This window comes from Ixodes scapularis, unplaced genomic scaffold, assembly GCF_016920785.2.
Source record: "Ixodes scapularis isolate PalLabHiFi unplaced genomic scaffold, ASM1692078v2 PGA_scaffold5__190_contigs__length_132052651, whole genome shotgun sequence".
Taxonomy (NCBI): Eukaryota; Metazoa; Arthropoda; class Arachnida; order Ixodida; family Ixodidae; genus Ixodes; species Ixodes scapularis.
In genome coordinates, this window is record NW_024609880.1 from 128037642 (window position 1) to 128297641 (window position 260000).

The 260000-nt window shown below is 47.3% G+C and overlaps 9 protein-coding genes and 3 non-coding genes across 14 annotated transcripts in view; 6 read left to right on the forward strand and 6 right to left on the reverse strand.

Moving 5' to 3' along the window:
- Positions 1-1728: 1728 nt before the first annotated feature.
- LOC8043233 (E3 ubiquitin-protein ligase MSL2) lies at positions 1729-6346 on the forward strand. Its single transcript, XM_029971654.3, has 2 exons — positions 1729-2526; positions 4717-6346. Exons 1-2 carry the CDS (start codon positions 1860-1862, stop codon positions 5055-5057), a joined length of 1008 nt encoding a protein of 335 aa, XP_029827514.2. The 5' UTR covers positions 1729-1859; the 3' UTR covers positions 5058-6346.
- A 12232-nt stretch (positions 6347-18578) lies between these two features.
- On the forward strand, positions 18579-28776 carry LOC121046372 (nucleoside diphosphate kinase 7). Its single transcript, XM_042293898.1, has 4 exons — positions 18579-18641; positions 26113-26223; positions 27884-27991; positions 28697-28776. Exons 1-4 carry the CDS (start codon positions 18591-18593, stop codon positions 28727-28729), a joined length of 303 nt encoding a protein of 100 aa, XP_042149832.1. The 5' UTR covers positions 18579-18590; the 3' UTR covers positions 28730-28776.
- Positions 28777-30557: 1781 nt separating this feature from the next.
- Positions 30558-146593, forward strand: LOC115312734 (glypican-6). The gene is made up of 9 exons (XM_042294363.1): positions 30558-31047; positions 121465-121623; positions 129686-129888; positions 131094-131282; positions 133641-133806; positions 134694-134824; positions 136035-136315; positions 138864-139042; positions 141060-146593. The coding sequence occupies exons 1-9, from the start codon at positions 30843-30845 to the stop codon at positions 141305-141307; spliced, it is 1761 nt and encodes a 586-aa protein (XP_042150297.1). The 5' UTR covers positions 30558-30842; the 3' UTR covers positions 141308-146593.
- On the reverse strand, positions 75049-75232 carry LOC115312735. Its single transcript, XR_003917257.2, has one exon. It is a non-coding gene; the product is annotated as a U2 spliceosomal RNA (small nuclear RNA).
- Positions 82075-82147, reverse strand: Trnak-cuu. The gene has a single exon. It is a non-coding gene; the product is annotated as a tRNA-Lys (tRNA).
- A 1714-nt stretch (positions 146594-148307) lies between the features above and the next one.
- LOC115312730 (THAP domain-containing protein 1) lies at positions 148308-154961 on the reverse strand. Of its 2 annotated transcripts, XM_040499924.2 has the most exons (8): positions 154530-154886; positions 152154-152304; positions 152042-152086; positions 151903-151968; positions 151760-151825; positions 151623-151685; positions 151023-151385; positions 148308-150940 (listed from the first exon to the last, which is right to left on the reverse strand). In XM_040499924.2, the coding sequence occupies exons 1-7, from the start codon at positions 154689-154691 to the stop codon at positions 151336-151338; spliced, it is 603 nt and encodes a 200-aa protein (XP_040355858.2). In that variant the 5' UTR covers positions 154692-154886; the 3' UTR covers positions 148308-150940; positions 151023-151335. The 2 variants fall into 2 exon arrangements, with proteins under 2 accessions (XP_040355858.2, XP_040355857.2); XM_040499923.2 differs by lacking the exon at positions 151023-151385 and having other exon boundaries at positions 154530-154961.
- Positions 154962-155267: 306 nt separating this feature from the next.
- LOC8043234 (putative glycerol kinase 5) lies at positions 155268-183372 on the forward strand. Of its 2 annotated transcripts, XM_029971633.4 has the most exons (17): positions 155268-155397; positions 156980-157112; positions 160776-160869; positions 162194-162269; positions 162962-163055; positions 167873-167962; positions 168971-169012; positions 169100-169237; positions 170808-170881; positions 171384-171444; positions 171804-171930; positions 172451-172555; positions 174241-174291; positions 175747-175790; positions 176883-177046; positions 177494-177627; positions 180573-183372. In XM_029971633.4, the coding sequence occupies exons 1-17, from the start codon at positions 155384-155386 to the stop codon at positions 180731-180733; spliced, it is 1602 nt and encodes a 533-aa protein (XP_029827493.3). In that variant the 5' UTR covers positions 155268-155383; the 3' UTR covers positions 180734-183372. The 2 variants fall into 2 exon arrangements, with proteins under 2 accessions (XP_029827493.3, XP_042150089.1); XM_042294155.1 differs by lacking the exon at positions 171384-171444 and having other exon boundaries at positions 170808-170885.
- Positions 183373-188272: 4900 nt separating this feature from the next.
- LOC8043235 (solute carrier family 52, riboflavin transporter, member 3-A) lies at positions 188273-202705 on the reverse strand. Its single transcript, XM_029971650.4, has 7 exons — positions 202384-202705; positions 198848-199094; positions 195521-195717; positions 194810-195056; positions 193426-193686; positions 192972-193202; positions 188273-189222 (listed from the first exon to the last, which is right to left on the reverse strand). Exons 1-7 carry the CDS (start codon positions 202527-202529, stop codon positions 189034-189036), a joined length of 1518 nt encoding a protein of 505 aa, XP_029827510.3. The 5' UTR covers positions 202530-202705; the 3' UTR covers positions 188273-189033.
- A 9879-nt stretch (positions 202706-212584) lies between these two features.
- Positions 212585-212657, reverse strand: Trnak-cuu. Its single transcript has one exon. It is a non-coding gene; the product is annotated as a tRNA-Lys (tRNA).
- A 10258-nt stretch (positions 212658-222915) lies between these two features.
- Positions 222916-228765, reverse strand: LOC121045980 (RNA-directed DNA polymerase from mobile element jockey). The gene is given in 5 exon segments (XM_042294346.1): positions 222916-224540; positions 224543-224639; positions 224641-226347; positions 227874-228066; positions 228290-228765. Coding segments are annotated over 5 exon segments (4098 nt in total).
- A 13079-nt stretch (positions 228766-241844) lies between these two features.
- Positions 241845-244295, forward strand: LOC120837901. The gene is made up of 2 exons (XM_040207535.1): positions 241845-243101; positions 244218-244295. Exons 1-2 carry the CDS (start codon positions 241845-241847, stop codon positions 244293-244295), a joined length of 1335 nt encoding a protein of 444 aa, XP_040063469.1.
- A 6593-nt stretch (positions 244296-250888) lies between these two features.
- The window catches only part of LOC8023085 (alkaline phosphatase), a 40547-nt gene continuing 31435 nt past the window's right edge, over positions 250889-260000 (forward strand). The window contains exon 1 of the mRNA XM_040207525.3: positions 250889-251126. Coding sequence (XP_040063459.1) covers positions 250982-251126 — 145 coding nt within the window. The 5' untranslated portion in view covers positions 250889-250981. The remainder of the gene's footprint in view (positions 251127-260000) is intronic.

A 260000-nucleotide genomic window follows, 5' to 3' on the forward strand; every position in this document is an offset into this window, starting at 1 on the left:
TAAAGATAATAAGAGACTGCGATGGCGCAGGCGAGCTGGTGTAGATTTACCATTGGAAATGTAGTGCATAGAAATGATGGTTGGCAGACGTATCAGAGATCCCGTCCCCAGTGTAGTATTGATGCGTCGAATCTCCCGGAAGACTGAAGGGTTTTTGGGTTGGGGTCCAAAGTTTTGTTTAAACCAAAAACTGCCAAGCTAGGTGGTCTTCGCATCAATTCAGACGGTGGCAAAACAAGTCAGCCCGGATGAAAAGGTGGTATTCAAATGGTGGGCAGGATGGAAAAAAGTCATGGGCAACAATTACCCGACGAAAAGAAAAAATTTTGGGGAAGTAAATTGGCAAAAAAAAAAAAAAAGAGTTGGAAGAAATATCGTTGGAGTTAGTTTGAGACGACGCCATCTGTCTTTCCGTTCCTGTCCCTTCCACTTTTTGTTCTTCTAAATTCTCCACTCAGTCTCAAGTGGTTCAAGAAAATGACAAAGATAATATTATTTATATCACGGGAAGGACAAGGCACGCAAAAAACATGCAAAGTTAACAACAACGCGAAAATGTTATTCACAATTAATTTCAGAAGCATAAGGTAACAAATATTAAGAGCCTGTATCCAAGTACAATAATACAAAATTGCCATGCATCAAATTTTTTTTTTTTTTTTTTTTTTTTTTTGGGGGGGGGGGCATAAAAAATAATGCAAGGCAATTTTGTATTATTGTACTAAGATGTTTCTGAAGCTTATTTAGGGACGAGCGGAAGGTTATATATTACAAGTTGTAACCCAAAGGGACATTCCCATTTTCACATGAGCAAACTAATTAAATCCTTAGGATTTAATTGTATGTCTGCTTTTATACTGCGCAAGTACTGGTAATTATTCTCTAAAACTTAATACAAACGACTGAGTAGCTTTTTTTTTTTTTTTTAGTTTTCTTGCAGGGCGGCAGATTTTGCCGGATTTTGACAAAAGTTTGGAGGGTCGCTGGACCAGTAGAACCTCAGTTTTGACAAAAGTTCGCTGCATCTCTAAGGTCAATGGCAGGCACAGAAACGCGTCTTGACACTTGATTTCCACAAGGCTGAATGAGGGAAGGTTGGTTTACACTCTGTAAGTTTAGTTATGAAATAGTGGATTAAGAAAGTATTGTCCATTGCGTTCGATCAACGATGCACAGTCACAAAAAAGTATGCCACATAGACGACAGCGGCTTTCATTATTATCTCTTTATATTTTACAGTACTGTTGGTTATTTGTTTTATCCATTGTCATGTTGTTGTTTTTTTTTTTTTTTTTCTAATTATACCAGAATTTATCGTTTCCTAAATAAACTAGCGAAGGGAGAGTCTGATTCGAATATAAGACGCACCTTTCCTAATTACCGCGTTCAGACGGAGAAAAATAAAAAGCGCAGTTAAAAAATAATTTCGCAAGTGCGTTCATGGGTACGGAAATTAGGCGTGCATTAGGACTGGAAAAACGAAAATAAAAGTACAATGATCGTACTCAAGTGCGCACCCCGCGTTCGTAAGCTGCAGGAATCGTGCAAGCGCTCGAGTTTATTATTATTAAAATACTCAAATATTGCTATAGAATATAAACAAGTATGCAATCTTATTTTTATAGCCATAAATAAGCATTTACAAGGCAGAATAAATACGCAATCCCTCCCAGCAAGAGATGTATTTCTCCTGACTCCGCGAACATACTGAGAGCCGCAACCGAAACCAAAATCACAATCGCCATCGACGTCAGCCCTCCCTCGGCTCCGTCGTCCTAAACAAAATATGGCATGATTTCGGCGATTAGTGCGGAAAGCTGCACTTTTCTCTCAAACGGTGCGGCCCATCACGGGAAACCATGAACGCTCTGAGTCTCTACGTAACCACGTGCCGCAGAGTGTTCGAATCGGACCCCAACGACAACAGTGCCTGGGCTGACATATACCGTTTGCTGTCGCTGCTCCGACAGGCTCTTTTATGCAGTGTGTGTTCCAGTCTCTTGGTCGTCCCCATGACGTCCACAATGCCCAACTGCCAACATTCCGTGTGCAAGGGATGCCTGGGCAAGAAGACGCGCCTCAAATCGTCCTGCCTCGGCTGCGAAGACCACAGCAAGTTCGCCGAGAACCTCCACCTCCGCATCTTGCTTCAGTGTTACAAAAAGTTTTGCGACTACCTGGGCACCTCGTCGCTGCAACGCAAATGGGGCAATCTCAACGGCGGAACCAACGTAAACTTTCAGGATATTGTGACCGAGGGATCAAACCTCGCCGACAACTATCGGTACGGCCAGCCGACTCCCACGGCTTCGGTGGCGGCGCCCGTCATGGCAACGACTCCGGTGACTCCGCTGACTTCGTGTCGTACTCCGCTTGCTTCGAGTCGAACGCCGCTGGCGACGGCCGTGATTGTGAACGGCGATCGCACGAAGCGTGCCGTGACCAACGGTGACAGCGGAGCCGTGGTGACTGTCGCAGCTACCGTCGTGCGTGCGCCCCCGAGCAAAAGTGTTAAAGTGGCCAAAGGTAGGTTAAGCGCAACGGCTGTGAGCAGCTTGCGCGCCAATACTTTGATTCGCGATCATGCGTGTTAATCCCCTCCAAGTTGGTCCCTATGTGCGTGTTATCAGATGTTCGTAGTCTTCGTGAGCGCCAAATCTCCCGAGTCAAACGCAGTCTTCCCAGTTGCGCGGGTTGGGTTTCGGCAACTGGTAGTGTTCCTCAGCAGACGTCAGAAGGAGTAGTAAAGGCCGCTTACTGTCTGATTTATGATTTGTATTGTGCGTGGAGTAGCCGGAAAATTCACTACGACGCCGTAAATGTGTGGGAACCGCGTTTGAAGCGAGCTGGTGAAGCCTATGGTAGCGTCAGAAAGGAGCCACAGCTGGGAAGTCGGCAACTATGCCGGTATGTGTGCGGAACGTATTGGGATGCGGCTTGTGTACCATGAGAGTTGACCGGAGGATTTTTTTACACCTGCGTGACTGCGCGTTCCAGTTTTTCTGTAAATCTGGCTATTTGAACGGTAATGCGAGGAAAACAATTGCATGAGTTTATGGGAGGAAAATAATTGCAAAATGCCGAATTCTTTATCTTGAACGAGTGACGGCGCGTAGAAAAGCAGTGGTTGCGAAAGATGCCGGCTAAGAAGCTGGTAATTATGACGACTTTATGTGAGCGGGATCTATTTAGACTCGGCTGCCGCCCTTTCGGTTTTGCAACAGCGTGGGCGCATCCGACTGCAGTTCAAATTTCGTGCCATTGTGGCGCTTGTCTGCTGTCAGAACAGCTGCGTAGTGTGAATGTGTGTACGGTGTGTACACACATTCGCACTGCACACACCGTACACACCGTACGGTGTGTACGGTGTGGGACATTCCGCACGCTCGGAAAGTAGCCGCTGTGGAGAAGCCAGCAACCATGCTGGCTATTTTGCCTAGATGCCTGTTTGCGATTTCGGTCAGATACATGATGACCCTGCACTGGGGATAACTTCTCGCGGTGAAAAAATGTCCGGAATAAGTTCCCGAGAGAAGAGAACAGTGCTCTTTGGCCCGGGTAAATGAACTATGCATCGCAGGAAGCTCGAACTTCGTGAGAATGGGACCCTAGCGGTTTTGCTGTGTTTGTGGTCTTTCCTGAGTTTGGCGACCCAGTCAGCCGAATCTGACGATGTTAATGGAGTGATATTAATGAAGCAGACTGGTCTCTACACACTGTGCATACTTCAAGGTGCCGCGAACTTTTGTTGAACCGGATTTGTAGGTCGAACTTTCGGGTTTGACTGGGTCGGAACCGGTTTGATGAACCTTCGACTTTTAACCAGATTCGACCGGTTCGACTTTGTGGACAGTGTGGCCAGGTCTTGATACAAGCATGTCTAGGTTTGGAGAATTCTTTTCTATGCAAAGGGTTATTTTAATTTTATGAACAGTTGCTATTAAAAGAAACTAATTCTACATCTTGTAAACCCTGAGATGGGGAACAATAAAAAAACGGACAAACACAACAAAATTGAGATTTTGTTGTGTTCGTCCGTTTCTTTATTGTTCCCCATCTCAGGGTTTATAAGATGTTGATTAATTACCAGCTCGTTTGCACTCTATCACTGCTTGCTAATTCTAATCACTGAAGGAGTTAATAACTTAATTTTTTGTACTGTATTAACTGAAATAATTAATCAGTGCTGCCCTTAATTCATCCCTTATCCATCACCATCCAATCCGAAGCCAACTGGCAAGCCTGTTGCGCATGCGCATAGCAGTCGAACCTGAGTAGAACCTTTGTCGAACTTTTCACAAGAAGTTAAAAAAGTCAAACCTGGTCGAACTCGAACCTCGACCGGTTCGCGACATCCCTAGTTGCAACTGAGTGCATTCCCTGGAGCACCGGTGATTTGCAGTTATTTCCTCATTTTTTTGTGCATAGTTCTTTCACAATGACTTGAAAAACTTTTGAGTGTTATACATGGGCATTTCTCATAAATAGTGCATTTATTTTATCTTGCGAATACCGCGAAAACTTCACTCCAGTTAAATGCAGTTCCAGGGCTATCTCGTAGGTGGTACCAGCATGTCTGGTCGTAAGGGGTCGCGAGGCTGCACGACGCGTTCAATTGCAGCCAGACGCGATTGTGCGAAGCAGCTTTGAAATGCGGACTTGTGAACCGGTCTTAAGACGAACGAGCTTCAGCCTAATTGCTCGTCCATCTTTCAGGAGCTCCGGAGTGCGGCGGATCCAGTTCGGACAACTCGGACTGCGGCAGTCCCTCGGGCAGCGCCCTGATGCATTACTCGCGCCCCCAGCGTCGTGGCTGCCGCTGCGGCGTGACCGCCTCGAACCCGGGGAAACTGACCTGCTGTGGTCAACGCTGCCCCTGCTACGTGAACGGCACCAGCTGTGCCATGTGTAGGTGCCGCGGTTGTCGCAATCCTCTGGACAAACCAAATTCCGCACTCTGGGGGGACGGTCTCGAGGTTGCCGCCAACGAGTCCATCAAGTCGGCGAGCCATGAAAACGGACAAGCTCGGACGTTCCACATTGAGGTCGACGAATGATAAGCGCACTTCTTTTCGTGTATCTTCAACATGCTGTTCCAAGAAACTGGTTGTGGCCGAGGTTTGTTTTTAGGGGGCTCGTAGGCTGTTGTAGGTGACGGTTTAGGGGATACGAATGGCGCCGTGGATGTTACATCACCTCGAAGCCCATGTCGGAGAGAAGCCGGCTTATGGCAGCTGGTTTCCTTTCTGTGGTGTGTGCTTTAAAAGATTGTTTTGTGCCGGAGTTTTCCAGCTTAAATAGAACAGATGATTGAGGTAATAGCGCTTCCTTGAAATGGGGTATGGGCCTTAACTAGTATGGATGTGGATGGAATAACTATTGGCCTATCAGTCCCCCGGGTTGATTGCTTTTGGTGACAAGATTGTGGTTGAAAGGTTGACATCGGCCTGTTGTAATATGTATTTTTATCTTCAAACTTTGTTTTCTTCATCGATGTCTAAAGGAATGTTTTTACCTTTTGCGTGCAGATCATATTGCAGCTTAATTGCTAGGTGTTGATCGTAGTTAACAAGTTGTCACTTTCTTTAATCAATTTGGTTTAGCTAGTGACCATAAAGACAGTATGTTTCCCTAATTTTGTATTATATAGATTGTGGAAAATGATGGTTATTTTAATATGTGAAGTCAAAACACTTGTTTTTCCTGTAGCGTATTTAGGTGAAACAAACCTTCAGTTTTTAATGAAGATTCAGGGGAACATAAGATTTTGTTTTCATTAATAAAAACGAAACTGGAGACAGGCAGGCACATATCCCTCTTCAGTGACATGAGTTGTGAACTGGCTATTTCCACTGAATAATTCTGCTTCTTTTACGTCTGTTTGAATTTGCTTGTTCTTTGTTACAATTTTTCTAGAGCATGGTTTTCAGAATATTCTCTTTAACAAACTAAAACTGACAGTTTGCTTCTTGGATTTCCAACATTTAACTTGAGCTCACTGCCACTACTGATACATCTCGTTTACTTCATGGTTGAAGAGAAGATTGGGTGTGCTGTCAGCCCACGAATTGCAGTTCTATGTGTGTGTCACAAAGGAGCAGTAAATTCGATTCTCTAGCCCATGTTTATTTGAGATATACCATTTTGCCACCTTTTTGCTTTATCTAAGGTGGTAAAAGTTGCACAAACATCAACAAAGCAAGGGAAGTGTCTGCTGTAGGGATGTATTTGAGTGGTTTTGAGTCTATTTTCGCTTTTTCTAACAGCCTGTTCAACGACGAAATTGGTGTAATAAGGCAGGGGGAACATAAAAAGGGTAGCATGAAAAATGAAACGCAGACTGGATTGTAAGTTATTTGAAAAAGGGATATCAGTCGGGGAATATATATAAGTTTAAAAAAAAACTAAAATAGGGCGCACGTAAAAATAAAATAAAAAAACTCAACAAAAAAGTTGCAAAAATTAATGCTTTTCAATTTGTTTTTAATGCATTGGTAGCAGTGTTTTTTGGTTTTCAGTCATTTGATTGGAGATGTTTTGAACAAAAAGTAAAGAATCCTAGCGATGTGCAGCCAAAGTAGACAGCATTATGGAAAAAGTTCTGGTCATTATTATAGGCACCGTCGAGGGATATGGTCGGAGTAAATATAATTCTATCTGCATTCATGTATTATTTGGTGGTGCTATTGAGAAAGACTGAATATACATATAGCATGTGGTGTCTTTTATGTCTCTATGAAACAAGCCCCTGACATGCAAATAACTTTGATAATTCCAATATCCATGCTGAACTTTTTGCATGGTATTAATGGCAAATGTTCATAATAGGTTTTAACAGCTAATAAATGTGTAAATCTTGGTGGCACTTGTTCATGAGATTGACGAATACTCTTAATGTTTTTTTATGCAAATAATGTGTCATTTTAGGAAGTGTTAAAAGCTCATTGATAGGCAAGGAAGGAAAAAAAAAGAGTGTTTATAGTCCGAAACTTTTCATTGCTAAACTTTATGCTAATGAGGCGTTTCTGTCGACAATAAAAGAATTGTGCGCATTTGCCAAAGTTAGGAAAGATTGATGTCCTAAGCACAAGTAGAAAAACATGGTCATATAGAGCTGCTAACTCTCATCTTTGGTTTCTAAGAAAACCTTGCATGTTTCCAGCTGTGTTTTCTTTCCCAACAACCTGATTTGTAATATTGTATGAAGCCTCTTCCAATATATATATATATATATATATATATAGTTTTTTTGTTTTTTTTTTAAGCTCTACAGATTCGTTTAAGAAAAGCCTTGAAAGTTACACTTATGCGGTTTGTTTAGGTGAGTTATACGACCAGGGGGGCATTATGTGAGCGGCAAATCTTTGCGATAAGTCGGCTATTAATTAGAACTTGTTAACTTTTTAATTAGTGAAAATAGAAATATGGTTCAAAAAGTGTAACTTTCACGCCTTTATTGTAAACAATCTGTAAAGCTGAAAAGAAAACCTGTATATATATATATACATATATATATATATATATATATATATATATATATATATCTTTGTAAACAAAACATTTTTTTAATAATTAAGATTTAAAGAAAGCCAACTTTGCTTCATAAATTCCCGTTTGAAAAAGAGTTTTAACTTTGACCCCCTCAATTATTATATATATAGATATATATATTAATTGAGTGGGTCAAATTTACAACTCTCTTTCAACCGTGCATTGATGGAAGAAAGTTGGGTTTCTTTTACAGTTTATTTAATAAAAAAAAAAGGTTTTGTTTACAAAATGACAAAGTAAATATTTGGATGCCTTCTAAGATAATTTACCGAATGTCGCTATCTTGCAGTTACAGGGGGTATGTTAACGATTTCAGCGTGAATTAAGAAGAAAAGTTAACGAAAGCGGCATGGGAGACCGCCTTTTGGTTTTCGCAGGGCTATCGACCTTGTATGAACTGACTTTCGAATGCACCTCTGGGGTGTAAATATGAATTAAAACTGGGTTTTTACTCGAAAATGAAAACCCTTAGATGCGCGTACTGCACTGCCATCTAGGAACCGACCGCTTTCTTGTTCTAATATGCCAAAGTTGCATAAAATATAATTGGTTTCTTTAGACTCCAGGTGTAGTGGTTTCTCATGTGTCAATATCTGGCCCAGTTTTTTCAAGCAGTTGTTGTCACGTGCAAACAGAAATCGTTTCTAGGGTGGCTTTATTCTTGCTGTTTTGTCATAAGCACATAAGCAGACGTCTGGTCAGTCATTATTTTGAAAACTATGTTCACCATCATACATTTTTTTAAAAAATATTTTTGCACCTACCAACAGTGAACAAACAAATGTCAGATTGACAAACTTATATTTAGAAGAAACAAATTGTGTTTATAGAGGCTCATTCAGCTATATGTCTGAAAACTCGAGTTTCTGTGGTCGAGTTTTTATACAGGCACACACCTGATTCGTTTGAAAATTGGAACGTGTGAAGGTGATACCGTTTCTGTAAACAAACCGAGCATAAATTAGGAAGAAAACAAAAAAAGAACTTGAAGGACATGGCTTGTGTTAGGATGTCACTAAAAGAATGCTTCTTTAGTGCGGGGGATATTTGGCAACTAAGTGCGAACAATGGTTTTGTTTAATTTATGCACTAGACGAATGACAATTGTTCTGCGAGGTTGGAGAAGCGATCTGGCGATGGCACATCTACTAACTGTATAGATATATCTTACAAAGTAACATCAGAGACTGTCATAACTCGACTACATATTTTTGCAGAAAGAGGATACTCATAGATATTAGGTAACTCCATTATATCCAATGTTCACCTCACATCTTTGACACTGGAATAGCTCTGGCTGGTTGGTTTTGCCAGAAAACACTATGTGGTTTCTTTTTTTATATATATAATTGTACAGTTTTACGTGTATATATAGAAGGGCGTGGTTATTTCGTGGTGTACCTGCTCGATTGATACCTGTTTATAGTGGCCAGTATTTCTTGCTGAAAATGTGTGTTTTAAAATGGGTTTTGTGTCATGCTGGGTGACTTGGAGTATAGATAGCTGTTGTTATTCTCGAATACAAAAATAGGCATCTTCGGGAGTCGAACGTGAGGACGACATGCCTTCTCATTTGTTTGGTTCAATTTTACACTCGGGTGCCGAGGAATTTTCGATGTACTTAAACGGCACTGGATAACGCTGACTCGAAAAAATAGACATTGTGTAATAGGGTGTATAAACTTTGCCAATATAGTTTTTTTTTATAATTTCTTTTTAGATGTTTTATACTCACTGACGGCTAAAGAGACGCAGGGTGTGGCGAGTCCAAGGAATCTCATTATCGGTCTGCAGCCAATGAGACGACAGCATTAGCCGATAAGAGCTCCCAAGAACCAATCAAGAAACGCGAAGATAATAAGCCCCGCCCCGCCTTTCTTTAGGTGTCGGTGGCTGTAGAGGTTTCAAATTCAAGTCTTCCCTGTGGCTCTTTTTGTTGCCGCGATCCTCGCACATTGATTGATTTTTCGTAGAATTTTTTGAACGCTATTTGGTGCATTATAAATTTCGACGTTGGATATTTGAGCAGATTTTTCGTTGTTCCGCACAACATTATTCATTCATCCGAGTTTCACTCAAATAAAACGTTTATATAAAAAACATTGAATGCCTGTTGTTTCAATAATATATATATATATATATATATATATATATATGCTTGTTTTCCGACAATATTTATTTTTTAAATTTATTTCTTGGCTTTCGTGAATGCCAAATTTAGTTTTTACTTGGTTTAACTTTGCAAAACGGTTACCTTGCACACAGAGAAAAAACACACAAAAAAAAGTGGTTTGGTTTTGATTTGCTGAAGAGAGCATGGCTACAACCTGTGTCTGGCAACACTGAAAACTGCCACTCGCCGCGTCTACGAACTTTTGGGACCTGGAAGTAACTAGGATATTTTTACATACCTAAAGTAAGTAGGGAGTATTTATTCGTAGACTGTTCTCATCTTTGAGCTTTTGGTGAAATCCATACGTTCAATGAAGGTGTAGATCTGCTGTAGTGCGTCCAAATAATTCGAAGAGCGCGTAGCGCTGGGTTTGCGCGCTCGAACATTGATATTTAAACGTGGTAACATCTTGTATGCACTAAATATAATTGTTTCAGGTTTTCTTCTTTTTATTTTTTTTTTCTTATTGTGTAGTAGGGGTGTTATACGCATTCCGTGAATTAAATCCTGTTGATTTGGGAAAGTTTCACGCCAAAAGAAGGACAAAACCGTGTTTGGACACTTGGTTTCGGTTTCTATGACGACGTCACGTACGACCAGCGTTGCCAGCGGACGCGAGTATGTATTCCTAACACGGCGGCTTTTGAAACGCGGGTGCGAGCGGCATCGAGTTGCGTAGTGTGCGAGGCGTTTCACATGAGTCCGATCTCAGGCAACGCTACGATTACTAAATCATGACGTAACTAATCGCAAAACCAAATTTTCCAATGTAAAATACAAAAAAAGCAGCATTCTTACTTTATTTTACTCCTTAATTTTTTTGGGTTAATTTGACCATAACTTCGACCTTCTTCCTTGCACTTCTTCTTTTTTTTTTTTTTTTAAGCATGGCGTTGTGTACGATAGGCATTGCGGCCATCAGCCTGACGGCAATACTTCTCATATTTTGAGTGGGTTGTGTCGAATGTCCCATGTAACGTTTATTCCTTGGCATTTCAGTGTCTAAGCCGGATAAGAAGTACTGTTTTCTGGCTGAGTGGAAGGACGCCAGCACAGACTCGGTTCGCCATTTCATTCTAAACTTCTTCACCAAGGACTCGACCGTTGAAATGGTCAGTTGGACAGTTTTGGGCAAGAACACATCAACGCCACCCTAACGGGTGTGGTGTCAATTAGGTTTTAAAGGGAACCTGAAGAAGTTCTTGAAAAAAATCGAGTTAGAGGTGAATTCTAGACTATTTTTATCCCGTAATTCTGAATATCGCGTTTGTTTTCCCCGAAGATGTAACGAAACACGAGACAACAGGAAAACCCTCGGACCAGCCGTTACGCCATGCCCAGATCTTTCGGCCGCCAAGCGCGCGAGTCGCTCGTGTGGGCAGCGCGTGCAATCGCAAGCTTCACCAGTTTCCGAAAACTCTGGATATGACGTCACGCTCCGGGAAAGAGGGGCTTCGGCGGTACATTCAAAATGACTTTGTGCCGCCTGCGCGCATCAGATTGAACAATAGTGTAGATATTCGCGATCCTGGAGGCCATATGGAGACGATTTAGGTGTTTTTCCTCGAATACAGAACCGCTTCAGTTTTTCTTTAAACTAATTGTCCTTGTCGCACTGTTATTATCTTGGCCTGATCTGTCTCGCATTTCAATCCCCAGTATGACATCAAGACACGACGAATATTCCTTCGGCGGACGGAGTGCGAAGACTGCTCCCTGGCTGATTTTTACGTAGGCAGCGTCGTCCCCATATTGTCGAGGCATTTAAAGATCACCGGTTATGCCGACGCACAGACGGAAACATTTCTTTCACCCCAGCATGAACGGTATGTCGCTTCCGTCCGTCTACTTTTGCCGCATGAAAAACGAGACCTGCCTCCGGAATTTCTTGTAGGAACAAACTGCACCCGTGAGAAGATTACAAATACGAATTTGCTAGAGGTGGTATTCACTTCTCTCGTGCCAGCTTATTTGGATTCGGCGTTGTTTATATGAACCTACATAGTTAGACTATGCACTGAGCAGTGTTGGACAGACCTTTGTTAATTAATCGCAAATCGTTTATGCATTTTCATAAATTTATCGCTCCAACCCCGTTCTAAAATATAAGCTGCTGCTTATCTTTTAGATAAGCAACAGCTTATCTAAAAGTCGGATTAGAAGTCGGAATTCATCCCTGTCGCACCAATACCCATGTCGACACCTTCATTCCCCAAAAGCCATCCGAATGGTACCGCCTTCCGGCATCCGTAGTGCCTATGATTAATTCAGAATTGCAATAACCGATATTTTTTTTTCTTTTTTTGTTAATCCTTGACCGCCTATGATTCTAGTTAATTTTTGTACTGGACTCGTTTATATCTCGTTAATTTGTCTTTGAGCCTCCCATGTAATGCATCCGGGTCCTGAAGGTACGGAAATGAAGAAATAACGCCAGGTTCTACACACCAACACGGTGTTTCCAAACGAGCCCGCTTTGCCCACACAAGGTGTGGGCACTGCGCATGCGCACAAACCAAATTTGAGAGGAGGGAAGCGTCTGCGCATGCTCAGTACCGACAGCAGCGCCACCCCACTGGCGTGACGGCAGTGAGTTGATGGGATCAATCAAGCTACGTCAAAGGCGCACCTGAATCATAAACAGAGAAGGGTACAATGACTTGCGCTTTTGATGCTTTCTGATTGGTCTCATTAGCTTGTAGCGTCGGCCTGCGTCTGGACTTAGGCTGAACCGAAGTGTAGTTTTTGTGTCCCATATATCATGAGTTATTCTCTTGTGTATACTGTCAAGAAAATAGCCGAACTACTTTTTGGTGTGTGTGTGTGCGCGCGTGTGTGTGTGTGTTTGTGTGTGTGTGTCAAAAAGGTAGAAAATTGATGCTCGAAAAACGTAACGAAATGTTGACCTAAAAACACGGCAAAATTAATTTTGTGATTACTACGTAATGAAATAATAAATGTAAAATTGAAATTACTCGAAAACGGTAGATGATGCATGTCGCAAAAGTCTAAGACTTAGTACCGACGGAGCCCGGAGCGACAATTCTATTCATTTTCATGTAAACGTGCTCGCTTATTTTATGCTTGTAGGCTCGCAAGAATGGTTCACAATCTACGTTCAGCAGCCTCGTCTTACTATACTGTGTTGAGAATAATTTCCTCTAGATTCCTAAATTACGAGAGAAAATCTCGTTTCCCGCTTGGCGTACAGTTTGCCGAAAGGAAAAGTGAAGAAATACATCGACATTAAACTCATAATTTTCACGAGCATGAGCGTGGAATGCACCAAAATTATTTTTCATCTAAAACTACTCGGAAGTACGGCAATTTTATGTCTTGTAGCAAGCTCACACCATAGACCTTAGATTTTTTTTTAAATTTTTTTTCTTAGCGTATATATATAAAATGTCAAACACACTGGACTGTTTATGTTTTTTTGCGTTTATGCGGTGTTTATGCTATGACTTCACCTCAAGGACTGTGCTTGTTGTGAAACCCACGAGCCTCCATCGCCTCGGAGATATTTGGTCCGTCCTCGAAACCATCAACGCCACCGTGTGCAAAGCTATCATGTTGAAGCTCACCGCCGACGATCTCGACGCCTACCAAGCCCTTCGGAAGGACGGTGACAAAGTGTAAGTAAACGCGTTTCTTTGTATACGCCACCGATCGATTACTTTGGGTCGCTCTTCCGGCGTCCGGCCAATATCACCTAGATGACAAGGCCTGCTCATGACGTCATCGTTAGTTGATCTCCGTCCCGTCCCAAGACGGCGCAAAGTGGCAGACGTCTTGGCGTCGCCGCGTGTTAGCGTCGAGCTCGTCGTTATGAGACCGCCCCACCAACTTGCACGACCTGGCGGCTGAGTTGCGAAGCAGAACAAGGAGTTTTAGATGCACGCCGTTGAAGTTGCGAATAGTGGAAGGTCTATCAAGCTCTCAGGCAGGGAGTCACAGGAACGAGTGCGTGGCTTCGTGCCATTGATGGCGCTGCATACGTACAACCTCTGAAACGACGTGTCTGTAGGAGAAAGCGTGCGGTTCTCTTTGTGAAAAGCCTCGTTCGGAGCTCAACCCAATTAGTCCCCAAACGATCAAAAATCGCGCGCTCTGTTTTGCCGTCGCGGCCCACTCAGCGCGAGCATTACACTGGCGTGACACTTCATATTCTGATGTCACCGCGTATGTTTCAGCCTGGAAAGTGGGTTCCTGGAAGGAAGTTCGGTGTGTCTCCAACTTCTCGGTGAAAGGATTCTTTCGCGGCTCAAGAACCGCTCGACCGTTTCCCTCGATCCTTCGAGTGACAAAGGCGAGGATAACATTATTGCGAGCGGGATTCTATTGTTTTCTTTTAGAGCGCAGCTCTTAGGCGCCCGTTTCCGGGTTTCGCGGCGTCGGCGTAGCCGTGCTAAATTTAACGGGAAACTTGAAGCCACGTGACCTAAACACCAATTCAATTCCCCGCTAAATTTAGCGGGGAAAAAGACGTCACCTGACTTGGTGTTCCGTCACCTACGAACAAATTCAGTTTTTCCGCTAGATTTAATGAGAATACTGACCTCACGCGACCTCAACAGCAATTTATTTTCCCGCTAAATTTAGCGGGAAAATTGACGTCACGTGACCTCAACACAAATTCTGTTTCCCCGCTAAATTTAGCGGGGAAACTTACGTCACATGACTTGGTGTCACGTCACCTAGGAACAAATTCAGTTTCTCCGCTAGATTTAGCGGTAAAATTGACGTCACGTGCAAATGAGAAGGAGGAGGAGGAAAGGAGAGGAGCACGAGTAGGGGAGAGGAGGAGGATGGGCATACCCTTCGCTCCGTACCCTCCCCTCCTCCTCCTCAAGAGCTGCGCTCTAATTTCGTTTTACCAAATAATTTTGAAACTTCTATTTTTTTTATTTAGCTTTGTTCTGTCTATATTCTGTAACAATTGTGATTAATTATACACCCATGTTCGTTACACTCGATGCTCGACGAAAAAATAAGATCCCGTGGGATTTTTCTTCTCAGAAAGTCGATAAGCAATGACCATACAATAGTCATTGATTAGACAACAGCGCACCCGATAAAACACCGAATCGCTAGTTCGATGAATGATGTGGACACTCTTTTTCAAAACGCCAACGCGAAACGTAGGCGGTCGCCATTCTTTGAGGGCACGAAGCGTGTGATTGGGCCCGAGTCCTCGCCGAGCGATGACGTCACACTCGTGTCCAATACCCGCTCGCAGTGCCTGATCAAGCAATGGCGGACTAGGTGAATGGGAATAGCAGCTACTAGATGGAACGCGCTTTTGAAAAGGGTCTATTACTTGTTGTGGCTTAACGTGACCTTCATGTAAATGCGCGCAGCAATTACAACACCAATTTATTCGTTCCACGCAGATGTGCTGGGTTGTCATTGCTGGGTGTCCCAAGACGAAGCCTCGGCTGAGAAGGTATAAGTGACCGCGTTGTTTCAAGTGCGCTGTCTTCTCTTGAAAAAGTTTGTGGCGTCCCTATTCGATCATGTCGGCAGCAGCAACCTTATTATCATAACCGTCGTGATCATCATCATCATCACTATCATCGTTGTAGTCATTCCCGCCATGAAAAACCCAACTGCCTAAGGTTGTCTTCTGTTATTCATTACGATATACCCTGGTTGACTCAGGACCAGCTATAACCACCATAGTTGCTAACAGCCTAAGAAACAGACCTTATTATCATCCCGAGCACCTTATTATCGCCGATGGGCCGTTACCCGATGCGAATCCCCAAGAACAAACCACAAGGCAAGACACGTGCACATCATGCCCTGCGTTTCTCAAACTGACAATGCTAGCAAGGCACATCGTTTGTTGTTGATAATGCGTAAAAAAAAAAAAAAAAAAAAAAAAAAAAAAACTTGGCGTTGAGTGTTTTGTTTGGTTATGCATTTGCATTGATGCCTTCTGTTACAACTCGAGTTTATGCGATATTACAGGAAGCTAGGCTGTTTTTCGGCGCCCACGGAGACCGCATGTGTTCCACGGCAGTCTTCGAGGACACCACGTGTTGCGTGATCAAGCCTCATGTCTTCAGAGACGGTTCGTACGCCGATGGAATGATGTGATTGCAGCGCCGTTGGACGCCAAACTGCGCCAAATTGCTTACCCTGCTACATCCTGCTACTTTTTCACCAAAATGTACGGAATTTGCGCGCCGCAATTTGCCAAAGATTAATTTCACTTTAATAATACTAGAAATGTAACAGCTTGGGCCTCGCCACCCGGCCGGATCGTTGCGATAGGCTTGTGCGAGTATTGGAACTTCCGATTATCGCCTCAAATCAAATAGCGTACTATTCGGTTTGGTTTCGAGTCAAGCACTGGCAGCATATACTCGGAAGTTTCAAAATAATTCTCATGTTCGTTCATGGTCTGTTCTTGGCCGGTTGTGTAGTTTCGTTGAGTGCGCTTCTCACCGCGCATTGATGTACTGCAGTGAAGTGAACAACCGCGGAGTAGGCATCACGTTTTTGCGTGCTTTCCCGCAGCGCACCCTCGTGCTAAGGGGAAAGCACTTCTCCAGAGCGAGACTAAGTAAAACTACCCTAACGGTATTCTTTTTTTTTTTTTTTCGAGATTTAGCAAGGACATTTCGGCAAGAATAAATTTATGAACTCTTCCAAAGGTTTATTCTTTATGCCAACTCTTGTTACCACTTAAAGGTGAGAGTAAATTACAACTAAATTCGCAGAAGCAGGGGATGGAAGTGCATTTTTTTAAAGAAGGCGTATTAACCGTTCACATGGTAATTTTTCTGGTGAATCTTTACGTATAAAGTGTAAATGACGTTCATAATCAAATGACGAAAGCTTTTTTTATTATTATTATTTCAATGAGGAATGACAGTTTTATTGCCATCTCTAGGACTTGAAGGAAACAGTTTTACGTGATCAACATTATTGTGCTCTAACATAATTGAGATTCCGCACTTAAAATAGCCATTCACAGCAGTTAGTGCTGTCCTTCATCGGTCGTCTTCTTGTTACCGTTTCTGGTGCTTCTACACACAACTAATGCTTGAGGGAATCGCTTGTGCTGTGCAGTCGACGCCAACAAAGGGTTACACATAAGTGAGAAGGCAAAGTAGACATTGCCTTTTAGTTGTTTTCCATTAATCTTAGCATAATATTTGTGGTGGTATGAATATAAATTAAATGTGCGTTTATGCTCCAAAAGTCGTTTTTGCTGCTCCAAACTTGACTTTTGGCAGCTTCTCCAAAGTTACTCAGACCAATCCCATCACTGCTGATATTTTATTTCACGGCGTGAACTCATTAACCGTCTTGTATACTTAATAGAAGAGCGAATGTGGAATCGATGTTGAATAATAGGTTGCAGAAATAGATTACTTAGGACTAAATAGCTATAAAACAATATAATAATATAGTGCATGATAGATAATTGTTTGTTTTATCGTCAATTTCAAGAGCCTGTATATTTGACGCTTAGCAATGGGAAGCAGGAAAGTCAGAAATGATACAACAGCAGAAAAAGATTAATTTTAGAGTTGAAATGTGTGAAACAATTCGCACATATTCCCGATTCACGGGGGATACCTGAATTCCCGCGTTTTAAACACCCATAGAACACAGGACCTTTAGTGATAAAAGGAGACCCCGGCGCATGTAACGAACAAACATGCGTTTAAAGCGCAAAAATGTGAACACGAAAATAAAGAACAGTCGCCCAAGTGTCCGTCTTTTCATGAACGTCTTTGTTTGCAGGTACCGTTCACAAGGTGCTGAGTAAAATCCTCAAGTCGGGCTTCGAAATAACGGCGCTCCAAATGGTATGAGACATGCGTCGATTCCCACTTCCTCGCCAGTCCCGATGCGTGCGTGATCTGCAGATTGTCTTGTGCGACTTCAAACTATTCACGACGCTAATGCAAGGCTGCAGGCGAGCAGCCTTAGAACAAACTTTTTTTTTAAACTTTGGAGAATAGGGACACGGGACAGCACAAATTCGTGTTATGCTCTCTCTGTTTTTCCATTCTCCAGGATTAAAAAAAGGACGACGCTCACGTTTTAGAGCGCAGCTCCTAGGCGCCCGTTTCCGGCTTGAGCGGCGTCGGCGTAACCGCGCGGTGCATTATGAGAAATGTCCCAAAATGCAACGCGCGGGGAGGAGGAGGGGGAAGAGAGGAGGAGGTGGGGAGGGGGAGGAAGAGAGGAGGGGAGGAGATTAAAGGCTGAGGGGAGGAGGGGGACGATGAGAAGGAAGAGGAGGGAGGAGGGCCCTCCCCTTGGTACCCTTCCCTCCTCCTCCTCAAGAGCTGCGTTCTAATTCGGCGTTACAGGGAGTTGTAAACGTCTTTCATTTTTTGTACCGTCATTAATGAGTACGCCAGTGCGATGGTGTGTTTTTGCACTCAATCGTGCGCAATGGGCTGAACACACAGACAAAGACTGAAATGTAGACTCAATGAGGCGTGCACATAAAATCGACTACATAGTTTGAAATTGTTTGCCCAACACTGAGTTGAAAGTGACAGAGGAGGGGTGTTACTGCCTGTAACAGCTTTCACCACACTTCACGACAGACACATTTGCTGAGTTTTGCGCTCCCCTAGGTTCAAGCTCACTTCGCTATTGCATGAAATGAGCAGCCACTGAACAACAAATTTATTTTCTTCTACGAATCGTTTTTGCATGGGGAGATTGGGTCACAGGTTGCCTATTATGAATGTTTCGCTTTTACGTATGCGAAGAAAAAAAGTAATTTGCCAAAAAGATCTTTTAAAGGCGATAGCATCCACGTAGGTAAGTTCGTAACGTATAAGCTTATCCAAGTATGGTGTCTCGGTTGCAGTTATATCTGGATGGTGCCATGGCCGATGAATTCCTTCAGGTCTACAAGGGAATTGTTACGGACTATAAGGTCAGTACACGAAGCGGAAAAAGTGAAAAGAAATTCAAATATTTATAAAACCAATTTAAGAAATCTGACTATTAACGTTTTTCTTTTTGTTGTTTTTTAACCCGAAGTGAAGGATCGTACCATTGTTTCGTGTCCCTGCAATTGACGTAGATTTCAATGTCAGATTGGTCTACTTGTGGTATTTTATGTCTCTTTCTTAATAGGTCTTTGCTGTAATATTTTGAGGTTACTTATTGAAACGCCGTGACCCCGGAAGTGTATTTTACGAGAGCAGAAAGGGGGATCTGATATATATATATATATATATGGGTGGTTTCATCTCAAATCGTGCGGGCAAAAAGGGTCGAATTTTTAATTTCGATAAAAAAAAATATATGTTATGGCGCCGTTTCTAAAAACGTAGTCGCCGCAGACCGCAAGTTCGTCGGATTTTTTGTTCGCGACTTATGAATTTTTAAAGAGGCCGCGGCGAAAAGCAGTGTCTTTCACACCCGTCGTGGGTCGGATGTTTCGCTTCATCTCTCGCCGTGGATTTTCAGTCCACATTATATTATATTTTTTTAAGCACTCTGTGGACACATCTAAAAGGCTCCAATACCATCAAATAATTTTAGGCGTTTTGCTTTTTTTCTGTAAAAATGTCAAAAACGCCCCCTCGGTCAATTGTTGACGAATTTTGACAATTAATTACTGGCGATCTACTTGGGTTACATCAATACCTTTTATGTCCACGGAGAGCCCAAAACACGTTCTTTATACGTATTATAAAATGACTTGGTTGTATGAAATATTCTTTGCGGTACGTTTACGTTAACGTTACGTGAAAACCAAAAAGTACCATTTTTGAAATCGATTTTCTCAAAAAACCCATTTTTTATTTTTTTTTATTTTTTGTTCAAATGTCGATATGATAGTTGTCTACGCGAAAATCAAGTCTAGAAAGTGTATATTTTGTTTGTATGTTTTATATTTAAGCATCAATATTGTACAAAAACGTGTTTTTACGGCAAGAAATGGACTTACGAATTGCGCGTCTTCACAAGCTTGGAAATAGTTTTTTTTTTATTTTTTTCAACGTTCCCACATAAAAATGAAATGCAGTATTTCCACCCTGTTATATTTATTGATTATTTAAATTTTATTATAGGCGGCAAGCTACATCGGAGGAGTTCCAAAAAGAGAAAGCAACACTTCTTAACAGACCAGCAGGTGTCGTAAATTTTTAACGTGTAGGAGTCGACAGACGTCGTATGATCCGGGGCCCTCATTGGCCTGCATGAACGTCCCGCCCTTTCGGAGCCAGCAGATGACCACGACCTTTCGCGCTCGTTGTGTTAGGTAGGACGGCCCGTGACAGTAAAGCGAGCAGCGCACCCTGTGTCACGAGGAGTGGAATGGTACGATTGTGTCGTTGACGCGGCGAACAGTGACAGCCACCCAGGAGGAGTCAGTCAGAGTATTGCACAAGGGAAAGCAAAGGAATCGTTGCCTGAAAGGATGAGGACACCACGGCCTTACAATATCGACGGTCAACAACTGTTCTGCCAGCCAAAACAACGCCGCGTGCGCGCTAAAACCGGCGGCGCGGGACAGAAATCCCACAGACGCACACACGAAGATGGGCCGGTTTCGTTAGGGATGTGGGGAAATTTGAAACCATCCATCCGTGCATGCGTGAAACGATACCGCCTGTTTGCCCCAGCTTCGAGCGCCCTATCCTTACCTTGAAACGGCCGTGCTCTCTCTCCCTCTCCGGGGAGATCCGATAGCACCGAAGGGTTATCTATTAAACTTGAGGAAGAAAACGAGAAGGGGCTGTTTAAGTTTAATTATCAACACCAACCCGCTCATTCTGTCTTTATAAAGGGTGATCTCTTTTGGAAACAGCAAAGCCCGGAGACTGACATTAAAACGAGCGTGTTGGTAAATATACTTGTGTTTGTATTTTGCCAGAGACTAGTTGGGTCGAAGTCAGCCTCCTTGTCAACTATAACCGTTTGTGAAGAGTGGGCTTCTCTCGAGATGAAAAGTCAGCGCCGGCTGACGTGTTCTTTTGAAAAAGAGAAGGGGAAAGAGAAAGTTTGAGTAACTGCAGCTCGAAAGCTCCTCTCCCGATATGAAGCTTCAGGCATAGTCTCGGTTACCTTCTCGCGCATCGCCTGCTCGAATCTATTCTTCACTTTCTTTCGCACAGCCACTGTTCCGCACAGCCGTCGTGAATGTGCGTAATAGAGGGAGGAACAGATTCGAGCATCATCTGGACGCCGTCATCCTGCCAGACTTCAGTGTCGTGGGACCGACTCGTGTGTGTTTCTTCGCCCCGCTGAACTTAGTTTCTCGAGCGCGTTTTTGAACGTTTTTTTTTTTTTTTTTCAATGTTTTTTTACTAACTGTTTGTTAGCACTGTTCAGTTGTTGGGTTTATTTTGTCATGGCGTAGCGGCCTGGCGGTGATGTAGAGAGCGTGTTCGCACGCATTTGGTTGCGTCCCGTTTAGGAAATGCCCGGAGGAGTTGGTTTTTGTTCTTGCCATGTGCGGCTGAGTTTTCCCGTCTTTATTAAATTATTGATTTTTTTTATTTTACCTTTACGTGCCGTCGACTTCTTGGTCTGACTCTCCACCAGGCTTGGACCTATCGCCTTGCCACCGCTCGAACCTAAATACTTTATTTTTTTTTTTTTAACGCAATTTTCCTTAAGATCGGGGTTGGGCAATTTAATTCCTATTTATTTATTTTTATTTCGTACCCCTCTCCATGACACACCCTTTGTGTGTTTCGGACCGTTTCTGTGTCACCAATTTTGTTTATTACGGAAGTGAAAGGACATTCCCTGGTGACCTGTGCGATGTCCAAAGAACAAACCCCAGTGTTTGGTTTCGGAAAGAATTGTATATAATATATCGACCATGTGGTGACCTTCTATGTCTTAGTAATATGACAGCTAATAGCTAGTCGTGCTAGTTTACTGTGAAAGGTTTATAAATCGAAACAATACAACGTCTGTGCCTTCTGGCTATTGGAAGTCTACTAGGCCCGCTGATTTGGTTAGATATGTATCTCGTGGTTCCCGCTCTTATCGAAACATACATAAATATTCAATACCACAAAATCTGTTTATAATTGATTACAAAATGCAGAAGAAAATTCAAGAAAACTTTTTCACAATTCATAGAGACGCATGGGTCGTAATGTCTGACTTAGATCTTGCAAAACAAAGACGTTTTTTTTTTTTCGATATTGAGGCCTAAATATAAAACATACAAACAAAATATACACTTTCTAGGATTGATTTTCATGTAGACAACTATCATATCGACATTTGAACAAAAAATAAAAAAAATAAAAAATGGGTTTTTTGAGAAAATCGATTTCAAAAATGGTACTTTTTGGTTTTCACGTAACATTAACGTAAACGTACCGCAAAGAATATTTTATACAACCAAGTCATTTTATAATACGTATAAAGAACGTGTTTTGGGCTCTCCGTGGACATAGAAAGTATTGATGTAACCCAAGTAGATCGCCAGTAATTAATTGTCAAAGTTCGTCAACAATTGACCGAGGGGGCGTTTTTGACATTTTTACAGAACAAAAGCAAAACGCCTAAAATTATTTTATGGTATTGGAGCCTTTTAGATGTGTCCACAGAGTGCTTTAAAAAAGATAATATAATGTGGACTGAAAATCCACGGCGAGAGATGAAGCGAAACATCCGACCCACGACGGGTGTGAAAGACACTGCTTTTCGCCGCGGCCTCTTTAAAAATTCATAAGTCGCGAACAAAAAATCCGACGAACTTGCGGTCTGCGGCGACTACGTTTTTAGAAACGGCGCCATAACATATATTTTTTTCATCGAAATTAAAAATTCGACCCTTTTTGCCTGCACGATTTGAGATGAAACCACCCATATATATATATATATATATATATATATATATATATATATATATATATATATATAGCCCCAGCCTTGTATATATATATACAAGGCTGGGGCTAGATAAGAGACGGAAAAGTTGCGCGGGCGCCTTACCGCAACGGCTAGCCTTGCACCTGTTCCACGAGTGGTAAGTTTAGAGCACTACTATGCTTCTCACGTGCTCAAAGTCTTCCTAAAAATTACTGGTTTTCGATGACGCTGAGAAAGTTTCTAGTTGAAACCATATGTCTATTTTTATTAATTAAAAAGTTAATGAACAGATTTTAATTAATTAGCAAACTGATCGTTACGATTAGCCCCCTATATTACGTCCCCCCGGCCGTATAACTCACCTGCAAAAACCTGATAAGTGCAACTTTCACGGCATTTTTAAACAAATCTGTTAATTAAAAAAACACCCGGTATCTATCGATCTCTCTCTTTATATATATATATATACACAATTATAAAATCACGCTGCACATATTTGGCGGCTTAAAGCATAACTCTATATCGACAGCCCTTTCTAAAACAGCTCATTACCTCTCGGAAAGACTGCTCTAAACATATTGATGAGTCGCCTGAAACTACGTCTCCATTCTTTCATTCGGACCCCGTGTTATTGTACGACGAGGAACAAGTGACTCTTGTACTCTCACCATTATGGCGGAGCACCCTGAGTTTTCTTAGCTTCCCTTCGAAGGAGAACCAGGGAGCTTAATTCCCTGAGAAAAATACCGAGGGGGGGGGGGGGGGGGAGGATCCAGAGCCCCCTCTGCCCCCCCGCTTCTAGGATTGACACCTTTGTGCATACTGCAAACAGACTGCTAATGAAATCACCAGAATGTACACAGGCTGTTTGATAGGGTGTATAGGTCTCTTTCCAAGACTCGAGCTTCTTTGTTTTCATTGTCCAGTCTCCTCGATAATTTGGTAAGGCCTTCTGAATCACGGGGCTCTACCTTGGAATGTCCGACCAGAACGCCGCACGACGAGTCCGGAGTTTGGCTTCGGCGCAATACAGATCAGGTGTGCAACGAAGCCCGCCGAACGTAACGGAGCAGCTCTGCTACACTGGCCGTGGCCACATCCACAGTAGTAAAGCTTGGAACTGCGTTTTTTTTTTTTCTTTTTACATATACACTTTTGTTGCGTGTGTGGCGACCGCCATGTTGATTTATTTCGTAGCTGGATTGGGTAACAACGTCGCACCACTGTATTTGCCGAATCGACGCTAGAACTCGCGCGAAACACATGTACGACGAAACCGTCCGATCCGACGTGCGGACTGCCGGAATGACCTTGAGGGGAGAGGGTTTTCATAGCATCGGAGAGCGTTGAAAACCCTCGCATCCGACCGTCGTATTGCGCGGTCGGACGTCGGATCGGACGGTTTCGTCGTACATGTGTTTCGTGCTTTATGCCGCTCACGGTCAAAGCGAACGCGCCTCAGAAATAAAACGCGAAGAAAAGCACAGCAACGCAGATGCTTCGTCACGAAAGCCGTGAAGTCGGCGGGGCAACCGCGCCTGCGCGGTGGAGAGCGTGATGTCACTGGTTAAGCGCCGTGTGCAAAAGGAAGACGTGGCGTGCTGCTTGTAGGAGCGCGGCGCGTGTAGGAATCCTTCCGCATTCCTACACGTAAACAGTCTTAAGTGTCTCGGCGTGTTTTTTTTTTAACTATTTGCTTTATTCATTGCCGCCCAACATAACTACGTCATATTTTGACATGTCAACCGTTACACAAAAACGGTCTATGGCTGGAGGCTTGAGTACAGTGAAGGCTATAGGTGCGACGGCTGCAGATTGCGCTGTGCAAGGTGCAAGGCAAGACAAAAGGGCACGCTCCATTCGTGTCGGAACTACACCCCGTTCAGCCTTGACAGTGCGGTGGGATCCACACTCGCCGGATCAATCAACCGGCTGCCTTCCATCACCCGACACCGCTCTATGCTCGTAACCAGGGCCGTAACCAGGGGGGGGGGGGGGGGTTAGGAGGTTCTGACCCCCCCCCCCCCCCCCCCGAAATTTTTTTCTGGGTACGGCCCTGCTCGTAACTACGGGCGGGAGTGCGATCGCGTGGCTACATGATGAACATATGATTGGTCCAACGAATCCGCCGCACTGTCAGCTGACTAATGCCCGACCTCGTTTAAGCGATGTTGAGGTCGACGAGTTAGAAGCCCGGGGGTTTCCGATCGTCTGACAGAGCTCAGTCGGTTGTATAAGCGTCGCGTGTCGTGCCTCCGCCCAGTATTTGCCCAAGTTTCGATCCCGGATAACCCCGAAATTAAAGCGGGCTCGTATTTCACTCAACTTAATCGCTCGTGTGCGATTCCCCGGGCTATCGGATCAAAAATTCGTGCGTCCATTCAGCGAGAATTCGAGATAAGCGTTTCACACGCCCTATCGGAGCGATTAATTTCTTCCTGCCCTCGGTTGAATAGGCTGCCCAGCTCGTTGACCTCCCCGAATGCATTCCCGCTTATTACGAATACTCGAACTATAGTCGCTTTAAGAAGCGGGGGGCGGGGCTTATTATGTTCCGTGGTTCTTACGGGCCCATGCTGCAACTTCATTGGTTGCGGAGGTTGCGGCAGGGATTCCCATATCCTGCGTTTCATAGTGGGCTATTATCATCTACTAGACGAACAAAAATACTATAATTAATTATTTTCCAGAGGCTGCAGTATTGGGTGTTTATGTTCTCCCACTGTTCTCTTTTTCTTCGACTCGAAAGTTTCTTAAGTTTTCCGCACCGCAGTCTCGGGTGTTACGTTATGATTATGTCTTCTCTTTTAAAGATAAGCCGCCTCGGTGGCTCCGAGGCGAGAGCGTCGGCCTACGGATCCCCATATGGCGGGTTCGAATCCCGGCCGAGGTGCCCGCAATCTGACGGAGGCTTATTGCGGAGAAGACGCCGTGTAAACGAGCTTTCGGTTGCACGTCAAAAGATTCCCAGGTGGTCGAAATTAATCCTCAGTCCTCCGCTGGGGCGTGCCATATGCCCGTCGTTGGTTTGGCACGTAAAAACCCCCAAATTTGACTTTCGATTTCTCTTTTAAAGATGCCTGCTCGTCTACTTACCCGCAAAACACTCGAAGAGCCGATCTCTGCGATCTACGAAATCAGCTTAGCGAATGATGAGGCGGAACATCTGTTTAGACCTCAAAATGAAGTCTGCCCTGGGGCATTACGCGATGCAATTGAGCACGACGCTTTGCATTTCGTAATGCACTAGCGCAGACTTCATGTTTAGGTCTAAACGGACGTTCCGCCTCATCATTCGCTGAGCTGATTTCTTAGATCGCAGAGATCGGCTGTTCGAGTGTTTTACGGGCAAGTAGACGCGCAGGCCTTTTTTTAGAGTGTATACGTTCGGCATCGCGGTGACGATAACGGTGTTACGGAAAAACTACGCTGAAGCTCTAATAACCCCTAGAGTCAAGAAACCGGTTGATTGCGCGGGCCGTTAGATGGACGCCGCACAATATGCATGCGACAAAGCGTAAACCACGCAACCCATGACGTTACTAACTCGGCCACAGGGAATGGTCCACCAGATGTCGAGCGGTCCCTGCCTCGTGCTGGAAGTCAGGGGCTGCTGCGGCCCAGAGACCCCGAGGCAGTTCAAGGAACTCGCCGGACCCTCGGACCCGGTAGGGCTCGAGGACGTTTCACGAGCACTTAGAAGACACGACGGCAGAAGCATCTGCGGACACGAGTAAAGCATGTTCGAAGCCGGTTCACTTCTTCATACATCTGTATGCTTGGAACATTTCTGCGGACAGTTTCTGTAGGGCCGATGTGACCGTCATACAAGGAAGAAACCCGCTTCGGACAGTAGAGAGTTTTAGGGAACCGTTTTTGCACGCCCGATATATAGATGGGCCCTCCGGTACAAACTGCGCATGCGCTATAGCGGAAGACTCGCACTGTCTAGTGTCTGCAGACTGTCTTTTGTAGGATGTATTAGCGAGGGGATTGCGGCTTTGAAGAACCGGCCAACCAGCGCTCGCCAATGGGCATCCAGTTAGGTTTCAAGTTCTTTAACTAGTGAGAAACAAAGAAACAAGATGATGATCCTATTCCTTGGGCCAAAATAAAATAAATTTCCTTTTTTCGGTTTATATATTTGTTTGGATAATATATTTAGAAACAGTTTCGATGTTTCTGAAAGTCAGATTCGTTGAGTGGAAGTGAATACCCGTCCTACGAGCATTTTGAAAGGCCTTTAGTGCCGGGATATGGCATTTATCCAAACGCTATTTTAGGAAATGGCCGAATTGGCTGGTGATCCAGTTTCGGAGCTTTGATCGTGGCATGCTCCGTTTCGCTGACTTTCATCTGGCATTTGTTAGATTTCATTTAGGATTTCCGCGTCCCACTTAACGGGGAACCATATCAACATTCACAACGTCCTTTTTCTTTTTCACGGGGCTACAAATGACGTTTGGTGTCTCCTCTGCACAGAGGCGGTTTGGCCAATGGAGTGCCACTGCTAAGCTGAGGTATTCAACCCGTGTCACGGGGCATACATCAGGGGTGGCTAAAGTGACACGGGGTTGCCAACCGCAGGCAAAACTACAAAAATTCGTAAAGGCGCAAGGAAAGAAAAAGAAAAGGGGCGGGGGGGGGGGGGGGGGGGGTTGCTCTTATCAAGAAACGATATGGAGGGAACAGCCCTTTCCAAAGGGGACAAGTTATTGTCGACTGCAAGAAATAACACCAGGCAGCAGAGCGTCTCTTCAACCTCTAGGCAAAAATGAATGCACGGTTCGCCAGCCAGCCATTGCCCCTGACTCCCGTTACGGGTATACGGTTCGAAATTCTTTCAATAAAGGAATCAGGTTCACTGGACACATGTATGTGTCAAAAAGCAGCTCAGCTGGATGTGTACGACTACGTAGTGTAGTACAAGCTGCCAAGACTGTGAGCTTTATTTATTTTTTTTATTTCTAGAACTCTTTTCGTTTTGGGGACACAGGAGGGGAAAAAGGGGGGCACGCTCATTAGGGAGCCGCTAGTCCATGGCATTTGGAACCGCGAAGACCCGTAGTTTTTTTACACCTCGTTCATGTCATTACAAACGCACACTGGCCCGATGCCAACAGAACCCAGGATCACTGGTTTGAATTTATTAATCGATCCGAACATTAACTCGTGTTTACGATAACGAAAGAGAGACGTGGAAGACAAGCAGACAACCTGCAGATCTTCCATGACCCCCTTTCGTTATTGTAAATTAGAAACCAACACGCTCAACCATCTACATTAACTCGTGTCTTCTTGTTTTTTTTTTTTTTTTATGTTTTGCAGTTTCACGCGAGCAAGCTATATCCAGGATCCCTCAGGGCTGAGTTTGGAAAAGACATTCGCCGAAACGTGGTGCATTGCACGGACGTTCCCGAAGATGCGCGCCTGGAGGTGCGTATGCACACGGGGAAATCTCACACATTGCTGCTCGTACACTTGCTTGTAAACTGCTTGTTGTTTGTAGGCTTTCTTGTATACTTGTTTCTGGTAGAAATATAAATGATGTCTAACGTCGCCGTCATCCTATGTTAGTGCTGTTAATAGCACCTTAAGGATGTCACTGTAACACCTTCAGGATGCCAGCCCTAGGTCAAGCTGATTTACACCCTTAATGGTGTAAATTTTTAATACGTATAAGTACGAATTATTATTTTTTGTATATCAAAGCGTCCGAATTAGGGTAAGAAATCTTGCTTATAAATGTACTTCGTGCATTACAATAGTGACATGTTGTAGTCGATGAAACACACCACGCATGGAAAAGAAATCACTCGAAGCAGTTATACGGCGGGGGGGGGGGGGGGGGGGGGGGGTAAACAGTTATTTGAAGGAAAGAGAGACATTTTTATATTTTAAAATGTATGTGTACAAAAATACTAACGAATCTTCTTTTTTTTTCTTCTTCTTTTTGTCAGTATTGTAATTGATGTCGTGGTTATCTTTGAACGATTTTATTCTTATGAAGAGATAGTAAGGAACTCCTAAAATACCTGGGTGTTGTCGCTCCTTTTTTTTTCTGTGTCATTTACTGTTGGTAAAATTAGAATAATTTGCGTTCGTGATGAATGGGTTTATAATGCCGTTATTATCTTCCAGGTGGAGTTCTTCTTCAAAGAAACCGAAGAGTAGAACATCTATTCCTCAAAACGACACTGAGTTCAGAGCAACAGTTTGGCGAGAACTTTCAGTTATCAGTTGCTCCCAATTTACTCAAATACAAAAACAAAAAAGAGTACATGTACGAAGCATTTTTGGATTATAATTCTTATATCATTTGCGCGCTCTTACCTCGACATGAAATTGTAATCATGCCCCTGGTTCGTCTTCAGTAACAATTGGGCAACCAGCGACCGCTTGCGATACTTGATTCATATATTTGCATTGATGCGTCACCCGAAGTATACTTAGTTGGTAGAGAAGGGCCATGGAAACAAAATGATGTAGACCCACAGATCGATAAAGCGGAAAGCTAACCTTAATTCTAATATGTTTAAATAACTAGTACACCTAACCTAACGTTGCTATGCTTAAACAACAAAAAAAATATTAAATTTTTTTTTGCAAGTTATTAACATTGTTTGTTGAATGCAGTTGTATTTAAAGGCAGCTTGTTCACTAATTGGAGGAACGCGCGCCGCTGCAGAATTGTACTTTATTTTAGATCCTCTGCTCAAGATATCGTAGTAAAGACACTTTCAATGCATATTAGTATACTGCAGATCGTTGGAATAAAAAAAAAAAAATCTTGTATTTTATTGTATTTGTATTTTCTGCTTATTATTTTAATTGCATTTCCAACCTTCGAATGGATTTGTCAGATTTCCGGACACATGAGCGCAGGGGCGGATGCAGGAATTTCCTGAGGAGGGGGGGGGGGGGGGGGGTCAGGTGTTGGTCAGCGTACCATATGTTTAGGAACCCCCTCCCCCTCTCCTTCGTTTACCGGCCTAAATTTTATACACGCAGAAATCAAGAGGGGGGTCAGGACATCCGGACCCCCCCCCCTCTAAATCCGCCCCTGAGCGCAAACAAAGCTGAATTACGAACCGCATGCAAGCTGCTCGCAGCAGCGCGAACATATTAGTCACCGAACTTTTTTGTTTTAGTTTCGAGAATGCGCTTCTGTCGTGTGCTTCGCTAACAAACGGTGGAAAAGCACCAGACGACTCCAATTTCCATACTTTTGATTTTGTTTGTCCAATTCCATTGACCACGGTCATCGCGTCTTTCGAAATTCCAGCGCGTATCCATTTACAAAACACTTTTAAACACTAACCCCCTTCCGGTACCCCTAGAAATACCTGCTTCCGCCCCTGGACTGAACCACAGGTACTTGAGCTCTCTCTGGTATGAATGCACTTCAGATTCCGCGTATCAAAAAAGGTAATTTTCAGTGACATCTTTTCTCCCTCTCTCTCTCTTTTAATGTTTGCTTTACACGTGTTTATCAGCTTGTGAAACATGCGCGAAATTAATCGAATGCGTACTTTTATGCATATTTGCTATCTGATCACGATAGCTTCTAGTCGAAGCAACTTGAATCACCCTAAATACTTGATGAAGTAAGCATTTATAGGTGGTCTTAAATACTCTTGTGATGTATCTTGTACAGAGCGTGCGCAAGGATGGTGAAATTTCGTATTTCCCGCGTGCGCCGGCCTCACAAACGAGCGACCGCCGCTTGCGCTGCAGTTATGTGCTGCCATCTGGTGTGAGGCATATAAACTTGACTTTTCTGTTTTGCGCTTTGCTTTACAAATTGTGCCGCGTATTTCTGATAATGAACGTGTCGCGACACATTAAACATAAATATAAAAATGAAACGTGCCTTACTGAATAAGTATAGCGTTTAGAAAGTAAGGAAGTCATAAAGCTCCCAAAGTTTCATGGGGGGGTGAAGGCCTGTACGCGGAACAGCGGCTACTCTGGTTTCTCCGGCGGCATCACATCGGGCAACACTGGGCATTGCTGAGTGGAGGAGGCAACAACTCCGGCGCTTGCTGCTCGCGACTTGGTCCGCTGCGCTATGAATTCCGGAGAGCGGCGGCATTGATCCGTTTCCATTCAAAGCTCACTTCTGGTCGCAGCTGCACGGAGCCTGCTATGGGATACGCGACGACGAAAACGAGGACTACCTAACCGCTCGGCGACGTTCTGTGTTCGTGCCCCCCCCTCCTTGCTCCAAGAGTGTCTTCGGTTATTTTGTTTGTTTGTTTTCTGTTTCCCCCGAACAAAACCGAAGATGGTGCGGCCAAAGTGCTACCACCACCACCTCCGTCGCTGCCAATGCCATCCGGTCTTCGGTAGTGTTGTTGTTCTTGTTGTCGCTGTGATGTTCGCGAACTTGGTCTCGGCGGATCAAGACGGCGAACCTGGATGCTCGGGTGTCAAGTACGCTTTCCAAGGCAAGGGATTCGAAGACGACGTTCCGCCGCGGGCGATCTCAGGTGAGCAGCTCAAACTTTGTTTGGTGTGCGCGCATTTCGCCGGCTTTCGTTAGCGGTACCGCCTGCGAGCGTCGACAAAGACAAACCGAGAAAACAAAAAAACGAGCTTGGGATTCGACTGTCCCAGCTGTGTATATATCGCATTACTCGATCTCTCAAACGTTTTCGTATCGTGCTCTCGTCTTCATTTGCGTCAAACTTTTTGCCCCCCTCTACCTCGCGATGTTTCGGTAGTACGGTACAAGCTTCATAAAGAGATCCCCACAACAAACCCACGAAAACAAAAAAATATCACAAGCACAAGATCGGCTTTAGCCTTCCGAACAAGGATTTATTTATTTATTCTGTACAACGACACGGATAGCTTGAGATTATTATAAGTCGCGTGACAAGCCTGCTGGATGTTTTTCCGTCGGCGCCGCTTTTAAAGTTTGTCCGTCCCATCGACAATTTAAAAACTATCTCGTGTCCTGCTGTTCCAGATAACAAAAATCCGCGTGTTTCTATTTATCTTTATTGCGACATTGGAGCGAGCTTTCCTGTTCCGAACAGAGAAAGAACCGCGATTTGCATGAGATTATACGGCTCCGAAGTTTACCTTCCGGGATGGCATCCTTCCAGCGTAAATTCGGCGTGTTTTTAACTGCGTTTTGTGTTGTTTTTAGTTGTTTCTCGGCAGCTCTCGTGACCAAGAGTTGGCCTTCTATCATCGCGTGCCTGATTTAAAGCCGAGGCTGTTCTTCGCGCGGGAGCCTTCATTAGATTTAATTAAACGAGATCGCGAAACGCTTTGGGGAGAACTTACTTTTTTGGGCTGCATATCTTTTTGTTCTCTCCGTCCCGCTCGTGTTTTATTTTTCTTGTTTTACGTTGTTTGCCGAATCGGCCGCAAACACTGCGAAACGTGCTCGGGTGCCTAAATTGCTTCATTCTTTCAAACAGTCGAGCGTTTTCCGCTTCAAATCTCCTGCCGCGCTTTTTTTTTTCTTCTTGTGTGTGTGTGTGTGTGTGTGTGTGTGTGTGTGTGTGTGTGTGTGTGTATGTGTGTGTGTGTGTGTGTGTGTGTGTGTGTGTGTGTGTGTGTGTGTGTGTGTTTACACTTGCGGCGATTATGAACGCACGTTCCCGGCGTTTGCGTACAGACGTTATTTTTCTTTTGGTTCGATTTAATTTTTTTTTTTATCCAAGTATAGTGTCCTCCGTATCTTCCTCGTTAGTTTAATGGGAGTCCTTTAGGTAGATGTTCTATCCACTGCTAGCGCAGTATTGGTGCAGTCTACGCAAGTACTTTTTTTTTTCTTTTTCTATCTTTTTTTCTGCTCAAGATCGCTTTTCGTAACAGCAAATTGGATTTCGATCTTGCAAAAAAACTACCAAAAGGGGTAGAGTTATCGAAGGCACCTTCGACATTTCAGGCGGACAAAAGGACACGGAAAATAAATTAAAAAAAAATATCTTTAAAGAGACGAAGAAGAGCTAGGATATAAAGAGTGTGGAAGACGGGGCAAAGTGTATCAGCGCAGAATTTATTCAGTTTAATGCCTTTGGCGTTAGCCCACGCGCTCCCGTAAGCCAGCTACATTAATCTTACAAAAGTCCGACTCCCCGTTTTTCTGTTTTCGTTCGTTGTTGTTTTTAGTTCTCTCTCGCCTGTTTTGAAACGTATCGGTGCGCTCCGTATTTCGTATAAATGTCGAGTGTTTTTGCTTCTCGCGGCTCCCACTTGAAATTGAAATCGATTTCGGAATCTTGTCGGCTGCCCCCCGGAAAAGAAGACAAGAAAACAGCGCACGTCGCGCGTACAACGGAAAACCTCTTATACCGAGGAATTTTTTTTTTTTTTTTTTCTGTCGGTATAGCTGTTAGAGGTTAGGCTTGTTCATTCGGCTTCGTGTCTACTTTTCTTTTTGTACGAGCTCGCTGTGGCCCTAACAATATTCCCGCGCCAATTCCTTCGCGTCTTTTGTGTTCTAAGGTCGAGATCTGTGTTCTTCGTAAATCTGAGCTGAATTGAATTTTCTGTCCGAAAAGAGAAGGCGCTGGATTTCTTTTCTTTTCTTTTTGATGTTGTTGTTTTGTTGTCTTTACGCCATCATTTTATTAGATTTCTCTGTAGCTCTGTCTTCCTCAGTGAGAGAGAGGACGACTACTTGAGTGTGCGACACATTTATTGCTAATAAACGATCGCCAATTTTGTCTTTTTTTTTTTTTAACATTTGAAAAGTTGATCTTAAAACTACTGAAAACGAGGACAAATTACACGCTCAGTGTTTACACAGAGGGAGGTAGCTCTGCCCTTTGAGCATGTTGACACTGGTTCACGCCGCGCAAGACTGATTTTTTTTTTTTTATTAGGGGGGGGGGGGGGGTGACATTGCGTGTAGTGCAGTGGAAAGTGTTCATTCAGAGCGCAACCCTAAGCGGTAAAATTTGCTGCTTCAAAGCCTCTCTGGGTAAAATAGGAACAAGCGCCGATATGGCGTGTTCGTACCACCAACCTTATAGGGAGTACTCACTGGACGCCATATTTGTGGCGACTGTTTAGAGCGCATGCTCAGAACGAGCTCACGTCAATAGGCTGCTAAGACCGGAACTCTTGATGGTGCGGAATGCACGTTGCAAAAGAACCGTGGAAGCTCGCCGTCAGAACGCGCTCAGCATTCGCGCACACAGCTATGGCCGCCAGTGAATACTCGCTATAGCGCGCAGTGTGAATGCGATATACGTCTCGGCAGGCACGTAGCCAAGGGGGGGGGGGGGGGGAGCCCGCCCCCCCCCCTTTCCCCTTGAAATCTTTCATTTTGCTGGAACCTCCTCTCTCCCCTTTCCCCACATGCAGCATTTTTTCATGGGCGCCCCCCCCCGCTCCCCAGACAAAATCCTGGCTACGTGCTTGCGTCTCGGGAAAACATGAAAAAAAGGGGGGGGGGGGGAGATTTGTGAGTAATTCCGAACCTGACATTGATTGACACTATTATAACTGCTGCTGCACCGGCTCAAATTCTTTTCCGCGTATTACACACACACACACACACACACACACACACACACACACACACACACACACACACACACACACACACACACACACACACACACACACACACGCGCGCGCGCGCGCGCGCGCACGCACGCACGCACGCACGCACACACACACACACTTACAATAGAAAAACATATTGTGTGTGAAAGCATCGGAGTTGATCGATACACGGACCATTTCTGTTGGTGAGATGAGGTTCGAGGATTGCTACGATAATCCTTTCCAACTGGTTGCCATAGCTTCGTTTTGAAATGACTTCAATGAAGCCTCGAATGCATTCTGGGAACCTACAAAATTTCTTAAGGGAAAGGACGAAATTGCATAAGCTAAAATCTTCATTCCACTTGGTGACGTCAAAAACTCATTCACGCTGTCGTGGACGTTTCACCTTCGCTAATTTGGAGAAGCTGTTTTGTGCCGCCATCACAGTGTCGGGTTCTGCTCAGCACGGAGAAAGAAAACATCAGCGCATAAGAAATCACATACCGCTTCCCTTCACCCTTTCCCCCGCCTACCCCGAGGCCTTCAAGAGCCAGAAGGCGGCATCATAATAAACGCTTTAACAATACAATACATATCGCTGGTGTGGCGAACGTACACTGGAACTCCCCCTTCTCGCACTTCATCGTTTTTATTTGTGTGTGTGTGTTTGTGCGTGAGAGAGAGAGAGAGAAAAAGAAAGAATGATGCTTTATTGTTTTGGACACGTTGGGCCGCTTTGACGGGCGCCTGCTCTGCCGGCTATGCATGCCAACGCCTCTCCTCCCCTGCCAAAACGGGGTACGTTCGGGCCTGGCGGGCTTCCACACGGTAAGGACTGAAACTCGGAATTTTGTACCTATATAGTACCTATATGGGTACAAAACGTTTTGGGGCCAATAACATTGGCCCAAAAACGGCATAACGTTTTTGGGCCAATGACAGCTTAAGGAACGCAGTAATTCACGTGGTGCCATTTTACTCGCGAATTCGCAGTTGCGACGTCGCTCAGGCTGCACAAAGACCGTGGTGGAGTCTGCGGTGCTCAACGCCGGAGCTGCCAAATCGCAAGAAAATTCGCAACACGTGAATCAGGCTATAGCCGAAAAACTTATCGTAAGCCAAAATGCTAAAACGCGATACTATAAATACGTTCGAATAATCGTGTCGCGAACTTGCCGCTCCAAGGTCGCTTCGACGATTTATAGCGGCCATTAACCACCAAACGGCGTGTACGTCTGAAAAAAAAAGAAAGTGGTGCGCGTGTAGAAGAGCGGAGGCCCGGCCCAAGGTCGAAACTCCACGCCGAGTTTTCCCGCCAGGTCGGAAACATTGGTGCGTGGCGGCACTTCGCGCCAAAAAACCTTTCGCGCCCATTTTGGGCTTCTGGAGAGGAGCTCGCGGGCGGCGCGCGGTTTTTGATGTGCCCTTATCTGTCCCGATAGCGTGGTTGTAGAGTACACCGACCGCGCCGGTGGCTTGTCGGGAGCGAGCTTTCGAGAGGTCGCGACCGGGCTTTGAAAGAAGCCGAGCGGAGTAAAGGCTGCAGTCCTCCAGGCACGTAGCCAGGAATTCTTTTCGGCAAGAGGGATGTTCAAAGCGGTTTGGTGGGACATCGTAACTGGTTTATTTGCCCCTAGTGTACCTGCACCGAAATGTATGAAGTCTTCCACGGTATAAAAGACCCATTCGCCGAGGCAGTTTATGAGGTGGCGCTAAGCACATATGTTAGCCAGAGGCAGTTTAGTTTTAGGGAGAGGAGACCTTATTCGAAAGCGCGTACCATCTAGTGGCTGCCGCGCCAATTATCTGAGCCCGCCATAGTTTGATGAAGTATACTCTGGTCACGATCGGCTGCGTTAGAGATCGGGGTGAATTTGGGTCAGCTGGTATCGTAAACAAATGCTGCCTCAACGTTTTTTTTTATATTAAGTGTTTTTGAATTTACATTTTATGAATCATAAATAACTTAATTTTTGTGGCAAGTTAAGAGCCTCTTGCGACATCTTAGGACCGGATTCGCTGCAGCGGAGATGGTCCTAAGCCATCGCAAGAGGCTCAAAAACCGGTCTGGTCTCTGTCGATCTTACTCGGTCGCTAGGGTGTGAACGGGCCTTTAGAGTCATCGAGTCGTCATTTTCGCTTACTGGCAGCGAAATTGTTGTCGGTGAGAGTAACGCTTGCGACACTGTAGAGATATTACAGTGACACACCTCGAAACAGGCCCTCGACTGATATTTGCGTGAATGTATGCGTTTGTTTTCCAGGCCCGCCAGGTAAAGTGGGCCCATGAGCTATGCACAAAAATTCAGAAAACATGGAGGCAATAGAATTCTTTAGCTTCGAAACCGGTTACGGGAAGCTCCAAGCGATGTTAGACGAATTAGTCTTGAAAATGAAGCTTTTTTCAGGGCCTGTGAATTTGGTCACTGAGGCTTGTTTGCCCGGTAAAGTAAGATATTGAATTTGGTCACTGAAAGGTTGCCCCCGGTAATGTGAGATAATGGAATGGACATCGTTCGGTGCATGAAAGCGAGTTGCGTCCAACAGCGTAAGACCCTTCTAAGGGTTCTTTTGTTTTTTGTACTGTCTTAGTCTAATCATTGTAATAAATTTTGTGCGCCTAAGATTTAGCGGTTTGGGTAACCTCTTACGGCGGGTGCTTAATTTCTTATTAAAAAAAAAAAAAAAAAAAACTGATTGCTACCGCCAAAATTGCTCGATGGTGTTTTGAAAAGGGTCTTTTCTCAGCCCTAAGAAAGTGGGCCTGGACAGAGCGAATCCTGTACAGCCGCCTGAAAATGTCTCGTCGAATGGATCTTTCATATCGCTGGAGACTCCGCAGTGCGCGAGAAAGAAGGCTGTATATTCAAACTGTACTGGCGTGGTGGAGAATGTGTTCATGGGCTGCGTCAGTTCGAGTAATAAAGTACGTTGACTAGGTGACAGTATCCATGATTCATCGTCCATCCATCTACTCGACGCAAACGTGGCTGGTACTCGGTGCCAATGTCTTTTTCGCGTTAACTAATTTTCGTATTGAGCAGAGCACAACGTATAGCGTGCCTCTTTCTCACGCCTCCATGATATTTGTGGTTTCGTGATGTGCGTTCTCGCGTCCTTACGAAACGGACACGCGCATCCATTAACTATGCTCCATCTCACAAGTCGCCTTGAGTTGGAGCCGAGGTGTACAGAGCATGCCGATGGCACTCTCGCGACAATAGGGAGTTTTCGTAGACCGCGTTTCGCCCTCCGCTAAGCCCTCCGCAACGAAGCAGCCGCTACTGCGCCGGCGCGCCGATGGCCTTGACTGTAGAGTTCCGGCTAGCGTAGCTGGTTGCGGAGAGCGTTGCGGGACAGCGGAAACGATCTACGAAAACTCCCTAACGACTCTGCCCTTTTGTCGTCAAAGTCCAGACGGCAGTCTCCGCGAGCCTTTGGCTCCAACTTTGTGTTTGACGAGTCTAGCGTCCATGGCAAAGGCACGAGCAAAGCTGCGTGGTTTTCGAAAATGCACTGAAGCCAACTTGTTAGCGATGGGGATCAGCGATAATAAAATAAATTTTCTCGCCTACTCGTTACATGAATAGCGTTGAACATAGCGACGGCTACCTTTCCTGTCTGTTAACTATACATCAAAGTACCAAGTTCTAAAAAAAAAAAAAAATGGTGTTGCTTGTATGTTTTAGACAACCTCGATGCTAGTATACGCCTCAGCCGGTGACTTGTCTCTTAGTTGTATAGATCAGGAATTATAGCCGGCGCAGTACAACCACTAACCTGGGGTCCCACGCAGTAGTGATTACACCAAGGCGTGCCGTATACGAAACTCATCCAGATCCGATTGAAAAAGGCAGGGGGTATGGATCGAACTCGGGAAGTTCCGCAGCGCAAGCTTTCGCTCCACGCTTAGACAAGGGAGCTTGTCTAAGCGTGGCTCCGTTCTCGCAATCCGGAATTCCCTAACTCTGCTTGTCCCGCAGGCGTCCTTTCAAATCTATCCTCCTAAATCCTGGCAAAAATTAAAAAAAAAAAGGAAAAACGCTGAGACGGCGTGCTTTTTTTTTTAATCGATGCTAAAGAGATTGCATTTGTTTTGTTTTTTAACGTTTTTTTTTTTTTTTTTTTTTTCGGTTCGAGCTGCGTGGGTTGTCAAGCGCTGAAAGCGTCGCTAGGCGTCGCTTTGACGCTGGACCTGTCCGCCGCACCTGCAATGCTTTCCAGTGCTCCCGACAGAAGGGGGTGCCACGCGGTGAAGAGATGGGAAGGCGACAAAGAGAGTGACACCCACATAACGAAGGGAGTTGACAAAGAAAAGTAGGATAAGGAAAAGACGATGACGAAAAAGGGAAAGGTACGGTTCTTGCGAGGGGAAGCGACCGGGGGGGGGGGGGGGGGGGGGGGGGGGGAACAGTGTAAAATCTCTAGAAAGATTTCCTCGCCTTCCCTCGTGCTTCTTTCTCTCTTTCTTTCTTGGGGGCTTTAACCAAATACTTTACTATTTGCTTGAACTGCAGCCATGCTTTCAGTGAGCTTTGAGGCTTTCACGGCTCCTCTCTTGGCGTCGCCCAGCTAAATTCGGAGGTTCGTTTTTTGCTGCCTCGGTTGTTCAGTCTTGTTCCTTCGTTTCTGACTTTTTGTTTTTCTTAGCGTTTTTTTTTTTTTTTTTTTTTATTGCCTCGAGTTTTGTGTGAGCCAGGCTTCTTTCGCGATCTCCCGCAAAATTCTTTGGAAGTGGGGGGAAAAGGCATGAGGAGAGCGCTCGTGTAGGGTAGCGTGGGGCTGCCGCCTTCGTGGTGAAGCATCGTAGTAGCTCGCAAGGGGGCTCTTTCGGAACGCAGCTTCCTCGCTGCTGCCCGCCTTCCTGCGCCCGGGATTAAAGGAAGACGATGTATAATGAATGAAGTGCGCCTCTCCCTTTCTTCCTCCCGTTCGTTCCCGTGGCAAAGTAGCTTTTCGGGGATTTTTCTGCTCTCCGCCTCCTTTCCTGTTCTCCTTTATCCTCTTTTTCCTTCTTCGTTCCGCTGGTTTTCGGGAACCGGTGGTACCGCCGTTCGCTGAGGTTCGCCAATTAGGAGCAGTGCCCTTCCCCCCTCTTCCCACTCACTGCCTCACCCACGCGATCTAGGGCTGCTTGTCGTGGGTTCGTTATTAAGGAACATTTTTTTCCCCCTTTTTACTTTAAGAGAGAGGAACGTGCGGGAGTGGAGAGGGCTGGTTAGAAATGAATGGGTTCCCTTTTCTTTCTCTTACGCCAGTTCTCTTTTTTTCTTTTTTTAGAACGAGAAAGAAACTGCGTTAATTGGGTAGAGTTTGCTTTGGAGTCGAGCTTATTTGGTTCGAAACGATAGGCAACACGTTTACGAAGGAGATGCTTTGGCGCTTTTTTTGGAGTGTGGTCGATGATCAGGGTCGGGTATTATCGGTTGTGGTCGTCCCTCTGTTTGCTCTCGTGCGATTTGCTCTGCCTCTGTGTGTGAGGTGTGTCTTTGCAACGGCTCCCGGGCCGAGTGCTTTTGGGTTTCCCGTAAAAATGGCCAAGACGCTCGGCTGGCACACGTCTTATTTCCTCAGTGCCGAACTCGTACGGTATCATTACGAGTAATGCAATAACGGATTACTTTTTGAAGTAATTTGTAATAACTTTAATACATTTATCGGGAAGTAATCGCGAGAGCAATCTGATTACTTTTGGAAGTACATGGCACCCTTAGGTTGCGCAAATTTCCTACCAAGGAATCCTCGAGCAACGTCTCCAACACGAGGATGGTTTACCGAAACTGCTGGATTAAAGAGAGCTTTGAATTCGGCGATCCTAATGCAGCAGTACGAAAGACCAGTTTCGAAACCGGCAGAAAAATGTCGTCTTGAAAACCGGAAGTACTAATCGTAAAAGGAAGGGTCGCATTTTTAGGTAACGGCCAGTTACGTTTCTTCTTAAGAAATCGAGTAATATATTGACATCTAGAAGATGCTTCACACTTCTTGCAAATCTGTGACAATATTGCTTCCCTTCCCAAAACATTAGCATGGTTAGCCCCTGGCAACAACTCCGGGAACCTTTTGTCATGCGACTTCTTCCAAGCAGCTAGATTAGAGTCACGCCTCATCGCGATCATCATTCTTCCGCGTGGCAGACAGCCTGCCTTCTCCGCTCCCTCATCTGAGAGGGTTCCGAAGAGAGAAATGGAGAAACTGTGACTCTTCTGTACTAGAAAGCCTGTGAGAACCTAAAGAAAAGCGGTCACGGCAAGAGGGAAATGAAAGGCGGAGAAAGAAGATGCCCAAAGTGGTCTGGAGGGGACCTCTCGGTGGCGCCACCGCAGCCCGAGTGGACAAATCCGAAAACACTTCTGTTTTCTTTATTATTATTATTATTATTATTATTATTATTATTATTATTATTATTATTATTTAGAAGAGAAATTTGACGTCGGTTTACAGCCTTCTCTTCTTCCGTGCTACGGTCGCCGAGTCCTTTCCGCGTTGCCTCGTTGATCGCAACCGCGCTTGGGGGAAAAAAAAAAGCGAAAAGAGAAAAGAGAAATGCAAATGCGTTTTGGGGAAGGGCCGCTAGGTCAGCTGGCGCTGATGAAAGTTCATCCCGTGCGCTCATTGCGTTTTCTTCGTTCTGCCGCTTCACCCCTCTTTTCTGGCGACCGGCCGCTCTTCTGTTCCCTCGTCAATTTGACGGGCTTGGAGGGCATGCTGCTAAGCGTATTTCCGGAACATACCCGCTGTACTCATGGCGCGAAACAGAGAGCGTGAGGAATAAGAGCTAGAATAGAAGTTGAAGCGCTAATCCGCCCCTGCACCTAAGGCGAATTTCTTTATTATGATTTTTTTCCAATTTTTTTGAGGGAGGGGGATTGGTTGCATAGAGATTTGACGTCACGGACGGATATCACGTCACAGGCGAAGCGTTGGCCGAATCCGTCTTGTTGACCTAATTGTCTTTTCAATGAACCTAATAATTCCTCCTTAAAAAAGTTAATGTAGTTGTTGCTTTTCATAAATACAGACAACATATAGTTGCCCTTGAAGCGCATAGGGGGAAGGGGGCGGTCGCACCCCCCTCCCAAATCTCCGCCCCTGGCTAAGTGTACGTCACCCTTTAAACGTTTTATTGAGGAGTACGGCGATGTACGACATTGTTGGATGGCGGTTGCAATGGAAGAAGGGGGGGATGTGAAACGCTGGAGATTGCCCTGTCACAGCTCGTTTGCGCTGCCTTTCAGGCCTCTGCCGCCGCTGGGAACTTGGGCCCTCGCTGCTCTTAGCGCGTCCAAAGCCGTTAAGAATCCGACACGTCGTCTAATGGCACTGATTGCAACTAGCAGACGACGATGGCATGTTCGGAACCGAAAGCGGACGGGGGTGGAAAAAAGGAAATAAAAAGGTACTTGTCGCCGTCTGCACGGAGCGTTCTTGGCGAAGCCGTTTTGACAGGGCGGGCGCCATCTTTGCAGAACGGCTGGTGGAAGGCGTTCCGCTTATTTTGACGTTTTCTCCTCCGGTTGCCTCATTTGAAGACCACTTTTCCACCATCATCCTTTGTCTAGCTTCTTTTCTCTCTCCGATGTATTTGTTTGTTTTTCTGGAATGCGTATCGAGGGTTGCCTCTAAGCAGCGTCTAATATTTTTGTTGGTCTTGTTGTTTTTGATCGCGTCGATGGGTTTTTTTTAAATGCAGTGCGGAAACCAGGCAAATCGGGAACGAAAATTGGGGGACCAAAATTGTTCCGCGATGTCGGGGAGGGTTATTAGACTCGGATGTACCGTTCGATAGAGTTCTTGTTATGTATTTTTGTTCTTTCCTGCGTGGCTTTTTTTTTAAATTTTTATCTACTGTTCTCGCAGAAACTTCGCCTCGTTGAAGGATGCTGCAATAGGCTTGGGCGTGCGGAATTTTTGTTTTGTTAACGCTTGTAATTCCCTGGCGGTACATGACGCCCTATTTCGATTGGACGCGAGAACGCGTTCAAGTGCACCTCTGAAAGCTTTGCAGCGCAGGATTTCTGTGATTTTGAACGATCTACGGCACCTCCAGCGTCTAGGATTCCGCGAGCAACTATACGAACAAAGAGTGGTGCTTTTTATCGATCTTTTTATTATGATTTTTGCATTTAGTGCCTTTCGTACTTCGTCTATTCGTGTCAGTAAAGAACTGCATTCTTCCGTGCACATATTTGGCACCCCGTGTCTGACGGTAGTCTGAAAGAAAAACGAGCAAACAAAGTGATTTGACATACCAAAAACCTGAGACGGAGGCAAAAAAAAAAAAAAAGTTCAATTGCAACGTCTCAAGTGTGGTGTTCATATTGAGAAGTTGTAGTGTCCCTCCGTCTTTGCTACGTCTCGGGTTTAGTGTGTTAAATAACAACGAGCTCGCCTGCTTTTTAACGTTGTTTTAAAAGTACCGTATATATACCATATGTATATATGGATTATGACATATTTTAATAGTTAAACCTAGACTAACTAATGCGTTTAGTAGAATGTCAATGCTGGGGCGATCAAGCTGGAAACGTGAAAAAAGTTAATTACTTTTTTTAAAAATATACATTTGAGTTGTTGAGAATAAAAACACTGGCTAAATGGCGCAAACCGCGGGTTTCGGAGAGTTCAGTCATATTCATCTATCCAATTAATATGCACCAACACCTCGCTTAAAAAAAAAAAAGGGGGGTAATGTTTTTAATTTGTAGCAAACACACACTTTTAGTTTCATATATTCTCTTATTTGGAAACCAAAAAAGACAAGGGCTACAGAAAGAAAGAGGGTCACACTGCTTCATACAAAAACTCTCCGCAGACATGTTTGTCGTCATGTCTGCACTGTCTCTTTCGTATGATGTGAGGCGCCTTTACTAAATTTCATGATGGGGCCCTGCGCTTCCCGTCAAACGTTTTTCTAGTTGACAAAGGAGCTCCGGCTCAAACCAAGTGTGGGATTTCATCGCGCGTCAAAACAACTATAACAACCGAAAAAAAAAAGAAGAAAAAAAGAAGAGGTGGAGGATGAAAGATGGGAAGTGAGGTACGCGGACAATTTCCATTTCACGCTCTCCCTCTCCTCGAGTCGGTGAACGCGTGAGTTGGAAAATGTGGTGGCGCGCGTGGTGGGAGTTTCGCGTGTCCCCCTCTCTCTCTCTCTGTCCGTGTACGTATGATGTTTCTCGCGAAGCGGGCGCCGTCTAGCGTGACCGGTGAGATTTTTGACGCCTCATTACGTCCCACCCTTTGGAACGGAAGAGAGGAACCCCGTAGGGAACGCGGGCGATCTGTCGGGCTGTTACGTCGGAACGTCTGCTGCTCTTGCGAAGGGTTTTTATTATTCTTTTTTTTTTTTATCCACTTCCGTTTGTCTGTCACGATCCGTTAGTTCCGTTGCGGAACCTTTGATGGTTTACCGCTCGATTTTTTTTTCCTTGAAATTATGTGTTTTGGAAGTTCATTGTGCGATTTTGTCACTGATATAGACGGAATTATTTTGTTACCCGTACTCGCAAGGTGCGTGGCTCAACTAGAGCGTTCTGTTGGCGTTCGGCCTTTCGGCCAAGGGCGTAGTGACTGTCCTTTAGGACCTCAATGTTCGCACGGCTTAACGGTAATGACAGTGGCGAAGCGAGCGGTCCAGTTGGCGCGTGTCATCTTCCAAACTAGCGTGACGTTTCGGGCGTGCGCCCGAAACGTCGCTTGTTTCCTTTCCCCTTGTTTTTTCGCGTCTTATCTCTCAGGCTTTTTGTTTTGTGCCCATGTTAACGTGCGTGGTTAGCACCCGACCCTATTTATTTATGTTCCCCAACTTCTCGACACAATGAACTGCAGTGTTCCCCGAGGCTCCACTTGGCAGCAGTTTCCTGCACGCCTCCAAAAAGTTACATTGCCTATACTCTGCATAAGCGAGTAAGTCTTCGCAACAGTGAGGTTCGACTGCATTTTGGGAGCGAGGAACGAACACCTTGAGCAGTCTCTCGCAAGATCGAAGCGGCGTAGTGCCGCGCAAAGTATCCTTTTGGTTCCCAAGATGCAAGAAGCTTTTGTTTCGATTGGCCAACCTCATTTCACGACATCCCGTCACGACCAAACACACTTCTTGCATTTTCGAATACTTATGTGAATTTCCTTAAATTTATTATGCTCTAGGTGTTGTCTACCAATTCGAGTAAAATGCTAAAACATGTTTGTTTTTGCTAAAACATGCTAAAACATGTCTGTGCCGAAATGCACTCCTTCGTCAGCGGGCCAATCGAAATGGAGACCACGGTACTCCTCACCATGGCCAAAGAGGTCCCATTATGCAACGCGCGCAGTGTTGCATAATGGGATATTTAGAAGTGGTCTATTGTGTGAACTTTAATTGGGAGGATCTTGCCCCCAACCGGGCTGTATCATCCTCTCATAAACGGCTGATAGTGCTAGATTAAACGCGCCGAAACGGGTCACTTCATCCGAGTATGGTCTTTTTATTTGGTTCTGTCTCCAGGTGGGGCTGTTAGTATTTTCTGACAATTTTAAGAGCACGAGCCGTCTCCCAATGTAAAGGGTTCGACCGTGCATTCATCTTGACGTGTAAGTTAGAATTCAAGTTCTCCACTTCCATTGGTTCCCCTTGTCCGGAGGGACGATCGTTGACTCCTCCAGCTCGTAACAACAACGGCCATCCACTGCCCCGTAAACGATATTATACGCTTTACCACTAAGCGCAGTCATTCCTTACAAGTAGAACTACTCCCGGCGAGAAAGAAGATGTTTGGATAGCATAATTACCAACCACCAAAGGGATCGTGAAGGCTAAGTTCACAATAGGAAGTTTTAGTCGATCGTTCCGATGACTGGTAACGATATCCGAAACTCCGCCGACGCCTTCGCGCGTGCATCGTATCGTTATCGACGGTATCAGAACGATCTACCAAAACTCTCTATTGTTCACAAATTTCCCTTACGTTCCTGCTTTTTTTTTTTTTTTTTTTTTTTGTGCTTGTGGTTGTATATTTGCGAAGGTAATGGAAGCGCTCGTAATCCCTGTAATCCTCACTGTACAATTCTAGAGCGGAAGATAAAGCATATTGCGCTGTTTCGCTCGTGTATCAGATCTGTTTTCGTGATCCGGCCATTTCCTTCGTGCCGACACAATGACCGGAAGCCTAGCAACGGGCTTCCTTCGTTTCCCCTTAGAAACAAACGGCAGCTTGGCCATCCCGTCCCTCCCCCCGGAATACTTTGGGCAGGTGGCTCCCTCGGGCCAACGGGAGGGACGCCATTACCCGATCCGTCTTAGTTTGGACTGTTTCGGACGCTGCCCGGAGAACGATCTCCACGCGCTGCAGCCTTCAAATCGGACGTACCTTGCTCGAAAGGCGGATATCCCTGGCTGCGACCCCTGGTGCCTGGCGGCAGAGGCATATGGTCAGTAGGCATTCCGATGGGGGGCTGTGTTTTTTAGTGGCTCCCGACAGATGGAGCTCGTGGGGCACGTGCCGGAAGCGGGGCCAGGTGTGAGGATGTTTTTCTTTTGTTTCTGCTCTGGAATTACAACCATCATGCAGGTGGTGCCTTCCCGAACGTTCAGCTTGGCACTTCGTGGTGTCGACCCTGCCACTTTGAGGGCTGATTTTTAGTGGTCGTGTGAGGCGTTTTCTTTCTTTTATTTGATTGCCTCGGGGAGGCGTGTCGAGGTAGCAGAGAATGGCAGGTGATGTTAGCCACCGTGATTTTAGCCGCGTGCGTTCTAGGGCCCGTTAAATGTCCTCGAAGAAACTGGTGAGAAGGCGACCTACGCTCCTGCAGGGACGTACTTTGGCAGCTCCACGTTTTGTTCACTATGTGAGGCTTTTACTTCTTTAATAGCCTACCTTTAAACGTGCCTAATGACCGCTTGCGATAGACAAGAAGTGAGGTATGTCCTCACTTTAAGTTTTGCACGAAAACACGCCAGATGGCGACTCCGAAGTCGCGCCACCTGGTCTGCAGCTAGATGGCGCAGGATGCCGTCCAGTTCGTGGGGTTCAGTCATAGTAATATATTCACCCATCTGCGTCAATAGTGTAATTGCGTATTTAACTCTCGTAGACATTTGAACGCTTTCTGTCGGGCGTCGATCCCGTGGCCTGTTGTATTCGTCGAGTTTGTTTCGTGTTTTGTTTCGGACTCTGGACTTTGAACACCTGATTCGCTACTGAGGTATTATGCGCTGAGATACATATCTGACCTCGTTACCGAAAATTAACGATCACTCTCGGTCATAACGTGCGTGATTATGTTATACTACATAGTAGATACTGTATTACTGGAAACCAAAAGGAATTTGATTATTACCGCGGCAGTAACTCTTACTTACCCGCTTACTTTCCATCGTTCTAAGTCTGGGTGTCGCCGTACTTCTCTTGGTGACGAAAGTCGAGCTTGTTTCTGTATCATATTTCAACGTGATGTAGGGACTTGGCTGAAAATAAACTTGTATAAACTCATATGCTCCGACTCTATAATAATAATAATAATAAAGAACACTTAATACATTTTTATTTTTCTAAAACTCAAAATGACGTATAGGTTCGCCACTTCAACGAGTAGTCTAATTACTCGTATGACTCACTCAACGGGAAAAGTAATCTAACAATTACAACAAATTGAGCAAGTGCGATATGCAGACGCAACGACAGGGCTTTGGGAGCCCGATCCCTTTGAGTACCTCCCATGAAATGAAATAGCCATCAAGGTATACAGTTTGCTCGCGTGGCTTTGTCTCGTTTTGACCGAAGATGGTCTCTGTATCGTGTTTCTTTTCCCTCCCCCCCCCCCCCCCAAAAAAAAAAAAAATAAATAAATAATAAAAATAAGATAAAGTAAGGGGAAAGTAAATATAAATGTATATTGTGTGTGTGTGTATTCTTTAATGCACCAACCGTCAGCAGCGTAGGATAATAAATGAACTGGCGGTTCCTGGCAGAGGCGATGTCGGCGAGTGACGCGTCTACACGAGGGAAGACGGGGACGCAAACAACGTCCGTTCGCGGTTTACGACGAGCCCTCTGAGAACAGCCGCGTGCCTGTAAAGTGGAAAGGGAGGTGGGAGGAGGATGGGGCCGTTACGACGGATGGACCGCAGCGGACGTTACGAGCCGTCTAAGCCAATCCCGTGCCCCGTGAGTGTCACGTGACCCTCGAGAGGGGCCCGGCGAAGTCACGCGATGCACTCGCAGCGTTGGATTGGCCGGACCCGGACGTGTACGTAACGCCTTACATGTAACGCGTTACGTACTCGAACCCAGCTTGTAACGGGCTACTCGTTACGGAAGTAGTGACTTTTTTCGGTAACGAAGTAACGACCTAGTTACTTTTAAGAAAAAGAACGACTAACGTACTTTGGTTAATTTCTGACGAAATAATGACTACCGGTACTTGTGGAGGGGACATCACACAGGTGGCCAGCCTCGTTCTCGACTCAGCTTGTAATTTTCACGACGAGAAAACGCTATATGGACCATAAAAAGTACGTGCACAGGGTACACCAGATATAGGGACAGTGTGATAAATTATTAGCGAAATCATAATTAAAAACACCCTGCTAAATATATATATATATATATATATATATATATATATATATATATATATATATTTTTTTTTTTTTTTTCTGTAGCGAGAAAATAACGCGTTGATTTCGAGCTGAGGCCCGGCGTTTGAATCGCTGTAACGGGTAACGTATTCAGTTACTTTACGAGTAACTTGTCCATGTCTGGCTGCAGCGTCCGACGCGCTCCATCGTCAAGTGAGACGGAGTCTCGACTCCCGGGGCCACCCCACGAGGAGCCCAGCGTTGTTTGAAGAAGGGAAGGCAGTGATGAGAGAGACACGTGCGGACGGATCGAAAAGGAGGGAGGCAGCAGCACGGGGCTCGGAGGTAGATCGCCTTACGGATCCCGCGCTGCGGTGTTGTGTTTCGCGGCGGCGGCATCGTCCCCTCCGCCTCCCGACGACAGGCAGGATGGCACGCTGATGCTCGCCGCGTTGTCGTGGATCACGGAGGGTGCGGGGCATGGGAGCTGCGCCTGTTCGGCCGCGATATGACCGCCCAGGGCGTGTCAGCAGCAGCGTGCAGGGCGGTAGGATCACCGGTGGCTCAACCCTCTTTTGTTTCTTGGTCGCTCCTGCCTCGTGTCAGCTTGACGAAAAGTGACTTTTGCGCGTAGGGGAAATGTCACGCGAAGTAGTTTGCACGGGCTTCGGTTACCGGGGAACACAAAAAGATGTGCTTGTTTTTTTTGTGTGTGTGTGTGTGTGTGTGTTTTTCTGCGTTTGAAGAGTGTGTTTTTTTTTGCGTTTGAAGAGTGTGTGTTTTGATAGAGCGACAAGTAGCTGAGCTTACATGAACTTACATGTACTGTCGAGATCGGTTATAACAAAGTCAACGGCATTCGGAAATCACTTCGGTATATCCGCTATTTCGTTATAACCGACTTCGGTTATAACGAAGTGCAAAAAAGAATGGCAAATCGTGATCGCTTCGCTGTAGCCGTTATTTCATTATAACCGACTTTAAGTTATAACTGGTCTCGACAGTATCTTAATTCACCGCGTGAAAAAAGAAATGCGGAAGGCTTCGAGAGCCCAACTTGTTTTACTGCGTTTTATGTACTGTGTTTTACTGCGAGATATTTGGCGTTGCGGGTTGGTGCTCCGCGTACGTAAAATTTTCAGAAAAAAAAAAAGAAATCCTTCCTCAAGAGTGTTCAATTGACATAGTCGCGTTTTACTCAGTTGTGTCGAGGAACAGCCGCGAGTCTTTGGGTCATCCGTGCTTCAAATGAAGCGTGGCAACAACCGATTCAAGGACGAGTGTCCCGGTTATTCGCAGTCGCAACGCAATCAAACGCAATGCGCGTATGTGTTTTTAGAGTAGACATTGTGGTCGTCGAAGCAATTCCGGGGAAGCTCGCATTCAGTGGGACTCGCACCGTCAAACGTGTGGAGCAAATAGTGAAGGTTTGACGTCTTGAACAAACAAACGCTAACGATTGGTGACTCGTGACGCGGAGCGTGGTGAGTCTCTAACATGTCATCGTCACCCCGCACCCAATAAGAAGGCCATCGCCAGAGGGAGCTTTCGTAGAGGCTTTTTCCTCCTCGGCTACGAAGAGCGTCGCGGCACGCCGATCTTCAAAAACTCGCTGATACACCACGCGTTTCTGAAGTTGTCAGTGATTGTACGCCAACACGCTGGGTGTGGGTGTACATGCGCTTGAGCAGAAACCAGCCTCGCGTGAGATGAAGCGTCTCCGCGCGCTTAGAGCCGACAGCAGCGCCACCTCAGTGGTGACGTCAAAGGATTGAGTCGGTGCACTGTATAGAGCACAAAGCTATCTATCCGTCCGCAGTGTCAGCGTGATGTGGGCGCTTGCTAGCGCCACACAGCGTCTCACAACCTCAACTTAGCATCCTGAACCTGACGGGCGGAAAGAAGGCAGCCTCCCCGAACCTAACCTATTATGCCCGCTCTCCTCCTAACCCGACCCGAACTAATTATCGGCCGAAACAGCGCGTGTTCTGCATGGGCGGAAATCTAAAAAAAAAAAAAGGGGGAAGTGGGGGAGCAACGACGACGGCGTCCCGATTGAACGGGGGTCTCCCGCGGCGTACAAAGGAACCGGCGACTTTGTTTGAGAACGGCTCGGAGCTGCGTGTGACTGACGTTATCGGGAAGGAACGCTGCGCGCGTCGGGGGACCCGTGTTGGAGCGCGGATAGACAGATTTCAGAGAGGGAGCAACTCAAACATTACAACAGCGCTCGCAGTTTTCATGGCGGACGCCTCTCGCGTATGCTGGTCGCCAAGTGCGTATGCGACGCTTGCGGATGATCAACGATCGCGTCACTTCATCGCATCGCTAACGACGTCCATAAACCACGTGACGCCGATGGAGGATGTTGGAACTACTCTGTCATCCGCGTACACCGAGCGCGGTGTGGGCCGAGATCGGAAGCTCGTTTCGGGTCGGGGTTGACGTGAGAGCCCCCCTTTCCCGCGTTCACCTCGGCCGCTCTTCGAGGTGAGCTCGGCTGCGTGCGCGAGATACGCAGAGTGGTGCACGGCGGCGAGGTTTAAAGGGCTTCCCTATCGCGGGCAGTCGGGGATCGAGAATGGATGGCCATAAAAACGGGAAGCGAGGTCACGTGTAGCCAACTTTTGTCCAACCTGAGGTTCCACGTGGCTCGGCAAACTATCGTGCGTTTTGGGCAAAAGTCGAGAAAGTTCGAAGTTTGTTTCACAGTTTTACCGAACTTCTTAAAAATAAGAAGTAAATACTAGTGCGACACCTTAAGGGGGCGCGTCGATCTGCCTTCGAAGCCATTGGAAGCTGGTTGGCAGGGCCACCAATGACAGCGTCCGCGTTGCTTCGTCGCATACGACTCTGGTCGCCTAATGAAGCTCGCTCGGACCTCTTCTAATGAGCCCGCAGCGTCTTGGCCCCGTATGCGCCTTCCCGCGGCCGTGTTTCTCCATCGCGCTCCGGAGGAAAGCTTTGGCACCGTGTTCATTCGGAAAACCATACCGCTTCCAGGTGCTGCTCTCTAAGGGTTGTCACGGCATTAGACACGCGGGAGTTTCCCGCTGAAAGGATCCAATTAATCGTCTGCCCCGCAGTTGTAAGAAGCAGCGACGGCAACACGCCGCCATGTTGTTTTTATTGTTTTTTTGTTTTCGTTTACTTGCGCTGGAATATGCATGTTCCAGAGACGATAAACGAAGAGACATGGCGTTGCGTTGCCGTCGTTGTCATGCCTTGCGAGGCCTATGTGTGCTGGACGGTCCGGAAATCACTACGGAACGACAGTTATCAGTTAGAGTAATTTATGCTGTCCACGTGAGCAGTTTTATTCAGTTCTCTTATTAGCAGATCGCTCTTCGCTCGCCGGCGGATCAAGTAGAAGTGCTGGGATTCAGATGGTCGCGGCTGTTTTCGCCGGCGCATGCAGGTGATCTGCGTTCTCAATTTACAGATCTCGTGTCAAAAAAATTTAGCGCCGAGTGGCGCCCCCCAACGTATTTCATAGCGCTGTGCTCGGGTACGCTGATATTCGATTAGTAACGAAGGTGGGCTGCTCCACCGATGCCTATGCTCAACGCTTCTGCGAGGAGCCGCACCGTGCCGCCACTGTCTTGTCCCACACTTCCAATAGGTATTTAATAGTAATTTACCTCGTTTGTTAAAATGTTTTGCTTCACAGCCACCAAACATTGCCACATCGTTTTTTTTTTGTTTTTTTTTTGTTCTTTTTTACAGGCAAGCGCAACCTTAAAGGGGGAACTCCGCCGATTGCCTAATCCAAAGGCATCATCTGAATACCTTCCGGATTCCGAAATGCTATCTCGTTCCCCCTGCAGATTAAATAAGCTAACTAAGAAAGTGATATTTTGTTCGCTGCCGAAAACGAAACATCGTTGTCCCTAGTTTTCCCCCAGTTTTCCCCGCCTCTCAAACGTGACGTCACCGGCAAGCAACGTCTAACAGCGAGAAAACAGAGGCGTTCGTGCTATTTGAAGTTGATAATAATATCTAGTTCCACAAAGCATTACCTTGTCCTGCGTGCTAATATATATATTAGCACGCAGTTTTTTTTCAATTTTTTCTCCTTCTATCAGAAGCTGACAGTTGCGCTGGCAAAGAAATGTCGAAGAGTCACGCGAGACATTTTTTGACAAATTACCCAAGCGCCACGGAGAATGCTCGCAATGTCGGTGCAGGTGCCCCACACGCTCGTCTTACCGAAGGAGCGTGCAATTTGTTTTAGAAATTCTTTTTAAAAGTTACTGTTGCACACGATAGCACGTGTAAATACCCTCGTAGGATGCACGTGCTCCTTGGTGCTTAAGTTGTTTAGCAAAATATAATAGACCATTCCAGACAAGCGCTTCTGCGGTACAATTTTCAACGTTCGTGCGTGTGGCGCCTCCTTTGGTCGCCCTCTAAAGCGACGAACATTCGCGTGCTCAGCTGTGACCTAACACATGTAGGCTGTGATCCTCGTAAACATTGAAATGCATAGTATGTAATGACCTGCATTCGTATAGGCCGAATGGCAGGCTACTATTCATGAAGATCACGCTAAAATGAAATGTAAACGAACACCGAGCCAAACACAAGGTGCAATGAAAGGCGTATAAAATACACAAATACACTATCAATCTTCAAATAAAGAATATTTGCTTTACTATTAAATTAGAATGCACCGCTTTCAAACACTCATCCACGAGTGCACATGAAATAAAATAATTTTATCAGATTTTTTTTTTTTATTTTTTTTTTTTAATTAAGTTTTGATTTTGCATAGCTTCCATCGGCTGCGCACGCTTCGAGGTGGTACGGGTGGTGCTCACGCCTTGTGTGGCTTTTTAGTAAATCAGTGCTCGACTACGAGCCTAGAGCAACCCACACGCGAACGTGTGATTGTAGGCAGACGGAGGGTTGAAGGCGTGCCTCCGTCATGGCGTGCTCGCTTCTGGCGCCATACCTTCGGCTCTCCGTTCTTTAAAAAAGAAAAACGCGATTCGTGCAGCTCCGCGATCTCGGGCACGCCGCTTCTTCGGCCGATGATTACGCCGCGGCCGGCTCTATTTATAATTGGGTTCTAAAATGGCGAATGGCTGCCGGGCCGTGTATGCAACCCCTATATGCGTGTTCCTGGATAGTGTATAATAAGCGCCCTGTGTACGCTTGTTTCTGAATTTGTACCGGTCGTTTATAGGTGCTTTACTCTGCTGCAGGAGCGATTTCAGAATATTTACGTGTTTCTCTTACAAAATTCCTGAGATCCATAACAATATAGTAAAAACAATACGACGGATCAACAGAACCTTTTCTTCTTAGCAAAACCAGCCGGTGTATTTGTCAGATGTAATCAGTGTTAAAGTACAACCGCGCAAGATGAATTGCTACGACTTTCCGTAATAGTATTACCAGGGATACGTTTACCCCTTGCTTAACTCGTGAAATATTCCGTATGCTTGTTTGGAGGGGAAAAAATGCGGCGAATTAGACAGCCGCCAGCAGTAATTTATCCGCGCGAGTATACGTAAACTCTGGAAACATGGTTTTTCATGTTTTTTTTTTTCTAAAGCGTATGTTGCGATACGACTGAACTTTTTTTTCTTTTTTTTGAAAAGGGGGGCGGGGGGAAGTGGAAAGTTTGGATTACACTAACTGGAGGTTACGCAGGCCACCACCGAACTTCATCGTTGCCCGGATAGAAATTCTGAGTATACTCTTCTTTATTTTTTTTTTTCACCTTACTTTGTTTGTGTCGCGTTTATGGAGGTGTGTGTTTAGACGCAAACACCTGTGTTCTCTCAGACCGGAGTCCAGTAAGAGATATTACGCACATCCGGTCATCTTTCCGCACTCGGGCTCTAAAACTAAAGATAGACCCGGCGACTGGCGTATCCGTGCGGTCTAAAGTCGGGCGCCTGCGGCCGGCAGTTTCGACGCTCTCGCGTTATATTTATCCTTAGGTCCAGCACACGCCGTCGGCTCATAAAAAAAAAAAAAAAAAAAAAAACAAAAAAAAAAACTACGATAAAACAAACAGTTTTTATTGCAGTCGGAATTCGGGCCGTTGTACAGTTATCCGCGCGGTGATCGGAAAGCAATCAGACCGGCGTATGTTTCTCTTTCTTTACTCTCAGTTTGACTAGTATTACCGTAGGAGAGGAGATCCAACCGTCGCGGCGCCCCTAGCGGCTAAGTTGAGAACTCAACCCACGGGGACAACCGCAATATTCACTTATTGATTTGCGTTTCTGACGCGTCGGCCGACTGACATAGCGGAGCACTGCGTCGTCCTTGGACTAGAGCTCAATGAAGAACCAATAGAACCTTTTCGAAATTCAGTGCCATCTAATGGCTGAAAAGGCGGTTTAACACTTGCCGTACTAATGGTGACAAATTGGCAATTAACCTGTAGCATGCAGTAGCTTATCGTGCGCCGACACTTTCGCAAGTCAACGGCAAACGAGAATGTGCTCTTCACTGTATACAGTACTTTCTCGGTCATTTTTTTTCAGGGTAATAAAACCCGAGACTCAGGAACACAGAAGGGGACGGACACAACACAACGTCTCTTTCAGGGTCGATGACCACAAATACGCAACCAGTCAGAACGCCCGAAGGTGGTGGAAGCTTTCGCTAAAATTGTGGAAAGGTTGGCTCACCCGAGGAAATAAGGAACAGTCAAAAACTATGTTTTCTCTATACTTTGCACGTACCCTTAAAGGAGCTGTGCAACGATATTCAATTGGAATGTTTTTCTCGCTACACGAGCTTACTGGCGCACCTGGGACTCAAGGATACTCACACGCAACGCCATTGGCCAAGAAACTCCTTTGTTGCGGTGTAATTTCAAGCACAAAAGCGATCATTTTCATTCAATCTCTCCTTTGCAAAATTTGATGACGTAACTCGGGGATCGCAGTACACCCAAGTGACGATATTTGAATGCGGTTCATAGATTGGACCCGAGAATTGCGTGGGCACTCGACTTGGGCTCGTGACAATTGCCAGCTCGAGAAGCATTCGGGTAGTGGCCCGTGTCCAATCGCTGCAACGACGGCAACAGCCGAGCCATAACAATGTCTGGAACTCAGCGCGTGTCCTGCGCTTTGCCAACCCCAGCGCGTGGCTATGATCAACACTGGCGGCATATAATCGGCTCCAGATCACGTGGCCGCTTGTTCTGGCTGCGAGTTGAGGGGGTGAACGCTGCTCGTTTTTCTTAATTTTTTTTCTTGGATTTCTATTGCGTGGGTTGAAAAACGAACGCGTGTTTCATAGGTCATTGACGTTAGGGATCCGTTTTAAGCGGTATTTGCGCAAAGTACAAATATTGTTGCATCGCTCCTTTAAAGATAATATGTTGTGTCACTGTGGCGCTTATTTGGGCCAAATTAAGCGAAGCATAGCTAAGCCAATCAATCGAGTTTTCTTTCCATTTCACCGATTGTTTGGGTCGTAATAAACGCCAGAACGAACAAGAACGACCTTTTTTATGCTTATGAGAAAGAAGGCACGGCGATACTTTCTCCAAGAACAAAACCAGTTTTTTGTTTTATGATTATTGATTTTGATTCTTAAAGTTTGATGTATTCATACTCCCAATAGACCCTTTCAGAAATTCAGTGCCATCTGGTGGTTCGTAAAGCAGTTTAGGTTTTGCCATATCAATGGCGGAAATGAGCTTGTATCGGCACCGTCACTTTCGCAAATCAACGGCACGCGAAAAATTGTTCAGTGTGAGTTCTTTCTCGATCACTTTCAGTTCGATGTGGACCAAGAACCTGCATTCAGAACAAAGCTCCAACCCACTCAGATGCCTCGAAAAATTTATATACACCAAAGTGCTTTACAGCCGATTGTGTGCCGCCCACAGATTGACTGAATCTGAGTTATCAGACATAAACGCTTACGTAGCTCTTGTGTTTCATTCCTACGTCGCGTCGTACTAACCCCCCCCCCCCCCCCCCCCCCCCCGAATGTACAGGCTTCGCAACATCCGCTTAGGAGCATCTTCAACGTCTTCCTTTATCAGTCACTAGAAGGCCGCCATTGGTATGGCACAGATGCCGTTCCACAGATGATGATAGTGATCAAAGTGGCCAGACTGAATTTCGGAAAGGGTCTATTACCGAATGCGCTACCTTCGGGCAGCTCTGTAGTAAATCCCATCGCGATCCGTTGAGAAACCAATTTTTTTTTGTGGACCGTCCAAAGTCGGGTCGAAACGTTAGTGTATACAAAACGCGGCAGTTCCACCTCCACGCCGTCTTACGATTTTGAAGGGCCACCGTAAAACAAGGCGTAGTAAGTCCCGAACTCCGTATCGCTCCGCAACCAATCAGATTGTGAAGAGCCAGTCACGAAGCTCGAACACCATAAGCCACGCCCACGCGCAAAAACGGTCCGCAAACACGGTCTTGGGCGTGTTTGCTGCTTGTACGACGGTCACATTACCCAGACATGAATGAAGCAAACATGCCTGAGCCGTGTCCGCAGATGTCATCTTGCCAGACGAGTCGTTTATACGAAGTATGAGCAGTGCGATTTAAAAGTAATTATAATACGTCGTTCTTGCGCCCATTTAACGGCTAAAAAACAAAGTTTTTTTTTTTTTTGGTAAAGTAGCTAGAACAAGCGCGAGGTCGTAGCTTGTTGACCTCCCTCGCTGTCGGCACAAGCACGAGCCCCGTACATGAAAACAGGCCTGCCCGAAGGAGGACGGGCGAGCACCAGGTCGGCGCCGAATACCCCCCTCCGCGATCGGCCCGAATGGTCCGAAGAGCAGACAAACGGGCGGCGATCAGGAGAGGAGTTGTTCCGTGGGCGCAGGTTCCGTAGGTGCAGAGCGTTCGTGTGAAACGCTGTTTGGGGAGTCGTCCATTGAAGCGCTGGCTTTGCTGCTGCCGCTGCCATTCATTAAAATTCCGATCGCCGCCAGGATAAGGAGGTGGCGCGGCGGGCGCAAAGGAGGCTTCGTGGCCGCGTTCTTTTGTTTTGGTTGTTGGTGTTGCTGGCGGTTTTTGAGGCTGGCGCCGACGTTGTCTGCCGAAACGGATGTAAGTACGCGACCCGGGGTGGTTGCGCGTGTGAACGCTCGGCAGGCGTTTCGGGGCATTGGATCGTGTCTTGCCCGGGACGCTGCTGAGCTGCTCGACTGCTGCTGATTGGCGGAGTGTTGTGTAGACCACGTGGGGGTTAAGTACGGCCGCACTGTTCGGTGGGTCGTGGTTTGATGGCAAGCACGGCTTTCGTGTTCGGATTTTATGAAGTGGTCCCAGCGATGGTTCGGTTGGGAGTGTATAAAGAACGGTGAACGTACTTGCGTCCGCTGCAATTTGTAATCAGTCTCTGTGTGTGTGTGTGTGTGTGTGTGTGTGTGTTTGCGCGCGTGCGTGCGTGCGTGCGTGTGTGTGTGCGTGTGTGTGTGTGTGTGTGTGTGTGTGTGTGTGTGTGTGTGTGTGTGTGTGTGTGTTACGAAAGAGTTGGACACGGAATTGGGCCGCTGCTACTCTTTCCTAATTAAGCACGAGTTCGTACGTATAAAAGATAATCCCCGAATTAGTATAATTCGTCGATCTGTAGAGGGACGTACCAAATATTATATTCGAACATTTAAGCTGCTACTAAAACCGTATAGCCGCATGTTGGTTTGGTCAACTCTTCTTCGATTATTACTTACGTTCGGGAGCCAAAGAGTCGTGCGAGGCGCGTTCGTTCACTAGGACAAATAGCGGACCTCGCGCAGATCTATAGCCAAACTTGCCAGTTATAAATTAACGGCCTTCCACGGCCACGGTCCTCGCCGCCTCCTCTAACTGGCCCATATGGGATCGCTGCCAGATATCGATTTTTCGGGGAACCCCGCATCTTACGAATTTAAATCGTCCCGGGAAAGATTTATCGGCGTTTCTTTGTTTCGTTTCACTCTTTTTTTTTTTTCCTCCGAACGTTTTTTTTTTTTTTTTGCTTTCTTTTTCTTCTTCCCCGAGAGATATGTCGAAATAACCAGCAGTCACTGACAATTCAAGAAATACGGTGCGTGGCGAGTCTGGCGAGCATTTTATTGTCGTTCCGCACCCAATGAGCTTACGGCATTGGCCGATAAAAACGCGGAGCAACCAATCACGGAGCAAGAAGCGTGAACGTAAGATGCCGCGCACTGAGTGCTGTCAGTAACTCGTTTAGCGAAAAAAAAAAAGTATCGATGAACTTAGTTGTAACGGGAGTCTTCGTGATATTCTACCTACTCTATATAAATAATCTCCTACAGCCACCGACAAAATGAGAAGGATCTCTTTCGGATGGTCGGCCCACAGCACACGCGCCTTGCCTTCGGTCGTGCTTTGGCTGGGCCCGCAAGCTCGAGGGCCGCGAGATGCCAAAGCGTTAATCGGAGCTTGAGGTGGACGCGGGACAACTGAGGCTATTCCCTGCCATTTTCATTTCGCCGCATCTGCGTGTGCGAATAAATCCTGGCATCAAATGAGGCCACTAAGCCAGACGTGCGCGAGTATCGAAGATCGTTTCAGCTACAACTTGTGTCTGCTACAGGAGTGAAAACTTTGAACGCGCCTTCACGCTTTACACCTGCTTTGTCTCTTTACTGATTTACAGGGGGTTTGGATGACGCTCACCGAGTGTGTAATTGTAACCGTGCCTATTTTTACAAATTGCAAAGGTAATTAGCGCATTATAGTTATTTATTGAGCTAATTAGTACGCTGATTTTTTGTTCGTTTTTTAATCCCTGGCCACGTTGCCCGTGGCTGGCAGTTTGTTACCGAAAAAAGTTTTTTTTTTTTTTCTTCTCAGCCGCCCATTGGTAGGAATTTTGACAAGTCTCCGCCGAAGCGCCCGGTACATGGTCGAAGCAGCTTCGTCCCTATATTCGAAGTCGTCATCCGAACCAGCGCCGCGGAGAGCTCGCTCGAGTCCCGAAAATGGGCACCGGACGTTTCGTCGATGAAGCGTCCGCGGGCTGCGCGACATCTCTTATTCACGACTCCCTTTGCAGCGAATTTGCTGCACTCTTGCTCCCGCTGTCGTCGTCTTCGTTGAATTTTTTTTTTTTTTGTCGAGTTGTTGGGACGCATCCTCCCCACACACCAGGCCACGATGGTGCGACGAATGTATACAGGGATAGGGAGGAGCTTCCCTTTTCCCCTTTCTTCGGTGTATTGATCGCCAAATCTGCGAGAGCTGACTCGAGAAGCGGGAAAGGACCATCGACCCGCTCATTGCCCCATTCCCCCTCCTGTGATTTTATTAAGGCTTTCCTCCTTTTATACTCTCTATCCAGGTTACGTTTATGGGGAAAGAGTGCTCGTTTTTCTCTCCGTGATCGACTCCCCGAGTAAGTATATAAATGGACACATCCGCTGCCGCGCTCAACTCGTTGCTTCGTGCTTAGTACGGCAGATCGTAGATATATATATTGCACCCCCGGGGGAAAGCGATTTAGGGAAAAAAGGCAGCCTTTACTTTTGGACAGATCTTTTTTTCCTTTTTATTTTGCGCGTATACTGGACTGCTGTTATCGTGGACGAGTATTCCCTGAAACCGCGGGCTTGTGCGTGCGCGCTTGCGAAACGTTTTCTGACGTGTTGTAATATCGTTTCCTTAAAGGAAAAAAAAAATATGAACGAAATTTGGGGGAACATTATGAGCACGCACACGCAAAACAGCAACAACAAAAAATAAGTTTGGAAGGAAATTTGGAGTTATTACGCTCTCGGTGTTCGCTCTTAGAAGTGCGTTGTTTCGGGGAAGTTCCTTTCGAGTTCAAGGCAAGCTTGCGCTTTTTTTTTTTTTTTCTTAACCTTGTTTTTTGTGTGCCTAAGTCTCCTAGGAAAGCTTTCGAAAGAGTTACCGGCGCTAACGATTCCCTTAAACGCTTTTTTTACTGCTTCACTTTGATCAAACTATTATTTTTCCGTCTCTTTTTTTTTGGCACAGTTGCTATTTTGTAAGGGGACCAATGGTGGGAAGGAGTTTTGTTTCGAATCCTTGGCGGTTACGGGAAACATTCTGAGTACGTTCGTGCGGCTTCCTTTCACAGGACAAGCAATTGCTGCAACTGCTGGTATCATGACGCGATGAAATGACAAATGGAGCCAGCGATGTATCATTGAGCATGGCGTTTCACATGCTCACGCCATGTGCTGACTCCTGAGTGGCACGTTAGAGAGTTTTAGCAGATCGTTCCGGTACCTTCTATACACCCCCGATAACGATACAATGCGTGCTCAAAGGCATCAGCGGAGTATATGGTACCAACTCGTTATCGGAGTCGCCGGAAGGATTCACTCAAACTCTGTATTGCTGGTCTTATTTTTTCGGTCGAAACTCTATTTTCTTGCCATCACCATTATCGGGTAGCTCGAGCAATAGGGAGCATTCACTGGACGCCATATTTGTGGGTGCTGTTTAGAGCGCATGCTCAGAACGAGCTTACGTCAATAGGCTGCTAAGACCGGCACTCTTGATGGTGCGGAATGCACGTTGCAAAAGAACTGTGGAAGCTCGCCGTCAGCACGCGCTCAGCATTCGCGCACACAGCTATGGCCGCCTATGAATACTCCCTATAGCAAATTTCGAAGTTATACCGAAAGAAATCATATATCCGCACGTGCGACATCATTCAACTAGGGCATCTAGATAACACTGTAACCGCTGCAGGTGAGTTGGCAAACGTCAAAGAAGATGCGAATTAAAAAGGAAGAGGGGAAGGGTCGGCCATCTTTCCCACGTATATATTTTGCCTTCGTGAATTAATCCCCCTTCCCGACTCAATTACCCGGTTCCTTCATTATGCAATATCGCTATCTCATTATCTCTCGCCGTCCGATTTTGTCGATGGCCCCCTCTCTCTTTTCTGGTGGCTGTTGACTTAGATATACACAGACGACGGAGCCAGTCTCCTGATTGGTCGGCTGCGACCAATCCGAGTCGCGATGCTCAGGTGTAAAAAGATGAGCCCGGACGATCGTTTGCGCCGTCGTCTTCCGCCCCGCAGCGACATGGAAGAAAGGAAGCGGCGATAGGGACTCTCCTTTCCCTAATGGGGAATCCCGTCCGATCGTATTTGGGGAAGAGGTGCTCGTGGCCTGCCGCCGGGCATAAGCTTGGAGAGAAAGCGAATGGCCGCTCTTCGTCGCCGCTTGTAGGAGATCGGTTGAGCCTGCTACAAAAACTTCGCCTTGTCGTTATCGTGATGACTTTGGTGTAAGGCGTCCGACCTGTTGTGCTCGCTCGTAATCACCTCAAGAAACGCGGTAAAAAAAGTCAGAGTCCTTAACATTCCTAATTACCACCTTCATGTGTCTAATCAATGTATATCTGGGTGCGGCTTAGATTAGCGTTATGCTATTTTATCGGCACGTTTGAAGGCTAAAATCGTCGTTTCTCCCTTCGACAACCAAACCTTCTAAGTACTACATCGCGCATGGCACGAATAATGCGTAAAACTTTCTTTTTTTGTGTGTGTCGGTGTGATATAAGGAGTATGCTCTACTTTGTTCGTTTAAATGGTAAGATTTCTTTTAAATTCTCGTTGTAGGTAACGTTTTTCTTTATATATTTTATTTATAGACCTAATGAGGAGAAAGTCGATAGATCTTGAAAACAAAAACAGATAACATTATTTTGTCCCGATTAGGCTATGGATACATGAGCGTTAATAGAAAGATGGCGAAGGTTTAAACTAAAGTGATCGGGCGGGCGAGCGGGTATTGATTTCGTGATGGAAGACCGTTGTAGCTTGTGCCCTCGGTTTCGCCTATCCATCAGGACGATTGCGAGCTCTTTCTTTATTGTTTCGGAATAAAAAAAGATTAACCTAAATTACGACCAAAATGAAAAAGGGACCAGGGGAATTCATTCAAACTCGCTGACGCCGACGCAAGCAAATGCGGTATACAAACAGGAAAAAAAGAAAAAAAAAGAAAAGAAAACGAACTCAGTAAAAGACAGACAGCGAATGCAAAAGTAGATGGCGATGGGCAACAATGAGTGCCCACTCGGACATCAATCAAACGGGCAGGTCAGCGCTCACGCGTGGTTGCGTCCTTAGGACTTGGGTGTGCCGCATACGCCGATTGAGGCGTTGCATGCGTCCCAGAGAATCGAGTTCGAAGATGGTAGTTAGATGATTGCTTCATGTCTGGCGCGCTAGGTCACTGATTCCTAATCGCTTTTCCTCCACCTTTTGTCGTATACTAGTCCGTTTATACTAGTCCTAAAAATACAATCACTCTTCCGTAAAAAAATAAAAAAAGAAAAAAGAAATTGATTTAGTGATATAAAAAAGAAAAAGAAATCGTAGAAGCCGTGGAATAGAAAATATGGTCGCCCAGAGCATATTGATATTCTATGTCTGTCATCTAAAATATTCCCAGGGAACATTGCTGTTCCCTGGGACTATTGTAGTTGTTCAGATGAAATTTTCATTTGAGAGCCTGCTTGTTGTTTCGATCGGGAACGGCCTTCGACGCGTCTTCGAGCTTCCAGCTCTTGCCGGCACAACGTGCATGCGAGCCTGGCGCGTTAGGCCTATGCGAAGCGTCGCGGGGTTAGCGCATCCTCGATGCAGTCCACGTCCACGCATGCCGATCGCACGAACCTTAACCATGCACACTAACACAGGAACACGATATCAGCGCACGACACAAGGCAAGAACGGCAGGTTCTCATAGCAAAAATGGGCGTCTCGCATACCGAGATGGCGTCGACATCCAAACTCCCGAATGGGGCGGTCGCGTGAGGACAAAGCCACCGTCGTCGGTGTGCGGAGTCATAGCCTCCTTTACACGTGTGTGCGGTTTGCTTTTCCGTCATGAGCTAGGTGACGCGCGTTGGGCTACACCGCGCTCCGTCGCGTTGCACATGAGCCTGGAGTTGCCGTTCGCAGCCAGCGTCGGCCGACGCGATCGCGCGCGTGCTTTCGTCGACGTGACGACGCCGACGAGACGAACCGCGACGGCCTGCCGCGGCTAAGATATGTAAGCTACCGCCCGTTATAAAGAATGCGATCGATATCCATGGATTCATCCATCCATCCGACGTAGTCGGGCGGGCACATCACTCTGGGTATACGGTGAAAAAGCTTAAAAAAAAAAAAAAAAGGTTTCGAAGCGAAATTTTAGTATTACGCCTTTTGCACCGTTAACATTTTGCGTGTTTGTCAAAATACAATGCGCGACGTGCTCAAAACTAGGTATAAGATAACAATCCGTACCTCCATTGGTCAAAAAAAAAAAAAAAAAGGTAGAACGCGAGAGAAAAGAGATTGTATGATTTTTATTGCCGTGAACTCAGCCAGTAGTGTAATCTGGAACTAGATATATATGTTAATTGACACCGTGTCACCTATTGCACACTATTGCACCAAAAAGCAATTTTTTTTTTGTTTAATTTGTGTGCATATTCGTGGCAAGTTTCGCGCTTTCGTGTACCTACAATTTGGTGCTCCGTCTTAGCCAACGTTTGTTTGTGACGCCGCACGTAATAACGAAACGCAACTTGTCGCATTATATACGAATTTCCATAGTTCGGTGTCATTTGCGTGCGATGAACTGCGAGCTCTTTCGCGCGCAGTTTCTTCGTCATTCTAGTTTTTTGAAGTTGAGATTGCGCTCATATTTCTAAACTTCTCGAGTGTATTTTCTGCCTGCTGCAAAACGTTGATTTTCTTTTTTTGCTTCCAAGCTTACTTTATAAGTGCGTTCGTACAGAATAGCGTCTGTGAGCACAGAGAGCAAAAACCCCCAAGAAACGAAATAAAAGCACGCTAACGCCTGTATATTGCATCGAACGCCAGGAGGCACGTGCGTATATAAAAGGGGACGCTGACGATTTTCGTCTTCCCTTTTTTTCATCTTGCCGGAGGGAGCTACAGAGCCAACAGGAGCTCCACTCTCAGCCGTGTTCTCCTCTTTTTGCATTAAAAAGACAGCAGAGACGAGCTGCTGCGATTTCAAAACAAAAACACGGGGCCAATATGCTCTCGGTGCCGACAAAGGGGGAACAACCGGGGATATAAAAAAAAGGGAGAGGAAGGGAATAGGGATGGGTATCGATAAAAAGCGACGTTTGTCCTCTGGGGGTTTCACTTCACGGGATCCTTGTCTTTGGTTGCGGGGGCGGTATAATCTTTTGTTTCGCTTCCAGCGTTTGTCGCGAACTTTAATCGCGCAGATCGAGGCCTCGTTTCGCTTCGAGGCTTTTGAAAGGGACCGATATTGGTGACGGGGATTTTCGGCAAGAAATCTCGTCTGTAGATACAGAGGCAAACGTTCGTTTCTTTTCTGTCGCACAACGGCGGAGCGGTGGCGGTTAACGCTTTAGTCGGGCTCCGTTTCCGCCTTAGCATAAAGCGCAGAGCCCAACCCAATGCCGCGTTACCATCACGTGACCTTTGGGAGAGGCGCTGCGAATCGCGGGCCGCATAGTCACGTGGTGCGTTCACAGCGATGCTCTGGTCTGGGGTGGCTCGTAGCCTCTGCTGCGCTCCAATGTAAAGTGAAACGAAGCAAAGTTTCTTCCCCTCCTGTATAGTATAATATTCACAGGCTACTATAGTTGAGTTCGTTGCTGCTGCGCGCGAGGTACGATGAGCTTCCATAAGCTTGCGTTCTATACCATCGAGTTTGTAGTTAGTCTGGGAAGATAAGTGAGGATTCGTTCTGAGCAGCCCGTACCGGTCGCAGCGGCGTTGTCGCTCTCAGAAGTGCTGTAATGCGTCGACCGGGCGCGAAAGATTTTCTCCTTCCCTAACGTTTTATTTTTCTTCTCGTCTTCCTTTTTTGTTTTTCCTTTTTGGGGTTCGGTAGCAGCGGGCCCCGCTGTCCTTTAATGTGGCGCGTGATGGATCGGCAGAGGATGTTTGTCTTGTCTGGCTCGCCCCACCCTCCCTCGCCCAGGGACGTCTGATGGCGGGGGGTGTCACTTCGCCGAAATCAAACTCACAACGTTGTTTCGGGAAATCTCTCGCCCCCTCCCCGATGACGTTCTTGTTCGCCACCGCTCCTTCGCCCGCTTCTGCGGTCCGATCTCTGCGAAGTCTCTTCCTCTCTGTCTCTCTCGCCGTCGTATCAAAGTAAAGAAAACGCGACAAACTCTACATGAAGAAAAAAAAAAAAACGGTATAGAGACGAATCCATTGGCTAAGGGTGCAGGGACTGTGTAAGGACGAATTCCAGTGGGGAGAGAGATGGAAGTAGAGAATGAGGGGGAGATAATCTTTGAAGGACGTCTGACACGTCTTTGTGGGAACAGATTTCGTTACTGCGGTGCCTGTTTTGCTGAGACGGGTGCAGGATGGAACACGGCGTGGCGGTGGCGATTCTCGGCGTTTGTTTCCTTCGCCGCGTATAGATGTATTATGCAGTTGGACGGACAGATACCGGGAGACCTCATTTTTCTTGCTTCCTCGGGGAAAGACGGGGAAATGGTTCTATTGTTTTTGCGACGGCTTGTCGTGCTGTTGGCCGGTGTGTATTCAATGTGGTGTATAAGCCACTAGAAATGGTTGGCGTGAGACTTCGTTTTTGTTAATATATATATTTTTTTTTCTCCGGCGGTGATTGTTTTTGGTAGGGATATTTATGAGCCCCTGTCAGTGTTTCATCGATGAGCGAGAAATATTGTGCGCTTTATTCTATTGTAGTCTCTTTGTATCGTTAAATGGATGCGAATCTTTTTTTTTTTCTTTCTTTTTTTTTTTAGTAGAGACGGATAGGATTTGCGACGCTTCATATGTCGCAGGCAGCGTTCTTCAGTGGGCCACATAACTGGTCGGTGATGCTGCGTGGTCCGTTAGAAAACCGCGGAACTTTGTAGCTTCGAGTGTCACAGTCCAGTCGGTAGACAGGTGATTTTTGTTTTATGTTGGCAGTTACAGGGCGTGCGACAATTCTCTCGTGCTCACCAGGAAGCGCCTACATTACTAAGCTAGAGAGAGAAAGAGATAAGAGATAGTAGAGGGGGATCGGTGGCCGAGTAATTTAGCGCACACCAGCTCGAATCACGTGGAGTGAAAGTTCGCACTGCAGAACCCATGGATCCTGGGTTCAATCCCCACCCCATGCCCGTTTCAATCTGGATGTATCACTACTGCGTGGTGCGCGGTAAAGACCCCAAGCTAGCGGTTGTACGGCACTGGCTAAATCGCTAATCTATAAGTTGCTCATCTACAGCTGATAGACAAGTCGCCCGTTGAGGCAGGCTAAGTTCACGCTGTATAAACATACACTCACCAATTTAAGAGAAAATAGATGTCGTAGTTGGAAACAGTGTGTAATCGTAATACCGACACTGGCTACTCTGTCGAGAACACTACCACATAAGTTGCGATCCGCGAGCTAGTACGCTTTTAAGGCAAGGGTCAACCGATGGCACATCGCTTAGCAAGTTATCACCTTTTATGACCCACCACGTCGATCATATCAAACTTGACTTCTCCCTCATTCAACCCCCTCCCCTCCCTCTCAATTCTTCAATTTTGTCTAAAAAGAAAAGAAAGAAAAGCAACAAGAGAAGGAAAAAGAAAAAAAAAAGCGGCAGACCTTGCTTATATCTAGCCTGCTTACGAGAACGCACTTAAAGCCGAAATATGTGGTTCTTACCCAGAGCCCCGGTGAATCTACGAAGAGAGTGGACGGGAGGGATAGCACGGATCTCCCTCGTCTTTCCCGTGGATCATTCATCCGTTTCACTTGGGGGAAGGGAAGAGGGAGCCAGCGGCAGGTACCGAGATGTCGATTAATCTTTTGGAACACAGTCTTCGTTTGTTTTAAAACTGGGAAAAGAGGGGGGGGGGGGGGGTATCCCGATTTCCGGCCACATTCGACAAGCCGAGTGTATACACACACACAAACAAACGCACGCGCACGTACACACAGACACGCACTTAGACACGCGCACGCACAGACTGTCCCACAAAAAGAGAGATAGAGAGACGCATGCGAACACACACACGAGTGCTCTCCTTTTCCGATCCTCCCTGTTTGCATTTCTCAGGATGCGGAGAAGAGATGGAATCTGGTCGGAACCACTCCCGGAATGTTCTCGCTCTTCCCCAGTCCGCCTTTCTCGCTCTTTTTGTCTCTTTGGCCCTCTCTCCAGCTCGCACTGACCCCATTCGCGCTCGTTCATCTCTCATTCCGTTCCACCCTCTCGGTCAAACGGTAGGAGGAGAAGAAGGCCCCCACAATCTCGTCATCCTCTCATCCTTTTCGAAAACCTTCGTCCTTTTCGCCGCTCTTTGTGCGCTCCGGAGAGGACAGCCCCTCGGGCACGATGGATACACGCACTCGTATTTCGGTCCACATCGCCGCCTCTTTTCTTTCTCTTTCATCTCCATCTCTATCTCTAAATTCGTTTCCGTACATATTTTTTTCACGCCCCTTCTTTTTTTCCCGTGCTCTTTCGTTCTTCACACACTCCTCCTTTTCCTCTGCTGCTAAACAATTTTGTTTTCTAGACGCTTCGAGGAGGCGTTGTCTGGCGTCCGTTTCCTCCGGCTAGTTGCTCCACCTTTCCAGTTCTTTCTTTCTCGATACCCGCACATACCTACCCGTTCTACCTCTTAACCTAAGGACCCCCTACCTTAACCTTCTCCCCTTCCCATCCCTCCCGCAAGACTCCGTTTGACCTTAGCAAACGGCGAAGGCTGTACTGCCGCCGTGAGCCAGTCACCGCGTCGGGGAGAGAGGCACGTGGCAAGGTATCATTGGGGGTGCAGCATTCCTCCTGCGTAGATCTGTCAAACTGCTTCGCCCCGTCGCTCTGATCGCTTTGAGGCGGCCGTAGCGTTCGCTCTTTGCCGAGTTTGGATGAAATGTAGTTTAAGGTTTGGCCAACTTCGACGCGCTTGTTTTTTCTTTCTTCCGTCCTCTTTGGCGTCTTTTGAGAGAGGGCCAACAGCCACAACATTCCCTTCCTCCTTTTTGTTTTCACTTTTCCCTCTTTTTTGTTTTCTTTTTATCCTCGCTACGACGTTCTCTGGGTTTGACATCGTTAATCATCCGGAGGAGCGCGGGAGGAGGCACATATCCACATACCGGACTGCGTCGGTCGGTTGCTCGGTCGGTGGGAATTTGTATTTGTGTTTCTTTTCTGGTTGCTTATTTTAGTAGGGTTGGTGGCGAGGTAGCTAACCTCTCTCTTTTATCTTTGTTATTGTTATTTTATAGCTAACTGTGGTTCTGAAGAGTGCGTTTCCCCGATTTGTCGGTTTTATCATCCTGAGAAATTTCGACGGCTCGAGTCACGCTCGTAGTTTTTAAATATATATATGTAGAGCTTTCTCTACTTTTGTGCAGTCCCGAAGTTTTAGGGATTGGAGGAATGTCGCGGCGCTGTACGCGAGGAGGGTCCGACTCGAATTCTTCGTTCATTGAATTTCGAATCCTCTGCGTTTCTGCGCGCAAGCATCAGAGTTTTCGAATTTAAAAAAAAAAAAAAAAATCCCCATGACTATAGGGGGATTTTTTTTTTGCGCCGCCCTCATTTAATACGTTTTGAGTTTGGACAGTGCCGCCCCACTCTCCAAAGTCAAACCATTATTTTATTATTATTTTTATTATCGTTTACGGAAATTTGCACGCGACGCGACATATGAGAACCCAAGTACGCAGAACACAATTTGCGGCTCGAAATTCGTTTTCTTTCGGCGCGAAAACCGCCGATCGAGAACTGACCGGTTTGAGTCGCGCCCTCTCTCTCTCTCTTCTCCGTGGTCACGTGCCGTCTTCTATGTTTAGACACAACCACCAAAGACAATCAGAGTCGTGGGTCATCAAAAATACACACTCAATAATATATTAAAAAAAAAAGCAAATACGTAATCTCGGAAAAAAAAAAAAAAAACTTGCATTGCTTTGTGATTTTTGGTAACTTTCTCCTCGATAATTGTTCTTCCTCCCCTTTCCAGTTTCGGGTTCGAGCTGTTTCGTTTTTTTTCTTTAACTTTATTAAACATATACGTGACGCTTTAGCATAATATTTATTAGGTAGTCTTCTAAAACCATATAAAATCGCCTAGCAAAAAAAAAAAAAGTGGGGTGTTAGTGTTTTTTTAAGCCGCGTTTACGCCGTTAACACATCGTACACAATACAGTTTTTCCTTGTATCATGATTCTATCCCATTGATCCTTCAAAACCTTTCTGTGGACATGTCCAAAGGATAATAATAATAATAATAATAATAATAATAATAATAATAATAATAATAATAATAATAATAATAGAGTTTATCCAAGAAAGACACGAAGAAAACATGCTTCAAAGGTGCTCCAGGCATGTCCCTCCTATAATTCTGTTACGGGCTTCATCTGTTCAGCTGGCCTCAAAAAATTCTGCCATCATGTTGGCAGCGAACACCGCGTCTTTTGTAGGGTGCACGGGCGACGTGACTCCGACTTTACGATTTTCAATTATTACAGCGCTGGTGGAAGTTTACCATTTTATTAAGACAACTGAGACTGGCTAAAAATGCATAAAGCAACCAAAAAAAACAAAAAAAAAAACAGGAAAGAACGACAGAACATTATGTCTCTTTGGTCGTTCTTCACTTGTTTCTTGTACTTTAATTGCGTCACGTATCCTCACCCCCGAGTTTTGGGTGTTCAAATAAAACAGTACAAATTTCTTCATTCTTCGAGCGCGCGTGTGTGTGTGAGAGAGCGAAAGAAAGAGAAAAAGAGACAGAAAAAAAAAAAAAAAAAAGAAGAGTGAGAAACTATGCGTTCTTGACCACTCCCCGGATGATACAACCCGTGGCATAGAGTCTGAGGATATACCATTTCTCGGTGCAGAACGAAGTGAATCTGAGTAATTCTTCGTTGATTCGGCTTTCATCCGGTTCCGATCCGTCTTTAATCCGAACTTTATCCGACTTCGGTCTGACTTTGATCCGGCTTTAATCCGAACTTGATCTTCCGTTGACACATTCCCTCGATGAGCTACGGAGGCGGGACGACTCGGCTCGATTCTAAACAACCAAGTCGTTGTTTCTGCGTACTCCCCGGTGCTTCGCGTAGAAGGAGTTCTAGGGATTATTGAAAAGACGGTGAGAGTGCAGGCGAGCTGGTGGTAGCTAATCATGTCGTATTACACCTGAGACTGCGGTGGAAGAAACCGGAAGAACTTTCAGTGGAAGGAACAGACACAGAGAACGTCTCAAACTCAGCTAACTGGTTTATTTCTCAAACAGCCTTTAAGTACCCACGGAACTTTCCGTGGGTACTTAAAGGCTGTTTGAGAAATAAACCAGTTAGCTGAGTTTGAGACGTTCTCTGTGTCTGTTCCTTCTACTGAAAGTTCTTCCGATTTCTTCCCTCCGCAGTCTCAGGTGTAATACGACATGATTAGGCATTATGTCGTCGGAAATCATGGGCAACGTCCGAAGGAACACCAACCCGAACTCAATTTTGGCAGATGGCGCATACGTGCTTAACATAAGGTTTCCGGTGCTTTGACGCTGAGATTTGGAAGATTTGATGGCGTGAGTTGGTGCTTATTTCACTAGTAGAAATTCTGAGCGTTTACCGGTATCTGTGATGCGTGGACGAAGCTCCGAGGTATAAAATCTGTTTTAAAAACATCACGTGGAAGCAGCAAAAAGCGCAACGGCCTGGAAATATGGACGGTGCTCTTCACCTGGTTTCTGGAGCCCTCGGATTTCAGTTGCCCAGAAATACTGCCATTATCTCATCTCCTGCTTACCCTTTGTATGCTTTCTATTCTACAACATACGTTTCAGAAGTAAAAGAAAAAGAAATACAATAAAAATAATAGTAAACGCCCATCGATCAAATGTTGGAAGTCTGTTTGTTTGTTATTTCACCGATTTACAAGATGATATTTGGCGACATTTATCGGTAATAATCGGCAAAAAAAAAAAAAAAGATCTCCCCATTTGTGTTTAGTGCTTTTGGTCTAGTTATACATTTGTTAGTTCCTACCTGGTATGCGCCGATGTTGTTTTGTTTTTTCTTCTCTTTGATGGTGCACACAGGGACTTTTGAGATCACGTGTTGCCCAGAAGAATTTGCGATACTATCACCGCTTCGAATCGGAACTTTGGCAAGTTCATGAACATGGTTTTTCATGGATTGAGAGAAAGGACAAATAAATAAAATTGCAACAAACGCGCGCAGCCGTCAAGGTTAAAACACACACACACACATGAAAAATAAAGGAGAGGGGGGAAAGGGGGGGGGGGGGGGGGGACACGGCACAGGAGCGAAGGCAACAAATAATTCACTCCGGGGAAATTGCTAGAAAGTTGGTCCTATCTTAGTAACCTTGGTGCCTCCGAAAAAAAAAGTTTTATTAGTATATCTCACGCTGCCGTGGAACTCGCTGCAGTTTGCTCTTGAGTATGGCAAGAACCGTGTCTGATCGTAAAACCTATATTGGTCCCCCCCAACGGGAACAAAGAAAAAAAAAAAAAAAAACACGCAAGGAGGCTTGTTTTTTTACGAAGTTGAGAGAAACTGACCGCTGCTGCATCATGTCCCGGTGGCTTTGATCTGTTTCGTTTGCTGTGGTTTGATATCGTATAACCTTTCCTATAAGTGTTTCGTTCTTTCTCCGGCGGCTTTTACAAGGACCGCCTCGTCGAAGGAACAAATAATTAAAATGAAAAGACCGGGTCATAAACGGCGCAGCTATGCCCGAGGAATTGGAGCAGCCTGGTTGTTCCAAAAGAAGACGAGTCGTTCGAACATTTTTACGACAGTTTCTCCGTGCTGCTGCCGCGCCACAGACACAGTGTGCGCGGTCGCGGCCTGTTCCTCTCCGGACGGGATGCGGCACGATCGCCTCGTTACTGCCTTTTCTCGTCGTAACGTCTTTTCGGGAAAAGGCGCTCCTTGCCTTTTTGTTTATGCGCGGGTGCGTGCGAGGACTAGTCTGCGTGTACCCCGTTGCATCCTACCACGGACCGCAGACGAAGCGAGCCAGTACAGACTTCGTAGACCGTACGCGAAGGCTTTGCTTTCCCAGCGGGAGCTTGTCCCTTCACTCGGAGCACGGGCTGCGACGCGTCCGCCGGACGCACTGCACGATCTAGTGAAGCGACGAGGGACCTTCAGGAGGTGCCACGGTCACGTGATAATTTCCGAGCTTCGGATTGGCTGCGGTTGCTCGTAGCGTTCGCTGTGGTCCACCATGAAGTGACGCGAGTTTAGTGGCCCGCCAGCGTCGTTTTGGTTTCTGCACTGCGGTGTTTCCGGAAGCAACCGTCGCTGCGTGAGGTTGTACGCGTCCTTGCTCGTTTTCCGCGGTTATATTGCGCGCGCTTGCGGACGCAGAAACGGGGTTCGGCCAGCTTTTAATATGCGGACGCGCCCGGAGCGTTTCCCCGTGAGCGAGCTTGTGCGTATAGTTATACAAACTTTCCGCGCTGCGGTATTATTCTGCCTTTGTGCGAGGGGAGCTGTATAGTCGTATGGACAGAAGTGGAGTTTCGTGGAATGCTAGGGGAGTATACAGTTGCCCGAGATTCTCGTGATTTACGGCACCAGCTAGCTATCGCGCTGGATGGAGTCGGGTGAACCAACGCGCGGCTAGAGCTGCACTGCTGAAAGATGGAGCGCAATTGCGTTCAAAAAGACGCGTGGCTCTCTTAGCGCGCGTCTTGATCGGTAGTTCTTTCGTAAAACATTCGGTAATTATGCTCTATCATTAACGTAGAACACGTTTTAGCCGTAGGCTTTTTTCAGAGTCCGTTTTTAATATCTCCGTATATGTTATTTAATGATGCCCACAGAAGCTATTAGTAACTCTGACTGACATTATATGATTTTGGACAGCCGCATAGTAAATCGGAACCCTCCTAGGTGAGGTTTGCAAGTCACGTGGCCTCAAACGGCTCGGGTTCGACCTCCTGGTCACGGAAACACTACCCATTCTACATTTTTCCTTTTCCGTTGTTTGAGTGGCTACGACGGCGCATGCTTCACGCCTATGCGGGTTCCACCGACGAACTTGCCCGTGTCCCTCTTAGCTGACGAGAAACACATCTGATGTTTCCCACGAACACTCGGGGCCTGTCTCGATGAAACGTCAATCGCGTGTCCTTGCCCCTCTTGGGCGTTCTGCCTTCCCTCCTTGTCGTCCGTCACAATGGACCAAGAGGTCGTCTCTCGAGATTCACTTGACCCCCTTTTTGTCTCCGCTTCATCCTCGTCGGACAAGCCCAGTTCCGGTCCCGGTCTCGCCGTCCATTCCTTACCTCCTCCACCAAAACGGACGGGCGGGCATTCCGGGCATTCCTCGCGTTGCCCCCCACGCCGCTTCCTTCGACGATTCGGCTCGCCGTGCTCGGGACGACCGGCTGTTTGTGCAAGACGGCGACGGACCACAGCGGAGGCCCACCACGAGCCGTGAACCTCTCCCTGGACTATGCGATCCAGAGCGGGGCTGGTCACGTGGTGCCAAGGGAGGCGGTGAACTGGTCCTGCGAGCACGCAGCACTGTCAGCTTAGGGGCAAATGAAGCATTGTGTGTGTGTCTGTGCTTGTTTATTCGGAGTCCGTCGTCCCAGCGCGCCGGTACTTCGTTGAGGGGCGGGCGATGGAAATCGCGTCGTCGTGCGCGGCTCTTCAAACACGGGAGGAGCGTTCCTATTGCGGCCGGCGTTTTTTTCGGGCGTTGATAGCGAGGCAATGGACAGCCTATTGTGGAATCGCCGCGCGCTTTGGGGGCTGCGATATCGCGTCGTGGCACCGTCGATTGGACGACTGAAAGGGTCCGCCGTGCGTGCTTCGGTCCCTCTGCGTGGTCGTGCCGCACCGCTCTTCAAATAAGTGTTTTACGTTTCTCCGGCTGTGCCGCCGCCTGCCCTTAGGAGGAGGCGGCCATTGCGAGGGTTAAGCTGCGGGGGGCGATGCTATAAGGTCGGAATGCGGAGAAAGGCGTATTGTTCCCGGGTCGTGGTGATGTGTCGGTGTGTAGGGGTATACGCCTCTTCTTTTCGTGACACATACTTATATGGTTGTCTGGTTCTTTCTTCGCGTTACTTTTTTTTTTCTTCGAAAAGAGCTCACGATATCGGGGGAAGGAGGCGTTAGTGGAAAGCGGCATAGCTTGTCCGAAGAGGAAGATTAGGAAAAGGGACAGAAAAGCGGAGAAAGGTCATTTTGCGGCTTGGCGTTGAATTTGTCCAATTCCTCGTCTGCTCGAGTTTTTTGTCGATACAATGTCGCTCTCGTTTTTTTTTCTTCTTCATAAATAAACTTAGAAAATATTTCATAATTACCTAAAAAAAAAAAAACACATTTCTGTTTTTTGTTTTGTGTGTGTGTTTGCAAAGTGCTGCCGGCTATCTCGAACCATTGATGGCGGAGTCTGTGTCCTCACCATTCCAGAACGTAGGTCGATGAAACGTCTTTTTCAAGTTCAATATCCAGCCTCAACCAGCTCAGGGGTTGTATATGAACTTTGTAGAGGCATACCCACAGCTCACAGATAAGCGGGCCTCCGGCTTTTTCCACGCACGTTTTTTTTTTTTTTTTTTAATAACGTGATGTTTAGTTTCTTTCGGTAGCCTGGAAACTGTTGTGTAAGGCCCGTGGAGCAGTTAAAGTTCGCTGACCTGTGTTACAACCCCCCTCCCGTACAGCCTCATCTCTTCTAAAAATTGTTCGCGCCAATAAAATGCGTCTTAAAACGGCTGCAAGTTAAGTTACATACTTCCGACAAAAGATACGTGAGTACTTACGTTCTCCGGACAGGTGTTAACGTGAAAACATCCAGAGTCTAGATTTTTTATTTCGGACGGGAAAACGTTTATTTTCTAATGTGATTCTGCGGCGTGCTCGGGACAGTTTCATTCATACCGCACTGTCCTGCACCGGTTCCATTCATACCGCACTGTTCTTTGGACGTCTCGAAGCTCAGACGAGACGACTCTTGGTCCTCGAAGTTTTCGGAAATCGGTCAACAAACGGCGAAGTAGTTCATCCTCAACCCAGTGCACCAATGTTCTTTCCATTGCCAGAAAGTGCCCCTTCCGAGTGAAGGACTCACAGAAAACACAATCTGTGTCGAGCATAACAAAAAGAAAAAAAAGTTATGTATGAATTATAAATTTGTATTTGATTGGGCGCGCGTACTATTTCAACGAGGACACGATGCAGAAAGGCGGGCGCGGAACAGCTCGGTTTTCCCGCTCGTGTCTCCGGGAAGTTCGGGACTGACAACAGCACTGGAGTCCTTCACTGAAAAAACCGAGTCGACGTCCGATCCGGCAAAAATCGTTCCAAGGCGGAGACAAAAAAATCTGCACTCTCGTGCGACAAAAGCCGTGTTTCTCTCTGCTGTTGGAGAACAAGAAAACCTGAGGGGTCTTGTTTTCGACGTGCAGAGAGGTAACTTTTAGCACGGGGCTGATTTTCGATTGATTTATGCGTTCCCGAAGGAACTAGGCCAATCCCGACTGTACTGCAATGTCGGGCTGACCCTGGCAGGTACCGGGCAAGCCCGGAAGGACCCCGCCAAGTCACAAAAATATCGTTAATATCGCGGACCCATGTAGGGACCGTATCAGATATTAAGCTGATAAGAACAGATACTGTTCAGAAAAAGTTTATTGACGTCGATTCAATGAAAATGGACACATACATAATACACACACTGGTCTTCTAGCTTATTTATAGTTATTGGACCCTTCGATACAATGGGTACACTTTACACGAGAACCGAACACACTATATCATCCCTCACGCAAAAATAGCGCACCAAAGATGCTGATTCAGGAAAAAAAAAAGATACATGAGGAGAGATAAAAACGGCAAACTCGGATGCCCTTTCACTAAAGGCCTTATCAAACCAAGGGAAGTGGCGTGAAAGAAAGAAGGATTCGGCCGTTGGCCAAACGGACGTAGAGGCAGGACCATCGTCTCAGGAACTCCTGCTCTCCCAGCCAAAAGAGTTCGCGGTCTAGATAACGGTACAAGGAACCACGAAGACGGGACAGCAGAGGCCACATGGCTCGCGTACGACGCTGCTGGCCCACTGCAGCACAACGATTTTGCCACAGCACATGCTGGCCGACTGCTAAAAGGAGGACGGCGAAGCCTCCTCGAGGATAGCGGCGGCCCGAGACGTAGTGCGCAATGCCCAGAGCGCGAAAACCATGGTGCACGAGACGCCAAAATGATCGCGCAACGCTGCAAGTCGCAAAAACGTGGGAGTTCGTCTCCACTTCTCCACAGTTCGGGCACCGGGAATCAGGCACCATGCCCCAACGTTGCAGACGATCCCTTGTCGGAAGAACCCCCCATCCTCGACGCCACTCGAGGTCCTCCACGGGCCCAGGAAGACGGCGGGAAACCAAGGAGTCCCACGGAAAAGCGTTTGCCCGTACTCGCTCATCAGCTGTGATCCGCGTCAAGCAGACCTCCTCAACTATACGAGCCGGTGGCTCGTCTCGCACCATTAGGTCTGGCACCATTTTGCCTAAATCCTCTTGAAAAGTCACCACCGCTTGGTAGAGGTTTCCTAGGGCCCGAGGTACGAGCCTTCGACGCGAGGGACCCAAGAAATACAAGGCCAAACAGCGCGCCGGGTGTTCTGTGTCGTCAAGCACCCCCAAGATGGTGCGAAGCGCGAGTACTCGCGACATGGTATCGATACAAGGCATTCCCCTTCCTCCGAGTGACGTCGAGAGGCGGAGGACAGCTCTGGTCACGACCTCCGTGCCCTGGCTCCAGTAAAACCTAAAAAGGCAAGTCGTTACACGCCGGCAAAACCGAGGTGGAGGGAGGCCGACATGGGCCGCATAGAAAAGTTGACAGCAAAAAACTGCTCTCACAAGATACGCTCTGTCACGAAGCGACAACGCAAACGTTTCCGCCACGGCAACCTGGCGTTCGAGCGCAGTGGTTATAGTTTCCCACGTGCGTGGCGACACTCCACAACAGTCAAAAAACACTCCTAGGACACGAACCACGGCTACAATTTGGATGTCTGCATGTAAGGAAGGAGGGGAGCTTCCGAAACGAAGAGCTTGGCTTTTGGAGGTGTTTTAACGCGCTCCCGAAAGGAAACCGTACTCTGAAAAAAGCTGCGCAGTGGACTCAAAGCTCTGCGAGTCACGCAAAAACAAACTGACATCGTCGGCGTACGCGCTAACCGCAACATCACCGCGGCCGGGTAACGGAAAGCCGCGTATACGGGAGCAAGACGCAAGGCGTCGGAGGAGAGGATCCAGACTTAGGACATAAAGCAGAGGAGACAGGGGGCAACCCTGCCGTACTCCCCTTGTCACGGAAAAGGGAGCAAGGATCCGCCCATTTACTTGAAGATGGCTTGTCAACCCACTGTACAGAGATCGCAGCAAGTCTATAAAAGCGTCAGGAAATTCAAAAACTTTCAGAACTTCAAACAAAAAACAGTGCTCGACTCGATCGAAGGCCTTGGCCTGATCGAGAGAGACGAAGCACCCTGACAGGTGTGTAAAATTGGCGTACAAAAAAAAGATTTCGCGTGAGGGACAGGGACGAAAAGATGTTCCTGCCGGGTACGGAACACGTCTGTGTTGGGCTTACAACATGGGGCAAAATGTGGCGCAGACGGGAAACAAGCAGCGACGTCAGCAACTTGTAGTCGGTGTTCAAAAGCGTTATGGGCCGCCACGCCGAAGGGTCCGACGGTAAGCCACCTTCCTTAGGGACGAGCACCACGCGACCACGTTTGAATGATGGCGGAACGGCGCCGGTTTCCAGAATCCCGTTGACCAGCTGGACAAGAGGGGCCCCGAATATTTCCCAAAAAGAAACGTAAAATTCGGCTGGCAAGCCGTCCGGCCCTGGGGCAGACCCAGTCTTCATAGCACGAAGGATCTCGAAAAGTTCATCGCGGTCGGTGGGACGCACGAGAGACGAGGCCAAGAACTCGGGGCAAGCAGGAACGTCGCCACAAAACTGACGAACTTTCTCAGCAAAGTTTTCAGATGCAAGGTGATCCGAACAAAAAAGTTGTGAAAAGAAATCTCTGAAAACCGTGTCTATGTCGTGTGGATCGTCCGAATAGCTCCCGTCCGCAAGTTGGACATTATGAATGAAAGGCGGTCCGCCTCCACCAGTTCGCACGGCGCGGAGGCACCGAAGAACCTCTGGGTCATCCACAGGCCGGTCCTGCAGCCGCTGCTCGACAACCGTTCGGGAGGACAAGCGTAAAAGGCGCTGGTGTCGATCACGGAGGACCGCCAGGTATTCCGACATCAGGTGTGTGCGCGCGCCTCCACGCTGCACTGCGCGGATGCGGTTGACAACCTCGTTGAGGGCGTCGGTCGTCCTGCGTCGAAGCATCTTCCCCGCTGCCGTTGCAAGAAAACGGCAGTCAGCCTTGATCCCATCCCACCGGGTGTGAGACAGGGGAACGACCGTCAATGACACCCCTATAGATCGACGCAGGCTCGAAAGGGCTTGGTCATCTCGCAGAAGGGAGACGTCCATTCTCCATGTGTCGCCTCGCGGTTGCAAAAAACTGGAGACGTCGAAAACAATGGACACTGGGCGATGGTCCGAAATGTAGCCAGCGGCTGTCGGAAAAGAAAGCACCGTGCAGGTTTCAATACGAGTAGCTAGGCAGGGAGGAACATATACCCGATCCAGACGGCTCGACGAGGATCCTCGCGACCACGTGGACATGTACGCCGTTCCATTCAACTCCTGCCAGCCATCTCGCAAATCGTAGAGCGTAAGTATTCGTACCAGCTCACGGGCATTCGAAGTGGGACGTCCAGGGCCGCGAACATCTCGAACAGAATCTTCTACACAATTGAAGTCCCCGCAAAGCAAAAAGGAACCGTCGTCGGGAACATATTGAAAAAGACTACTAAAAAAACTGTTAGACGCCGAAGCACGCGCAGGCGCATACACACTCACTACCCGAAACTTAGCATGACCCACAAAAAAGGAACCGTCGTCGGGAACATATTGAAAAAGACTACTAAAAAAACTGTTAGACGCCGAAGCACGCGCAGGCGCATACACACTCACTACCCGAAACTTAGCATGACCCACAAAAAAGGAGTATACAAGGACGCGGCCATCAGGATCACAAAGAGAAAAAGCGCCTCTAAGGAAACAAGTGCGAAAAATTAAAACGCCTACGCCGCATGAGCGTGACACAGCAAAAGAAAAGTAACATGGGATAGAAAACCTTGTTTTAAACTCGGCTACATCTCGTGCGGTAAAAAAATTTGTTTCCTGAAGAAAAAGCAGATCGCAATGTTGCGCCTGTGCGAAATGTACAACCTCACGTTGTTTGTTGGGGGAGCGAAAACCCTGAACGTTTAGGGTAATCACGTGCAGGCCCAGAAAAAGAAAGAAATAAGAACAAAACAGCATGGTCACAGGATTGGCTAAAACGTGAGGCTGTAGTCCTCGTCCGAGTCATGAGGCTCGGAACGCTTTTTCTTGACGGTGGACGCGATGGGCCCGTCCGAGCCGCTGCTAGTGCTCGGAAAAGTTCGTTTCGCATCACCACGGTCCTCGCCTTCGTCAGAAGAAGAAAACTTGGACGACTCACGTTGTGTTGACGGCGACAGCTCAGAACGGGCGGAAGGCTCTCGTTGGCCTGGGGTTAGGTCCGTGTCGTCGGAGATGACCAGGCGACCGGGGCTATGACTCGAGTCGGCCACATCACTCTCCTGGAAGTCGAGACCGTCGGGAGACGCCGCAGCGTCATCTTGCGTCGGAACGACGGGGAGCGCCGCGCCGGCAGCTTGCGCTGGGGCGATGGTGGGCGTCGCGGCGGTGACTTGCGCTGGGGCAGTGGGAGGCGTCGCGGCGGTGACTTGCGCTTTGACGATGGCTTGCACAGGGGTTTCCATAGAAAACACATCGGGCGACTTGACGGCGGTAGAGGTGACAGTGGAAAACTCACTCGATGAGTCACCGGAGGGCGTGTCACTTGGGGCCAGTGGACGATCCCGCAGACGGATGGAGGGGTCCAAATTGTCACTGAGCTCCTCAGAAACAGGGGGGCTCTTGCCTGCGGCACCCTGCGATGGCTGGTGGGGTCGAGAGGCTCCCGCTGGGTGGGCCACAGCGGCGTATGACCTACGCTGGGTACAGTCCGCTGTTGCGTGGGCGTGACCGCACCGCAAACAAGGGGCGGTGCAGCCCGCTGTTGGATGCCCGAAAACGGCGCAACGTTCGCAGCGTGCGGTCTTGCAGGCTGGCCCGATGTGCCCTTCCTGTCCGCAACGGCTGCACACACGTCGCAGTCCACGATAATCCACCATTACACGGTGCCCTTGGATGGTGATGAAGTTTGGTATGGGCTTCGCCATTTCCACCTTGACCACCCTCGTTCCTGTGAGAATGTCGGGACGGTCTCGGTACGACACGTACGTGATGGACTTTACTTTTCCGAACGGGGCGATGGCTTGCACGACGGCTTCCTCCGTGACATACGGCGGGAGACGATAAATGGAGACATGAAGGACGTGGACGCCGACTGCTTCGAGTGGCACCGCAACGTCACGGAGCACCAAGTTCCCTTGGGCTACAAGGCGGTTCGCTGCACCGATGCTGGTCACCGACGACAGAAACCTTGTTCCACCTTGGTGTTGCAGGAACTTCAAACCTCCGGAACCGGCGGTTACTTGGAAAGCGTCCATAATCTCGTCGACGGCGGTGTCGGCAGGGACGCTGAACGAGAAACACATACCCTTGGCTGGTAGTACCGTGGACGCCATGGTTGGAAAACCGACAACCCCGGGGACCACGAACAAACGCGGTCCCGGGGATGCAACAGAGGGCGACGAACTTGGCGAAACAGCGAGGCGGCGAGACAGCGAGACAGCGAGGCAGCGAGGCAGCGAGACAGCTTCTTAGCCAAAAGGCCGAGATACTACAATTCGATCAGAGTCGTAAAGGGCCGAGAAGCGATAAACCTTAATATCCAGGCACAAAGTGGACCTACCCCCGACGGGAAAGTGAAATGCGCGGTGGTGGAAGACCTGTATCGCAGACTACCTGGTTTAAAATAGAAGTTAACGTGAGGCACTATCCAAGCGTTCTCGTAACAAACACTTTTGTTTGAATCTCTTACATGAAAGTTGTGATTTGGCGAATATTTGGATACGTTTTGTAGGAATATAGCTTCGTGGCAGTGGCGCACACCTGTCGCCGTTGAAAAAAAAAAAAGGGGGGGGGGATTGGGGACGAAGGAGGGTAGGAACAACAGGTGGTGAAACATCTGTGCCACATTTTTGTCACGTCGGTAGCATGGAGTTACTCAGACGTCGCGGCCTAGGATGTTTCCACGTTAAAAGAAACGAGGCTCCGATTTGAGAAAGACGAAACCATTGCCGCGACTGAAACATTCGGACTTTGAGGAAATTAACCAGAAGCCAATTTTTACTTAATTTCCCGCCTATATTAAAAAAAAAAAAAAAACCTGCTTTGAGCTAAATTATTTTACGTCACGCCGCTACGATGCTGTCGGTACTGCGCATGCGCAGATGCTTGCTCTCACGCGAATCTGGTTTCTGCGCACATGCACTGCCCACGTCGGGTGTGGGCAAACCCGGGCTTGTTTGGAAACACTCTGGTGTACAATAATAAAGAAAAGAAAAAGCTTAGATGGACAAAACAAGCAATCTTTCGGGCTGTCTGTATTCTGTCCGTGTTTAATTCGTTCTTACGTTTGTTTTGCATAGTTTAGTTCACGGATAAAGGAGCTTCCACGATAGCGGGGAGATGAATCGCACGTTGCACCACCGTGCAACCTCCAGACATGTCTTTCTTTTTTTTTTTTATTCCTCGTTTGCCGCGCAGGTGTACGTGTGCCAATGCCCGTGCAGAATTCTGCGTGCGGCATTTTTAGGCAAGGAGACACCGCCCCGCTGCCTTTGTGCCGAAGGGACTTTGGAGCCAAGGTCGTTTCGGTCTTCCAGTCGGCTGTCGAGATTACGGGAGATTAGCTCTCGCGGCCTGGGGCTTAGTTTCGCTGGCTCGGCTACGCTGGTAGAGGTCTTTATTTATTTATTTCCTTCTTTTTTACGCGCGGTTTTCGGGAGGAGGCAACGTGCGAAAGCTTGTTAGTAGCGCTGCTCGCTGGAGGTGGAAACCCGTCTGAGGAAAACTTGGCCGCCTCGGAGACTCCGACGAGTAAACGACGTTCGGAACTGCACTGTCGCCGGCGCCAGCCCCGCCAATGCAAGCGAAAAAAAAAAAAAAAAAAAAAAAAGAGGGACGCCGGTTGTTTACTTGATTCGTGCCTTCTCTTGGATGCCAGTCATTCAGGCTGTAAGACATTGTCGAGCCGCCTCTCTTTTGATATGTATATATATATATATATATATATATATATGTATTGTGGGGAACGGGAAAAAAACCGACAACCGGGTGACGAGCGGGCGCGCGCGGGAGTCAGAGCTTGAACACCGCGAGGATTGGTGTTCGTTTTCTTGTCTCCACATTTGGCGCCCAACGTTGGGCCCTAACCCACGACCCTGAGATTAAGAGTCTCATGCTCTACCGACTGAGCTAGCCGGGCTAGCTCAGTCGTATATATATAGAGGGACAATGTATTGAAAATAGGGTAATTTGGGCCCCATATAAGGCTGTGCTCTGAGCCTTTGGGCATCTACTTGTCAGTGGTGCCGTCTTTTTGAGCAGGTGTCAAATGGAATGTGCTCCTCTCGTGCCAGATTGTCGTGGGCGTTACCACGATGATAGGGCTTATGCGTTTGCCGAGGCGCCGCAGTAACTAGGGAGAAGATAGGACTGTCACGCTGCTATAGTGGCAGGCTGGAATGGAGGTGACAAGAAACAGAATTATATTGGTTTTGAGTGCTCGTGCCTTCATTACACCGTCTGAAATACCACTTTATTTTTTTAATTATGTACCACGTAGTCTCTCTAGATGGCGCAAGGCACCGCCCGATTAAAATGGTTCAACCGTGTTCGCGTCCATCCATCTCTACCCATCCAGTCGCGACTGTCGCTCTCAAGGCCGTCCAGCACGAACGACTTCTGTGGCTCATAATATCCCCGGACGAGGTTTATGTCCCCCCAAACAGACGATGTTCCGACTCGTGTACGGGAATATGTACGATATGTTGTTACGAGGAGTTCGGTCCGCGGCCCTACATACAGCATGGCCGGACCCCGCCCCCTTCCGTCGATACGGGCCAACAGAAAGGGAGCTCGTTAGCAGCTTTTACGAAGGCTCACCGATGCCTCGGGTGATAAATAATCGCGGCCAACAGCCTTCGTTGTGCCGCTGCGTGTGTAAGGCGTGCATGCCGTAAAGGGCTTCTGCCCCACCGTCTTTTGTTCTTAGGGGCTTCGGTGGTGCTCCGCCGGGTATAGGCGGCGAGAGGGATCGTAAGGTCTCATTATACCATGTCGTGGGAATAACGCCGCTGTAGTAATACGCTGAACCTTGCGAAGCGTCCGGTCTCCATTTTATTTTTCTTTCTTTCTTCGCAGCAGAGTCGTTTTCATTTCCCAAAACGACGACGTACTACACGACCATAATTGAGTCGAAGCAAAATAAATGCCGTCTGCGCATGACGACTTTTTTTTTTTTTTTGGCTAGTTTGTGCCGTGGAACACTGATTAGCCACGCGCAGGGACAGGGCGTGTATATTTATGTACTATGGTATTTGCCGCTTTATGATTGGGTCTTCTTTTATGAGGCGATATTGCGGTTTTATTGGCTCCACAGGAACAATGAGATGTCCGGGGGAAAGGGGGGAGGGGTGGCTACGCCCCATTATTCTTCAGCTTTCAGGGACATTAGAAGCAATCTGAAACGAGTGGCTTAATTATGCTAATGACTGTTCTTATTGGTCAATGCTACAGTCTGATTGGCTGCGGAGTGATAAGAAGAAGCTCGTGACGCCCTGCGTTTCTCAACAGCCGAGATGTTTGGGTGGCGCCCTTCACTGGTTCCCGTTTTTGATGTCACAACCGGGGCTGTGTTCCGAATCTTGCTCGAATGGAGGCGAGTTACTCCGGCGGGTCGTGTCACGTGACAGCACAGATAGAGAAACTCTGGACGCGGGTATAGGTTCTTGAAAGCCATAATTCAAAACCATTGCCCTAGAGTGAGATCGAGTAAATTTTGGAGCACGGCCAACACCACCTAGACAGAAGGCCTCCGCATGGTTTCCTCTTCCTCTATGAAACGTCATCGCAGTCGGATCGCGCTCGGTCGGCTATTGGACCCGAGTCCGACCTTCGACGCGCTGATTGGCCACGAGCCGCAGCCGAACACTGACGCAGCACTCGCGCCCAATCTCTCGCCTCGATCGATCTGACTATGATGACGCGTGTGGAGGCCTTCTGTCTAGGTGGTGTTGGCACGGCCCAGGATTTGCCTCTCCAAGAGCTCTTTCTTGGACAGGTCACGGTAACTTGGCAGACCAGGGGAGGCCTTCCGCTTTAGAACCGCATCAGCGCGTCGCTGCACACTTTCAGTGGATGCTGATAACGAGTGTTGGTAGGGGTCCCAAACCGGCATCACAATACTGCAGGTATGGAAGGACGGCAGTGTACAGGTGGCACAGAGCAGTAGCGCCAGCTCCCCGGGTGACCCGACGTACAAAACCAAGCATCCGCCGGGCCCTGGAAGTCCCCTCACGGATGTGAGCTGAGAAATTTAATTTGGGGTCTATTGTCATTCCAAGGAGCCTTGCGCGCAGAGCTCTAGCGAGGTTGTCGCACATGCAGAAAGACTAAAGTTCCCTCGATGCATTGCGGCAGCGGCGTATAATCAAAGTGGCTGGTGAGATAGGTCTATCCTAGCGTCCTTTGGTGCGTGTTTGGTAAAGATGTGAACGCTGGACATCCATTCGCTCGATCGGCTCACACGCGAAGAAGACGTTAGGATTCGCAACCTCTACAAATGTGCTGTTTTTTATCTGAATGTGTCTGTCTTTTCTTGTACTTCAGCGTCTCGGGGAGAGATAAATCGGGCTCATTCGTTCCGAGCAGAAAACGATTTGTGCGGATCCACTTTTCGCTCCTTCTTCCGGCGCGTGATGACCACCCCGAGGCGTCCTTCGGCTGGCTGCCGGCTGCGTTGGATTCGGGCCGACCCTTTCATTGGATTTGCCGCGATTGCGCCGGACGACTCCCCCTCTTTCCTCCCTCCGGCCTGTGATGAAGTGATCCCTCGCGGAGCAGAAGCGCCTATTGTCTCTCGCCCCTGCAACTCCGTTCCCCCCGAAGCTGATAGTGCGCTGGAGGTTGCGCGCTCCTTGGGCCTGTCCTGATTATGATCCCGCCTTTACCCAGGGACAGATTTAAAGAAAGGGGAAGAGGGGGGCGGGGAGAGAAGAAGGTGGAGGAGGAGGAAGAAGCCCCCCCCCCCCCCCCCCCCCCCCTCCCCTAGCCAAGTGCCCACTACGAATTTATATATGTCAGGCTTGGGGTACAGTGCTTGGGGGGCTCCCAAGCCTGATCCCAAGCGCAGAGAGCGGTGTCAGGTGATGAAAGAGAAGCGGTTGATTGGTCCGGCGACCACGTAGCCTCCCGCCGCACTGTGAGCTCAGGGCTGAGATCGTCGGCCCTCCTTCTTGGCGTCGCTGAATGTAGATCGCATGGCCCAGGGCTAGGGATTGACCCGTCTTCCGCGCTGACGGTAATAAGAGATGCCGCGTCGATTTGGAACGCCATTGTCTCGATGCTCCCTGCGGCGTCGCGGGTGTCGTTGGGCGAGGCTTTTCTAGCGAGGAAGACATTCGCGGAATGCTCGGTGAACCACTCCGAGAACCTTCGATGCGCCTTGCGTCCCTTCAGCGTTGGCACGAAGCGTTGAGTTCACACTGATGGTACACCGTACTAAAACTGTTCGCAGACATGTTCGAATTACGTATATGTGTGATGCAGACAGGCTTCCGAGGTACGCAGGTAATTCTGTCATCACGTCCGCAGTGAACGCCATGTGTTCTGTGATGAACAATGCGGCCGCAGCACATAAGAATGGAGACCCGAAACTAGAGATTACACTTTGAAATGCCGACGCATCTCTGACGCTGCGGCACAGCCGTGTATGAAATTCGGACGTTGCCTAAATTGTAGGACAATCTTGAACATACGTCTCTTTTCTACTTGGGTTTTTCAGTGACGAGGCACGTATACATACTGGTACGATGCTTGGGCGAGGGGCTGCATGCTGAAACCTGCAAAACATACGAAGGTTGAACGAGAACGATGCACTATTGGATTGCCCATGTTTAAAGACAACTGACTATTGGATCGTTCAGTTTGATTAAAATCCAACTGCTTCGTATCTGTTCCCACGTGGAACATATATTAAAGTGCCTGAACTCTGAGAGGCTGTACGTACTCCTTCGATCTGTACAACTTGGAAAAATATTAGTTACATTCGCAATATTAGGCACGTTTGTCGTGCGTATACAAACTTTTGCGATAGATGGGATTGCAGAGTCAGTGACAGTGTCAAAGAACACCCGGAAGCACACGAAACCATATCCTGTCCATATAAAGAGAGCTGGAGGTGTTCGATTCCCGACAGTTTTATGGCACCCAACGCGGGGCTCCCCAGCTGTTCCCGCTGCGAGCGAAGCAACAAGCGCTCCTTTGTTCGTCAACCGACGCCTTGCTGAGGGGGTTCTTCGGATGCTCCTCGTCGACGACGCCGCGGCTCTTTTGGCGTTGGCGTTAACGGCGCGTGAAAGAGGGCCCACGCGAACGCTGTCGGTCGTGGCTTTCTTCCTTCAGCCGCCGCGGCCCATGTAGTCTTTGTCGTCGCTACTGCGGCCTTCAGCGGCTCGAGTCAGCCACCGTTTGTTGGGAGCTTCCGCTTCAGTCACGGAATCCGTGATTGAAGCGGACGTTTCGAAAATAAGATATACTCCCACAACGGGAACGGAACTGCTGCGAAGGGGACGGCAAAAATAAGTGTATTGCAGTCAGTCAAGCAATCAATCGGTTTTTATTCAATTAGAGATTTCGCATACACGGAATATACAGCTTGTGCGTAGGATCGCTGCAGAGCTCCTGCTATAGTACCCGTTGTCGATGTTGGTACACGGGTCAACTGTACACGTTTCAACCGCTGTGGTGCTGCATACGTGCAGCTTTTATTTATTTATTTATTTGTAATACCCCCAGGGCCCAGAGGCATTACAGAGGGGTGGACATACAATATTGGTTCAGCAAAAAAATTCAAACAAACCAGGCAACTGGGTTATAAAAGTTAGTCCGGCTTAATCTTAGAAAAAAGCGAGTAGTTTCTAAATAAAGCAATTGATGGAATAGTGACTAATGATGCGGGAAGGTGGTTCCATTCAGATGACGTTCTGGGGACGAAAGAGTTGTAAGCTGAAAGTATGTCGACTTTAAGACCTGAAATCGATGCGGGGAGAAATGAAAGAGGGGCTAATGAATATGTCTTTCAGAGAAGCGTTGGAACGATACATTTTTGTGAAAGATACATAAACGAGATAATTTGCGGCGTGAGGACAGAAAAAGCAAGGACAAGGTGGCTTTCATACATGAAACATTTGCGGTGCGATGATAATTAAAGACTATGAAACGTGCGGCGGTGATTTTGCGGTGCTTCAATGTTTGTTACGAGCGTTGGGTGACCGAAGAGCGCGATGTGTGGGAGATAGTCACGCGGTGTCACATGACCACTGGACGACCGTCCAGTCAACTCGGCTTTACTGAAAGCCGATACGGCTTTCAGTAAAGAGCCGTATCGGCGATATGTTTCTGCGATGTCCTCTTGTGGTTCTGTCCGTAACGTCACGACCAAGATGTGCCAACGTTACTAGATTACCTCAGTTGTGGAACTCCCGCAGAGAAACCCCCCCTCCCCCCTTCCCGTCCTTACTCACTTGCAGTGCGTCTTTCGTCGTTGAAAGCGCATCTAGATTTTCGATTCAAAACTGTGTTTCATAGGGTACGGGGGAACGTAATATATAATGTGGACAGGAGATCGAACAGTCACACTTCTAGCGGTACGTTTCAGCTGTGGGGACAACAAACCACATCATCCTGTTTGTTTTTAATCCGAGAAATCGTAGATGTCGATTCGAAGGCCGCTCCTCGTGCAACTAAAGCACTGGTCAGAGCGAAACGCTCGTGCCCAGACCGTGCTCTAGGCGTGGCTCCATTTCTTTGTTATGCTGTGGGTTAGTTAACACTGGGCTGTGGGGACAACAAGCTCGACAAAGCGCCCCCCCCCCCCCTCCCTAAAAGTTCGATCTCCTGCCCAATACGAAGAGAGAGAGAGAGAGGGGGGGGGGCGGTTACTGCTCGTGCAAGCAGCGCTTCGGCGTCTCGTGGGCAGTGCTCGTCCAGCCAAAGCACAGCGAAGAGCAACGGGCGCGTGCTGGAGGCCGGGCGCAGAAGGACAGGCCCTGCCGTTGTCATCCTGTACTGTAGCGCGAGAGCACGTGACCTCGGGTTTAAAACGTTCTTCCGCAGAACGAGCGCTCGCGCTAGGAAGACACACCTCGAAGCAGGGAGCGCGGGCTGGCTCGTGTATGTAAAGACGCCGCTGCGTGTGTGGCAGCGCGTTCGAAATAGGCTGGCGGCGTCGGTGACCGATCCATTGCAGTCCCATCCGTTCTCACCTGAACCCCCCCTCGAAGCATTCGCGTACCAGCGGGGGTGCGCCAGTACGCGCGCAGGTTTGTCGTTCCTGGATTCCGCTTTCCCTTTTCTTTTTTCTTCTCAACTTTTCCGGCTTCTCCCTCGCAGCCGACAGGAACAGAGGGTCTGCCGTCAAGACCAGGCACCACCTCACACAGAAGAACCCCCCGGCGGAGAGCTCCCACTGCGAATTCCGGGAGGCGAGGAGGGGGAGCTCGTTGAACGGTTTAGTTGGTTTCGAACCAAAGAGGGGGGTGCGAAGGATAGAGCGCTTTCCGGTCCGTTCGTTTGTTGGTACATCCGCCTTCGTAATTTTGTATGAGTGCCCCATTCCTGTTTTGGCCGTCAGCCCCCGGTCGATTGGTCGCTCTCAGTCCCGTTTGAGCCACGCGGCCGGCCCGACTCGGTGCGGTCGTTCTCCCCCCTCCCGTCTTGGAGCGCGTTTGGACGTGCCGGTAACGTGTCCCGACTCGCCGGGAGACTTCCTCTGGATTGAGGATGCCGTCGGTGGAGGTCTGCAGCTCGTGGAGCCCGGGGAGGGGTCTTTGAGGATGGGAAGAGAGTCGCCACGTCCGGTGGTCGTTCTCGAGACTCGCTTCTTTGAGGGCTCGGTCCGGATGTGGGCTGCCGCTTTAGGTTGGCCGAGGAATGTCCGTACCCTATAATGACATTCTTCACCACTCTGAATCACGTTGAGGGGAAAGGGGGGGGGGGGGGGGTTGCCGTTATGCATTTGGTTGGTGGGTTTCTGTGTACGGATAGGTGTCATTGTAGTTCTTCTGTACGTATATCGCGGAGCAGCGCTGGCTACTCTGTGGAATTCGAACCGTGGTCATTTATGAGGGAAGATTTGTCAGCCACATTTTGAAGGTGTTTAACTACTTCCAATTTTCAGCGACAGTGGTGCCGCGGTGTGTGTGTGTGTGAATCGCGCTGTCTCGCTCCTTCCTGACGCGAAAATATGAGGCGCGTCTTTGAATATCGGTCGCATTCCACACAATTAGAATTACTTGCGCGTCGCAGGCTCAACCTCGTACTGCACTTCTACGACGATCATCTATATAAGGGGTGTCCCAACACCGGCCCGCGGAGGCCTTCCCGCCGGCCCGCAGATGGCTGCGGTCTTTTCGGTGACACCCCGCCCGCATCCCAGTCAGTGACGGAAGAGCTGCGCCATTTGCGCCAAATTGCGCCACAAAGTCTGCTACATCTTGCGCCAAAAGGTTATTCTTGCTAAGAATTACGCCACACCAGCGCCAAAAAAGGATTAAAAAAAAATTCAAAATTTTAGTATTGGCTGATTTTAATGTTCGGAGAAGTAGAAGGAAAGAAAAACTGGCACAAAAAAGAATTTCTCGGCGTCTCTACGCACCGTATAGTTTGTTTCGTCTTAGGTCAGGGCACAGCGAAGGCTCGAACCATAGCCTCCTCTATACGGAGAAAGCCTGGCACATCGACGACGGAGCAATAGGGCGCGCGGCCGCAGGAAAAAGGAGAGGAGGAGCGCGCCGAACGGTGACCAATATGGTAGCGCAGAGCAGAAAGGGCAGACCTAGACAGCGAGCGCTTGGGTCATGAGCGGCCGCTCCCTGAACCACGCTTGTTTTTGTGTTTTCGTCACCGTCGTTTTTGTACTCCGGGAGAAACGGGCGCGGCGATTCGAAAGGGCGCAGGGAGAAACGGGAAAGGGAGGACGTTGAGTTTCTCCTCTCCACGATAGCGACAAGAAAAGATAGAGAAAAAAAAAAAAAAAAGATTGTTTCTGCGTTTAGCCGCTCGCTCTTTTGTGGCGCTAGCAGGCAAGTTTCTCTCCGCTCCCGTTTCTCCGCCCCTCCTTTCCCATTTACGGCGGCCGCCTTTTCTCGCGACGCGCCAGGCTTTCTCCGTATGGAGGAGGCTATGCTCGAACACATACGACAACAAACACCCATACTAAAAGTGCAAGTTGCGGGACATTTGCCGCACTTCATTGGTTTAGCCGATGAAAAAAAAAAAAAAAAAAAGACACGTACAAGGAGATGACGAATGCCACGATGTCGTGCTTTGACGCTGCGAATCAAACGCCCAGAGCCGTTCATGCTGGGCATCAACCGCTCTGGCCGCTTGATGCGTTGGCTGCTTGATCGCCGACATCGTCTAAATTTTTAGATGACTTCGTTGATGTCAAGAGCTAAGATTCCCCGGGAAAATTTAGCAAAACAGTAGGATTGCCGATTGCGGCTACTGGGATAAAACGTAACCAGGGTCTTGTACTCCTGATAGGATCACTCGATTATCGTATTTGCCGTACGCCTTCGTTCCGTGGCTGCAAAGTGCCGTGGCACTTGCGCCTCTCGCGTCAACTTTCGCCTCCCACCAGCGTGCACGCGTCGAGCTTCACCGCTTTACACCGGGGTGCTAGGAGCAGCGATTGACACGGGGGAGCGCCTGGCTTAGCGCGATAGGCACGCAAATTACGCTCAGGATTACTATCACGGGTCGATCTTCTTTGTTTTAATCGTAAGTTAAACTCTAAATAATATTACAAAAAAATTGAGCATTGAAAGAGAGAGATCGAAAGAGAGGGATAGAGAGAAAGAAAAGGAAACCACGGGAAATGGTTCTATCACTATCGCGATCCCTCCAGTTCTTCCCTAAAACTACGCTCACACCGCTTACGCATCATACAAACGACAGTCTACAAACACGTGCTGCCGGAGGCGTTGAGTTTTCGAACGTCGGGGGGGGGGGGGGGGGGGGGGAGGGTTAAGGGCGACGACCAGGGACACAGCTAAAGAGACTGCCAAACGCAGACTGCAGCAGCGGTGGGAGTGTTCCTGGCCCGGTCGCCAACTGGTCCGGACCAACTCCAGGTGCTTCAGTCACAAGCCGGACTCTTGAGACCCACCCGCGCTTACCCAACATGACCCGACCGATCCAACGAACCAAAAACTCGGCTAGTCTTTTGCTGGGCACTTGGCGCACCTAGCCGAGCTTAGCTTTTGGCGGGCCCTCACCGGAACTTCCGGCGAGCGGTCCCCGTTACGAAGGGGCCGCCATTAAATCCAAATCCAAATCCAATCCTCGTACGAAGGCCACATTGGTAATACGGAAACCGTATTCAGTCATGTTCGATTCATGTATGAAGCCAACATGCATGCTTCCAACTGCTCCGGGCGTGTTTGCGGGTAATTCCGTCGTCGGTTGTGCAGCGAACTCTCTCGATTTGTCTGAAATGCGAGGGACACGGGGTGCCCGGCCCGCGAGACGAACGCGGCATGCCGTCCTGCGTACTCTCTCATTAGGGCCGCGGAACGGCGGCGTGCGCTCTCATCTCCGAAGAATCCTCGGCGGACGTTCCATTTTTCAGACGGAGAAGATAGTGGCCTCCGCATGTATACACACGCTCGGTATACGAAGGCTCGTCGCGGGCGTTCTTTCCAGGGACCTTCTTGGGGGGGCTGCTCCACTAATCGTCGTGCACGAAGGGGCGTCCGTGAAAAGAGAGTCGCCGCCACTCTGCTCACTTATCAGCTTACGGTGGACCGCGCTGGACGCTATACGAACCATCCCAGCCAGTCCGGCGTTGGGCACCTATCAAGTGACTAGGTGCGTCGCTGCGTCATGCTCACGCGGCATCGGACTCGTAGCGTCCGTTCACTCGCTGACCGCTAGAAGGTCTCCAGCCTCTCCTTCGCTTCGCCATCTTTCTTTTAGCAAAGTGGACATTGTATAATTGCGCCACGCGATGACGGGGGGCTTTTGTCATTGGGAAACTCGGGACGGATTATCTGGGACGGAAGATCGCCCGTCCCGCGGGTTAGGTACGAGTGCGAAGTGATGACCCTCCATTCGTTCAATTCGGTCGTGGCTGCTGTGTATATTGACCCCTATACTAAATGTGAAGGGTTTCGGACGTTGTATTTTCACAAATTATGCCATCATTGTGTTACTAGAATTACGATTATTTGGAGATGATGTAGAGATCTAGGGATTCTACAAACCTTAGGAGCGAACTACGATAACGAAAGAGGGACATGAAAGAAACAGACGACACGGGCTTTCGACTGGCTATAAAGCGTTTACTGCCTGGTTTTAACTTTTCTCCGGAAGCTCGACAGGGGAGTGTCGAGGAGGGACAGGGAGGGACAGGGAACTTTTAAGAGACAAATCTAATTCGCCCTAACACCAATTTTTATTCATTTTTGCGCGATGAGTTTTCTATTTCGAGGTAGAAACGCACCGAATAATCACGATATATGGCGGAACGTCGGCCCCCCCGTCTTTTCACAGTTTCTCACATACATAATGTGTTCATTGCACAATAAATGATTACAAAATTACCCAGGCCCGCAAAAGCACGTGTGTGCTTTTGGGCGGTACACTTGCAATGGATAGGAACAATGTTACTATACTCCTCGTATGGCGTATACTGTTTATTCATTTCTTCTTCAAGTAGGCTCCTTGCTCGTATGAACTCCAAAAATAATAATAATAATAAAAAAAGCTTAATCATCGAGTCTGAATACCGTTATTCTCTATTATTAAAAGCTTTCTTTTACCTTTTTTTTTTTTATCATCGAGCCTTCACATTTGCAGGGGTTCGGAAGTCCCGTGACGGGTTATAAAGAGAAGGCGGAGAGCACGCACGCAGGAAAGCGCGGCGGGTTAGAGAAATATGCAGAGGGGTTCCGCGGATTCCTCAAATACCGCTCGCCGTCCCATCCAGTCCCCGACTCGCATTCACCGTCACGCCAACAACGAGCGTCACCACACGCACAACAACGCCTTTAAACGGGTCCGTCAGAATAGAGAACGATTCCTTTTGTCCGGGAGTGTGAAAGGGGCAGGCACCGGGGACAACCTGCAGGGGAACCGATTCGGATAGCCAGATAGGGATCTGTTCTCGGCAGACCTGGATTTGTCTCCCCCCTCCTCCCTACCCACCTCCCAAGTGCACTTTGAATGCCCTCCATACCTTCCCAAGCGGCGGAAGCACGAAGTGGAGCCTCGCGCGAGTATTTGGGGGGAGAGAGACGAGGCCTGCCGAAAAATCTCTCCCTTCACGGCAGCGGCGGAGATTCTTTAGGGCCTTGTTATACTCGGCGACGTCCACGTGATGGGGAGGTGATGGTGGGGAGGATAGGCAGGCAGGCAGGTAGGTACACACAACAAGCATCCCCCCCTCCCCGTCTCCAATCTTGAAAAAAAAAATTGCCGAGCGCCACAACAAGCAGACGAAACTGAACAAACAACTGTATTGCCGTCTCTCACTCGCTATCTTTATTTCTCTTTCTTGGAGCATCCGCGCTGCCGCCGACGTAGCCGTGCTGGTATGCGGCTATGTAGACTCGACTTCTTCTGTCGGCCTCCTCCTCTCCCCGGAGGAAGGCGCGGCGGCTCAGAGGAGAAGCCCATTGCTGCTATCCTCCATCTCCTGCGACCACCCCTGGCCACGGGCTCTTCGTACACCGAATGGATAAGTAAACAGGCAGCGGCGAAACAAAGATAGAAGAAGAAAAGAAAAGGGGGGAGGGCAAAGAGGGGGGCTTTGATTTAGGAGGTGCATCACCGCCGTTGCGTGTTCGTCGGGCTTTCCTTTGCCGAGATCGGAGTCCGCCGCCGCTTTCGTCGGTGGCCGAGGAGCGTTGCCGCTGGGACGGGACCTATCGGCGGCGAGGTATGCGCGCTCTCGCGGGGGTCAGGGGACCCTTCATGGGTGGTTAGGCTTAGCAATCCGGACGTCCGAGCTCCTGCTCTTTCTTTTTTTTTATGTCTTAATTTCGGTGAGAGCTTCGTTTTCTCGTCGTGAGTGAACGTGGTATGCGTGAGTAAGGATGGTGAGTGTGAGAGAATAAAATTGAATAAGAAATCGAAAACAACGTTTGTATAGATGGGTTTTCTCGCTTGTTAGAACGAGAATCGTGTGTGAAAAAAATAAAGATACAAATGTGCACGCGGCGCCATTCTGACGTAGGTGTCCGTAGTACTTTTTTTTTTTACAACAGCGGTGCGATGATTTTGTAGGTTCGTTGGCGTTTGGCGTGGTTTCCGTTCTCCGATCGCTGCGTCTCTGAGCCGTTTGTGCGTTGTTTGTGTGGTGCATTTTCTCGCTTTGTCGAGGAGTGAAGCCAGAAGAGAAAAAGAAAAGGTGGGCGGAGTGGTTCTTTCTCGAGGGAAGGAGTGGTCGCTTGGTCGACTGACTGGCGTAGGGTGCTTCTCGCGGAGGTGTTGGCGGCGGATTAGTTCTGCTGCAGCGTGCCACTCGGGTGTTGGCGGCACGGAGGACTCCTTCCTCGCCTCTGCCTCCCCTCCCGAACGTCGTCGCCTTCCTCCCCGAACCGCCTTTTTAATCAGCGCTTGCTCTCCGGGAATCACGTGGGACGGCACTGCGCCCGTCGGTCGCAGGCGTTTTCTACGTGTACGTCTTTGTTTCTCCGCCTGGCGGGGTGATGATTTTTGGCCGCCAATTGACCTCCCTCCCTCCCTCCCTCCTCCCCCCCCCCCCCCTCCCCCCTTTCCAACTTCAAGGCAGCCAGCCCTGCAGAGAAATCCCAATCCCGAACGCCGACTCTTTTAGTGTAGTTATATTTATTTATTGTTTTTTCTTCGTTGGTCAATTAGTGAGTCTCAAGGCTCCATCGAGAGGGGGCAAGTGCTATGGTTGGCTTCCTTATATGTTTATTTTTCTTCTTTCGGTCATTTGTCTTTTGGTTGCGGACGCGTTCGGCCGCAATCAGGAGGTAGTTGAAGCTAGATGAGTTCGCGAGGTGCCTTGTGGTGGTTATACCGTGGGAACTTCTACAATGAGGAGGTTTCAAAGACACTGAGGCGGTGTCTGCCTCCCTCCTTGTTTTCTTCTTTCTGTCTCATTTAGTTTTTCTTAATTTCTTTCTTCGTCCCAGTCTCGAGTTTTACCGGCAGTCAGGATCATCGAACCGCAGTTCGCCTGAGCCTTGCGTGATATTTTTTCGTCTATATATTTGAGCGGTTCTCGCGTTTGCAAGCAACGTGAGTATGCGTCCAAGCGAATATACGCACTGAACAATTAATAATGTTACCAGGTACAAACATTATCGCGTACCCACCGAGGTGAGTTTTGCTGCAACTCATTACCGCGAGGACTTGTGAAATCAGGGCTGTGCTACGCTCGGCGCGAACCGTGTTGTGCTGTCAAGTCCAGCGCAGCCTGTTACAGCCCCTGCGTCTTGCCTGTCATTCACACTCGCTTTCGTGAGAAGGACGCGCGTTCGAGCAATGCCGAAGATACGCTAGTCTTCACAACGTAGCACACAATACGTCACACCGAGTAGAAAGCGTTTCCACGAGGGTGCCGTCATTTTAAATACAGTAAAACACTTCATTCTCGTAGCCCCGATTTCTCACGAATTGGGCAGCGGGGTCATATTCGTGATCATTAAATTTCGGAAATTCTAAAGGTTGGAATTTCCCTCTACAGACAAGAGAAATATTCGCGCCCACTAAAGTTCGCGAAATTCTCGAAAATTAGGGGCTCCTGAAATCGTCACATCCAGTATGAGCGAAAGCATCGTTATGCCGTCGCCACGCCGACAGAGTATATTGAGGATAGAAGCGTAACCGTTCACCCATTCTCGTTTTGCCACCTCTCTATTTTTTTTTTTAACTTTGTTTTACGAATTAAGTTTTTTTTTTTTTTTTTTTGTTTTTTGTTGCTCATACTAGATATGTTTACAGGTGGCTGGGGACGAAGGTAAACGAAGAAGGCCAATACACTTTTGCGGGGCACCGGTCTGGCAACCGTGCGCGTGCCTTAGCCAGGCTTGTTTATCGGACGATATTCCACGCGTACAAAGAGCAAGGTGGCGGAGCCCAGAACAGGGTTGGCTCACGCAATTCGCCAAGAAGAATGCCCTCTCTCCCCAGACCCTTTTTCAAAAGCCCACTGAGCGACATAGGCGGTCGACATTTCTCGTGCGCGAAGCGTGGGATGAAATCCGAGTCTTCCCCGAACGCTTACCCAACACTCGTTTTTCAAGGAGAGTCCTCCCCAGAAAAGAGAGTAAAAATGCCTCGTTCTTGTTGAAATGGTCATTACTATTGTCTGAGACGCCACTTCAATCAGCGAGCTTACATTAGAACTGTTAAAAGAGCACCGTCTCCCCTTCCTCGAAACCGTGCAGGTTGTTTTTCTTTTTTCCACTTTCTTTTTTTTTTTTTTTTTTTTTTTGCAGGAAGGACGGCGGTGTGTACGGTTTATGACGTTAGTCAGAAGAACGTCGAACGGACACCGTAAGGAAGCTACACGAAGCGTGCATTCTAGTCCGCCGCAGTAAACGTTTATCTGCAGGCGACTCGGTGTTTGTACAGCCTTGCGCGAGGCCGCAAGATTGTTCGGTCTCTCGCCGGGGATAATCCCGAAGAGGCAGGGATTATTCCGCGGATTATCGCAGATAAGAGTCTCCTTTTCTCCGCATCCGAAGCGGGCCGAGGAGAAGATCCTCGGCCGATTCGTCGCAGATGCTCCAAATGTGTGCGTTATTATTATTTTTTTTTATGTCGTAATTTTTGTTGAATAGATTTCTCCGAAGCCGCTTGGCGTTCCTGCTTGCGTGGCGGCATTGGTGTGTTTTCCTTTTCTTTTCTACGTGACATCTCCTATTTAATCTGACGGAGGGAATGATATTAACAATCATGATAATAAAAATAAAACCGTAATAATTCGAATAAACTGAGGAATTTTGTGCACGCTATGGGGGGTACAGCGCCCCTCAAACTTAGCTCCGCCACGAAATGGTCCGTTTACGGAACGTTATCTGCTATTCCTAGGCCTACCGGTCGAACTACGTGGTGAAGTTTTGACTCCCCGATAACAATTCAGTCTGACGAAGAGCTTCCAGCTGCTGCAGTGACCAATTTAGCTTTCAGTAGCCCGCAATAGATTATAATTTCGCTAACCGAGTGGTGGCGCGTTAAGCTTGAAGAGCACTCACTGTACATGTTTATATATTAATCTTTTTTTCTTTTTTTTGCTTCGGAAGTTGCAGTTTGACAAGGGAAGAAAAGGAAGTAAGGGGGGGGGGGGGGGTATTGTTTTATTTGCAATTGATTCGCTTTATTTTCTTTTTTTGTCTCGAATACTCCGTTTTCTGAAGTTTTGGAGGACACTGTCCCCCCTCGACCTTAGAACACTTTCTTTTGTTACGCTCTCCCCTTTCCCCACTTTTACACGGTCACATCGCGGTCACATCCTTACGAAGTTTCAAGGTCAACCTTGTGCCGCGTGATTTGCGGACAAGCAGCCCAGGTGCGATCACCTCTGCGCTATCCGAACCACAAGTGTCCTCGCGCTGCGGCCAGACGAAAATACGTCCAGGCTCACCGCATATCTTCCGCGGCGATAAGTCCCGGCTTGAACTTCGATCCGAAATATGCACGGATCGCACAGCGCCTAGAGTCCAACCAAGTGACGACAACATGTAACCCTGGGTCGCCAGTTTTCGCCATCCACAGAAAATAACGACAAGATACGGTAATATGAAGCGCCGAGCATTTGGTGGATCATCAATGGCGGAAAACAGTATGCGCATACGTTTACTTAAACTCTTTCGAACGCATAAATATTTGCGTCACGCGTTTGCAGTTTTGATCGCTTGTGTAGGGAGATCCGTTTCTTAGTTTTCGAGTCAGCGACAGTCTAAGGAAGGCAAGGCGTTCCGATTCCCTTATTAACGCTTCGCATCCAATCGGACTGCGCGCCATCTGCCGATAAAAACGCAGAAGCCACGCCACACGTTTCGTAGACTATCCGCATGACTGTATAGACGACTTTTCATCGGGCTCGTGCTTCCAAGTCGTCCGCGGCGGACTACAGTGCCGGTAAACTTTCACTCTCGTTTCAGTGAAATCAAAATGCCGATTTATTACAGCAGTCGTATCCTTCTAAAAAACAACAATAATAATAATAATAATGACAAAAAACAACAACATTAATAAAACATCACGAACTCGCTAGCGGCTCTAATCTATATATTATTCAGCGCCTGCTCTATACATAATATTAATCATCAACAACAAGAAAAGGAAAGCTATACAACAACCGTTGCCGCACACAACAGCGTGCAATTCCGCTACGGTGGCTTTTCATATTCGCCATGAACACCGCGAGCGGTTTTTAATAATGCATTCGACTCACGCAGTGAAAGCGAGAACTGGAGAAATATAAACGTGTTTCCATCAAGAAGAAAAAAAAAAATCCTCGTTTTAGCAAATGCGTTATACGCGATATTTTCGGGACGTTTCCACGGACGCGTGATCCATCTGAGCCGCCTGACGAGCGTGGTTCGCGCGTCTTATTGGGAGTCTTTTAGCGCAGCCACCTATGGAAGACAAGGCCTGCGCATGACGTCATCCTTAGTGGACCACTGACCCGCGCCAAGCGGCAAGCACGCCTAAGCTCGGATCCTCGTCGCCGCGTGATAGCGTCGCGCCCGTTGTGACACGCTGCGAGATGCGCTGGCGGCGAGGCCGACGCAAGCTATGCGGTGCGCAAGTCCGTCTGCTTCTTTTCGCAGGGGTTGTGGTGACGTCTGTGGGAACCATTGGGTTCCCTCTATCCCTATCTAGGCCTAGCTTCAAGCAGGCCGTGGGAGTCGTCGTCACCAATGGCGTCGGCCTCCCGGATACAAGGAACCACGAGGCCGAATTCCCCGAAGGGGCCGGTTCTCCCTTGCCCTTTTGGGTGAACGCGCCATCGGCACACCCTTGGGAGTGATTATGGACGCGTCCCGCTTTCGAGTGACCTTCTACCGGCCTCCCCGGGCGCGTCTATTTCCCGCAGGCTACATAAGCCGGCCACCCACCTGTGGCCGGGGCTCTTGGTTAGGGGGGGGCTACGCTCGACGGAGTATTCATCGTTATTTTCCTGCTCCCCCTTTTCCGTGATCCTGCCAGTTCCGGCAGCGCGGACCCTTCTCCTGGTGATCCTGTCAATTAAGGCAGCGCCAACCTCATTTCTCTTTTGTTCCGCCTACGGGCGCAAAGCGTGTGGCGTAAGCCCAATAAACACGTTTCTACGGTATTCCTGTGTTTGGTGTGGTCTCCCGTCCACCGGAGCCTAACGGCAGTCAACGGACGGACCCGGCCGTAGCCGCCATAGCAGCGAACTACGGAGTGGGTGTTGCCTCACAGCGATCAGCAAGGTAAGTCGAAACCTACTTTATTGCATCCGACGAGTTACGGAGTGGGTATTTGCCTCACTGAGGCCTTTGGGGTAAACTAGAATCCCACAACTGGCGCCCCAACGTGCGGCCCGTCCGGCGTCTGCAAACAAAGCAGCACGTTCGCAATGACAGCGAACCAGGCCAATTTCCGGCCTTGGACTTCGTGGACGGAGGGAGAGGCGAACGCCCGAAACCCGACGCCACCCAACGGCTTAGTGGCCACGTCAGCCACGCACGGACACAATGCAGTGTCTTTTGAGCCGAGCTTGCTTCTAAGCGGAGGCGACCCAACATGTCCGGAATGCGCCCGAGGCATTCCCCTCCGCGACGCGCCAGCCCACTCTGCTGAGCGAAGCGCACCTGCGCTTGTCGAGGTCAACTCCGCGCTCGCACAAAGCGCGGCGACGCAACAGGCAAATACAGCCTCGTACTGCGATGACCTTCTGACCCCAGACTGGCCTGCAGCTTCCGCACAAACGGAAGATACTGCCGCCGTCTGCGAGCAATGGCCCAGCTCAGCGGCTTTATGCGCAACGGGACACACGGCGGCACGCGGCGGCCCACAGCCAGTGTACAGCTCGCCAGCCGAAAGCGTATCTCATCAAAGAGAAAATGCGCTAAACTCGTACCAGCCACTGCTAGATAACGCAGCACGAGTTATCGAGAGTTTGACGGGAGCGCTGCAAACAGCGACGAGGCCCCCGCCGCCCACACGGCCACCGGTCAGAATTCCTATCCCGGCATACCGAGGATACGGAGACCGAATGAGCGCCACGGACTTCCTCGAGGACCTGAAAAGTTATCAAAAGGCCATGGGAATGTCGGACAACGAGATACTGGAACGCATCCTGCCAATCTCGTTGGTGGACCAAGCAGCGCGATGGTTCCGTCTAACCGGAAACCAGCTGCTGACTATCGAGCAGTTCCGAAAGGCTTTTCGCCAGGAATTCCTCCCCGCTGACTACGAGCGCAGGATGAGGAGAGAGCTCGAGCAACGGACCCAACACCCAGACGAGTCACTGTTGGAGTTCGTAAGGGCGATGCAAGAGCTCTTCGAGCTAGCAGAACCCTCCGCGCCACATGCAGAGCGGGTAGAGCGCGTCATTCGACAGGCGCACCCGACTTTTGCGGCGTACCTCCGAGGCAGTCGCTTCCGCGACCTGAACGAACTAGCCTCGGAAGCTCGGCGGATCCAGGGAGACATTCTCGCCGCCCGAGCGTACCGACCTCCGCCGCCTGCGTCATCGGCACTTGAGCCGCGCTGCGCATGGAATGGGGAGACGGCGCCCCGAAACAGGAGGCACGAAGCCGCCCACTACGCCGACGGACCGGGTCGAAACACGTACGACATCTCCGATCGTGCGCTCGACCCATACTCTTACGAGAGGCGAACAGCAGAACCCGCGCCGCAGTGGCAAAGGCGAGATCGGAACAGACAAGAGTTACCGACGCCCCGGGAGCAAACGCGGCCAATGCGTCCAAATGCACAGGACGAAAGGTCCGGCGCGCAGCAGAACGTGCGACGCGACTCGAGAAGGGTTGCGCAACCACGCTGCTTTCGCTGCAACAGCGCCGACCACCTGGTTCGACAATGCCCAGAACGGCAGAACCCCGGTTTCCAACAGTCGGGAAACGAGCAAGGCCACCGATAACCAACCCGGTGGCTCAAAACGGCACGGAGCAAGATACTCTTTTGCCGTCCGCCTACAGAATAGGCTTTCCGACAGGCACGCCAACGCCATTCATAGCGTTGACGATCGTTGGTCGGACGTTCAAGGCGCTGCTCGACACGGGCGCAAGCGCATCGCTTTTCGGTGACGAAGTGTTGACCCACCTCCGGCAAAACTCTGTCCGAATGAGGGAGGGAAGCACGACCTTTCGACTCGCGTGCGGCACCGCACATTCAAGCGGTACCGTCCGGTTGGTTGCGAGATGGGAGAATCGAGCAAGACGGCAACGCTTCGTTCATCTCCCCAGTCTTTCCGTTCCGATCATCCTGGGCAGAGATTTTCTCGCCAAAACAGGGATCGTGATCGACGTGAGTAGCGGTGGCTACCGAGAGGGCACTTTCGCTCCTCTGAAACCTTTCTGCGAACCCCCAACCCCAGAAAAACCGCTGGCTAATGGGGCAGGCAGCAGCAGCCGAAACGAGGCAACAGCCTCCCAAGATCCTTCTCCGACGCGGTTGCAAGCGAGTGCCGTAGCGTCGGAGATAACGCACCCTCTGCTGACCGAGTCATGCAGCGTGTCAGGGCAAGAAAAAGCCCGTCTGTCGGCATTGTTACGAGATTATGACAAGATGTTCACAGATCGACCCGGGTGCACCAATGTGGTGCGACACCGGATCGACACGGGCGATGCGCTCCCTCGGAGGCAAAACGCACGACCCGTTAGTTTGGCTAAACGAAAAGCCATTGACGTTGCACTGGACGAAATGATCGACACCGGAGTTGTCCGGCGGTCAAACAGTCCCTGGGGATTCCCCGTCGTGTTGGTCCCAAAGAAGGACGGCACTTCACGTCTGTGCATCGACTATCGCCGTCTAAATGACGTCACGCGGAAAGACGCATATCCGCTTCCGAGCATTGACTCGATCCTGTCCAACCTCGGCAGCGCACGGTATTTTACAACCTTAGACGCCAGCCGAGGCTACCTCCAAGTTCAAATGGAGAGGGGTGACGAGGCGAAAACGGCCTTTGTTTGTCACCGCGGGCTTTTCGAATTCACAAGAATGCCCTTCGGTCTGTGCGGAGCGCCCATGACGTTCCAGCGGTTGATCGACCGCGTACTGGGAGAAGCCAAATGGAAACATGCAATGGCCTATCTCGACGACATTGTCGTCTACTCGAACACCTTCGAAGATCATCTCAGAGACCTGAAGGATGTGTTCGACCGGCTAAAAGCCGCGGGAATCACGCTGAACCCGGAAAAGGCTCAAATAGCCGAAACCCGAATCAACTTGCTCGGCTTCACACTCGATTGCGGACGCATTGCGCCAAACGCCGAGAAGCTAGAAGCTATCCGGGAGTTCCCCGCACCAACGGACGTAAGCTCACTCCGTCGCTATTTGGGAATGGTGAATTTTTATCGCCAATTCATCCCGAACTGCGCCTCCCTCCAAGCGCCACTAACGCGGCTACTCAGAAAAGCCGTGAGCTGGAGTTGGGGCCCCGAGCAGGAGGCAGCTTTCCGCTGCACTTCGAAAGCACTCGCGGACACCGCGGAACTAAAGCTTCCCGACTTGAACAAGCCTTTCGTGATCCAAACGGACGCGAGCAAACTGGGCTTGGGAGCGGTCCTGCTCCAAGAGCACGAAGGTGTGCTTCGTCCCGTGGCTTTCGCTAGCCGCTCGCTCGTGCCGGCAGAGGTGAACTACAGCACCTGCGAACAAGAGTGCTTGGCGATTGTATTTGCCTTAAAGCGCTTCGACATTTATGTCGACGGGACCACATTCACGATCGAAACAGATCACCAGAGCCTAATATGGCTGTCAAGACTTCGCGAACCCGCAGGGCGGTTGGCGAGATGGGCTTTGCTACTGCAAAAATACGACTATGTCGTGCGGTACCGGAAAGGCAGCACAAACGTTGTGGCCGACGCACTGTCGCGAGCCCCCATAGACTGCGCAAATCTTTCCGCGGGGAGCCTGGCCGAGCCAACGGCACATGCAATGCCCGGCGAAGCCGAAATTCAGTCCCAAAAGGAGGCAGCACCACTGACCTCCTCGGACGAAAGCGTGAACCACGTCGACGCAGTGAGCGCAGTGGGGATCGTGTTCAGCAAAGAAGAGCTACTGAAAGCTCAGCAGAATGACCCGTTTTGTCGAAAGGTGATCGACGGACTCTCGAGTGAGTCGGACTCCGTGGAGTCGGGCGGTGCGTCCGCCGGGCGTACGACTGCTGGTATTGCAGTTAACGCCGAGTGTCGGGATGTATCTGGTACTGGTACTGACACGCTGGATCAATTTCTGCTGAACGCCGATGGGCTCCTGCTGAAGTATATCCCATCTGAGAAGGACACAGATAATGTGTTCAAGGTGGTAGTGCCAAAAAGTCTGAGGTGCGCAGTAATGCGCTACTATCACGACTCGCACTTGGCCGGACATGCGAGCGGCTCCAAGACTTACACAAAGTTATGTCACATCGCAACCTGGCCGGGCATGAAAAGGGACGTATTCCGCTACGCCCGCACGTGCCACACTTGCCAAAGCTTCAAATCAAGAGGCGGCAAACCTCCGGGCCTAATGCAGCCGACCCACAGCCAAGAACCATGGTCTTTGGCGGCTTGCGACGTGGTCGGCCCTTTGCCGAGGAGCCCCAAAGGACACCAATATTTGTTGGTTGTCACGGATCACTTCAGCAAATGGGTAGAACTTTTCCCACTACGAAAGCTGACAGCCCGAGCGATCGTGGAGAGGCTCATGGAGGTATTCACCCGATGCGGGTTCCCGGAAGCTCTCCTAACAGATCGAGCAAGCTACTTCGTCGGGAAGGTATTTGTGGACGCTTGCAAAGCCCTGGGCATCAAGCACAAAACAACCACACCCTACCACCCGCAGGCGAACATCACGGAGCGATGTAACAGAAACATCAAACCCATGCTGGCAGCATTTGCCGAAAAGCACCGCGACTGGGACGCATACATTCCTGAAATTGGGTTTGCTCTCCGTTCCACTGTCAATCGTTCGACAGGCTTCACCCCCGCCTTCCTCACATTCGGAAGAGAGTTGGCGAATCCCATGGACCGTGTCCTAAGGGCGAACGCCGGGGCAAACGACGCGCAGTCGACACAGACTGAACACGCGCGCTCGCTACAAACTCGGATGACGGAAGCCTTCTCGGAGGCCCGTCACAATCTCGGGGTAGCGCGAGCTAAACAAAAGGCTCAGTACGATCGCTCTCGCCGAGATCTCCGCTACAAAGTAGGCGATCTCGTGCTCAGACGAAACCACGTTTTGAGCGATGCCAGCAAAGGCTTTTCTGCTTCGCTGGCACCGAAGTGGCTGGGCCCGTACGAAGTGCGAGAAATACTTTCACCGCTCGTGTACAAGCTGACCGACCAAGAGTCACGAAAAGTCGGAGGGCCAGTGCATATTTGCGATCTCAAACCCTACCACAGAAGGGAAAACGAGGAGCAAAACCCAAAGCCACTCTTGCGCAAGAATGCACGCGAAACGCGAGACGACGCCAAAAACGAGGCGCCCCGCTACAATCTGCGAACTCGGAGAAACTAATATCCGGAGTTTCGCAAAGGCCGTCCCAATAAGTGGCGAAATGTCACACTAAGGGAAGTGCAAGGGCAAAGAATGCACCAGCTGCCTTCGCGAACGCGTCAGCCACCATTGTTGGCAAGCCGTGACCTAAATACGAGGCCACCTCAACGTTCGCTTCCGGATCATCCCGTACGGGGATTCCCCTACATACGGCATCTGAGGGAAAGGGTAGGCGTAACGCCCATTGGTCAGTTACTGCCGCCCAGGCTCACGTGTGTCACTACGTCATCGTAGGGGCACGGCGAGAGCAGTCGTCACAAGCGGTGAGACCGTGATGTCATTCTGCCGCAGTACGACTCCACAGTAACATCCACGAAGAGGACCTCCAGCCAGGACGGTGCTTCGGCCGTTCGGGGGCTGCGTCAGCCTGTTTCCTGGCTCCGGAGTTTTCGACGGCGTTCTTGGTCCACGGGTGCTGGCGATTCTTCGAGCAGCCCCGCGACGCCAGCGGACCAGGGGACCGAACCAGCGGCTCGCCGGCTACGCGCGCCACCGGGACCGACAGCTGCGCGGGGTCCTGCCCGCCCTTCGACTTCGGGACCCGCGCGACGACGGACAACACTCTGTCCAGGGGCCGGCTGTTCCCGTCCAAAGGGCTCCACGAACCACCTCCACGACGGTGAGCGAACGCCGGGAACGTCGCAGCAGACCGTATTTGTGAACCCCGGCATGTGGGGGTAGGCACCGGACGCGGTCGTTTTTTTTTTAGTTCTTTTTGTTTTTAAGAGCCGGTAGGACATTTTGTTTTATTCAAGTCCTACCTAAGCCTTAAGAAGGGGGGAGTGTGGGAACCATTGGGTTCCCTCTATCCCTATCTAGGCCTAGCTTCAAGCAGGCCGTGGGAGTCGTCGTCACCAATGGCGTCGGCCTCCCGGATACAAGGAACCACGAGGCCGAATTCCCCGAAGGGGCCGGTTCTCCCTTGCCCTTTTGGGTGAACGCGCCATCGGCACACCCTTGGGAGTGATTATGGACGCGTCCCGTTTTCGAGTGACCTTCTACCGGCCTCCCCGGGCGCGTCTATTTCCCGCAGGCTACATAAGCCGGCCACCCACCTGTGGCCGGGGCTCTTGGTTAGGGGGGGCTACGCTCGACGGAGCATTCATCGTTATTTTCCTGCTCCCCCTTTTCCGTGATCCTGCCAGTTCCGGCAGCGCGGACCCTTCTCCTGGTGATCCTGTCAATTAAGGCAGCGCCAACCTCATTTCTCTTTTGTTCCGCCTACGGGCGCAAAGCGTGTGGCGTAAGCCCAATAAACACGTTTCTACGGTATCCCTGTGTTTGGTGTGGTCTCCCGTCCACCGGAGCCTAACGGCAGTCAACGGACGGACCCGGCCGTAGCCGCCATAGCAGCGAACTACGGAGTGGGTGTTGCCTCACAGCGATCAGCAAGGTAAGTCGAAACCTACTTTATTGCATCCGACGAGTTACGGAGTGGGTATTTGCCTCACTGAGGCCTTTGGGGTAAACTAGAATCCCACACGTCAGAAGGCCGAGCTGTGATTGGTTCTGATTGAAGGATAGTGGGTATAGACCTCGAGGCAACTTGCTTCGAGGTCTACCCATTATTCTTCAATCACAACCAATCAGAGCACGGCGGCGTTCGGACGTGACCGCAACTCCTGTCCAAGGAGCAGACGAATTGCTTTCCGCATAGGCGGCGCTGCGTCCCCCCACTTGTGATGACGTTTAGGGGGGGAAGGGTGCAGGCCTCGTCTTCTGTTGTTTGGCGTCGCTGAAATATTAGCGGGAACGGGAGCGTGCTCGCACCTGCGTTCCCGCGGCATTTCGCGGATCCGCGGTACGAAATTGTCACGAGAAAATTAGCGCGGTGCTAAACGAGAAAAATCGTTGTACGGAAGGCGCGGCCGCCCGGGGTGGCGTTTGGAAGCTCTGATAATTTACGAGCGCCCGTTGCTCTCGTCGCGGGCGAATATTATTATTATTTTCTTCTTTTGATAGCTGTTGGCGTGCGAAGTGAAGGAAGAGAAAGGAAGAGGGGACGCATTTATCTTCATCCGCTCGTCGCTCTTTGTGTTCCTACTCACGTCGTATATTGTCTTGTCGAAAGAAAGAACAGCTCGGTTTCGCAGCTTGTTTTGGAGGACGCGCCTGTCACCCGACGCTGATGAAGCGTTCATATCGCGTATGGAAGCAGAAACCGCGTGCTTCTCTCCTGTCCGCGGCAATGGGAGGTTGACGAAGACGTCGAACGAACGGCTGAAAAGTAATGCTATACTGTTATTGTAACTCGCATAACTCAGCGCAGTGACTGCACGTTGTCCGCAAGTGTTTTGCGGGAAAGCCAGAAATCCTGTGCGCTTCCCAAGATGTTCCACGGGACAAACTGTTCCTTGAGTTGTGTATACGTGCTTGTGTGTGCCACGGAGTGTGCATGTATGCGCGGAGCATGCCTTGACATACACAAGCACGTATATTAAGAAACACACACATACACACGTCACAGCACACAAAAACAGAGAAATGTGCATATACTCGGGGCTCGCGATGATCGCATGTTTGGGCTTACTAATTTACTGGGTAATTTTAAAGCGCCCTACAATTTTCTGCCGCGGAATAATTTGCTTTCACCAATTCCCTAGTTTGTTATAGCCAAGGCAATTCGCTACAAGGAAATACCGAGCGCGTTGCACTCGTTATATATCTAAATCCAAGGTGTCACACATACAATTTCGCTATAGAGAACTATACAAATTTAAGAGCCTCGCAATTCCTTATTATAATATCGAAATAATTTGCCATAGCGAATACGCTATTTCATTCTTGCGACAACATTTCGCTATAACGAAATACCAAGAGCATTGTACTCGCTACATCGAACTGCAATGTGCCGTGAGATTTCTCTTCAGCCAACTACGAAAAGCCTCGCAATTATATAGCGATGTGATTCGTCATAGAATATTTTGTTATAGCGAAAACAATTCGCTATAACGAAATACCAAGAGCATTGTACTCGCTATTGCGAACTGCGAGATGCCAGGAGATTTCTCTATATAGCGAACTACAAAGAACCTTACAATTCGCTACAACGAAACGCCTTGCAACGCTATTGGGAATGACAAGGCGAAGCCATTCTTAGCTCTCCACGCCTGCAGAAAACAAGGCGTAGATGATTACAGGACAATCGAACAGACCATCGTCCTCTTATTACCGAGGCATCGATCGTAACACCGATCGATATAAGAAAGAAAACGAGGACCACAATTAGTTTCGCACTGCGATTCTCACTGCTCCGTCACTCGTTAAACTCCGCCCCCCCCCCCCCCTCTCTCTCCCAAAAAAAAAAAAAAAAAGATGTGTGGAGCGGGGGTCGAAGACAGATGGAAAACTATAACGATCCACATCAAGATGGGTCGCAGCTTTATACCGAAGAAATGGACGCACTAAATGAATGCGCGGGAAGAATGAAAGCACTAAATGAAAGCGCGGGAAGAATTGCCCGGGAAAACGTTATTTACGGGGGAATGAAGACCAAAATGGGCGGCGGGTGGAAAAAGGGGGGGGGGGGGGATAATTTACGGGTTCTGCCCCCCGTCGTAAACAGGCTGGGATGGGAAGCCCCGTACCTTGCGGGAAACCCTTCTTACAAATCGACCGGAAGTGGGCCTTTTGTTCTCCTTTCGTTGGCCCGAAAATGTTTCTCGTTCTTCGGCTGTTTATTTCGCAGCGTGCGGTTTGTGGGGTTCGCTCAGGTGAGCGATATTGCGCGCAGCTGTCATATTTCGTCCGTTTTGCGCATGCGCACGTTGCGATGCGTGCTATGTGTTTCGGGTACTGACAGTATAGCGAGACTTTAAATGACCGATGTACTCAGGGATCCATCCGATCCTTTCCGGCTTTTCCGTGCGTAAATATACGACTCGAGGAGTAATTCTGGTCAAATACAAGTGAGGCTGAAACATGCTGCTCCGATGCGTCGAGCCATTGCTGCAACTCTGCTGGTTGGGTCACCATGGAACAAACAAAAAAGCTTCATGGTGGCTTTTTTTTTTCTGTTTTTCAAGCGCTTATTTTTATGTATACATTGCTCGCGCGTCACGTCATTCCACCGTGGTCATTTCCGCATGTTCTTGCTTAGAAAAAGAAATGCGGTATTGCGAAATGTACTCTGCGGAGGATACGTGCTCAGCAGCAGCAAGGCTACCACAGTGACAACTGATGTGACTTCACTGTGTGGGGTATATGCTCAGGATAGCTTAGGGGCTATACTTCATCCGATCGCTGTGAAACCGAACAGTGCGCGTGCGCGCGTAGCTTTGACCGCCGCTCAAGATGCGAAACGAAAGTGCACTGGGAGTGAACCTGGACAAATATAGTAACCTAGTCATTAGCGAGGTCTCCGACAAATCAGATATGTACAAATGACTGGCGAGATAAATGAGTTTCGCGGATCATTTGCTCTGTCAGTTTCCGATTGCACTCTGTTATACAAGGTGGGTCCAGTACCTACTGACGTATAGGAAGTCCTTGAGATTCGCTATTCATGACGCTGCTGTTGCTGATGACGATGATGCACGGGCTGAATTTCAGATCAAGTTCTTACCTAGCCAGTTAATACAGACTTTTTTTTTTTTTTTTACCTTTGTTAGTTGTCTTTTGTTACCGAGCTAACACATCATACAAAGTCCGCAGCCACCTTCTGAGGCCCGTTTTTTCTTGTGTGACGGTCTGTCACATTGATCACACACAAAGCAATTGTTTGCAGACATGGTCCAAGCGTAACATCTGCTTCAAATATGAAAAGGCGACAAGCGTTTGCTGGAGGACAGGTGTACGAAAATGAAGCCTTGCCTTTCTCAGCTTGTCAATTAAATGAACCAGCGTACAGAAGAAAAAAAAGAAGCTGGAATGAAAAACGAAAAGAAAAGTTCTACTATACAATGGCAATTTTGAAATGGCGTGCGATCAAATCTCCGGACACGAATGTAAACAGATGCCGCGGGCAGTTTTCTCTTTCCGCCATTAGTTTCGATGGTCGAACTCGTTGTTCACGATGCTTTCTGTCCTAACGCTTTCCTCGCTAATGTTTTTCGAGTGTATATGAGCCTTCTGATTGCACCCGTAGATTGCAACTCTCTTCCGAGTTTTGAATCGATCGCAGACACCGGGACGATCCGAGCGCCTTATTGTTGTCCTAATGACCGCTGTTGTATACGGCGAGCGCTCTTGCCTGGTGCGCGGGAAGTGGCCGCGTGAGCTCGGGGGAGCACGGTAGCCGGGATGCGTGGCGGGAACACGGCGTTAATTCGGACTAATTACAACCGTCCGAATCGCCGTCATTATGCCTTCGCTGGCTTGCCCTTCCTCTCCGTCAGCCGCTTTATGCGCTAACGAGCTTCTGCAACTTTCGGCGTATCTAAGCGTTAAAACGTTACTTTTTTTAATTTCCTTTTTTCATTCAGCTTGGATGCGTATGTGGGAACAGGGAGCTGAAAACCAGTACATTTGGATTATTACTTCGCAGCTTTTCGAGGTTATAAAAGCAGAATTTTCTGCTTTGCCCCTTTTTCAGCTTGTTTTCAACTTTTAGTATGTTTTGTTTCTCCTGAAAAACGCAAAGAGAGAGAGAGGGAGAGAGAAAAGAAAAAAAAAAGGGGGGGGGGGGCCGTGAAGGTGAAGACGGGCGATGTAAATAGTATACAAATACACACACACACACAAAAAAAAAAAAAAAAGTGGTCTTTATTCGCAAAGGCCGGGGGCGCCATCTCTGAGCGGTGGTAACCTTAATCCGGTCGCCTCGTTCAGATCCAGTATTCAGATTCCCGTCAATAAGCGAGTGGACAAACGTGCTGCTTAGGGCTCACGACGATCCGGCTTCAACTTTTCTCTCGAACCGACTCAACAACGCGATGTCGGGTTGGACGCCCACAAGTGCGCGGGTTTCCTTTACACTGTGCCCATACAGACCTGAGAAGATTAAGCGGGACGCGTATAGACCGACGGGGGCTATAGACCACAACAGGATTGGGCACTGTGCAGAAAACAGATTCGCGAAAAGTGTAACCTCTGGGCATGCGTCGTGCCGAAAGCAGCGCAACCGCAGAGACGGGAAGTCAGCGCCGCCTGTCGTTGTGTAGATCCACTGACGGGAACTTCTTGAATGCTGATGAAAGTCGTCCGTGCATTCTTCCGCTTTCTCCGCTAAACTGGGGCCTTGCGATAAACTTTTCACCCTTTTTTTTCCTTCATCGATGAAGGAAGAATCAAAAGAAACGGTGAGCGTATGTTCCAGTGGTCGACAACTCCGAGAGAAAGGAATAACAATAAATGAAATCAAAATAAAAGAAAATAAACGGAGAATTCGACGCTATACGAACAAATAAAATCGCATTCAATCGGGCGAGCCAGCCGCATTGATCTCAGATCTTCGTCTCAGAAGTTTTCAAGTGTCCCGAAGGAACACCGGTTTTCCTTTTGACGTTTGCTGGGAAGAGGATAACTGGCTGGCTATTGATCAGCTACCTACCCAACAAAGCAGTGTGCTTTTCATGTTTGTGTCACCGTGCAGGATGCCCGAACGTGATATCCCCATTTCCCTTTTCTCTGGCTACATTGTCTTCCACCAGGTAGCGCCGCCCATTGGTGCTCCACGCATCTCCAGGCGTGACACTGGAAATGAACCAACAAATGGCCTTAGTTTTCAAGAGCTACGAGCTCTGCGTCTCGTTCACTCGTGCAACATAAATAAAAATATCCTCTATTGGGGATGGGGAAAAAAAAAAAAAAAAGCACATACCAAAGGGTGATTTACTATTTTCCCCCCAAAAGGCTTTTAGTTAGTTTTTTTTTTCTTTTTTGTTGTTTTGCTCGGCACCCTTAAAGGTTATTCTGGCGATATTCACATTACGTAGTGATAGTCAAAAAACGCAGAGGGGAAGGAAATTGGCTTAGAAGAGCGAGGGGATGAATTATACTTTTCGTTACTTTTCTAAGCTAGGTGGCGCAAGTCATCGCCCGTTATAAAAGGAACAGCCATTTCTAAGCATGCATCCATTTGTCCATTAAAAAAAAAAAAAAACGGGTTATTAGGTTGTGGAGGCATGCGCAGCGCCTGATATTCCGCAGAACGAGCTATTGCGCATGCTCAGAACGAGTTGCCCACCCCAGTATAGACAAAGAAGCATGCGCGCAAAAGGCGATTATTGGAATAGTCGCACATATCAGATGCTGCCACTTACGACGCAACAGAATGCGCGTTTATACTGCTTTCTCAAGAAGGCTTTCTTCACTCGAGTTGAACGCTCCTCTTTGTCTCGGCTTAATTGCTTCCGTGGCTGGCGTTCATTCCGAACGTTGAATTATTCGGCGAAGCGAAGAAGCAGAGCCCTTTTTTCCCTCGTCCGTTTCTTCGTATACAGCTCGTTCCGCGCTGCGTGGCTGCACTGCTTTCAACAGACATTCAAACAAGTTATCTTGGTGTTGGTGCGGTACAGGTGCATAATGGTTGCCTTTCCTATGAGGAATCGGAGCGGGCGACCTTTTGACTTTATGGATCCAATGGGCGTTCGAAACCCTAATGACTCAAACGTTCGCCGCGAGGCACGCAGTACACCGGCGTCGTGTTCCTAATGAACGCTGGGTACACGGAACGGCGCTATCTTACGAATTTGATTTGTTTTTTCTTGGGACGATATGTTTTCGTGGAGGAGTTTTGAGATGAGGGAAGATTTTGACACAAAGGAATCATTCATGAGCTAACCGATCAATGCTGAGCCGATTTTTTCTTTTTATTTTGCGGCGGAAAGAAAACTGCGAGAGCTCTGCGTTGACATGAGTGTAATGCGATCGGTGCGAAACATATCCAGCGCTGTGTTGTAGGTTAACACAGATTTTTTGGGGGGATGGTTCGTCATTCGTTCAGCTTCTTTCCGTATCGCAATGATGTAATTGACCAGTGCTGTGAAAAAAAAAAAAGTAAACTTTTTTTTTTTTTTAACGGTGCAGCATTGTGGTTACTCGAGGGTTTGCCACTTGGATATAGCATTCTTCAGAGTCAACTATATCCTCTTCTTCTCGGCTTTTGTGAGGCCTCGAGAACTCCCCCGATTCGCCCTTGTCAAGTAATGCATGCAATGGAACGGATCATGGTTGCTATACATCGTCGAATAAATAATTTCCCTTCACGAAGGGAACCCGTCTTTGCGGAGGTCGTCTCCCAGTCGTCACTCGAATAATAAACCTCGGTGTCTCCACCGATCCGTCTCGGAGGAGCCCACGGAGGTTCGGTCTTTGTGGGCCACTTGACGTGGCGTCGCCGCCTGTCGCCTTCGCGCTCGGCGTCCGATGAAAGGAAGCAGCGACAAACGCGATGGCAGCTCACGGCCTTTCTTGGCCGGCCCTCGTCGGTCTGTTCGCGCATCTTGTCACGCCACGCGGCGAGAGCTGTTCCAGCTGCTACAGAGACGCGCTTTGAAGCCCAGTGTCTGGTCGTACTCTTCCTACATCCCGTTCGAACCCCGAGTTGACGGTGCGGTGGGTGCGAGCTACGCACTCGCCGGACGAATCATCCGCCTCCCTTGGGCGGGAGCACGATCACGTGGCGAAACAACGACACTTGACTGGTCCTACGAGCATAATGTAGCTTCCGACCTTAGTGTCAGCTCAATCTCTGCATTAAAGGGAGTATAGTCATGGGCGAATAGTGCATTTTAAGTTCGAAGCGCGAGTAGGGGTTTTGCCCGAATATTTATCCGAATCGAATATCGAATCGTTTCTCCGAGCCTTTTACTGCCGTTGCACTGTGCTTAATGCTTGACGAAAACTCAGCTAAACTCGGGAAGGTGTTCTCCAGCTTCCTTGTTGTCGATTTATAAGCGAATTTTAATTTTGCTATGTTTATGGACTGTAACCTCGGAAAGTTTAGTGCCGATACAGAGCGAAAGACGATGGATTTGATATAACATTAATCTATAGGGATGCCCAGCTATACCTAACTGAATGAATTTACCAATCTTGCTACATGAAAATATTCTTCCTTCAATATCAAATATATAAAAAAAAAGAAAAAGGAAAACGAATGATGAACGCAGGTTGTCAGGACATCTCTGCCTAACATGGTACTCTTGCCTAACAACCACGGTTTAATTTTGAACATTTTACTGCAATGTAGATATCCACATTCATAAAGTTTCCGTTTCTTTTAAAATACCCCAGGCGCATGCTCGCGCCGTCCCGCTTTAAAAGTGGGTTTTTCCCCGAGCACGCAATTGCGATAGTGATACTTTTCCGAGCGTTGATCGCGTTGGGTTATCCCGTTGAGTGCGCTTCTTACCGAGCACTGGTGCACTCTTGAGAAGCAACACCCGCGGCGCTCGCTTCCGCGGGTGGTGCTTTTCCGCAGTGCACTAGTGCTCGGTAAGAAGCGCGCTCAACGGGGCTATCCAGCCGCGTTCAGCACTTCGAAAAATACGAAGATTGCAGTTAAGCTCGAAGCGAATACCGAATAGCGTGTTATTTGAAACTGCTATTCGAAATTTCGAATATTCGCACATTAGAAGTATAGTTGTTCGAGGGAGCGTATTCCTATAACCTAAACTGAGGCGGGCACGGAAGCTCTGCAAGTTCCGTGAAAACCTGTTTTATATATTTTTTTAAATTTTATTTCTGCTTCTTCGACAATTTATCTAGCGTGCCGCCATCGTCGAATATGGATTCTATACTCAAGTTACGCGAAGGCGTATCCGCCGCTTATGTAAAGTAAGCGGCATCCAAGTTATCGCATTTCTTGCGCGGAAGATTAGTCAGCGGGATGCCAAGCTTCCCGCATCATTTATTTTCTCTATATATTTCTCTATATATTTTCTATAGTGCGCGGGAAATTAAGGGCGTCCGGTGGCCAGTGCGTCAACTCCTATGCCGAGGTCTTTAATGTACATCACGTAGTGGTGATTACATAATGCACGTTGGTACGATGGACAGGGCTGACGATTGAAGCCTCGAATGAATACGGTTCTGCACCGTGATCTTTCGCTCCACGTGCTCCAAGCTGAGGCGCGGCAGTCTTTTTGGCGGTAAAGCAGCGTACTTTGTGAAATAAATAGTCTATTATTCGATGCTGAACTTGGTGTGATCTAGCCACGACATCTTAACGTCCCTCCCCCTCCCCCCTTCGTCTTCGTGGCTGAGCAACGCAGAAACCCCCTTTCTGCCCCAGAGCGAACCCTTTCGAATCGGGTACGACACTGGAAGTTGATTGAGGGTTGAGCACTAAGCCGCCAACTTATCAAAAGCATGTGGCCTCGTTATGAAACCACTCTTTGTGTGAAAGCGCAACCCGAAGCCCGAGAGCGTTGGTTCGCACCTCGTGTCTTCTGTATTCTGTTTCAATATTCAGGTTAAGAATAGTAGGGCAAGCTTCTCCGGCAGAGCTGTCTGCTCCCCATGATTGGTGGCTTCCTCCTCTCCGGCGTTCGCTCTGCTCAAATAAAAAGTGTAGAGGGCTTTGCGGGGGACGTTTGTCCCGTGGCTGCGACATGTCAATCGAAAACGGCTCTCCCTCCTGCATCCCTACGAATACGTACTACATCACCACCGACGGCGAGATAGCCTGTCTACTAAACGCGTGCTGGAGAGCTGGCACTTTGAGAGCGAACGAGAGAGGCTCCCCCTTGCGAGAGCGCTGGCAGCTCGATGGGACCCCTCAGCCCGGAACACGGCTCGCAGATTAGCGCCGAATTGGGGATGCAGGGGACGGGGAAGAAGACGGATGACGTCAACTCACCGGCTGACGGGGCCCCGGATGGAATGACACATCGCTTTCCTATTCACCGCTCCCCTGGACAAATTTGCCGCATTTTCTCTCCTTCTCTCTCTCTCTCTGGAGAGTCTCTTCTCTGCGTTCTCACCCTCCGCCCACACCCACCTTTTGCTTCGGGTTGGCTGTTTGCCTTTCCCGAAGCTTCTCTTTTTCCTTCGCCTCCGTTTCACCTTAGGACGGACCGCGGCTGACGCTACGAGCCATCGGATCCAATCCAATAACACCTGACCTTAGGGAAGGGCGCAGCGGCGCTCAGTCACGTGACATATCCACATCGCTTGATTGGCTCGGTTCGCTCGAAACGTCCGCTGCGGTCCATCGCCAGCCTGAAACGAAGTACATACAAATGCAATCCTGTCCGGTTAATACGGACCTCGTTATAGACAACGTTTTCGGGGACGAACTGGGTAAATCTGCGGCCTTTTTGTCTCGTTATTATAAACGCTTTTTTGGGGGAACGGCGGTGTCCATATTAGGGAGTTGTAGATAATAAGCGGCCCGAAAGCTTGGGGTTCCCGAGCATCTAGGGATTTCACCCTCCGCATGCGCAGAACTTCTGCGCTTGCGCAGTGCGACGCCCTAGGCCGCTTGGGGGTACCCAAAGCGTCGGGGCCCCCTATTCTAAAACTTTCTATTACCGATCGAGACATCATTGTATATCAATCCATCCTCTCCTCCGGCCACTTCTCCCCCCCACCACAAGAGGGCGCTTGCGTGTACGTCGCTCCCGTTTACCATAAAGCGGACGCGCCGACGTTTATGGACGATCGTTGCCTGTTCCTTGGACCGCTGATGTACTGCCCCGGTGACTTCCGCTCTGCGATATCTTTCTGTCTTCGACGCGCCCTCCGGTTGGTCTTATTTTATTTTATTATTTTTTTTTGAGTGTGTGCGTGTGTTTGAGGTTCTGTTGGGTTATGGTGTGGCTCGAGGATTTTCAACATCCCGTGTTTTGATTATCTACCAGATATTCATATATTTTTATCTTATCAATCGCGCTGACTCATATCGCAATTCGTTTTTTTTTTTTATTAGTAGAGTGATGGATATGATAAGAACGTAAGAAGCACTGCTAGTGATGAGAAATTTGTTAAAGAAACGATACTAAAAGCACGGGCAGATTCGTAAACCTGGAACCCCATTAAAAAAAAAAAAATTTGGGAGCAAGTAAACGACCCACGTTTTTAAAATGTACTTATCCTTATTCTCACATAAACTGTATTCGGATTTCTGCATAGTTGCGAACAGAAAAGTTGGTTCGTTACGAAGCGTGTTGTGTAACATACGTAAAAGTATCGTTTATCGTCCGTTCTGTGGTTATTCTTTCCCGTTGTTGCTGGAAGAAAATGCACGAAGACCTCGGGCTGGCTTTCTTCCGGGCCAGGGACCCTCGCTCGGGGGTTAGCCTTACTGCTGGGTGTCCTTTCTACTGTGACGTGAAGTCCGCTATACGAATCTTTCCGAGGCAAGGCGTTATAAAAACTGTCGCGCTACCTTCTTTTTTTATCTGAGGGTACTTTGCTTGGCGTACTCTCATATTGTCAGGTGTTTCCGTTGACCTTGTCCACCATCTTTGCAGGCAGTTAGGTACGGATTTTTGTTTCCTGAGAGCGATAGGAAAAATGCTGCTCCAAAACTCCCGATTTCACAAATTGACGGGAAACAAGCCCCCGATCGTTCCCCGAATTCCAATTTGGAAACACAAACAAAACAGATGAGCGTTGCTGTACTCTCCGAATCTCGTATAACACAAAGAATCCCGACAACGAAGCACTTCGTAACACGACATCCACGTTGCCGCTGTAAGTTATTCTGCTCGTGCAGAGACGGCCACTCGCTCGCCACACACACACGCGCACACACAAACACACGTACACACACCCACACACAGACAAAGAGAGGCCGACAACACAGGCATATCCCACTCTCTTTATTTTTCTCTCCTTCCCCCATCGTCTTTCCGGTGTCTGGGCCGCACGCGCTCGTGCGCCCGCCGCCAACGCATGAGTGCACCCGGCTGTTTCTCCTCTCACGACCCCCTCCCCTCCGGGTTCACCTTCCGGGTCTAGACTCCCCCGTTTCCCCCCACCCCGAGTTCCGACTCTCGAGAGCTCAGCCAGCCGCGTGAACTGCCGCGTGCATCGCCTCTTCCGCTCACACTGCCCCCTCCGAGGCAGCGACAGCATGGTGGAAGGCTGCGTCCTCGAAAGCCCAATCAACCGGTCGGCTTCCCCCCACACGTGACCGTGCTCTGGCCGCGATCCACACGGAGAAGGAGGAGGAAGTCACGTGACGAGGCGTGCCGGTTCCGACGCTTCATTGGTTCAGCTATAGCCGCTCGCCTTTCACTCCACTGTCGGCTTCAGGGAGCGGGCAAGTTGTAGCCGCCCTCTTCCACCAGAGCCTGCCGCAATTTGTCGTCCTAATGGCGGAAGCACCTTGTCGAATACCATTAGAAGTCCTACCGCGGTGCTCGGCGAGGAAGGGTACATGCTAAAAGTTTCTTGCGGGATTGTTTCACCCTGCCCCCCCCCCCCCCCCCCCCACACACACACACACACAAACAGCAACAGGCTCCCGACGACGAGTCGCTGCCTCTGTTTCTTTGTGGGTGTTTCTTTTTGCACGCGCGTCGCGTATGTCTAGTATCGGTTATAAGGTTGCGATCCTTTTATAGCGGCACATTTCCACGAACGGATTTGCTTCCTCAGGCGGATCAGAGTCTCCGACTTGTGTTCTTTGTGTGCTGAAATTGTGCTTTGCTTCAACTGCGGTTCTGTTTGTTTGGGATAGCGCCGTGACTGGGCGACAAGCGGAAGTGCTTTCCTAGGCGAAAGTGCGGTTGTTCCTGACGAGCTTCATAAGCGGCAACAACACCATATGTCGACCTCACCAGTTAAACTGACTGGTGTCGTCTTACGTGAGATGTAATAATAGCCGAAGTGTGACTGTACTGGCGTCGTTTTAAAGCGCTTATAAGAGTCGTCTCCGGCGGCGGCTACACTAAATACTCTCATAGAGGCCTATCAACGCGCATCGTTTGCGGGCTTAGATTTGTCAGTGAGCGATTGCTTGTTTGTTTTAACTTATATTACGTGACCTCGTAAGTGGAGGCATCGGTTGTTACGTTTTTAACCGGCGCCATAGAGCACTTCTGACGCACTCTTATATGAGAGGGCAAGGTAATCGGGCCCTCGCTTTTTCTGCGTGGGCCTACTTCATCACTTTGGAGGTCCGAATTATTGATAACATATAGTAACCACTTAAGAAACCCAGGAGGTGGCCAGTCCGAAGCATCTCATTATTGTTCCGCAGCCAATGAAATTGCGCCATTAGCCGACAAGAACGAATCAGGAAGCAGTAAGCTTGAGCGCGATAGGCCACTCCGTGTGTTTCTGCAAGCGACTAAAATGACACAAGCTCCTCTGACACTGTAAACCGAGCCAGAAAAATCGGCGCCTGCACATTGGAAGCTCAATCTTTCACCAAATGTGCAGTGAGCAGGTACATTTTACCGCGTGAAATTTAGAGGCGTAGGCCTTTTCTTGTAAAAAATTAGAGCAACAAACTTGCCAAAGTCAACGTCGAGCGGGTTCGCAGACGACAGGGTTAGCGAAACTATTAACTCGTGGCGCCATCTTCCGATAGGCGCAGCGAGGAGACGACGCACTCTATTGTCTTCGGGAGATGACGCCACAAGTTAATAGCGTCACTTAGAGATCCTGCAGATTGAAGATAGGGTTCATCTCAAAGTTCAAACATGGGGAACGTGTGCAATCTAATGGCGGACGCCCCCGACGGGGATCGGCTGCAAGTGCGCACGCGCTGCGTTGTCGCGTGGCGAGGAGGAGAGCTGGCGGAAAGGCGGAGACGTTAGCAGACGGTCGACAGTTTTGCTACATCGTCGTAGCTACGAACGCGGCCCATAAACCCCCTGACCCCCAATGGAGCAGTTGGACACTCTCGGTAATACGGGCTCTCTAGCGTCGCCTGTCGTCTGCGAAACCGCTCGACATTGACTTTGGAAAGTTTGTTGCTTTAATTTTTTTTACGGGAATAGAACTGCGCCTTTGAATTTCACACGGTAAAACTGACCTGGTCGGTAGGTGAATGTTTGAACTTTCCATGTGCAGACGCCGAATTTTGCGGCTGCTTTTCTTTTTTTTACGTCATCCATTATGGGCCAGCGCAGATGGGTGACGATTGCTGACTCAGTCTTGGGCTAGGATTGAATATGTGCCCTACGATGGCCCTATGTTGTATTATGCTGGTCGTCGCTTCCAAACCTGCCATCGTTTTCTTTTTTTCAATCTGCTTCCGTCACGATTTGGCAAGCTCCTTCCTGCGTTTCCGGTTGCGTTTAAAGAGCTATCCCGACGATTCGATTACTGCGTGTCACCACCGCCTCCCCATCCCCTTACTTCACCCTCTTCGCTCTCTTTTTTCTTTCTCTTTCCATCGCTTTTTCATCTATTCTGCTTCCGGGCTTTCTTCTTCTTCTTCTTCTTTTTTTTTTTTTTATTATTTCCATCGTCTTCTTTTTATCTTTTTTTTTTTTTCTTTTTAAAGGCGGTGGCGTCGATGTGCTGTCGAGGGGTGAATTTGTGATGACACTTTTCTCGTTTCGACCCATGGCCAGCGAGCTTCTAACCGTACAGACGGTAAAGAAAGAAAGGAAATTCAAAAACACAGGCAAGTAAAAAGGAAACTGCTGGGAAGGCTTGCAACCCTGAGGTTTTGCCAGAAAGGCTATTTTATAATATATATATATATTATATGCGCAGTTTCGATCGAGGCTTGCTTTTTTATTTTTTCAACGTCTTTGGGTTTTGAGATGGAACATCGCTGTCCGTTAGCGCGGCAAGTCGACTGAAGAGCCATTCAATAAGGGATAGAACGAGGGGAAACGCTCCGACCGGGAGGAAAATCCCTTTTCTTTTTAGTTTATTCGATGCCATTTTCTTATTCGATAAGGCATATGGGGACCCTCTTCATGTCAGTCGTAGGCGGCCTCTTTTCTTTCCTGAGTCGTTTTGTCGCTTTGATATCTGTATGTGCGCACGCGCGCATGTGTGTGTGTATGTACGTGTGTTACGTGTTTGTTTGTAGAGTGACTCTGTAATGATAGCTGTCTGTTGTGCTCTGTAATAGAGAATATAATATAATAAATGTAATAAAGAAGAGGTTGCTACCTCTATTTACATATATTAGGTTTCCACCATGGCTAAACAAATATTTTTTGGTCCTTCACTCGTAATCGCTTCGCACACTTCCTACTTTTAGAAACGGGTATATTGCTCCCCGGTTTACACTAGCTGGACTGATAATTAGTAACCAGAAACGCATTTATCCCAAGTTCCCAACTATTCTTCGAATCAAATGGGGACCGACTTGCTAAAGCAGCGAACTGAGCAAACATGTTTTCCTATACGATGTGAAGTTCAATCAGTGAATTCACGAATCGATCAGTATTTCGTTTTTGTCCCAGCCTTCGGCGCACGACACAAACTATTCCTAGAAACGTCCGCGTAGGTTGCGTGTAGGGAATGGTTCCGCATACGTTTGTATATGGCTGCGTTCCGCAACTGATATAACTTCGGCGGTAAGGACGCAGAAAGCTGGTTGCATGTGTTTTGATAAAATATTTTTTTAAAAACTATTTTTATCAACATGCTGCATGAGATTAAGGCGGAAAATGCTCGGTCGAGACAGCTTGATGAACCTTGCCCCTCCCCCCCCCCCCCCCCCCCCGCCTTTTTTTTTTTTTTTTCACACAATTTGTGGGTGTGAAAAACGGTAGAGAAGAATGAATGAACGAATGATTGAAAACATGCGTTAAATGAGGCGAGAGTGGAGGGATTGTGGTGGTTAATGGGAAAGGGTAAATGACTAGTGGAAATGAACGAAGGGAACAACGTAAACACAGCCCGAAGCACAGTGGGGATACGAGAGTGCGAAGACTGCGGTTTCCCGAGCAAGCTGTTAACATTTGGTCTTGTACGCAGGTGACCACCTTCAGATCTGCGAGAGGTCCCTGACGTGCTGCACGCAGGAGATGGAGCACCGGCTGAGCGCCCAGAGCAGGGAGGAGTTCGACCGAGTCCTGCACGACGAGATCGGCAAGGTGCGCACCAAGTTCGCCACGCGCATGCAGAGGTTCGACGGTGAGTCGCCATCTTCCCTCGCCCACCTTCTCGAGAACACGGGAACTATACGACGGTGCAAAATTATATTCGCGGTTTCCGTAGCCTATAATTTTCGAACCAAAAATAATAGTTTTTTTTTTTTAATTTGTTTATGGAGAATGTTTTTTTTCTTGGGAGTTTTTGTTTTTTGAAAAGAGACGTACCGTCAAAGATTGAGAGTCACATGCCATGTGACATGGAGACGTTAGGTGAGCCAGTGTGTCACGTAGGTCACGTGACCACGTGGCTCATTGTGTCACGTGACCAATTGACGTCAGGAGGTACTTGTCCAGACGGACGCGACGTGACGTTCGTCCCAACGAGTTCTACTACGAATAATGATGCCTTGGTGCAGCGGGCTTGCGCTGCACAACTGGGTTCGATCTCCGTTCCCGCCCGTTTCGATCTGGACGAACGTCATACCGGCGAGTGGCCTTGACTGAGGCTACCACCTAGAAGACGAGGCCCCCGCGTGACGTCATCGTTGGTGGCCCACTGATTTGCCCCAAGTGGCAAAGACGCTGTAGCTCGACCGGAGACTCCGCAGAGCGGCAGACGCTTCCGTCTGGGCCTCAGACGCTGCAAAACGCGCGGCGCTGCGTCGACCCACTAGTGATGACGTTTGGGGGGGGAAGCCATTGCCATTGTCTTTTAAGTGCTATTGCTACTGCGCGATGCGCGTTAATTAAAGACTTCAATCTCGCAGTCCTGCTTCTGTGGTTACATTGATCCTATACATTGTAACTTAAGCCACGCGTCGCCGGACTATGGTAAGCAGACTGACCTAACTAACGCCGTCCTAACTTCCAACGTCTATTTTTCTTCTTTAAACTTTCAGGTAGGAGCGTTCGATCTGTAGAACAATCATAACTAACGAAATTGAAATTAAAAAAAAAAGGCTCGTAACACTTGCTTAGATGCTAATGTTACTGTCGATCAATACGCGGCAGTAATATATGTGCTTTCTAGTGATTATCGTTATTATAACGTACTTTGTATAGCGTCCAACTATGAAACAAACATTGCGAACGCTGGACATCGTTGATATTCCTATTTGGATAGCGAAATATTGGTTTATGGGGGCTTAGAGGACCTAAAGAAACGATCCAGCGTTGGTTAACTGGGCCATATATTGACTCTAATTTATATCTCCATTACTTCATTATGCCACCTCTTCGAATGAGTGCAATAACTTCAACGGCGGTTGTTTAAAAGAAGTGGAGTTCGTTATTTCTTGTTTAAAACTTATAAAAAAAAATAATCTGATAAGAGTCGACGCATGCCACTGCATCAAGGGACGTTCACCTCGTCGTTTAAAAGTAAATACATTAAAAAAACAAATCGAGGGACGTTCACCGAGTGGCATTTTATGACAAAAATTAAGCGACCGAGCCACTTTTTTTATTATTTTTTTTTTATTACGAACTTTGAGTTGCCGCCTGTTATAATTATGGATAGAAAGTGGAGGGAGAAGGGGCGGAGGGGTGGAAGGGGGAAGGAACGCTAGAAACTAAAGAGAAGACGCGCGTGCGAATAGGCAGAAATAGCGGAAGAATTCACGATGGCGGTAGTGCGAGTTGAGAAGATAGATGGAGGCACTAGTATGCCGGATCAAAGTGGCAGGTAGACAGTGAAACTAATGAACGACGAACATGCGGGCAGACGCTGTGGAGAGAGAGAGAGAGAGAGAGAGAGAGAGAGAGATGGGTGCGCAGATAGACGTCGGAAATGGATACGAGGAGGCAAAACCTGAGATGAGGTCCGCGATTGATTTACGCTTGTCTCTGGGTGAGCCGCAAGGCAGATGGATGATGGGGCACTGCGACGATGTGTATATATATATGCATGCGGGTATACCGGGAGGTAGAGCATTGATGGAGCGAGGGAGATTAAAAAGGATTCACCCTGCAAAGAGAAATTCCAACTCCAGAAGAACGAGTAATTCCTTCCCTTTCTTTTTTTCTTCGTCGGTTAAAGATAATTTTGACAGATTGATGCTTACCTGGAACGGTGTGAAAGGAGTGCAGTAGGAGGTTTGCTGGCGTCGAACCCGGTAAATTGATTGCCTTTGCACGTTTTCATGAATTATTATTGTTATTTTTTTTTTTAATGGCAAGGGATATTTGCTTTTTGTTCTTTAACCGGACACCTCAGGTAGCGTTGGTACCGGCGGAGTTTGAGCGAGTTTGTAGGCGTTTTCAGCGGTTTCCTCATTAGAGCATTCTTCACTGCTTTGCTCGTTTCATCGATACATCGAGCCACTGAAACTGGGGATGAGGACATGAACACGGTACTTAAACTCGGCGAAGGCGTACGCGTATATCACGCGACCGTACAGGTCCATACTCATGAAGTAAGCGACTTGGGGGGTAAGAGCAGAAAGAAGAAGCGAATGTCGGTTATGGCCGCGTGCTGCATTAGCCGATAAGAGGGTCGGAGGACGCATCACGAGGCAAAAAGCGTGAACATAATAAGCACGCCCTGCGTTTCTTACGCAGGACGACGATGATGACGTTCGGTAGCTCCACAGAAGACGACACGTTCCGCTGGCTTGAGTAGTACATCGACCGCCCGCTTGGGCTGTTAAAAGGATAAAGAAAGCGAAGGGCGCGTCTCTCCCGGGAAGGCGTCCTCCGTAAGACGCTGATGTCTCACTCGAGATGCCGCCGAAGGTGCGCACGTCCCTACCTTTCCGCTCTTCCCATAACTGCGGACGCCGGACCACACGCTGTCCCGGCGTCCTTCAGACAACACCGTCGCCCTGGTGGGCCTTCTCGTCTGCTTTTTGCTCTCTGGTTTCTCCCCCTTTTCCTTTCTCTCTCTATCTCGCCAGCTATCTTTACTTTCTCCTTCTTTGCCGTCTTTTTGTCCGCGATTATACGACCAGGGGAAGGGGACCCGCCGACGAGGACCAAAGTATCGGTTTCGGGCAGAGTGGCCCTTGAAAGATTCACGAGTCCATCTTCTTTCTGCACGCTGTGGCCCTCTTTTTTTTCCTTTTGTAGGTTTAGCTTTGGGGTTCTTAGCCGGGTGGTCAGCAGCGCACCGTCCTTCTCGCCTCTCTTCCCCTTCGGCTTCTCCAGTAAGTAGTGTGGGTCTACGCACGGGCATAGAAGCTGGACTTCTCATTACGGTCCCCCAGACAAGAACACAGTGTTGTCCGCAACCGACGCTTGCTGCCGCGTTCTCTTTTTCTGTCCTTTATTTGCGCTCCTCCCATTCATCGTAGCTTAGCTCCGGCTCATGTATGTGTGTCTGTGAGTCTTTCTTTTGCGTGCAAGCTTCGGAGGGTGGTAAGACCGGGTGGTCCCGTATTACGACCGGCTGTCTTCCTTCTTGGAGCGGCCGCCTCTGCCCTCTACTCTAGTATGCATGCACTTCTTGACGAAGTTCGTCTGCGGGTCAGCCAAACCACTAAACTTTGCTGCGCGTGCCACCAGAGGCGCTGGAGAAGTAGGAGGGGGAAAAAAAAAGGGGGGGGGGGGGGGGGGGTCGTCGGGTTTTCTTTCAGCGCTTTTGGTTACTAGCATCTCATTAGGGAGTTTTAGTAGATCGTTCCGATACCTCCGATAGCCCCGATAACGATACTATGCATGCACAAGGGAGGCGGCGGCGAAGTATCGGGATATCGTTATCGGAGTCATGGGAACGATCTACTAAAACTCTCTAATATCGCACTGCAACCAATGGGAATCTCTTGCATTCTTTTTGTTGGGTTTCGAAACGACCGAAAAAAAGATTCCTTTCGGAGAGTGGAAGAGCAACATATTTGAGCACTTGGTATTTGATGCGCCCTCAGTGTTCGAAACATAGGCTGATAAACGTGTATATAAAATCGCTGCATGGCTGCTGAAAAACCAGTGACAAGTTAAGGGTTCAGGGGAAGCTTCTCCCACCTCTTTCCACTTGGCAGAGCGAACCCTGGAGAGGAAGCGATCTCCCCTCCAGCGTTCGCCCTGCTAAAGCGGGAAGACGTGGGAGGAGCTTCGCCTGAACTGTTCCCTCTCACTGCCAGTAGTAGTACTAACTGTTAACCAGCGGACTTTCAAGCGTGCCATTCATAGGGACATTATCCCGGAACATGCGAGAAAAAAAAGATAAAAGTATACTTTACATTGTTTTCGGAAAGCAAAACGCCGCAGCATGGTTATTGGAAGCGCTAGAGCTGCTTCCTGCTTGGAGTCCGAAGAGGACCATCTGGATGCTAAGCGCATTAGCGCTCACATTTGCGCGATATAAGCCGTTGTTCGCATTAGTAATTTTCGAGCAGCACCCTCGCGACAGCGGGTGTTCGCTCTCACATTGTCGCCTTCCGCGGAAACAACGCGGTTCTTTCGACCCCATGGTATAAAAGAAGAAACGTAGCGTGTATAATCCTTGAAACCGTGAAGAGCAGCGTATATACCTCGGAAAAAGCTTTTGCGTGTTCGCATTAGCAGCGGTGGCGGGCTCTTGTTCACGGGGTTCTTCCGGCAGTTTACGCTCGGTGTGCACTTTTGGGCTGTCTCTCCTCTCCTGGCACTAATATTTGCTCGCTTCTTTTGGGCAAAAGCATGTGTAAACAGCGGCCTGTGGGAACGCGGTGAGCTCACCGGCGCTTTTTCCTCCGGCGGGGGCCGTGGGGCCCCTCCTATGTCCGCAAACTCTGACGCACGCTTCTTTCAAGCCCCGCGCCCGACCAGCTCCTGTCAAAACAAGCAGGAGAGCCGAGGGTAGGGCACGTGCACAAAAGGGTTCTTCGGCCGGATTAGGTTCTCTTCTGAGTTCGCCGGTTTGCTCGCTCGCTCACTCACTCACTAGGATGGGAGTGAGAGAGGGCGGAGCAGCCTCGCGGTTCCTCAAGGTGAGGCGTGCTCAAGAGGCCCCCCTCTTGTCGCATTCCTCGGAATCCTCCATCTGGATCAGGCAAAGTTCTTATGACCCCCTCCCCCTCTCGCGGTCGTCTTTATTTGGGAGGGGGGAGATCTCCGACAGCGTACGTGTTCGCGGAGGTAAACAATGGGTGTCGGTCGGGACCGCGTTTGTTCGAGTGGGCCTGCTGGAGTGCCCCTTGCTCCCGCCTGCACCAGACGCTAATGAGGGAGCTCGGCGGACCACCTTTGCTGTTCATGACGAACTACAAGGAGCTCTCTTAGTATTTACCTTCTACTCGTTCTTTTGTGTGCGTTTATTGTTTGGTTGTTAGTGTGTGTATATTTTTCATCTTACGTATTGTTCGACAAAGGCACCACGTGCTTTCTCACGTGCGAGAGAGCTCGTATTTCGTAGTTTTGGCAGATGGCCAGTGGCGTACCAACTTGTTTTTGAGTGGGGGGGCAAACCAGACCCTCTCTCCCCCCCCCCCCCCCCAAATCGAAAATTCGGCGCAACTTTTGTCCAACTTTTCTAAAGATTTGGAAATGATTCGGCAAAATTACAACGTTACCAGACTTAACATTGATATTTTGTTTTTTCTCACGAAAAAAATTTTGCTTCTTCTTCTTAGAATAAATACAACTTGTAGTGCCTATTGAAAGAGTTATGACTAAATAAGGTGATATTCTAGAAGATAATTGTATCGATGTCGCTTTTGTGTGTTTACTTGTAATTTTGGTGTATGCTTCCAGAAAGTGGCGTGACAACGAGGTTGGGTAGTAGCCGGCACAGTCACGAATCACACTACGAGAGCTTTGATTTTGAGGCTTCATCAGCGCACGCCTGCAAGTGTGTTTACATTGTTAAAATAAAGGCAATCACTGCGTTCTTACTTTCTCTGGTAGTCGCCGTTTCGTGCGCGAAAACGGACGCAACGGTTGCTGAGCCTTCACCAGAAGAGATAACAATATTTTAAATATGCATGTTTTTCGATCTGAGTCACTTGACGTCAGCTTTGCATGAAAGTGCGCGTTCCATATTCGCAACGTGCCGTTCTTAACCTTTAAAATTCCGGTTTCTGGTGTTCGGACACACACGGACGTTTAGGAAGATGGGGAGAGTTAGGAATGGTCGGATGTGCAACGTCGACCATGATAGTTCTGTGTTTAACGAATATTTTTCATCAGTGTTTACTAACGAGTGCTTGGACTCCGTCCCCACTCTCCCTGAAGGGCTTTACGAGCGCATGCATCCTATTAACGTTAACTCCGCCGGTATTATAACATTGATTGATAAACTAAAACTTACTTCGTCCGCTGGAACCGATAACATCAACTCTAAAATTTAAAAGAAACACCAGTGTTATTTCGAGTGAGTATTTAAAACTTATCTTTATTCAGTCCTTATCTCAAAGGTGCCTTCCATCTGACCAAAACGTGGGAAGGATAATTCCCAGTCTTTAAACAGGGCAGCCGCTCTTCCGCATCTAATTATCGCCCTAATTCATTGACTTCAATTTCTTGCAAACTACTTGAGCATATCCTCTACTCCAATATCATGAGGCACCTATCATCCCATTTCTTTTCTTTAAACAGCAGCACGGTTTTCAAAAAGGTACACTCTCCGGCAATATGAAAGACCCACTGGGAGCGCGTGGCCGAGGCGGTGGCTGGCGGGGGCGCTGCGAGCCCTCCGGGCAATTCCATTCTGCTTCGAGGGGAGGACGCTCACTCGGGCTCAGATAAAGCGAAACGCGCTTATCAGTTTGTGCCGAGTGCCGAATGAGCGTCCTACAGGAGGTGCACACACTGCTCCTTTTACGGTGCAGGCGATAGAACCCCTAACAACGACGCTCACGCCGGATGGGCTGCTCGTGTATCACTCGAAGCGCGTTAACCCACCCCCGCGCCTGCGTTCACGCCGCTTCGCGGTGACGGTGTGCGGCTGCTAATTACAAATCTATTAACCCACCTAGCCCCCCCACCCCCCGTACACGCCGCTTTGCGGCGTCCGGTCGGCAACCCAAGCCCCGCTGCCCCCCATGCACTTCCGTAAATAGAGTCGATACGATTTAGTTTAGCGATGTTTCGTCAACAACATTCGTTTTTTTAGTGTTAATGGTAAAAAAGAAATGTAAATATCGCCAAATGCCTCGACAAAACAAAATGTTCGAGAAAAAAAATAAAAAGAAGTAAGCCGGCCCACACCATAAATAGAACCCGGGTCTGACACGTATGAGGCAGACATCTCACCGCTAAGTTACGCTACCTCTTCGGAAACTCGCATTGCATCCGCTGCCTATGTTGACGGCGGCAGCTCCTATCTCCAAGCAGGCAAGCAAAACTTTATTTTGTGTAAGGGCCTACGTCCTGGTCTGGACGGCCCGCCCGGCCCATGTCTCGCGGATGGATTCCGTTAGGTTACCGTGTAGACTTGTTCGTGGGGCAAGGCTCCACAAACCAGCCAATCCGGCGTGCGTGAGCACCGTTGCTAGGGTTTGTATCGCCTGCGCGTTAAAAATATGCCCGCGCGGGTCGGGGGGCAGTGCCCTTGGTATTCCTTGGGCGCCGCCGGCCTGTGTCTGCTCTGCCCAGTGGCGGCCGTTTCAGGGGGGGCAAAACGTATGCCTTGCCCCCCCACTCTGAGAACTGGGGGGGCAAGTGCCCCCCTTGCCCCCCCGGTTGGTACGCCCATGCAGATGGCTGTAGTCCATCGGACGGTGATAGCAGTTATACGGTGGGGCAAGGTTCCGAGCGTTTCCATGAAGCACCCTAAAGTCGAGGTACCGTTAATCAAGATGACGTCTGCTCTGCTGCTCGTTGAACAGACGGCAACGAAGGTAGAACCAACAGACGGTGGCGAAGGGAAAATTCCTAGAATAAATAGACCTTGAGGGTATTAAATCCTCTTATAGTAGATGTTTTTATATGATCACTAACCTTTCGGTACCCAAATAAGGTGTCTCTGTAGTGTCCTAGATTAATGGAACATTCACTACGTCGGTTCTTCAGTGAGCCTGTTTACTTCCAGAATCCGGCTTGGGACGCCACATTGTATACCACTTAATCTGTCTTGTTTTGTACCGTGAAAACGGTAAAACACAAAGCTGTCGTCCTCTCTGGGTTGTGTACTTATTTGTTGTTCGGTACCGTCGATGGTTGAAAGTTATCTTCGTGTATCCCTGCAGAGTTTTTCCGGGAGCTGCTGAAGACGTCCAAGAAGGATTTCCACGGCATGTTCCTGCGCACGTACGGCATGCAGTACGACACCAACTCCTACATCTTTCACGACATGTTCGAGAACCTCGAGAAGTACTACCTGACGGGAGGTGTTGACTTGGTGGACGCGCTGGACGGCTTTTTCCTCGAGCTCTACAGGAAGATGTTTCAGGTGAGACGCTGGAATTATCATAGGTCACAGATCGGTTTCCGTTTTATTTCTAGACCTTCTTCGGAACATAATCCATTTTTTTCCTCCGAGGCTTTAACACTTCTCTTTTTTCGTGGTTGCCTACTACTTGAAGCGGCGATAGGGATCCAAGATGTCTTGTATGGCCCCACTGGCCCTTTGCTAACATAAAATCGCAAGCAACTTCCCTGCCCGATACCAAAGTGTAACCTTCTAGGATGGATGGATGGATGAATACGGCTGAGCCCTTTGGATCGGGCGGTAGCTTACGCCACCTAGCCATTTTGTTTTACCATTTAAGCTTAGAATATTTAAATGTGAAATCTATATTCACTCCGCAGTGCAAAGAAAGTGAGGCTATGAAACCCCCTTGCCATCAGTGGATAAGAAAATACCTAGTTTTCTCTCGATTTCTGCCACCATTCACTTAATCTTTGCTTGGTAATCTCTACAGTCTTGAAATCCACTCTCCCTTCGCTGTCTCTAAAACCCAATGACTTTATTAAATCTATGTTGTCTTCGGTAGGCATAGGGTGAAGCCCTTTACAGTAGAGTATCATGTGAGTGTGCGACGCCCTCTCGTGCCAAGCGGATGAAACTCGAGCCGCCATAGATCCCAGTTTCGTACACTTTGTGTCTCCTTGGCAGTATATTTACATCGTACCACGGATTGAAGGCCCGTTCACACTCTTGCGACCGAGTACGACTGAGAGGGACGAGATCTCTTACATCTTCCTAAATGTTTCTAGAATGAGGGAACACACTGACATTGTGGCGCCATCTATGCGGTGACCCTAGAACTGCATTTCACAAAAGCGAAGGTTTTGCGGGATTTCCGAGGTCAAATGTGCGTAATACCCATAGAAAGGCTCGTTTATAACATTGACAAAAGTTTTTCGAGCCAAAAAAGAAAGGATATTGCGCGAGAAATAAAAAAAAATATGCCGGACCGCCGAGTTTACACTGCTTCGCAATAGATGGCGCCAGTGTGTTCTCTGGTTTAAGAAGTTTTAAGGAACCCAGGTTTAAGAGGTCGCAAGCAGTCACAAGAGTGTGAACGGGCCTTCAGGCTCTGGATCGTGTAACGAACTTTCCTTTGGTACTGGTAAGACGGATGCCTCATTGCGTCACCTTATCGACGGGTCCAGCTGGTCCGGAGTTGCTCATGATGTGCCGGCGTCTCGCAGGTGATGAACGCCCAGTACACGCTGAGCGAGAAGTACCTGCAGTGCATCAGCGAGTACAGGGACGAGCTGAAGCCCTTCGGAGACGTGCCGCAGAAGCTGACACTGGAGGTGAAGCGGTCCTTCGTGGCCACGCGCACTTTCGTCCAGGCACTCGGGGTCGGCAGGGACGTCATACAGAGCGTCATGGACGTGAGTGCACCTTCTTGGCTCGTCCGGACAAACCCTCCAGGGAGATAGCGAGTCCGTGGTGGAGGATTTTCTACGCACTTTTTACCGGAGACCAGCTCTGCGTCAGCCGCTCGGTTCCAACCCTAGACTTCGTAACTCAAAAAATCAACAATTAAAAAAAAAAAGAATAAGGTAGAATTTGGCGCGTAGAAATGTATCGTGTTTATGGTGTCTGGCTGATAAATGTCTATAACAAAAATATTCCAACTGAAACTTCGATACTGGATGGCAGACGTCGTACGAGGAAGAAAGACTCCTCAGACAGCGTCAGTCAGCAGACTGCCATTTGTATGACGTGTTAGCAGCGTGATCGCGGCATTACCGAATCGCTCTCAAAAGAAACAAAACAAACTTGGATCAGTTTCAAAGCTCGAATGGCTCTCCGTTGACAGTGCTTGCGCATTCTGGCGTTGTTTCGGTTTTCTTTGTCCGCATGCGCGGAGAGGCGAGTCACGCGATGCGTTCCTCACGCGACGCGGGCAAAGCGGCCCGAGAATGCGCCTCTGGTTTAGTTCCGCTCGAAAGGGTTCTTCGCAATCAGACGCCGCCGCTTCGAGCAAACGAAACCGCGAACCCGCGTGCAGCCGCTCGCGGCGTCGGTGGCCTTTGTCTCATTCGGTTCTCACGACCCTATACTTACTTTACGCGGGCACGATCTCATTTAATTCTCGCACGCTTGCCTTTTCTTTTGCGGGTCTCTCTCTCCCCAGTTCGCGTTCCCGGAACGAGTTAGCATGTTGTTTTGGGGGGGTTGGCGGGCAGGTCCTCTGTTTATTTGCTTTTTCTTCCCCTGTTTTGCTTGATTTGCTTCCTCATCCTCCTCCTCCTTCTTGCCCACTCCCGGGTCCTTATAGTTTTTTTCGCGAATTGTTCTTGCCCTCATCGCGCTGCAGAACCCAGGGATCCTGGGTTCAGTTCCCTCTCACCCCTGCCGGTTTCGAACTGGATGGATAAGCGTCCTACCGGCGTGGCGGTCCTGTATTACAACTGCCTGGTGCCCGTTAAAGACACCAACTACTGCTGTATAAACAGCTGACTACTAATTTGTTTGTTTTTACATGTCCTCCTATATATTTCTAAATAAAACATTGTCTTTTTTTCTCTTTTTTTTTACGCTCTTTCAGATTGCGTTTTGTTAATGATTTGTGAAGGGTTAGAATCAGACCTCTTCACGCTCTTTTTTTTTTTTCTGAATAATGCTTTCTTAGGATGTCAAAATGGCGTCATTCATGGGACGCCATGTTGTTTGCAGCGCGTGCTTAGAACACTGCTCGAGGACGGCTTTTTCTGGCATCTCAGAAGAAGCATTCTAACCTCCTTGGAAGAAGTGAACACCGCACGTGCACAGCTTTGATCAGTGCTCAAGGTGCGCCACTGCACGGGTACCCATAGCTTTGGCTTCACTGTCTGCGAGGAATGCACTAAGCAGGCATGGGGCGTCGGCTGAGATAACTTAAAGCAATTAAAGACCAGTAACTTGGAATTGACAATAGAAGGGAGTGAGAGCTAGAGCTCTCTTATTTTAAAAGGGATTTTTGGCCTAGGGTCGGATTTTTTGTTTAGGCAGAGAGGGAGAAGTGTGGGGGGGGGGGGGGGGGGGGTGCCAGCAAAGACATCTAAGGTCACAAGTGAAGCGTCACCCAGATATATTTTGTTTACTTAATATTTGCCGATTAAACAAAAACTAAGCATTCCTGGAAAAAAGCTGTTGTATGTCTTTTTTTCCATAAAAAGAAACCGCTCCTGATTTGCCTAGGGCAAAGAGGGGGGTGATATCACCCCCCTTTTCTTTCCCCGATGTGTTCGCCCATTGCAATCTCTTTTTCTAGGAATTTGCAGCCATAAGTTGTGTCAAAAATGTTGGCCAATATGCGAAAATTGGGAATGAGCTGAATAATTACTGGGCAGTGAATTAGGTATTCATTCTCAGCATCAACATTTTTGCGCTACATTACCGAGGCTAGTGTAGTTCCCGCAGCGCTGCCTAAGCTATTTGTAAATGGGACGCAACACGAAGGTTTGCACTGCGATGCTAGGCTGCAGCATAGTGGGAATTAAGCTAGCTTTGACAAACACCAACTAATCCCTGAAAGCTCGTAGGGTCCCAACGTTTCGGTGCCGGCTCGGCACCTTCTTCAGGGGGGCTGTCTGCCGAAATGTTCAACTTCAAGCTTTGACGATAGGCACAAAAAAGTTGATGTTCAATATAGTCAGTGCAGCCAATCGGTAAAGAAAATAAAAATGTCTGTGGCCTGTCCTAGTCGTACACGGACAGGAGCCTGACTGACCGCTCTTCTTTCTGGCCCGCGCTCTTTGCAGGTCGGACCCACGGCGAACTGCAGTCATGCGCTCATGAAGATGAGCTACTGCCCCCACTGCCACGGACTTCCGGACTTGAAGCCGTGTTCGTCTTACTGCCACAGCGTCATGCAAGGCTGCCTGGTGCACCACATGGAACTGGACACAGAGTGGGGTCACTTCATCGGTCAGTGCTCTAACTGCTGTTTCGCTCATTGTCATCTTGAAGGAGCACTACAATAAATTTTTCCGTGTTGTTTGCCGGAGTGGGCCAACGTGATCGGAGAGGGTTGCATTCGACAACCGAGATCAACAAAGAATGAGTCTTTTTTCTCTGCACACTTCACAATAGATACTCTTGAGGTGCCGGGCAACCGCCACAATGTTCCTAGAACTATGACTTCATTTGTAGGTGATTGGATATCATTTCTAACGCTGGTTCTCTGCGACTGCGTCCACTAGGGGAGCCGCGAGTCGTCCTGAGGAGTGTATAAATAAATAGGGCTTGTTTTTTTGTTGGTCTTGGCTGCCTATAGCGTGACTCTTTCTCTCCCCACGACGTTGGTCCACTCCCGCGACCAGAGCAGGTCCCAGGAGAAGAGTTATTACATGAGGGAGATGCAGGAAACCAGAAATCTGACTAGTGCAAAAAAAAAAAAAAAGAGGTACAGTGAGAGAGGAGCAAAGCTTCGCTGCTGGTAAAACTAAAATGCTGAAAATGTTGCCGAGACTTTTTAAACTGCCTCCGAGTTTCACCGTGTGATTGGAAAGACTGATTTAATGTTTGGCTGTTCCACTGAAAAGAGAATGTGCAAAATGTTTCTGTCTGTGTACACAGTATGATACTTGTAGTGTGTTGTTTCACGACCTGAAAAATGTGAATGCAGCGTGATGTAGCTGTTAGGCAGTAATATGTAAGAGTAGTATTTATGAAAAAGTTAGGCGGGTTCTTTTTGCACAGAACAAATAAACACTCTTCTTTTGGCTTTAGTCCCTTGTGTGGCCGTTCGACGTCATTTGAGGACCAAACAGTCGACATTCGTTGCGTCAACTTTCGGACGTTCAAACTTTCAGATGCCCTGCTAAACCTGGCCAATCGCCTGGAAAGTTCCTTCAACATCGAGTCGGTGGTTAATCCGATAGGGGTCAAGATCTCGGAAGCTATCATGGACTTTCAAGAAAACCATGTCGCCATTCTGCAAACGGTAGGCTCCTTTCCGTGCTACTCAGCTCTTCACTTGCACTATTACATGCTTGATTTGAATTAGAAATTAGAGATGAAATTGAAAATGCCCAAGCTCAAAACGATTGTTAACAAAAGAGGCTGGGAGGAGTGTTCGCTACTATTTTTACACAATGGCATTAATGTGAATGTGAGGTTGGTTTCGAGCAAACATTGCCGTTAAGGTATAAAGGAAATGTGGCACAAGTTCCTAGCTTTCATTCTCCGGACGATTTTATATAAGATCAGACAGCTTGCCGATCGACATGTTTAATTTATTAGTATTTTTATATGACACTGCTCTATGTTTAGTCTAAACGCACACAATTGTATATCAACAAGAAGTAAACTGCTGCATTAGCTTGTGCTGCAATTTCGGTCAGCTTTGGTATCAGACAACTTTGAGGCTCTCATGAGAAGGAATTTGTTCATTTTTAAGAACAACCTAAAGCTGTGGATTTTGCTGAAGTAAACGTTTTATTAAAATAAACAAAATGGCAGTTTTTTCTTTTTCTTTTTTTGTTTGGGTTGCAATTCTTGAAGACATTTTATGAAACATTTTCTTGTTATTTTGATTTCGTTAAGTTTTAGTAAATTCTTACACCTGAAAGATGATAATTATCGACGAGAAGTCCCCAAGGCAGAGAAGACTTAAGGCCCGTTCACACTCTTGCGACTGAGTACGACTGAGAGAGACGAGATCTCTTACAACTTCTTAAATGTTTCTAGAATGAGGGAACACACTGACATTGAGGCGCCATCTATGCGGTGACCCTAGAACTGCATTTCACAAAAGCGAAGGTTTTGCGGGATTTCCGAGGTCAAATGTGCGTAATACCCACAGAAAGGCTCGTTTATAACATTGACAAAAGTTTTTCGAGCCAAAAAAGAAAGGATATTGCGCGAGAAATAAAATAAAAATATTCCGGACCGCCGAGTTTACACTGCTTCCCAATAGATGGCGCCAGTGTGTTCTCTGGTTTAAGAAGTTTTAAGGAACCCAGGTTTAAGAGGTCGCAAGCAGTCGCAAGAGTGTGAACGGGCCTTTATGGCTAGGGGACTGGTGCCACGCTAAAAAAAGTCCCCCCGCTCCGGGCTCTGATCCCATGGCCCTCTTTTAGCGCGTGTGGATAAAATGCGAAGCATGTGTCAGAGTCAAACCCTGCCGCACGAATGTCTTGATCGGTCGACAGCTGTACGACAAGTGCGGCAAGCTGCGGCTGGCACGGCGTGCCAGCGGGGGTCACCAGGAGCTCCAGTTCGAGACGCTCAAGTTCGGCGGAGCGCAGCAGGGCGCCATGCGCCCCACGACGGCGGCCGGGACCAGCATGGACCGCCTGGTCCAGGGGATCCGGAAGCAGATCCGCACCACCAGGGGCATGTGGGCACAGTTGCCCGACCGGCTGTGCCGCCCACCGACGCCCCAGGGGTCCCCGCCTCTCGAAGATTGCTGGGACGGCCTTCACAGAGCCAGGTCAGCCTTTGAATGTCAGAAATATGGGGTGTCCTCCCCGAAACATTTACGGGTTCTTTTTTTTACTGCGAAAATAAGCGACGCATTGCTGAACGCTCGGCCTCCGGCCAAATGTGGCGCTAGTGGTCTGAACCAGATGCCAAAGTTTCAGAACTGACCGTCACCTCACTGAGAAGTTAGAGGTGATTTTCTGAACCTTTTAATGGGAAATGGAGGTCGACGGAGCCCTCGAATACATGGAGTTGAATGGTGTCAGTTACCAAGAACGAGCCTCAGTTTCCCCTTGAAGTTTTCAGAAATTCGTCTCTAACTTTTGATTAAGATAACGGTTAGTAGTTCTGAGACTTCGAAATCCAGTTCGAACCGCTAGGGCTACGTTTGAGCGGAGGCTGAACGTTCAGCAATGCATTGCTTGATTTTACAAAAAAAGAAAAAAAAACTGTAAATTTTTTGGGGGACACACTGTTTTTTTGGGGTGTTTCACGGCTAAACTTTTTGTTTGTGAGAAACAGGAACGACAACAACAAATGCGGATGATCGGGGCCATGCTCCAGAATTTGCTCATTCTCGCCTTATGGTAAAGGTTTCGTACCTTGACATTAGAAAACCTACCCTTGTACAGCATTCTTCTGCTTGTGTTTTTATGTGACATAACTATGCAGAGTAGCCTGGACTCATTTGAGTAAGATTTGGAACACAGCTTGGGTCATGCCAAGAGTCGTAATTGGCGCTCCTAACAAGAGGCGATGCAATGTGTCGCAATCGGGACACGTCATGACAGTGGCGGTCGATTGGATTAATGACAATCGTTGTGTCGTCTAGCTTCACTCACAAATTGTGCATGATGATGTTAACGTCGTAACTAAAAGGAATGAAGGCAAACACAATTGTGCAAAACCTGGTGCAAATGCGTGGCTTATCTCTGCTTTCTGCTTTTTATGACCTCTGGCACCTCCTCCAGGTAGGAGCTTCAAACATGACTTTCAGCGTGACTCGGTTGTCTGCGTCGGCACCCATCGTTGAAACTCACCAGGATGTCTTTATTTTTTGCGGGAACTGAGCTATGCCTCAAAATATTGCGAGGCAACACGTACCAGTGAAAGGCACCCTTGAATAATTTTTTAACATGCCATGTGCAGACATAGATTTTTCTGGCCTATTTTACTACGAGTCTCGGGATAAAAGAACATCTTATGCGTCACCGCCCAGTTAATTTTATTGAAGTAATGCTGTGATGTTTTGCTCGAGTCAGGAGATTGGTACAGTGAAACCTCGTTATAACAAAATGGGATATAACAAACTAATGGATATAACAATGCAATCATAATTCCCCTTGTTTGCTAAAAGTGGGAAGAGATGGACAGTGGCTATAACAAACTAATGGTTATAACGAAATAATTACGACCTCTCCTTCAATTTTGTTATAACAAGGCTTTACTGTATCAGGCATTGCTGATACAGAGCAACATTATTTCAGTGATTATCGTGTAATCTTTATTTACTTTAGATAAATGAGAATGAGTAGCAACGGTAAATGTTAGAAAAATGTATTTACTGTAAAATACTGAACACGCATTTATGTGAGAATAAGTACCCACTTCTGAAACGTTTCAAAAATAGGCAAAGGACGTATCAAGCGCCCACCCCAGACTTCTGAGCTGACACGGCTAACCGAGATGCTTCTCGGCATTAGACGCATCTCTGAGCTTGTCGGTGCAAAGTGGTGAAGCTAACCCCGTGTGCGTTGCGAGCAGTGAAGCCCGCCCTACCTTGTGATCCTTCTGCATTTTTGATCTGTGACCTAACAAGTGCCCACCCCCCGGTTTTTCGAGATAAGCTTTACATTTTAGGTGGGTGCTTGCTCGATATATTACGGTAAGCATGGGAGAAAAATTAGGTTAAATTTCTTGAGAGCACAAATCATAACAAAAGTATAACTAATATGTCTGTTTTATCTTTTCCATGCCCTTTCTTTCCATGCCTTAAAACTCCAACATTAAAAAAATAATTTTCCTCATCGGTATGCAAGTAAAAAAGCCACACAGTTCCACTCACAAACAATGGAAGAGAAGAATGAATATCCAGAAAAGCTTGCACAAGTAAAGGTGGATTTTAGGAAGGGTTGACAAAGAAATAGGTTCTAAGAAAATGTACTGACTAATACTTGCGATCTGACAACTGAGCGTAGCATCTGCTTTTTGATTTTAGCGGAGACTGGTTAATGTGACCTTTACAGGTTTTATGACCGTGATTCCAACAAAAATTCAACCATTTACCTCCTCTCCTGCTACGTATTCTAAAAATATATAACCTTGATAAACGAAGGTTATATTCGCCATGGAGATTTCTTACATAATTGGGAAAATATTTCACACTATTTGCAACGTCTTTGCAGGAACAGGCAGTGACGTAAACCTCTCCAGAAAAAGGAAACACTGTAAGACATGAGTGAATCCCTGTAAAATCTGCGGCCGATACAATGACTCGTGCAATGACGCATGTGTGACCTCGCTATGCCCGCCATCTTACACAAGATGATCTTTTGCAGGTCTGAGAACAACCAGACTGGAAGCGGGCCAACTAGGACGAAGGGTCATAGGAACAAAGATGGCGCAGAGCGGTCCAGTAGCAACGTGGTGATCAACCAGCTCATCCTCACCCTCAAGATTATCACCAACAAGCTCACCCTGGCCTACAGTGGGCACGACGTCCAATGGCAGGACTCCGGTGAGTCGGGATCGTTACTGCTGTTTCTTGTTTAAAGGGATACTTCAACAAAATTTGAAATATTCCCGTCGTGTTCAAAAATAGGTGGAATATGATCCACAATATCCGTAAATGGCAATCACACGTTTGTATTTTGAGCCTGGTGGCTGTATTTTTCGTTATAAACGGCCCATTCTGGCAAGCACTCGGAGAAGGCCCAGCGGAGACCACGTGGCATCCAACGCAATCGTGACGTAGGTCGTCTCAGGACGAGCAAAGCTACGGCGAGGCTGACGTCGAGAGGATGGCCTAGTCGTTCCAGCCACAGGAGCGGCTGCTTTTGACCGAATTTTGAGTGACGGGTTAATCTTCTGTAATCTTGTAGGGGGGACAATAGCGACTTCTGCGACACACAAAAGGCATTTTTGGGAAGAGGGGAGTTCCTCCTTCCCCTCTTCTCTCGTCGTGGCCGGAGGCGAGACAACCTCCGTCACTAGCTGTCAAGGTTCCTAGACGGGCATTACAAGCAAGGCGTTAGCGACATCCACCAGGTGCTCTTTGCTAATCGTTTCATTTGTTTTAAAATTCCTTTTCGTGACTTTTTTAACAAGATATCGGTATGTTCGATGTGATGCTGCTCCTTTGAACACATTAAAACCAAAAAAATGAGCGCCGAAATTTTGTTGTAGTATCCCTTTAAAGTGCGGACCCAAAAGTGAACAAAGCATGACACGGCGTCATCTTTTTTTTCTTAATTTCGTCCATTAATTGTCCTGCTACTTCTTAAATTTCAAGCTGTGTACTACGCAGCTTTGCCAACCGTTTCACCCGCATTGTGGGACTACCGTGGGTAATCTATCATCTTCTTGCAGGCCGTTTTATAAAGAGAAAGCTGAATCATGCTTTGTTGATTCAGGTACACGAAATACGTAGTGCATAGTCATAGTAACCATGTTTTTAGTTCAGTGTTGTTGTAAAATTGAGTGCGGCTTATTGCACAGAGCGCAAACGCTGCGTGCGGTGCACTTGTGCGTTTGCCCGTGTGGAACGTTTGAGAGCACCGCAGGGAAGTTGCAGAGCAGGAGTGGCACCTACAGAGATTTGAATCATTGTGCAAGCTTGGATAAGGAAAACAATACTTGTGAGGCTAGTGAACTAATGATATTGCTTCTTTCTGTTTTCAGTGTGAAAGGTTTCACTTCAATGCGAATCTTGTCGTGTGTGTATTAGTATCTGTTGTGCACTGGTGCCCGGGCAGTTTTCGGTCCTGTCTGCAGGTCAAATCACTAACATGACCATGTCGCAATTTTTGACCATTTATATTTTCAGATGTTTGAATTGTTTATTAGTGTGAATTTCTATCTATGAATTTCTTTTACGGCTGCCATGCTAGAATCATTCATGACCATTGGAAAGCTTGGGACATAAATTGTAATTACTTTAGGATTGTCATTGCTCTATGCTGCTATGGCCATCATGAAAAAAAGTCACATAAGTAGAATAACTTGTTTCATAGACGAATAACGGTGAGAGAGTGCACATTCATGGTCTACCCTCGTGAAACTACTTAAGGTTGTGCCTAATTTTTTTTTTTTTACCAATTTATAAGGTAGCATGCATTCGAACACTACATTTTATGGAGGGCATAATTTTCAGATTCTCGTACAGAAGCGGAGCATGGGTCTATTCATGACACTATGTGCATTTTCTTCGTATACAAATTTTGGAAGACATCCCTTCTACAAAGAGTTCTGATGTTAAATAAATTTCTGTCAGTTACAACATTCAGGGAGTTCTGCCACTCATACTAGCTGATAACAAAATACTTCATATATCTAACCATGGAAAATTCTGGCATCTTTGACAGGCAGGTTCTACATGTGTCTACGACACTATTGTTAGCTGAAACTGTTGTCATTAGCTATTTTTATGCTACTCTAAGGGTTCCATCCTGCTTCTGGACCCCTACGAAGCCAGGACACATTCTGTTTCCAGTTTCTACTTGTTTATACATGAACTCACGCAAACTTTTCAACAGCCGACTTGGATGACATGGGGAGCGGCAGCGGAAGCGGTAGCGGGGATGACGACTTCGAACCGGGCCGATCAACGACCGCGTCGGACATCTTCTTCAGCGTCTCGGTGCCAACCTCTCCGCCGGCTCCAAAGAAGCCCAAGACGCAAATCACAGCAGCCTCTCCTTCGTCTTCATCTTGCCTACGATGCGCGTCGTTTGTCGTTCTCGTCGCACCAGCGTTGCTGAAGATGGTGTTCTCCTCCGTCTGATGAACAACCTCTGCTGCTTGCAGAACGCGGAAGCATTCGTCTACTAGTGCCTGTGCTCGATATCTGCTGTTTGCGTTTGTGAGCTGTGTTGCCCCTGCACTCTCTTCACCATCCGTTGGGAACGTCGGTACCGCCAGAGGCAGACAGACCAGATTATGAACGCTTAAGAAGACGCCGGAGTGGTTAGTTCAGTGCTGTCCGCATCGAATGTCACAAACAGCCGCTGTTAAGGACACGACTTTTCTGCTGCGCATTACGGGCAGCACACCTGACTTCTGTGCAAACTTTGGGAAGTGGCGGCAATCAACATGTCGCATTGTGGACGAAGTGGCTGCTAATAGACGACTATTTTCTTTAGGACGTGTTGTGCTCGTGCTCAAGTCTGGCTCGGTCAGACTGTGCAAACAATCTGACACGCATCGGCTGTTTGGAAGGCGGCAGCTGCGACGACTTTGAAGTGACCTCTTGAAAAGGGGATTCAGAGTATGTGGTGATGAATGTTCAAAAGGCCTTTTTACACTTGGAAAAAAAATGTGTGTTGTGAAGACAAGGGGATTTCTGGGGCTTTTGAGTTTTTGTTGCAGCTAAACGCTTCAGTTGCTTGGCGAGCGACCCCTTTCATTAAGTGCCGATGTGTCTGGCAGAGCCAAAACAGTTGTCTGGGATAAGCAATCTTTTCTGCTTCGCAGTCTAAAGATTTGGAGCTAAAGTGTTTTTTTTTTTTTTATTTTTTTTTTTTGTGGTATGTACATACCACACATTGCATGTGTTATGTGGTGAGTCAGATTGCTTTGGTGCCTCATCATTGTCCACATTCAGTGGGTCTGTTTCAGTGTCATCATTAGAGACCAGATGTTTAGACACTAAAGAGTTTGTGTTTAGGCACCGAAACTAGCTCGTAAATTTTCTGTGACAAGCATGATTAGGCACAATCGATGGCAGTTTTTTGGGACTGAACAGCAGTACAGGAACTTCAATTTACACTTCTGATGTCTATTCCTTCTGCTCTTGTGTGGACAGTTAGTGCCCAGCTTACCGTAAAATCCCGAGAGATGCCCCACCCCGAAAAAAAAGGCCCACCCCTATTTTTGGCTTGATTTTCTATATTTTTTTAAACACCAAAAGATAGCCCGCTTCTAGTAATAGTAGTGTTGGGATCAATGATGGCCTCGGCTTAAATGTGGCTAGCTCGCTACGGCGGGATATAAGCAGACGTTGCTGACTGGGAACAGTCATCTTTGCTTCGTTGCTCCTTGCCACCATAACAAACTTGGAAGGGACACGACCTAAAAAGAGCAATCTTTTAAAACATGCTTGTACATTGAAAGGTAGCCCGCTCCATATTTTCAGCCAGTTTGCTCTTGATGTTAGGTGGGCTGTCTCTCGGAATTTTACGGTAGGCCCATCGAGAATAGTACAACTTTTCCATGCCTAAACATTCGGGCTCTAGTCATCATGCACTAATCGCCAATCATATGTGTTCCATTGGTCCTTGAATTATGGAGATAGCAATTGCAATTGTGGTATAATCCAACTATACAAGAACTCACAATTCGAACAAACATTTCTTTTTATAATATCCTATTTTATGATTTTTTACTTTTATCTTCTCACTTTTTGGTGAGGCTTTCATCATTTAGTTTGCTGTCAGTCTTTAAACACAGCCTTTTTGATAATAACTTCATTCAGAATATCAGGATGTTCCTGTGAGCTTTAGAAGATAGAGAAAGAGGTATATCCTTCACATTATACGTGACTCTGTTCTAACCTGACGTGTTTGAAGACTTCATGCCCAAGTTAAAGCAGTTATTAGAGAACAAGCTGTTGCTGCAGTCTTGCATTTTTTTCAGTTAAAATTCAATTATCAGGGAGTACAAGCCATAAAATTAAACTAGAAATTGCAGCTGGGAACAGACAGTCACGGCTTTTGGGATGGATTTCTTTAAGCTTGATGCATGCACACAATATGCTAACTTCCAGTATATATTATTTCACCGAGGTTTATTTTATCAGAACCTGGTTTACTATCAAATTTTGTCAAGCATAATTTTACTGTCCTTGATGGTGATGCTTTGTTAATGTGCATTGTAACTAAAATAATAATCTAGCAAGATTTGTTGAGAGGCTGGCTGTCATTTCAGAGATTTCTAGATCAATGGAATACTTGTCCCACATTTGTAAGTGCAGCATCAGTTACCGATACCTAGGCACGTTTTATATATAGTAAAAGGTCACTGGACATTTTGAACCCTTTTTCATTTGAGCGGCTTCATTGAAAATGATTAAATGTTGCGTTTGGTGACATGTTTGCTGCTGGTTCATTTCAGGCATTGATAATTGTAGTACATATATAGCTCCTTTCTCTTATGTAAAAAATAGAAGTTTGAAGGTCAACATCTAGTGTCGTGGAAGTACACATGATAATATACTAGTTGAGGTGATTGCAGCGACAAGTATAGTTTGCGCGTACCCTTTTGAATGATGCTGGATTGTCTAGAAATTATATCATTTGGTTATGCTCTTTGATATATTATGACAAAACTCAGCAATTACAATTTATATTTATGGATATGACAGTGACATTTGCTTCTTAGGATGACTTTCTGAATTTTTTTTTTTCTAATATGATGCTTTAGGGTTTATACTATGTTTGCCTTGACTCTTTCAAAGTTGTGGACTGTTTTGATATTGTGGTGTTGTACATTATGTTCAAGTGCTATGTGCAGCTGATGTGGTACAGCCTGAATAACATTTTTGTCATTTTTATTATTTATTCTTAGGCCAAGACAGCACTTCATTATGGCTGTCACAATGTATCTAGGAACTATGAATTTCTTAAAAGTACCTTTTGCGAATTGCTGGTTTTTGTGGAGAAATGTTGGTAGCACCAAGTCAGCAATTGTTTTCTTTCTGCAAGCTCAAAGTCATTCTGCCACATTGTGTTGCAGTGTGAACTGTGCATTCTGCTGATTTTGTTGCCCTGTATGCTTTGCATATAGACAGATGTCTTTACCTGCCTAACCATTTATGGATTGAACAGTGACTTTTATGAGTATATCAACCTCATTCATAGGCACTGTACAATGCAGGCAAGCAGCGTCATAAACTTCTGTTATCCTGAATGGTTGTGCAATGTGTAAGTTGGTGTCATGCAGCAATGTTGCAGCTCTGTGAACTGTCACAATAGTGATTCCACACATTTAGGATTTCAACATTGTACAAGTAGATCCAACAAGGATACACTCACAACATTGTGCCACATGTGTGCTAGAGATATTTTTTCTCGTTGAAATAATAGGCAATGTGGACAATGCATTTGTTCTCTTTCTGTTGCAGAGCTGAGCAGTTAAAACAACACTAAATATGTCTGTCATTTTTAAATATAGGCGAATCAGAAAGGTCATTGTGAATTTTCTTTGTGAATGTGACTTTTGTCTCATTGCGGCAAAACCCATATCATATGGGGTATTGAGTTGCCGAAATTGGTGGCCTCACAATAACAGCTTTAAAGGTTTTTTGTTGATATGTTTCTATGTGGTAATGCCTCTTATACTCTTTTAACATTATTATGCAGGAGTTAGACTACCGTAGAATACCGTGCATCCGCCCATTCCACACTAAGCGCCCATTCCGAAATTTGTAAGACCTGAGAAAATATGCACAGTACGTTGGTATGTAAAATTGATGACCGGACAAGCGCCCATCCCCCATTTTTTCACGATTATCTCTAAATTTTGAGTGGGTGCTTGCTCGGTATTTTACAATAGGCATTTTTTTTTTCTCTGGTGCAAAGAAAAGAACAAAAGAACTTCTTGTATCCTTAGAAAGCATTTACTTGGCGAGAATCTGCTGAAGCAGTTTGCAGTTCTGCACGTCTTACGTTTTATTCTAAAGAACTATTCTCTTTTTTAAATTGTGATTGAGTGTTATCGAGATCTGCTTGTAATCGGGTGTAGGTCACTAATTCAAGACAGACGACGAGTGTCATGGGAGAAGGGTCAGGGGCAGTCTTTGCAAGATGTGAATATCTACGAGGTATACGTCAAAGAAATTTGGGCTGCCACTCGTAACAGCATAGATACCTCTGCAACTCTTGAGCGTCTGTTTCACGGATAAAATATTTTTGTATGCCCAATACAGAGGAAGTGCCATCGTGAAAGGTTGCCCTGAGGAAGGGATTCCGGAACTTTTCGAAATGCCGTGTGATGTCACTGTCGCATGCTGTTCAAACAAGCGCACAGAGGCTTGGTAAATGTTTTCAACCTGTGTTATAACTTAAGTGCCAAACATGACCTGGCTGTGCATTGCTGTTTAAACATTGCTGCGTGTATTATGTGCTGTGCATGTTCATTTCTGTGCGTGTGTACATATGATGCATGAAAGTTGACGATTTTGTTTTTATGCGTTCTTGGTGCACTTTTGCCATGTAAGCATCGAGGTTTTGTTAGCAGTTAGCTCACTTAATTTGTGGGCAAATGCTCCATTCACGAACATGTGCCAGGCTGACGTAGGCATCTCTGTAATAGCACATATTCATGCGAGCCTAAAAAGTAAAAATGGAAGATGTTAGAAAATATGGCAAATCATTTTTTAAAACATTTTGAACATAACTTCTTTGTTGGATATGTCCGTAATGCTGTTTTCTAATGCTGCATCACGACATAATCGATCCAGTCAATTGAAAACTTTATCCCCTCAAAGGCTGTTCAAGTCCGTGGCAAACACTGATATAATGTCGAGCACATTGCTTTTTTCTAAATATTTGTTACTTCTACGCAACAGTAATAATTAATCTGCTATTTCAACATTGCACAAAGAACATACTAATTTAAAGGCAAATAAAATAGGAAATTTAGATGCTTCGTTTTTCCCTCGCGTTCATCACCAATTATAACACATTGATTATTTTGCTCTACAAATCAACTTTTTTTTTTCCTTGATGGTTGCATACCGAATTAGAATTATCGTACAATTGCGAACAGCTTTTGTTTGTCTCTAAAACTGGTCACAAGGACAGTCTGCATGCAGACACTGTCTGAGGAATGTTTCTTCCTTGTAGGATGGTCCTGTACAAAGACTGTCTGCATGCTAAGGCTTTCATGCTGCGAGCACGATCGAGTTATTTTAATGACCATTCGAATATTGTAAGAAAACCCCAGCATTCAGTGCATAGAAAAAGAAATTCACTCTGCTTGGATACTTGGGTTGTCTTGTTGTCCTCGACATCACCGTTTTCGTTTTAATTGTGGCGAATGCAGAGTTGAAAATAAAGCTTTTATTATGTAAGTCGTTGCCCTTCTCACTGCCAGTCGCATCACAGTTGAAGAACAGCACATTCTCCTTGGACATCCAATGACAAACTTCAGCCGTCTTCCAGCTCAGTGATGCAACTGCTACGCTACTCTGCTACATTTCACCAAAGGCCTCGTCCTCGAGGTGATACTGTATGCGTGGTTTGCACGCGACGTTGATCCAACCTTTTTTCTGGTGACAAGAAGCGTCCCATTAAAGGGATGCTGAACCGACATCTGGATTCCACAAAGCACGGTGTCAAAAGTGTGCAACGGGATGCTACAAACACCAAAACATCACTCATACAGCGATATTTTGAATGGATGACCGTATTTTTCAAGAAAAGGAGGTGCATTTGACAGAAATGTTCACGTCATGTTTCTCCGAGAAGGAGAGGGAACGGCCTCGCGTCTTCTCCGCCTCGCAGCCTTGAGGGAGCGAAGCGAAGAGAGGAGGAAACTAGGTATCTTGACGTCGCGTGCCTCTTCGGCCTGGTTCAATCTCTACCTCTTTTTCCAAAAATATACGGCCGTCCATTCGAAATATCGCCTTACGAGTAGTGTTGTAGGGATTGTAGCGTCTTGCCTAGATCTCCTGCATTGTTTTTTCTGAAATCCAAATTTCGGTTCACCATCCCTTTAACGCAGCGGAGGCTTGCACTCACGTGCACCCTTTCCCCCATTGTGTCTGACCAAGTAATGTCCATGCAAGCTACGCATTAACTGAAGCCCCTCTATACTGAAAGTGGTGCCTTGCCCCCTTTTCCTCGAGAATATCTTACTTTCCTCCTCTCCACAGGTCTCCCCCCCTTTCATTTCGATGCTAGCGCCTCCTAGGCTACCCTTCTGCCGAGCGCCTTGATGGGCGACTGCTTGCAAACCCTCAATAGATTTCGACTCGCAGCTTCTGTTTTCGCTAGAATACAAGTTACCGGTGTCCTTGACGTCTTTGCTACTGGGTACGTCTTTCCATTCCTTCGAGTCTAGAACAAGGATGCGAGTTTTGTCGAGGCTTTGACTGTGCGTCTGCTCGGGTCATTCGGTTTGAGATCGGATGGTCTTCCGCTTTACAAACATTCATACAAGAAAATTGAACCGTGAGATACATCGTCCTAATCTCGTTTTCTTTTCAGTGAACAGCGAAGCCAAGGCAATATGCGTGAAATAGCCCATGTTTCAGCAATGGAATGCGAAGCAGTGATCTTGCGCTGCAAACAGGGCAAAGTATACACCATAGCTTCGGCGTCGCCAACTCGCTCATTTACAAAACATTAAACGGCAAATATTATCGCTGCTTGTGCCTTTTTGTTTTTGCCTTTACAAGCCGAAGTGAGGCCGAGATGAAAAATGTAAACGAGCGTTTTGAAAAACAAACATAAGTGACTTAGCAACGCACGGGGAACACTAAAATGCCAGAAGTTCAATTGAAATATTTTTGGAACTTTGTATGCCAGTAATAAAGTGGCATGGTTTGTTTCATCAGATATTAGTTTCTTTTACGCGTGTGCGAAATTTATGAACTAGGCAATTTACTCACTTTTAACGCACTGTGTTTTTGTAAGGCTGATAATAATCTTTATTTCGACCGAGGATGGCTGAGGTGTAACAGAAGGGCCAGAGGCCCTCGCCCACTGGCCTAGAACAGTTCTACATAAATAGTTAGAACTTCATTCTAATTTCTAGGTAAAGAAAGCAACCAGTCAAAACAATGAAGCATTTTGCAAGATAAGCTTTTTTTTTGCAACTATGCAGGTTTTATTATTTGGTTGTTTAGGCATCTGCAGACAACAATTAGTAATAGTCAAGTACAAAATGGGCGTGTTGGTAACAGTAATTAAACATGAGGAAGTTCGTTGTTTGTCCCCCCTTTCTATGTATCTTCTAATTAGTAAAAGTCACTCACACTCATATACTCATTTTCACCCCAAGATAAAAGCAAAAATTCTATGTATCTTCTAATTAGTAATAGTCACTCACACTCGTATACTCGTTTTCACCCCAAGATAAAAGCAAAAGCAAATTTGACATCCAGTACAGCGCGAGTATGACCTGCATACGGATCTAACGAGTAACGACTCTGGTTCATGATTTTGATGAGCAATTTAGAGTGCAGCAATACTGCTGACCCGGGGTTTTTAACATGCATCAAGCAGTAGTGGTACACAACCGTAAGCCGATAGTCACCCCAAGAACCACAGTAAAAAAATGTTCACTCCCTCGTGAAGCGTTACCAATTTCTCTTGTGTTATAAATGAAAATACTTCTGTGCGTGCTTTAAATCGTCTATTACGATGCACCCTACTGAAAAAAAGCGATTCTTTTTTTCTCTGGCAATCAAGTATTGTATGAACTATATGCAAAACTTTATCTTGAGGTGACAACGAGTATGACATATAACCACCGTCTCACTTATTTAGATTCACCGCTGCACACATTAAAACACTTCTGTTGCCATATTTTTTTCGCCATTTTCAACTTGACAAGGTGCTGGTTTTCTTTTCTAACAGGAATCTGCATACTCGTTCTCAAAAAGGTACTAACGAGCTCGTCAAGTACAGCGTGGCGCCGAGGAAAGCAGTCGGCAGGAAAACACAGAATCCAAAACTTTCTGCTTGAGCATTTGTAGCTTGCTAGAAAGCAGGCTGATCTGGATTTTTTTGAAGTATGCCTCTGTTGTCTCTTACCTGCATAGTAGGTGAGGAAGGCGCTGCCAAGTGTTCAGCACCTTCGACGCAAGATTTGAGCTTCATCAGGTTCTACATTGTGCCGCCACTACCAATTGCTAGACTGCATGCATCGCATGATCCAATCTTTCAGATCTGGTGTAACAATATTTTCGGCCGTGTTAAGCGGCAGAATGTCGTCGGGGTACTCAACAGACTTCCCTGGCTCAACACTGTCTTTTGGTGGCATGCCAGTAAGGATGGAGCCTTCATCATCGGTGTAGCTACTGCTCCTACTTCGCCTCATAAACTGCGTCATGGTCGGTGGCCGAGTGGGCTAAAGCGCACACCTAACTCGACGCGCGTGGAGCGAAAGCTCGCGCTGCAGAACCCAGGGATCCTGGGTTCGAGCTCCGCCCCCTGCCCGTTTCGATCTGGATGAGCATCGTACCGGCGTGCAGTCGTGCATCACTACTGCGCGAGCACGTTAAAGAACCCAGGTTAGCAGTCATACTGCACTGGCGAAATTGCTTATCTACAGTGTGAACCAGTGTCGCGCCTACTGGCAGACCGACCTTGCACTGTATAAATCACTAAAACGTCCAATTTGACTTTGACTTTTTGGTCGCTGTTCTAAGCGCAGACTTAAACCCCAATGTTCTTGGCACAAAATATTTTGCACGGAATGTTGAGAAAAGGTTTTTTAATGCGTCTCGGCTGAACCGACTCGTGTGGAGAAAGTGAAAGCTGCATTTGCTTGGGAACAGGTCTTGGACTTACAATGCTGCACTTGTTGCTAGGCTAATGCCAGTCTGAATGGGTTTCCATGCATTTTTTGCACCATCCCCAATAGCTGCGTAAAGCTCATTTACGTTGTTCGAGAATGTAACACTCTCCTCATGTTTGACATCATCAAAATGGCTACTAAATGCCACTTTGTTGTTTGGGAGGACATTAGCTTGAACCATTTAAAAAAAGGTCTTTACAAACTGAGCAGTACTTAACGCTTTCTTCTTTATCTGGCTATTTGAAACTAAAATGCGCAGAGCAGCTTTAGTATCATTGTTGAAAATACTAAAAGCAAACCCCACCTTCATTTTGTCAATCTAACTCTACTTGTCTATCAAGTTCTACCAGTTTCTTGATTGGATCAATCTGGACCTCACAACTAGAGAAGTGATGTTTGGTGACAACTGTTGCTGGCAGGTGAATTTCTATCTAACATCTTGTAAGGCGGTTCCAGAGGTTTTCTTAGCAAGAGCGGAACATCGGGCATGAAGTGCAACTTCCGTACCAAGTCTTGGTTTGGCAATATTTTCCGGCTTCCATAAAGCTTGGTTGCCAACCCCCATGTCTGAAACAACAACATCAATTGTCAGCCCAATTTTTTCGCAGGCCACGATGATTTGTGTTATGAGATCTTTTACAGGCTCTGCGTGGAAAGAATTCCCGGTCAGACAATATGCGACTGTCCGTTTCTACCCGCTCCTCACGCCTCTCATAATAAAGACAAGTTTATGCGTGACTAACAAGCTGCTTGGGAGAGTTCCGTCGGCCAGTGGGAGAGCTGGAGCTCCAAGGAATCTGCCTGACGAATTATCGAACACGAGTCCTGGTGTCAGTTGGATCTCGTCCAGCATCCACGTAGCATGGTGTTCCTGTGGTTCCATGAGACCAATCTGCATGGCATAAAACATTTGTGAGCAGCACTATGAAAACATATACGTAATTCTTTACACCAAAAGTAAAAGGTATATAAACCTTGACTGCCAATGAATCCATAACGTTGACGAGCATCCTGGTCCGAAACTTGCAACTTTCCAAATGATGTTGTAACGTCCGCACTCTTGGTAATGGCTGCCCAAACTCCCTCATCACACCATACCCTCGTGAGCCAGAGCTTAACAACGTCTCGAGGCTCCATGACGGCCCTCTAATGGTCATTGTTTCCAGATATTTGATCTGGTCAGGGGTTCAAGTAGGATTTCAGACCCAACTTTAGTGTCTCTTTTTCTTGAATTTCTGAATTCTTCTTCTGAGCTTTCGTCGGTTGTCATTGCTTTTGTTCGAGTTGTTATTCGAGCTGAACAATTCGCTTGTTTAGAGCAGCTTGCACTGATGGAGCTGCAAAGTGAAAAGTTTGTATGCGACACTTCATTTCTTATGACTGGCACAATAGTAAGGAAGTTTTTATCAGCACAATGATGTCAAACTCATCGACAGAGCTTTTGGCTATGGCAAGCATGCTATGCTGATCCTTGCCCAATATGGTTGTGTCTAGAGCTAGAGAAAGAGCCTGAAGCACCATTTGCGAGAACATGTAGCCGCAAGAGTGTGATAAAACGATAGAAACAGACTCACCAACCGCGGTGCCAGCTTTGACAAATGCATGGCGTTGTTCAACTCCCGGCAGAGTCGTGTTAGCTGAAAACCAGTTGAGAGCACCACTTGTGAGAAAAAGTAGCTACAAAAGTTTGATAAAATGGAAAAAGACTCACCAGCAGCAGTGCTGGCTTCAACAAACACATGGCATTGCCCATTGTCCGGTAGGATTGTGTCTTGCGCTGAAAACCGGCCGAGAGCAACGTTTGTAAGGACATGTAGCTGCAAGGGTGCGGTAAACCGATGGAAACAGACTCACCAGCAGCAGGGCAGGCTTCAACAGACATATGGCATTGCTCATTGTCCGGTAGGATTGTGTCTTGAGCTGAAAAACGGCCGAAAGCACCATTTTTGAGAATATGTAGCTGCAAGAGTGTGATAACTTGGAACAGAGTTACCATCTTCAAACGCCTGGATCTGCTGAACTGATGTTGATGCTTCAGCTGAAAGGCAAATTTTTTCAATATTTAGGAAACCTATCTTATCCTAACCAAACTATTTTGAATATACCACACGTCTCTTGGTTTCTCCTGGAGGGCAGCCTTCTTGGTATGGATGGAGAATTATAAGCAAAGAGACTGGGAACTGCATCCGGTTTCAATTTTTTCTCTCCTGTCTTCGCAAGGATATGGGGTTCGAACTGATCGATAGTGAAGTGATCCTGGAATGTAAGAACGTGCTTGTGGCTTTATCTTTTACACAGTTCAGACACAACTTTCGAAGTATGAATGTACTGTAAAGTATTGAGGGCAGTAACAAATGGTGAAGTGACATAACAATTGTGCACCGTGTCGTCAAGGTAATGCGATAAAGCACACGGCGTGATCACTCGATTCAGTGGCATATCGCAGAATTTTTTTTGGGGGGAAGGGGGAGAAGGAGGCTGAGGTGGCTTGGATGTCCATGACTTAGGGTACAGAGGGGAGGAGTAGGGGGGTTCAAAATGCAGGTGCATATCATAGGGTCGGATCGGTTCTGGGGAGAGGGGGAAAAGCCCCATACGCCTCCCCTCTGGCTACGCCACTGCCTCGATCGTACTTGCTTTTTCGCAAATTCGTCGGCAAGCATCAAAGTATATCAGATCAGCAAGACGTCGTTGGTTGTCATTAACTCACGCAGACACTGCAAGGAACCAACATCTGAGCTGACAAAATTGATAATTAGCAGAAATTGCCTGTTCGAAAGGTCTTGGTAATGAATGCACGAGCACACCATGAGCGTCGACCGAGACGAGAGATTCACTCATGGCAACAATGACTCATGGTCTGGTGCCTGGAGCACGTCTCCAGGCACCACACCATACCAAATGACGCACACAAGCCGGAGTGTCATGCTGTCGGAGGTCGTGATCCTGGCGGTTGGCCGTAGAAATGCTGGAGAAAAGCACGAGCGAAAGCGAGTGTCGCTGTCGCCGCGGAGTGCCAACTAATGGCTGCCTAAGCTTTCATGGACTGTCACATTGGAGAGCGACCTGCAGCAGAACAGGCGTCTGCCCACATACACCACAGCCATTGGAACGCTGACAGGATCGCGATCGGAGACATTTCTACGACGTCATCAGGAGGGAATTGAGGGACCACTTTTTTGGGCGCTTTACACACACCAGTGGGAGACGCGTTCGAGGCATCACACTCATGGTGACTCAGTGTTGCCGAATTGTGGGAAATTTCCGAAATTGTGTGGAAAGCCTAATGCCAAGGGGTAAAGATAAACTCCATCTGAATGCATGTAAAATATGAGTATTTAAATATAAAAATATCTGATTTTACATGCTATCAAGTTTAGTTCCCGTTGTCCCCCGAAGCTGTTTGTGGGAAATTGCTACAATACCGCAACCCCAAGTCAAACCATAAATGTTGAAAATGGTAAATTCACCTTTTTCCAAATACGTGCCGCCACCTAGACACGCGACTGGGTCCAAGGCTGTTCGACACCCAAATCGTCAGCTACATCCCTAATTTGCTCACTAAGTCGCTGTGACCTAGATACGGCTCCCCCAAACATATCGCCTTTGTCCCCATTGTGTACTGCTATTTTCGGCCCCAAAGTTGATACAAAGAAATCATCTTCCTTCCCTGCTCGGCTAGAAGAGAGAGGGGTACCAAATCTATTTACTTTCAAACCGATATTTCTGCAAAAGGTTCATTGCGGCGTACATCGCCCCCAACCTTCTCTTGTCTTCCCGAGACGCGTCACTGCAACGGGCGTTGACGAGCCTCCACAAAGGCCACTGCTGGGGAAGACACAGTAAAATCTAACATGGCAATAACCTGGCCTGCTATATCCCAGGTGAAAATCAGCCCACTTCCAGCTGGATTATGGAACTGGAGACCTATGTTGCGCTTGTTGGACTCCCACGGCGACTATGGAGAAGGAAGTGACGTCAACAACGCAGCAAACGCAGATTGGATGTTGATTAGTGAGAGTCGCTGATGACGAATTTCCGCAGAAGAAACATCCCATCTGCGTTTTTTTCGTTGTTGACGTCACTTCCTTCTCCCTAGCCGCCGTGGGAGTCTAAAAAGCGCATCTTCTCCACCCAGCTGGAAATAAGACAAACCAGCTGGAATCCAGCTGGACTGTTTCATTTCCAGCTGGAACCAGTTCCATAATCCAGCTGGAAGTGGGCGGATTTTCGCCTGGGATGGTGATAATAAAGTTCTATGAAATAAGAGGAAACAAAAACTGAAAATCGCTTATGGCGGCGCTCATACACAGCTGCTGAAGTAGTACAGTGCTGAAGGCAATGAAGGATGTCAGCACCCGCACGAGATCACAGCTCACAATCTTGCTATCGCTCAGAACGAGTGATCGCGAACTCTTGTGCTTGTGGCACTGGCTGCCCTTTGAACTTGGACGCAAGCTTTCTTCCGAGCTAAAACTTACCTCGCACAGTCTGGTTGCGGGTGTGCACGTGAAATTTTTTCTCTTGATTCGTGACATCCAAATCTTTCTTCGCTTCTTATTCCTTTCTCCAAGGGGGACTCGGAATAACTTTTTCCCTTTTCCTTGCTGATTGGAACAGCCTACAGCGCAACAACACGTCATGGCTTCGACGGGCGGCCGGCTGGGGCGGCTGGCGAGGCTGACTGTCCTGACCAGTGGTCCTGACTGTGCCACGGGGCCAACCAGGGCCAACGGGGCTGTCGGGGACTCAACGACTCACCACTCCACCCCACACGCTACGAGGGCCACGGGTTTTACGGCTTTACCAGCTTCACCAGCTTCACCACGGGCCATGGAAGGGCACAAATGGCGGACGGAAAAGGCGAACCGAAACCGGACGCTCGGTCGATCAGTGGTAGTGGTCATAGAGTTGGAGTAGTATGGCAGAGCTCTGTGGTATGGTAGTGGTAAGAAAAAAAACCTTTAGAAAGGAGGAGGAGGGTATTTTGGAGGGTGATGGTGTATTAAAAGGATCAAAAGAGAAACAAAGGGGCTTTATTATTGACCACCAAGGCCTAGCGGCGCAAACTACCGCCCTTCCACAGACCGCCCATCCATCCACCAATGTACCAAGAGCGCATAGAGCACAAATACAAGGAAAAAAATTGTCTAATCCAATCCAGTACGGGTCAAACGTCAAACCACGGTCCCACAAGTTGCCAAACACAGTGCGCAGTGTAGTCGTGTAGTGCAACTGGTGTGACGTTCGTGGCATCGAAGGCGTCCAAACGGTCCAAACAGTACCGCAGTTTCTTGCCTACTGGCCGCTTGTTTTGCTTTTTGGATCTGAGTTTATGCCAAAAAGAAGGTAAACATTTCACTGCCTCTACGTGACCATGCGTTTATGATCGTGGGCCGAAATAGCAGACGACTGGGTCGACTGCTATTTCGAACGAGCTAGAAAGGCGAAACGTAAAGGATCGGACGACAAGGAAGTTTGTCTTTATGTGGGGTTCATGCTGCGACGGCTGCACCTCACTCGGTGTTCCTGTATCTTGGAGAGCTCGTTCTCGAGAAAGGGTATTCTTGTGTTACTCGCCGACTGACCTCGGCTGTTTTCCCAAGGCATGTATAATTCTTAGCATTATTCGATCCTCACGCCCTTGACGTCAATGAAGCAGTTTCATTAAATCAGTGCGCCGGGGAGGCAGATTTTAATCTTTAACGGAACCCCGAGGTTGAGGGGAAAAGTGACAACACATGTGTATGTATATAGCGCGTCCTTCAGAAACTCCTACTAAAAGAAGGATAAAGTATGGTTTGCGAAAAAAGAAGTCAAGACGGCGTGCTTGGTAACATGTTATTAAACCACACGATACTGGGTGGAAGACGAGAATAATTTAAAAAGGGAAGAGACAAGAACAAAATGACAGAAGGCAACATCTCCAACTCGGCTAGACTTGTTTATTCAATAGCACCTTCATGTATACAACATTCTCGAGGTCGCCAACCAACCACCACGCTCACAAAAAACCCACAAGTTATCTTCTCACCACGGATTCTTCGTCCTTTACCCAGTTTCCGTTGGTTCAAGAACATGGTAAATCCATACCTGCTCACCTTGTCACTTCTTTTTTATCGGGATTGGAAGACGTGAAGACCAGTTTCTGCTACAAACAATCAAAACTGCTATTTAAAACAATAACAGCAACAAAAAAATAACAATATTTGAAAAAAAAAATCAAGTACAAAGGAGTGAAATGTGTCATAAAGCGTAAAAATATTATAGGAAAAAAAATTCCCAAGTAATACGGAGTAGAATATGTCATAAAGTATTAATATTTTCTTTTGCAACTTGAAAATTATTTACAAGCAGTTGACTTCTTTTAAACTGCTAATATTTTTTTTTTCCACATAGCAGGGACTGTTGATCATCCTTTGAAAAGAACAACTTACAAACCGCTAAGGCTAAATCTACTCTTAAAATACTTATTTCATGACATTTCAAGCCCTCTATGTGCAGTGTAGAATTTCCCGGCTTGTTTTGCAGCCAGCTCTTCTCTTTATGCCACTTTGTAGATAGGTTCTACTGATGAGATTTTGTCTGGCACACTGGTGGTCCAGTTGCCACCAACATTACCTTTATTGTAGTAATTTGACGCTACCTAACTTCTACTTCAAAGGAGGCAATACGTAGGAGGGACCACCAGTACTGAGAGACGTGTTTCATGCTTACACCGTGATGCCGCTGAACAGCATCAGCATCTGCTCTTCGGTTGACGTAATGAACAGTGAACTGCATGCGCAGATGGATACCTGCCTCTCCTTTAGTCAAAGAGATGTGTTCTACGGAGTACAGAATTGTTTTGCTACTGCTTGGCCGTGACCAAGCAGTTGCTTCAAACCTTGCGAGCGTTGAGCGACTCCCGTTTGTCATCTCTGATGGACAGGTCCCTAGGGGCTATGGGGGACAGGACCAAGGATGGGCAAGGCTTTGTGGCAGCCGTGGACGTTGGCAGCACCATGCTGCGCTGCCACATTTACGACGTGAAAACTGCCATACGGGGTTCGGCAGCTGCTAAGGTGGGACAGTGCCTGTACCCTTCTGCCCCTTCCCCTCTCGCCCGAACCCTGCCGCTAGGCAAGGAGCGATCATTCATGTCTCAATGAAGACATGTTTTCAATCACTCATTCATTCTTGATGAGTTGCAGCGACTCCGTCGTTCAGACTTTTAAGGAAGATGAGGGTCACTGCACCGTGCTTACTTTGTTGGCTGCAGTAAAGTCCTTCTCTACTTTGAGATTTTGAGGAAGCTTTTCACTACCTGTTGACTCTCATCTTATGAAAAGTGTACCAATTAAAGAGCCTGCTATGTTTTAGGAATAGAAAATGATCAAAGTCGGTTACCGTAACCCAGTGTATGTTGCATTCGCTGCTTAGATATCATTTAATGTTCAAATATTGAGGGAAAGCCACTGTTGTTGTTACAGGAGAGACAGCAGCTTGCTTGTTGTGCCTTTCCTTCGTTATGAGAATGCAGTTAAACACTATTTAACTGGTGCGTGGAGCATGCAAGCTTTGGAGAAGCTGCCAGCTTCTCGAACTTTTGGATGCTCTGGAAGGCCGCTTCTCCTCAATATGTTTGTATGGTGTTTGTGCATGTGTCTGGTTTTAAGGCAATAAGAAGCTGGAGGTGAAGAGAAAAGGAGTGCAGAAGTCTGGGTCAAACATATCTAGTTACTATATCGAGTTTGAGTCTTGTGTAAAAATATTAAAAGATGTGCAGGTTTTTATTTCTAGGAACTCGTTCCTTTCAAATTGTGAACTTTTCATGATGCCAATTATATATCTATCTTATACAGTGTTTTTTTAATATGAAACATTCTTTGGCTAAGTGCTTGGCATTTCGTGAAACCCAAGAGTGAAGCCTGGATAAATGCGTGGCCGCGAGGCTCGACACTGATTGGTTGATGGGTGGGAAAGGAGGAGTGAGGTGCTTGACACTGATTGGTTGATGGGTGGGAGAGGAGGAGTGAGGTGCTCGACGCTGATGGTTATTAGGGAGGTCATGTGACCAGGGGTGGAATGAGGAGGAGGGGGAGGTGAGGTGAGAGAGGAGGAGTGGGCTGGAAGGCTCTGGAAGGTCACCAGGTTTATCATTTCAAGTGTGCACATGCCACTCGTTAAATTATCCGATGAAGAGCATCGTGAGGATAGGCGTCTGACTGAACTGGCTCGTCGTGCCACTTAACAGTGATATAATGTGTGTAATGCTAGGACGTTTCATGTATCACAATTGCCAAGCAGTTGTGTTGCAGCCCTGATTGAACGTCCCCCCTATGATCCCGCCCCCATTCCGGGTGAGCCGGAGGCCTCGCTCGTCATGGGCAAGGCCCGCATCAGGGTTGCTACGCGTGCCCGTATCCCCTTTTGGAGGGATCTTGACGGATTCTGCAGTCCCCCCCGCAGTGTTGGCCTCCTGGGGCTGGTGCTCCAATGGTGCCATCCCGGCTTTCCCCCACTGCTCTGCCAGGGCGTCTGCAGTTGGCCTCCGAAACATTCTCTGGAATTGCCCAAATCTGCAGCACCTTCTCTTCCCCCTGAATTGAGCACCAGGCCTCAACCTGGCCATCCCTCAGGGCTACCACAAATGAACTAGTGTTGACGCGCGTGCCGAAACCCTATTGGGTTTCATATGGGATGCACATATAGGTCACCTTATCTAAACAATCAAACTCTGCTTGTTGCATGATTCAAAAAAAGAAATTGCTGAGCAATTTGCCATACATTTTTTAAATGGTATGCATTGCCCCAGGGGTGTTCGGGGGTGCATCAGGTCTACTTGGAAATGGTGGCGAATATTGTATAAAATCGTGCGGCCACAGAGTAGTTGTATTACTTTTGCTGACAAACTATTTAACAGAATGAACCTATATGACAACTTATTTGTATTTGTCTTATACCTACCATTGCTTCACTTCGTGAAATGACCAGATGACGTCTCGAAAAAAGAGAGTGCGTTTTCGCATGGCAATACGGCATTTTTTCCTTTTAAATTTGGGGAACATATTTTGAAGTTGGGAGTTGTATTTTTCTTGGAAAGTACCAGAAAAAATACTTTAAGTAAAGTACAAGTTTTTTAAACCTGCTTAAAGTACAGTCGATTTGCATTAATTCGACCTCGGTTAATTTGACTTATCTCTTAATTTGACCCTGTTGAAAGGTTCTGGCAAAAGCCCATACATTTCTATTGAAAGAAATCTCTTTATTTTGGTCTTGAAATGTAAAATATTGGTTAACTCGACCTAAAGAGAACTGGCGGTGGGCTAATCACAAGCATGATTGGCCGTGCGTGACACACGACAAAAAGGCCTTTTTGTTACGAATTACGCCGTGGGCAAGTTACAAGTGCGATCGGTCGTGCCTCTCGGCGAAGAAAACCTTTTTTCAAATTTTGAAGCGTGCGCCGAATTGTGAACAGTGAGAAAAAGAGCTAGAGGATGCATGTTGAGACACGGTTCTGTCTAAACACGAAACAACCATTGCAGCTCCACTGTGGAGCACCGAGCGCTGATTGGCTGTTTGTGAGAGAGGGCTGCTGATGATGTCAACATGCACAACAATGACACTTGCTTCATAGCACTCGTGTGGTACAGTCTGTTCGCTGGCCGCCAATCACCGCTGCCACACCAAATGCTCGAAGGACATACACAGCCGATGCCATTGCTGTGCGGTGGTAGGCGGTGACCCATTATAACATTGTTAACCCGCATGATCTAAAGCGCTGGATATTCAGAATTTCGGACGCATCCTTTAAGGGGGCACACCCCCTAGGGGGGTCAACTTTTGAACCCTTGTTTTAAAATTAACGAAATTTACAGGGTAGGCTGGTGGTCGTGCTAGAGGGTGTATGACAAAATTTCAGGTCTGTCGGTTAAATGAGAAGGAAATAAGAGTAGCTTCTATCAGCAACACGCCTACGTTGTTTAGTTAATCTATCGTCAGAAAACTATTGCGATATTAACGATTTTTATTTGCTAGATATGTAGCAGAATGCCTAGAGGGTGCGGCTATGGAACATTTTTTCTAAAAAGTAATTCATTTCTATAAATTTTCTCTTCTGCAAAATTGGTCAACTTTTTGGTCTTCTGTGCCTTCGCCAAAATGTCAACATTTTTTACAAAAGACATCCGTAAAGTGACAAAAAAGTTCCATAGCCGCACTCCTTGTTAAATTTCAGTCAGGATAAGGGAAGAATGCGCTTTCCCTGTTTTGCCATTATGAAACGATAGATTGACTAAAATGGAATTTATACCAAATAGTGGAACGGAGAAAAATGTGTTCAAATTGCTCCAAACCCTACCTTTTCTATAGCTTTGGTGGACGGAAAATGATTTATAAAAAATTAACTATACAGTGAAAATTAATGAAACTTTTTGGGAATACTCTCTAGATGTTGGTGGATGTAAAGATGTCATTTTTCAAAATCAACTTTTTTTGCAGAAATTTTTTTTTCTGGGCAGTGTCTCCCCTTAATTCGACTTTTGGATAATTCAACCCAATTTCGCGTACCCCCTCAAGGTCGAAGTAACGGAACATGACTGTTGTACTTTGAGTACAATGTAGGTAAAAAGTACTTCCCGTCACTGCATAATTAACAGGTAGAACTAACAGAGGACATGCAGGCAAACTGATGAATTTTCAATATCTTACAGTCAACATCTCACAGTGCACTTCTTGTGTAGGTGGTAACGCACAGCCCACTGCCGGGGGTGTTTGAGATTGACCCAGAGCACCTTTGGAAGACGTTTGTGGACACAATCAGGTCGGCAATAGATGGTAAGCTTAACAAAGAGAAGCCTCATGTCTGAGAGATGAAACTGCAAACAATTTCTTCAGTGTCTTCCCAAAAAAAACAATTTTTCATGGCAGAGTTTTACATCTATGGTTTTCTTAAAAAATATTAGGTCATAAAAAATTTAAATCACTTGCACAAGTTTAGTGCCTGAAAATTCGTCGACCTCAATGAACCGCTATGAGCTGCCTTCGAAGTTTTGATGGAAGGGGTCAAAACAAATAATAATAAAAACCTCATTAAGTTGAAAGTGAGCTCTTGGTTGTTCACAATTAAAGACATACACTGTAAAGGAAAAACAGACAGAAAGGACACACCAAGGTGCTAATCTTCAACTGAAGTCTTCTGGCATAGCACCTGTTACAAGTAGCAAAGACATAAATTTTGAATCATAAAAAATACATGTGACTAATAAACAATGCTTTCCTGGCATCAAAGATTCCTTTTTACTAGCTATTCAATATCTTTCCCCGATAAGAATAAAGAAGGAGCTTACACATTTGTCCTTTAATCGTGGAATCAGTTAAGCCTCAATTACCTCCCTGGTAAGTGGTTGGCCACTCCTGCTGATGACGGAACATTTTTCAAATTGCAAATAACTACCAGGATGCGCACTGTCACCACTTCGTGCATGTAATGCTTTCTCAAGCAAAAACAAGAAATTAAGTGCTTGGATGGAACATATATGCCAAGTAATCAGCTTCCCACTAAAAAAGAAAAGTTAGCGCAATGTTTACACCATGAGATGATATTTTGAGTGAAGTCAATGTTTTGGCTTGACGCGTTAAAATGAAAGCATGTTTCGAAATCGCTCCTAGCTCAAAATGTGCCTTACGAAGAAAATACTGTAAAACCCTTAATGTTCACGAGCCTTTAATTTTTGTGAATTTTGCGAATTGAGAAATTTGCGAAATTTAAGGGCACACAAAAATTTTGATTCTTAAGAGTTTCAATGCTGGCGTCTGGAATTCGTGAAATTTAGTGGCCGTGATTGTGTTCCCTGTGACTGATTCACAAAACTAGGGGCCACGAAAATAAAGGGTTTTACAATATTACCTTTTTTAATATTTCATGTAAATTTTTGTGTGTGACATTTTCTTCCTATTTGGGCACTTAAAAGAAAAGGCTTTTTTTGTGTGTTTGAGTGTTTGTTTAATCTCATTGAGGCATCTGCCAGTCTGTATGATGTTTTACCAGTCACAGATTGGAGGAATAGAGTAAACAGCTACCTACAATTTCAGTTGTTTGTTCGTAATTTTACGGTGGTTTATTCCTTCTGGTGAAGTGTGTGAACTGAATCCCGTGCAGCTGCTTCGCTCCACGCAAGTGACATCAAGGCTCTGGGGATTTCCACGCAACGTGGGACATTCACCACGTGGGACAGGTCAGCTGGGTCCCCTTTCTTCGTCATCTCTCGAGGAGGAAATAAAATGTATGCCAAAGAGGACTAATTAATGCGCATGGACCTTTCTCCAATTTATTGGTTCGAGAGTACTCGACAGGAAAGCAAGTACCCTTTGGCCGCAGGCATGTAGGCTACGTGCTGTCGACTTTCGGCAGCTGTGACCCCAAAAATCGCTCTTATTCCCATTGGGAATCATGCATGTTTCTCTATAAATTAGGTATAACGACGTCATTTTTCCTCTCTGCTTAGCCAGTAGAAGAGAGAAAGGGTAACAGGAATTATTACACTCGCTTGTTTTTTTAACACGATAAAGAACAGCGCTCATATGGACAGGACAAAAGGAAGGAACATGGGACAAGCGTGCTCTGGCTTACAACTGAAGTATCACCTACTAGGCCAATTTACCGCCTCGCTCCTCTATATTACCTCGATTTTTAGTTTAATTAACAACCTTTACTGACTTCATACCTGTTCGTGTTTCATAAACGAGCGTTTTTCTCATTATTAATACGTACCAGGCTGTAGTTGCTATAATGCTTCGGCGCTGCGGGTTGTTTTTGTAAATAAATAAATAAATTCATTCACCCTTGAACCAGTGTCACTGAAGAAGGTGGATTGCCGGATGGCAGGGTGCAGATGAACGCCGTTTTAAGAGAGCGTTCCATTCGCAGGTCTACGGGCAAGGTTTACCACAACTTCATGTCATGGAAGGACACCAGGGCAGAAAGACTATGCCACGAATGGAACAAGAGTCTGCGCATGATGGTGACTCATTATACTTTTCGTCTAATAAAGGGTCGTGCCATTACGTTATGACCTGCTGGGATATCTTACGACGAGAGAATGCACTGGCGCCATTAGTTGGGCATATTTCCGTATGTTTCTTATTTATTTCGCACATCTCTTCCACTATTGGCTCAAAAAACTTTTTTGGCAATGTTATAAATGACCATTTCTTATAGGTAGTGAGCATACATTTAATCTCTCAAATACCGCAAAACCTTTCCTCTAGTGAGATGCAGTTCCGGGGTCACCGCATAGATGGCGCCACCGTGCCAGTGCGTCATGGTGGCGCCATTGCAAAAGGTCGTAATGCATTTGTTTCTTAAGTAATCACTGGTGTGAGAACCAGCCTTCACATGTGCAGCGGAGGACCCATAGGTGCTTCTAGGTTCACCCTCTTCCCAGCTGCAAGGGTAGTGAAGTAAGAAAACTGAGAACTGCGAGATGGGGACTCTGCAATAGCGGTGCAAAGCTATCGATAGCACTATCAATACTATCGATGATGGAAGCCAAATTTAACTATTGATAGTGAAAAAACTATAGATAGTCGACTATCGTAAAACTGTCGACAGTATACAGTCGCCGACCGATTTTTTGGACACCGATAATTCGGACTTGTTCAATATTTCGGACATAAAAAAGGAATCGTGACCTACCCCATAGATATAGTGCCTATTCACGACCGATGTTTCAGACAGCTCGAAGTCAGAAAGTTTGATTTTTCTGACAAAATTGCTGCGTGCGATCAGCGGGAAACACCATTGTGAAGCCGCCATTTTAGATTCTTAGTTGGCAGCACATAGATTGGCTTGGCTTGGCAGCGTTACTCGAGTACTGCTAAGTCCTACCGGTGTGTGACGCTACGCTACGGCTTTCTTTTTTCTCTAGCTGCGCGTCATTGTCATCATCATTGTTACAATTTTGCTTTCTTCATTTGCCATTCTGCAATCATGGACTTGCGCCTCTCATCTTCACTCAATGAATCATGTTTCCGGACTGCGCTGGCTTGACGTCGTAGCCCCATCTGTTCTTCCTCCGCCGCGAAGTGTCGCTAAGAGGTGCGTAAAGTACTTGAAGCGGAGGTGTAACCTAAAGCAAGGCACTATTGAAGGCAGCCCGCTTAGATGTAATAAAGGCAAGTTTTTAGGGGCGAAGCTCCTTAGGGGCTAGCCATGTCCGTATGTCCGTCCGCTTTCGGATGCACGTGCTCCTGCTCGTGAGCTCACGTGCTCACGAGCACGTAAGCATGTGCTCCCGTGCTCCCGTGCTCGTGTAGGGCAAAAAAAAAAAAAAACGCATCTCCACGTGGTGAATGATGTTGATTGGGGCAAAGCTCTGCTGGTGCTTGTCTGCGTAAACTGTGAGCCGCAGCATGCCGAGCCTTTCGTTCATTTTCATTCATGTCAGAAAGAGAATGGGTGGTATGGAACGTGGTTATATACACATTTGAGCATTTGACCGCTGCGTGACATGGATGAAAACGAACGAAAGGCTCGGCATGCTGCGGCTCACCGTCTACGCAGACAAGCACCACCAGAGCTTCGCCCCAATCAACATCATTCACCACGTGGAGATGCGGTTGTTTTTAATCTGGCGATTTTTCAGACTGCTCTGTCTTTCGGATGTTTCTTCAGTCCCTGCAAAGTCCGAAAAATTGGTCGGCGACTGTACCTTTGATAGTCGACTATCAATAGCATACTATCGATAGTCGACTATCGGTAGTCAGTTATCGTAAAACTATCGATGGTATACTATTCATAATCGACTATCGTGAAACTTGATAGCATACTATCAATAGTTGACTGTCATGAAATTCTTTATAGTTGGATGTGGGGAAACTATCCATAGCCAACTATCGTAAAACTATCTACAGGGTGATTCAAGGGGGGCCAGGCTCTTTAAATCGACCGCAAGATTCGGTTTCTTAACCTATCGCGCTACGACTTTGTGCAGCGTTGCTTACAGATGGTGCATTGTTTTTGTAAAATTTGCAAAGAGCAAACTTACCCGAGGAAAAAGTAAAGAAAGAAAAAGGCTTAGCTCCTACAGAAACGCAGCGACGCCACCGGTCTTCAAACAACACGGCGCCGTTTTGCACGGGAGACAAGAGATGGCGCAAGCGGTCGCGACGCCAACTGCCGCCAACGAACGAGCGTACGACGCTGCAGTTCCTTGTCTTAGCAGACAAGGAACTGCAGTTCCTTGTTACCGCGCCTGTTTTTGTTTCTGCGACTGTCGCCGCCTGCGGAACGTGCGCTGCTTTTGAGTCTAAAAGATTGTCTGCTAAAGACGCCTGCTCTTGGCACCGTATGCTCGTTCGTTGGCGGCGTTCGTTGCAATGATTTTGTCAGAAAAATTAAACTTTCGTACTTGAAGCTGTCCGAAACATTCGTCGTCAATATGCACCATTTCTAACGGGTAGGTCGCGGTTCTTCTTTTTTTGGTCGGAAATATTGAACGAGCCCGAATTATCGGCGTTCAAAAAATCGGTCGGCGACTGTACTATTAAAAAAATATGGATTAAAGTTTGTCTTACTGCTTTAGATTGCTTTCCAGGTTGTGCCATTTGCTATTTATAGGCAGAGCTCAATAAGAAAAGTCTGTTGCATAAGAAAGTGTTGCATACATGTGGAACCCTGCTTGATTGAATATGATCTAGGGATGGTGATAGAATGTGCAAGTATGGGGTCATCACTTTACCTGGATGAAGAGATAAGTGTGACATTTTTCTTAACCAAATAGGTTACGAGAAAGGAAGGAAACAATATTGCCTTTCAGATTCACAAGCTTTTTTCACTGAAATAATGCCTCATTGCCAACAATATGATTACTTAAATCACAGGAAATTTTTGCTTTTATATTTTATTTTTATCCAGTTAAGCTACGTTCCCAAACTTATTGTATTTGAAGAATGGAGAAACTAAAATCATCAGTAACTAACCATGTTGGCTCGAAATAAGCTTTTTTTCTGGTAACGTTCAGTGTGAAGTCTCTGCAACAAAATCTCTGTTACATTTGGAAATTCCAAAATATTTATTTGATTATGTTATAATTTCTGTGTTTTAAAGTTGTGTTTTATACCAAAATGTAAAACTTTTCCCAGCCACTGTTAATAAAATGAAGTATGCCAAAGCAGAAACGAACAAAAAGTGGCATCATGTCACGACATACAAGCTCAACTGCTTTTTTCAACAGCGAATTCCCGATTTTCGGAAATTTGCTGTTAATGGTCATCAGCTGGAAAAAAAAAAATCATTATCACCAGCAGTGTGCTTATTTTCACCTGTCAGTGGACAAGGCTATAAAAAGTAATATGTGACAATTGAATAATAAAGAAAACACAAGAGTGAAACAAACTTGTGAAAATCTTGATGTTAATGTCTTCATCGAGTGTTTTCCAAACACTGACTAAAGAAAAAAAAAAATACTGAATATGCTTTCTACTTTTACAAATATGTGCGCAAGAAAACTAAGCAAAACACCATTTCTGTTTCACCTCTGAATTCATTGTATGAGAATGCAACTTTGTGCCTTGTTTGCAATTGTCACATTTAACTTTCAATTTCATATTTTTCCCAAAACCACGCATTGTCTTCCCATACCTATCCGTCGTCATTCCCTTTTTGGGTAGTGCTTGCATTCTTTCCACGCTTGACAGTTTTCTGAAAGCTGACTTTCGATAGTATCAATGGTCGACCAAAAGCCAACTATCATTAGCACTATCAATAGTACTACTGATAGCTCACTATCAGTAGCTTTCGACACTATCAGTAGTTTTGGAAAAAAACAATCAATAGTATTGATAGTAAACTTGTCAACAGTTTTGCATCACTAGTCCGCACGCTCTCCACTCAAGGGGCGAGGGGGAGATTCAAATTTCAGGGGAGGAGAGGTAAAGGGGGAAAGCAGGCAGATGGCAAAGAAGCGAGAGGCGCTTGTTATAAAACCCTCTTGGTTTTCTGCAGAAGTCGCTTTGGCAACAGGGTTACTGCAACACCGCAACACCGCCCAGATCGGTGTCTTATGTTCAGGCTCGAGCATTTCTGTAGTTGGGGACAGGTTAAGAACTCGCAGCGCAGTGTCTCTCGACAGGATTAGGTCACACTGCCTTTGCCTAGTGAGATCTGTATCACCACTAGGGAATGCAGTGCACTGTGTCCAATGTCAAATCTACATTTTTTTTTTCTTTTCTTGGTGGGGAATAATTGTTTTATTTTTCTTAGAGGGAAGAGTGCTCTGGCAGTTTTTTGAGGTACCCAATCTAAACAGATCTTCAGAATACCCAGCCTTTACTCTTGCTGGCATTCTATTTCTTATCTCTAAATTCAAAATGGCTAATGAGAAAGTGGCGAACGAAGGTTATGCCAAAACCAACAATCAAATTTTTCCGTGCTTTCCAGACGGTAGTGTGACGTTAAGTCACATGTTGGATAATTTGTAAGTCAAGCAGGCAGTCTCTAAAATGCAGTATTTGCATGTTTTCTTGATAGTTTTGCTTTGTTGGCAGAAATTTTTCCAGCAATCATTTCACACCATCAAACTTCTCGTAACCCGTCTGGTACAAGCTGTGCTTCTCCCATATTACAATACTTGATATCACATTTTCAGTGTTGCCAACAAAGCTTCTCAGACCAAATTTAAAAATCTAATTACTTCACAAAAAAACTTATTGTGACTCGTAACTTGGGTTACTAGTAGTTCAGTTGTGTCTATTAATGTGTTGAACCAGTTTTGAGTTAAACACGTGACTATGAAAAGTTTCCCTTGAACATTGAACCGTCGACCGAAATTCTTTGCAGGCGCTGCGCCTGAGCGCTCGGTTGCTGCACTGGGTCACTAGGAGACCACGGTTCTTGGTAGCCAGCATCCTGAGGTTCGAGCCGGGCTTGGTGAGCGGGAGTCCAAACTCGTTGCTCAAGCTCGGGTCCGGGGGTTCGATTTTGGTCCTTGCAAGGGCGAGATCTAACTTGCCTCTCGTGAAGTGAGCGAAGATGGCGTTTGTGGAGGGTTCGTCTGCTAACACGAGCGAATAACACGTTCATCCGTTACAAAGTGTCATTTGCAGCGTGAAATAGAACGAGAAAACACCGTACGTTGTCTGCTAACAGACTGAAATGTTAATCGTCCGCTACGGACTGAACAATGTGGCGAAATGAGTTTGGACGCAGGCTGAACTTGTGATCGCCTGTTTCACGTCACAAGCCATTGACAAGCCGCGGTTCTTTTGCATACCTTGACCACAACCTCGACCTCAAGCTGTACACAAGCTGATGTCGACCGCCATATGAAGGTGTACTAGGAACAAGCACATCAGAGGCCACGAGACCTTTCTTGCTATTAGTGTGTTGGGGAGACATTCCCACCAAAATATTGCCCAATTAGGAACTCGCGAATAAGTCAAAAATGTGTCATTGGTTGATCATGTGCACCCAGCGAGAAGCTGTGATGCCATGTCCAATCGGCAGCCAAGAATGCTTTTGCTCCCACCTCAACCAAAATCGAACCCCTGTTGACTGATTCCAATAAGAGTGTGAACACAACCGTAAGCAGGTATTACAGGGATCAGACAGAGGCACCCAGTTGGTGGAGCACTCTATAGGCGCAATCTCTGTGGGTGGGCTAGCGTAGAAACAGTGGCTCACAGAGCCATTTATAACTGCAACCGGCAGACAGTTTGTTTTTGTTTAACGTTTAATTTCCCAAATTGCCTCTAACCGTGTGCAAGTTTTTAGGTTACCATTTGCTCCTTTCTAGCCAAACAAACATTCTGCCACTCTGCAGCTTCCAGGTGGTTTCTGTACAAGTTCTCGCTACCTGCTATATCCAGCTTCATGTTTCTTTGTGCTTGTTTTTTCTTAGAGAGTTCAGAGATACATTTGGATGCTGTTCACTCGCAGGCTGTCATGAGGCTCCTTTGGGTCTTGCAGAACATTCCTGGGGTGAGTGCTCGTCCTTTTTTGCTCGTGGCACACTTTTTCTTTTTCATCTTTTTTATTCATCTCGGGATCACGTTCCCCGCGTGGCAGCTTCAGGAAGCTACGCAGGCGGGCAAAGTCCTTATGGGGACGGTTGACACCTTTCTGCTCTGGAGGCTCACTGGAGGCAAAGTGCATGCCACCGACCCGTCCAACGCTTGCATCACAGGCATCTTCGATCCTTTTACCGTGAGTGGCCTTACTTAGTACTACATACCTTCAGCCCCACTACCATAGCTTCTACTCAAGGCCTGTTTGCACACTAACGTTTGCTCAGGACTGAGGCCCTGTGGTCTTCGACACACTGGCACTTTGGTGCAGTCTGTAAAGTGACCCTGAAACTGCATTTTACTAGAGTGAAGGCTCTGCAGTATTTGCGAAATCAAATGTATGTAGGGTATTATCTATGAGATATGGTCGTTTATAACATTGTCAAAAGATTTGCAAAATAAAAAGATCCAATGGTGGATTCTTAGAGAATGCATTAGCATGACCCTTCGAAGCGCCACATGTGTCCCCGTTTGGGAAATGCTAACACCGACCCCTTCACTTTTCTCTTCTGGCTTTCTCTTTTGCTTCTTCTATTTTTTGTTTCCTCTTTTCGGCCTCGTTACTGGGGTCAGCGTTAGCATTTCCCAAAAGGGAACATGTGTGGCGTTTCCCAAGGGTCTAAGAATCCACCAATGGATCTTTCTGTAATATTTTTCGCCTCCTTTTCTGTACTCTGCCTGTCAGAGTATGGCGACGCACTTGGATACGGTCATCGATATCACTCGTGGAAAGAACCACATCCATATCACTCGTAGAAGGAACCGCGTCCATATCACTCATGGAGTGAACAGCACCCATCCTTTTAACTACACACACATACACATCACTACGGAAACTCAAAGTGAAGAACAACCGGCGACGGCAGAGCGGCAACTGAGCATGCCCGCATTCCACCACGCCATGGCGCAACACCTCCTAGAGAACAAAGCGGTAGTGCTGAATGAGATGGAGAAAAGGCCAATGCTGGGCAATCCAGGCGATCACAAAGCAGTGACTTCCTTATTTATTTTAATGTAGCTCGATCTTTTCTTTTCCGGCAGTATTCTTTAAGGTTAGGCGTCAAACTACTATGATCATAACCCAAGAAGACTGACCTACAATAATGGGCACACTTTCTGTGCCCATTGAGCCAGCCAAGATGCTCCGACACTTCAGCTGTTTCTCCCAGCACATCGAGCACACCGGTGCAAAGCAATGGTGCTGCACGTGTGCCAGGGTGAAGCAGTTAAACTTCACACCAGAGCGCGGGTACGAAGTAGGGAAACGTGACACGAGAAATCGAGGAATTCTGAGGACGTTACTAGTAATTTCTGATTATTTGAAAAACTCTAAACACTTTGAAAGTAAAAGTGTGCATTGGAATCGACTCATCAGCCGTTTTTCCTAACAGGGCGGTGCAAAGCAGCAAAGCTTGATTCGCGCGCACTGGTGCGAAGCGGTAAAGCTTGACGCCTGCGCTGGTGCGATGCAGTGAAGCTTGACACCAGAGCGTTTATGCAAAGCAGTGCAACTTAGCGTGACGAGTCGGGGAATTTTTAAGACAATACTATTCATTTTCTTATATTCGAAAACCTTAAATACTTTAAACAGTCAAAGTGTGCTCCATATCGAATCAATAGTTCAGAATATATGACAATTATACAAAGTTTTGAATCTCCCCACACGTGTGAATGCTTGTTTTGAGTTAAAGTTCATTGATTTGTTACAGATGGAGTGGTCACAACTCATCATAGACATGTTGGGCATACCGACTTCATTGCTCCCTCGTGTTTTGAATACAAGGCAGGTGATTGTCGCAAGATATTACTTCTTATCGCGCTACTAAGAGAATGGTTTCTTAGAAAGGAACACTTTAAAGTTAATTTCATGAAAATACTGTCATGTTCCATTTACAATGATGTCTCGTTAATGCGGACACCTCCTTTCCCCCCAAAAATCGTTCATAGTGTGAGTTGTTTATAATAACAAGGTAAAATGCATGTATTTTCCCAGTTTGTGCTCTAAAGTGGTGTCCACGTAGTGGGGTATCCATAATAAGGGGTCCATGTAAACGAGACATGACTATATCTTAGAACTACTGTTGGAATAAGTTTGAATAACAAGTTATTCTGTTAATGGGATGATAAGACGTTCCTCAAGCTTTTTTTCCTGTATCTTGCACAGTGTGATCGAAGTATTTGAAACATAATAATAGTTAAGTCTTAGTCTCGTTAGGAAAAGTACAAGCAAATTCGCTAATTGGGCGACTCTTACGAACCCTTTTGTTTTGTCTCTCTTGTTTTAGCGGTATTTTCGGACATGCTGACTCAAAAATCCTAGGCGCTGCCATTCCAATTGCATGCATGGTAAGCAAATTGGTTAGAATGATAGAGACTGGCTGGACCACGTTACTTAGGCCCTTGATTTATCAACGTTTGATTAAGAAATTAGGAAATTGTGTTTTTGTACACTAATAAGAACATAGATATTTCGAAGTTGTATTAACCCGTCAACTTTGTTGCCTGGCTAAAGTATGCTCTTCGCAAGGGTGGACCATGCACTTGTACGTTTCTGGCTCATGTAATGACTTTTCCTAACCTATCTCGTCTAATTTTTTAATGGAGTTAAATACAAGTTGTAAAGTCGCGGAACTCTTTCGTTATCTCAGCTGTTACCGTCGCCTCCGTCCTCGGAAAGTAGTCTACAGTGTTGGGGTTCTCGACAGATTGGAGACCAGCAGGCTTCCTCTTTCGGCGACTGCTGCTTCGACGAGGGCGACATCAAGTGCACCATGGGCACCGGAACTTTCTTCAACGTCAACACCGGCGGCGTTCCCTACGCTTCCACCTCAGGTACTATTTGGTTTCTGTGGAGATAGGTCATAAAATGGTCTGTGTGCCAAAAGGGAACTCCGTGCTGTGTGTCAATGATCGTGACGAGATATGATCATTACACAAGCGTGTCAACCGGCGACCGATTGTTCAAAGATTCAGTTCAATGCAGCCAGCTCGGTGGTTAAAACTGTACAAGGTTTTCATTGGTTTCGCTTATTTAGCAGTAGAGGGGAGGCAGTACTGACGACACAATGCTGCACGACAGTATGCTTTCTAAGCAGTACTGCGATACAGCAAAATCCACTAAAGTCTCACCTGAATTATTTGGCGATCTTACGAGTTAGAAGTGGTCTTTGGAAGTTTCTAATGGCGAGATAATGTCTTGTGGGCATGGAAAACAAATTTAAAAAAAAAGTGCTCGTAACTTTTGATTTGGGTGGTGTTACAGGCTGAAACTTCATGTTTTATCAGGCTGAGGGTGGGAGATTTAACAGCTGCTCTGACTTGTCAGCTAAGAGGAAATCTTTTCTTTGGAAAGGCATCTATCCGGTTGTTGGCTGGAAGATTAACGACGTTGTTACCTACCTGGCCGAAGGGAGCAGCTACGACACTGGGACCGCCATTACCTGGGCTGAAGAGCTAGGTGAGTGCATTACTGGAGTGAACCGTCAGAAAACGAAAGCTTATCCATTCAGTTTCGATTGAACAAGGTACGGTTGCAGAGTGAGGCTACAGCACTAGAAATAAACCAGGAGCATGCTCAATGTATTTCTTGTTTGTTCACATTCTGCAGCACTGACCCAGGTTGATGACATGTAACCACTTATGCTATTGCTGGGCTCTATGCCAACAGAATAGTATGCGGGAAATCGGCGGGGGAATTGACCTTGTAAGTGATGACGTCACAACATGGCGTCTGGGTCCAAACAAACCGTTGCTAGGGACATTGCTATGGACTAATGCATGGAGACTCCACATGAGGCTAGATTTTTGCTTACAATTAAGTAAATAATTTTTTGTAAGCAACCTAACTTCTTAATATCTAATTATGAAGATGTTCTTGTCGTCTCAGTGTCGTATTGCAACAATGAAAGCCATTTCTGAAGTATTACACTCCGCTTTGCTTTGGTAGCAGACGACACAATAAATTTGCTGGCCTCTGTTGCAGCAGGCGTCTTTATTGAATTGTGTCGGTAAACAAGCGAGTGCATTGCCGTGGCCGTAGAGGCCTCTGCAATGTGCATTTTTTTCTGCGAAGAACCCAGCTTAGTTCAGAGGGGTGAAAATGCCGTAAGATCAAACCACGTCATGCAGATCATTTACGACGACGACCTGAAGTGCATTACCGGCGTAGTGCAGGCCACTATGAGAAATAAATCGTACGCTGTCAAGGTAATTTGTTTATTATTATTATTATTATTATTATTATTATTATTATTATTGAGGTTGTCAGGTTATTAAAGAATTCCATGTCTATCGTGATTTTTCAGTAACCATTGCAGCGATGGTTACAACCAGGTATGACGCACCCTCACATAGCGCGAGTCCACAAACAAAATTTGGGATCTCGACCGATCGCCTGAAGGGCTTTTCTCACGGGTCCAATACCTGTGAGATCGAGACGATCGACGCCCGGACTTTCGATAAACCATATTTTGCATCACACCCCACTATGAATTCTTTTAATTTACTAAAAATCATTATATTTAGAACAAACGCAATATCAGAATATTGTCCATATTCACACAATTCAAACGCCGGCGCCGGCTTGGCCTGCCGGCGTGTGGCAGGCGGCATACTTCTTGCATTCGTCGTCTGCTGCAGGCATCTTGAGGACCGGAAGTTGCAGTCGTAAATATTTCAGAAACAAGCGATTACTGGCACACTTCTGTCGAAACATATATGACATTCAAGCTTTCTATATCCCTGATTTTGTTTAAATCCTACTCTTGATTTTTGAACAGTCGGGGCTTTGGTAGCGAAACCTAGCCACATGTATTTGTCCATAACAATGACCCTAGCAACGGTTTGTTTGGACCCATGACGTCACACTTACGAAGTCACTGTGACCCCACAAAAATAGCACGAATCAGGGTGGTTCAGGAGAATTAGCAAACCTGCGATTAATTTTGTCACGCACCTAGCATAGTTTCTAGCTTTTGGAGCTTGCTGAAGCGGCATACTATCGGGTAGTCTCGAAAAAGAAATTTATCCACAGCCATTCCATACAAAATAAGGAGGGTATTGGAGGCCGGTAGTGACACAAGTCCCAGAGAGTGTTGCTGATTTTGTTTTGGTGGCTTTCTTTGATCCGGCTCTGGTCTGCAGGTCTTTTGAAGGAGCCCATGGAGAGCAGCACTCTGGCAACTTCTGTTCCAAGTAAGCATATCTTCTCGCTGCATGCAGCTCCTCTGACCCTCTGAGCCAGCTTCTTTGCAAGGAAGCTTTTCTGCAGGGTTATCTAAAAAGTAGCTTAAAACTATTAGAAAGAAATGCTTCTTTTTGTAATTAACCTTTATGGTATACCATTTTTTTTTTTTCTTTTTTAACCTTACAGATTTGTTTAGAAGATGCCGTGAAAGCTAGACATGTACGGTATATGCATTTGAATTATACGGCCGAGGGGACATAGTATATGGGGCTAATCGTAATAATCAGTCGGCTGATTAAGTAAATTTTGTTAATTAACTTTTTAATTTATGAAAATAGACAAATGGTTCTGATTAGTAACTTGCTGAGTGTCATCCACAACTACTAAATCAATAACTTTGAGAAATACTGAGTGCATGGGAAGCATTGTAGTGCGCTAAAGGTACCACTTGTGGAGCAGGTACAAGGCTGGGGCTGTGATAAGTGACGGAAAAATTGTGCGGGCGCTATATCGCTCCAGTAGCCTTGCATGCTCCTGCTTCACGAGTGGCAACTTTAGCGCACTACTGCGCTTCTGATGAGCTCAAAGACGTTCTCAAATTGACTGATTTACCGTAGTAATTTTCAATGATGCTCAGCAAGTTTCTAATTGGAACCATGTGCCTATTTTCACTAATTAAAAAGTTAATTAATAAATTTTACTTAATTAGCCGACTGATCATTATAATTAGCCCCCTATACTCTGTCCCCCTGGCCACACAACTCGCCTGCACAAACTGCATAAGTGTAGCTTGCATGACTTTCTTTAAACAAATCTGTAAAGCTTAAAAATAAAACACCCCATATATTGAAGATCTTGCTGGTCAAAATGGTTGCAGGGAGGTTTAGATAGTGTAAAGTTAGTCTGGCTCTGAAATCTGGCAGCCTGCATCTCCAACGAGAGAGCAACGACTTATTAAGTTCACACCTCTCGCTTCGTGATTCATTCGTCGCCATTCTTTATGGCTAATGCCGCAATTTCATTGGCTGTGAGGCGATAATCGAATGCGTGAGACTCGCCACGCTGCATTTCTAAGCTGTCACCGGCTATAACCTGGGGGTATTGGGCCCACATTATGCAGCGGTCATTATGTAATTGCACATCAGTCCAATGCTTGTCCATATCGAAGCCAGCAAGAGTGGGATTGAAATTTGCCGTTTGTGAGTTCTGGGGCATGGGCTGTCTATCACTCCTTAACTAGAGAACTGTGATGCATTATTGCTTTTGCTCACCAATCAACCAATCTGGCGGTAGTTTCACTGAAACAACTATGATAGGCTTATTATCTATTTTAAATAATCTGGAATCCCGTCTTTTTTGAAGACATGTTATGGCCTTGTGCGTACTGCGCGAATTGTGGTCTGGAGGAAGTTTTGTTGCAGCTAATTCGGTATTGCACTACCGTGGTTTTTCTCCTTTTACAGGCTCCAATGGCGTCTTTTTCGTGCCGGCATTCAGCGGCCTTCAGGTATAGAAAGTGTGCTTCATGCGTCTTAGTCGGTTTTCAGTACTGGGATTTAAAAACTGAGTACGGCACAAGGTGTTCATCACATCCTTCGTCTTGGTAGTGATATTGAATTGAACCAAACGATTCTCTAGGGCCTTAGTTAAATGGATTGGGGTTGCCAATAGATACGCTATTTTATATATTATTTATACAGTTGTAGATTCAAGGAATGAGGTGGCAAGGATTCTGCACCTACAATGTTCTTAAATTTGTTGAAGTCTTTTTACCAGCTTGATTTATCAGAGCTGCACACATACAGAAAAGAAAAAAAAAAAATAGGTGAGAGATGCCTATGTTTTTTTTATAGTAAAATAGACTGAAATGTATTGTTCCAAGCTCCCTGTAAAAACATTAAGAAATGTCTTTCTTCAAATTTTAAAATTGCACAGCTTATGAATCAATATATTGTGTTAATAAAAGGATAAGAAAAACAGGTTTTTCGTTAGAAAGGTCGAAACTCGTGCAAATTTTAATATTCAGAGGAGTATTCAGCATTCTCGAAAAGATATAAAGCTTTGAGAGATCCCTCTCTTCCTATTTACGAAAAGCTTTATCACAACCTTTACTTTTCAACAAAACAAAGTTGAAAAATATCACTTTGTTTGCTTAAAAGTTATGTGACTTGACAAAATGAATGATGAATGAGTGAAAACATGTATTTACTCTTATTGAAGGATCGCCTGCCTTGGTTGAGTTACCCTGAGGCAAGAGAATCATAGCATAGAGAATGCCTTTGAAGCTGGCAACTCACAAACCTTCTTAAAAATCAGAATTCCCAACTGTCTTGATCAGATGCAAACCGGCATATACCGTAAAATACCGTGCATCCGCCCACTCCACATTAAGCGCCCATTACCAAATTTGTGAGATCTGAGAAAATACGCACAGTAGATTTATATGTAAAATTGATGACCGGACAAGCGCCCATCCCCCATTTTTTTGCGATTATCTCCAAAGTTTGAGTGGGCGCTTGACCGGTATTTTACGGTATATGGTGCATCATATTTTGAAGTGGTATGACAGAGCGTGACACATGTCTGTGCTGCTGTGCAGGCTCCAGTAAATGATGCCTATGCCGCCTCCGGCTTCCTGGGGATTACCCCCAGCACCAGGAGGGGCCACCTGGTCAGGGCCATCCTCGAGTCGCTGGCCTTCCAGGCCAAGCAGGTTTACGAGATGATGGCCACGGAGGTTTACGTCGCCCCAACCAAAATGAGGTGTGCGCAGTGTGACAGGCATGCCACAACTTTGCTGTATTCATAGTTTTACTATAGAATCCCTTTATAGTGAAGTCTATTTCTTTGGAAAGGTTTCACCGCTTGGATACCCGACTTTACTGCTTCGATGCCTGACACATGACATGGCCACGTGGTTGGTTGTAGTGTCATTGTGATGTGAAGTCATACGTAATTGTGGCGTTGCTATGTCCGTGCCCCACTAACCCAGCACAGCTCGAAACATGCCGCACATTCCGTGTATCTCGAGTTTATCCGTAGGATTAAGATCCACTCGTTTCTTCCCATGAATTGCCCGACGTTTTAAGGGGGCTGGCAGTTCCTGAAGACCACAAAGTTTGGAGACCCCTTAATCCGAGCTTTACAATCAGGCCGCAAGGGATTGGCCACGTTCGAACGGAGCCGACGACGGTGCGTTTTGTGCCGCAGGTTCAACGGCGGCGTTGCCAAGAACGACTTCTTGCTGCAGCTGTTGGCAGACATGCTGGAGCGCCCGCTCGTGCGTGCCAAACACCACGACACAAGTGCCTTGGGGGCAGCTTTTCTGGCGGGGCTGGCCTTGGGTGAGAATGCAGCCGCCGGCATGTAGTACGGCGCTACAACGCACGTTAGCAAAAAATTTTGTGCTAAAACTTCATTGAGAGATTAGTGTATTGAGGCACATAGCATTTAAGATAATGAAGCTTTTAATCATTTGTGCATACCTTAGAATACAGCACATCCACCCATTCTACGCTAAGTGCCCATTCCCAAATTGTAAAAGTCTGAGAAAATATGCGCGGTATGTTTATATGTAAAAATTGATGACCAGACAAGTGCACCCATCTCCCATTTTTTTGTGATTACCTCGAAATTTTGAGTGGGCGCTTGCCCGGTATTTTATGGTAATTAACATCGTAATGACTAAAAAGAGACGGGGTTTCAATTACCTAGAAACTTTCTGGGCATTATTGAAAACTACTAAGTCATTCAGTTTTAGGAAGACTTGGAGTGTGAGCTTCGTTTTTCTAGGTCCCCGTAAATATAAGAATTCGACACATCTTCGCTATCTTTGTTTCTTGTCATCGCAGTTTTGCTCCATGAGCCCTGTGCCTGTAGCACGTGCGGTGACTTTTGTGCACTGCCACACTTCTCACATATGCCAAGTCTTTCTAAAATTTACTAGCTTAGTGGTTTTCGATGATGCTCGGGATATATGTAACTGGAACCATATGTCGTTTTATTAATCAAAAGCTTGATTATGCAAAACTAATTGATAACTTAAAGGAGCGATGCAACAATTTTTGCACTGTGCACAAATACCGCTTAAGAGGGATCCCTAACGTTAATGACCTATGAAACACGCGTTCGTTTTTCACCCCACGCAATAGAAGTCCCAGAAAAAAAATTAAGAAAAACGAGCAGCGTTCACCCCCTCAACTCGCAGCCAGAACAAGCGGCCACGTGATCTGGACCCGATTATATGCCGCCAATGTTGATCATAGCCACGCGCTGAGGTTGGCAAAGTGCATTACACGCGCTGAGTTCCAGACATTGTTATGGCTCGGCTGTTGTCGTCGTTGCAGCGATTGGACACGGGTCACAACCCGAATGCTTCTCGAGCTAGCAATTGTCACGAGCCCAAGTCGAGTGCCCACGCAATGCTCGGGTCCAATCTATGAACCGCATTCAAATATCGTCACTTGGGTGTACTGCGATCCCCGAGTTACGTCATCAAATTTTGCAAAGGAGAGATTGAAGGAAAATGATCGCTTTTTTCCTTGAAATTACACCGCAACAAAGGAGTTTCTTGGCCAGTGGCGTTACGTGTGAGTATCCTTGAGTCCCAGGTGTGCCAGTAAGCTCGTGCAGAGAGAAAAACATTCCAATTGAATATCGTTGCACAGCTCCTTTAATTATCTTTAATAAAAGCTATGTGCCTCCTACATTGACCTCTCAGAATAACTAATACAACACCAATCTTTTTTTTTTTTTTTTTTTTTTTTGTGTAATGCATAGTTTTTGACAGAAAGGTTGGTGAACCACCCGGTGTATTCCTTTTTTTCCACTAAGCTTCCAAAAAAGCTTTTTTATTTTATTATTTTTTCAGAATGGTTCTAAATAATTAAAAGAGGTATTTGCAGCAGTATATTTACTGCATGAGAACTCTTTCTCTTCTAAATTCTTTCTGATGAGGATAGGAGAGAATGTGAAGTCACACAAATTTGATACTAGTAAGTTATTGGCGATTATCACATTTCCTACTCGTGGCTGCAAAAAGCAAGTTACAAGCTGTTTTTTTTTGTTTGTTAGTTTTTTTGTTTGCCTTTACCCTTTGATTGCCAATATTTTTTTTCAGCATGTCAAGCACAAAATTTAGTCCCACATAGAAAATCTGTAGCATACTTTATGAAGTATATTTATTTATCAAAGACAGACTCATCTATAACCTCAGAGTTAATTGATGTATGCATGCCTCCAACTTAAAATATTTTTCTCATATTATACTTTTTGAGATGCGGTTATGTGCAAAGTGGCACCTTTGCCCCGTACCATGGGGTCATTCTTTTCACGCCCGCACCTGCCAAGATTGCTCTCCTAGCTATGCAAACACTACTGTGCTAGGCTCACACAACGACAAATATGGGCGAGATAATCGAAGCCTTTAAGATCAAAACTGCCACAAACAATGTTTCCGAGCTCTCACTGTTGTTATCGACAGCAGAGATGGATTTCCTAGCGCCAGAATTGTCATAGAAATTATCTCCCGTTTCTTCTTCGTCTTCTTCCTTTTCAGGAAGTTAAATTCTGCCATCTTTACCTTTTTCTTTATCTTTTTCCAGTACCTTCTAGTATTTTCGTATTCACTTAATTTTTTCCGTATCCAAGGTGGTTCATCATAGTGTAATGGGCATCATTTAAATGTAGTTGCTCGTTGAAAGAACTGTGTGTGTCTGTCCCTCGCATATTTTTTGTGTTTTTATTCTTTCAGTGTGAACTGTCATTCTTTTCGAGTGACTTTAACCGTCTTTTCATTCGGAACCAGGGGTGTCACAAGGGGGGCGGATTAGCCTAAGTGCTGCGCTCTGGGCTGCGGGCCACCGCCTTGGGTGCCATTCACCCTAGTGACACCACCATTCAGAACTGTTCAGCTTATTACTAAATTAGCTCATTACTAATTGCTAGATCAGTGTTCTCCTTAAAGCTCGAGGTTGAACAGCATAAATAAGCCTTTCTGGAACAATGAAGGGGCAAACCGAGACACAGGTCTCCTAAACAAAACTTTCCACATGCCAACAACAGGGGTTATTACGAGACAAAGCATTGCTCTACACATAAAAATAAAATTGACAGCCCAGTTGGGAGAGGTTGCGAGCTAATGGAAACTGAAACCTGCATGGGAGTGCGTATACTTGGGCGTGGCACACAAAGGGTGAACAGGCTGTCCCATAAAGACTTATGGAACTACCTTACCAATAGTGGTTTTTGTGCGGCGTCGCACATTAGCGTGTTTGCGTTGCTTCCGTAGGGATCTGGTCGAGCACGGAGGAACTGAAGAAGCTGAGGCAGGACGGTAGCGAGTCGGAGCCTTCGGCCGAGCGGTTGGCGGCGTACCGGCCGGTTTTTGAACAATGGAGACGGGCAGTCAAGCGATTTCTGCACTGGCACTTGCCGAAGGCCGCTCCCTGATCGTGCCAGACTCGATGGCGAGTCATTTGGTTGACCGGTACTGGAAGCGGGTATTGTTATTAGTTGGGCAGTGTGCATTGGATTGTTAGGAACCATGGCTACTTGGCCTTTTGGTTTCAGTGGCCGGGATGGAAGGTTGTGCCTTCATTCGACATTCCAGTCGTCGAGCATCGCATTTACTCTCACTTGTGGACAAGAGCTATCGAGCCTCTATATTGTCCTCGGGCCAGATTGTATACTGTTCTGTCTATACCCTTAAGTGACGATGTTTGGTTGAGGCTTTTTTATCATTGATACTTGCTCAACTAACCTTGGGGTCTGCAGTATTAATTGTTTTTGCAATCAGTTGTGATGAACATACTGTTCGTAGCCAGGAAGGTTTTGCTCATTTAAAGAAAATTTCGAGCCTTGCAGTTAAAAAAAAAAAAAGGGCCAAAGTCGCCGCTGCTGTTGCTGCCACCACGCCTATTCTCGAAGAAATGCGTGAGCATTTCGCGCGGGGTTTTTATAAGAAGGCATGGGAAATTCAGCCTCTCTGCTCTTTTCCGTTGCATTAACGTTCCCCAAATGTGAGGCCGCGGCGGAACCGGTCCAGTCCAAACCACGTCATCTAAACGAAAACGGCCGCATGCACCAAGGCAATAAATGCTAGCGCATTTTAAAAATGTACCCCTTAAATTTTGCTGATCGGGCCGTTCGCAAAACTATGGCGCAGCAAAGTTAAGGCGGGAGCGGTAAATATTCCACGGGTGTACGATAAACTGTTCAGAGGCAGGTTGAAATGTGCTGCCATGAAATACACTGCTGCAGTTCAGCAATAGGGAATCTACTGTTGAATCGTGGCAGTTTCATGGCTTAGCATTTTCGAATGCATCTTGGTCGGCGTTTTTCTCCCTTTTGGCTGGCACTCGATTGAGCGAGCTTTTTGCCTCCGACTCAGCAAGGCATTACAGATACTTCTGATGTAATTCTGTATTGCAATTTGCTATAATATTCCGAGTGTGCTAACGAGTGAACAAAGCATATTTGCAATTACACATGGTGTCATACACATTTTGTTTCTGTTTGTCTTGTGCAGCCATAGTCATTTTAACATACTCGTGTTGGTTTTGAAGTTTTTGCAAATGAACAAGTTTTGATATGCTAGACTGTGTCTTGGACAGAATTTGTGATGTTGTTGAGCTTGAATCCCGAATCATTCCATTGAAGGGCAGGTGTGCCTAATATGTTTCGGTGTTTGAAGATTCCGATTCAGATGGTGCAATACCAGTGCTTTTGCAATTATTATATTGAATGAAGTAAGAGGATGTTTAGTGGTTATCTCACTTAGGGCGATTGTTTTTACTCTGTACGATGGATATATTTTTTTTTTAACTAAGCATTTCCTAATGTCTTTTTTTTTACTATAATCCCTAATCTACCTGTTACTTCTTCCAATTTACCTTAAATGCAGCTCTCTATCACATTAATTCTTGTAGAGTATATTTTATATGATATTCATATTTGTACAGTTTGTACCATATGTTTTCGTCCACTTTCTCACTGTGTTGCCTGCACTTTGAGTCCACTTGAAACATTATGTTAGAGAGGCTATGTGTTCCGTGTTCCATCTTGAAGATGAACAATCTCGAGAATGGAAGCATTGTGAGCTGTGGACGTGGGAGCAGACTGTGCATGCAGTTTCAGTTGATCAGAATCACTGTGTTCATTTTGTTGCTCCTGCGATGATCTTGTGATAACGGTACATATCTTGCGCTTGCTGCCTTACGCATGAACCTATGCATAATTGAGTAGGATAAAAGTACCGCTAAAAATGAAAGATTGTGTGCCAAATCACCAAAGCGCGTCGGCGCACGGATGCAGGGTCTTTAGGATTAATCTAGACTTCCTGTGAATTTTTTGACATGCAACCAATATCAGTTACATGGTGCCCTAGCTCTTCAAGAGGTGTCTATCAAGTTGCGGGCCCCTCGACCAGATTTAAACCCAGCAATGAGGGTCTTTAGGCCGGCGCTCCGAGCCACCGGGGTGGCCGATAAGTATGATGAAAGAATCTCACAGTTGGGACTGGCTGCAGAAGATGAAGGTGAGGCTTTGAGTAGCACACAGGAGCAGTTTTTCACCCATATTTTAAAAACAGCTGCTATCCACATTGAATAATTGATGTTCTTTTATTTTCTAAATTACGTCGTCTGTGATGCTCATGCTGTTATATGCTAATACCCTCCATCAAGAAATGCTCATGTCGAACTAGCAGTCTCATAACCCCCCCTTGGCAACTTAGTGGGTAAAATGGTTTCGTAATTTCTCAAGCGTCGAACAAAAGGCAACTTTTATATCTGGGTTGCCCACTAGATCATCGTTTTGGTGTGAATTGTGCTTTTGATAGAAAAAAAAGATACAAAAAAAAACAAAAAACATTGCAATGTTTATATATTGTATTTTTACATGAATGCTGAACTGTATGCAGCTTTGGTTCTCTCATTGTTTGTATATTGAAGTGTACAGTAAACATCTATTTTTGTAGGAAAAGAGCATTTTATGGTTACAAGTAATGTACAGTCGACATCACAAGAAGATTAGCCAAGTGACCAGTTGATGGTCAAAGCGGTGAAACCGCCACCAAAGTATCGCGCTTCCTTGACCGTCAACTCCTCACTGGTGCCTGTGGAGCGCAGGTTTGGGCGCGACATAGTTTGAATGCAAAGCAGCATGTTCACAAACAAGTCAACGTTCGCCCACTGCTCGTGAGCAGAAGCGAGATTCGTATCTGCGCATGCGCTGTACCGACAACAGCGCTCCCACAGCGGAGTGACGTCTGGGCCGCGTGTTCTAGCCCTTCTTTCTCGCTGGAATGGTAGCCTCGACAGAAAGCGGGCCTCAAGGCCCATACACACTGTGGCACTTGACTGCGTTGTGACTGCGAGCCGCCAGAATCGACATCCATGCTTCGTATGACGCGCGCCAAGCTACTCCTTCAATATACCTTTTGCTAAATTAGCCAAGCACTAAGCCAAAAGCCTAAAACAAATCTCATCTTGCACGTGCGTTCGCCAACGCCTCATTTTCGTCATTTACTTCGAATCTTTTATACGGGGAAGGCAAGTGCGTGCGGCGCGTGGTCCTACATTTCGAGCATTCTCCATGAGATCGCACGCTGGGCGGAGGACTTGTAAATATTGGAATGGTAAATAGACGGTATTCACTGGACGCCGTATTTGAGGGCGATGTTTAGAGGGCATGCTGAGAACGAGCATAAATTAATGGGCTGCTAAGACCGGCAATCTTAATGGTGTGGAGTGCACGTTGCAAAATAACTGGAAACTGGCCGTCGGCACGCGCTCAGCTGTCGCGCACACAGCTATGGCTGCCAGAGCATACTCCCTATAAATGCTTTGCACTGACGTCACATCATTCATTTCGCACCACCATAAAGAAAGAAAGGGCTGCTTTTGTACGAATTTTGAGTGACTGGTTAGTCTTCTATAATCTTCCAGAGGGAGAATAGCGGACGTCTGGGATACACAAAAGAGAGTCCCGGTAAGAGGGGAGTTCCTCCTTTTCCTCTTCTCTGGTGGTGCCCGGAGAGCTGGCAGGATGACGTCAGGTGCAGCATGTATTGGTTGCCAATTTTCATACACGAGGACCGAGCGATCCCATGACTCGAGGCCGTTTCTCGATGCAACGCAGTCAAACGCAACTCTTCTTGTGGGACTTAAGTGTGCGCTAGGCATCAGCAAAGCCAAATACGCGTACTGCTCTTGCTTACGGGCTTAGCGCAGTGGAGTCACTAGGGGCGGGCGGACCGCCCCAGGTGCAGATCTCAGTGGGTTGCAGCTGTCGGGCAGTGCAAAACGGTGTCGCGGCGGACCACCGCACCGGGTGCCGCTGACCTTGTAATGGCGCCACTTGCTTAACGTACTACCAAGCTGGTGCAGGCACGACGTGGAAAATTCAGCACTACGGCTTTCTATCTAGCCGGTCTTGGTCGAGCACAGTCATGCTCAGCACGTCGCAGCTTCCTTTCAGCCTCTTTAGTTCGCTCCTTCGTCTTGCGAACGTTATGAAGACTGCGGCACTCCCAGCGAGTGCCTCTAAAGCTCCTTGATGTTTGTCATACAAGTAGCGTCAAATGCGCCATTAAACGATTGTGGCACGTGTCTCGCGGGTCCGCTCGTTGTCGGTACTTGTAACAAACGCGAAGCTTGGATTCTATCTACGGCCCGTAACATGCGCATGCGCGCGATAGCGGTACATGTGGCTCGCATGTGCGGCATCTGGGAATGTACGCCAGCGTAGCATCCCAGATCTCAGAGAGGTGCGTGTCCTGTCGTCTAATCAATGCCTTGGTATGACTTCACGGTTTAAAGGAATACTTCAGCGAAATTTGAAATATACCCGTTGTGTTCAGAAATAGGCTGAATACTGTTCCAGAATTTCTGCAAATGACAATCGCACGTTAGCATTTTGAGTCTGATGGCTGTATTTTTAGTTATACAGTCGAACCCGGATATATCGAATTCAAAGGGGATCGTAAAATAGTTCGATATATCAATAATTTGATATACAAAAATATGTTAACTTAAACTCCAGTTGAAATTTCCGCGCTTCTCTCCTAATACCGAAGGCTGCGACAAACGGGACCTTACCAAATAGAGCCACTAAGAGTCGCTAAATACCGTAGAGCTTAACTGGTAAAGATCACAACCACCGCCGCGTTTACGCCACGATGTTTGCGATCGTTTACGCGCGCGCGACCTCCGCACATCACCAGCGACATACACGAATATAAAACAAACAACAAAAAAAAAAACGCGCAAAGCAAAAGCGGCGAAAGAAAAAGGTAAACGAAGATAAAGGCCCGTTCACACTCTTGCGACCGAGTACGACTGAGAGAGACGAGATCTCTTACAACTTCTTAAATGTTTTTAGAATGAGGGAACATACTGACATTGTGGCGCCATCTATGCGGTGACCCTGGAACTGCATTTCACAAGAGCGAAGGTTTTGCGGGATTTTCGAGGTCAAATGTGCGTAATACCCATAGAAAGGCTCGTTTATAACATTGTCAAAAGTTTTTCGAGCCAAGAAAGAAAGGATAATTCTCGAGAAATAAAAAAAAATATGCCGGACCGCCGAGTTTACACTGCTTCCCAATAGATGGCGCCAGTGTGTTTTCTGGTTTAACAAGTTTTAAGGAACCCAGGTTTAACAGGGGGCGCACCTCAGAGCCCCATAGAGAATACATGAGGTTTTTCACCAAATTAAAAAAGTTCTCACATAATAACGGCTGCGCGGATCTTCTTGAAATTTTCGGCTTTAAAGACATTGAGTCATTATCGAGACACTAAGCGCAACAAATGTTTCATCATAAATTTAATTATATTCTTTAAAAAATCATGAAAATGGTCAAAATCGGCTAATTCGGCACTCTTGCGTTCGGAGCGAATTTACAAAATTATCTAAATTCAAACATAAGAAGTATTGCGCTTAATGTCTTCTAAATTTATTACGGAATCGAATAATATTCAAATTATTCATGTAAGTCGATTTGTTCCGTAACTACAGCAAATATAAAGAACCAAGGTGTCGGTGCTTGTTTTCGTCGTTTTTAAGGTACCTCTCTCTCCCGTGCGGTGGCGCTCGCTGTCCACGAAATGCGAAATCGTCCGTTCGGAGATCGGCCGGATCGGCACTGTGCGAGGTGTTCTTCCGCGGCCGTATTCCTCACCCGTATCCTGTTTCATTCTGCACGCCGAGGCGTCAGTGTGCGTGTCTTGCTTTCCTGGTTCTCGCTGGGTAGGTCTCCGTGTTTTCGCAAGTGGCAAATTCACATTGGAGCTATGGGTCGAAGACAACCGTCCTGTGGCAAGCAGACCGCGAGGTGTTGCACAACCTCGCGGTCCGTCAAAGCGTTGTGCTTGTTTCTACTTTTTTTTTCTTTTAAAAACGGGCTTTTTTTTTTTTGACGCAAAGTTTTATTTTATCGTTATCCTTCACACAAACGTCCTTCGGCCTTGGGGTCGTGGAAATCGGGGATGAAGCGTGCACAGAGTAGATCGTTGTTTGCCTCCTTTTTATTTTTCACGGACGTCCTGTGACCTCCGTACGGTTCGTGGTCACCGCAATCTAACGCGGGGAAAAACGGGTCGCCTGCCCTCCCTAAGCGCGCGCGTGCCCTTCCCTTTGCTTTTGCTATCCTCCACTTTTCTTTTTTTTCCGTTGCTCTTTTTTTTTTTTTATAACTGCTTTTTTGTTGAGTCCCCGTGATCCCCGTGCGCGTATGCTGGCTTGGCGGTCTGCCAGCCCGGCAACGCGAGCTTGTGCTCCGCGGGCGCAATCTGACCTGGGGAGAAGCGAAGGGCCGCCGTGCTTCGTTCCCTATATCCAGTGTCCCCGCCATGGGAGCCCATGCGAGTTCGATACAAAAAGACAACGCTCCTATACTATTACATGTGATTTTCAAGGAGATGTTTGGACTGTTCGATATAAGCAATAATTCGAAATACCCGGATGTGATATAACCGGGCTCGACTGTAAACAGCTCACTCTGGTAAGCGCTCGGAGAGCAGCCAGCAGAGAGCGCACGACATCCGCCGCAACCGTGACATAGATTGTCTTGGGATGTCCTAGCCGTTCCAGCCACTGAAGCGGCCGAAACAAGCCGGCGATCCGGCTGCCGCAACTAACCCCAAAGCTGCTTTTGTTTGAATTTTGAGTGACGGGTTAATCTTCTATTATCTTGTAGAGGGACAATAGTGACATCTGGGACACACAAAAGAGAGTTTCGGTGATTTCTCTCGTGGGGCGGTCGGAGAGCTGGCGGGAGACAGGCATCGTCACTACCTGTCAAGGTTCCTAGACACGCATTACAAACGAGGCTTAAAGGCCCGTTCACACTCTTGCGACAGAGAACACACTGGCGCCATCTATTGGGACGCAGTGTAAACTCGGCCTGTCCGGCATATTTTTTTTATTTCTCGCGCATTATCCTTTCTTTCTTTGGCTCGAAAAACTTTTGTCAATGTTATAAACGAGCCTTTCTATGGGTATTACGCAGATTTGACCTCGGAAATCCCGCAGAACCTTCGCTCTTGTGAAACACAGTTCCAGGGTCACCGCATAGATGGCGCCACAATGCCCAGTGTGTTCCCTCATTCTAAAACATTTAACAAGTTTTAAGAGATCTCGTCTCTCTCAGTCGTACTCGGTCGCAAGAGTGTGAACGGGCCTTTAGTGACATCCACCAGGTGATCTTTGCTAATCCTGAGCTCGCTGGCTCAAAAGTGACAGTGGCAGCAGAGTATGAGCCATTTTGTCGCCTCTCCGCGCTGCTTAGACCCCAAGGCAGCTTCATTTGAGCTCTACCCACTATCCTTCAATCAGGGCTCGGCGTCTTTCTGTTGTAACCACAACCCCTGCAAAAGAACCAGACGAACTTGCGCACCGCATGAGCATATGCCATATTTGCAATTAATAAGAAATACCTCAGACTTTTTTTAGTACATTTGATCAATGTGGTACCAGACACCATATATCCGTATTGTCTTCTTTATTACGTAGGAAGACAGGGCGCGACTACAATTTATTCATATTGGTCGCCTTTTTTTTTATATCGTGAGATAACCTATTCAGATATGTGTTTGCATCGCAGAGAAAGCTTTGACTTTCGCTGACGATTCCTCGAAATACTGAAACCGTTTCTGTGCTGGCAGGCTCCTTTTCGGTTGAATATATATTCGTCATTGACATTCATTGCGCTACCATAGTATTGGTACCGTGGCTGATATTGTCTCACGTTGCGTTTCGCTTTCTTCATTAAATGTTTAAACTGCCATGCTGAATTTAGAATTCCAGAAACTCTCGGTCACCACGTATGCACATCTGCCCCCCCCCCCCCCCCCTTTTCCCCTCAGAAAAAAAAAAATCAGCTGAAAAAGAGTGAAGTAGATAAAAAAAGCCTCCTTGTGTCTAACCCGCTCCCTCCCAAAACTGCGGAAGTTCAGACCCCCCCCTTCTTAAATCCTAGGGGAACTCCTGGACTCGAGGTAGGCGGCGCTTCTACTAGTGAGGACGTTTGGGGATGCGCAGGCCTTTTCTTCTAGGTGGTTCAATGCCCACACTCGTGCCGGGTGCTTGTAAACAGTTTAAGTCCATCAGCGATTGCCATATTTGACACTCCATCGCTTGACAAAAGTTGCACGGCTGAATCGTTGACTGTTGTCCACTTGACTGAGATCCTAGTAAGACGCACAATTCTGTCCATCCTTTGGTCACGTCGAGCGTCGTGGCCTTCCTGGTCAGGCGGACTTGAACACGTGCGTGTAGTTGGTGACGAAGAACATGGTGAGGGCGCCGACGAAGGAACCTCCCTGCGTCGCCACTCCGTACCAGAGGAGCGACCGCGCCCCTCCGTGGGACATCATGCCCGCAGCCAGCCGGCTCTTCACGAACGTCATCAGCGACACGAAGGCGACCCAGGCCAAGACCTGGGCGAGAAAACGAGACGCGTTCGGTACAATCTCAAGACCTGTCGAGTCAATTGTTGGATGCTTTACGTGCCAAACCAACGAAGGGCACCCGTCACCTCACGTCCCAGCGAAGGACTCGTGATTCATCTACAGCGCGCGACCGAATCCCCGCCAACCGGGGAATCGTGTGCCGACGCTTTTGCCACGGGGACGCCGAGGCAGCTTGTATTTTACACACAAAGTTGGGGCCGAAGTTGAGGGAGCGCACTGATTGGCCTATTACGACGATGATTTCGCGTTTTTTTTTTCGCCGATGTCCAATCGGCGCCGTCCGCGAACTTTCGGCTCCAACTTTGTGGTTCACCAGTTTAGGGATATGAAAGAGGCCAGACGAGGGCGTGGCTTACGTACAAGGCATGCCCCGCTATCTACCGGAAGAAAGCTCAACCGTTATCGGGGCTTCAGCGGCTGTTCAGTTTTTATGGCAAAGGCAAAAGGCAAAATTTAGCGTGTCTGAGTCCCCCGGGTCGGCAGGTTGAGCGATCAGTTTTCGGGCATTTAATAACAAGTTCGTGGGACAAATGATGATACGCGGTTTTTATTTTATTTCACCGAGCACTACTACTACTAGTACTATCGGTTAAACATAATGAGAGAAAACAGCGGAAAAAAGGTACAAAAGGAAGCGACAATACCGGACAGAACAGAGCGCTCACTCGCAACTATGTATTTTTTACTGATAGACAAGGAGAAAGAAAACGCACACTGATTCACACCTTCACACGCTCATCTTCTACTCATGATATTAGTGCATTAGTCCAGCCCGTGCATTAGTGCACGGGCTGTACCTTCCTTGTCAGTTTCAGGAATTCTAGCTCCTTACTAGACAAAGCCTCCGACACTGAGTAATGCAATTGTTTCCGCCACTGTGGAAGTGCACTGTGGCTTCGAGAGACTACCTGTGCTCACGGAGCCTATTGTTCAGGCAGCGTCCCGATTGCCCAACGTCGGTGCGGCCACACGAGTTGGGACTCGGGAGTGCCCGTGGCATATGGCCCGTGGCATATGGGCCGCACCTACCTAAGCGAGAATAATTTGTCTCTTTCGAAGATATAACTTGCACTGTGCGCGAATCTTCTGCAGCGTGCATTTTGCAGCACCCGATTTGATTTTCTCAGCGAGAACAAATCGCAGACCATTAGTACATTGTGCGATGACGTCGAGTGCAAACCATGGTAAACAGTTCAGTTTTCTGGTGAAATGCGATGTGCTCAACACTAGCAAAAGGGTATATCCAAATTATAAAGTTGCGCAGTATGTATAACAGTCTCGCGATGATATGCGGTAGCCTAATCAAATGAGCGCGCATGACTGATAAAGCAGAGTTGTAAAGTGAGGGCCCAAAACGGGTGCACGTAAAACCGAATGTAATATTAGCCTCCCGAGACAGTATTTTGAGAAGTTTCGAGTTCGTGAAAGCCGATGTCCAAATGTGATTTATATAACCGGTTGAGACTTCGTCCGTGTCGTTTTGTGTTTTGTCCCTTGTCCTTATCCCCAGTCTCGGGTTTACAGCTATGCTATATTCTCTCCTTCGCGATGTTTATGTGTAATTAGGAATATTATGGCAATCATCTCTATGTATTTCTTTTTTTTTGCAGTAAGCCGTTGCACGTGGGATTATTTAGGAGAATACCATTTATTACCCCTCTTTCGGCACATTTCGTGTATTTGCCTTCAGATCTATTATGTGAGCACACAGTCCTTTTTTGGCATTCTCCGCGATCCGGTGTTTCACACTGTCAAACAGAGAACAAAAAAGCACGATTCTGCAGACCCAACAGCTGGCGTATTTTCGAGTATCGTTTTCCCGTGTCGGTCTCAAGCGGTTATGTGAACCTCATACATTCAAATTTATTGACCATAATGAAAATATATTTAATTGCTGACCGAAGACTTGACAACATAACAAAGGCCGACCGCCTTAAAGATATGCCGTATTTTCCGGGCTTTAGTCCGCAAGGGCCTATTTAAACTGGAAATATTTTTTTTTGTTTTTGCTTAGATAGTTTGTTTTTGTTGCATAGGCCGCACGCCTTGCATAGTCCGCCCCTGGTGCTTCGACACGAAAAGCCTTGAAAAATGTTTGCTTTTTTAGCTCACGAAGAATCTTGTATACTATGCGTATTATACATAAATCGTCAAAAACATACTCTTTCATTTACAAAATCCGTCACGTCTCGTCATACTGAACGATCTTGAAAAACAAAATTATTGTATAGTCCCCACGCGTAGATGGTCCGCACAGCCAGAAATTTCATCTTTAAACGTGTATAGTATGGAAAACATATATAGCCCGGAAAATACGGTACATCATAAGTAAATATATAGCCAAATTATCTCAAGTATGCTCTGTAAATCTTTTTTGGCGTTTTTATCCTCGATAGCCACGTCTATATAGTGATTTAAATAATTATCTGTTCCTTACACATATTTAACTTCTCAAACATGTAGAAGTCTGTTATTGCCTCTTTTATGTGATGAACAACAATTGTATGTGTCTGTGGGCTAAACAAAAACAAAGTACAGACTGGAACTATGACGATTGCGCACGCGGACCGTCAGGAAGTGTCGAGTAGAGCATGAGGTACTACTTTGTTTTATTGAAGAAAAAAAATCAGAAATTAGCAAGGGTGATGTTTATTTGCAAAATAAATTTACCTGCATTATGAAGAACAAACCTCAACAGTCAGGCTGTGCCGAAAATGTTCACTGGGGTACGCGTTATATTTATTAAGATTCGATCTGAGTAAGAAAGGTGCATACATATTAGAGAGAAAAATTTTAATCACTCTTTTCTGCACGATTATTCGCCTGCGTCACGGTGCTGAGTGTAAACAATATGTCAGGAAAAAAAAAGCGTTGTGAATGCCGGTCAGTGTTTCTATAAAAGGTAAACGAAAGGGCTCGTCCTAAAACTTTCGTGACATTTTGAAAATATTATTGCTTTTAGCTCAGTTGCCTCGTCATCATATATATTGTAATACGTATTTCATAAACTAGATTTCACGATATATATGGCGAGGAGGTGCCCCATTCTAGGATTTCATGTACTGTAATTCCTAAGTTCAAGAGCACTAGGATTCAACTTTTAATCCGGCGACGTAAAGTTGTACCAATCTCGGGTGTTTTAGGCGACGTACCAGACTTCGGGCTAACCTTTCGATTCAGGCGAAATACATGCAAACAATTAGATATTGAGTCATATGGACACGACGTCTTGTACATTAATCTAGCTTTTCTTTTACTGTTTCGTCAAAATTAAATAGCGAAATTGCTTATTTTTGGCACCTGAAAATAAAAGTGGATTGTACGAATGATAAAAAATATATATAGTTACTCGTTTCCGGTGGAAATAGTGTATACTGACAAAACAACGCGGAAAATACATTCTCAATTTAGCGGCTCAACCGGTTCGAACCGTTATTTTTGCTTCCTGGAACATACGGAACTGAACCAAAAGCCGTGAACCCCAACTCGAACCGGACCGATAAAAATTTCGGTTCGACACTCTGCCGTTATGTCCACCAAAACAGAACAGCGCAACTTTGTTAGCAAAAGACCAACGCGGTATTTTGGTTACCTTTGCAGCGCATGCGGGGCGTCTGTATAATAAAGACAGCCGCTGCTCATGCTCAGAAAGCCTTCACAGTTCATCAGACACAGATGGCATCGCGCAGAAGACGATCGCTCAAATGGTCTCGTACCATGAGAGCTGCCCCGGTGACGGTGCCGACGAGGATCGGTTCGGGGCTTTCGACGGCCAGGAAGAGGATGTAGCCGGCGCAGACGAGTCCCCCCAGGGTGAACAGGACGAGAGCCCACAGGCTTCGGACCGGGAGCAGTCCGGCCACGGCACACGACAGCGGGTTGGCGATGGTCGCCAGGTTGGTGGCAAGATGGTACGGGAGTTGGCCGTACGGAAGGCTGGAGTACGTCTGCGCGGTGGGAAGCGACACAGTCACGTATCTTTAAAATGGACCTCGTTAACATGAACCCGGGAGTTCTCGAAGATCGTTCCTGCTGTCCCGCAACACTGCGCAGCCCGTTATGAGAGCCGCTGCTCTGTAGGCAAGGCTATAGACTGCTTCAACCGTCGCTGCCCCATCTCCCGAATAGTTCCGACGCCCCTGCGGACAGAACAACCCTTTAGGCGCCCACCTGTACAGCGAGCAGGACTCCGTTGCTCAGGGCGGCAATGGTGGACTGCATGGCGAGTGCGAGGTTCCATTGCCAGCGCTTCATGAGATCATCGCCCTTGCCTGGATCATCGCTCGGGCCGGCTCGTTCGAGTCCGTTGGGCTGCTGTAGAACCTGCGGCACGACATGGTCCGTCCCATCTTCGGGAACGTAGCCGCGATTGTCGTTGGACCCGTACTTGAGACTCGGTTCCTTTTTCTTCTTCAACGTTTGGCCCGGGATCTGAACTTCGAGAGAGCACGAGAAACAACGGCATGACTCAGAGGATGCTTGTTGCACGAAATGCGTCTGCACGCGACGTTGGTGATTGTTGTAGATTTAGAATAGCAGGACAAGCTCCCTCCACAGAAGCCCTCCACTCTTGACACTTTAGGAGAGCCAATGCTGGAGAGGAGGCGAGAGGAAGGAAAATACCACCAATAATGAGAAGCGAAAAGCTTTGTGGGAGGGGTTTGTTTTGCTCTTCCTAACCCGCAACAACCGACTACAGTTCTGTTCAGCATGTATCCGGCCCAAGAAAAGGTCGTCTGGAAATTTAGCTCGCAATTCGTTGTCAACTAGAGTGCCGAAACGCCTTAGCGGAACCTAAATGTTCATAAAGTTAAACTAAGACATCTCGGAAATAGGACTACAAAATTGCCTTTCTGTGTCTGTATTCTATCTTTTTTTTTTTTTTTCTTTCTTTTATGGCTCGTTTTGGTGTTGTACCAGGTGCTCCCCCTGCCCTGTGATGAGGGGCCTTCTGCCTCGCGGCCATGAATAGTCGATGCCGCCAGAGCGCTACGATGTTCGAGGATTAAGGAGTCGTAACGAATATAGACAGCAGTTTCAAAATACGCAGGATGCAGGTTATTTTCAATCGTTAAAATTGCTGGAAAATTTTCGTAGACAAGATGTTTCCAACACTTCGATTCGGCGGTCGGTCACATAGTGTCTTTTGAATTAAAAATGTTTCAGCTTCAGTAGTCAGTAGTCAACATTTTTCATACTAACGACGAACCGTCGTGGAACCTGGCACCCTCAGTTTAGCGAACCTTCAAAAGTTTTAGTCACGCTCTCCTTTGCTGGAGGGTTGCCTGCGTAGCTCTCGTTGACTTTCATTTTATGTTATGCGATGCTCTATACGAAGAAGGGTCTATTCGCACAAAAAATTATCTGCGCTATACGATGAAAAAGTTTATGCCGTCCTTCAAGAGACCGATGGGAACCCGGAGTGAATATGTTACAAAGTTCCGAACATTTTTTTTTTGTTGTACAGTTCGTATTCTGCTTACCTGCGAGTACCGCTACATCCCATAAAACAGAGAAACAAAATTATGTTTTTTTCGACTGAGCTTCCGCTCACCTGGTAAGCGACGAGCGCTGGGAGGTGTGCGAGAACAGAGAAGGCAGCCCAGCTGATGGCGACGATGACGCAGAGCAGACTGAGGAAGACTTCGATGCTGAAACGAGGTCCCACGGTGCCTCCGGCGTGGGTGGCATTGCCGTGCGTTGCGTTAGTCGTCGTCTCATTATCAGCTTTGTTGTCCACGCCCTGAGCTAGTGCCAGGCCTGCGGGCACTAGTCCGCTTAGGCCTTCGCCAACCATGTACCTAAAGGAATATTTACGTATAATATATTAAAAACCAAAAATTTATACAATAAAGAAGGTCATATTAACACACGAACATAGCTGCCAAGAAAAAATTAATTATTCCATAAAAAAAAATAAAAAAAGACAGGTACAGGACCTCGGGAGGACCTCGGGTTCCTTCGGGAGGACCTCGGGGAGGGGGGGTCACGTGACCCCCCCCCCCCCCCTCCTCAGTACCCTTTTCTCCTCCTCCTCAAGAGCTGTGCTCTAATTCGGCGTTACAGGGAGTTGTAAACGGCTTTCACTTTTTTTTTAGAAACTTTCGCACATATCGTAGTACAAGAGCATCAGGAATCCGTAGTTACGGATCTCCAAGAAGAGCACCGATTCCAAGAGTGCCCTAAAGAACAAAGATCTTGTTTTATGTGCAGCCCTCCTCTCCACAGGAGCCTATATATCGTTTCAGATTGTCTGTATACTTACCAGAAGAGGAACTGCTGCGGGTATCGCGCCATGAAGGGCATGTAGAGCACGGAGCTGGTGCAGTCCACCATGGAGAGGAAGAAGGCGAGCGCGATGAAGGCGACGCTGTGGCCGCCCACGGTCTCTTGCCAGAGGAAGACCAGCAGGACGCCCGCCGTCAGGCCCACGAACAGCGTGGCGTGCACGGCCGCCTTCACCTGGACCACGCCAACGCGCTCCCTTATAAAAGTGGCGTAGCCGCTAGAATCTCCTTCTGCAGGGGCATTGTGAGGGAAATCGCTAATTCACACTTGAGTCGTTAACGCATGTTAAACTTTTTGAAAACCATTGGAATGGCAAAAAACAACTAAAGCTGTTCTGCATTTGAAAAAAAAAACCAAAAAAACTTAAATAGTTTTCATGTGGCCTCCAGGATCACAAATATCTAATTTTTTTTTTTAAGTATTGTTGGGGCCTTTTTTTTCCAGGGGCGTGACGTCATATACAGAGTTTTTGGAATCTCCGCTCTCGCGTATCTTCAGCGCCAATCAAAGCTATGCACGCGCACTCTTGCTATTTTCAAAAAAAAAAAGAAAAAAAAAAAAAGCCAGGAAAATACGTCACGACTGGTGTCAGTGCTAGGGAATATAATATAAACCCCTTAATGTTCACGGGTCCCTAATTTCCGCAAACTTCGCGAATTGTACAATTCGCGAACTTTAATGGGCGCGAATATTTCTATTGCTAATTCCAGTTTTTAGAAATCGCGAAATTTAATGGTCGCGAATATGACCCCGCTGCCCAATTCACAAAAACTCAAGACCGTAAAAAAAAAAAGAAAAAAAAAAGGTACAGTTGCTGGCAAGCTTTGCACGCGCTGTCCACACGAGCGACACGCGCTTGGCGGCCCAAAGATCTGCGTATGACGTAACGACTGGTCGGAGGGTTTTCGTGTTTTCTCGCGTTTAGTTACACCTTCGTGATATTCAGATTCACGGGATAAAATTACTCTAGAATTCACCTCAATTTCATTTCTTTCAAGAACCGCTTTAGCTTCCCTGCTTTGAAGAGTGGAACGCGATAGTGTCATCGGGCCCCGTTTGCATCGCCTTCTCATTCGCCGTGCAAGCGTGCCTTGCGTGGCCTAGTCATCAGCGTGTCTGGCTCGTAACCGAAGGGTCGTGGGTTGGTATCCCGCCTGAAATTCTCCAAAATTTTCTTTGAGGCAAATTAATTATTTTATAAAGTGAAGTCATTTAAGATATGCGCGCGGCGACTTTTAATTCGCGTTCCATGCCATGTTTTAATCACTTTCATTCCACGCGTGACGTCACGTTTGCCGTGAGTGTTGTGGGTGGTTTGAAATTCCCGCGCGAGGTCATATGGCTGTGACGTCATGACTTTACCGACCAATCAGGATTTTCGCGTCACGCCACTGACGCCGGCTTTTCTGCGACACGAGGTGCTTAACGCTATCGTTTTAATATGTGTTGAGTGTCACAGGCAACGTTTCACAAACTCCCACTTCTCTGTCAACTTCTTTTCAATGCATGATAGTGACCAAGCACAGTGACACGTGGAGGGAATCGAGAGATGACATAGTTTCAAAGAGATTCGGCTCAGAAACGGTATCTTAGCTAGAGGAACAAGGATATAGCACGTCTTGCGTATTGACCCCTCGCTGATAGAATTTTCAAGCCAAACCATCTTTTGAGACACGTGATTCGTATAGTACGCGCTTCATGGGTAGCAGCCGTTGATTATGCGCTGCGGGAACGTTGTCGCGTAATTCATTCGGAGTGAATAGTAAACAAGTGGCATTTTTTGCGTGCATGTCTACAATATACTCAAAGAGCAGTTGACAGTGAGGCAATCCGCATTATTGATTCTGCACACAAGAAATGCTATAAACTTTTCTTTGCAAACACCTCCACGCGATGCTCCAGTCTTTGGCGTCCGAGCGAACTTGCGATTCATAAAAACTATGATCAAAGCCCGCCTTAACACCGCTGCTTGAAACGTCAGTGGAACATTTAACGACAAATTCTCCAGGCGAACGCCAAAAGAACCAAGAAGCGCGAGATTTGTTCAAATATTGCGTACTTTCTTGTAGACCAACTTGTCTTCGCTAAGACGCTAGATCGTACAGCCTAAGGCCTTTGCTTAATCCCCAACTTTGTTGTCCATGTAGCATTTATGATTTCTGGACTGGTGTCATAAGCAAGTTCGACAAGCTTGTGAACACGGAGCGACCGGAAGTAGCATTGCACGCAAGTAGCGGTTCATGTTTGTAAACAGTAAAAGAGTATATAAGTGCGAATTCTTTACTTTGAAGGGGCAAGTCATACCACAACATACGTCCCGTGATCGTGATGTTGAGAAAGTGGCGGCTTTGAGCCGGTAACCTTGCTCCGAGCTAAACTCAAACAAAGCAGAGTTTCGCTTTTCGCCGCTGCGTGCGTGACAGTTGTATTTCCCGTCGGGGGTTTCTTCAATCCTGTCTTTCTCAGAAGAGAACATTAGGGTTAGTGACGGACAGTATAGTATACTTAATCTAGAAAGAATAAAAACACGGAGGACATTCACAGGCAACCACAGAGTGCCGTTGTCTGTGGACGTCCTCCGTATTTTATTCTTTGTAGTTTAATCATTCATAATTACAACACGTTCACTTTAATTAAGAAGCAAAGCATCGGAAAGTTGTTCACACCTGTCTCCAGCCCACACCCGTTGTTCTTCGTCTCGAGTGCGGGTGCACGCTGGAAAGTTACGGGACACCAGACAATGATGGAGGGAGAGGAAGTGCACACTCAAGGCATACACTACTAAAGGACCTCTCTGCGGTTTAACACACTTGGAAATTGACGATAATGACGAAGTACAGTGCCTAGAACGCGTCTTCGATTCGTGTGCTTATAACGCCTTTCCCGCCCACGTACCGGAAGGGACCCCAAAACGAATAACGCCACGGGAGCCGGCGTGTCGTCAGATGTCGCTGTCTTAGTGGCTGGTGCGATAAGTTCCGCCCAGTAAAGACGAGTGAACGCCAGTGTCACTGCCGTCGAAACGTGCCAACAGAAAGGCCGAAGCTTCCGTAGATTGTCAAACTGGAAAGCGACCTACAGCAAAGAAGGCGTTTGCCATATCCATCTTCTCTTCTGTGCCACTGCCAGGATCGCAGCAGACAACAGTGCGACACAAGTGTAACGTCATCGGCAGAAAATCGAGGGACCAGAAAGAAGAACGCGGTAAAGCATATAAACACACTAGTTGGAGACGTGTTCTAGGCACCACTACTGAGGGACCTCCCTCCCGCGGTTCATGACGTCAAAGAATGCTCGAGTTTACCTGGACACGCTTTCGAGCCAGGGTATACGCCAGAGGACCCAGGTTGGCAACCTGGATGACGATGACCAAGATGGAGCCCAGGTTCCAGCCCTCGGGCAGGCGGGGCACCAGCAGCGGCATCTGGACCCAGAGTCCGTTGATGCTGACCCAGGCGCTGACGCCGAACATCAGCGAGCACACAGACATGAGCGCCTTGGCCCATCCCGCGGGCTCGGCGGGTCGGCCTTCTGCCTCCGCCATGATGTCTCTTCAAAGAAAAGGGTAGGGGAGGCCAGCAGTGACGCTTGAAAGACCTGTGTTCATACATCATAGAAAAGACACTGTGTCTGCTGCAGACGTGATGCCAAAAGCATCTGCGGACGCGCCTCAAGCACCTTCGATGCTTCAATCATGTCTACAGACAGTTCTTTAGAAACACGACTGAGACAGTGTTTGCAGACTGTCTGTTGTTTGTCGCAGTAGCAGTGTGTTCGAGGTTTTGCTCTTCAACCGCACTGGCGCAGTGTGTTCAACCTGAGTCACTTAGGGTAAACAACACAACGTTTATAGTCAAGCACGTCTGCCCGCAGGAATTACTGCGCATGCGCAGAAGCCCGTTTTTTCCAGAGCCTTGTTCCAGAGCCGTAGCACCGCTTAACCGTGACGTCAGAAATATGGGTTAGTGCATAACAGGCTTCCAGCTAAGAAAGGCATGCGTTCACAAATATGGTGGCGTTTATATGTTTTTCGTTTTGTCGCTGCGAGCTGTTATATGGCCACGCAGTTCAGCGGAGCCACGCAAACGCGCCGTCAAAGAAGCGCCGTTTGAAGACGGACGAGGATGGGTTTCGCCCCAAGTTCACTTTGCAGTGAGAACCTCACTCAAGTGCTCAGATCGCCTCAGGCAGGACAACCAAACGGAGTAGATCTCTCTACCGGAACGCTAAAATGTTTATTTAAAGTAGACAGTTTATCGATTTTTTTTTTTTTAGATTATCAGAATAGCTTGTAAATTATTCGCAACTTTCAACGTTGGTGGTACCGCGGTGTGGGAATCGCGCTCCCTAGCTCCTGGATGATCGGCTTCACAATGGGGATATACGCTTACACTTTTCTGACGTGCAAGTACGAAGTAAGACCTTTACCATCGCTCGCAGTTCACAAAACTCTAGTTACGCGTCACAGACCCTACCTCGTCCTGCTGCTCTACGACGATAATCCAGATGACACCCATTTTGATATTCGCCAGTGCGCCCCCTTTAGGTCCTGAAAGTTGGGAATGTTACCCAGGCGAGTCTGGGTGTTCTGAAAACATTCCGAGAAATAAAAGGAAGCGTTACTGTGTACTGTACTTCATGTATTACCCACATCACTCGTCTGCCACTGCCGACGGATCCAAAGGCTTGTGAAGATTGGTGTCTTTTTTATTATTATTATTATCTTGCAGGTTGTCTTGCCAATGTTCATGTATTTTTTTTATAATTTCTTTGATTAAAAAAAAAAACGACTCATTTTCGTAGTACTTGCACATACAGTACCTACAGATAGCGTAACACAGTTTATGCAAACACATCCGCGATATTTTGTACTTTACTCGTAATGCAGTGTCATATAAAATACTATCGCCTTAAAAAAAGAGAAAAAAAAAAGTCAAAGGCTATTTTGCGGTGCATTGCTGTAGGTGCAGCTGCGTTTCTTCGTTCGATGATTGGACGATTTTAGCGCGTTACAAAATTAAGAACGCCAGGGAGATGGGTGGGGCCTTTTTAATTTTATCGAGAGGTGAAGACAAAGGTGTTAGCGCACCCTCGGTATCCCTGGGGTGTGACGAAATACATTTTATCGAGAATTGTGGCAGTCTTGTGTGAAAGTTATACGGCGCGATAGGAGTGTTTTGATCGGTTATATGGTGTCGTCTTTGTTTCCTTTCCCTGCCTCGTGTTTACTTTTCTGGTTCGCTGGAAAATAAACCTCTTGTTGACAGTCAGCGTCTGTGCTCTTCCTGTGTCATGTCTTTCGTCAACTTGCGTTCTCACCCTGCAGCCGACTCGCCCAACTTTCTGCCTTGCCAAAGCCTAGGATCAAAACGCTCAGCAAAGAGGACATTAGGCTAAAAAAAATGTTTCCTTTTCCTCTCAGAACTTTTTTTATCTTCAGGAAGATACACGGGGGGTTTAACGGAGCGCGGGTGAAGCTATTCAAGTTTGGGAAAATTACATAAAATTATTGAATATTTGGCTTTAAAGTACTAAATGAAAGGTATAGCTTAAGTCATAACTTACTTTAAGATATTATATGGAAACAAGTTTAAAGCCCGTGGAAAGCTTTGCTGTACTCGAACCGAAGTTTGGATTTCAATTGGCTGCACGTTTGCGCCAACAGCCAATTGAAAAATGAAATCCCAGTCTGTTCCCGCATCTTCGAAGTAAAAAAAAAAAAAAAAAGGAGTTTGTTTTTGTTTTGGGTAACTTAGCTAAGAATTTGGTAGTAATTTAGCTACCAAATTCATCCAATTAAAATCTGTAGCTAAGGTACAGACAATATAAATTTCTTTAAATTAACTGAAGAGCGTGTTGGTAAAATTGACTGACAACAAAACGAATAAAACAAACTCGGGCGATGGACGACGAACATTTCTTGAAAGAAATGTTCGTCGTCCATCATCCCGACTTTGTTTTATTGTTTCTGCGGTCAGTAAATTTCTTCTCGTATCGTATTATGGTCTCTTCGTCAACGCGAACATTTATTTCGCATTGCTGAGACAGGCTTGGAAATACGTTATACGTATTTTAAAAATGGAGGCACTCTGCCCAACCTAAACAGTCCAACGGTCCATCCGCTACAGCAAAATAAACAACCGAAGCAATTTCGTCGCTTGCAGCTGTTTTCGAATGTAACGTCACAATGTATTTCTCACTCTCACTCATTTGATCTCTCTCTCCCTCCCTTTCCTCTCGGTTTTCCTTCTTTTATTTTCCTCTCTGACTCCCAACAGGTTTTGGGTTCGGCCGCTATTGTTACGCGCTCTACATCGTGAAGAAATAAATACTCGCCTAAAAATAATGGAAGAAAATTAATTCCCAGGAACACGAAGAACACTTGGGCACTCTTTTTTTTTTTTTTTGAGGCAAAATACTTAACACGTTTTCTTAGTGTCTCTTGATCAGTCCAATGCGTGCACAGCATACAACGCTCTCCGTTCTGGCATATGGCGGAAGTTAGACACGCCCGCCGCACGCGTTGTTGCGTCCGCGTTAGATCTTCGCTTTCGAACTGCCGCTGCTGCGGGCGCTAGCACGTGCGGCACGTCTGCCTACGTTCCCAGCATTCCCTTGGATGCCATGGGTAATTCAGTAAACGGTCTATTGCATCATTCTTTACTCCGACGGCTGTGGTAGCGCTCATGTCCCGCTGGCTCCCGAAACGTACACGCTGCGGATTTTCCTTATAGCGAGGCGTTTCCAACGCGATTCCAAAAAGAAAAGATATCTCGAAGGAAGCCAAGGTTAGCCGCGTCGGCCGCGCATCGGCGAGTCAAGCATAAAGAGACAACCCACCTGCGTTGCACGCAGCAGCAGCGTGAAGGCCGCTCGAGCGCCGCCGTTCGAATGAAAATATTCAGCGAGAAGTTGGTTTGCGGTTGCAGGCTAGACCAGTCCCCACCTGCCACCGCTGCGCATGCTGCGTTTACCAGCTGTGACATGGATCTCGAGCTGCCCTGTGGTCTTCCGGCGGTTCAGACGGCATAGCTTCCTCGCCGAATTCCGAACAGCGTGCTTTCTCTCGATCGGATGCCATCGGGGTCGGTACGACGTTTGTGCTCAGGGGAACAACCACAGGGAACAACGCTCGATCGGACGTGACGCATGGCGCCTCCTTGGGAAAGGAGTAGCGCGCCTGCCCGCGAACCGGTCGAATAAATAGATTTCAGACTGATCTAACAACAGGGTTGAAAGAGATCAAAATTGGACGGACGCTGAGCGCACTTCCTGCTTCGACAGTTGTATTTCGTGTTAGCAGGAAATGTTACATAGAAAAAAAACTCTTATTTTTAACGAGCTTAAAGAAGATAGGTGCAAAAAGTAGGGGCAATGTATTCAGCGCAAAACGCGCATTGCTTTTTTTTCTTTTTTTTTTCTTCTGCCAGCCACAGGAAACAAAACCACGTGGGCATATGCGCGTGACTAAGCTTGTAATTTTTTTTTTTTTTTCATTTGTAATTTTTTAAATTATTTTTTGCCTAAAACGTCTGTCTGCGGTGTCCTCCGATGCTGAGGGTATAATATATTCAACGCAATTTTATGGTATTTATTGCATTCGGTATATGAAAACACGTGTCGGAGTTTTAAAAATTATTTTTTTTCTCTCTCACGTTTGTCCTTATTCATTGCTCTTGTATAAAGAGCTGCCTCTTTCTTAATATTAATTTTTATTTTATTTACAAAGTGTCAGACTGGCAGTCTACGTACTCTGTTGCACTCGTGTTTGTGCCGCCGCTGGTGGTACAACGGTACAACATAGAAATGCGACTCTTCCATATCCATATACGATGCACTGAGTGCGTTACATCGAGAGGCCGATCGTCGTTTGCCGTTTATTTATACGAGGTAGTTGCAAACACGGAAACAACATTTGGGAACCCGGACCTGCGGAGTACATCTCGGATAATCGCCGTTTTAATAAGGGCCTTCGGGTTGCGACAGAAATATGCGATAAACCGAGGCGATCACGGAGCACAGAAAGCATCGTGCAAGCATTATGCGTGCGTTGCGACTTGTTATGCCTGGTTACGAAATCCTTTGGGAGTTTAGGATGCATCGCGCGCACGACACACTGATGTACTTGCCGGGTTGTTTAGAGTAACCGAGACACGTATAAATTTATTCAGGACCGGTGACATTGCCAGATACCGTGGGAAGTGGTCATTCGGAAGTCAGTTCCGAGCGCGCCGACGGTCGCCTATATACTACGGGAGCGTCCCTTGAGCCACATGACTCCAGTTCTTTCCCTCCATTTCACCTCCGCGCCCACAGAGGGCGTGGTTGCGGATTGCATGGGTTGCGGATCTCTAACACAGTGTATAGAAATAGCGCAAAAAGAAAACAGACAGCTCTGGCTGGCATTTCTGGATATCAAGGGTGCCTATGACAATGTGAACCAAAGGAACCTGTGGGACATGGTGGAGAGCTTAAACCTAGATCAAGGACTAACAGCGATATTAAGAAACATTTACAAAGATAATAATGTGATTATAACATGGGAAGGAAAGGCGACGGGGAAAATAGAGATAAGACGAGGCCTTAGGCAGGGGTGCCCGTTATCGCCGTTGGTGTTTATGTTGTATCTGAGAGGATTGGAGGATAGACTAGAGAAGAGTGGGCTTGGATTCGACCCTTCGTACAGTAAGCTAGGCCATAAAATTCAGCAATCCTTACCGGGAGTGATGTATGCGGATGATATCGTACTAATGGCTAACAACAGGACAGAGTTGCAGGAATTAATGAGCATCTGTGGTAGGGAAGGAGAGGAATTAGGTTTAGAATTCAGTAGCGAAAAATCAGCAGTTATGATTTTTAACGATGATGAAGTTGAGAGGCTGAAGATACAGAATATTACAGTTGAGAGAGCTAGCAAATACAAGTATCTAGGAGTATGGACATGTGATGGTGCAGAATATTTCAGTGAGCATGAAAAAGTATATAATAGGCAAGGCCAACAGAAATTCAGCTGTAATGAAAAATATAGCACTTTGAAGTTACAACAGGTACGAGGTGGTGAGAGAGATTTGGAAAGGGGTCATGGTGCCTGGCTTGACTTTTGGAAACGCAGTGCTATGCATGAAATCCGAAGTGCATGCGAGACTAGAAATAAAACAGCGCGGAGTAGGTAGACTGGCTTTGATGGCACATTGCAAAACGCCAAGCCAGGGAGTACAAGGAGACATGGGATGGGCGTCATTTAAGAGCAGGGAAGCGGTGAGCAAGGTAGAATTTGAGGATAGGTTGAGGCAAATGGATGGGGAGGAATGGGCACGAAAGGTTTTCAGCTATTTATACATGAGGAGTGTAGACACAAAGTGGAGACAGCGCACTAGGAAATTAAAAGGAAAGTTTTTGGGCTATAGCGAAGATACGGAAGAGCAAGTCTCAGTTAAGAAGAAAGTTAAGGCCACAGAAAGAGATCGGTGGCTAGAGGGAATGCAGACAAAGACGGCTCTGGGAAGCTATAGATTAAACAAAACAGTTATTGCCAAAGAAAGCATTTATGACAATTCTAGGGGAAGCTCATTGCTGTTTGAGGCGAGGACGGGTGTTCTGCGAACCAGAACATACAAAGCGAAGCACCAGGAAATGGATACAGTGTGCACTGCTTGTGGAGAGGAGGACGAGACGGCCGAGCACTTGATACTCTACTGTAAAGGGCTTCACCCTATGCCTACCGAAGACAACATAGATTTAATAAAGTCATTGGGTTTTAGAGACAGCGAAGGAAGAGTGGATTTCAAGACAGTAGAGATTACCAAGCAAAGATTAAGTGAATGGTGGCAGAAAGCGAGAGAAAATAGGTATTTTCATATTAACTGATGGCAAGGGGGTTTTATAGCCTCACTTTTTTGCAGTGCGGAGTGAATATAATTTTCACATTTAAATATTCTAAGCTTAAATGGTAAAACAAAATGGCTAGGTGGCGTAAGCTACCGCCCGATCCAAAGGGCTCAGCCGGATTCATCCATCCATCCATCCATCCATGGGCCGGTGTTCGATTACCATTGCGCCCTTAGTTCAATTGTGATTAATTATGACTGGGTATGCTTCTACACATAGGCGGAAAGTTCTCAATCTACTGGAAAAAGGGGGGAAAGTGTGCGTCCCCCCCCCCCCCCCCCCCCCCCCAACAACACCCCTTTTCGGGAAACGTCTAGGACGTCTCTTGAAAAAAACGTCCCAAACGTGTGTAATCACCTGGATAACGTAGGATAATCATGCTGACGGCATGATACCTAAACAAGTGTCTGCTTTTGTGGCCCTCTGATTAGGTTTCATTGCAGTTGTGATCAGTGAATTCCGTAGTTCAAGCGCACTGACCGTAATGCATTGTTTCAACGTTTGGGAAAATAAAATAGGGCTTACAAAACGTATTATGTTGTCTACTTCCGTAGGCTGGAGGTCCCATAGAGGTGCCACTGTCGTGATTCGCAACTATTCGCAACTACTTCCAATGGCTTTCGAAGGTATTTCCAGCACTAGCCTTTATCGTATTTGCTAATACTATACGAGGGCTTTCGAACATGACTGCGCGATTAGTTAGAAAAATGTATCTTCTCATCAGCTCTGGTCACTTAGTGACCAGAGCTGGTGAGTGGATAAAAAGTTTTACTTATCCACTGTGCGCCAGCTATCGAGATGTGTATTCACCAGGGCGCACAGATGAGATTAATTAAAGAGCTCGGAGGAGGGAGGGGCTCGGGCTTTTGAGTTCCCTGTAGTAGTCGCCTATGCAAGCCCTACATGCGTTGTATGCTTATGCATTGCCTCCTATAGGCTATGTATGCTCTGGGTTGCCTGTCTCTGCGTGTAACCGCCTTTAGTTACACTCTATAGCCTAACGCATTTTCACATGGGCCCGCGAACACGTTTTTGCGTTAAAAGGAACCGTTGAGTGCAAGTCGTCGTTCAAGTTCGTACTATGGATGTGTGAATATTGGTTCCTTGATAAGAGGCGCACTTTGTGCTTATGTGCATAAGTAGGAACATTCATTGAAGCGCCGACTGCACGACCGTGCGGGTTCTTGGATATGAGTGGCGGCGCACAGCAGCGAAATGCACTGAGAGACGCCATCTTGTACCCGCGGTATGTGGTTCGTCTTGCGTGTTGGTTGCCGCTAATCGTCAACAAACATATTGAGGAACTTGAATTCCTCTCCCTCCCTCTGTCTCCTTAACCTTTGCTCCGTTACTGCTTTGCACGACTCAATGTTATCTTTCACCCGTCGCAGCGCTTTTCGTTAGATTATTGGCTTTGTTTCCCGTGATAGTGCAGGCGCGTTTGTCAACATAGCTTTTGTGATCAGACAGCGAAAAACCAGCGATATCAATTCTGTCTCATAGATTATGGATAACACTTACGCCTGATTCCCACTAGAACGGCAAACAGAAACAAATGACAGCGACAAGCCTCAAACCAGAGTCTTTCGCGATTTCACAGGCTTTGTATAGGGAGTATTCACTGGACGCCATATTTGTGGGTGCTGTTTAGAGCGCATGCTCAGAACGAGCTCACATCAATAGGCTGCTAAGACCGGCACTCTTGATAGTGCGGAATGCACGTTGCCAAAGAACTGTGGAAGCTCGCCGTCAGCTCGCGCTCAGCATTCGCACACACAGATATGGCCGCCAGTGAATACTCCTTATAGAATAGAGGCGGCTATGCTCCAAGAGGAGCATCATGCATTCAAGGGTAACTTTGGCAGGCTCGCAATCACTCGTGCTTAGTTCACGAGCTCCGAACGGCTGAACACCTGCCAAAGGTACCATCGCGCGAGATGTATTAGTGGTGCCCTCCTATGGTTCTCTTTAGTGACGTCATTACCTTGCGAAGAACAAGTTTCGTGGTGTTTGTAATTAGCATGGTGGGAGCTTGAAACCATTGCGGTCTGAAATCAACACTGGAGACCCCAGTCAAAATCAAAGTTCATACAATACTCTTATTTCCGTCGATGAGAAATCCTTTGCTGACGTCATAGTCAGCATTCGGCCAATCGTGGCAGGCCGGCCACAGCGACGCTTTCGATCGATCACGTCGCCAATACTCACAAAGCCTGGCAGTTCGATGACGGAGCCATAGAGTGCCCGGTCGCAGATTTGGAGCCAGAGGATCTGGTAGCACAGAGCAATTCTCGGGGAGCCTGCTGTCAGCGCCCAGCTTCTGCAGCGGCGAGGACCCGAAACATGGGTTAAACCCGACGTGAAAAGCGGTAGCGCGAGGAACGCGAGAAGCACGAGCGGACATTCCATCGTTCGGGAGAATTGTGCTTCGGAGTCTCGCCGCAGCGGGGCGGCCTTTACATGACCATGTCTGCCGTTCTACCTTTTCACTTTCGGCGGCCGCGTCTCGTGGTGATCTGCCAGGCTTTGTCTATGGTTTGAGACTTGTCGCTGTCGTTTGTTTGTCGCTCTAGTGGGACTCGGGCATTAGGCTGAGCAGGGCCGAAGGACGCCGACCCGCCGTACTAGGCTCGTTAAACGCAAACTTTGAGCCCAAAGTTCGTGGAGCGCGCCGATTGAACTGCGGCTACAAAAGCGCAGCGTCATCGCGCGCACTTCGTAAACTTGGGCCTCAGATTTCTGCTTGCTGAGGGCACTGGGTTGTATTTTTTGTTTTGTTTTGTATCTTGCGTTACTCAGAAAGTTAAAGTATCGTTCCCCACTTTGAGATCCTGAACGTGGGACATTTCTGGATATCCAACAGAGCACAGGGTAACGAAAGGCATGGATGCTATATATGGAACTGGGTCGAATACAGAGAAGCCGCATATACGTTTGTGGCATGTTTCATACCGTCTTTCGTGGGAACCCAGTATAATAACCTATTTATATACATATATTTTACTGGGTTCCTATCTATAGGCTCCTTCTAACGACCCACCATTCCAGCGTTTATCGCCCGGGTGAAAAATGTCGAGGCACTGGTCAGCGGACGCGGCGACCTATATTCCGCGAAAGAGAGCTACTACGCATGCTCACGACGCGCTTCACAGACCATTATAAGATGGCAGCGCGCCGAAGGTGATAACTTCTAATGGCTAACGTCTTCAAGTATCCCGTGGTGTGTGTTGAAAGGTAACCATTTTCGCTCAGTTATGCTCTGATGTCACGGCCCTAAAAACTTAAGCAAGGTTCGATGTTAACACTTTGGATAGCGCTATCTCACAACTTGAAAGATTGGGAACGGCTGAGCAATTTCGCCTTATGCCTGTTGGAGTAAGGGCCAGTAAAAGGGGGCGTTACAAGACGCCGGGAACATTACACATATATACTGTTCTGCTCGTAAAACGCTGCAGTGGTGGAAATGATCTTCACTTTCTCGTTGATACGAGGTTTCATAAAACGCGCGGTATTTGTCAGTGCTGAAGCGAGCGCTTCTGTTGCTATCAGCTAGCGATAGCCACTATTGGGAAAGACTTGGCCACCATGCAAATCGGAAAGAACACGGCATGACTGAACATATCTTACGGACACAGCTGCCGCAAGCATGCACGATAAGTACCGTTGAAGATTAATATCACAAATTTCGGAAACGCGTAGCGTGCACATCTCGTGTCCATTTCGTGAAACGCTGCTGGGTGGGCAAATGATATTCGGGTTCTTCTCGGCGACAGCATGGCTGGGCAAACACGTGATGTTTGTCTTGCGCGAGTGCTCGAGAACTCTGTTCCTATCGGCCGGCGATGGCCAAGATCGGGAAGACTCACCGGCTGCCGTCTTGTCGCCTCCACTGATACGAAACGAGAGCCTTTCCCTCGTCGCAATAACTGCCGCAGGACCAGCGGCGGCTCTGCGACAGATAAGGCGCGATAGCCGTCTATAACTGGATGTGACGAACTAGGGCAATAAACTCGCTCGCTAAAGCGCGTCTGACGTAAAGGCTCGTTTGGCTAAGCACTGTGGTCACTAACAGAATGAGAGCTCGTTTCGATAAATAGAATAGACCCCTTTCCAAAGTCTCGTGCCAATTGGTAGATTATGACTGGCATAATGACGGAGCAACCGACACCGCTTGAAACAACGTTCCTAGATCAGTCAGTTGACAAGCTACACGCGGAAGGGCGCCGTTCGAAAACGGTTCTTGTATGTTGCCTGCACGCGAACAGCTATGGGCGGACATACGGCCCCTTGATAAAATTCCCGCTTGGCGTTTCTTACAAGTATCGCCAGCCATTGTTGTGATAACGCACAAGACGCGTGTCACGAGCGAGTTCCGCGTCGCCATCCGCTTCCGAGGGACGCTCATTCCGGTGCATCGCCGGCATTTGTTTCAAAAGCTGCACGACGCATACAGGGATTCCACAGTTTCAAAGAGAGGTGCGCTTTTCTTAAAGGGGCGATGCCACAATTTTTATACTTTGCGCAAATACCGCTTAGAACGGATCCCTGGCGTCCGTTATTCACCCCACGCAATAGAAGTCTTGCAGGGAAAAATTAAAGAAAAACGAGCAGCGTTCACCCCCTCAACTCGCAGCCAGAACAAGCGGCCACGCGATCTGGAGCCGATTATATGCCGCCGATGTTGATTATAGCCACGTGCTGGGGTTGGCAAAGCGCAGGACACGCGCTGAGTTCCAGACATGGTAATGGCTCGGCTATTGTCGTCGTTGCAGCGATTGGACACGGGCCACTACCCGAATGCTTCTTGAACTATAGTAATTATCACGAGCCCAAATCGAGTGCCCACGCAATGCTCGGGTCCAATCTATGAACCGCATTCAAATATCGTCACGTGGGTGTACTGCGATCCCCACTTTACGTCATCAAATTTTGCAACGGAGAGATTGATTGAAAATGAGCGCTTTTGTCCTTGAAATTACACCGCAACAAAGGAGTTTCTTGGCCAGTGGCGTAGCGTGCGAGTATCCTCGAGTCCGACTAGTGCCAGTAAGCTCGTGTAAAGTGAAAAACATTCCAATTGAAGATCGTTGCACCGCTCCTTTAAGGCGGGTTCGGACATTTGCGTTTGAGTGCGTTTGACTGCGTTGCGTCGAGAACCGAAAGCGAGTCACCGGCACATATGTGTTTCGTAATTTGCGTGAAATCCAATTCAAGGAATCATCTTGGGACGCGACAGAAGCAGCAGGTATGTCCTGGTCTTTTGCTGCCGCAACGCAGTCAAACGCAACTGTCTGAACCGGGCTTTCGGGTGATGACATCTGACCATCTTGTTCCGAACTTAATAAAGCTTGGACTTTATCTATCATTGTTCCGAACGCTTATTTTTTGTTCTGAAGCGCGCGACAGAGCGTGTCCCTGCACGCGCTCGTGGCGCTGACTGTGCTTCGGCGACATTTTGTTCTCAACGATTCCTTTGTATTTTCTCTGTGAGCGCGTGCTGTCGGCATCGGGTACCACAAAGGACGGCATCACCCATACCAACGCGTCCTGTACTAAGATGCCTGTCAGGTGGCTCGCTCTCCCATTGCGGCCGGTCTGCCATTGTGTTGCAGCCAAATGCCACGAGGTCGCGCTCGCCTCCGACACTATTTTTTATCCTTTTTTTCTGGGGGTGGGGGGGGGGGGGGGGTCTGTTTTGCAGACGCTCGTTGCAAAGAGCAAGCGCCGCATAAATACATACATACATACACATTTTTTTTGACTAGGCACGAGCATGGGTCGGAATCACCCGATTCAAAAAGAACAGCTACAACATCATCATCATTATCATCATCAACTCGCGCTGGGGTTGCGGCCATCTCGGCGCCACTGGCGCGGCCGGCCGCTCGCAGCTGAGCGCTCATTTTATTTATTTTGACATTAAATCAGTTTTAGTTCTTGGTTTACGGTTTAGCATCCTATTGAAGAAAAAGACCAAATTATTCTCCATGGCCCTAATCCATAACACCAAAGGAAGACGAAGAAGAAAGTGTAAATATACCAAAAAGTTGTGAGCCAGCGCTGCGTAACTTTGTCTTTCTTTTGTGTGCCTGGACTTGAGGAACTGTTTTGTGGCTGCGCTGTTCCGCCTGTATAGCACAACGTCATTTATAGACCTTTTCAGCCTCCGTCGCATGGGCGCTGCCATCTTGGAATAACGTGACGCGGCCGCCATAAGGTGGCTTCAACTCGTCCTCCACTCTCCCCTCCGCGCCTTGCCGAAGGCGTTGCATTCGCGTTTTTCGTCATTTTTTTACCGCGTTTCGCGCCTTATTGTAAATCGCCGCCCGATGCTTACATTTACAACTTATTTGCATGCCATAATAATGTGCACGAGGGCATCTGTAGTTAATTTTGTAACAGATTAGTACTATTTCAACCGCCGGCGTACCGGATACGTGTGAGGAGGAATCAGCGACAGCCCTGGCGCATATTGAGCCCAATTATTTATGACAACTGAAGTTTGCTCAGTGATAGTGGTGGCATATTCGAAATAAGTATAGTACAATGTATATGTATAACCGCGCGCTTAGGATCTTAAGGAATGTGACCAAAATACTCAGCATATAAAGCTACGTGTGTTTAATGAAAGTCTTTTGCCATGCCTTCATAACAAATTTAGACTGCTCCTAGTTCCTTTTGATTATATAGGATATATAAGATATATAATTGACGAACCTTGAACTCACATTTTATCTGATGTTCGGGAAAATGGTAACGTCCCCATCAAGCCATTTGTTTGTTCACGACATTGCACCTAAATCTCCTATACGTTCTTAATGGTTTTTGCAATATAAACGTTTGCTTGATGTATTTATGAGTTGTGGGCACCCTGGCGGCTCCCAAGCCAAGTTGCCCGACTGCGAGGCTCAAGCCGAACTTTTCCCGCGTGGCGGCGACGTCACGCCAGCCACGCGCACATCGGATGCGCCGCCTTGATGAGGCAGATCAGAGGCGGTTCACGGAGAGTCGCTGCCTGGACTCAGGCGCCGGTGGTAACAATGTTAATCGTCTCGTCCATGTCCCATTAAATGTAGTTTCTTGTTGTTGAAACCGTTGGCTCCGTGTTATTCCTCCGGGTCGGGTATGCAGCAAGGCAAACCGACCACAATGGCGCCCAACGTGGGGCCCGAACCCACGACCCCGAGATTAAGAGTCTCGTGCTCTACCGACTGAGCTAGCCGGGCTAGCTCAGTCGGTAGAGCTAGCCCGGCTATAGCGCAACGTTCCAGATTCAATCTGATCACTTAGCGCTATCATGGCTAAGGGGACTTAAGAATCCAGCTGGACGTCTTGCTCGTTGGGCGCTTACGCTACAACAGTACGACTACTCCATAGTGTACCACCTGGGGTCAACCAACAAAGTTGCTGATGCGCTCTCTCGTGCTCCACTTCCCGAGGAACACTCGCAGGATACCCATGGCTTGGTGACCGTCGCGGCCACGACACGAGGATCCCCAGATTCACGGTGGGGTACATTGGTGAGCCGCGAGGAGCTTCGCAAGGCGCAGCTGGATGACGGACTCTGCCAACGCGTGTCCGCTTGGCTGGCAGCAAGAGGTCCAGTCGACCGCCGAAGTGACGAGGAGTTCGACTCCTACTTGATGAGCGACGACGGCCTCCTGCTGCGCTACATCCCCCAGGCCGACGACAATCCGGATGGCTCGGCATTCCGGAACGTGATACCCCGCAAGCTACGTAAGCTTTTCATCCGATACATGCATGACTCTGCCTTGGCAGGACACAGCAGTGGGAGCAAGACTTACGAAAAGTTATCCCAAATTGCTACCTGGCCAGGCATGAGGCAGGATGTGCTCCGATACGCTCGTAGCTGCTCGGTGTGCCAGAAGGCAAAACCACGTGGTGGCCAGCCCCCGGTCTCATGCAACCAATCGCGAGTCAGAGCCCTTGGCAGATTTGTTGCTGTGACGTCATGGGCCCCTTCCCACGTAGTACCCGCGGCAATCAGTACTTGTTCGTGGTAACCGACCACTTCACGAAGTGGGTTGAGTTATTTCCATTGCGGAAGCTAGGTTCGCAAAAAATCTGGGAGTGTCTACTCGAAACATCCGCCAGGTTTCGCTTTCCTGCACAGCTTGTAAGCGATAATGCCTCCTATCTCACGAGTAAGGTGTTTGTGGACGCATGCGCGGTGCTGGGAATCAAGCACAAAAGAACTTCCCCGTACCAACCGCAAGCAAACATCACGGAAAGGGTAAATCGGAACCTTAAGATGATGCTAGTGGCCTACACCGAGCGCCACAAGGACTGGGACGCGAAACTGCCCGAGCTGGCATTCGCAACCCGTCCAACCACTAATCGGTCAACGGGTCTCACTCCTGCCCAATTAAATTTCGGCAAGGAGCTTGCGTTCCCGCTTTTTAACAGTCTCCTTTCTACACAGTCTGGGGGAAGGCTTCGCCCCTACGTGAAGTTCGCAGAGGACCTGCGAAAGCGCTTCTCCGATAACCTAAGAGAGGCCCGAGAAAATCTCGACGTCGCCCGAGTACAGCAGGCAGAACAGTACAACCAGGGGCGACGTGACTTGCAGTTCGAGGTGGGAGATTTTGTACTCCGGCGTACTCACCCACTGAGTGACGCCGCTCGAGGCTTCGCAGCCTCCCTCGCCAACAGGTGGGAAGGTCCGTTTCGCGTGTGTGAAAAGTGCTCACCACTCACTTACAAACTAGTTAACTGTGAGTCTAGTGAGGAAACCGGACCTGTTCATGTCACCGACCTTAAACGATTTTTCCAAGCAGAAGACGAAGATTCCTCGCAGGACCGGAACGACACTGAGGGCAGTCCCGTTCCGGAAACCCCCTTGTCTCCACCAAGGCGGCGGTATAACCTGCGACGTCGGTGACATCAAAGAGAGAGGAACTTTTTTTTTTTGTCTCCTTGGCCTCTTTCGCATTTTGGGGGTAGTTTTCTACTTCCACGGATCTGCCCCCTTTTCAAGAGAGGGGGGAGAAGATTGTGTGCCCACCTCAGATCCGTTATTTCAAACTTTCTGGAAGTGGTCCGAAGATAACGTCAGGCTCAGCCCTCAACTGAGTCCCATGTCGTCTGCTTCCATGTTTTCTACGAAGCTGACTCATGGACAAAACCGTCGCCACACCCGCCATCTGAACGACACGGCGGCCGGTCTCATCGTGGACCGCGGCCACCCTCTACAGGACCACGTGCAAAGCAGCCACCTGGTGGAGCCCTGATTCCGAACAGGCGACAAGCTGGAGCTGACCGAGCCGCCGCGCTCGTCAGCAGCCGCCGCGCTCGTCCAGCAGGCGCCGGCCGGACTTACAACGTCAGTCCGCCCAACAGCGCCATCCACCCCCTGACGCCCACAACGTCTCCGTCATCGACATGCCGGACGAAGCTTGAGGGGGGGGGGGGGGGGGGGGGAAGTGTGGGCACCCTGGCGGCTCCCAAGCCAAGTTGCCCGACTGCGAGGCTCAAGCCGAACTTTTCCCGCGTGGCGGCGACGTCACGCCAGCCACGCGCACATCGGATGCGCCGCCTTGATAAGGCAGATCAGAGGCGGCGCACGGAGAGTCGCTGCCTGGACTCAGGCGCCGGTGGTAACAATGTTAATCGTCTCGTCCATGTCCCATTAAATGTAGTTTCTTGTTGTTGAAACCGTTGGCTCCGTGTTATTCCTCCGGGTCGGGTATGCAGCAAGGCAAACCGACCACAGAGTTTAGAGGAACTACACCATGTTCGGTCCCATATCTGCAGTCATTAAAGGGTGTAGACATTTTTTAACACAACGTTTAACTTATTTATTCTAATTATTTTAATTCAAAGACCCCTGTGAAAAAAAAAAAATCACAGGCAACTTGAGAGTGCCTAGGGCTCACATTATGTTATGCGGAAAATAAGCATCTATATAGAAATCACCCGGCTTCAGTGTTGTTGATTCTAGATCGCATCAGTTTCAATGGAGATCTGTCTATACAGGTTCGTGAAATCGTGGCTAGCATTCCACTTCAGCCAAACGTACGGGAGATCACTTCTCTCGGACCTTTTAATTTTATTTGGTAAAATTTATAGAAAGAAAAAATTTCAGACTTCAATTCATAGGCCTGTCACTCATCTCAGGTGCCAAGCACGTTGTAATCAAATGCCAGTAAAACAAATATCTAATTTTCGAACGCTGACGTTGTGAAATGCTGTTAATAAGTACTTTAGTAGGGTCAATAGCTAAAGGAATTTTCCACCCGACCTAGGATGGACTATCGAAATATTTATCGAGTACTTAATTTCTTTAAAGAAAACAGCCTGAGACAATATCACTGCTTTTTTTAGTATATCTGCATTATTATAGGATACATTTCGATAAAGTTCAGAAAGAGTTGGCGTCCCCGAAAATCGCAGCGAGCAGTGAACTGGCGACTTCATGTACTTTTCACGATTCAAGAGGGTCAGTGGGCACGGCCGTAGACGATTGGAATCCTCCTTGTGCATCATAGTCGTTTCGTTGCCGAGCCTGATCGAAATTAACGACGGACATGACCATATGCATCGTAAAGTGTTCGTAAAAAAAGTTCGCGAATAGGATCCGAAATCACTTCGTAGTTCTCAAATTGGCTCAGTACCACAGTTTTATTAGTTGTGTGCTATAACGGGTACATTTGTATCACGAAATTGTGCGAAACTGACATACCACATAAACACAGCCACGACCGCGCTGAAACCGAAACCAATCAAAGTGAAGCCACTCAATGGCGGCGAGGGCGTCAGCGCCCTCTATCCGCCGATCGGGTAACTACTGAGATGAAAAGGTCTATAGCCTTTGAAGTGCAAAGGAAAGCCAATGCAACCGGCTCTCTTTGCGCTGTTGATGCTAGGGATGACACTGCACCAATCGATTCGAACCACTATTCGTACTCCCCTACTGATATAGAGGTACCTTAGATAGTGTCAGTTGGCAACGCCCTTTGCGGCCGTTTCAGTAGAGGGGGGGGGGGGGGGGGGGAGGGGAAAGACGGAGAGGGGACGACAGGACGCGCGCCGCTCTTATGACGTGCATGAGGCGTTGCCCATACCCTCCTATCAGAACAGTGTACACAGGTAGTTTGGTCAAGGGGAGGCGCGGGCAGAGCCAGGGCGTGCACCAGACGCAGAAGGAAGGCTTGGCATGCTCTCTTGGCCAACCAGAAGCCGAAAAGAATCCCCTAGCGGTGGTAGCGAGAAACAGTTTTAATCGTGTTAACACGTGGCGCGCACATGACGTCATTTCCGATACCCTCCAGAGAAAGGGGGAAGAAGGAGCTCCCCCTCTTATCAGGATCCTCCTTGTGCCTCCCGGATAATCACAGGCGTTGCTGTTCTCCTCCCAGAAGATTATAGAAGATTAACCTGTCACTCAAAATTCTTACAAAAGCAGCTTCCCTCTCCTCCTTTTACGTGGTGTTCAAAAGTATGCGATGTGACACGTGTAAGAGTTAAATGTGGTAACCCTTCATGGTTGAAAATAGGGTGCACGTGATGTTTCGATCGTAATCATGCAGAAATATGTAAGAAACGAATGTGCCGCTCGAACTCCGTTTTGCTCGGACAGGGCGTGACCGCTCGGACGGCAGATTCCCGGCCCTCGGCGCCTGGCGTACGGAATATGTCGATCGTCCCGCTAGTCGCACTCTTCCACCATGATTTTGGATGACCGTGGTTAAAACATCACGTGCACCGTATTTTCAGTCACTGAGAGTTACTCCGACGCACTTATCAAGTTCGTTTCTCGCGACCACCACCGGGGTATTATTTCCGACTTCTGATTGGCCACATTCGAATTTGTAAAGACGCACGCCCAACCCGCTTTCGGCCAATAATGCCTTCTCATTTGTCTTCTTTTTCCCAAATGAATGGCCAAACTCTCTACATATACGGCTCTGGCTTTTATATACTGACAAAGCCTGGCCGATCGCCACGAGAAGCGGCCGCCGAAATTGAAACGGTAGAGCGGCAGACAACGGATGAAAGGAGAGTAATGTAACGGGCGCCCCGCTGCGGCGAGACGCAGAAACACACTTCTCCCCAGCGATAGAATGCCCACTCGTGCGCCTTGCGTCCCTCGCGCTACCGCTTCCTTTCTCGTCGGATTTGAAAACCATGTTTCGGGTCCTCGCCGCTGCAAAAGCTGTGCGCTGGCGTCCAAGTTCACCGAGAAATTCTCTGTGCTACCAGATCCTCGCGCTCCAAATCTGCGACCGGGCACTCTATGGCTCCGTCGTCGAACTGCCAGGCTTTGTCAGTATAGAGGAGGCTATGCATCACCCTGATGTTCGAGTGCTACTAGGGCGACGAACAGAAACAAACGACAGCGACAAGCCTCAAACCTGAGTCTTTCGCGATTTGACAGGCTTTCTAGGATAAAAAAGTCTATGCTCTAACACGAGCACCATGCACGCGAGGGGATCTTGGGTAGGCTTGCAATCTACTCGTGCTTACATCACGAGCACCGAATGACTAAACGCCTGTCAAAGGTGCCAGCTATTAGCGGCGAGATGTTTCGGTGGCGCCCTCGTTCGGTTACCTTTCGTGACGTCATTACCTCGTGAACAGCAAGTTCGATGGCGTTTGTAAAGGCATGGTGGAAGCCTGAAATCATAGCGCTCTCAAAGCAACACTGCAAACACCATCAAAATTGAAGTTCTTACATTCCTGTTATTTCCGTCGATGAGACATCCTTTGCTGACGTCATAGTCAGCATTCGGCCAATTGTGGTGGGCCGACCACAGCGACGCTTTCGATCGCTCACGTCGCCAATTGCCACTAAATAAGCTGCGCTTCAGAGTAACGTCACTTTGCCATATTAGGTCTGTTCGATTCGCCTGAAGTGGCTGAACTAGTTCAGCAGTGCAGGAACTGGTGCATTCGATTCAACCGGAAGTTGTACGGCCGCTGCACTGGCGCGTTCGATTCATCCCAGTTCTGAGCGAGTTCAGACCCAGTTCCTCAAAATTTTGCACCGGCTCCGGAGTCAGTTCAGCGTCCGTGTAGAAGCAGACGACAAGAGCAGACGGCGATAGCAGACGACACTCCTCGTCCGTCTCTGCTCGCGGTGCCATTTTTTCGCAGCTCTTGCTCAAATGTCTGCGATGTGTACGAATAACGCCGATACGGAGGTTGCGTTTCCTCTCATTTATGATAATAACGTACCCGCAGTGGACGCGGAATTGAGATTATAACCGAGGGTAGGAATTTGATTGATTATGATATTCTGAAAGCGTCTTAGGCACCTGCTCGTGTAGGTTTGGCTCCCGGTGGTAAGTGTTGAAATCTTGGCTCACGTAAATTGTTTCTTTTTGATGCTATGTGGGGATCCAAAGTGTTGATATTCTTCCTTACAGACACGGGAAAGGTATTGCACTCTTGATCGTCCCAGACTTCAGTTGCTCTTGGATGCATACTGACGACTCCGATACATTGCAGATGTCTGGGATTTAGTACATTGGCCCTCGCATGCCCCGTAGCTGAGCATAATACTGCATGCTTTGTCCGCTGGTATCTGTGGACGCCCACTAACGGGCATGAGAAAAACGCATGGAATCGGAATTGGCTTGGTAGTTCCACGCAGGTCTTTCTTGAGAATCAGAATAAACGCTTCAGCTTGACGCCAAAGTTACGGTCGATAACTGTTTTGGCCAAAACGCTATCGTCAGGCCTTCGTCTTCGAGGTGACCGCCACCACTGACTCCCGACGGAAAATCATCCTGATGCCGCGAACCTATCGTCGAAATGCGAAACTCGAAAGACTTGGAGTGACTCTACTATTGCTAAATGAATGTGAAGGACACGAACGCTTAGGGAAACGACAGGAACCGAACGGCCGTTAAAAATGCAGACAGAAACACATTTCGCGCAGAAAACGTTTTTAGTACACTCGAAAAAAAAAAATATGCACAGAAAAGATTCGGTTATAATACTTTAAAAGCAACACGAATGGTCTCATCAAACCGCAACTAATTAAATGTAGCATACAACGTGGCGTGGAGAAACAAGAGCCAACAGATGCAGACGACACCCTGCGTTTCCGCTCGGAAAGGCGATCACAGCGCCAGTCCTAGCGCGGCGGCTGCACTGGTTCTGCACCGCCGCTGCACGACTCCTGCACTCCTCTGAACTCGGACAGAACTGGTTCAGAACTTTCTGGTCGAATCGAACAGACCTATTGTGTCTTAAAATCATGGTTGGCAGTTATCTGAAGCTTTATCTGAAATCAGAGGAAACGCTTTTCGGCCCTCCCCAAATGTTTTAATAGTTCGCGACGGGGCAAAGCAGAATTACAACACCGATTCGAATGCTGAGGAAGTCGCATATTGAATCTTGACGATCGGCAGTTGCGCCTGCTCTGCATACGAGCCACAATGGCGGCGCCCACAACAATGTCGGGAAACGGAGTGCCGATACTCTAAGTGCAGCTCATTTAGTGTTTCTGGTGCCAGCACGCTGCATGTGTCTGGGCCGCTTGTCACTGTCGTTTGTTTCTGTTTGTCGCTCTATACTGGGACTCAAGCATAAAAGCGCGGACCAGTAGTTTGGCCGCTTTGACTTTCTTTTCTTCCCCGTGGCGTGCCACCACAAGATTCCCCCCCCCCCCCCCGCCCTCCCCTCCTCCTCCCCCCAAGAATCAAGCAAATCAAGCGTGGTAGCTTGCATTTCGAATTTAAATTTTGCAAGGCGCGGAAAATGGCATGGCCGCTCCCTGTATAGAACCACAATACTTTTCGGTGTTTTTGACAAAAGCTGTATTGCACGCATGACGGACCGGCTGGTGCCCAATGCGTAAATACGTGCAGCATGTGCGTGAAGTATAACTGCACACGTGCAGAGACATTGCGCCGGCCGGTTGCCCTACTTGCAACCAACGCTTGCAATCGTGTTTCCGATATATGAGTCACCGCGCGTGCAAGCCCCTTTTCAGTAAATAGTAGGCTCGTCAATCGTCATTGTTTTGTTAAGTGTCACAGGCTATTTTTTTTATATCGAAGCTGTTATGCACTACGATCTGGAAAAAAATGCGTCCGCGGATGTTGACAGAAAACTCCCCAATGGTTGTGGCAAGTATGTATAAATAAAAATAAAATTAGGGCAACCATTGAGAGTCAGCCTTCCTTGGCATTATTAGATAGTGAGGTCCTGATCTCATGTTATCATCTCTAGGCATTGCCCTCGAGGTCGTCCTAGAACTCGTCCTCGAGGTCGTCCTAGAAGTTGTCCTTGAGGTCGTCGAGAGGTCGTCCTAGAAGTCATTTTAGGCATCGTCCTCTAGGTGTCGTCCTCGAGGTCGACTTAAAAGTCGTCCTTGAGGTTGTCCTAAACGTCGTCCTCGAGGTCGTCTTAGGCGTCGTCCTTGAGGTCGTCTTAGACGTCGTCCTCTAGGCGCCTTCCTCAAGTTCATTCTTGAGGTCGTCTTATATATCCTCTAGGCGCCGTGCTCGAGTTCGTCCTTGAGGTCGTCCCAGACGTCGTCGTCCAGGCGTCGTCCTCGAGGTTGTCCTCGAGGTCGTTCTAGAAGTCGTCTTAGACGTCGTCCTCTAGGCATCATCCTAGACGTCGTGAAAATAACAGCACCGCTGGTCCCCCATCTTCACGTGGAGTGGAAAGGCTCTACATTTTTGTAGTTTCATGGCATTCCGAGAAAATAGGGAAGATGAGAAATAATCAACAAATGAGGGATATTTATTGAGCTATTTGAAACGCTGAAGGGCAACGTTGTTGGCTTAACTTCGGGGCTTGGAACGTCAGTGCCGATCTCGACGCCGAGTGTCGTGTGCTTCCGTGCCACCGCCTTTTCGCTGGCCTTTTGTCTGAGTCAGGTGCCGAAGCAGGTGCACGTGCTGCGCGAAGAACTTCGAGGTGCAGACGCCAGTGAAGTGGCTTTTGAGGATTCAGAAGGGCCGGCAGCGTCCCGGAATGCCATCCGAACACGGGGCTCACACCCAGTGGCGTCACTGGGGTCAGCGACACCCGGGGCAGCAGCCCGCCGCGACCCCCCCTCCCCGCATTCGTGGCCCTCCGCGGCACCCCCCTGAGCACTGCACACTGGGCGGTCCGCCCTCCCCCCCCCCCCCCCCTTGTGACGCCACTGCCCTCACGTCTGCAGAGTGACACGGTTCCAAGCACGTGAACATGTGAAGTTCAGCAGTGAGCAGCTATTGTGCAATCATGCACAATATGAGGCAACATGTAAGGCTCAACAGTAAGTGGTCATTGTACACTTGGGTGGTGCCAGCTGAACAGTAATGAACACAGAACATTTACAGCCGCTGGAAATTGTGTTCATTACTGTTCAAGGAAGAAGAAGGCTGTAACATAGTTGATAGTCCAGCCGCGGTTGTACATCTTCTGTGTTCATTACTGTTCAGCTGGCACCACCCAAGAATATTCTAATCTGCCAAGAAAATCTAATTTCAGAAGGCACAGTGGCAGCAAACCTTCTCCACGTGCCACCTGAGAGCAGCACGCCGTCACCCTCAGCAGCTGTTGACGGCAAGAAATGTTTTAGTGCAATACATCGGTTTTAGTGAAACACTTGTGTCTAACAATAAATCATTTCCAAAAAAAATGGAGGTATGCATTTCTTCTGTCCTGCAGTTCCACAACCGCAGTACCACACCCTCGTCTGTTGACTGCTCTGTATCGGATGGCTTTTTTAATTGAACCACTCGCTTTCTGCACATCTTAAATACTGAAAAAGCAGTCACATATTTGTAAAATGAGTAAGCACCCTAGTTTGCCACTAGCAGGAGGTTAATTTTGAAGAAATTTCAGGTTTCCCAGGTTTATGTCGGCCCGCATTTAGAGCACCACCATGAGGCCCTATACAATGGTGGAGGATGTAGGGCTTGCTCTAAAGGCGGACTGAAAGGCTACCACAGAGGATTTTTCTCGTGTGCTCGGTGCCATGCCACATTTTTTTCGTTTCCAACTGTTCTTGCCAAATGCATTACAAAATGTTTCCATGATTAATAGGAGTGCCTAGCTATTTGCCGAGATTATTCTAAATTTGAGACATACACGGACATACTGTAGCACCATAATTGTCGAATAACTTCTGTAGTGATAGTAGATAGACACGAGAAAAACCACAGAGGATTTTTCTCGTGTGCTCGGTGCCTGCCACATTTTTTTCGTTTCCAACTTTTCCTGCCAAATGCATTACAAAATGTTTCCATGATTAATAGGAGTGCCTAGCTATTTGCCGAGATTATTCTAAATTTGAGATATACACGGACATACTGTAGCACCATAATTGTCGAATAACTTCTGTAGTGATAGTTCGCGCAATACGAAGGTACAAGTCAGTTTTCATCTTCAATGATGCCAGCAAGTTGTCTCTAAGCAGTACTAGAACTATAATTTCACAAATCATAGATTCCGTGGCTTGGTTGGTTGGTTGGTAAAAACTTTATTGAATGCCTGCAGAGCTTTCGCTGACCGGGCCTAAGTCACCCGCTTGGGGGCGTTGCCGCTGGTCCTCTTCGCCTGTCTAGGGGCGTCGAAATCCTGCCGCTTCACCGCCTCACAGGCCTGCTGGACGGCCCAGAGTTGATCGTCGAGGCTGGGGCTGCACAGGGCAGCGGACAGCCGCGGCGGGAGGGTTCCGGAGTTAGCACCGTGCGGGTCTTTGGTGCAGTCCCAGAGCATGTGGGTTAACGTGGCTACCTCTTTGCGGCAGACCTTACACGTGTTCATCGTGTATATTTCGGGAAACATTCTGTGATACTGTGCCGGGTTAGGGTACGTGCGCGTCTGCAGTTGTCTGAATGCGACCGCCTGTGCCCTGTCCAGCTTGTCGCTGGGCGGAGGGAGTGTCCGTCGGGCCAGGCGGGAGGTCTTGGTGATTTCGTTGTAGCTCGTCATACGGTCCTTGCTGCTGTACCACGGACGACCGTCGCCGGTGCGGTTTGTTAGCTCGCGCGCCCTGGCGTGTGCCGTCTCGTTGCCGTTACGATGCTCCTCGGAGACTTCCCCCACGTGTGCGGGGAACCACAGGAGTCGGGTTGGGGGTTCTGGTTCTCGGTAGACTTGGCGTTGGCTTATGATTCGGGCTGCTCGTGGCGATATCCGTCCTTTGGCGAAGTTCCTGATTACTTGTCTCGAGTCACAGAGGACTGTTTTGGACGCCGGGTCCGTAAGGGCGAGGGCGACTGCTATTTCCTCAGCTTCTTCGGCGCGTTCGCATGTCACGCTTGCTGATATCTTCGTTTCCCCGTCTGAATCGACGACCGTCACGGCAAATCGGGAGCCTGTCTCGTACTCGGCGGCGTCCACGAATCGCGTACCCACATTGTTGCTGTGGGCATTGAGAGGAGCCTTGGCTCGGGCATCTCTTCTGCCTCGGTTGTACTCCGGGTGAACGTTTCTGGGGATCGGATCGACTCTTATTGTCTCCCGGATCGCGACTGGGATGGTGACTTTGTGGCCCTGCTGTGTGTGGTATCCGATGCCGAGGTTCTCGAGGATGCGGCGGCCAGCGTTCGTGCCGGACAACCTCTCCAGTTGCGAGGTGCGCTGTGCCTCTGCGATTTCGTTCAGCGTGTTGTGGATGCCCAGCTGGAGCAGGCGGTCTGTGCTTGTGGATTCCGGCAGGCCCAAGGCGATCTTGTATACCCTGCGTATGAGGACGTTGATCTTGTCTTCTTCTTTCCTGTAACAGTTGTGAAAGGCCGCAATGTAAGCGATATGGCAGACGACGAACGAGTGGATGAGTCGCGTGAGGTTCTCCTCCCTCATTCCGCTCCTTCTGTTGGTGATTCTCTTGAGGAGTCTCGTGGCGTTGGACGTCTTGTGTACTAGTCTGGTGATGGTTCCGCCGTTGTGACCCGTGGCTTCGATTATCATGCCGAGGACTCTGATTTTGGGGACTGTCGGGATGGTCGTGCCATCGCTCGTGCGTAGACTGATTTCCTCACAGTTTCTTCGGGCTTTAAGTTTGCCCCGTTGTGCGGGGCGGTAGAGCAGGAGTTCTGACTTCTTGGGCGAGCACCGCAGGCCCGTGCCATGAAGATGGGCCTCTATTGCGTCAATTGCTGACTGCAGCGTCGACTCGATATGACCGTCGCTGCAGCGTATATGGTGGGCCGGACGTCTTCGATGTCTTGCAGCTTCTCTGCCACCCCGATCATGACCAGGTTGAAGAGTGTGGGCGAGATGACCGAGCCCATGCGGGGTGCCGGCGCTGCCCAACGTTTGCTCTTCCAGCTGGAGATCTTTTGCCACTAGTACGGCGCGTCTGTCCGTCAGGAAGTCTTTCACGTAGTTGTAAGTGCTCAGGCCGAGGTTTCGTTGTGAAATTTGTCGCAGAATCGCCGAGTGAACGACTTTGTCGAAAGCGCTTTCTAGGTCGAGTCCGAGGATCGCCCTAGTTCCCCTGGTCTTGTTGTCCAGCACTTGGTGTTTTAATTGTAACATGGCGTCGTGCGTGCCGAGGTTTTGGCGGAAGCCTATGAGGGACGGTGGGTAGATCCCTTTTTGTTCCAGGTACACTTGCCAACGGTTGAGCAGTGCGTGCTCCATGACTTTACCGACGCACGATGTCAGCGATATGGGGCGGAGGTTGTCGAGGCTCGGTGGTTTGCCGGGTTTTGGTATTAGGATCATCTTCGCGGTCTTCCACTGGCGCGGGAGGCTGCCTCGCCGCCAGCAGGTTCTGATGTATTCTGTCAGCTGTTCCATTGAGCGGTCATCGAGATTCTTTAGGGCGCGGTTCGACACCCCGTCGGGGCCCGGTGCCGACCTGCTGCTGAGTTCGTGCAGTGCTGTTCTGATCTCTTCCACGCTGAAGTCTCTGTCTAATTCTTCATTGGGCTCGCCCTTGTACGGGCCGTGCTGCACGGTCGGGGTCTCCGGAAGGTATTTCGCTCGCAGGCGGGCAGCCACCACATCTTTCCCGCGTTCCCCGATCTCCTTGTGTATCAGGCGTGCGAGATGGTCCCTCTGGTGAGACTTGGTGTTTGTTGCGTCCAGCAGATGCTTTAGTAGGCTCCACGCTTTGCCGTTGTGTAGTTGGCCGTCCACCGCGTTGCACATCTCATCCCACTGCTGGCGGTCGAGCGTGCGGCAGTGCTCCTCGATGCTGCGATTGAGCTCCGCAACCTTTTTTCTGAGTCTCCGGTTGAGTCTCTGTTTCGTCCATCTGGCCAGGATCGAATTCTTCGCCTCAATGAGGTGCGCCAGGCGGCTGTCCATCTTGTCGGTGTCGACGTCGGTCTCGATCGTCTTGGTCGACGCTTTGGCGTCCTCGACTAACTCGCGGAACCACGCTTCGATGTCCGTGATCTCTTCTGCTTCGTGTTGTTGTTCTCGGTCGCGTTGCTTTCTGAAGTCCTCCCAATCCGTCCACGTAAAGGTGCGCCTGCTGCCTTGCATTCTGTCCGGTGTTGGGACGTGTATCTCTATGATCGCGTGGTCGCTGCCCAGGTCAACCGTCGTGTTGCTCCACGTAACGTTCGCCGTCCCCGCATTTCTGATGAACGTAAGATCCGGGGTCGTGTCCCTGGTGGCCGAGTTGCCCAGTCTCGTCGGGTGCGCCGGGTCCGTAATGAGCGCGAAGTCTAGCTCCTGCGTGTCTTGTGCGAGGTTTCTCCCCTTGGCCGTGTTATAACCGTAACCCCATGCTGCCTCTGCCGCGTTGAAGTCGCCCCCCGCGATCAGCGTCTGGGACCCGGCGGTCTTGAGTGCCTTCTGGAGCAGCGCCCGGAACCTCTGGCGGCGATTGGACGGGTTTCTGTACACATTTAGAACGAATATGCTCTGCTTCCTGCGTTTGGTCGGTATGAGTTCCACAAACGAATGTTCTACTTGAACGCCACCCAAGTTCGTGGTCGACGAACATAAGGCCCTTCCTGACGAGCCTGCATAATCCCCTTCCCTCTATCGTGCAAACGTGTTCCCTATAGCCCATTAGGGTGGGAGCGTCCGTGAGCGTTTCTTGGAGTAAAATCACGTCTGGTTTGCGCGTTGTAAGTTGTAAGAGATCTCGACTCTCTCAGTCGTACTCGGTCGCAAGAGTGTGAACGGGCCTTTAAGGCCCGTTCACACTCTTGCGACTGAGTACGACCGAGTACGACTGAGAGAGACGAGGATCTCTTAAAACTTCCTAAATGTTTTTAGAATGAGGGAACACATTGGTATTGTGGCGCCATCTATGCGGTGACCCTGGAACTGCATTTCACAAGAGCGAAGGTTTTGCGTGATTTCCGAGGTGAAATGTGCGTAATAACCATAGAAAGGCTCGTTTATAACATTGACAAAAGTTTTTCGAGCCAAGAAAGGATAATGCGCGAGAAATAAAAAAAATATGCCGGACCGCCGAGTTTACACTGCTTCCCAATAGATGGCGCCAGTGTGTTCCCTGGTTTAAGAAGTTTTAAGGAACCTAGGTTTAAGAGGTCGCAAGAGTGTGAACGGGCCTTTACAACTTCTTAAATGTTTCTAGAATGAGGGAACACACTGACATTGTGGCGCCATCTATGCGGTGACCCTAGAACTGCATTTCACAAAAGCGAAGGTTTTGCGGGATTTCCGAGGTCAAATGTGCGTAATACCCATAGAAAGGCTCGTTTATAACATTGACAAAAGTTTTTCGAGCCAAAAAAGAAAGGATATTGCCCGAGAAATAAAAAAAAAAAAATATGCCGGACCGCCGAGTTTACACTGCTTCCCAATAGATGGCGCCAGTGTGTTCCCTGGTTTAAGAAGTTTTAAGGAACCCAGGTTTAAGAGGTCGCAAGCAGTCGCAAGTGTGTGAATGTGTTGTTGCAGGACTGCCTTCTTGCCGGCGAAGCCGCGGCAGTTCCACTGCCATATGGTTATTCCTGAATTACCGCTGGCCATGTTGATAATATGTTGAGTAATTTCCAATTGCGGACGCGTTTATGCGGCTTCTTGGTGCTTCCCGCGTTTATAATTCTCCCATAAGCGGAAGAATCATATTAAGCAATGATATGATGTTTCGTGCCCATTGGGCGTCGACAGAAGATAATATAGGCTGTAGGCCATGGGAGCTGCTTTCCTGAGAAGCGGAATCCAGCTGTCCCATGCATTTCCTTTGATTGGCGGAGCGTCAGAGGGCGAAGTAGTCTTCCGCATTGGATCAGGAGTGGCAGCCGCTGACGTCGACGGCCTTTCCTTTTCTCCCTTGGATTCTAAAACTTAAATTTTGCGGTCATTTGAGGGAGGGGCCCCCTTCATGAGCTTCTGTGGATTCTTCTTTAAAGCTGGAGCATAGCCATGGGCGCTTGGGTTCTGCTTGTTAGATGTCTCATTTATTGTGTTCTGTGAGTGTAGAGGTCGTTGTTCAATTTCAGCCGTTTGTTTTGTTTCCCCCTGTTGTGAGACGGCGGACCTTGCGGCGCGAAAGTCAACTGCGTGTTTGCGTGCATAGCTGCGGGTCTCACTTTCTCTCTGCCATTTTGGGCAGGAAGAGGACGTGGCAGCGTGAGCTTGACTGCAGTTTGCGCATTTTTCTTGACCAGAACACGTGTCGTTTCCGTCGTGGGCTTCTCCACAGCGACCGCAGATAGGTGGGCGCTTGCAGTTGGCTTCGCGATGTCCATATCCACAACATTTGCGGCACTGAATTGGGCGTTCCTTGAACGGGGTCACCGGATGGCGAACGTGACCGAGATAAACAAAACTCGGCAACGTTGTTTCGCCGAACGCTATCTTTACTATGGAACTTTGTCCAAGCCGTCGAATTCTCGCCACTCGGCCTTCTGGAGATCTCATATGCTGTTCAATTTCGGCATCAGAAAGTGAAGTGTCCATGTGTTTGATCACTCCTACTGCGAAGTGCCGCGGGACGGGCTCGTACGCCCGAACTTTCAAGCCGCAGATCTGAGTGCAGGCAAGGAGCGCACGGGTCGTCTGACCATTTCGAGTGTCCACTGCGATCAGATTTAATCTGCTGTTGGGCCTAATCTCGTGGATGCATTCGGGACACAGCTGTTCCAATGCAACAGACAGTTTTAGACTGCTGATCGCTATGATTTTCTGGTTTTCAACCGCTGGTACAAAGATTACAGTCAGGCCAACTGTCGTGGTAGGCGAGTTCGTAACTGTGTCTCCGCTTTTGCTTGAACTGGAGTTCTTTTTGCGCTTCTTGGATGTCTTGGCATCGTACCATTCACCTTGGTCGGTGTCGGCGATTTCCATGTCGCTAGTTAACATTTCAGCGTTGAGTGGAGATTTGTGGAGTCCGTGGTCAGGAGCTCTAACTTCTGCCAGGTTAGTGACGGAGGCGTCGTTCTCTAGGTCGGCGATAGAGGATCCGCATGTTGAAGGAGGCATGCTGTAGCACTCAGTTGGGGTCTTCTGACTTGCCGTTAGCGAAGGGGTTGCGGTAGCCATGGGGAAGTAAAATCAGGGTTTATACCCCGAGCCGATCGAAACCAGCCCTCCGACAAGCGGAGGAAGCCTTATTAATTGTTCGCTGATGCTAGAATGGTCTAAACTGGTGATATTATAAATAGAAATAAGCACGAACAGATGAGCCGAGAAAGACACTGACCTGTTCGAAGCGCTTCGTCTTCCCCTTCTCCGTGGCTTGCATTATGTCCTTTCTGAATCGTTTTTAGCCGGCTCTGGTTCAATGCGTGCGTCCAGCAAGTACTACAACAGAGAACCCAAAGACGTCATCAGGCGCCTTTAGGCGAAGCTTTCGGCATACAGGAAGACTATTTTAAAGCTCCGAAAACAGCAAAAGCAGGTGCCCCGAAACGCTGCAGAAGGGCTTGAAATGGTGCATCCTTTTGTGTCTGATGATGTTTACGAATTGCTATCAGCACACACGAAATGTTCAAGGGTCGGGGAAAACGTTACCCCTGGGTTGAAGAAATTCGCTCTGGACCTGAATTTTCATGGCCCTGAAGCGTACCGTAATCTGTCATCGGTTCTAACACTTCCTACTCAGCGTCCTTTACGCAGATGGCTTTTCAATTTAAAAATGACTGCAGGGATTATACCTGGTGTCATGTCGACTCTTGACATCTCAAATGCAGTTGTGGAATGTGCGTGATCGTATGCACTTTAGTTTTTGATGAAATAATTAGAAAACATTGTAGAGCACATCCACTTCTCGTGAAGTTGGAGGACCAGCTTGGCTGGTCCTCCATCTTCACATGAAGTGGATGGGCTCTAGAATTCCGTCCTCTGCAATCGTACTCGAGGTTCACGTGAGTAACCTCGAGTACAATTCCTAGAGGACGACGTCTAGGACGATCTCAAGGACGACCCCAAGGAAGACTTCTAGGACGACCTGGAGGGCGATGCCTGAATATGATAACAAGGGATCAGGACCTCACTATCTGATAATGCGAAGGAAGGCTGACTCACGTTGGTTGCCCCCTCTTTATTTTGATTTATTCATACTTGCCACGACCAATGGGGTGTTTTCTGTTGACATGTGAGGAAGAATATTTCCCCAGACCCTAGCCCCATAACAGCTCCGCTGTAAAACTTGTCTTATGATGTTTCCCGTGTTAATATTCATGGGTTCACGGATGATGGTGTAAAGAGTACATCTACCATAGCGGATCGAGGCTTGGTCATCCTGCTCTTTGGCATCTCAAGAAAATGGGTTTAACCACTCGCATACACTGTTGGGCCTACCTCCAACACCATCATTTGTCATCCAGAATCTTCTGGTGTCACTCATTCAAAGCGTTAAAGCTATTACGGTAAAAGCTGTAGTGTGAGACCAGGGTGCTTCGAACGGATCTTTGGCAAACCAGCTGGGTGTGTCTGTTAGTCAGCCATTTTTTTAGGTTGAAGGTGAGCGTATTTATTTTATTTTTGATGTCCCACACCTTATCAAGACTACCAGGGCCGGTTTTCTCGAAGCGATGGTAAACCCATTTTGGTAAACCACGGTGCCTAGGAAGGAAAAAGTACCTAGGTACTGTAATAAACGGCTGGATATAGAACAACAATAATTATTTTCGATTGGGCAATAAGATGCGCTATCTATCGGTGAAACAAGCCAGTCATTTTGTTTATCCTCTTTTTCCGCTGGTTGTTATCGATCTAGTATGGTATTTTAAGTCAAAATATAGTGATGTTGTACTTGAAGACCAATTTATTTGCTTCCGATGGTACGAAGAAATTTTAGCTACTACGCCATAGTTTGACGACGAATATTCGAAAATCTAAGAAACATTTCCTTCAATATGTTTCGCCATAAACAACGCATTACTGTCCCGTGTTCCTTCCAGTCTGGCAACGCCGGTGCTGTAGTCTCGTTTTTGTTCCTTGCAACGCACGTTTCTGCGATTCCTGCTGATCTCAACTGTTTGCCCTCTCTTCCATTTGTCCAACCGATCCACCGGTGACGAGAAGCTAAGCTCCTCGTCACCGTTGAATCGCTGGCCACCGGGGATATGTAGAAACCTCGATGCTGTCGGCATACTGTCGGCGCACTGCGAACAAAAAAAAAAAAAAAACAGTACAATGTTTTAGCCGTTCACCAGGAACGAATACTTTATTGTGGATAACCCCCTTTCTCCGCAAAGTAATCGCTGCTCACGAGTTGGCATGCATAGTGTAACAAATTAAACGTGTTAGAATAAGTATATACCAACACTCGTTCGCAAAACATTTTTTTACTCACCATAAAAACACTTGCAAGGCTTATGTACCATCTTATGTCTTGTGTCCCGGACTGCTGAAGAGTGATGCGTTCGCGGAATGCTGCCGTCGGTTAGTTTAGTAGTCCCTCTGAACTACCGCTTTGCTTGACGTACGTGCCAATAGGTTGATGGTGCGTCATTAATATAACAGCCGGATCGAAATTAATGTTCAGCAGAACCAAGCAGAATGATTAGCCCTCGTTGAGCGACGCCACGGCCATTTTGCTTCTAGGTACTGCTCCTCCCTCGGCGCCCCTGCTCTCAAGTCACGTGACCTAGAATTCCCCCTTCTAGGGACAATAGTTAACTTTAAACCACGGTTCGCGTTCGAGAAAACGGGCCCAGAAATAGCCTTCAAGCACACAAGCTGTGCATCGGGGATAGGACTATTGACTGGTCTTACATTGTCTTACACTGGTCTTACATTGTCTTACACTGGTCTTACATTGGTCTTACAACTTTACTATTCTACACCCACGAAATGAGACTGCGGCTAGCACCAAAGCTTACGGACAGGCACATTCTGCAGAAGCCTTTCAGCAATATGAAAGTGAAGCGTGCAATGCAAGTACTGGGTGCCTCGGTCTGGGGTGCGCGTTTAGCCCTGGTTTATGGAAGGCGCCGATTTTTGCGGCCCGTTTTAGATCGAGCCACGGTATTTCGAACACTCTATAGAGTATACAGCATAAATCGGTTTATTTATGTGTCGAAATAATATTTGCTGCAGCGGTCGAAGATTGTGCATTTGTGTCTTAAAATGTGAAAAAAAATATGAGCTTACCTGTGTGAACAGTAACAAATTAAGAGCGGCGTCCGTCTGCAAACTAAAGGCGTCTGATTGGTGCAATAGCGGACTGATTATGGCAGTTACTAACATAAAGCCGAAATAACCCGTCAAAAAATCTTGTTGGCTTCATATCCAATCAGAATTTTTTGCAGTAAAAATAATAATAATAAAAAAAAACATTCACTAGGCCTAAAAATCCCGCGCCGCGTTTGAATAAAATATACCGTCTGCTTTAGGATCTCAGTGCCTCTGCGCCCTCGCTCTATCTGCCTCCATCTGTCGGTTGTTGCGCCAATCAAACTCCGTTTGGGAGCAATTTGTCGCCTTCGATAGCGAATTCACGCTCTCAATTTGTTACTCGTTACTGAGGTCAGCTCATTCCTTGAAATTTTGACACACAAAATTCATCCTCTTCGGCCACCTCGATACAAACTCTTAAGAATCTAACGCAATCTGTTTTTAAGCCTCTTGGGACTGCTTACGGCAGGCAGCGCAGCAACAGCGATGGCGGTCGTAAGCGTCTTAAGGCCCGTTCACACTCTTGCAACCGAGTACGACCGAGAGAGACCAAACCGGTTTTTAAGCCTCTTGCGATCTCTTAGGACCAGCTCCGCTCAGCGCATCCGGTCCCAAGAAGTCTTTCTCGGTCGTACTCGGTTGCAAGAGTGTGAACGCGCCTTTAAAAGCCGGTGACGTCGCAGTCGGTCGTAGTCAGTCGCCAATGTGTGAACCAGCCTTTAACTCGATATTTTTCTGTCTCCTTCAAAGGACCAACGATCCCTTCCACTCACAACGTGTAATGTCCAAGCGTCATATGAGACGAGAACTTCCTGAATTGTTCGATATCACATATGCTTGGATCCATGCATATGCTCGAGAAGGATATGCAGTTTTTTTCACTCCTGATGAACCTGTGCGGCTGTGCCCGCACAAGTACAGATCTTCTGCTCAGCTCTGATTACAATAATTTGCAATATAACTAAAACTTGCAACCTTGTTTGATCATATCTGTAACGCTTTTTGCCGCATGAATAGAGTACAAAAATTTTGTAGTAGAATAAAATAGAATCCGCAACATTTAAGGTCCTGTCACACTGAGGCAACACGACGGCAACAGCAACACAACAGGTTGTCCAACAGTCGGGCAATTTGTTGCCCGCTCCCCGTGTTGTCCGACAAACTTGTCACATCGCGGCAACAGCAGCACAACATGGGCGACAACTAAAATGTTGCCTTGGTATGACAGCTTTCGGCAACAAAAACAGCAGCAACTCGTGTTGGACAATGTGTGTTGCCCGGATCGCTGGCTGAGCGAATTTCGGGCCGGCAACACGACAACCCAGATAGCTTCGATGGCAGACCTAGTTCCCTATCAATAACGCCTTCCTCAAATTAAGGCTTGGAAAAAGCTATTTAACAATAATTAATGCTGATGTGCAGCTAAAATAAGTTGATGAATGTTTTTACTGAGTAATTACGGAAGGCGATTGTCGAAGGGTCAGCGGTCGTGAACGTTCAGACTGGTAATTAGAATAAGAGTACCAACTTAACACGACAGAAAAAAAAAATCATTAGACGTTTCGCCTCTTACGCGGGAGGCATCTTCAGTAGTTACAAAGCATATGCAAGGTTCAACCTCAAGTCAACGCTATTTATCAGGAATGTCCGTGTAAGCTTTGTGGAGAGGGCCGCGGTTTTTGTTACACACGAATGTGTCCCTGCGGGCATTCCCGATAAATAGTGTTGACTGGAGGTTGAACCTTGCATTTGCTTTGTAACTACTGAAGATGCCTCCCGCACGGGAGGCAAAAAGTCTAATGAAATAGTTTTTTTTTTTTTTTTCTGTTGTGTCAAGTCGGTGCTTTTATTTTAATTATGACGTCTCCCGGCTTTTGGAGTATTTTTGCGTTCAGACTGGTGTTGAAATTAGACCTGCCGAGAGACCAGTTCACATTACTGCTAGAGAAATAAAATGGCATGCCTACTCACCCGCTGATAAAGTATAATAATAAAAAAACAAAAAAAAAAAAAAAAAAACGGGAAAGCAAAGACTAAAAAAATTGAAGCATTATAACCACTTTGATCATGATTGTTGATGCTTGCAACTTTAAAGACAGGCGCTACCAGACACCCGATTTCTTTAAAAAATGCCCAGGACGTTTTGGTGAATGAAGCGATCACATAGCAGGCGGTATGCAAACAGAGAGTTGAAAAATATTTATTCTTCCAATAGTTATGAGGGCCGATAGTGTCGATGTCGCGGTTGTAAAGCACTGTCAATTCAGGTCAACACCACGCTACAAAAGACGCTTTAGGGTACTGTCAGGTTCGTTCGGGAAGGTGAGAGAGAATCATGGAAGCCAGAGCCAGCGGGAGAACTCAAACGTACTTTACTGCAAGAAGAAAAAAAAAAGGAAAAAGAAAAAAAAAAAAAACAGGAATACGATCAGCGTCGGATAAATGAAATAAATATTGCATTCAAAAGTAAAGATATATACTGTCAACACAAATAGTCATCACCCTGTATAGTCACCATGGGATGTGGCGGGTGGATCGTCGTTGGGCGGATCGTCGGAGAATGATGTCCGGCCCGCTGGTGCCCTTCGGACCAAGATGACGATGCCGAGCGCGGTGATCCAAGCTTGACGGAGTCGTTTGCGAGGACGGAACGTAGCCGACCGGTTCAAGCCTGGCGGAGTCGATTTTGAGGACGGGACATAGCCGACCCGAGCTCCGCAACCCCAGAAGACAGCCGTCAAATCTCGCGCCTCGTCGGATTGCTTCGAACCCTTCTCGCGCCTCTTTATCCTTCTTCTTTTTTTTCATGCTGCCACAAATCTCTCCTTTGTTCCTTTTCTTTTTCCCTGTCTTATAAATCATGACAGGTACTGCCGGTGCTAACTCAATTTTACAGTAGAAATAGGAATTGCATGAAAGAAAGAACTGGACAGAACCACTTCATACAACGGCGTGAATCCCGAAAATATATCAGTGTTCTCACTTTCCTTGGTTAGGGCTATCTGCTTTGTCAGCGAATAAAAGACATTTTGATAAAGCAAAAAAAAAAAAAAAAGCAAAAGGGTGAAAAGTTGTTTTTATTCAGGTCAACTTTTACGCCCGATGACGTGTGCAAAAAGAGAGGAAGACTTTGAGAAGTAAGTTAAGAGAACTTGCTCGTTATATAAAACAGACTTGAGGGTAACGTGTTACAAGTAATGCGTTATAGTACTTACTTAATTTTTTTGGTCCAAAAAGCAACAAACTATACGTACCCTACATGAAAAGAAAGAAGTCACGTATTTCCGTTATTTTCTGCAGCTAAGTAACCACTAACAACACCTAGCTTAAAAAAAAAAAAAATATGTACAGCTATGTCTTTGCCCAAACTCGCGCTGTGGGTATGAATCCTCAAACTAATGAAACGATAAATTGAAAGGAAGGTATAGTCATTTCGATCACTAATACCGCTGGAGCTGTTGTTCTGAATAGTCTTACAACACGCTTTAAACAGACACACACAAAAACGCAACGTTTTGCGGACTGATTTTTTTTTGTATTTTCTTTAGATTTTTGTTTATTTATATTGCTCGTTTAGCTTCACTACCTAAAATTTAAGTGTTGTTATCATCTTCCGAAGAAGAGTGCGGGGCGTTGCGAAGCCTTCTTGTTGCACCTAAAATTTAAGTGTTATTTAAGTGCGAAGGCTTCTTGTTGAGAGCAGATGGGACGCGGTCAAAAAGAAATAAAATAAACGCCAGGCTGACAAAGCTCTTTCCAGTCAGAACACGAAAGGTATGAAAGCTGTTCTTTTTTATCGTTATGTCCACCGGCATAATGTTATCTTATCTTCCATGATCTGGGTCATATGTTTTCGTCTATTGTCTTTTCCACCGACCTAGGCACACCGAACGAGGGAACTAGCTCGCTAAATCAGACATGTACAAGTTATTCAAAAAAAGTAAATAAGTTATGTTACTGAGTATTGGCCTCAAAAGTAATTTGAGTAGAGTAGAAGTTGCTCAAATAGAAAATAATTGAGTAAATTACTAACTACCGTAACAAAGTAGCCAATTACTTTTTGAAGTTACTTTTATATTTTTATAGTAACAAGAAAGAACATAAATGTTTTGATCAGCTAGCCAAATATGAAGCGGCCTGAGCTTTCACATAAATGCGTTAATAGCTGGTTCTGCTTCTGTGTGATTAATTGTTTTGTACTTTTTGTTTGTTTCCTGGTCAATGATGCACTGCGGTGTGTCATTTTTACTTTGAGGTTTAGCACTGCCTGAGCTTCATTTTATTGACGATGTTTGCTTGTTAACAGTGTTGCGTGAAGTACACCTGAAAAGTACTTGAAGTAAATTACAAACATAATTAAGTGTTATGTACTTCAAGTATAGTAAGTGACCTGGTGCAACGTTCGTGAAGTACTATAAACACAACATACTTTTAAAGTAAAGTGGAAATCTTTCATGATGCACTTTCAACCCTATTTTTTTAACTTTATTTTAACTGGCATGCATTGCTCCAGGGGTAATCGGAGCAGCATCAGTTTTTTTCTGAAATGGTGGCAAATATTGGATAAAGTCAAGTCACCACGAAGTAGTTGTTTTACTTCCCTGACGAACTATTCAATAAAACACACTTATAAGGCACTTATTTTTATCCGTCTTACATCCTTTGTTACATCACTCAGCGAAATGACCAGATGACATCTCGAAAGACGATGGCGCGTTTTTACACGACGATACCTATTTTTTGCTTCCAGATTTGGGGAACGTACTTTGAAATCGGGAAGTTTACTTTCTTCAGAAATTAGCAGAAAAAATACTTTATAAAAGTACCAGTGCATGCTTAGAAGAATGTACTTGAAGTAGAGTAAAAGTTTTCTAATCTTACTTGAAATAGTACTTAAAGTTTCGTGTTCCTAAAATTCTTCCAATTCAACTTTTCTTTTTTTTTTTTTTTTGCACGCCTGGGGATTTCTTAAGCTTCTTGAAGGATCTTCGAATCTTGGAAGACCTGCATATGCTGAGTTTTGGGAGGAAAGGCAACGCAAATAGTTATACAGGATGATTGAAAACCTGAGACTGTGGTTTGAAAAACAGAAGATCGTGAAATTTAAATTAAAAATAATAAACGGATTCTAAATCAACCCTAAGCGTAAAAAATAGCAAAAAAAAAAAGAAACTTTAGTAACATAAAGACTAGCTATGCAAATTGTAAAAAGAAGAATGGAAGAATGGGTGGGAGAAAGCAGATATAGAGCTTCAAAACGGTTCCAGGAGGGATAGACGACTAGATGATAACTTATTCGTAATCAATCAGTGCGTAGAGATACCAATGACAAGTCAAAGGCAATCATGGGTAGCCTTTTTGGACATCAAAAGGGCATATGACAGTAGGAGCCAGGAAAAACTCTGGGACCAACTGAAGAGATATGGGCTAGGGGGAACAATATGGTTCAGTTTCTAGAATGGGTATATACGAAAAAATAGGGCGGAATTATAACATGGAAAGCCGAAACTACAAGACCAGCAGCAATAAAAAGAGGACTTAGACAGGGTTGCCCATTGTCTCCCCTGCTCTTTATGATATACCTCAGTGAGATGGAAAAAACAATTAGAGCAGTGCAACCTAGGTTTTGACCTGACGTTCATGGAGGAAAGACATAACGTAAATGAAGTATTGCCAGAGTTAATGCATGCAGACGACATTGTACTCGCATCAGAACGTCGTTAAACAATACAGGAACTAATTAGGATTTGTAGCAGGGAAGCGGACAGTTTAGTCCTAAACTTCAGTAGGGACAAGTTGGGTATAATAGTTGTCTACGACGAGAAGGGGAACCCATGGAGATACAGGACACAGTAATAGAACACGTAGAAAAGTAGAAAAATCTGAGAGTATAATTAAACGAGGGAACAAAGTATTTAAAAGAACATAAAGATATTGTAATAAAGAAGGGGAAACGAGATTCAGCTATTATGAAAAACAGGACACTCTGGAACTATAACAGATATGAAGTCGTTAGAGGTGTGTGGAAGGGAGTCATGGTGCCAGGGCTGTCATTGGAGAATGCGATATTGTGTACGAGGTCAGAAATCCAGGCAGGTTTAGAGATACAGCAAAGGAGTGTGGGTAGGTTGGCATAGGGGCACATGGGAATACACCAAATGAAGGAGTACAACTGAGGGGATGATATGGGTTGAGCATCTTTCGAGAGTAGAGAAGCGATCAGTAAAGTAAGCTTTGAACAAAGGCTGGCTGAAATTGAGGATACACGCGGTGGGCAGGGAAAGTGTACAAGTGTCTCTATATATGAAAAGTCTGAATAGTAAGTGGACAAACCGAACCCGCAAGCTGAGATCTAAATACATTCAACGAGATGGGACCGATCAGAGCACATGAGTAGAAAGGGAAGTCAAGGAAGCGCAGAGGAAATTGTGGGAAGAAAGGATACAGGGAAAATCAGCTTTAACAATATACAGGGCGCAAAAACAAGAAATAAAGAAGGAACAGTTGTATGATAATTCATTGGGGAGCTCATTGCTGTTTGAAGCTAGAATGGGGGTGCTAAGAACGAAAACATACAGGGCTAAATTCCAGGAAATAAGACACCCTATGTTGCGTATTGTGAAGAACGCCATTTCCGCCCCCGCTCGCGTCCTCCGAAGCAGGTGCCGGGTGAGGCCCGAGCCGACATCCCCAGTAGCCCGAGCACGACGATGGGGACTGGGGAGAGGGCAAGAGGGGAGGAGGAAAGCGGGGGACAGGCCAGGAGTCGAGACTGGAGAACGAGGGAGAAGAATTCGGAGAATCGGGGGAGAAAAGGACCGAGAAAGAAACGGGGGGAACGGGACCGGGACAGACGCCGACAGAACTGCTAAAACGAACGGACCTTTCTTGTAACGATGCTCAATACAGTTGTTTTGTTTTAGTCAAACGTCCTATTTCATTGCCTCACACGCGCAGCATTTGCAACAGAAACTTATGGTGCCGAAACCCGGGAACGCAGAACATCAAAAGAGGTGAGCGGAACTTTCAACATTATCGACCGCCTGGAACGCTGTGAAAAGGTTGTGTGTGTGTTGGTGAACGAACAAGATGGACCGTATAAAGACGAAGCGTGGCGTGAAACGTGCGCAAAACACGAAGATCATCAACGAGGCGACGGCGGGGATGGAAACAGCAGACCGGGCCACGCTGACGGCCTGGCTGGAGAGGCTGAAGGTCAACAACAGCGCACTCCAAGCACTGAATCAGGAGATAGAAGAACATGTATCGGAACAAGACCTCGTTGCGGAATACACTACAGTCACCGAGTACGACGACGAGGCCATCCGAGTAATTGCGCTGCTGGGCTGCAAGGCAGACATGCTGAAACAAAAGGAACAAATGATCGAGACCACCCAGATGACCACATCTGCGACCGCACCTGCGACAACATCTGGAACAGCCCCGACGGAGGTGGGACAGACTCGTACCAACCCCGGTCACCGGATCGGAGTGAAGCTCCCGAAACTCAAGCTAGAAACCTTCAACGGCGACGTCTGCGGATGGCAGAGTTTCTGGGAGCAATTCAGTGGCGCGATTCATGATAACGACAGCGTCACGAGATGCCAGAAGTTCCACTACCTGCGAAATCTCGTCACCGGACCGGCGGCGGCTGCAATCGCCGGACTGCAGGCAACGGAAGCCTGCTACGACGACGCCATCCAAATACTGACGCAGCGGTTCGGCGACAAACGACGGATCGAACAGGATCACCTGGCGAGGTTGCGAGCACTGCCAACCGTCGGCTCATCGAGCGACACGAGAGGACTGCGCAGGATGTACGATCACATCCAGGCAAACATCCGTGGACTGAGGGGCCTGGGAGTTGGATCGGCAACCTACTCTACGATGATGTCCGATATCCTTCGCAGGGCTCTACCAAGAGATCTAGTGCTGGAATACCATCGCCAAACCAGCAACTATACGGCCGGACATCTGAGACAGAGCGGACGGAGCTCCAGTCACTCTCATCTGAAGCAGCCGATGGTGAGCTCACTGAGATCTTAGAGTTCCTGCGAAGCGAGGTGGAGGGCGGGGAGAGAGCCGGAATTGCCGCGGAGACTCGCCACCCGAGGCAGACCCCAGCGCGTGAAGGCTACATCGAACGGCGGGGACACCCGACGTTGCCAACCGCAACTGTACTGAGCGCAAAAGCAGCCGGCTGCTTTTTCTGCCGATCTGCACAACATCAAACTGAGTCCTGCTCTGGCGACCTCGTACTCGAACAGAAGAAAAGGCGGTTGGCAGAAGACATGAGGTGCTTCCGATGCACAACCAGAGGACACCGCGCCAAAGACTGCCGACGGAAGTTGAAGTGTGCGTCATGTGGGGGAAGGCATGCAAGCTCGATGTGTGACCCCAACTGGACCCCACCGAAAAGCGTTGGCGCCAATGTCAACACCGCAAGCGTCGTTAACTCCAACGTTACGATGGACTCGGGGGTGCTTCTGCAGACGTTCCGAGCTTCCGCCGTAGGAGATCGTGCAACCAGCCACTTTCGGGGCGTCATCGACGGAGGAAGCCAGCGAACTTTTATACACACGGACGTCTCAAGAAAGCTAAATCTCCGAGTGATCGGCACGACGAACCTTGAGTTGAACACCTTCGGGGAAACATCGACTCGCGCCCAACGACGCAGGCTGGTTGAGGTGCGCCTTCGTAGTCAGCATGACGGAAAAGAGTGTGTCCTCGAGGCTATCGAGGTACCTTTCATTTGCAACGACATCCTGCAAGTGCCGGTGGACCACGACTTCGTGAGGAGCATCGAGGCTGACGGAGGACTCATCGCGGACATGACACTGACCCAAGGTACGGAGCCTCGACGTGGCATCAGTTTTCTTCTTGGATCGGACCAGCTCTGGAAGGTCACCCGAGGCGAGGTTCGTCGGTTCAGAGAGAATGAGAGCATGGTTGCCATCAACACAATTTTCGGTTGGACCTTCCAGGGTCCAATTTCCTTGCACAGCACCCTGTCGGGTAGTACAAACACGACGGTCTGCGTCCTAAAGATCAGCACGCGGGCGCACGACGAAAATGAGGCGACACTCCGTCGCTTTTGGGAGCTCGATAGCCTCGGAATTACGGACGAGCCGAAAACCGACAGCGAGGAACTGGAGGCTGTAAAAGGCCAGTTTGAACGCACAATCACGAAGGTAGACGGACGTTATGAAGTTGCATTGCCGTGGAAGGAGACTGGACAAGACCTCCAAGACAATCGAGTCATGGCTCACAAACGACTGGAGGGGCTCCTCAGACGACTATCCCGCAACGAGCAGCTTCTTGATGAGTACGACCGATCCATCAGGAACTACATGACGGAAGGGCATGCGGAAAAGGTGCCCGAGCGGGCACCTCAAGCTGACACTCAACGAGTTTACTACATGCCGCACCAGGCAGTAGTACGCAGCTGCTCCAGCACCACGAGACTCCGGATCGTGTTCGATGCGTCATCACATAGGCCGGGATGCAGTCCACTGAATGAGCATCTGGAAAAGGGCCCCAAGCTCAACGCCGACCTGGTGGGAATCTTGGTGCGATTCAGGCTATTTCAGGTCGCCATCACAGCTGACATTGAGAAGGCGTTCCTGCAGATAGGCGTTCGCACAGAGGACAGAGATGCTCTCCGATTCTTGTGGTTCGAAACGAAGCCAACATCAGGAGCAGCAGCAAATATCGAAGAATGGAGAATGACCAGAGTGCCGTTCGGGACCACCTCAAGCCCCTTTCTATTGACCGCAACTCTAATGCACCACCTGGATAACGTGAAGGACCAACACAGGGAGACAGCTGATCGTTTGCGGAATGCCTTTTACGTGGACGACTTACTAATCGGAGCCTCCGACGTTGGTGAAGCCAGACAGATTCACGATGAGGCCAACGCAATCATGGCTGAAGCCGGAATGCGACTCCGCAAGTGGACGTCCAATGCTGCGGAACTACACTGTGGATTTGATGAGACCGAGGAACCACAAGCATCCCAAGAACAAAGGAAGGTTCTCGGACTCGTGTGGCAGCACAACCAAGACAAATTGCTGATTCCCATGGAAGGAGTATTGCATTTCGTCAGCACTGCAGCAAACACCAAGCGTTTTGTGCTACAGGCATCAGCTCGAGTTTTCGACCCCCTGGGCCTTATCGCGCCGTACATGATTCGGGTCAAGATCATATTCCAGCAGCTGTGGGAACGTGAAATCGGCTGGGATGCGGAGCTGCCTGACGACCTTTCTGAGCTGTGGCAGCGGTGGTGCATGGAACTGCCACTCTTGAAGGCTCTGGCCGTCGGCCGCTGCACCATGCGGTGCCCAGCAGAAGGCGCAAGGTCGGTTCAACTTCACGTGTTTTGCGATGCAAGCTTACTCGCCTACGGGTCGTGCGCCTACCTTCGAGTGGAGGGCGAAGACGGAGACACGTCTGCTTGCCTCGTGCTCGCGAAGTCACGAGTAGCGCCGCTCAAGCGACTGACACTCCCTCGTCTAGAACTAATGGGAACGGTGATTGGGACACGTCTTGCCCGCTATCTGAACGACACAATGAACCTCCAGATGAAGACGTTCTATTGGACGGATTCGACTATTGCACTACACTGGATTAGAGGCCAAGCCTCAAAGTGGAAGCCGTTTGTAGGAAACAGGGTGAATGAGATTCAGTCCGCAAGCGACCCCGCAAGCTGGAACCACTGTCCTGGAAGTCAGAACCCAGCGGACATGCTGACGAGGGGAATTAGCGCCGAGACATTGATCGAAAGCGAACAGTGGTGGCAAGGGCCTGAGTGGCTTTCAACGGAACCTTGCAACTGGCCTAAGGGTCAGGCATTCTACGACAGCGTCCCAGAGGTGCAAGAGGAACGAAAGAAAGAACACCACGTGCTGCACACAGCGGAGGAGAAGCGGCCGGAGCTCCTAAATCTGAGCAGTTACAGTCGCATAATGAGACCCCTCAGGGTTACCGCTTGGATGTTTCGCTTCATCAAGAATATTCGAAACAGGCAAGAACGGGCCGGAGGTCCACTTACTGCAGAGGAGCTCAAGCAGGCCGAGAATTACTGGATCGTGAAGGCTCAAGAAGCATACAGAGCGGAAATGGGCTCAGCGGGTGGAACCCGAAGCACGAACAGCGAAACCGCGTTACTGAAGCCCTTTGTGGATGCGGATGGACGAGTGAGGGTCGGTGGGAGGCTTCAGAATGCACAGACCGATGTGACAGTCAGACATCCGCTGTTATTACCGCCCTCTCACCCCCTCACTGAACTTATTGTAAACGACGCGCACCGAAGGACGATGCACGGTGGTGTCCAAGATACCTTAAACGAAGTACGTGAACGCTACTGGGTACCACGTGTGCGTCAACTCGCCAGGAAAGTAATAAACCGTTGCAACGCCTGCCGGCGAGCAAGACTGAGGCCAGCCTCCGCACCGACCGCTCCGCTGCCGGAAGAGCGCGTCAACCGGGCCGCCCCCTTCGAGGTGGTGGGAATTGACTTTGCTGGACCACTACTGGTGAGGGCTTCCCCGTCGGATCAAAAGGCCTACATCGCTCTGTTTACCTGCGCCGTTACACGAGCCGTGCACTTGGAACTCGTTTCCAACCTGACGACTGAGGCCTTCATTATGGCCTTTCAGCGGTTCACTGCACGTCGGGGACTACCGAGCGTCGTGTACACGGACAACGCCCTCACCTTTAAGAGGGCAGCAAAGGACCTGTGCGGCATGTGGGACGTGCTAAGGAACCCACACTTCCTGGACCACTGCTCACAAAACCGTATCAAGTGGAAGTTTATTGCCGAAAGAGCAGCGTGGTGGGGCGGTTTCTGGGAGAGGATGGTACAGACAGTGAAGCGGAGCCTACGAGTGATACTCGGAAAGAACAAGTTTGGATTCGAAGAAATGACGACCATCCTACAGGAAGTTGAAGCCGTCGTAAATTCTCGACCCCTGGCTCCCGTTCACGACGCTCCACACGAGCAGGAGGCGTTGACGCCTGCGCACTTTTTGTCGGGGAGGCGGTTGACGGCTCTCCCATCGACCAGCCTGGAAAACGTGCCAGCTTCGACAAGGGGGGACGTCACCAGACGGTGGCTGTGTGAGATAGTTTACTTAGTAGGGGAGATGTGTGAGATAGTTCATCGCTCGTGTCGGCTTTGCCGACACGAGGGAAGAGGAAGAAGTGTATTAAAGAGCGGGCTGTTGCGTGCCTGGTTCCATGTTGAAAGGTCGCCCTTTTCATACTTCCAACATGGTGTCAGAAGTGGGATCCGGCCATGCATAATCCCTCAGCTTGCGAAACAACCGGCTCTTCAGACGCCGAAGCGACCGCAAAGCAGCTGCCACGGAACAGTTCTGGTCAACCTCTAATACAAGGTACGCAATCAGACATCAGCTCTATAATGGCGTCGTTCCAAATAGCTCCACCCGACCCATTTAACTTCACCACTCCAAACGAGTGGCCTGCTTGGAAGAAACGTTTTCTTCGGTACCGCACAGCCTCGGGATTACAAGCTGCTACCGAAGAAAAGCAAGTCGACACGCTTGTCTACTTGATGGGAACGCAAGCGGAGGACATCTTCAACACTTTCAAGCTAAGTCCTGAGAACGCTAAGAAGTTTGAAGTCGTGTTAGGCCACTACGAGACCTATTTCTTTCCAAGACGCAACATAATCTTCGAAAGAGCACGATTCAATACCCGAACACAGGGAGAGAGTGAATCAGTGGAAGACTTTGCGACGGCATTGCACACATTAGCCGACACCTGCAACTTTGGCGAGCTAAAAGAAGAACTCATCAGGGATCGCTTGGTCGTGGGCCTGCAAGACAGAAAAGTTTCAGAAAAACTACAGTTGGACTCGTCGCTGGACTTGATGAAGGCACTCACAATTGCCCGTCAGCATGAGACAGTCCGACAACAGCAGAAAGAGCTACGATTCCCAGAAAACACAGAATCAGTAGACCAGATACACACCAGAAGGAAATTTACTGCGCCGCAAAAGGCTGCAGTCGCTTGGGACAGAACTTTATCAAAACGTTACCAACACGACACCAAAGCTCAAGAACGATCCTGCATCTGGTGCGGACACGAAACACACCCTCGATCGAGATGTCCAGCAAAAGACGCGGTGTGCCGGAGTTGTGGAAAAGGAGGACACTTTATGACGGTTTGTCGGTCGACATCTTCTCTTAGAAATGTCACCGAGCAACAAGAAGGGCTCGTCTCAACAGGACAGTTAATGACTGCCTCGAAACCCGCCACCGCAACGAAGAACAATGGGAAGCAAGAGCCAGGATTTCTCGGAACGTTATCAAACTTTGGAGCCTCAAAGTGGGAATTGTCAATATTGGTCCAAAGCCAACCGGTTCTATTCAAGATAGACACCGGTGCAGATGAGACGGTGATCCCCGAAGACCTTTTTAGGAGTCTCTTCAAAGACCGCACTCTACACTCGCCGAGACGCCAGCTGCAGGGGCCCGACGGCAAGTCGCTTCACGTTCTAGGCGTCGCAAGCATGAACCTTTCGTTCAAAAACTACAGTAGCGAAGAGGAAGTTTACATTCTGCGTGGCCTCAACACACCGCTGCTTGGAAAGCCAGCTATAGAAAAACTCAAAGTACTCTCTGAAATCTGCGAGGTGCGTGGACTGTACCCTGAGGAAGATTTTCCCAGCCTTTTTCAAGGTCTCGGCACAATGGAGGGTGACTACGACGTAAAGCTTGCACCGGATGCGACGCCCTTTGCCTTGACTTCACCTCGCAGGGTCCCTCTGCCTCTTTTTAACAAGACAAAAGTGGAGCTTGAGAGGATGCAGAATCTGGGAGTCATTTCACCAGTGACAGAACCCGTGGAGTGGTGCGCCCCGATGGTAGTGGTCCCTAAGGCCTCGGGTGACATTCGCATCTGCGTTGACTTTACGCAACTGAACAAGTACGTCCAGAGGGAATGGCACCCGATCCCATCAGTGGAACACTCTTTGGGAATGTTGCAGAAGGCAACCGTTTTCTCGAAAATCGACGCCAACTCGGGGTTTTGGCAAATCCCCTTAAGTGAAAACAGCAAGCCCTTGACTACATTCATAACACCTTTTGGAAGGTTCTGTTTTAACAGGTTGCCGTTCGGAATTTCTTCGGCGCCAGAACACTTCCAAAGAAGAATGAACGATGTTCTTTTGGGTCTTGAAGGAGTGGCGTGCCATATGGACGACGTCCTGATCTGGGGATCTACAAAAGATCAACACGATAGCCATCTAAGAGCAGTCCTGGAGCGTCTCACTCAAGCGGGGATCACACTAAACAGAGAGAAATGCCTCTTCAGCGTTACGAAGATTTCTTTCCTGGGACACGTGATTGAGAACAATCAAGTTCGTCCAGATCCAGCAAAGCTGTCAGCTATTCTGCAGATGCCAAATCCAACATCAAAGAAGGAGTTACGACGCATCATGGGAATGGCAACGTATCTGGCGCGCTTCGTGCCTAATGGTGCACAGCTCCTAGAACCGCTATCGTCGATGCTAAGCACCAAGCACGACTTCGTCTGGAATCAACCTCAACAGCTTGCCTTCGACCGGTGGAAATCTATGCTTTCATCAGACCCAGTTCTAGGCATCTACGATCCAAGCAAGGAAACAGTTGTCAGTGCTGACGCATCGGCATACGGTCTAGGTGCTGTCTTACGCCAGAAAGAAGGAGAGTGGTTCAAGGTGATCGCCTACGCGTCAAGACTCCTAACAGACACTGAACGCCGATATGCACAGATCGAGAAGGAAGGCTTGGCCCTCGTATGGGCCAGCGAGAAGTTTCGAGACTACCTCGTGGGAAGAAACTTCACTCTTGAAACTGACCACAAGCCCCTCGTCTCACTCTTTGGGTCCAAAGCGCTCGATGACCTGACACCGAGGCTACAGAGGATGCGCATGAGACTCATGCGTTTCACGTATGCGATTGTTTACGTCCCTGGCAAGGATCTCACTGCAGCCGACGCTTTGTCAAGGTCTCCTATCTTACAATCCGAACCTTTCGAGCTCGAAAATGAAATTGACGGCTACATTACACACGTCGCCTCTTCTATGCCTCTGACAACATACAGTATTCAAAAAGTCGCCAGTGAACAACGTAAAGACAAAGTGTGCATGCGTCTTCAGAAAATCATTCAAACAGGGTGGCCGAGAAGAAGAGATGTGGAGCTGGATCTCAAACCCTATTGGGAAATCAAAGACAACATCTCAATTGTTGACGACGTATTAGTATACACGTCAAGAGTGATAATCCCGGAATCGATGCGCGACCAAGTCCTGCGCCAACTTCACGAAGGCCATTTCGGGATGGACAAATGCAAAGGACGAGCGAAGGACTCTGTCTGGTGGCCTGGAGTCGATTCAGACATAGAACGTTTGATCAAAAACTGTCACGTGTGCCTCAAACAGAGCGCCAATCACAAGATGCCTCTTCTGCCAACAGATTTCCCACAACGTCCATGGGAAAGAGTAGCGATGGATTTGTTTTTCTGGGATGGAGCCTGGTGGCTAATCGTAACTGATTATTTCTCACGCTACCCAGAACTGACCCGCCTTGCCAGCCTCTCGTCAAAAAGTGTGATCAATCACTGCAAGTCCATTTTTGCGAGGCATGGGATACCGGACGTGGTGTTATCTGACAACGGACCCCAGTTTTCAAGTGCCGAATTTGACAAATTTGCAAAAGAGTACAGCTTTCGCCACATTACTTCGAGTCCACGATATCCCCAAAGCAACGGAATGGCAGAAGCCGCGGTCAAAATAATAAAGACGTCACTGAAGAAAACTGGAGACCCGTATAAGACCCTGTTGGCATACAGAACAAGTCCACTGAAAAATGGGTACTCTCCGGCAGAACTCCTGATGGGCAGGAGGTTGCGAACAACTATTCCTGTTTCATCCAAGTGCCTTGTTCCCTGCCTTCCAGATCTTAGCAGCGTAAGAACATATGAAACATCCCAGAGACGAAAGCAAAAACAAGACTTCGACCGTAGGCATGGGGTCAGGGACTTGGTCGACCTTGACGAAGGAACCGACGTGTGGGTAGTGGACCTGCAACGACAAGGAGTCGTCGAAAGCAATGCAAATGAGCCCAGATCTTACTGGGTTGACACTGACGCCGGAGAGCCCATTCGCAGAAACAGAACACACCTGATTCCTTTACCAAGTCAGATTCCCAGGCCAGAAATAGTACCGGTACACGAGGATGTGCAAAGAGACGAAACTGAGCAACCGGAGCCTGGACCTCATTCCGCCGAGAACAATCACACCTACACAAGGAGTGGAAGATGTGTTCGTCCACCAAAGAGGTATCCCGAACAATGAACGTTGCCGATGTGAGACTTAGTAGGGGAGATGTGTGAGATAGTTTACTTAGTAGGGGAGATGTGTGAGATAGTTCATCGCTCGTGTCGGCTTTGCCGACACGAGGGAAGAGGAAGAAGTGTATTAAAGAGCGGGCTGTTGCGTGCCTGGTTCCATGTTGAAAGGTCGCCCTTTTTATACTTCCAACAGTGGCGACACCGACAAAGACTACTGAATCAGTTCTGGGGGAGGTGGCAAAAAGAGTACCTCCTCCAGCTCCGCTCAGCACACCGGGCAACAGAGACACGCACGAACGACCTGCGGGACGGGGATCTCGTCCTCGTCCATGAAGACAAAACGCCACGGCTGATGTGGAGGATGGGGCGGATAGAACAAGTTCAGCGGGGTCGGGACAACCACGTGCGTTCGTGTTTGGTGCGCCTGCCTGGAGGAGCTACACTTCGGCGCCCCGTCCAGCTCCTCTTCCCCCTTGAACTATCCGAGTGAACGAATTCTGCTCATCGCTGGGGGAGGGGGGAGGATGTTGCGTATTGTGAAGAACGCCATTTCCGCCCCCGCTCGCGTCCTCCGAAGCAGGTGCCGGGTGAGGCCCGAGCCGACATCCCCAGTAGCCCGAGCACGACGATGGGGACTGGGGAGAGGGCAAGAGGGGAGGAGGAAAGCGGGGGACAGGCCAGGAGTCGAGACTGGAGAACGAGGGAGAAGAATTCGGAGAATCGGGGGAGAAAAGGACCGAGAAAGAAACGGGGGGAACGGGACCGGGACAGACGCCGACAGAACTGCTAAAACGAACGGACCTTTCTTGTAACGATGCTCAATACAGTTGTTTTGTTTTAGTCAAACGTCCTATTTCATTGCCTCACACGCGCAGCATTTGCAACACCCTATGCGACGTGTGCAACCGCGAAAGGGAAACTATAGAACATGCAATTTTAAGGTGCAGAGGGGGGGGGGGGGGGGGGGGGTGACTACGGATTTGGAGGGGGCACTGGGATTTGCAGACATGGGTGGATCAATAGATAGGGAAAGAATTGCGGTATCTAAAAGGAGATTGGAAGGTTGGTGGAAAAGGTCTAGGTTAGGGGTGAAAATACAGATGAAAATAGGCAATGGGAGCACTTTAAAAGGGGGGGGGGGGGGGGCGGAGGGTTAGAACAAAATTTATACAAATTTTAAATGTTAGGCTAGCTGGCGCAAGCTGCCGCCCGTTACAAAGGGTATAGCCATTACCATATCTATCCATCCACATAGGGTTGGGGTAAGTTTGCCCCGCCAGTGCAAAATTTCGTGCCAGCTGTTTCGCGAAACAATATCATGAAATTTTTGCGTTCAAATGATAAAAGATTGCGTTCGAGCGCAGCGCTCGAACGTAATCTGCCTTGCACACGTTGTAGAGAGAGGCTTAAATCAACGAATATAATAAGAAAAAGAAGAAAAGAAAGAAAAGAAAAGAGCAATGAAGCTTGGAGCACATGTGCAAAAAACTAACCGCGACATACGCGCGATAAATACCTTTCAGTTTTCCAAGTTTTCTGTGAGTTGGGTTTAATTGTACGCACATGTGTTTCACCCTTTGCACGTATATTTCGAGAAAAAAAAAAGAAGGTAAAATTAACAAGAAAAAATTGAAAGTGGTGTACAAATTATTGTAACGCGAAATTAGAGCGCAGCTCTTGAGGTAACTTGATTTTGCGATATACCGTGCTGAAGAATTTGCGGAAGAAATATCTATATGTACAAATATAGACATCGTACTCCTGCGTACACAATACCCTCCTCCTCCTCCTCCATCCCCTTCCCTCCTCCTACAGTTTTCTCGCTAAATTTTGCTGGAAAATTGACGCCGCGTGACCTCAACACCAATTCAGTTTCCTCGCTAACTTTAGCGGGGAAAATGACGTCACATGACTTTGTGTCACGTCACCTATGAGTAAATTTAGTTCATTCGCTAAATTTAGCGGGAAATTGAATTGGTGGATAGGTCTGTAACGTCTCATAATGCAGCGCGCGGTTACGCCGACACCGCGAAACACGGGAACGAGCGCCTAAGAGCTGCGCTCTAAAAGTAAAAGCCAGGAAAAGCGACAAACCGGACAGAAAACAAGCGCAACACTTAATGACATACAAGCAACATAATCATTACATAAAAAAAAAAAAACGTTCTTTGTTTTTTGCCCCCTCCCCAAACAGACACATCCAAGCTCACACACGCGACATAATGAGTTTCACCTGAGCGACCGCAGCGAATGCTAGGAGCCATCGAAGCCAATGCAGTGCCATGCGAGAATCACGTGACCTTTGGGCGGAACGCGGTGATACTGGGAAAGCGCAGTCAGGTGCAACGTCCACAGGGCTGGATTGGCTGGGATGGCTGGCAGCGTCCGGTGCGCTCGGTCGGAAGGTGAAACACACGGCGATAATTGCGTGAGATCCATTTTGCTTCCTCTTTTTTAGGTTTCCTCTCCATCACGCTTTCTTTTGTTTATTCTTCTCCCCACCCTCCCCCCGACCTTGCAGGGAGACGGGGAGACCTGTTCGGCCGTGACGACACGGCGACACCACGTGACGGCGCGGCAGGCAGGCGCGTCTGCTCGAGGAGTGCGTCCGCCTTCTGGCCTTCGACAAACGAGGCGAAGGGCGCACGCGGACACACCGAGCGCGTACGTCGAGTCGTCCGGACCCCCGCTCTCGGTGCCTGCCGCTACACCGCGGGACATGTCGCGCACGTGGACGGGCACCGCCGCGCCTTCGCCGATGGCCCCGGTGCACGTTCTGCTGCTGCTGGTCACCCTGGCTTCGACGCTGCTCGGAACTGTATTCGGCGAGGGCGAGTTCAAGATCCCCGATGCTGCCGTCGAAGGTGAGTTCCGAGCGACCCTGTGCTCGCGAGGTGCTTTGCTCAACACTAAGGCCATAAAATTATTATTAATTTTTTTTTTTTTTGCTTATTTCATTAACTCAAAAAGCGAAATAATAAATCTCGGGGTCGTGGCGCGCTAGGGCACCGGTGCGAGGACTCCGAGCTTCCACCGTGCTTTTTAAGCACACCGTGGAACTTGTCATTCGCAAGTGATCACCGGTGCCGTCAAGGCACTCATTGACCACGAACGCGAATTCAAATATTCGTCGACGGATTGATTGTTGACGATCCTATACGTCCGAGTGACGCAGTTCTCGTGTCCACTGCGTGGGCTGGGTGTGCTTTGGGTACCGCGGATGCATGATTGCAATGAAAAGGCGCGGAGCTTTTCGAGGAAAGGAGGCACGAACAGTTCGCTATATTTTCAAATGTTCGTACTGAAAAAAGCGTGCTTTGGACACTGTACCCTCTTTCGTTTGGTCCGCTGAAGAATATGCTATCCGTAAAATCCCAAAATGAGATCATTTCTCCCAGCCCAAAAATTCGTTTCATGGCCCCTTTTTGTCCCACTGCTGGTATATCATGCGGAAGAATCGCTGCAGACGCACCTGAAGCACGCTCGAAGAGCGTCTGCTTCATGCACGAACGTAGGCAGTATTTATGGGACCATTGAGAGGAGTACGGTGTAGGAAGGCTGAGGAGACCGAAAAGAGTCTCAGGCAGTGACTCTTTTGGATGGTGGGACACGGAGCGCTTGGGGATTTGTCCTTCTGGGGCGATAACTTTATTTGTGCTCTCGAGCGTGCTAAGAATAGCCCGGAATGCCGATAAGGCGCGTGCTTTTCATTTTCGAAAGGTTATGACACGCCTCCTTTCTTCTGCCAAATCGAGATCTTTGATTTAAAAACAAAATAGGACACACTCTTGGTAGAATGCTGGGCTTTTCTAGGACGCTCCGAGAATTGCTAAAGTTCTCACCGTACGCAAACAAACACACTATTTTTCTTTTTAATGCCGGAACACATTTGCATGTACTCAACCGAAATTTACACGGAAAACGGAACACGTGAAAATCGGTTTCTGCTATTTTCGAAAAGCCAATATATTTCCTGCACCAAAAACGCAAAAATGATCTTGTCAAAAATTCTAGCTGGTGATTTCTGTGCTGCGAATATATTTACGTGTACTTCGCTCTTCGTAAAAAAAAGAAAATATATATATATATATATATATATATATATATATATATATATATATATATATATATATATATACAGGGTGTTTTTTTTTTTATTCTTACAGAATTGTGCAGGTAGGTTATACGGCCGGGCGGACATTATGTGGGTGGCTAATATTTAGGACAAGTAGGCTACTTAATTAAAATTCGTTAATTAACTTTTTATTTAGTGGAAATAGACATATGATTCCAATTAGAAACTTGCTGAGCGTCATCCAAAACCCCTAGATCAGTCATTTTCAGAAATATTTTCCCCGCGTGAGAAGAGTAGTAGCGCTCTAAAGGGTACCAGTCGTGGAGCAGGTACAAGGCTAGCGCATTTTTGAAAACCGGAGACGACGGACGAAGAAGGGTACAACACACAAAACGTCTCAACGTTTTGTGTGTTGTCCCCTTCTTCGTCCGTCGTCTCGGGTTTTCAAAAATGTGTAACATCAACCAGCTCGCCTGCCTACTTACTTTATCTTCGAACTAGGCTAGCGGTTTCGGTAAGGCGCCCGCGCAATTTTTCCCTCTCTTATCTAGCCCCAGCCTTGTACCTGCTCCACGAGTGTTAAGCGCATTACTGCGCTTCTCACGCGCTCAAGCATTTCTAAAAATTACTGATTTAGGGGTTTTGGATGACGCTCAGCAAGTTTCTAAATGGAATCATATGTCTATTTCCACTCATTAAAAAGTTAATTAACGAATTTTAATTAATTAGCTGACTTGCCCCAAAGATTAGCCACCCACATGATGTCCGCCTGGCCGTATAACCCACCTGCACAAACCGCATTAGTGTAGCTTTCACTTTTTTTTTTTAAACCAAATGTGTAAGAATAAAAAAAAAACAAAAAAAAAAACCTTGTATATATAATTATAGTTTTCTTCAAAATTTATGTTTGTTTTTCGCTTATTCTAAAGGTTGAAAAATAGTGCACCCTTTATTCATAAAATGCAAAAATCGCTTAGGTCGTGTTCGTGTTAACTGTTCCACGCAGCGTACATACAGTCAAGTATACATTAAAAAAAATTATATTACAAACGCAAGTTTCAGCGCAAAGCCTCAAGATGAGGCTACGTGTATTTTGTTTGGTTACCTCAGCCCGTTCTCAATGCGCGGGTTAAAACAAAGCAGAGCTTTTGTACCTTGCGGTACTGGTGTGCCGGATACTTCCAAGAATTAAAACAAACACCGACGGATTTCCGGCGGCTTTTATAGAGTTTTATCAGGTACCATATGCGTAGGATATAGCCCGGTACGAGGCACGAATGTCAGTATATTGTTAAATGCTCCGAGACCAGCTTGAGTAAACCGCAGTTCTATGCTATGCGGTTCACTACGCTCCCCCCCCCCCCCCCCCCCCCCCTTTTTTTCTTTCCCGAAGTATGAAGCCCGTATTTCGGGTGTCTTAAAAGCCATCACGTATTGAAAACAAAACAAGATCGGTATGTTTTATTTGATGCTTTGATTCACGTGTGCGAATATTTGCAGCCACGAACTGTTCGCGACTGCGTGTATCTCCAGGTGGCGTCACTAATTTCCAAAATGGCGGGTGTAGTGAGAGTCGGAGATGCGTGAAGGTGTTGATCATTCCATCGTATTTTACGCGATGCCATCTACTTGGATGTAACGCTCTTCTACGTCATTCGGACGCACACCTCCACAGGCCATGGTTGCAGCATTCTTCGTCAATAAGCGCTTGAAAGGTCCTCTATCTCGCGCCGCTTTTGGCAACTTTCATCCTCACTGTGTGTGTGTGTGTGTGTGTATGTGTGTTTGCGCGCGTCTGTTTGCGTGTGTGTGTTTGTGTTTGTTTGTGTGTGTGTGTGCGTTTTTGAGAGGTCGAATGTACATGAAAATGTTTTTCCTCAAAGAAGTTGTCAACGTTAAGAGAAATTTGTATAGCAACTGCAATGTTATAAGACGCAGGCGTTTCGTGGAGTGACTTTCCTTCTTCAAACATGAAGACACTTCGACAGTTGCAGAAATACTTTGTAGGCTGTACCAGAGGGCGAGAGAGAGAGAGAGAATAAACAGTCAGGATAATAAACGGGTGCATTAACACGCCTGCGTGGCGCAACGAAGCTAAAAACATACAAATCATGCACGAATTGGTTAGTGTTGTGTCTTTGTGTGTGCTTTTTATTGAGAATCTATAGTAACTGCAAAGACAAAAATGGTACCAGACGTTTCCTTCGTATGGTACCCTTCGACTGGTACCCTAAGACAAAAACGGTCTGCTACTGTAGTGTTTTCAGATTTAAACATAGTCTCATTTCGAAACATCTGTGTCTGATATAATCTCTCTGATGCTAATCAAAACTTGACAATTTTTTTTTTAATTCGTGTTTGAAATATTTTTAGAATATAATCAGAAAATATTGCGTGTGTCTCCCGACGAATTCCATTTCGCCAGAAAACGTTCGGAAAGCGATATGCGCCAGGATGTTTTTCGGGCATCTGATACGTCAGTGTTGACGAGTCTTCTCAGAACGGCTCACTTCCCATTTACTAAGAGCATAATTGTTGCTTTCTTCCAATAAATGTAGAGCAAAAAAAAAAAAAAAGAAGAAAAACAGAACGAAGTAGGATTTTTTTTTTCCAAGTTCATGGCGTTGCCTATAAATTAATATAATGCGCATAACTTTATTTTTGTCTTAAAAACGCCGAACCACTTGTGCTAAGTAAGAGGTAAAATAAAACGGGCACGTTTGATATCTTACCGTACCTCTAATCTAGCATAAAATTTAATATTTTTTTCTCCTTTTTTTTTTGCTTCGTTATTATCGCACGAACATAACTTTTGCACACAAAGGCGTTATCATATGGGCTTCTTTGAAGGTAGCGAAACGGCCTTATCTATATAACAATAAATTACATAAATTTTTTATGAATATTTCGGGAACGATATCTGAGATTTTCATACACAAAAAACAAAACAAAACACAACCAGAGTTTTACATTCTTTAAGGACAACCTCAGTGTTTAACCGCGTATATTTGTAATTTGATATTAATAACATTGAAGTTGTTTAATAAGTAGTCTTCGAAAGTTCCGGATAATATATCGCTTATGGTGACTTTATTTCAAACACGTGAACAGCTCTGGCAATGCGAGGTTTGCTTCTCCAGAGATCTTCCAGAGTGTCAAGTGTGCTATTTTTAATTATGAAGTCGAAATACTACAGAATCATTGAAAGCACGCCGGCTACCAAGAAAAGGTATAATAAGATTTACATTAATTGTGCATGAATTATACGTACATCCTTGGAGTTCTTCTATACTCTATAGTATAATTCGTGACTAGAGACGATCGAAAAAAATTCTACATAACCGTCACAAAAAAAAAAAAAAGAAAAAAAGAAAATGTATTGCATTGTAACGGGGAAGCGCACGTTCACTGAAAACTGGAATAATCAAGACATTGGCGCTTGTCCGGTCAAATCGGGCGCTTAACGTGTAATTTGCATAATTCAAAAGTTTGGAACACTTAACAGTCTGCGCTTGAACGGAGTGGGCGCTTCCGGGGTAGTTTACGCTAATGCTTTTTGTTTTTTCTTGGGGGGCGGGGGAGGGAGGGGGTTGTTACTGTTTCTTTTATACGCCGTTTTTACGCAAGCTTGGTCTTTTCCCCTTAGTCCGAGCAGCTCAGTTGCCTCATCCCGACATTCTTGACAGTACCCATGTCTTGAATGGCGAGGGGTCATACAAGTTACGACCATTCGGAAGAGGATGTATTCGTGTATATAACGGGCGCCCGTTGGTAAGGGTGTATCCCTGTAGCCCCATCGTACTTACAGGTTCAACATGCATGTGATGCCAAGGTATCTGCCAAGTTGGAGCTTCGCGAATGGCGAACATGGTGATACTCAGCACTACTCTTTCGTAAAGTTGGCCGGCAGGGATAAATACGTGTGGTGCACGATAGACCCTAATCTCAAAAGCCCCGCGTCAAATGCCCCCCGCCATAAGCCCCGTTTCTTTTTCTGCAGTCTCGAAATCCCCATTCTCAAAAGACTGTGACACGAAAGTCACCAATCTCAAAAGCCCCGCGTCAAGTGCCCCCTGTGTCAACAATTCATGTCTTCTATGCGTCAACGCACACCGGGCAAAGGACAGCGGTTCGTTCTGAATGGCTTCTGAAGAAAGCCATTCAGGTTGAGGTCACCGTCGCGCAGTCGTTCCTCCAGATCTTTGATGCTCTCGTCTTTGTCGTTCCACCTCTTGAGTCGTTTACTCGCCTGGGCACCGTTGGACCGCTGGAGCAGGGACACCCGACTGGTAAAAAGCTTAGAAATTCCAGATATGATCGCCACGCCAACATTTGGATGAACTAAAACATACCTGCATTCCGAAGGACACTTTCTTCCTCTGTCAGGACTGTTACGCTGCAGTTGATGGCACGATACTTTTGACAGCGCCAAACAGTGGCTCCGTTCTTGTTATGGCGGTGTGAAACATACTTGTATCCGAATAGATAAAGCGCATCCTTGCCCTTCTGCGTCCGAAGTACCTCCATGGTAGCCGATGGTCTGAGACGCTTGCTAACGAATCGTGCCCTTAAATAGGGAATCGGAAGTAAACAGCGCGCAGAAATACAGGGAAGGACAAAGGGAAAATGCTAACGACGAAAGCACTGGACTCACTACTTAACATTTGTTCAAAAAACACTAACGAGGTAAACCTCCCTATCACTTCAGCACGTATACTATGAGTACATAGTTCACCTGACAGACTTTCTGTGCCCGTCTCTCCGACGGTAGGCGGAAGAAATTACGTGTAAATATTATCTTATCAAGTGAGAGAACACACCAAAAGCAGGGCCGAAAAAAAAAAAAAAAAGATTACATCGCAGCGCCTTTTAAGACGTGTAAAGTCCTCTTCCGTTGTATGTCTAGGCGTTCCAAATCTTGTTTGACCTCAATTCCCTGGGAAAACCGTAGTTTCAGCACCGGCACAATATTGGGTTTCGCTTGCGTATTCGAGAAAGCTTGTGGACAGTCCATGAAACGATTTTGGCACCCTGACTGGCGCCTTTTCATGTACGTCACATTGCTTGGTTTAGTGACTTTATGGGAGGGGGGGGGGGGGGAGGTTTAGGGAAACACACCTCAGCCATTTACGCGCTAGCCTTTAGCCGGCTTAACACGGGACCTGTTTACCTAAGCCTCGCCCCAACCCCTTCTATCTCTCTCTCTCTCTCTCTCCCCCCCCCACCCCCCCAACCCCGTAAACAAGGCAAGGTGACGTACATGAAAACGTGCCAACCAGAGTGCCGCAATGGGTCCGCTTACTTTTAAAAAGCCCATAAAAAAAAAGAAGTTTTAAACAGTTTGGTTGGGACACGCGCGTCAAAAAATAAATTTTACGCGAAGAAAAAAAAAGAAAAAAAAGACGCGATTTAGTCGGCAGTCACCTCCTTTCCACTTGTCTTCTCTCTCGGCCTTTCGGGCGCGTGGAGGAGAGCTGGAGCGGCTTCGCTTTCTCCACCGAGGTGGTCATTCCGGAATGACCAGTGACGTCATGGATTTCGCGCAGAATTTCAAATAAACCTATCGCCGTCAATATATCTCTAAAATTTTTTTTTTTCGATTAAAATTAATTATCTGACACGCGTGTCCAAACCAGACTGTTAATTAGTTTTTTTTTTTTTTTTTTCTTTTTAGGGGCCTTTTTACCCATTTGCGCCAACCGAGTGCCTTACGCCGTTGTCCGGTACGCCCAGGATGGTGGTCCGGAGGAGCAGTATCTACGATTCCGTATAATTTGCGTACAATAGTAACGGTGCTAAAATGTGTCAGACGAATATTTAGGGTTCGATATTTTTGTGAAGAAAATACTGATCTCTATCCGCAAATCTTCTAACTATCCTGCAGCTCGCCAGCGCAAATTGTTTTCCAAGCAAGGGTGCTATCTAATCCTTACGAGGAGACCGTGTTTTGCTACTGCTAGCAAACATATGAACGATAGGGGCAATGCGAGAGCTTGTAGCTATTCTGAAGTATGTATTACAGAAAAAAAAGCATAACCAATATGGTTCTTTGAGAACGCTCCATAACTTCCCAGCACGGCAGGCCACAAAAGCAATAAAAGAACTGTGTGAAAGCATCAGGTTACTCTGATAGATATTGATATTAATCGATATTCATTCTGTTGGGGGCATTCCAAAAGCGCGAAATCTCAATAAAGCACTTAAAAAAAAATTAACTGACAAAAGAAAAAAAAAATCACGCAAACAGTATTAAAAAAAAAAGATTTGGTAAACTTTGCTTGGGAGCAGTAGCTAGCGGTCTTTATAAAGCTCCCGTGTGCGTATGTAGGCTCTTGCATTAAATGTACGGAAAATCCACAGAAATAGAAGCCGGATAGTCGGATTATGTTTCCGTCAATCCAGGAAATAATATCGCGCTTCCGAGGCCGGTTCGCGCAACTCGGCTCAGTATCAGCTTCGGCGCCGATTCGGCGCTGCCTTTTATGTGTGTGCAGGCCCACGTAGGCTACAAGCAGTGTTGTACGGAACGGCGTTCCTGGAACGCGTTCCTCTTAGGAGGAGAGAGGGAATGCTGCCTTTACATTTTGCATCCGTGGAACTAGAACGGGAACTGGTTACATTTTGACGGGAACGAAAAAAGGAACGGCGTTCCTTTTTCTTCGTCTAGTGGGGTCATTTTTATTTTATTTCTAAGAGGAGTTCTAAAAGAAAGTATAAAAACAATATATCTACGAATAGCAGGATCTCGTTAAGTTCTTTTTTTTTTTTTGTTTACTTAGGGTTTATTTTGCGTGGTCCTCGCTTCGTAACAGTAGGGTGCAGGAGAGAGCTTGTGAGCATCGATTTTCTTTCCAGTGTCCGAGGCTGTGGTCGAAGAAATTAAAACATTTGGTCGATGGAAAAGACAGAAAAAGGGGCGTCTTAAACGCAGTTACTTTCTTGGCTTTTACGAATCCTCATGCATCCAGAAATCTAAGGCCGACATCAGCCATCACTGAACTTCTACAAAGAAACTACTTGCACCAAAAGAACAGGGCACCAGACATCAAACGCACCCTTGTATCCCAAACATTGGCCAGATGCTCAAAAATTAACCTTCATTCCCTTTCCTCTTCTCCCACCTTCAAACTGAGCAACGAATCCAAGCTTCACAAAGAGGGACTGGTAGTTTTCAAGACTGACCTTCCAAAAGCCCTACCCTCTTCTCGATTTGCTCGTCTTGCGGACAGCAACATCGAGAAGCAACTGTTGTTAAGTTCGAACAAGGGACTTTGTTAGATTGAAACGCGTGAGGTTGTTGTGCAACGCTCGTGTAATATGGAGTAACAGTACATTTGGATCGTCTGCATAGCCCACTACAAACATGAATATGGCAAAACGCTGAGATTTTAAAACTTAATATGTCAACAAATAAAACCTTGCTTCCGCTTGTTTTCTTCTCCTGGTGTTCTTCCATCACGGCATTCAAATTCGTACGTTACCATTTGATGGAATAGATTAAAAAAGTTGGTTTGATCTAACTAAATATAGTAATTAACGAAATACAAATGTAACATATATATGTCACGATACGTTCCATCTTTTAAACTGTAACGAGAACGAGTTCCTTTCTCGCAGATGGAAGTTGTAAAGGGCACAAGTTCCAAAAATCAAAAGGAACAAC

Coding starts and splice junctions, on each gene's coding strand:
- LOC115312730 (XM_040499923.2), bottom strand. CDS start 154,691: ATGACGTGTTGTTGCGCTGTAGGCTGTTCCAATCAGCAAGGAAAAGGG. Junction 151,969..152,041: donor GATCCAGGCGTTTGAAGATG/GTAACTCTGTTC, acceptor GCCGTTTTTCAG/CTCAAGACACAATCCTACCG. Junction 151,826..151,902: donor TGAAGCCTGCCCTGCTGCTG/GTGAGTCTGTTT, acceptor GCCGGTTTTCAG/CGCAAGACACAATCCTACCG.
- LOC8043234 (XM_029971633.4), top strand. Junction 169,013..169,099: donor TCTTGCAGAACATTCCTGGG/GTGAGTGCTCGT, acceptor CCCGCGTGGCAG/CTTCAGGAAGCTACGCAGGC. Junction 170,882..171,383: donor CCTCGTGTTTTGAATACAAG/GCAGGTGATTGT, acceptor CTCTTGTTTTAG/CGGTATTTTCGGACATGCTG.
- LOC115312734 (XM_042294363.1), top strand. CDS start 30,843: ATGGTGCGGCCAAAGTGCTACCACCACCACCTCCGTCGCTGCCAATGC. Junction 131,283..133,640: donor TCATACAGAGCGTCATGGAC/GTGAGTGCACCT, acceptor CGCTCTTTGCAG/GTCGGACCCACGGCGAACTG. Junction 134,825..136,034: donor ATGTCGCCATTCTGCAAACG/GTAGGCTCCTTT, acceptor ATCGGTCGACAG/CTGTACGACAAGTGCGGCAA.
- LOC121046372 (XM_042293898.1), top strand. CDS start 18,591: ATGGCCGATGAATTCCTTCAGGTCTACAAGGGAATTGTTACGGACTAT. Junction 18,642..26,112: donor GAATTGTTACGGACTATAAG/GTCAGTACACGA, acceptor ACTCGGCCACAG/GGAATGGTCCACCAGATGTC. Junction 26,224..27,883: donor TCGCCGGACCCTCGGACCCG/GTAGGGCTCGAG, acceptor TATGTTTTGCAG/TTTCACGCGAGCAAGCTATA.
- LOC8043235 (XM_029971650.4), bottom strand. CDS start 202,529: ATGTCACAGCTGGTAAACGCAGCATGCGCAGCGGTGGCAGGTGGGGAC. Junction 195,718..198,847: donor TGGCTCGAAAGCGTGTCCAG/GTAAACTCGAGC, acceptor GGCGTGGTCCAG/GTGAAGGCGGCCGTGCACGC. Junction 195,057..195,520: donor CCGCAGCAGTTCCTCTTCTG/GTAAGTATACAG, acceptor ATATTCCTTTAG/GTACATGGTTGGCGAAGGCC.
- LOC120837901 (XM_040207535.1), top strand. CDS start 241,845: ATGCGACTCCGCAAGTGGACGTCCAATGCTGCGGAACTACACTGTGGA. Junction 243,102..244,217: donor TTGTGGATGCGGATGGACGA/GTGAGGGTCGGT, acceptor ATAATCCCTCAG/CTTGCGAAACAACCGGCTCT.
- LOC8043233 (XM_029971654.3), top strand. CDS start 1,860: ATGAACGCTCTGAGTCTCTACGTAACCACGTGCCGCAGAGTGTTCGAA. Junction 2,527..4,716: donor AAGTGTTAAAGTGGCCAAAG/GTAGGTTAAGCG, acceptor TCCATCTTTCAG/GAGCTCCGGAGTGCGGCGGA.